Source organism: Budorcas taxicolor, chromosome 1 (genome assembly GCF_023091745.1).
Source record: "Budorcas taxicolor isolate Tak-1 chromosome 1, Takin1.1, whole genome shotgun sequence".
Lineage (NCBI taxonomy): Eukaryota > Metazoa > Chordata > Mammalia > Artiodactyla > Bovidae > Budorcas > Budorcas taxicolor.
In genome coordinates, this window is record NC_068910.1 from 123,187,336 (window position 1) to 123,446,283 (window position 258,948).

General features: G+C 39.8%; 4 protein-coding genes and 2 pseudogenes across 4 annotated transcripts; 5 read left to right on the top strand and 1 right to left on the bottom strand.

Moving 5' to 3' along the window:
* The first annotated feature begins 4,046 nt into the window (after positions 1-4,046).
* On the top strand, positions 4,047-94,979 carry GRAMD1C (GRAM domain containing 1C). Its single transcript, XM_052641117.1, is given in 16 exon segments — positions 4,047-4,143; positions 20,186-20,268; positions 57,744-57,862; positions 60,999-61,131; positions 65,159-65,318; positions 74,513-74,650; positions 80,317-80,435; positions 82,094-82,236; positions 83,096-83,199; positions 84,623-84,799; positions 86,286-86,343; positions 88,191-88,301; positions 88,703-88,808; positions 93,662-93,707; positions 94,913-94,942; positions 94,945-94,979. Coding segments are annotated over 14 exon segments (1,404 nt in total). The 5' UTR covers positions 4,047-4,143; positions 20,186-20,268; positions 57,744-57,818.
* On the top strand, positions 27,979-29,331 carry LOC128048678 (elongation factor 1-alpha 1-like; annotated as a pseudogene).
* On the top strand, positions 73,903-74,001 carry LOC128058183 (uncharacterized; annotated as a pseudogene).
* A 1,220-nt stretch (positions 94,980-96,199) lies between the features above and the next one.
* On the top strand, positions 96,200-107,402 carry ZDHHC23 (zinc finger DHHC-type palmitoyltransferase 23). Its single transcript, XM_052647373.1, has 5 exons — positions 96,200-96,264; positions 96,847-97,041; positions 102,601-103,311; positions 104,872-105,039; positions 107,135-107,402. Exons 2-5 carry the CDS (start codon positions 96,899-96,901, stop codon positions 107,400-107,402), a joined length of 1,290 nt encoding a protein of 429 aa, XP_052503333.1. The 5' UTR covers positions 96,200-96,264; positions 96,847-96,898.
* Positions 107,403-115,238: 7,836 nt separating this feature from the next.
* Positions 115,239-210,310, bottom strand: CCDC191 (coiled-coil domain containing 191). Its single transcript, XM_052647418.1, has 17 exons — positions 210,218-210,310; positions 208,082-208,120; positions 202,130-202,271; positions 197,568-197,711; positions 194,195-194,373; positions 192,492-192,715; positions 189,309-189,459; positions 173,420-173,610; positions 163,645-163,891; positions 155,221-155,666; positions 154,343-154,455; positions 152,261-152,343; positions 150,053-150,154; positions 133,419-133,562; positions 128,753-128,905; positions 128,094-128,239; positions 115,239-115,383 (listed from the first exon to the last, which is right to left on the bottom strand). The coding sequence occupies exons 1-17, from the start codon at positions 210,308-210,310 to the stop codon at positions 115,239-115,241; spliced, it is 2,742 nt and encodes a 913-aa protein (XP_052503378.1).
* Positions 210,311-210,630: 320 nt separating this feature from the next.
* QTRT2 (queuine tRNA-ribosyltransferase accessory subunit 2) lies at positions 210,631-237,680 on the top strand. The gene is made up of 9 exons (XM_052642411.1): positions 210,631-210,711; positions 217,627-217,848; positions 218,615-218,670; positions 221,536-221,612; positions 224,798-225,010; positions 229,140-229,339; positions 231,994-232,145; positions 234,263-234,380; positions 236,018-237,680. The coding sequence occupies exons 2-9, from the start codon at positions 217,649-217,651 to the stop codon at positions 236,247-236,249; spliced, it is 1,248 nt and encodes a 415-aa protein (XP_052498371.1). The 5' UTR covers positions 210,631-210,711; positions 217,627-217,648; the 3' UTR covers positions 236,250-237,680.
* Positions 237,681-258,948: the final 21,268 nt, after the last annotated feature.

Consider the following 258,948-nt stretch of genomic DNA (forward strand, 5'->3'; position numbering starts at 1 on the left):
GCAAAGTGACTCAGTTACACATTTTTTTATGCTCTTTTCCATTATGATTTATCACAGGATATTGAATACAGTTCCCTGTTGAACTTGTTTTAATGTTGTTTCTTGACATTATCAGGGATGGAGTAGCCCTTGGTTCACCAAATAGTTTTCAAGAATTTAACCAAAGTAGCAGGCCTTATACTATGTGTGGAGCAATGACCCATCTTCTTTTCATGAGTATTTGTATGTCCTGGAGGAGTGTGTCAAAAGAATGACCTTAGAGGAGAATGTAACATCAATCCTGTGCTCTGGGAGAGACTTGGATACAGTTACCTGTAAAGGCTGTATGGAATGGCAAGGCTTTTGAGATACCCTGTGTGTAGCCAGGTAAAGGTATATCATGCCCCCCTGGAGGTGAAGGCAAACTGCGACCAAAAGGTCATTGAACAGAACATGCTTATCAAGCTTACAGAATCAGAATACTTATCAGTTTCTGATTGGATGGTGTCAGTAATTTTAATAGTATTGAATAGAGGGACCTTCATGGGTAGGACCATAGCATCAGAGATACACTCATCAACTGTGAGGCACTATTCTTCATTCCATCTTTACCAGGCCACGCTGGGCTGCTAAGTGGAGAAACAATAAGGATAATTTTTCTTTCACTAATTGGGTCTTATATAATAAATCTCAATCTTTGAAGGCCTTGTTTTATTTTACATTGAGCTATGTTAACTGTTCTAACTAGAGGGTAATCCAGAGGGTCTCACCTTTATAAAAGCCATTTTGCAAGCTCCAAAGACTTGATTCAGATTTATGACTCATTGGATCAGAGCATGCTTTGCCACTGCATGATATATTTTAGGACAATGTGTTCTGTGATCAGGGAGAATTTAGGCAAGGTAGTTCTAGTAGTTAAGGTGAGACATACATATTTGTTGCCCATTTTATGCTGAGTATTTCCCTAAGATTATAGAGAGTAGCTTGTTTAGATTTAGTTCTTTAAATCTTCAGGAATAACTGTAGTTTGAGCCCAGTATTGACTAAAGCCATGAAGATTTGCCAGTTAGTGCATTTTAGCAGTGGCAGAAAGTGAAGAGGAACTAAAAAGCCTCTTGATGAAAGTGAAAGTGGAGAGTGAAAAAGTTGACTTAAAGCTCAGCATTCAGAAAACGAAGATCATGGCCTCCGGTCCCATCACTTCATGGGAGATAGATGGGGAAACAGTGGAAACAGTGTCAGACTTTATCTTTTGGGGCTCCAAAATCACTGCAGATGGTGACTGCAGCCATGAAATTAAAAGACGCTTACTCCTTGGAAGAAAAGTTATGACCAACCTAGATAGCATATTCAAAAGCAGAGACATTACTTTGCTGACTAAGGTCCGTCTAGTCAAGGCTATGGTTTTTCCTGTGGTCATGTATGGATGTGAGAGTTGGACCGTGAAGAAGGCTGAGCGCCGAAGAATTGATGCTTTTGAACCGTGGTGTTGGAGAAGACTCTTGAGAGTCCCTTGGACTGCATGGTGGTTCAACCAGTCCATCCTAAAGGAGATCAGTTCTGGGTGTTCATTGGAAGGACTGATGCTAAAGCTGAAACTCCAGTACTTTGGCCACCTCATGCGAAGAGTTGACTCATTGGAAAAGACTCTGATGCTGGGAGGGATTGGGGGCAGGAGGAGAAGGGGACGACAGAGGATGAGATGGCTGGATGGCATCACCGACTCGATGGACGTGAGTCTGAGTGAACTCCGGGAGTTGGTGCTGGACATGGAGGCCTGGCGTGCTGCGATTCATGGGGTCGCAAAGAGTCGGACACGACTGAGCAACTGAACTGAACTGAACTGAAGTTCATTCAAAACCTATGCTGTAAATCCCACTCATGGGCATATATCTGGAGAAAACTAATTCGGAAAGATACATGCACCCCAGTGTTCATAGTAGCACTATTTACAGTAGCCAAGACACAGAAACACCCTAAATGTCCAGATAAATGGATAAGGAGGAGGTGGTACATGTATACAGTGTACTACTCGGACATGGAAAAGAATGAAGTAATGCCATTTGCAGCAACACGGATGTACCTAAAGATCATCATATTAAATGAAATCAGCCAGAAAAAGACAAAAATCATACAATGTCACTTATATGTAGAATCTAAAAAAAAAAAAAAAAGAACTTATTACAAACAGAAATAGACTCACAGAAATAGAAAACAATCTTATGGTTACCAAAGGGGAGAGCAGGGTGGGGAGGTAGGAAGAGATAAATTAGAAGGTTGGGATTAACATACGCACGCTGCCATATATAAAACTGATAAACAAAAATGATCTGCAGTATAGCACAGAGAACTTTATTCAGTATTTTATAATAGCCAATAATGGAAAGGAATCTGAAAAAGAATATAGATATATAACTGAATCATTTTGCCTTATACCTGAAACTGACACAATAATTCAAATTAACTGTTTCAATAAAAAATAGTTGTATATATTTAAAAACTCTATGCTGTAGAATTTTATTGTATAAATTATTTTAATATGTTTTAGATTTCCAACTGAGTCAAATTGTGGACTTCTGTTTCTTATTTTGTTTACTTGTTTCTTCTTCCTGTATACAGCTGTGTTTCTCTCTTTCTCTCTCTTTTTTTGGTGGTTAGTGAATGTACTTTGGGTAGAGGGGGGTCCTCTCTATATTTATAAATTTCTGCCTCCAGAGAACCTCAAATCAGTATTACCAGGGTTTGGGGCTTCACCCATGGCAGTGTTTACTTCGTAGAACTTAGGAAACTCAAGCTTAAGTTTTTTATTTTTTAAGTCAGAGCTCAGTTTTTTTCTTTTTCAATAGGAGTATAATTGCTTTACAATGTTGTATTAGTTTTGCTAGTCTTTGCTGTACAACAGCGTGAATCAGCTATACGTACACATGTATCCCTTCTCTCTTCTGCCTCCCTCCCACCCATGTAAGTTGAGTTTGAATTACCCTTTGCTGTGCTATGTGGGTTCTGTGGGTGCTTTTCCCTATAACCCTGAGGATCAGCATTTTTGTTCAAAGAGGCATAGGTGGTGGCTGCAGTAGTGGCAGTCGTATTTAAGAGACCTAGTGAGCTTTGTGCTCTTATAACAGATGCCACTTCACCTCCCCTTTCTCTCCTTTTTTTAGCTCCATAGTGACTGCTTTCATGAGTGACCACCTCATGGGCCCATATCTTCCACTGGATATAATCTTTTCCCTAAGCACTGAGGTGGTGCTGGTGGTGGTCAAGAATCTGCCTGCCGATGCAGGAGATGCAGGAGACACCGGTTCCATCCCTGGGTTGGGAAGATACCCTGGAGTTGGAAATGGCAATCCTCTCCAGTATTCTTGCCTGGAAAATGCCATGGACAGAGGAGCCTGGCGGTCTACAGTCCATGGGGTTGCAAAAGAGTAGGACATGACTAGCGTGTGCTCATAAGCACTCTATACATTGAGGCTAGTGCCTGGTTGAGATACCAGATTCATTTATTTCATTCATTGTTTGTATAAATCAGAGTTCATTTACCAGTTTCCTTACCAATGGACAGTAAGGTTGTTTCCACTTTCTTTGTATTAGAAACATTGTTGACCTCGTGCACATTAAATTGCTGAATTGTAGTACATCTATACCCATTTTAAACCCAATTGCATTACAAATTATTCTCCAAAGAGGTTCAACCAATGGTTACTCTCATTACATTGTATTTATTATTATTATTTTTTTTACTGTCTAATTGTTACTGTAGCTGACTGAACTTCTGGAGGCTAAGTGTTTTACTCATTTTTGAATCTCCAGTACAAACTAAGTTACCTAATAAGTAGTAGTAGTTGGAAAATATATGATGTGTGTATGAATATATGAACTGCAGAAGCAAAAACATATTAATTACTGTTTTATTGTCCTTTTCACAATAATTTGTGTATTTTGAGCATTTATTGTTTTCTTTTTAAAATGAGCATTTCTCAGTATGTAATTTAAATTGTTTGATACTTGTTTCCAGGTAATAAACGAAAGGAATTCAATCTTTGCCGCTGAGTTAAGGAAGAATTAGAGGAAAATCCTACTCCAGTTGTGGATGAGAGGGATATAGTGTCAGCTAAAAAACAGAGGCCAAATATGTATAACTGGAATGGTGACTGGAGCTTTTGGGTAATTTATTTTCTTTCTTATATCTTCATTTTAACCTTAAATGCAAGATTTCTTTGTCTGTAGCAATTCTTATAGTATTTGTAATATTTTCTTATTAGCTTCTACACTTTAGATATGTAAATTTTAATCTAGAGCCCCAAAGACATTTCAGGTTATACTCTGCTTTGGCCACTAGAAGGCACTGTTGTCTGGTTTGATGGAGTTGGAACTGCCTGCTTCAGTTTCCCTGGGAGAAATCCACACCACAGAAATGGATTCCACTTACATTGGTGCTCTTTATATTGGCAAGAGACTAATATTACACAGAAACTATAGTTCTCAGTGTTACTGAGAAGCCAGCTATTTTACATAAATTTGATTGAAAGAATTGGTTCCTGAACCTAAAAGGAAGTTTAACAATGTTTGGCCTGTAGTGTATAATGATTTTAAGATAGGTTTTAAAACCAGAAGTTTCATATTGTGTTTGCATTGTGCTCACCTGGCTGCATATCCTGGATATGCTTCAGGTTTCCCTACTGTAAAATGAGATTCCTGCTTCTTGATTAGGAGCACAGTCTTTTGTAAGAACAACATTTCTGTTACCATGTGAATGCTTGTGGTTATTATTTTAAAGGACTCATGCTAAATCCTATAACAGTTATGAGCCACTTGATACAATCTGGTGTAATGCCACTGTATGTGAAATTTATATAAGATTCTAAGGCATGTATAGTTCCAGTCATAGTTCATTAGAAAGCTCATCTCTTGATCAGGCATACTTGGGAGCAGAATTTCTCATAATTTTAGAGTAGACTAAAAAAGACATTAATTTAGGTATAAGGATCAGTTTAAGCACCATCATTCTGTTCATAATTAGCAGCTCATGTATTGAATGCTGTTGAATCTTAACGTTAATAACACATTCTTCCTTCCTATTGGAAAAATTAAGATTTTTTGAACTATATCCCTAAGGAAAATATTTGGTTGCTAAGGAATATATGAATAAATGTACATCCTAAAAAAATGTCCTCTATGTTGATTACATTGTTTTGATCACATTTTGAGAAAGTTTGACTGTTGTAATATTTTTGCCTTTCTGCATTGTGTTTTATAGCTTATGTTATTGTTTGGAAAGCCTTTGTAACTCCAAGGGCTAAATAGTTACCATGACAGACTTAAAGCATCAGAAAGGGTAAAGCAAGAAAAGAAAAAAGCAAATGAATGAGAGGATTTAGAAATAGAATGAAAGAGAAAAATAGAGCTTTGTTCTAAAGTTTAGTACTCATTAGTATATGGACCCAGCAGACTTGGCAACACTTGATTAGAAATGCAGAGTCATGGGCCCAACCTTGCACTTACTGGAACAGAGTCGTCATTTTCACAAGATTTCCAGGTGATTAGTGTGTACATTCAAGTTTTAGAAGCACTGGTTTAGTGCTGAATGTCCACTTTGGCCCAATTTAAGACTCTATGATGATTGTGAACACTTTGAGGAATTTTTATATGAATTCATATGAAATAGATTTAGAGACAAATATAACATCTCAGAAATTTTACTGACCTTTCCAAAGGTCACTTTTCCGGAAACCAGAACCATCATAACTTGAGAAGCAAACAGAATTCCAGCTGAGCTATTTAAAATCCTAAAAGATGATGCTGTTAAAGTGTTGCACTCAGTATATCTGCAGATTTGGAAAACTCAGCAGTGGCCACAGAACTGGAAAAGATCAGTTTTGATTCCAATCCCAAAGAAGAGCAATGCCAAAGAATGTTTAAACTACCATACAGTTGTACTCAGTTCACATGTTAGCAAGGTTATACATAAAATCCTTCAAGCTAGGCTTCAGTGGTAATGTCTACTGAGAAATTCCAGATGTACAAGCTGGGTTTCAAAGAGGCAGAGGAACCAGAGATCAAATTGCCAACATTCATTGGATCATAGACAAAGCAAGGGAATTCCAGAAAAATATCTACTTCTGCTTCATTGACAATGCTAAAGCCTTTGACTGTGTGCATCACAATAAACTGTGGAAACTTTGATCACCTTACCTGTCTCCTGAGAAACCTGTATGCAGGTCAAGAAGCAACAGTTAGAATTGGACATGAAACAGTGGACTGGTTCAAAATTGCGAAAGGAGTAAGATAAGGCTGTATATTGTCACTTTGCTTATTTAACTTCTATGCTGAGTACATCATATGAAATGCCAGGCTGGAGGAAACACAAGCTGGAATCAAGATTGATGGGAGTTACATCAACAACCTCAGATGATACAACTCTAATGCCAAGAGAGGTAAGAGAAACTAAAGAGCCTGTTGATCAAAGTGAAAGAGTAGAGTGGAAAAGCTGGCTTAAAACTGAACTTTCTAACTATGACAGACTTAGTGTATTAAAAAGCAGAGACATCACTTTGCTGATGAAGATCCATATAGTCAAAATTAAGGTTTTTCCAGTCACATATGGATGTGAGGGTGGACCAAAAGAAGGCGCCAAAGAAGTGATGCTTCTGAACTGTGGTTCTGGAGAAGACTATTGAGAGAGTCCCCTGGACAGCACGGAGATCAAACCAGTCAATTCTAAAGGAAATGAACCCTGAATATTCATTGAAAGGACTGATATTGAAGCTGAAGCTCCAATACTTTGGCCACCTGATATAAAGAGCCAACTCATTGGAAAAGACCCTGATCCTGGGAAAGACTGAAGACAAAAGGAGAAGGGGATGGCAGAAGATGAGATGGCTAGATAGCATTACTGACTCAATGGACATGAATTTGAAGAAACTCCAGGAGATAGTAGAGGACGGAGGAGCCTAGTGTGCTACAGTCTGTGGTCACAAAGAGTCGGACACAACTTAGTGACTAAACAACAAATGACATCTCAGGAGTTTTAGTGACTTTTCCAAAGGTCACCTATCCAGAAACCAGATGTCAACAACTTAGAAGCAAATAAGAACCTGAATAGCTAAATGAGAGTTCACACTGATGGATCTTGTAAGAGGAGAGTCCCTAAGCCTTCATATGGGATTTCTTTATTATTGATTTTTTTTTTAATAAGCCTAAATAAGAAGATTCCCATTGGGTAGTTGAATAGATAATTTGAGACCTGAATTATTTGGTGGTGACATATGGACAGTAGCAAGAGATGACAGGAGCTGCTCAAGGAGTTTAGGAACCTGAACCTCTCAATGTGACAACCAAAGGTCTGTGCAGATCACTGACTCTAATATAGCACTGTAGATGTTAAAAATGAAGGTTAAGAGGTCTGGAAAATAAATAATACATTTTTTCCCCCTCTGCCATTTTAAATCCACATGCTTCTACCACTCACTTCAGGTTGCCATTTTCATGTTCTCCTGGCAATAAAGTAGGGGTTGAATTGAAATGTGAAACCACTGGGTGGTGCTTTGGGTGGGGTGGGGGTGGGGACTCTAAAGAGCTCCAGTCCTTTATATCTCAGTGCAGAAAGAATTCAGTGAGAGGCAAAGTGTCAGATAAGAAGTGATTTATTAGACTAGGAACACTTGTGAAGCTTAAAGGCAGGCGGGTGAGAGGGTGCCACCTCGAGGATGCCACCTCGAGGACTTACTGGGCTACAGTTTTATAATCAGAGGAAAAGTGGGGAGGGGGAAAAGACCGTCTTCGTCATTCTTGAATGGACATCATGCTTCCATCATCAGTTCCTCCTCCAGGTTGGGCAGGGGAGTTTTTTTGTCCCTACATGGTAAAGCTAGGTCAACAAATTATTGTTTGCTATTAATATGTGCGCAGAGAGCACGTCTTGACTTACTGAGCTCACTGAGCAGGATGTGGGTCTCGCGCCATCATTGTTTTATTGTTTGGGGCTTGGTGCATGTTCCCATTGCATTGTCTTGTTGCCAAACAAGCCTGCTTGGCTTTGTGGCTAAGCAGACCTGCTTTCCTGAGTAATCATTAACTTGAAGGGTCTCCCATATTTTTCCTACTTACAATCCCCTAGTGGGATTAATGTTTTAATCACCTACTTTGTCCCTTTACTCTGTCCCTATCAGAATGAGTGCAGTAAGATGGCGAGGTTCACTGAGGGATCCAGAATTAACACAAGGAAGACCAACAACGTAACAGGAAAATACTCATGAGGCACATGACCTGGTAGTTAGCAAAGAATTAGAAGAGTGTCTGAGCTTCCTCAAGTGGCTCAGTTGTAAAGAATCTGCCTGCAATACAAGAGACGCACGAGACACAGTTTCAACCCCTGGCTCAGGAAGATCCCCTGGAGAAGGGAATGGCAACCCACTCCAGAATCCTTGCCTGGAGAATCCTGTGGACAGAGGAACCTGGCAGGCTATAGTCCACGGGGTTGCAAAGAGTCGGAATGACTGAAGTGACTGAGCGCGAGCACAAAGCTCTTTCACCAGAACATCTAGATTTAGGCCTAGAATCTAGATTTGGGCCTTTTCACTTTGGGAAAGTTTCTAGCAAAGAAGACTGTTCACTCTGTAAAGTTTTGATATGTAGAGAGTTAAGCCCCAGGAATCTGAAACATTCGCTCATGTGGAATACCTCGTGGATTCTGGCCTGACTACCTGTGTTGATCTAACTGTACTGAATTTATGTTTAATTTTGCCTTATTGAAAAAAAACTGGGGGGGGGGGGGGGGGGCTGGTTTGGGGCAAGCTATGGCATGTGGTTTTCTTAGTTTCCCAACCAGGGATCAAACCTGTGCCCCCTGCAGTGGAAACATGGCGTGCCAACTGAAGTGAATTTAGAGAGTAACATGATACAATTGAACAGATTGGAGATCAGGAAGAAAACACCCAGGATAGAGTGTGTGCTCTGCCCCTGGTGATCTCACTGTGTAGTGCTCTTGACTATGTTGCTTAACCTGTTTGGCCTCAGGTGCTTCACTTGTAAAATTAGACATTAGGCCATAGCATTGCAGCTATGTCTTAAATCACAGAAGAGGGTTATGGCTAGCAAGCGCTCATAATTTACAGTCCTGAAAGAAAGTATGTTACATGGGGAACACCTTCCCTTAACATTGTCCCAGTGGTAAAAAGACTGAAAAGTTCTGGATAAGGAGACATACTCTTTGTCATATTGGAAAATTGTTTTGATGCTTCCCCACACCAAAAGAAAAAAAATTGTGAAAACAAGAGGTTACGCGAAAGTGAACCAAGGTTTATTGTCTCCCCTTCCCCACCCCCAGGTTGATTTCTTGTAGGCCCTATCTATCTGTCCTTATGCTACTTAACAATCTGGCTAATAAGTGTCTTTCTGATAGCAGGACTTTAAATTGAATCACCATGGCAATAGATACTGAAATCACCAGCTACCGATTTTTGATTTCCATCTTACAAACATAAGGAATCTTGTTGGTTTAATTTTTTTAATTTTAAAATGAAAGTATTTAATCCTAGTATGTGGGGGATGAGTTTTATCATTAATTTTTAAATGCTAATATAACAGTGAAAATTATGTGAAATGAAATTAAATTTAAAATGAAGTTAATAGCAAGTAAATATTTGTGCTTTGTCCTTTAACAGTTAGGAAAAGTACATAGCAAAGGGCTTCTCTGGTGGCTCAGTGGTAAAGAATATACCTGCCAGTGCAGCAGACATGGTTTCAATCCCTGGTCCAGGAAGGTCTCACAGGCCACGGAGCAACAGCTATGCCCTTGCGCCACATCAGCTGAGCCTGCGCTCTAGAGCCTGAGAGCCACAATTACTGAGCCCACGTGCCCCAGAACCCGTGCTCTGCGAGAAGAGAAGCCGCCAAAGCGAGAGACCTGCACGCTGCAACTAGAGAGTGGCCCTCACTCTCCATGGCTAGAGAAAAGCCCACAAAGAAGTGAAGACCCCGCATAGCCAAAAATAAGAAATAAAAAAAATTATTAAAAAAAAAATTCTTAGAAATATAGCCGAAGGAAAAAACCCCCAAATCAAAACCCTTATTTTCTTTCCTGACTAAAGTAATGATGTATTCCCCATGGATTAGGTCCCAGAGGAAAAGCATACAGAGCTCTGCAGCAGAAGCATTTATTTAGTAAAACCTCTTAGTGATGCAGAGCTCGCAGCTATTGGGAGTAGGAAAAGAGATTTTCTGTTATGTAGGTTTATAAGATGACATCCTTTACTGGATTTTTTTTAATACAAGTATTAATGCTTTGGGTTAAGTACTTACTATAATATTAAGCAGTCTTTTGTACCTTGGTATCTCATTGCTATTAAGTTGGCATTTAAAAATATTTGTCACTTGTATATGCATGCATGCTAAGCTGCTTCAGTTTTGTCCGACACTTCGAGGTCCCACTGACTATAGCCTGCCAGGCCCCTCTGTCTGTGGGATTCTCTAGGCAAGAATACTAGAGTGGGTTGCCATGCCCTCTTCCAGGGGCTCTTTCCGACCCAGGGATGAAACCTGTGTCTCTATGTCTCCTGCATCACAGGCAGATTCTTTACCACTGAGCTCCAGGGAAGCCCATGTACAAATAAATAGTATGCCTGCTGCTGCTGCTCTGCTAAGTCGCTTCAGTCGTGTCCGACTCTGTGCGACCCCATAGACGGCAGCCCACCAGGCTCCCCCGTCCCTGGGATTCTCTAGGCAAGAACATTTCCTAGTGGGTTGCCATTTCCTTCTCCAGTGCATGAAAGTGAAAAGTGAAAGTGAAGTCGCTCAGTCGTGTCCAGCTCTTTGCGACCCTTATGGACTGCAGCCTACCAGGTTCCTCTGCCCATGGGATTTTCCAGGCAAGAGTACTGGAGTGGGTTGCCATTGCCTTCTCCTATGTTTTAGTAAACATATTTGTATTTGATTTTCTTCTAGGTCATGGTCTATTTTTTCTGATTGTACAGGAAATCAGAAGTCTTTTTTGTGTGCTTTGTCCTTGACTTACGGTGTGATCATAGTATTGTTATTCACAGGTGAACTTTTCCACTTGTGGGGGATGACACTTGCCACAGTCCTGGTCTATAGGTACATCATGATGATTAATTAATGTTTCACTGTAAAAATTGTTTTGAAATGCCCAAGAGGATTAATTAGTATGTTTATAACATACTCTGGCAACTTTGGAGAAGAGGCTTCCTATAATGCGTTGTCCTTTACAACATATCTTGACTTTTTTTCAAGCTAAAAATGATATTTTGGATTTTCGCTTTGGAAATTGATGAAAAGATTAAACTCATTTTCCAATTTCTGTTGCATTAAAACATATTTTAGGAAATTAAAATTTTTAATTGAAGATATTGTTTGAAATATCTATGTCTCTGAACACTTTTAGACTTAATTATAAAGAATAGGAGCTAACATTTTTGACAGTATGGAGAGAGGACTATCTAACTTAAAAGCTCTTTTGCTACAAAGTACCTAGAAATTCTGGATGAAATGTTATAAACATATTTGTAATCAAATGCTTTTCTGGGCTTACAGGTAGCAAGAGAAATACCTAAGGGCTAAAGGAGAAGAGGGAACTGATTACCAGATTGGTGAGCACTTGAAGTATGCCGAGGCAGCCCTAAGGAGTTCATTAGTCTCAGTAGCCAAAGGTTTAATGGCCGCACTGGGATAGCGGATGGTGCCTTGAATTTGCAGAAATTAGAACTGAGAACTCTTTATAAAGCCATGTCTCCTGAAGAGTTTTACCCTCTGTGGAAGGGCAGGTTGAAGACAAGGAAGCTTATCTGTCTAAACTTGGGCTTGGGTTGGTGTGAGAAATTGGGACTGACTGTAGTTCATCTTTCATAAAGTTTTGGGACTTGGATTTAATACTTTATGAGTGAGCAGAGAGAGATTCAATAAATAGCATGTTAGTCCTTCAAAAACTTCATCTCAAACTACCAGACTGAGCTTCTATGACCGAAGTCATACTTTTCTCAGTCATTACATTATTTTAATTACATTATTTCTCTGCTCAAGATGTTACTTAGTAATAAGTAGTGAAGTAGTAAAATGGCCTAACGATAGTAAAAATAAGGGTATGGAGTGTTGACATCTGGAAAAAAGTGTGTGAAAGTGTCAGTCACTCAGTCATGTCCAGCTCTTTGCAACTCTAAGGGCTGTAGCCCACCAGACTCCTCTGTCCCTGGCATTCTCCAGGCAAGATTACTGAAGTGGATAGCCATTCCCTTCTCCAGGGGTTCTTCCCGACCCAGGGATTGAACCCAGGTCTTCTGCATTGCAGGCAGATTCTTTGCTGTCTGAGCCACCGGGAAGCCCATTGACATCTGAACCAGCATTATAAGTACTTTAAACATTTCCCCCTCTTATGTAGAATTAACACCTTCATTCTATCCCTACTAACTTTTCCTTTTTTTCCTCTTTTTTTTTTCCACTTGTAGTTTGAGACAAATACTATTTTTCCTTAAAAAAGTTTTTTTTTTTGGCTGCACTTCAGGGACCTTCATTCCCTGAATGAAGAGCTTGAACCCACACCCTCTGCACTGGAAGGTCAAGTCTTAGCCATTGGACCACCAGAAAAGTCCCAAGATAATTTTAGATTCACATGGTTCTAAGAAATAATGAGAGACTCTGTATGCTTTAAAAAGTTTTCCCTAATGGTAACATCCTGCAAAACTGTAGTACAGTGTCATAGCTTGCATATTGATAGTGATAAGGTCAAGTTATAGAGCATTTCTATCACTACAAACATCTTTTTTTTATAGGTTACAACCCTTTTATAGATACAACCATTTTCTTTCTTCCCCTTGCCCCTACTTAACCCTTGGCAACTGCTAATCTGTTTTCTATTTCTGTAATTGTGTCATTTCAAGAATATTATATAAAGGGGATAGTACAGTTATGTAACACTCTATGTTGGCTGTTTTCACTCATCATATTTCCCTGGAGATCCATTCATTTTGTTTTCTGTACCAATAGTTCATTCCTTTTTAATGCTAAGTAACATTCCATGGTATGGATGAATTTATACATTGAAGAACACCTGGGCTGTTTCCAGTTTTTAATTATGATAAATACAGCTGCTGTAAACATTGATGTACAGGTGTTTGTGTGAACATAAGTTTTCCTCTGGGATGTATGCCCAGGAGTGCAATTGCTGGGCCATCTGATAGTTGCATGTTTAGTTGTACAGAACTGCCAAGCTCTTATAGAGTGCTATACCATTGTACATTCCCACTAGCAAAGTGTGAGAGATACAGTTTCTCGGCATTCTTGCCTCCTCACTGAGGGTTTTTATCATGAAATGGGCCCTTCTGTGTGAATCTGAATTTTAGAATATAGCCATACCTTGTTTTATTGCATTTTACTTGTTTGCATCTCACAGATACTACATTTTTTACAAATTGAAGTTTTGTATATGAACCCTATGTTGAGCAAGACTATCAGTATCATTTTTCCAACAACATTTGCTCACTTTGCGTTTCTGTGTCACAGTTTGGAACTTTTTCAATATTATATTTGTTATGGTGATCTGTGATCAGTGATCTTTGATGTTACTATTTTAATTGTTTTGGGGTGAATTATATAAGACAGCTTCCTTGGTTGTGCGGCTTGTGGGAACTTAGTTCCTGGACCAGGGATTGAACCCACAACCTTGGCAGTGAAAGCTCGAAATTTTAACCACTGAACTGCCAGAGAATTCCCCAGCAGCAGGATTTGAGAGGATTGACAGTAGCCCCTTGCGCCAGGCTTTTTTTTTTTTTTTTTTTCCTTTGTCAGTTTTTTTAGAGGTTTTCTAGTTTCACTGATAATTTAAAAATAATCTCTTTTTTCATTGATACTCTAATTGTTTTTGTTTTTCTGTTTCATCGATTTCTGTTCTATATGTAATCTTTATTATATATATACTTTTTTGTTCATGTTGGGTTTATTTTGCTCTTCCTCTTCCAAGTTTTTGAGTTGGACAATGAGATTATTACTTTTCCTCTTTCCTAATGTGTGCATTTAGTGCTATAAATTTGTTTCTTAGCTTTCATTGTGACCCACAGATGTTGATATATTATATTTTCATTTTCATTCAGTTCAGTATACTTTTTTATATCCCTTGAGGCTTTCTCTTTTATCCATTGATTATTTAGATATGTATTTTTTAGTATCCAAATGTTTGGAGATTTTTGTGCTCTCTTCCTGTTATTGATCTGTAGGTTGATTTCATTGTGGTGAAACACAATCTGTATAATTTTACTTCTCTTAATTTGTTGAGAGATGGCTAAACATATATTCTATCTTGGTTTATGTTCTAATAAAGTGAAATGTGAACAAAATGATGTGTGTCGTTTCTAGAGGGGAGCCCTTAGATTTGGTACACTATTTGCCATCTTCCTGTCCTAGGATGGTGGAACCCTTATTAGCATATGTCCCTACGTTAGGACAGTGTGGAGCTAAGGCTTTTGCCAACCCACATTGTTCGTTTATATTTAAACAAGACATAAACCCTTATTCTTGTAAGCACTGAGACTTTGAGGTTTGCTTATTGATACAATACAATCTAGTCTTTTATGACTAATGTACCAAGTTAATTTACTCTTTATTTTTTCACTTTATCTTATTCCAATCTGTTGCCAAAATTGCCTTAAAAATCCGCTTCTGAGATTGTGGCGTGAGCCACAGATACTAATCACTGAGACTCTGCAGCCAGATCATTTTTAATTAGCTAGGTGCAAGCCATTAAGACTTTTGGACTGCAAAATGCTAGTTTATTGAATTTTACTGTGTTTGCATGTAGAAATATGCACCAAAACTATTTGAATTACTTAGAGTGAGAGGATTGTTATTTTTTTGAAAATAATGTTAGAGAAAGAGGAAACTGGGACCTTTAAGCACAGATACTTAGCATTCTGATCATAATTATACAGTTAATAATACTATATTATATACTTAAAAGTTGCTAAGAAACTAGATGTTAAATGTTCTCACCACAAAAAGAAATGATAATTATGGGATGTGATGGAGGTGTTAGCTAGTGCTACAGTGGTAATCATATTGCAGTAATTAAGTGTATTAATTAACACATTGTATACCTTAAATTCATTCAAGTGTATGAATAAATAAAACTGGATAAATTCAGACAGTTAGATGTCAATTATATCTCAAGATTTTTTTTAAATGGATAAAGACTAAATGTTTTCTTCCTAGAATATGAACATTGCCTTCAGTGTAAAATAAAATGAAATAATTTTGAATAAATTATAATATTTTCCAAATTATGCAATTTATCTTATTAAATTTTTTAACAATTTTTATTGCAGTATAGTTGCTTTACAATGTTGTATTCGTTTCTGCTGTATAGCAAAGAAAATCAGTTATACATATACATATATTGTCTCTTTTTTAGATTTCCTTCCCATTTAGGTCACCACAGAGCACTGAGTAGAGTTCCTTGGGTTATACAGTATGTTCTTATTAGTTATTTATTTTATACATAGTAATGTTGGTTTGTCAATCCCAACCTGTCTGTTTATTTCACCCTCTTACCCCCTTGGTAACTATAAGATTGTTTTCTACATCTGTGACTCCATCTCTGCTTTACAAATAAGTTCATCTGTACCATTTTTCTAGATTCTACATATAAGTGGTATTATACAATATTAGTCTTTCTCTTCCTAACTTATTTCACTCTGTATGTCAACTTAAACTTGAAATTTAATTTTTTATGTAATTTCAATTTTTGTAAATTTTAGGAATTTTTAAAAATTTGGAAATAGAAAATTATACAAAGAAGAAAAGTGAAATTCCTTGTTTTCTTACCAACCAGAGAAACTATTTTGAGATATTTCCTTCATTTTTTTCCCCTGTATGTGTGTGAACTTTTTTTCCTTTGGTATAATTAGCATCAGTATGTTTTGTTGTTCAATTGCCAAGTCGTGTCTGACTGTTTGCAACCCCATGGACTGCAGCATGCCAGGCTCCTCTATGCTCCGTTATTTCCTGGAGTTTGCTCAAATTCATGACCATTGAATCAGTGATGCTATTAATGTCTAACCATGTCATCATCTGCCATCCCCTTCTCCTTTGGCTTTCAGTCTTTCCCAGCATCAGGGCCTTTTTCAGTGAATCAGCTCTTCGTATCAGGTGGTCAAAGTATTGGAGTTTCAGCCTCAGCATCAGTCCTTCCAATGAAATTCAGAGTTGATTTTCTTTAAAATTGACTGGTTTGATCTCCTTGCAGTCCAAGGAACTCTCCAGTACCACAGTTCAAAAGCATCAGTTCTTCAGCACTCACTCTTCTTTATGGTCAGCTCTCACATCCATACGTGACTTGGAAAAACCATAGCTTTGACCGTATGGACTTTTGTCAGTAAAGTGATGTCTCTGTTTTTTAATATGCTGTCTGGGTTTTTCAGAGCTTTCCTTCCAAGGAGCAAGCATCTTTTAATTTCATGGCTGAATCACTGTCTGCAATGATTTTGGAGCCCAAGAAAATAAAATCTGTTATTGCTTCCACTTTTTCCCATTTGCCATGAAGTGATGGGACCTGATGTCATCATCTTAGATTTTTGAAAGTTTTAAGCTAGCTTTTTCACTGTCCTCTTTTACCCTCATCAGGAGGCTCTTTAGTTCCTCTTCCTCATGTATTGACTCTTTTATCATTATGAACATATCTTAATCTCTAGTAATATTTCTTGCCTTAAAGTCTATTTCGGCTGATAGTGGTATAGGAACTCCAGTTTTCTTGTGATCACTGTTTGCATGGTGTATATGTCCATTCTTTTACTTTCAGCCTGTGTTTTTGTATCTAGGTTGTGTGTCTCTTGTGGACAGAGTATAGTTGGGTCTATTTTTATCCAGTTTGACAGTCTCTGTGTTTAACTTATTTATATTTATTGTGTTTATAATATATATTTATATTTTAACTGAAAATTTACAAATTAATTGGAGATAACTTGGATTTATAAATAGCCATTTTGTTGTTTTCTCTGTATCTCATATATATTTTTGTTCCTCTGCTCCCCCTTTATGTGTCAAATAAATACTTTTTAGGATACCACTTCAGTTCCTCTTGATTTAAAAAATGTAGTTGAGTGTTTTTAAAGGATTGCATGAGTGATTACAGTGTACATCATAACCTCTCACTGTATACTCCAGATTACTAACTTAATTCTGCTAAAATAGTGAACCTTTGTTCCATCCTAGCTCCATTCTCTCTCCCCTGCTTTTATATATATGTATGTCTCATATGTGTTTTATATGTATGGTACATACATTTGTTCTATATGTATATCAATTTCACTTTAATGTGTCTGAGTCTGAATCTCTTGTCTGTATCTTATTTGCGATTCATTACTCTTCTTTGATTTGTACATTGTCCTCAAATTTTGAAAAATTTGACCAGTACTTACATATTTTTCTGCCTCCCTTTTCCTTCTGATACTCTCATTACATGTATTTTGATGCACTTAATGCTGCCACACAGGTCTCTGAGTCTCTTGTTTATTTTCTTCAAACTTTTTTGTTTCTGTTCTTCAAATTGGATAAATTTTATTCATCTGTCTTTAGTTCACTGATTCTTTCTCTGCCATTTTGAATCTTCTTTTGTACCCCTCTAGTGAATTTTTTATTTTGGTGATTATAGTTTTCAACTTCAAAATGTCAGGTCTTTTTTTTTTAATTAAAAAAAGTTATTCATTAAGATTCTCTGTTGAGATTCTCTACTTGTTGATATGAGTCACTGTTGTCATACTTTTCTTTAATTCTTTGAGCATTGTTCTGATTAGTTCATTGAAGATATTTTAAATAACTGCTTTGATATCTTTGCTAAATCTAGTATCTTGGAATCATGAAAGACTCTATTGCTTGCTTTTTCTCTTCTTATTATGAGTCACATTTTCCTGTTTCTTTTTATGTTTCATATTTTTTTTGAAAATTGGAACCTTAGATAACATATTGTAGCAGCTGTGGATTCTGATGGCATCTTTCCTATCCCTAAAACTTGTCATTCCTGATTTTTGTTTAGAATTTGCCTAGAGTAAATCTGTGAAATATGTTTGTTCTATAGTGTGTGGAAGCAATGATCTTTGCTCCAATTATTATCATTGTTGCTGTTTGTTTTTAAGGCTAGTTTCCTGTGTCACCCCTTGTATCAGCCAACAATTAGTCAGAAATTGTGCTTAAATACAGAAAGCCACTAAGGCTTTCCGCTTCCGCTGACAGATCTGTGTATAGATTGGGTAGTGCATTCAAAATTCAGGTCAGTTTTAAATTTGTCCCTGTTTTTATGTTCCCTTGAGACTTCTTGTATTTCCATCCAGGTGTCTTGCTGAAAGTATTACTTTTGTTTCAGGTTTGGAGGAGTTGTTAACAAAAGTCACTTGTTACACACAATAAACAATTTCAATATTTAATTGAGGATTAGTTGGCTTAATTTCAATATACAGTCATTAAAAGAAAAGAGAAATAGAAACAACAGTGAGAACTACAGCACATACATCACCAAAGTGGGCCAGCCCGTGTGCATGTGTGTGCCTAGTCGTGTCTGACTCTTTGCGACCCTATGGACTGAGCCTGCCTGGCTCCTCTGTCCCTGGGGCTTTCCAGGTAAGAATACTGGAGCCAGTAGCCATGCCCTTCTCCAGGGGATCTTCCCAAACCAGGAATCAAACCCAGATCTCCTGCACTGCAGGTGGATTCTTCAGGGAAGCCTGACCAACATGTAGACTCAAAAACAGCCCTAAGAAGTCCCGTTTAACAGCTATTTGGAGTCCCAGTCGTGAAAAGGTCCTGGGCAGTGCATCCACTCTGTGGATCAGACCTCAAATTGCAGTTTCTGGGGCTCCCACTTATAATCCCAGATTGCAGATTGATATCATCCGTTTGCATGCAAAAATTCACCTCTGGTTTTACTTTAACATTGTTACAATGCTGTTTGTTTTATATTGTGAGTCATAGGATTTCATCAGACCTCACTGCAGTTGGTCAGACCTCCAGGTACTCAAGAGTTCCAAGACCCACTCCCTTTCTTATCTAAAGTGCTGCCTGACTCTCTGTTCTTTCAGGCAAGCACAGAATTTGGTCAGTGTCCAGGCAGGTTAGAAGCAAAGTCAGGGGCCTGCTATCCTGCTTCTGAAGCCTGAACAAGACTTCCTCCATGGTAATTTCCCTGATACCAGGAGTGTGTGGATAGTTTGGGATTTCTCCAATCTCTCTTGCACACGCTTGTAGCCCTTGTTTATCTAGGATTACATGAAGAGTGTATTAAGTTCATCTGTGGCTGCCTCTCCTCTACAATCTCTCTGTTAAGTCCCCTACTAATCTGACAGTCTGCTTGTCCTTGTACTGATAGAGATTTCAACCTCACACTTGCTTGGATGGCTTCAGAAATTTTCCCTTCACTCCTGGGATGCTGCTGCTGCTAAGTCGCTTCAGTCGTGTCCGACTCTGTGCGACCACCAGGCTCCCCCGTCCCTGGGATCCTCCAGGGGAGAATACTGGAGTGGGCTGTCATTTCCTTCAATGCATGAAAGTGAAAAGTGAAACTGGAGTCACTCAGTCGTGTCCGACTCTTCGCAACCCCGTGGACTGCAGCCCTCCGGGCTCCTCCGTCCATGGGATTTTTCGGGCAAGAGTACTGGAGTGGAGTGCCATTGCCTCCTGGGATAGGTTTTTTGTTCTCCACTCTGAATCAACTCAGCCCTGCTCTGTCCGCCTCACTGCTAGTTTTCATGGCCTGTTCCACCTTTGCAGAACTGCTACACTGACCTAACTTGTGGGGAAGAATGAGTAATGGGAGCAGGCCCAGGAAAGAATGCCACAGACTTCTGATGTTCATACCCAGATTCAGTAATTTTCCTGATGAAATACTTCTCATTTTATTGTATGCCTGTGGTCAATTTCCAGTCAATTGAGATGATTATTTTTGACAGTTCCCCCCCCCCCCCCCCCAGCTATATGTTTGATTTTGCAGAATAGTTGCCAAAGTTCTCACTCCATCATCCTGGAAGCATCCTTGGCTTCCTTTTGGTGTTTTTTTTGAAATGTTGATTTTATGTGGTTTTTCATATAAAGACATACAGAATAATGCACAAAAAGGGTATGATTTTAAAGTCCATTTAAATTTTATTTTCTAAGATACTACAATTCAGCTCATTTAGTGATGATTATAATTAAACAGAAAAATAATTTTTTATTGTTGCAGATTTCAAGTTCCACCTATAAAGACAGGAATGAAGAGTAAAAGACAGTTCTCATATCTGCCTGATACAGAGAAGCTGATAGCAGGTAAAAAATAAACAAAGTCAAGAAGGTACAAAAACTCTTTTACTACCTCATCAAAATAGAGTTGATGAGTGATAATATTAATAGAATATTTAAGCCTTTATGCTCAGCAGAAACTTTTTCAAGATACACAGCCTCTTATCATCTGTCATCAGATGATAAAATAAAGTTGTATAGTTATGTGGGTCATTGACACTGTATCTGGATAGTACAATTATAGGTGGTTTTAGATTTCTACTTTGTAAATGTCTGTATATTCCAAGTTTTATACAATGAACAGGTTTATTATAGCAGTGAGGAAAAATACAAAAATTGTAAATTTTTTAAAAAGCACATATATATACTGACAAATATGGGCAAAATATTAACCAAAATTACATACCTATACAAATTAACCAGAGACCCATCCAAAGGACCATCCCTCTAGATGGGTCCATCCTAAAGGAAATCAGTCCTGAAAATTTATTGCAAGGACTGATGCTGAAGCTGAAACTCCAATACTTTGGCCACCTGATATGAAGAAATGACTCCTTGGAAAAGACCCTGATGCTGGGAAAGATTGAAGGCAGGAGGAGAAGGACGAGAGGATGAGACAGTTGGGTGGCATCACCAATTCTATGGACATGAGTTTGAACAAGCTTCGGGACTTGGTGATGGACATGGAGGCCTGGTGTGCTGCAGTTCATGGGGTCACAAAGAGTCAGCCTGGTGTGCTGCAGTTCATGGGGTCACAAAGAGTCAGCCATGACTGAGAGACTGAACTGAACTGAACTGATACAAATTAAAATATAGAATTGGGATCATTCTGTACAAATGACTTTAACTTCTTAGATTTAACCACATATTGGATCACTGTTTTCTGAAACAGAGAACCTTTAACCTTTAATTTTAAAAAATGACTCACTGACATTTCAAATCCACAGTTTCACACTTTTATAGGTTAGTTCAGTTAATATTTCTTAGTACTTAGTCTGTGCCAAAGACCATGATGTTTCTGAAGAACTTGGAGTCCAGTGGAAAAACATCATATATAAACAAATCACTATGATTCAGGTTATATGAACAGTTTTAGCAAGCTACAGAAATATTATCTGGAAATAAAGATTTAGTGTGCACCACAGTTTCCTAACTGATCTCTCTCCTAGTCTTACATGGCTTCATTCCATTCAGGGCTATAGGTATAGTGGTTTTTCTAAGATGCACATCTGATCAGTTTAAAACCCTTTATGAATGGTATTCCAGTGACCTTAGAATAAAGTTGACTGCCTTTCTATGTGGCCTTTTGTATATGTTAATTATCCTCTCATCTCTCTTTATCAAGTTCCCTTCAATCCCTAGTCTTTTTTGAAGTCAGTTTTCCTTATATATGTCATTTCCTTTTGTTTTGGGGCTTTTTTACTTCATTTTACCTAGAATTGTTTTCCCTCTTCTATACCTGGTTGTCTATTTTTTATATATTTTAAAATATATATAAATGTATTATGTCTATTTGCATATATATTTTGTTTATATTTCTCATTTAGGCATGCCTTTACTGTAAGTTTGACTGGGCTGGTACAGCTCTTATATTCATCTACTGCTTACCAGAGTTACAGTAGTAGTAGTAGTTAAAATGTGGAAATACTGAGCCCCCACCAAGTGACTCCTCATACCTTAGCTCTCCTGGCTTCTCTTGTAGGATTCCCAGGGCCTTTGCATAATCCAGCAATGAAAGGTTTTATATCTGATAGAGAAAGGTCCTGATCCAGCACTGTGGTTGGTGACCAGTGTTATTATTGTAACTATCACCTCTGGATAGATACCTCTAGTATGTACTCTTGTATTGTCCTTCACAATCCTCAGAGTCCCTTGGACTGCAAGGAGATCAAACCAGTCAATCCTAAAGGAAATCAGTCCTGAATATTCATTGGAAGAACTGATGCTGAAGCTGAAACTCCAATACTTTGGCCACCTGATGGGAAGAACTCACTCACTGGAAATGACCCTGATGCTGGGAAAGATCAAGGCAGGAGGGGAAGGGGACAACAGAGGATGAGATGGTTGGATGGCATCACTGACTCGATGGACATGAGTTTGAGCAAGCTCCAGGAGTTGGTGATGGACAGGGAAGCCTGGTGTGCTGCAGTCCATGGGATCACAAAGAGTCGGATACAACTGAGCGACTGAACTGAACTGTTTATATTATTGGGCTTCCCAGGTGGCACAAGTGGTAAAGAACCCACCTGCTAATGCAGGAGACATAAGAGGTTAAATCCCTGGGTCGGGAAGAAACCCTGGAGGAGGGCCCAGCAACCCACTCCAGTATTCTTGCCTGGAGAATTCTATGGATAGAGGAGCCTGGTGAGCTACAGCCCATGGGGTCACAAAGAGTTGGACATGACTGTGATTACACTTTCACTTTTATCTATATTATTTGCTTTTGTAACTCTAGTACAAAGGTCAGTATTTGACATATAATAATGGGTACTCAGTGATTGAATGGATGGTTGATGGACAGAGAAATGAGTGAGTAAATGAATTATCAGTGTCACTTAAAATCAGCAGAATAGATGAGCTCAACCACGGATAACATTGAGTTAAGGTAACACTAACAAAAGAATCATGGCATCGGTAGAAGAAAATCCAGTAAAACTCAAATTTAGAAGGAAAGGTCAAATAATGTGTGAAGATCCAGAAGAAAGTAGTATCACAGTATTTTGGGGTATAAAGAGTTGTTAAGAATCATAATAGTTTAACAGTGTGAAATACAGTTGAACTAAGTGAAAATAACAATTTGTGAAGTTGATCTAAAGTAACTATATAGAAGAAATGTACAGTGTTAAATGAACATTTTAAAAAATGAAAAGAAAGTAGAATCAATAACTAAGGTTATACCTAATAAATCTATAAAAGAAGAGGAAATTAAACCTAAAGCTACCAAAGGGAAAGAAATGATAAAGACTAGAGCATAAATTAAGGAAATTGAAAACAGAGGAAAAAGTAGAGAAAATCAATGAAGCCAAAGCTGGTTCTCTGAAAAAATTGATAAAATTGATATGCTGAGAATCTGGTTAACCAAGAGAAATGATAGGTGACATGTATTACCAATATCAGCAGTGGAGAGGGTTCATCACTGCTGATCCCCTGAATATTAAAAGGATAATAAAGAAATACTATGAACAACTCTATGCCCATAATGCTGTAATTTAGATAAAATAGACCAATTTCTTGAAAAACACAAACTACCAAACCTCACACAAGAAGAAACATATAGCTGGAATAGCTCTATACCTATTAAAGAAATTGAATTTGTAGTTAAGAACCTTCCATAAAAAGAAAACTCAATGTAGACTGTCAGTGGTGAATTCTATCAACCATTTATGTAAGAAATAGTATCATTCCTTCCAGAAAGTAAGAAGGATCACTTCCCAACTCATTTTATGAGATTAGTATTACCAAAATACCAAAACCAGACAGAAACATTCTAGGAAAAGACTAATATCTGTCATGAACATAGAAATAAAGAGTTGAAACAAAATATTAGCATATGAGATTCAGCAATTTATAAAACAGATTATGGATTATGACCAAGTGAGGTTCATTCCAGGAATGCATGGCTGGTTCAGCATGTTAAAAAAAAGAAAAATCAATCAATATATTTTATCATCTTAGACCAAATATGAAAAACCATATAATCATCTCGATAGATGCAGAAAAAGTATTTGACAGAATTCAACATTCTTTCATAATAAATCTCTCAGCAGGTTAGAAATAGAACTTATTCTACTTCCTTAGAAGAAACTATGAAAAACGTCCAACTAACATTGTACTTAATGATGAGAAACTGAATGCCTTCCACCTAAAATTAGAAACTAGGTAAAAAATGTCTTCTCTCACTATTCTTACTCAACATTTTCAGCTCAGTTCTGTTCAGTCACTCAGTCATGTCCGACTCTTTGCGACCCCATGAATCGCAGCACGCCAGGCCTCCCTGTCCATCACCAACTCCCAGAGTTCACTCAAACTCATGTCCATCGAGTAGGTGATGCCATCCAGCCATCTCATCCTCCGTCATCCCCTTTTCCTCCTGCCCCTAAACCCTCCCAGCATCAGGGTCTTTCCAATGAGTCAACTCTTCACATGAGGTGGCCAAAGTACTGGAGTTTCAGCTTTAGCATCAGTCCTTCCAATGAACACCCAGAACTGATCTCCTTTAGGATGGACTGGTTGAACCACCATGCAGTCCAAGGGACTCTCAAGAGTCTTCTCCAACACCACAGTTCAAAAGCATCAATTCTTTGATGCTCAGCCTTCTTCACAGTCCAACTCTCACATCCATACATGACCACAGGAAAAACCACGGCCTTGACTAGATGGACCTTAGTTGGCAAAGTAATGTCTCTACTTTTGAATATACTATCTAGGTTGGACATAACTTTCCTTCCAAGGAGTAAGCGTCTTTTAATTTCATGGCTGCATTCACCATCTGTAGTGATTTTGGAGCCCAAAAAAATAAAGTCTGCTGCTGTTTCCACTGTTTCCCCATCTATTTCCCATGAAGTGATGGGACCAGATGCCATGATCTTCGTTTTCTGAATGTTGAGCTTTAAGCCAACTTTTTCACTCTCCTCTTTTACTTTCATCAAGAGGCTTTTTAGTTCCTCTTCACTCTCTGCCATAAGGGTGGTGTACCCAAGTAAGATGGTAGGTGCTGTGAGAGGGTGTCAGAGGGCAGACACACTGAAACCATAATCACAGTAAACTAGCCAATCTGATCACATGGACCACAGCCTTGTCTAACTCAATGAAACTAAGCCATGCCATGTGGGGCCACCCAGGACAGGTGGGTCTTGGTGGAGAGGTCTGACAGAATGTGGTCCACTGGAGAAGGGAATGGCAAACCACTTCAGTATTCTTGCCTTGAGAACCCCATGAACAGTATGAAAAGGCAAAAGGATAGGATACTGAAAGAGGAACTCCCCAGGTTGGTAGGTGCCCAATATGCTACTGGAGATCAGTGGGGAAATAACTCCAGAAAGAATGAAGGGATGAGCCAAAGCAAAAATAATACCCGGTTGTGGATGTGACTGGTGATGGAAGCAAGGTCCGATGCTGTAAAGAGCAATATTGCATAGGAGCCTGAAATGTCAGGTCCATGAATCAAGGCAAGTTGGAAGTGGTCAAACAGGAGATGGCAAGAGTGAACATCGACATTCTAGGAATCAGTGAACTAAAATGGACTGGAATGGGTGAATTTAACTCAGATGACCATTATATCTACTGCTGTGGGCAGGAATCCCTTAGAAGAAATGGAGTAGCCATCATGGTCAACAAAAGAGTCTGAAATGTAGTACGTGGATGCAGTCTCAAAAATGATAGAATAATCTCTGTTTGTTTCCAAGGCAAACCATTCAATATCACGGTAATCCAAGTCTAGGTCCCAACCAATAATGCTGAAGAAGCTGAAGTTGAACAGTTCTATGAAGACCTACAAGACCTTTTAGAACTAACATCTGCAAAAGATGTCCTTTTCATTATAGGGGACTGGAATGCAAAAGTAGGAAGTCAAGAACACCTGGGGTAACAGGCAAATTTGGCCTGGGAATACAGAATGAAGCAGGCCAAAGGCTAATAAAGTTTTGCCAAGAGAACGCACTGGTCATAGCAAACACCCTCTTCCAACAACACAAGAGAAGATTCTACACATGGACATCACCAGATGGTCGACACCGAAATCATATTGACTATATTCTTTGCAGCCAAAGATGGAGAAGCTCTATACAGTCAGCAAAAACAAGACTGGGAGCTGACTGTGGCTCAGATCATGAACTCCGTATTGCCAAATTCAGACTTAAATTGAAGAACGTAGGGAAAACCACTGCACCATTTAGGTATGACTCAATATTTTGCTAGAAGTTTAAGTGCAAAAAGTGCAGTAGACTTGAAATAAAAGGCATATACATTAGGAGAATAGGAAATAGAATCTAACTGTATTGCCAATAGACATGATTATTCATTTAGAAAATCTCAGATAATCTACAAAAATTTCTAGATTTAATGAGTGAATTTAGTGGTGTCTTGGTGGTGAAGAATCTGCCTGCCAATGAGGGAAATGCAGATTTTATCCCTGGGTCGGGAAGATCCCCTGGAGAAGGAAACGGGAACCACTCCAGTGTTCTTGCCTGGGAAATCCCATGGACAGAGGAGCTTGGCAGGCTACAGTCCATAGGGTCAGAAAAGAGTTGGACATGACTTAGCGAATAAATAGCAACATTAACAGAATTGAAAATCATTTGAAGCTAAAAGAAACATTTATATACACTAGCAGAGAACAACTGGAATTAAAATTTTAAAAATAACATTTACATCAGAACTTCCCAATAATGAAGTTCAGTTCAGTTCAGTCACTCAGTCGTGTCCGACTCTTTGCGACCTCATGAATCGCAGCACGCCAGGCCTCCCTGTCCATCACCAACTTCCGGAGTTCACTCAGACTCACGTCCATTGAGTCTGTGATGCCATCCATCTGTCTCATCCTCTGCCGTCCCCTTCTCCTCCTGCCCCCAATCCCTCCCAGCATCAGAGTCTTTTCCAATGAGTCAACTCTTCACATGAGGTGGCCAAAGAACTGGAGTTTCAGCTTTAGCATCATTCCTTCCAAAGAAATCCCAGGGCTGATCTCCTTCAGAATGGATTGGTTGGATCTCCTTGCAGTCCATGGGACTCTCAAGAGTCTTCTCCAACACCACAGTTCAAAAGCATCAATTCTTCGTATGTAGGTATAAACCTAACAAACATGTAGGCTCTATATGCTAACAAATGTAACACAGTAACAAAAGAAGTATAAATAAATGTTTACAGATTGGAAGACTCAATATTGTTGAGGTCTCAGTTCTCTCAAATGAAAAAATCCCAGAATACTTTTCCATAGATGAGGAAATAGACAAACTGATTTTAAAATTTGTATGGAAAAAACAAAGGATTTAGAATAGCCAAAATAATTCTGAAAAAGAAGAACAAAGATGGAAGACATACATTACTCAATTTCAAGGCTTACTATGAATCTGTAGTAATCAAGACAGTCTGAGATTTGCCAAGGATAGGCATTTAGATAAATGGAACAGAAAATAGCTCAGATATAAATTCATAACAAATATCGTGAACTCATTTTTGACAAAGGTGCAAATGCAGAAATAATTTAATGGAGAAAGTTAATCTTCAACAAATGGCACTGGAACAATTAGATGTCCATATGCAGAAAAATGAATGAAACTTGAAGGAAAACTCACACTATTTACAGAAATTACCTGAAAATGGATCACAGAACTAAATATAAAACTGTAGAATTTGTAGAAGAAAACATCTGGGTTTTTCTCCTAGAGGAAATCTCTGTTTGAATTTGATGATGAATCTTTAGATGTAACACCAATAGCATGATTCATACAAGAAAGAATCAATAAGTTGTACTTTATCAAAATTAAAATCTTTTGCTATGCAAAAGATACGTTTTAGAGGGTGAAAATATAAGACACAAACAGGAAGAAAATAGTTGTAAATCTCATATCTGATTAAAGAAACAAACATAACACATCTATCCACAATAGAAACTATTCTTAAAAGTTAACAGTAAGAACACAAACAACCCTATTAAAAAATAGGCAGATTAGCTTTTTCACAGCGGGTTTGCCACCAGGACACAGGTGTCATGAAAACCACCATTAAACCTAAGCAAAAATGGGAGAGGAAAAGACCCACATCAACATTGTTGTCATTGGGCACATAGACTCAGGGAAGTCTACCATGACTGGCCATCTGACCTACAAATGTAGCGGGGTCGACAAGAACAATTGAAAAGTTCGAGAAGGAGGCTGCCGAGATGGAAAAGGGCTCCTTCAAGTATGGCTGGGTCTTGGACATACTGAAAGCTGAATGTGAGCGTGGTATCACCATTGATATCTCCCTGTGGAAATTTGAGACCAGCAAGTACTATGTTACCATCATTGATGCCCCAGGACACAGAGACTTCATCAAAAACAGGCATGTCCCAGGCTGACTGTGCTGTCCTGATTGTTGCTGCTGGTGTTGGTGAATTTGAAGCCGGTATCTCCAAGAATGGGCAGACCCGTGAGCATGCCCTTCTGGCTTACACCCTGGGTGTGAAATGACTAATTGTTGGAGTTAACAAAATGGATTCCACCCTACAGCCAGAAGAGATACGAGGAAATTGTTAAGGAAGTCAGCACCTACATTAAGAAAATTGGCTACAGCCCCGACACAGTAGCTTGTGCCAATTTCTGGCTGGAATGGTGACAACATGCTGGAGCCAAGTGTTAACATGCCGGAGCCAAGTGCTAACCCGCCATGGTTCAAGGGATGGAAAGTCACTCATAAGGACGGCAATGCCAGTGGAACCACCCTGCTTGAAGCTCTGGATTGCATCCTGCCACCAACTCGCCCAACTGACAAACCGTTGTGTTTGCCCCTCCAGGATGTCTATAAAATTGGTGGTATTGGTACTGTCCCTGTGGGTCGTGTGGAGACTGGTGTTCTCAAACCTGGCATGGTGGTCACCTTTGCTCCAGTCAATGTAACACCTGAAGTGAAGTCTGTAGAAATACACTGTGAAGCACTGAGTGAAGCCCTTCCTGGGGACAGTGTGGGCTTCAATGTCAAGAACGTGTCTGTCAAAGATGTCCGTCATGGCAATGTGGCTGGTGACAGCAAAAGTGCCTCACCCATGGAAGCAGCTGGCTTCACAGCTCAGGTGATTATTTGGAACCATCCAGGCCAAGTCAGTGCTCACGTTGCTTGCAAGTTTGCTGAGCTGAAGGAGAAGATTGATCGTCGTTCTGGGAACAAGCTGGGAGATGGCCCTAAATTCTTGAAATGTGGTGATGCTGCCATTGTTGATACGGTTCCTGGCTAGTCCGTGTGTGTCGAGAGCTTCTCTGATTATCCTCCGCAGGGCCGTTTTGCTGTGCGTGACATGAGACAGTCGCTGTGGGTGTCATCAGAGCAGTGGACAAGAAGGCAGCTGGAGCTGGCAAGGTCACCAAGTCTGCCCAGAAAGCTCAGAAGGCTAAATGAATGTTATCCCCAATACCTGCCATCCCAGTATTAATCAGTGTTGGAAGAACGGTCTCAGAACTGTTTATCTCAATTGGCCATTTCAGTTTAGTAGTAAAAGACTGGTTAATGACAACAATGCATTGTAAAACCTTCAGAAGGAAAGGAGAATGTTTTTGTGGTCCATATGTTTTGTGTGTGGCAGTTTAAGTTATTTGTTTGTAAAATCAGTACTTTTTAATGAAAATGACTTGACCAAAAATCTGTCACAGAATTTGAGACCCATTAAAAAAAGTTTAATGAGAAAAAAAAAAAGGGCAGATTCTTTACCAAAGGAAACATGTGGATGGCAAATAAGCATATGAAAAATTGCACACTATCATAGGAAAATACAGATTAAAAGCACAATTAAATAAATGACATATCTAATAGAATTGCTAAAATTAAGCACTAAAACAGTGGACAACACCAAATGATGATGAGGCTGCAAAGATACAAGACTCCACTGTGTTGGAAGATGTGGGCAAGTGTGGCTGACCTCTCTACCATAGAGAGCTCACCAGTCAGTTACCTGATATTGGTCCCTGTTCTAGCTGTCACTCTTTGTGATTCTCAGTGTGGAGTCTCTCTGGAGTGGCATAGCTTCAGCCTTCTCTTGTGTATTTTTTGAGCTGAGAATTTCTCCACACTGTGGCTTATCCATTAGTGTCCACTTTCTGTCTCTTAAAATTTAATCAAAACTTCTAGTCGACCAATGTACCCATTCTGTCTACCCCTCAGCATTGCAAAAGGAACAGACCTAGACACTCATGTCAACTTAGACCAGAAGTTCCATGGACTAGGTTTGTTCACACTTCTAAATATGACTGTTGCTTTGAATGTAGTCGCTTGGGAGGACGTATACTTTTTATAGTGACGCCATTGCTCAAAACATTTTTTAATGTCTCTGATTAAATGAGTGAACAAGGTAGATTTTTTACCCTAGAAAATGTTGCACTGGAGAAATATAATTATAAACAAAATATCCTACCCACCCAGAAAACCTCTCTGCAAAAGTAAAAGAGAAAGAAAACACTTGGTTTTATTACTGAATAAGCATTAAATTAGAGTGTGATGGACATCACAAGAAATCTGCAAAAGAGGTTGTGAAGGCAGAAAGAAATCTCCTCTTTTTTATGTAGGCAGGCAGATACAGCCATTACACATATTCTAAAGATAAGTAATAACTAGCCCTCGAGTTAGAGGACTTGACAGCACCATATGTCATATCAGTTTATCCTAAATTCATCTGGTAATTGGGTCAGCTCTTTTAGCTAATTGGCTTTATCCAAAGGAAAAATAAACTCACTTCTTAAAGACAGGAGTTAGTTTGCAGCTTGAATCAAGGCACCCATGGAAATTACCCACTCAAAGAAACTAGGAGATGGGGTCTTATCATCCCTGTTGTTTGAAAGAGGTGGCTCCCAGGTCCTGGAGGAAACATCAGGGTTATAAAACTGGCAAGAGGCTAATTTTGCTTTTAAAAAGATTCATATCTCACAGGTGCAGAGAAAGAATTTACAAGGTTTCTAAGGAAAACGCTCTAAAGAGAGGAGGGGATCTCTTTCCGTTTTTTTTTCAACCAGAGAAAATTAATTTTTTCTTTTTCAGTTTGCATCTGCCCTTACAGTTTGCTCAGGTAAAAAGCAAAGGAACAACAACAACAACAAAAAAAAAACAGCAATGTAAAGTATAAAAAAATGCAAATGGTTATCTTTTGTAGTTTATGTACAAAATTATGATAGAAAGCAATCCTAAAAATGAGTCTTACTCAAGCAATATCAACTTTCTTGGACTCCCAAAGATGATTGTGAGGTAGGAGATAGATGGGCTTCAGGTTGGAAATCTATAATCAGCCGCCCTTCTGCTTTCATTTCTTGAGATAAGAGATAGGTGGGCTTCAGTTGAGAAATTTACAACTAATAGAAACAGAGTAAATAACCAGTCTTTGTCTCTTAACTCAAGGGAATAATCATGGCAAGGACAAAGAAAGGACAAAACCCTGTCTGATTAGGAAGACACTACACAGGAGCAGAAAGGCTCCTTGGAGTAAAAAGTCAGAGGTTAATTCGAGGCCATGAGTCATGCTCATGCTCATTCACTTCGAGATCCATCTTGGCTAGGGTGGGCGTGTACACCCCAGGGAGGGTCCTGACGTGTACACCCCAGGGAGGGTCCTGAGACAATTTAACCAGCTGGGACAAAGCAAGGTGATTGGCCTGAGGGAAGACCTGGAAGACTGCCCCTTTATAAAGGATTTAAACTTAACCAAAAGGCGGGACTTTCTCTCTGAAGCCAGCCCACGCACCTTTCCACATGTACTTTTCAATAAACTTTACTCTTTTCCGCCTCCTTCCCTGAATTTTTTCAGTAAACTTTTTGCTTTACTCTTCTCCGCCTCCTTGCCTGAATTCATCTTGACTAGGCAGGCAAGACTAGGGACCTTAGCCCTAACTGCTGGCTCCTGTGGCCCAGTGGTTAGGACTCCTGGTCTTGGAAACTAGGAGCCTGCTTCCAGCTACCTTTCGCTGCTGCTTGCTGCAAGCTGCCACTTACTGCTACTCGTGTCTGAAATCAATTGCTGCTAGAAAAGAATACTTCGGGATGTGTGTTTCCTGCCATTATTGCGTAAAAAACACATTCTCTTAACTCATCATCTCCCTTACAGAGCTATGCCTAAATTCTTCTGTAAAATTAAATAGTGCATCTTGTTCGTTTGAAAATGAGTGTGCGACTTATTGTGCAAGCTTACTCTGGGAGTATATAGTGCTGATTCACTCCATCTGTATTCCTGTTAACACTTTTCGCATATTTCAACTGTATCCTTTGTTATATTTTAGTTATTAAAGTAAGTCTTTAGGCGTTGGAGCCATTCACTTGGCTGAAATTGATCATGTAAAAACTAGTAAGTTGATGTTAATACATGCATCAAAGTGAGCTGTGCTGCTTGGTTAATTTACTAAACTTTATTTAAGTTTTCCAGTAACCAATGATAAAGTTATAAAAGGGGCTTCCCTAATGGCTCCGTGATAAAGAATCCATCTGCAATGCAAGAGAGGCAGGAGATGCAGGTTTGATTCCTGTGTCAGGAAGGTTCTCTCAAGGAGGAAATGGCAGCCCACTGTAGTACTATTACCTGGAAAATCCCATGGACAGAGGAGCCTGGCAGGCTACAGTCCTTGGAATCACACAGAGTTGGACACAACTGAGCACACACACACAGAGAGTTATGAGTACATAAAACAATTTTTGACAAACATAATTCAATTGTAGATGAATCAGACTGTTAATATGACTCAAGTCAGGTAGAAGATTGCCTTCTGAAGTGCCGATTAGTATTGTGGTACAGGTTTGGTAGTCAGTAGGGAAACTGGGAGGAAAAAAGGTAAAATCCCTTTGCTTTTAAAAAATTTTTTGTCCATATCTTGCCTGGGACTTATTGCTAGGAAGCCATCTTGTAAAAAAACAGCTTTAGTGAGGTAGGAGTTTATTACAATAAAACATACCTGTTTTAGAGAGATTGTTTTTAAAAACCACTGGAAAAAACCTGTCAATCTATATCAAATAGTCTTCAGTTAAAATGTTAGCATATCTTTGAATAGAGTTAATGTAAAATAGAGCTGCTGCTGCTGCTGCTGCTGCTAAGTCACTTCAGTCGTGTCCGACTCTGTGCGACCCCATAGATGGCAGCCCACCAGGCTCCCCCGTCCCTGGGATTCTCCAGGCAAGAACACGGAGTGGGTTGCCATTTCCTTCTCCAATGCATGAAAGTGAAAAGTGAAAGGGAAATCGCTCAGTCGTGTCCGACTCTTCATGACCCCATAGACTGCAGCCTACCAGGCTCCTCCCTCCATGGGGTTTTCCAGGCGAGAGTACTGGAGTGGGGTGCCATTGCCTTCTCCGGTAAAATAGAGCAGCGGTTCTCAAATTGTGGTCCACGACTAGCAACATTGACATCAGCTGGGACCTTGCTAGATGTGCAGACTCTTCCCCAAGCCCAGATGTAGTTAATCGAAAACTCGGGGAGTGGCCTGGCAATCTATTGTGATCAATCTACCAGGTATGTCTGTTTTTTTAATTAAAAAATTTTTTTTGAACTTTTTGTTTTATATTGGAGAGAATCCAACTGCAGTTCAGGAGACATGGGCTCGATCCCTGAGTTGGGAAGATCCTCTGGAGGAGGACATGGCAACCCCTCTGGTATTCTTGCCTAAGAAATCCCATGGACAGAGGAGCCTGGCAGGCTGCAGTCCATGGAGTCGCAAAAGAGTTGGATACAACTTAGCGACTAAACAACAGCCAATTAACAATGTTGTGATAGTTTTAGGAGGACAGCAAAGGGACTCATCAGTACATATACATGTATCTGTTCTCCCCACAAACTCCCTTTCCACAGACTGTCACTTCATATTGAGCAGAGTTTCCTGTGCTATACAGTAGGACTTTGTTCTACCACATATTTCTGATCTGATATTTGAGAAGAACTGAATTAATAAAATGTTTCAGTGGTTTAGATAAGAGTTTCAGAATACCTCAAGACGACCTTTAGCCCCATCCCTGTTTGAGAGATGCATACTAGTCAATGAGTAACTTAATCTGCTTAATTATTTACTAGGATTTTTTCTTTTTTGGTTTGGTGGTGTCTCAGTTCTGTTTTGCTGAAGGAAGCACTGTGAAAGACTCGAGTTCCTTTGTTAAATTTTTAGTATTTGCTTAGAAATTTAACATAAGCAAATTTAAATATCTTAGGGTTCATAATCTCAATAACTTTTTCCTAGAATTACTAGTCACTTAATATCATTTAAAAAATATATCAATGAAGCTAAATCTCCTCATAGCAGCTCTTTATATCTTATTAATAATTTGGCAATGCTATTTACATTAGCCACAGAGCCATGTCTTGATCTTAGAGGTGTGGTGTTAACTTACTGGTAGGGAGTAAGGCATTTATCAGAGCCCTCTTGATTTTGCTGGATTTTAGTGCTGAGTTAGAAAGGACCAAATTTGAAGCTAACCTTAAAATGTATAAAATTTATAGAGTCATCCCTCCCTCACCCTCATCCAACATCTAATTAGTTACCAATTCCCTATCCATGTGTGTGTGCAAAGTCGCTTCAGTCGTATCTGACTCTTGGGTGACCCTATAGACTATAGCCTGCTAGGCTCCTCTGTCCGTGGGATCCTCCAGGGACGAATACAGGAATGGGTTATCATGCCCTCCTCCAGGAGATCTTCCTGACCTAGGGACTGAACCCGTGTTTCTTGTGTCTCCTGCACTGGCAAGTGGGTTCTTTACCTCTCGTGCCATCTGGGAAGCCCCAGTCAGTACTACCCCTTAAATATCTCTGAATCTAACTACTTCTTTCTCCAGTACTGCCATCTTTTGGTCTGAGCCACCATCTTTCCCCCTGGATTTCCTAATGATTTATCTAAATCCATTCTCACAGTGTGAATTATTTGGTGTTTAATAACATACATTTGATTATGTTCCTTCCACTTGGCTTTTCATAAAGTCCACAGTCTGCCATGGCCTGTGAGACCTTACATGATCCAGCTTCTCCAGCTTCTCTAGCAAGAGATCTATCTTTGTAAAGTTGCTTAAAGGTATTGTTTCTTTCTACCACAGGGCCTTTGCACATCCTGTTCCCTCATGGTCCAGCTGACCCTTAATTGATCTTTAGATTTCAGTTTAAAAGTCACTTTTTCTGGAGAACTTCTCTCTCTATATATATATTCTCTCTGCCCCATATCCCATATCTGTATGCTCCTTGTTGTACGCTCTCAGCTTTCTCCACACTTTGGTCATTAGGCTTATTTTTCTATTTGTTTATTGTATACCTTCTCCACTAGACAGCATTCCACAAGGGCAAGTTTTATGTCTGGTAACTCTAGTGACTAGCAAAAAATATCTGGTGTGTGGTGCTCAAAGTATAGGAAGAAGGGATGAATGAATGAGTGAACTAATGAGCAAAGTGATGGCTTTCCATGGTAAAGTAGTATGAGATTTGTGAAGCTGGCACAGGTTAGGGTTACTAAGCTGTTCCTTATTTCTTGTGTATGTACATAAAGCTTGTGCTCTTCAGAGGGACGTTTTGCTGCAGGGACAACTCTACCTTTCAGAAAACTGTCTGTGTTTCTATAGCAACATCTTCAAATGGGAAACTACAGTAACACATGTTTCCATTAGATTTGCTGATATAAATAATTGCATAGACAGAAATGTGTATACAGCGCTCCTAAAAACAGTATACTTTAGATTTCAAAGTAAGTTGATATATATTTATCTATACTTGTATACATCTACATTTATTTATGTGTCATATAAGTGTGTGATATATTTTTCTTAATACATTGAGCTCCATTTGTATATATTTAATATAGTTGGGAAAGAGATTTCAGGTTGAAAAAAGCTTGAACACACCTCTTTTTGGCTGCCAAAAGCATGTCTTATGTGACAGACTGAGTTTTATTTGTGTCTCTGTGTGTTTTAACATGGAACATAAACAATTGCATGTCTTTTTAACACTTAATCCTAATATTAGATAATAGGAGCTGATGGGGGAAATTACTGAAGGAAAGAATGTCTGTTCACCATGTTTTCCTCCGAGAATGCAAACATGTGCTTATTAACTCTTTCAGGTTTTTAATCTGAATATTCTGGACCAGGTTGATGTCATACTTGATATTTTGTGTTGTGTATGTTTCTGAGAAATTTGTTTTGCAGTTTTTCATTATTTTTTTGTATGTTTAGATTTCTATTGCTTTAAAGAACATAACCTTCATAACCAAGGAGAAAGCTGCTCGACTCATCCCAAATGCTATCCAGATTGTTACAGAGGGTGAAAAGGTGAAAAACTACCTTTGCCTTATTACATAATGTGGAGAAAATTTGCCTCATACTGATCATCAGAGTTGGGAATGTAAGCAGTTCTTGGAGTTAGGAATATCTGATAGAGATACACTATATTTAATACTAGATTTCTGTATACTTAAATACTGATTGTTGATTGACTTTAAATAACTGCTCAAATTTTTTGTAGTTTATTATTTACAGAAAACTTTCTCTCATATTTTTCGTTTCTTAATTATAAGAGGTAGGTGGGATAAACCTTAGCAAAACATCCTTATTATTTTTAAATACTCTAATAGTTATATGATTGTTGTTTAGTCAATAATACCTTCACAGTATCAACTAATAAAAATGAACAGTTCTGGTGAACAGAGATTTGGTAGCATATAAGTAAGGACATAATCATTAGAATCTTTTTTTAGAATGGCAATTTGCTTTAGCTGCCATCATTTTTATAATGCACCTACAATATCCATCAGTTCTTGGTATGAAGAATCTTTCTCTGCTCACCTGGAAAATTAATTAACAGCTCTGTATGTAACTTTAGAGGCAAAATGCTGAGAAAGAAAAAGAAGGAAGGAAGGAAAAAGGAAAACATGGTAGGGGAGGAAGGAGGAGAAGGAAGGAACAAAACAGGGAAGGAAATCAAAGAGAAAAGAGGCAATAGAGCAGGGGACAGGGGAGATAAATAGATTGAACCATTATAATGATACTTTTTAATCTTGTAAAGTTTCTTTCACATGCACTTTTTGTTTTAAACAGTCTCATCATTACAAAACACTTCCAGGTACAGTACAAAGAACTTTTCCCCTGTAAACTATTTGAGAATAAGTTGTCACTCTGAAGCCTTATCATCCTAGACATCACCCCAGATAGACTAGCATGTATTTCTATCAAAGACATTCATTCTCTTACCAAACCACTGCATGACCATCAAATTCAAGAATTTAGTATTGATCGTTGTCACTGCTGAGTTCTCAAACCTGTTTCAGTTTCCTCTATTATCCCAATAATATCCTTTATAGAAAATAGACCCAGTTCAGAAATGCATATTACATTTAGTTGTCAAGGTCTTTAATTTCCGTATTCTCAACTAATCTCTTAGTCGTTCCTTGACTTTTGTGCCCTTGACACTTCTAAAGATGATATTAATGGGTAAGTTATTTTGTAGGATATCCCTCAGTTGTGTTTGTCTGGTATTTTCTTATGATTAAGTTTAAGTTTTGCAATTTTGACAGAAATAGCGCAGAAGTTCAGAGAAGACGATGGCACCCCACTCCAGTACTCTTGCCTGGAAAATCCCATGGATGGAGGAGTCTGGTAGGCTACAGTCCATGGGGTTGTGAAGAGTCGGACACGACTGAACGACTTCACTTTCACTTTTCACTTTCATGCACTAAAGAAGGAAATGGCAACCCACTCCAGTGTTCTTGCCTGGAGAATCCCAGGGACGGGGGAGCCTGGTGGGCTGCTGTCTGTGGGATCACACAGAGTCGGACATGACTGACATGACTTAGCAGCAGCAGCAGCAGAAGCACAGAAGTTATTCTCTGTTCTTTACATTGCATCCTCGCAGAGGTGGGGCTTCTTAAGTGGCGCTTGTGGTAAAGAACCTGCCTGCCAGTGCAGAAGACAAAAGAGGCATGGGTTGGATCCTTGCGCCGGGAAGATCCCCTGGAGTGGGAAAAGGCAACCCACTCTAGTATTCTTGCCTGGCAAATTCAATGGACAGAGGAGCCTAGTGGGCTATAGTCCATGGGCCACAATTGAGCAACTGAACACACACACACACACACACACACACACACATATCTTGCTGTTAATATTCTTGATATTCACTTTGATCACTTAAATAAGATGGTGTAAATAAGACTTTACTGTAAAGTTAGTCTGTTTTCCTTTGTAATTATGTTTTGTAGTAAGCTACTTTGTAAATATACAATTCCTCATCAGATTCATTCATTTATTTACTCATATCAGTGTGACCTCATAATGTCTTATTTTAGTTAATAAGTTATAATCCACTGCTATCATTATTTATTTTATTTTTTTATTTTTATTTTTTTCATTATTTATTTTAATACTCAAATTGTCCCAAGTGTGATCAGTGGGAGCCCCTCAAACTGGCTCTAGTATCCTTGTGACTGTTTTCAGCATTATTTGAGCATTTCCGTGCTTTTTAGCACAAGATGTTACAGGCTTTCCCCATCTCAGTCCTGGAATCAAGCAGGGTGTGAGAGCCCAGTAGTCCTGGCTCCCAGGCTCTTGAGTGCAGACTCGGTAGTTGTGGCCCACGGGCTTAGTTGCTCTGTGGCATGTGGGATCTCCCCAGATCAGGGGTCAAACCTGTGTCTCCTGCGTTAACAGGCAGCTTCTTTACCACTCAGCCACCAGAGAAGCCCTAAAATAGACTTATTCTTAATTGTACGATTAATATATCTGATGAGGAAAAATTATAAATTTCTCTATGGCAGAACAATCAAACTAAGTTAGAACTGAAACACACATAACACACCCCAGCACGTCCCCATTTGGGATAGGCCTCTCCCGGTGTGCAGTATACATCTGTGTTACATATTAACCAGATCTCCTGGGGCAGGAGGCTATAATCAACCTTTGAGGAGAATACACCTATTCTTCAGACACCAGTGTCGTAATTTTAAGATTAATATTTCTTTTTCCATCCCATACAGGGGTTCTCAGTGAGCTAAAGACTTGCTCTGTACATACACACTTGACCAAACATTTCTGATGAACTATATAATTTAACCTGTTAATACGATGCATGATTCTTTGTCTAACTGCATCTCTAACTGCTGACTAGTGGAACAGTCCTCAGAAATTTCTGACTGTCTCTGGGTTATAATCTTCAGTTTGGCTTGAATAAATTTCTCTTTTTTTCTTGGCTTGATGGTTAATTGAATTTTTGTCCACATATGTATATGTTGCATTATTTGACAAAATTATCAAACAGTTCTGAAACTAACATCTTCCTTCCATGCTAATCTCATTGCCTTTTTACAGGCAAACACTATTATCAGTTTGGTATATATCTTTTCAGGGCTTTCCTGGTAGCCCAGTGGTAAAGAACCTGCTGCCTTGCCAATGCAGGAGACTCAGGTTCAGTCCCTGGGTTGGGACGATTCCCTGGAGAAGGAAATGGCAACCCACTCCAGTATTCTAGCCTGGGAAATCCCATGGCAGAGGAGCCTGGCGGGCTACAGTCCATGGGATAGCATATATCTTTTCATATCTTTCCTTTGTATTTACATGTATAAATCTATATATATAAGCATATATCTTTGCTTTATTTTTAAAGTAAATGCTATCCTACATTTGTTGTCCTTCAGTTCTGTTTTCTTAAAAAAAGACTTAACATTATCTCTTGGAGTCACAGGTTAGCACATATAGATCGGCCTATCTCTGTTTATTAATGTACTGTATAATATTTTGTAGAATGGATTTACTATGGTTTCCTAGACCATTAGTTCGTTTCCATTGTTTTATTACAAACAGTACTGTGGTGAACAGCCTGACCATGCGTTCTTAAGCTCACGTGTGGCTCTTTCTCACATAGGTAATGGAATTTCAGGGTCAACATTTAAATTTTCATAATGATAACAACAACTAGCATTTGCCAAATATATAATACTTGTTATACATACTGTGTATTTTTACATTTATTTTCTCTTTGGTTCTCACAGAAATTTGCTACCATAATTATTCTTATTGTGTACATGAGGAAGCTAAAGAAAAGTGACTCCAAGTCATAGAACTAAGTGGTAGTGCCAAGATATTAACCCAGGTAGTTTAATTACAGAGATCTTGGTCCTAACTACCTCGCTATATTGATTCAGTGATCTCTTTTCCATCATCATGGGGGGAAAAACTACACTATTAAATATTTATCTTACAGTGTGCTCTATTGTATTAAGGAAAGGTTAATTGTGGTACTATTAGTTGTTTTTGTTTCTAGCATACGTTCTGTGCCCCAGCAGCTTAGAGATATCATTATCCAGAACTCCTCCCAAATTAAGGTTCCTATTATTATTATTTTGGCCTCACTGCATGGCTTCTGGGATCTCACTTCCCTGACCAGGGACTGAACCCAGGCCATGGCTGTGAAAGCCTGGAATCCTAACTGCTAGGCCACCAGGGACCTCCCTAGGTTATTAATGAAGCAAGACTTATTAATAGATTTTAAAAATTAGATATCTACCAGGTCATAAAACAAGCTTTAATAAATCCAAAAGAATTTAAATAATACAAAATGTGGTCTCTAATCACAGTGGGATGAAATTAGAATTCAGTAATAGAAGGAAATTTGGGAAACTCACAAAAAAGTGGGTATTAAGCATAATATTTGTAGAAAGCCAATGAGTGAAAGAAGAAATCACAAGGAAAATTAGAAAATACTTTGAATAAATGAAAAGAGAAACACAACATACCAAAACTTATGAGATAAAGTTTGCTAAAACAGTGCCTAAGAGGGAGATTTATAACTATAAACACCTACATTGAAAAAGAAGAGTGATCTCAAATCAATAACTTTCCACCTTAAGAAATTAGAAAAAAGAGAGGAAACTAAACACAAAGCAAATAGAAGCAAGGAAACAGTAAAGGTTAGAATAAAAATGAATGAAATAAAGAATGGAAAAATAATGTTAATTAAAAGAACCATAAATTCTTTATTTGAAAAGATCACCAAATCCTAATAAAATACTTTAAAAACTAAAAAAAAAAAAAAAAAATCACCAAAATTGACAAACCTTTAGCTAGGTTACCCAAGAAAAAAGATTAAAATTATGTTTCAGAAGTGAAAGTGGTAACATTATTACTGACCTTACAAAAGGAAATGGTTTATACTATGAACAATTGTATACCAACAAATTAATTAACCTAAACGAAATGGACAGATAACTAGAAAGTCACAAACTATTGAAACTGACTCAGTCAGAAATAGAAAATCTGAATAAACCTATAACTAGGAAAGAGATTGAATTAGTAATCAAAAATCTACCAACAGAGAAAAACTCAGGCCCAGATGGCTTCACTGATCAATCTGTCAAATGTTACAGTAGAATTAACACCAGTCTGTCACAAAACATTCCAAAAAGGAGTTCCCAACTTGCTCTGTGGAGGCAGTATTATTACCGTGATACCAAAACCAGACAAAGAACATCACAGGAAAACTACAGACCAATATTTATGTTCATTGTGTCTATGAATGTAGAAACAAAAATCCTCAAGAAAATATTAGCAAGCCAAAATCAGCAACATATAAAAAGATTATATACCATGATTTATACAAGGTTGTTCAACACATGAAAATCAATGTAATACACTATTAGTAGAATAAAGGACAAAAAACATGATCATGTCAATCAGTACAGCAAAATTTTTTGACAAAATACAACATCCTTTCATGATTTAAAAAAAAACAACAAGCTAGGGCTAGCAAGGAATTTCATTAGTTGGATAAAGTTCATAGCCACATATTTACTGGTGAAAGACTAATGATTCCCCTTTAAGGTCAGGAATAAGACAAAGGATGCCCTTTCTTACCACTTCTATCCAACCTTGTATTGAAGGTTCTAGCCAGGAAAATTATACAAGGAAAAAAAAAGTAAAAGACATCTACTTTAAAAATGAAGAAATAAAACAATCTCCATTGATAGATGATATGTTTTTGTATATATATAATCCCAAGAAAACCAATAAAAATGTGCTAGAACCAATAAATAAATTCAGCAATTGTTGGAAGAAATTAAAGGCAACTTAAGTAAAAGAAAAGAATCTCATGCTCATGGATTAGATAACTTAATATTGCTAGGATGACAATACTCCACAAGTTAATTTGCAGATTTAATACAATGCCTATCAGAATCCCAACTGGCACTTTTATAGAAATTGACAAGTGGATCCTAAAATTCACATGGAAATGTAAGTTACCCAGAATAGCAAAAACAATCTTGAAAAAGAAGAACAAAGTTGGATGAGTTAGTCTGTTAGGTCTGCCATGACAAAATGCTATCAACTGAACAGCTTAAACAACAGAAATTTATTTTCTTAGAGTTTCGGAACCCAAAGGCCCCGTCTCCAAATACCATTACATTGGGAGTTGGGGCTTCAACATATGGACACAATTCAGACTAGAGCAACCTCATTTAACTTTAATTTTCTCCTTAAAATCTCTATATCCAAGTATAGCCATATTGGGGGTTAGAGTTTCAACATGTGAATTTGGGGGAATACAATTAGTTTCTTAATGCTAGAAGACTTATACTTCTTGATTTCAATGTTTACTACAAACCAGTAATCAAGGCAGTATACCTACTGGCAAAAGTCTAGACATGCAGATCAATGGCATAGAAATGAGAATCTAGAAATCTTAAAATTATCAATCATAAATTGATTTTTGACAAGGGTGCCAAAACACTTCGGGGAGGAAAAAATAGTGCTGGATTCACCAAATGGTTTGCTGTTGTAATAACTAGATATCAACATGTGAAAGAGTGAATTTTAACCCCTACATCATATCATATACAAAAATTAACTCAAAATGGATCATAGGCTTAAATGCAGGTCTAAAAGTATAAAGTTATCAGAAGAAACTCTAGGTGTAAATACTCATGACCTTTGGATTAGACAGTGGTTTCTTAGCTATGACATCGAAAGCTCAAGTGACAAGACTTTCCTGGTGGTCCAGTGGTGAAGGCTGCACGCTTCCAATGCAGAGGGCGTGGGTTTGATCCCTGGTCAGGGAGCTAAGATCCCACATGCTGCATGGCCAAAAAGCTCAAGTGACAATAGAAAAAAATGGATAAATTCAATTTCACCAAAATTAAAAGCTTTTGTGTTTGATGGGTCCCATCATGAAAGGGAAAAGACAACTAACTCATAGATTGGGAGAGAAAATGTGCAAGTTATATATCTGAGGAGGTATTTGTATCCAGAATACATGAAGAACTCTTACAACTCAACAGGAAAAAGACAAATAGCCAAGTGAAAAATGGGCAAAGATTTTGAGTAGTAATTTCTCCAAAGAATGACCAAGTACATGCAAAGATGCTTAGGGTCATTAGCTTTTAGAGAAACATACATCAAAACTACAATGAGATATACCACTTCACACCCACTGGGATGGCTAAAATAAAAAGACAGACATTAACAAATGTTGAACACGTGGTTAAACTGGAGCCCTCATGCATTGCTGGTGGCGTTGTAAAACTTTGAAATGTTTGAAAAACAGTTTGGCAGTTCCTCAAAACATTGAATATAGAGCTACCATATGACCCAGCAATTCCATTTCTGTGTTAGTGCAAGAAAATTGAAAGCATATGGTTCACACAAAAACTTGCAATCAAATATTCATAGCATTATTCATAGTGGCCAAAAAATGGAAATGTCAACAGATGAAAGTATGCATAAAAATATACAATATTTTGTATATACAATGAGTAGAATACATTCTATTCATACAATGGAATATTATTTAGCAATAAAAAGGAGTGAAGTGTGGATACATGGTACAACATGGTAAACCTTGAAACATTATGCTATGTGAACGAAGCCAGTCCTAAATGAACACATATTGTATGATTCTATTTTTTTTTATGTGCAAGATGCTCACCATAGCATTGTTTATATAACAAAGAGCCAATAACAGGGTAAAGACTGTGTTATTACACAATCATATGAACTAATTATTTGCAGTCTGAAATATATGCAAAGTGAAAGTGAAAGTGAAGTCACTCAGTCGTGTCCGACTGTTTGCGACCCCGTGGACTGTAGCCTACCAGGCTCCTCTGTCCATGAGATTCTCCAGGCAAGAATACTGGAGTGGGTTGCCATTTCCTTCTCCAGGGGATCTTCCCAACCCAGGGATCGAACCCGGGTCTCCTGCATTGGAGTCAGACGCTTTAACCTCTGAGCCAAAGTATTTCAGGATTTTACAGTACAGGGAAATAATAGCCATTATCTTTTAATAACTTTAAATGGAGTATATAACCTATAACAATATTGAATCACTATGTCGTACACCTGAAACTAATATGTTGGGTAGCCTGCAAAGTTCATTTGGGTTTTTCCACAAGCTGCTGCTGCTGTTGCTGCTGCTGCTAAGTCGCTTCAGTCATGTCTGACTCTGTGCGACCCCATAGATGGCAGCCCACCAGGCTCCTCTGTCCCTGGGATTCTCCAGGCAAGAACACTGGAGTGGGTTGCCATTTCCTTCTCCTGTATAATTCTATTTTAATTAAACGTCCAGAACAGGTGAATTCATAGAAGTTGAAAATAAATTTGTTGCTAGGGAGAGGAAGGAATGTGGAGTGACTGCTAATGAATTTAGATATCTTTTCAGGTTGATGAAAATATTCTAAAGTTAGTCGTGATAGCTGTACAACTCAGGATATGCTAAATACTACTGACATATATGCTTTTAGAAAAGTGAATGTAATGCTATGTGAATTATAGCTCAGTAGAACTATAATTTTTTATTTTTTTGACAGATATTTATTTCTCTATAGCCATTATTTTGCAATAACATTAAAAATATTTTATTTTATATTGGAGTATATTTGATTTACAATGTTGTGTTAGTTTTGGGTATACTGCAAAGTGGTTTAGTTATACATATACATATATCTCAGCTTCTCTGGTGACTCAGATGGTAAAGATTCTGCCTGCAGTGTGGGAGACCTGGTTTCGATCCCTGGGTTGGGAAGATCCCCTGGAAGAGGGCATGGCAACCTACTCCAGTATTCTGGCCTGGAGAATCCCCGTTGTCAAGGTGCCTGGCAGGCTACACAGTCCCTGGGGGTTGCAAAGAGTTGGACATGACTGAGTGACTAAGCACAGTGCAGCACATGGATATATTTGTTCTTTTTCAACTTCTTTTCCATAGAGGCTATTACAGAGTGTTGAGTAGAGCTCCTTGTGCTATATAGCATGTCTTTGTTGGTTATCTATTTTATATATAGCAATGTATATCTGTTAATCCCAAATTTCCAATTTATCCCCCCTGTGCCACCTTTCCCCTTTGTTAAACATGTTTGTTTTCTAAATCTGTGCCTCTGTTTCTGTTGGTGAGTTCATTTGTATCATTTCTGTAGATTCCACATATAAGTGATATCATGTGATATTTGTCTTTGACTTCACTTAGTGTGATAATCTCTAGGTCCATCCATGTTGCTGCAGATGGCATTATTTCATTCTTTTTTATGCCTGAGTAACATTCCATTATATGTATGCACCACATCTTCTTTATCCGTTCATCTGTTGATGGACACTTAGGTTGCTTCCATATCTTAGCTATTGTAAATAGTGCTGCAGTAAACATTAGGGTGCATGTATATTTTTGAATTATGGTTTTCTCTGGATATATGCCCAGGAGTGGAATTGCTGGATCATATGGTAGCTCTATTTTTAGTTTTTTTAAGGAACCTCCATACTGTGTGCTTTTAGAAAAGTGAATTTTATGATATGTAAATTATAGCTCAGTAAAGCTGTTATTTAAAAATATATATATGGCTTGAAGGAAGAGTAGAGATTTCCAGATTATAAGAAAGGCTCCTTCTTTGCAGCAGGAGTTTAAACACCACTGTCAGAAACCTTACCTCCTCTCCTCCCCACCACCCAGCTAAGCCCCTCACTAGAGTGCTCTTAGGATTGAATAGCTTTTGATTTTTCAGGCAGCTGCTGAGGTCTGGGTCTTTCAAACAGTGCTCTGCTTGAATGCTCTCTCTTTTCCTGAATGCTGGGGAACTCAAAGTGGGTAGGGGTGGCGGTAGGGGATCTTGTCAAGCCCAGATCCTCCCCCCTTCTTAAGGGAAAAGACAAGATGAGCAGGGCAGCCTCAAGGTCAACCTCCTCCCACCCCCTTAAGTCTGTATTGTCATATGGGTGTCCAGTCTCCCCGGAGCCTCATGCCCATGCTTCTACCTGGGAGATGCTTAGGGTGGTGGGCCCAAGGATGCTGGGTCCTGTGGCGCATGGCAACCACCTGGGGAGAGCACCAAGTGAATGCAGTAAGCCCTAAGCACTGGCAACTCCACTCTGCCCTTTCAGGTCCTGCTGCTGGAAGGCCCCACCTCACCTCCTGGGCTGCTCTTACTGGCAGGGGCTGAAAACTCCAGGATTGCCCTAGGGACATATTGTGATTAATCCTGCCCCACAAATACCAAGTGTTTTCCGAGTGCATTCCCTCATTCTAACAAGGAGCCTGAGACTGCTACTGCAGTTTGTGTTTGTTATACCCTGGATCTGAGCGTCCTCTCCAAATCACTTTTGCACTTATTACATGCAAGTGAGTTGGGATGCATCCTCACAAAAACAAATACCTCCAGGGAAATGATAAAGTTCAGGTTTACAGAAGAACTAGAAGAAACTGAGATCTGAAATTTAATGATCAAAGGGTAAAATAAAAAAGCTCTTTGAAGTGGGTGAAAGAGAGGGACTTGCAGAATACTTCTGAGGCCATCATAGCCAAGTAACGGTTTTCTATAGGCTGCAAGTAAAAGCAAACCCTTTTTGAAAACTTCCTGATGTCGCCTGTGTTTTTGATGTGTGCATGAGGAGTATCACCATCTTTACTGTAGTTATACCTTTCAAATCTTTGCATTGCTTGGTTATCTTTAACATTGAACATGCGACTCTGTTTCAAGTGGACAGTATACTCTCGTTTAAAATGATTTTTTTGGCAGCTATATACCACATGGCTTATGGGATCTTAGTTCCCCAACCAGGAATTGAACTCGTACCCTCAGCAGTGAAAGCACAGAGTCCTAACCACTAGACCACCAGGAAATATCCCTATACTCTCATTTTAATAAAGAGAATGCTTACTGTTTCTGATCTATACTATGACAAAAATCATTGTTTATACTGGTATGTTAAATACTATACACAACTTAATGAAAGTTGAAGGTGAGATCTCAGTTTTAAAGCTGTCCTAATTGGAATTTTTAACACTGTAGAATTCACTGAGAGAAGGAATTAGAAAACAGAATCAACAACATAGCTACTTTTCCTGTACTCTCTTAGTGATCTTTGAAGAACAGTCCTTTTTAACTTATTAATGTCTATAACAATAATAGTAACTCCCACTTAGGAAGTATTAGGTGCCAGGCATAGGGCTAGGTCAGATAAGGCAATGGTAGCCCACTCCAGTACTCTTGCCTGGAAAATCCCATGGATGGAGGAGCCTGGTAGGCTGCAGTCCATGGAGCTGCTAAGAGTCGGGCACGACTGAGCGACTTCACTTTCACTTTTCACTTTCATGCATTGGAGAAGGAAATGGTAACCCACTCCAGTGTTCTTGCCTGGAGAATCCCAGGGACAGAGGAGCTTAGTAGGCTGCCATCTATGGGGTCGTGCAGTGTCGGACACGACTGAAGCGACTTAGCAGCAGCAGCAGCATAGGGCTAGGTGCTTGATGTAGTCTTAGTGTTGTCCATAATTTTATGAGCCATAATTATCTTCTAGTTTTTTAAAGTGATAAGCCCCATTGGTTAGATTCGTTGATCTTTTGTAATCCTGTATTTAAAAAGAGAAGGTAAAAACCAAAATCCATTAATTATACAGCCTAACTATAAAATTATAGAGAAAACACAAGTAATTTGAATAGTAAATTTTGGGTATATTCAAACTATTTTTAGATAGTTTAAGTTCAGAATATTATCATCATATTTACTTGTAATTCAGGAATTTGAGAGTGAAATAAGTGGTATTTTTGCTTACTTTTGCCTAAGAAAGTCTTAAAGCATATAAATCTATATAAAAGATTACTCCGTTAGGATTGATTAAGACAACAGTATGATTTTAAATTTCTCTCTGTGTGTGTATGTCATGTATGTGTGTATTTAAATTTCTCCAGTAAGATAAATCTACAAGAGGGGAAAAAAGCCTGAGGAAGATATGGTGCCTTTGAGAAAGAAAGCTTTTAAAAGTACATTTTTTTCCCCATTCATACAGTTCCTCTGATGCTTTCCTTCAGAAAAGGCAGTTTATTTCAGATATTTGACTTAGTTTACTTACTGTAAGTCTCCAATTTTAGACATGTGTCTAAAGCGTCACCATGTCATTCATGCTGTAATTGATAGCATTTCAGCTTCGTTCACAACCTTTGAGTTTAGCACCTTCTAGAAGAACAGACATTGAGTGGTTGGGATTTGTGGGGCCAGAAGACAGTGACAGCTCCCTTCTGGGATACAAACAATTAGTGTTTTCTATATTTTTTAGAGAACCTTAGCCTTCCCCCAACTCTAGTCCTCCACTGTTTGGTTGAGGGTAAGCTGCTCCCCATTCCATGTTTTGTGTCAGAGCCAGACCACCAAATCTAAAATTTTATTTAGAGACATTATGATCTGGCCCCAGCCCACCACAACATCATTGCTATTTTTATGTTTCTAGTGATATTATCATATTGTTAGATTTAGGATTACTGATGCTATTAATATAGGCAGGATGTGTACAGAAATTTCTTTTTGCACTGTTTTTCCTCTGAGAGACATAACAGTGCTGTTTCTTGCCAGTGCATGGGGCTATTGGGAAGCTCACTCTCCATGGAAATTTAAGAATACATACTGAGATTGAGGTTACTAGTTATCAATAACCTCAGATATGCAGATGACACCACATTTACAGGAAACGAAAAAGAACTAAAGAGCCTCTTGATGAAAGTGAAAGAGGAGAGTGAAAAAGTTGGCTTAAAACTCAACATTCAGAAAACTAAGATCATGGTATCTGGTTCCATCACTTCATGGCAAATAGATGGGGAAACAATAGAAACAGTGACAGACTTTATTTTCTTGGGCTTCAAAATCACTGCAGATGGTGACTGCAGCCATGAAGTTAAAAGACACTTGCTCCTTGCAAGAAAAGTTATGCCCAACCTAGACAGCATATTGAAAAGCAGAGACATTACTTTGCCAACAAAGGTCCATCTATTCAAAGCTTTGATTTTTCTAGTAGTCATGGATAGGTGTGAGAGTTGGACTATAAGGAAAACTGAGCACTGAAGAATTGATGCTTTTGAACTGGTGGTGTTGGAGAAGACTCTTGAGAGTCCCTTGGACTGCAAGGAGATCAAACCAGTCCATCCTAAGGAAAGCAGTCCTGAATATTCATTGGAAGGACTGATGTTGAAGCTGGAACTCCAATACTTTGGCCACCTGATGCGAAGAACTGACTCATTGGAAAAGACCTTGATGATGGGAAAGATTGGAGGCAGGAGGAGAAGGGGATGACAGAGGATGAGTTGGTTGGCTGGCATCACTGACTCTGTGGACATGAGTTTGAGTAAGCTCTGGGAGTTAGTAATGGACAGGGAAGCCATGGGATCGCAAAGAGTCGGACACAACTGAGTGACTGAACTGAACTGAACTAAGACTGAGTGTTTAAATCCAGGGCCTAATAGAGCAGAAATCTGCACTCATTTTAAATTCTAAAACTTGAGACAGAATGGCTCTCAGGCTCATTCCCAAAGGCCAAAAGGAGGAGGAGGCATATGTCAGAATTAGAGATAAAGTGATGAGAATAGGTTTTCAATGTATGTTGACCCACCCTCTCCCAATTTTGATACAAGTCACTCTAACTTCTACTTGGGGAATCTGTAATTAAAGGATGACGCTTGGGGGGAAAGTGGTTTAAAACAGCTGATTGAGGGCTTCCCTGAAGGTTCAGTGGTAAAGAATCTGTCTGCCAGTGCAGGAGACATGGGTTTGATCCCTGATCTGGGAAGACCCCACATGCCACAGAACACCTAAGACTGTGCGCCACAACTGTTGAGCCTATTGGTCTAGAGACTGGGAGCCACAACTACTGAACCCCAGATCCCGCAACTACTGAAGCTCGCACACCCCAGAGCCTGGGCTCCACAGCAAGAGAAGCCACAGCAATTAGAAGCCTGTGGACTGCACCAGGAGTAGCCCCTGCTTGCAGCAACTAGAGAAAGCCTGAGCAGCAGCGAAGACCCAGCACAGCCAAAAATGGAAAAAAAATTATTAAAAAAAAGCACAAAAGCAGTTGATTACTTATGTTAGTATCTATAAAGGAAAAATACGTTGATCTGAAGGGGACTTGGCCAGACTTAGGTCTAGGACTTAGGACTTAGGCCAGAAAAGCAAAATCACAGAGGTAGACTTTGACCACTGGAGGAGTGAACAGAGATGAGACAGAGGTGACTTATCAGGCTTCACCAGCATCACAGGTAGTTTTTCCCTTAAAAATTGGCTACCCTTGTTCTGACGTCATGCTTATCATGCAGATTTCTGATTACTAATCTGACTTCCAAGGTATTCAGGCACCTAGATGGTAAGGATGAACGCCTTCTGAAGTCTAGAGAAAGACTGTTCTGAGCATTAGTGTATTTACTATGGAGCATGTGTGTGCAGCTTTTGAGTGTAGCTGGTTTGAGTCAGATGCTCTCAGTGCCTCTCTAGGAAGTCAACAGTGCTGAGGCCATTCTCCAAATAGTGGTTAACTGATCAAGTTAGTGTCATCTTTGAGAAGAGTGCCACCCAGCTTCCTCTTGCAGACTCTTCAGCCTTATCAAACCTCTTATTCTTCCTTATGCCCCTCTCCAATGATTCTTCCTTTTGAAATAACTTGGAAATCTAGAAGTTTTCCAGTAGTGTTAGAAATCTAATAAGAGCAGTATTCAAACCTACCGGGGAAAAAAATGCAAATTGCTAAGTATTTTAGTCACATAGTCTATATAGTAACCTGGCAGTGTAGAAGTATTTGTCTATTGTTCCTTCTTTTTTACCTTTCTGGTTGGCAGAACTCCTCCATCTATTTTCCCTTGGTCAGTGAAGTATACCTCCTCCTGACCAGCCACCCAAGCCAGAAACCCGGTGCATCTTTGTTTTCTCACCTCTTCTTTGTCAATGTGTCATGCCAGTCATCAAGACCCTCATCATTTCTAGCTTGAACCATTGCAGTAGTCTCCTAAAGGTCTCTTTAAACACTCTAATCTGTCCTTCAGGTTGTTATCAAAGAAGCTGTCATTTTAAAAGTATATCTTTAAAAAGAACATATCCGCAGTTATTGCTTTTCTATGTGTAAACTGGTAGGTTCCCTTCTATATTTAACATGGAATATGGGCTCTTCATACCTGGCTGCTTCCCCCTCCCCTAGAGACTCTGTCCTTCTTCCTCTCTGGGTTACCCTCTCCCTGCCCTCTCCAGTTATGGTCAGCTGGCTTGCCAGATTGCTTCATTCCTCTGCACACTTGAATTTGACATACATAAGCTTGTCTTTCTTGATATTTCAGCAGCATTTCACACCATGGTGTAGTCCCTCTATTTTGAAATACCTTTTTCCCTTGATTTCCATGTCATTCTTTCTGAACTTTCTTCTGCCTCTCTTGAATTTTTATCCTTTTTTTCTGGGTACTCCTCTTCCACTCAGCCTTTGTATGTTGGACTTTCCTCAGGTCCAGGCTTAGGTTCTGTTTTCCCTCTTGAATCTGCTGAGCTCTGCTCTGTATCCAGTCATTTACTATAAGGGATTTTTATACTTGGCAAAAGTATATAAAGATCACTTACAGTACAGGTAATGCATGTTTTTCTCATAGCTCTTTAGTTACCATGGTAGAGTGAAGATACTTATCTGTGGTTTGGGTCAATGAGAACTGCCATGATATGTCAAGAGCACCGGTTTTGGGGAGTGGAAGCCCACCCCATAATGAGCTCTCTTCAGTTTGACCAAATAGTATCTTCCAATGTCACTTTGGTCCCTTATTCTGCTGTTGTATAAAATGATTAGATTTTAGCCACCCTACCTCATCACCAAGGGGTTAATCCTTGCAGTTCATCAAATAGCCTTTGACTTGTCACACTCTTTACTAAACTAGCTGAAACAGCTAGGTAGAAATTAGGGCAAGATTTGGTCTTTCATTTAGATGAAAAATTTTCTTCTGGGTTATAAATTAGAACTGGTAGTTGAGACTCTGCATAGTGTTTACTGTAGTCGAGGTCCCTGTCAGGAAATTATTCTGAATAAAGTTAAAAATACTTCTAAAGGAAAGAATTATTGAGTAATCAAGATGTAAATGTCTGAGCGATGAAAAATGTGCTGACTGCTTCTTGGAATTACTCCACCCGAAAAGCTCGTTCCTGACATTCCGTTTACAATACTCAAGAAATGAAATCCTGGATAGTTGTAAAGGGTAAATGCAGGAGTCTCATGGGGATGTGACTTAGCACTGAAGAAGTGATGACATTGCCAGGATTGACTAGGAGGCATCAGCATGGAGAAGAAAATTTAACCCTTAATATATTGAATATTTAACTTTAACAAAAAGATTAAGATATTATTGCAATAGGCATTTTACATAATGGAGCATAAGCAAGATATTTTCATTTGCATTTTATTGTTTCTAATCGGTGTGTAGAACAGAAGAAATTGGGACCTGTCCCTTTAATAAAGCCTTGTTTACCTACCCTCTCCCAGTAGGAGTGGCTTGGGAACCTGTAGAGTGAGGTGTAACTTCCAGTTCTGCATTCTGACCGGCAGCCTGGAAAAGAGCGCTGGCGCTGCAAACCAGGAAGTGACAAATAATGTGCTTTAAGTTATAGTAGAGCTTGTCTTCTATAAGGAAAATCGATAACAAATCTAGAAGATTAGAGCAGTGATTTTACATAACTGTCATTAAATGTTTGGAACTCTACTGTAGAGAAACCTTGCAGTGTACTAAGAATACAAAGCTTTCAGGGCTAGAAATTGATCTGACTTTTGAGCCTTATCTGATTACTGCTTGATTCGTCTCAGCAGACTGAAAGGGGAGCCTTCCTCCCCATTGTTCCCAGGTAGGTGGTCAACCTTTGTTTAAGATTTAAATTTTCTTTAAGGTTACCTAACCCAGGTTTGCTGCTGATTATTGAAAGAATTATGAATATCAGTCTGGGTATATGTTTTAGTGTTTGAATATTCAACGTGACTGTAAATAATCATTTTTGTGACTTTGTGCCAACTTTGTAGAAAAAGTCATTTTTAACAGTTATTGAAAGAATTATGAATATCAGTCTGGGTATATGTTTTAGTGTTTGAATATTCAACGTGACTGTAAATAATCATTTTTGTGACTTTGTGCCAACTTTGTAGAAAAAGTCATTTTTAACAAATTAGCAAATCTATAAGTGGCAAATTAAATGAGTTCTATTTTGTTTTCTCTTAACCTCATATATTTGTATTGAATTAATAGATTAAAATATATTGAAGTTACTCTATTAACTTCCTGATAGTATATGATAATGTATTTAAAACATTTATATATGTAGTCAAATAAAATTGTATTTTTATTGTTACTATTTTACTCATAAGTTTCGTTTCTTTCACACTTAGGAAGCTGTCAGAGTGTATAGCTCATTGTTTATCTACTTGTTTTAGTTTGTTTTTTGAATATTTTGATACCTATTATTTCCTGAAGAGTTTTTATAAAAGCTTAATCTTCCATAAGTATATTGAAATATTGCTTGTTTCTCTTTATAAAGTTAACCATGCATTTATGATATTGAAAGTGTTTCAAAGATAACATCTTTGGAATATATCAGTTATAATTATCAGAGCTAATTATCAGTATTAGCTAACTGCTATTGTTAAAAAAAAAAGCTATTCACAAATGGTTCTTTTGGAGTGAGAGTCAGACAGGTTGGGGAACCTTTAGAATCAAGCACAGTTGTTTCTTAACTTTCTCTACCACTAGTGGTCCTTGTTATTTTTATTCTATGGACACTATGCTTCAAAAGACTTTTTATCCACCAATTAAGTAATGTATATTAAATGATAAAATGTTAGAACCTTATTGTTTACTGTTTATTAGACGTCCATTATTTCCAATGAGAGTTTCTTATCAGCCTGAGATAACAACTCTAGGTTAATAGAATTCAGCCCCAAACAAAGTGACCTGACATTTTACCCAGCTTGAATAACTTTATTGTTGGTAACTGTTTGGATATTTTTGACTTTTTGAAATAATATCTGAAGTTTCAACAGCTACTCTTATGAAATGCTAGTCATCTGGGAACTAGCAGTCTAAAGTGCAGAAATTTTGTTCTTAATGTCTCTGAGTTTCCATGAAATGATGAAGGTCATCTAGTGTAACATAACAAACAAAGATACCAAAGCTACTAGACAGAGCGGATAAACAGAGAGAGGGAAAAAAAGGAAATGTGGTATTTGTTGTCGGGAATAGCTGGGAAGAATTCAAGATATCTGTATATTTTGGCCTTGTGAAATCTCTGTATTTATCCCTACTACTTCCTCACTTAATATTTTTACTCCAAGTAGTTTGATACAGTGTTTGCTGACTTCAGAACAAATATTGTTTGTGTTTTTCATGTATTTATTCTATATTTTTATATAGACTTCCGCTTCCTAATTTTTTAATTTCTCCATTTCCTCTATTTGTTGTATTCTTTCAGCTCAGCTGAAGACCCTTCTATAATGTGAAGCCTTTTCTGATCATCCTAAACCACGCTGATGTTTCTTTCCTTTATACTTCTATATCATGTTGATTCCATCAGTTCTTTAGTACGTAATAATGTTATAGTTTGTCCTATTTAACTTTTGCATAAAAGTTTCCCATGTTTTTTCAACTATATTATAATAGGTTGTTAGAGAACAAGTAGGATATCATTCTATCCTTTTTAGTATCTAGTGTAGTAATATACATTTGTGTGCTTTAGTCACTAACTTGTGTCTGACTCTTTTGTGACCCCATGGACTGTAGCCCACCAGGCTCCTCTGTTCATGGAATTTTTCAGGCAAGATTACTGGAGTGGGTTGCCATTTCCTTCTCCAGAGGATCTTCCCCAACCCGGGGATCAAACCTGCATCTCCCACATTGCAGGCAGATCCTTTACCACTGAGCCACCTGGGTTGTCCTATACATTTGTTAGGTTCTAAATAAATATCTGTTGAATGAATGAGAGAAGTAAAGAATCTTGCCAGCAATTGCTTCATGTAATGCTGCCTCCCTCTACCTAGCTTAATTATGTAATTAACCATCTATAATGTTTCTAAAAATCAGACCATTGATTTTCATACTATTTTTGTTTTCCTTTGTAATACATGAGTTTTTTATATTAGATTATTTAACCCTGATGGACTTAACAGAAATGGAAGATATTAAGGAGAGGTGGCAAGAATACACAGAAGAACTGTACAAAAAAGGTCATAATGGCCCAGATAACCATGATGGTGTGGTCACTCACTAGAACCAGACATCCTAGAGTATGAAGTCAAGTGGGCCTTAGGAAGCATTACTAAGAACAAAGCTGGTGGAGGTGATGGAATTCCAGCTGAGCTATTTCAAATCCTAAAAGATGATGTTGTGAAAGTGCTGCACTCAATATGCCAGCGACTTAGGAAAACTCAGCAGTGGCCACAGGACTGGGAAAGATCAGTTTTCATTCCAATCCCAAAGAAAGGCAATGCCAAAGAATTTCAAATTACCACACAATTCTGCTCATTTCACATACTAACAAGGTAAGGCTCAAAATCCTGCAACCTAGGCTTCAACAATATATGAACCGAGAACTTCCAGATATCCAAGCTGGATTTAGAAAAGGCAGATGAACCAGAGATCAATTGCCAGCATCTGTTGGATCATAGAAAAAGCAAGGGATTTCCAGAAAAGCATCTGCTTCTTTGCGCTAAAGACCGACGTGTGGATCACAACAAACTGTGGAAAATTCTGAAAGAGATCACCTTACTCGCCTCCTGAGAAACCTGTATGCAGGTCAAGAAGCAACAGTTAGAACCAGATATGGAACAATGGACTGGTTCCAAATTGGGAAAGGAGTACGTCAAGGCTGTATACTGTCACCCTCCTTATTTAACTTATATGCAGAATACATCATGGAAAATGACGGACTGGATGAAGCACAGGCTTGAATTAAGGTTGCCGGGAGAAATATCAATAACCTCAGATACACAGATGACACCACTCTAATGGCAGAAAGCAAAGAACTGAAGAGCCTCATGATGAAGGTGAAAAACAAGAGTGAAAAGCTGACTTAAAACTCAACATTCAAAAAATGATATGCCATCCAGTCTCATCACTTCATGGCAAATAGATGGGGAGACAGTGACAGACATTATTTTCTTGGGCTCCAAAATCGCTTTGGATGGTGACTGCAGCCATGAAATTAAAGATATTTAGGGGAGCCTGGTGGGCTGCCGTCTGTGGGGTCGCACAGAGTTGGACACGACTGAAGCGACTTAGCAGCAGCAGCAGCAGCTCCTTGGAAGAAAACCTATGATGAACCTAGATAGTGTATTAAAGGAAAGGTCACTTTGCCGACAAAGGTCCATCTAATCAAAGCTATGGTTTTTCCAGTAGTCATGTATGGATATGAAAGTTGGACCATAAAAAAGGCTGAGCACTGAAGACTTGATGCTTTTGAACTGTAGTGTTGGAGAAGACTCTTGAGAGTCCCTTGGACTGCAAGGAGATCAAACCAATCAATCCTAAAGGAAATCAACCCTGAATATTCTTGGAAGGACTGATAGTACCTTGAAGCTGAAACTCCAATACTTTGGCCACCTGATGAGAAGAGGCAACTCATTGGAAAAGACTCTGATGCTGGGAAAGATTCAAGGCAAGGAGCAGAAGGGGATAACAGGATGAGATGTTTGGATGGCATCACCGACTCAATGGACATGAGTTTGAGCAAACTGTGGGAGATGGTAAAGGACAGGGAAGCCTGGCATGCTGAGGTACATGGGGTTGTAGAGAGTCAGACATGACTGAATGACTGAACAACAACCAGTGATACTTATAAAGAAAGAACAAGCTGAACTTTATGAAAAATAAACAAAAATAAAGACTTCCCTGGTGGTCCAGTGATTAGACTGCACCTTCTAGTGCAGCAGGTATGGGTTTGATACCTATTCAGAAAGCTAAGATCCTACATGCCTCACAGTCAAAAAACCAAAGCATTAAAACAGAAGCACTATTGTAACAAATTCAATAAATACTATAAAAATGGTCAACATTTTAAAAAAAACTTTAAATAAAAATAAACAGGAAATATTCTAAACTCCAGACTTTTGCATTTTAGGAAAATATAATTAAAAATTTACTGATATATGAGGTTTCACATATAGTTAAAATATTCAGATACATTATAAATTAAGGGGAGGGGATTCTGAATTGATTGGAATTCTGAATGGTGATCCACCACCCTGGTACACTGGTTGGACTGCAAAATTTAAATTACAGATTAGTAATTGCCAGACACTATGAACAAATTATTTTATAAAAAGAGGAATATCTTTAAGTATCTTGCCTCCCATTCACAGTAGTTATTATAGTACGCATTTAAAAATCATCTACCTATTTCCAGTATCAACTCTGTCAGATACATTCTGTTAACCTACTTTTTATGGATGCAGAAAACTGACATCTAGAAGGTCAAACAACTCCAAAGCCATAACTGCACAGCTGGTTATTTTGATGTCAGAATTCATGTTTTGAGTTACTGTGTTATAATTTGTTATGTTCCCAATGGTTAGGCTAATCTTTGTGTCATTCTAGAGCTTGACCAGACAGGAATTCTGGCAGCTGCTCCAGGAGAACTATGGCACTGAGCTAGGCTTAAATGCTGAAGAGATGGAGAACTTGTCCCTGTCAATTGAGGATACTGTGCAGCCAAGGTACCACAAAATGTTTTGAAATGTCAAGATTTATCAATCTTTAGTCAAAGCAGAAGTATTTTAAACTATTAATTCAGGCTTTCTGTTTCACCTTGGGTGAAATTTGCCTCTTGCTTCTCTGTAAAGGAATGAGTGAAAGATGTGGACAATGAATAGTTTGTTAACTGGTAAGGAAATACAGATCAGATGATATAATTCTAAGTTTTTAACTGTCACCTAGGATTTGCATAAAGCATGGGGTTAGTAAACCTTTTTATTAAGGATATGGAGAAGTACCTACTAAGTGCTTAGCTCATTTATTGTTTAGCTGCTCAGTTGTGTCTGACTCTTTGTGACCCCATGGACTACAGCATGCCAGGCTTCCCTGTCCTTCACTATCTCTCGGAGTCTGCTCAAACTCATATCCACAGAGTGATGTCATCCAACCATCTCATCCTCTGTCATCCCCTTCTCCTCCTGCCTTCAATCTTTCCCAGCATCAGGGTCTTTTCTAATGAGTTGGCTCTTTACATCAAGTGGCCAAAGCATTGGAGCCTCAGCTTCAGCATCAGCCCTTCCAATGAATATACCAGTGAATATCCAATGAATATTTCCTTTAGGATTGACTGATTTGATCTTCTTGCTGTCCAAGGGACTTTTAAGTCTTCTCCAGCACCACAGTTCAAAAGCATCAATTCTTTGGCACTCAGCCTTCTTTATGGTCATCCATGACTACTGGAAAAACCATAGCTTTGACTATATGGAATATGCCACCTAACATACATGTAACAATAAAGTAAATCAGCTGGAAGATATTTTGAGGGTACAAAGATAATATGACTTTTCCTCAAGGATACCCTAGCGTCATGTTGACTTGTAGTTGGCACTCAATAAATATTTGAATGCATTGATGAGAGAGCTTATAGCACTATGGAAAATGCAAATACTTATAATAGAGGATTAAAAATGATAAGGGCCAAAAAGAGCAATAGGTAATGTGGGAAAAATTCAGAGTAGAGAGAGACTATTTTTGACTGATGGGAATTCACTTGGAAGAGTGGACATTTTTATTAACCTGTCAAATAAAAGTGCATTTTGTCCAGTGATAGTTGAGATCGAAGCAATACAAATAACTCAGGATAATACATGAAAATTCTGCAGTAAGCATTATGCTAAGTCAAAGGAGCCAGTCACAAAAGATCATATATTGTATGATTCCACCTATACGAAGTAAAGTCCAGAATCAGTAAATCCATGCAGACAGAGAGTAGGTTAGCAGTTGCCAGGAACTGGGGGAGAGGAAGAATGGAAGTGACTGCTAATGGATATAGGATTTCCTTTGGGGTGATAAAAATGTTCTAAAATTAAAAAGTGGTGATGGCAGTAAACAACTGTATTATACACTTTAAACTGGGTGAATTTTATAGTATATGAGTTAAAACTTAATGAAAAATTTGGTAAATTATTTATTTAAAAATTCTATAGCAAATAAGTCTTAAGATGGAAAGCTTTTGAAGTCTCAATGTGTGCACATATCCAGATAGTCTTCTAGTTATACTGATCCTATTTATATTGTATCAGCTTAGCACTAATATTTTGTAGTCTTTGTTTTTTTTTTTAACATGGGTTACACATGTATATTAGTTTTCTGTAAAGCTAAAAATTTCCACTGGACTACTCTCCTTGTAAAGTTTACTAGCCTCTCTCAGGTACTGGAGTTGGGTAGAAAAGCACTTGACATAATGCAGAGAGCCTTGGATGGTGGTAAAGAAGATCTGGATTCTAGTCTTAACTTTACCACCTAGTAGCTGAGCAGACTCAGGCAAATCACTTAGCCTTTCTGATCCTCAGTGTATTATCTGTGAAAGGAGGCAGTTAAACTAGGTGATCTCCAAGGTCCCTGCCGACTTGAAAAGTTTCTAGTCTTTGAAGACAGAAAGAGTAAATATTTTGCATCTGCTGCTTTGTGCAGTGTACCACAGCGTAACATGCAGCTTTTCCTCAGGTGGCTGAGTGCTTTCTAGAAGAAGATGTGGCAGGATCCTCGTTTGCTCTGCTACTGTTTTCCCATTCTTCCAACCTCTGAGAGAAGTGTGTCTGCCTCACACCTTTCCAGACCTTTATTTCCTCTGCTCTTTCATCTTTTTTCTCTTCACTTTCAGTCTTTTCTTCACTCTCCTTCCTCTTTTTTTATTTTTCCACAATCCACCTCCATCCTTAAAATCCTCAGCTACAGACGCTCAGCTCGTGGTTTCGTCTTTAGGAGCCGTTTTTCCTGTTCCCTCAAGGTGCTACCATTCTATTGGCCGGGAGTAGATCTAAGTATTACTTGAGTGGAGTAGTGTAGTGTAGACTCTTCTGGCTTTTCTGTTTCTTTCTCAGGATAACTTGGCTTCAGATGTCAGGCTACTACTTTATTTTAGAAGAGCTTTACATCTAAATATAGTAATGATCAAATAGTAATACTAATTGCTCAATAAAGTTGAGCAATGGAAATGAGATCCTTCTGTGCTCCTTTTATATTTCATACACTTTCCTTTTTTTGTTTTTCCCCTCCCTGAAAGAAGAAAAGCAAGCCCCAAGGCATTTATTTTAGTCTGTGTCCCTATGATCATTTGAGAAGTTTCTCCTTTAACCTTAGGAATTTTTGTTCTCAGGAATGAGGAGAGCATGGACTGATGGATGGGCTCTGTGCTCAGACGTCAGGAGGTTCCCCTTCTCAGAGAGATGTGCTATCTCAGCTGGGACTGAATCTGAAGGGAGGGGATGAGATCTAAAACTGCCTCCTGGTGCCATCTGGCATCCAACTCAAACGTTTACCTTGACCCTTTTGAAGCATCTTCATTGTTCACAGCTAAAACTTAAACAAGCAGTGTTCAATGTATTAGTTGCTGTTATGGCCATTTGTATTTGGTTCATTTTTAAATGGTTTCTGAAGTTTGTAAAATCTTACATAAGCATATTTTATTTTCAGCAGTGAGATCAATTTGCATGTGAGTTATGAATATAACTTTGTTATAGGTGGAAGCTTATTTGTTGCTTTAAAAAAATTGTCTTCAAAATGCTTTATGATAGAAAAGGACCTGAATGAGGAGACTAAATCATTTATTTGTTCAGAAGTAACCTTGTTTACGTTTCTATGCTCTGTTTCTTACAGAAGTCCAGGAAGAAGCAGCCTGGATGACTGTGGGGAGAGAGATGAAAAATTATCCAAGTCAATCAGTTTTACCCGTGAATCAATTAGTCGGGTTTCAGAATCAGAGTCAATTGAAGGAAATTCACCAAAAGGGGTTGGTATATGATTCCCTTTTAAAATCTATCTGATATTACCATGTTTTCATCATAATGGAAGATCAAATAAAAATATAGTATACCAAATATTTAAACACTTAAGATGTGAGGCTGCTCTTTTATTTTAGGGCAAGAGTTTTAAGCCTTTAAGTAGCAGAGATTACATGGGAATAATATGTGTTTCTGTTCAGACCTGGATATGGTGCAGAGTTAACCAGGCAGTTTCCTGGACATCAGTCTGTAAGGAGGATGCGTGCATGCTAAGTCGTTTCAGTTTTGTCTGACTCTTTGCGACCCTGTGGACTGTTGCCTGCTGGGTTCCTCTGACCTTGGGATTCTCCAGGCAAGAGTACTGAAGTCGGTATTCTTCAGCCATGCTGTCCTCCAGGAGATCTTCCCGACCCAGGGATCAAACCCACATCTCCTGCAGCTCCTGCATTGCGGGAATTCTTTACTGCTGAGCCACGGGGGAAGCCCCTATCAATGTTTAAAAATAAATAAGGTGGAAAAATTCATAGCAGAATTGTTCTTAGAGTAGATAGTGTATGTAATGGAAGGATCAGTTTTGAAGGGGAGGTGAGAACCCTGAGCACCGTGCTCGAGTAACAGCAAACGCTTGTTAAACTACTAAATCAGGTGTACGTGCTAAGTTGCTTAGTCATGTCGCATTCTTTCCAACGCTATGGACTGTAGCCCACCAGGCTCCCCTGACCATGGGATTCTCCAGGCAAGAAATGGGTTGCCATTTCCTTTAGGGGATCTTCCCAGAGATCAAACCCATGTCTCTTTTTACATCTCCTGCATTGGCAGGTGGGTTCTTTACCACTAGCACCACCTGGGAAGCCCACTGAATCAGACACATCCAGTTAATTTTCATAGCTAGTTAGCCAGTTAGGGTTTCCCTGATAGCTCAGTTGGTAAAGAATCCGCCTGCAATGCAGGAGACCCTGGTTTGATTCCTGGGTCGGGAAGATCCCTTGGAGAAGGGATAGGCTACCCACTCCAGTATTCTTGGGCTTCCCTTGTGGCTCAGCTGGTAAAGAATCCGCCTGCAATGTGGGCGACCTGGGTTTGATCCCTGGGTCAGGAAGTTTCCCTGGAAAAGGGAAAAGCTGCCAGTCCAGTATTCTAGCCTGGAGAATTCCATGGACTGTATAGTCCATGGTGTTGCAAAGAGTCAGACACGACTGAGCAACTTGCACTTTAGCTAGTTAGTTTCTTCCTTTATTTTTTCAAGTATTATTATAAGCCTATCAATTTTTTAAAAAGTTTTGGTGAGTTTCTATCATCAAAGTCATCATTATTATTACTTTTTATATTCAGATTGTCCCCTCTACCAATGGGAGCCCCTTCAAGTTGGCTCCTCTTTCCTTTTGAAATAATCAATTATTTTTGACAGCTTCCTTTCTTTCTGATACAATAATGTGTCCCAAGCACATTTTTTATATTTTCAGTCCCAGACTTAGTATCAGCTACTTGTCTAATGAGCCATTGATTTTAGTGAAGGATGGCACTTAGAAACCACATTCTAAGTGATGAGAGTGTGCAGCTTTTGTTCTTCTGATTGGTGATGCAAATTTTGGGCCATTGCTGAATTTCTTATTTTAAATCAAAGCATTGGCTTCAAACTCTACCTCTGCCACTTTCTAACTATATGACCTTAAATAAATTAATTACTTAACCTCTCTATGCCTTTCTTTTTTCAACAATAAGATGAGGACACTAATACCCCATTTGAATTTTAACATAAGGACTAAATTAATTAATATATGTGGAAGTACATTGAGTAGTCTTTGACATGTATTAAGTATTCAATAACCATAATCTATTATAGTTGAATGGAGAAGGAAATGGCAACCCACTCCAGTATTCTTGCCTGGAGAATCCCATGGATGGTGAGCCTGGAGGGCTACAGCCCACAGGGTCACAAAGAGTCGGACACGACTGAGCAACTATGGCACACATTATAGTTGATGAATCTGTGTGTGGCCGTCAGTGGACCCCTTATGCCTTCTCTCATGGAGCTCCCAGCATCTGCTGTGAATAAATGTTTGGGAAACATTGAAATAGATTATGTAAAAGGCCCACAAGTTTTCAGCTTGTTTCAGGCGACCATCATGCATCTATCTCAGTGTGATTTTGTGTTGTGGACTTCACGTAAAACTCATTCATCAAGAGATACTTAGGAACTTACTACTTGTGTAAGCGAGGTGATTCTGAATGCCAATCCCCTTGTATGCTTTCACTGAGAAAATAAGCCACTGAGTTTGGGGGTTTAACAGGACAGGGGATCTCTTGCAGTCCCCTTATCCCTTTACACAAATCTGACTTTGAGGCTGGGTTTTCAGAACTATTAATATTAATATTCCTTGAGTCCTTCCTACAGCTTCTTTGACAATGGCTTCTGTACCTGTTCTTGAGTTAGTGAATCTATTGGCCCTTCTAGTTTTGTGCCAAAGGAAGTCATACTTTCTCTAAGAAAAAGAAGTGGATGTAGAGGAGTAATTTAATGTTTTAAGTTTGATTATATATTCACTAATGTTTAGGATAGATGTTTTCAGTTTATGGAATACAAGTAATCTAGAAGTTTGGTCCCTTTTTGCCTTTTACATTCAAGAGGAGAAGTACAGTGAGATTCTCAGATATCAAATATCATGTCACTTTGTTTCATTTTTACTTCCAATAAGGTTGGTAATAACAAAAAGTTAGAAATAGAATTTTCTAAGAATAAGTTGTTGTTAAGTTATAAAATAATAATCTCCAACAAAGTTGGTAGTAACAAAAAGTTAGAAATAGAATTTCCTAAGAATAAGTTTTTAATGTTACAAAATTAATAATCTCTTTAAAGATTCAGGAAACATAGAAAAGTATACAAAGAAATACAAATCATCTGGATGCTAACCATTCAAAAATAGCGATGTTGCTTTTCCTATAGGTATCTGTCCATGTTTGTTAAAATAGGAATTAAATCTTAATTTAAAAAAGAAATATGTGTGGAAACTTACTCTACTTAGCATCTATAGAGGTCCTAGGTCAGCTAATAAGCATGTTGCTTTGTAGTGTGGAACTCCTGAATAAATCAAGTCTTGATTTTGACAGTAATCTCTGATCGAAAAGTCAATCCTCTGACTTAGGATAGTGTAATACTTTAATAAATGGTGTCCTGGGTCCCAGTTGTTATTCTGCTTTCCTGGAGCTCCTCCTCCCTGGAGCTGCTTCTGTTGTTCAGGGCTGCCCTAAGGTCTCACGGGGCAGGAGGTAGAATGATTATATGCTTTTGCTGTCTTTCATCTGCTTATACGCAGACAAGGCAAGAAAGTACACTGCCATATGGTTTGTATTTTGTAAGCCTAATTACCATACTCTTCTACTTGACTACTACTACCATAGTAAAAGCATTCATACTTTAAGGTCTAATATTAAATTTATTACAGAAATTTCTTTATAATTTGATATATCTTTATTAAGCCATTTCCAGAAGGTATGGATAGCAGTATATATTGAATATATTTTAATGTACAACCCCTTAGTCCCTTAACAGTAAATCCAACTGTATTCTTATGGATTTGCTTTAATCTTTCTCCTTTAATCTACTCTCCCTCTCTGTACTCTGATGTGACTTTTATATCTCTGTTTTCTTTCCCTTTTCCCTTTAGTTACTGGTCTTGAGAGATGGGTGAGTTCTCTTCCTTGAGTTGATGGGTCAGGTATTGCCTGGGGAAACTAATTGGGTTTGACTCCTTTCCTTGCACACCCCAAAGAACTGACCACTCCATTATTTTTGTCCTTTTTCCCCTTTCCCTTCGACTTAAGTGATCCACATGTTAACTGTCCGTGAGTTCTTCCTTATGATGTTCTTCATAAATGTATGGTTCATTAGTGTATAAGAAGATGACTTTGGGATGATCTATATTATCTATCAATATTTTATGGACCAAATGTCATATAAACATAACAAGCAAAGCTCTCAAAGAGCAGCATTTCAAACTGTGTTTATTAGTAAAGAGCTCATTGTTTGCCTTTTAGGGGTTAAGGAAAGAGGAACCCCAAAAAGAGAAACAGATCAAAAGTCCTTCACTAACTTCAGAAAGGAGGTTAAGTAGACGGTCATCAAAATCACTGGACTTGAATAAAAATGAGTATCTTTCTCTGGACAAAAGCAGCACTTCAGATTCTGTTGATGAAGGTAAAGACTTTCTTATAAATTTTAAGTAAAATTTCAGTTATGTCTTTTAATTTTTACTTTTGTATTAAGTGTGTGCAGATTGAGAATTGTTTTTTGTACCAAATACAGTCTCACTCTATAAAGAATCAAAAAAGGATGGAGGTTAATAAGAAACAGGGGAAAGGGGCTGCTAAATCTAACCCATCACCACTTTTCAGAAGCCTGAAATTTGAAGATCTTCATCACATTTAGCCTATATTACCCCATGCATTGAGTTAGTGGAAATGGAGCAGTAGTAATGGAAAAGCAACTTTTTTTTCCTTTTTACCCATGACTTGTTTGCATCTGAAATGTGTACCTCTTAACCTCACGTACCTGTTTATCTCCTTCCCCTGCCTTCTCCCCTTCTGGCAACCAGCCGTTTGTTCTCTGTATCTGTGGCTCTGTTTCTGCTATGTTTGTTCATTGTTCTGTTTTTTAGATTCCATATATAAGTGGAATCATACAGTATATGTCTTTCTTTGTCTGGTTTATGTCACTAAGCATAATATCCTCTAGGTCTATCTGTGCCAGAAATGGCAAGATGTTGTCCTTTTTTATGGATGAGTAATATTCCATTTGGGGCTCCCCTTTACCACACATGGCTCAGTGGTAGAGAATCCATCTGCAATGCAGGAGATGTGGGTTCTATCCCTGGGTTGGGAAGATCCCCTGGAGAAGGAAATGGCAACCCACTCCAGCATTCTTGCCAGGAAAACCTCATGGGCAGAGGAACCTGGTGGGCTACATACAGTCCAGGGGGTACACAAAAGAGTCAGACACGACTTAGCAACTAAACAACAACAATATTCCATTGTATGTGTCTATACCGCATCGTCTTTATCCCTTCTATCTGTTGATACGCACTTAGGTTGCTTCCATGTCTTTGCTATTGTAATAATGCTGCAGTGAACGCAGTGGGGTACATATATCCTTTTGAATTAGTGTTTTCATTTTTATCAGATAAATACCTAGGAAAATGCCTAGGAGTGAAATTAGTGGGTTTTATGGTAGTTCTATTTTTTAATTATTTGAGGAACTTACCTAATATTTTCCATAGTGACTGCACCAGTTTACATTCCCACCAACAGTGTACTAAGGTTCGCTTTTCTCCACATTCTCACCTATACTTGTTATTTGCTGTCTTCTTGGTAATAGACATTCTGATGGTGTGAGATGGTACCTCATTGTGGTATTTCCCTGATGATTAATGATGCTGAGCATCTTTTCATGTGCCTGTTGGCCATCTGTATGTCTTCTTTGAAAAAATGTCTATTCAGGTCCTCTGCTCATTTCCTTTTTTAATCAGGTAATTTTCAGTTGTTGAGTTGTCCTTTGTATATTTTGGATATTAACCCTTTATCAGATATATAATTTGCAAATATCTTCTGACATTCAGTAGGCAGCCTTTACATTTTGATTATAATCTCCTTCACTGTGCAAAAGCTTTTTAGTTTGATTTGTTCATTTTTGCTTTTATTTATCTTGCTAGAAGAGACATAAAAAATACTGCTAAGAAAGATGTCAAAGAATGTACTTGCTTATGTTTTATTCTGGAAGTTTTATGGTTTCAGATCTTACATTTAAGTCTAATACAGTTTGAGTTTTAAAAAATCATAATGAAAATCTGTATGCTGTAATGCTATAAATTTTACTACTTTCTTTAACCACAAAAAGGGAGGGGAAGAGAGATTTCAAAAGTAGTTGTTGTTCAGTCGCTTAGTCGTCTCCAGCTCTTTGCAACCATGTGTACTGAAGCACGCCAGGCTTCCCTGTCCTTCACCATCTCCTAGAGCTTGCTCAAACTCATGTCCATTGAGTCAGTGATGTCATCCAACCATCTCATCCTCTGTCATCCCCTTCTCCTCGTGCCTTCAATCTTTCCCAGCATCAGGGTCTTTTCTAATGAGTTGGCTCTTTGCATCAGGTGGCCAAAGTACTGGAGCTTCAGTTTCAGTATCAGTCCTTCTAATGAATATTCAGGATTGATTTCCTTTAGGATGGACTGGTTTGATCTCCTTGCAGTCCAAGGGACTCTCAAGAATCTTCTCCAACACCGCAGTTCAAAAGCATCAATTCTTTGGCATACACCCTTCTTTATGGTTCAACTCTCACATCCATACATGACTACTGGAAAAACCATAGCTTCGACTAGATGGACCTTTGTTTGCAAAGTAATGTCTCTGCTTTTTAATATGCTGTCTAAGTTGCTCATAGCTTTTCTTCCAAGGAGTAAGTGTCTTTTAATTTCATGGCTGCAGTCACCATCTGCAGTGGTTTTGGAGCCCAAGAAAATAAAGTCTGTCACTGTTTCCATTGTTTCCCCATCTATTTGCCATGAAGTGATGGGACTGGATGCCTTGATCTTCATTTTTTGAATGTAGAAAATACAGTAAAAACAAAAATCAGTTGCTTAAGGGAAACTTTAGAGCAAATCATGTTCTCTTTACTTTCTTTAAGTTATAACCAATAACCTGGGGCTTGTCATGCTTATCAAGTCATAAAATTTCAAGGTCACTTCAAGGAGTTTTCTTTTCTTTTAGCTGTAAGATTACTGACATTGAAGTCAGTGAATTGAGGAGACAATAGGAAGGGTAGGGTACTGGCTGACTACTTTCAAATTTCAGGAAGCAGAGTAATGCCAGTGGAGTTTTGCTATACCTTCTTTTGTACCAGCATGTTATATTACTATTCCTACCAGAGTGTTGGTGATGGGGACATTATTGTGGTTTGGATCTGTCTGACATGACTGTATTTGCTAGTCCACTTACTGTTCAGCTTAGACCTGGTTTGGAAACCCCTGAAGGCTGTTTACTAAATCCATGAAAACCAAAGTTAAATCCATGTCAAATCTAAATCAAATCCAGTTCAAATCTAAAATCAAATCCAGATCCGAAACCAAACCAAATCCATGAAAACCGAATCCAAATCAGGTTCGACCTTGGCTTGGAAACACTGAAGTATCTTTGGTGAAAACTAAATCTACACTCTTAAAAACATAAGTAAAAATAAACAGGTTCTTAAAAATTAGAATGTATCAAGAAGACAGTTGTGTTCTTTTGCAAAGATCAATGAGAGGAAGTTTTTTGAAAGGATCAAGCACCAGGAATGACTAGACTCTCTTAGCGTCCTTACCATTTGTGCCTGGGAAATTCCATGGATGGAGGAGCCTGGCAGGCTACAGTCCATGGGGTTGCAAAAGAGTTGGACATGACCTAGCAACTAAACAACAACAGCATGTAGCTGTGTGAGTTAGTTATCCCTGCCTGGCCAAGCCTCTCCTGTAGGAAGATCTGCTCTGGCACCCAGTGGCCAGACACATAAGTGACACCAAAATGAGGAGTTTTGTTTGTTTGTTTTTGCATCCAGGATATATTTTGAAAACTTTTACACTGATACTAAAGACAGGCAAAGACACTACAAGAAAATTACAAATATCCTCTACAAATATTGACATAGAAATCCTGAACAAAATATGAACAAACCAAAGCAGTACACTAAAAGGGTTATACACTATGACCAAGTGGGATTTGTTCCTGGAATTTGAGAATGGGTCAACAGACAAGAATTAATCAATGTGATTTGTCACCTTAATAGAATGAAGGAAAAAAAAACAAAATCATGATTTTATTGCATCATCTCAATTGATGCAATAAAAGAACCAAATGAGGATTTTTTTTCTTTTTCTTTCTCATCTGCTCTTTTATAAGAATGATCCTTTAAAAAAAAATCCTCATTCAGTTCCCATACAATTCACATTAATGATAAGTTACCTAAAGAGTAACATTAAAACTCATATAAACTGTGTCTTTATCTACAAATAAAGAAAGAATAATAGTGGTGTAGTTTCTGTATTGCATAGAAACCCTGATCACCAGTTTTTAGAGAATGGGAGATAAAACAAATTGTGTCTCTTTAGTTACTCAATTAAACTCTAAATTATATGCCTGTCTTGCATACCTGCCTAATGTATGTTTTCACACATACTCAAAATACTACCAACATGGGTTGTGTGTGTGCTCAGTGGTCTCAGTTTTATTCATGAGAAGGTCCTTCTTATATTTATCGGTCTCAATTTTCCTACCATTTTCCATTGGCCACTTTGAAACTGTTATATTTGAAATAGTATTTTCTCTTTATTGGAAATAGTAACTTGCTGTAGATGGTGACTGCAGCCATGAAATTAAAAGACGCTTACTCCTTGGAAGAAAAGTTATGACCAACCTAGACAGCATATTCAAAAGCAGAGACATTACTTTACCAACTAAGGTCCATCTAGTCAAGGCTATGGTTTTTCCTGTGGTCATGTATGGATGTGAGAGTTGGACTGTGAAGAAGGCTGAGCACCGAAGAATTGATGCTTTTGAACTGTGGTGTTGGAGAAGACTCTTGAGAGTCCCTTGAACTGCAAGGAGATCCAACCAGTCCATTCTGAAGGAGATCAACCCTGGGATTTCTTTGGAAGGAATGATGCTAAAGCTGAAGCTCTAGTACTTTGGCCACCTCATGCGAAGAGTTAATTCATTGGAAAAGACTCTGATGCTGGGAGAGATTGGGGGCAGGAGGAGAAGGGGACAACAGAGGATGAGATGGCTGGATGGCATCACGGACTCGATGGACATGAGTCTGAGTGAACTCTGGGAGATGGTGATGGACAGGGAGGCCTGGCGTGCTGGGATTCATGGGGTCGCAAAGAGTCGGACACAACTGAGCAACTGAACTGAACTGAACTAAGTTGAGCAGTGTTCTTTTCTCCATTTAAAATACCACCTGCTAGCTTAATATGCTCCAGTTATATGATTGATGATGTTATTTAGATAGGAGGCTTTAGAGTACCATGAATTTAATAAATAAATAATCCCAGGTGGAAATAGTTTATTTTGTATCCTTACTTCCTTGAACAAATTTGCATACAAAAGGTATTATTGTTCATTTCTGGTAGTAATACCACAAGTTATGTTTTTATCAGTCATGATACAGAACATTTTATCTAACAGTAGAGTTTAAATGAAATATGAAGACATTGTATTGAAATACTTTTATGAATACAATTTATTTCCTTCTTAAATGTGACATTTAAGGAAGGAAACTTGCTTTTGAAAAATAATAATTACAGGAATCCTTAGAGAAATGGCTGCTTTTAGGGTTACGGTGCACACTTCAGTTGTGTCTGACTCTTTGTGACCCTATGGACTGTAGCCCGCCAAGCTCCTCTGTCCAGGGGATTCTCCAGGCAAGAATACTGGAGTAGGTTGCCATGCTCTCCTCCAGGAGATCTTCCTGACCCAGGGATCGAACCCAGGTTTCTTATGTCTCCTGCGTTGGCAGGTGGGTTCTTTACCACTAGAGCCACCTGGGAAGGGCTAGGGTGGGGAATATACAAAATGAGCCCAGATATAGTGCAAGAATATAAAGAAGCACTTGAAAAAGAAAAAAGAGGCATGTCAAAAGGTCATAGGCATCAACCTGAAAGAGCTTCTAATGGCCAAACAAAAAATAAGTGTGAGCAGCAAAATAAATAATGACAGTACTAGATTATAACCTGAAGTATAAACTGACTTTGTAAGTCCATCCTGATACCAACGGTTGAATAAATACATAAATGGGGGAGAAAGCAGGAGTCTTCCTTACAGAGCTACAAATAATAAAGTATATATGTAGATCTTTTCCCTTCCAGGAGGTGGAGCTGAATTCTCCTCCCCTTGAGATGGGCTGAACTTAGGGACTCATTTCTAATGAATAGCATATGGAAAGAGGAAAATAATACCTTTGAAGTGGAAAAGCCTGCCAGATACCACTTTGACCAATTGATCAAGATTAATCAAGGTTAATGCTGTTATGTATACCCCCTGAGTTTGAGGAGAAGGGTACTTCACCTCTGTGGTGTTCGTCCCCCAAATCCAAAGCCTGGTCTAATCGTGAAAAAAACCTCAGGTGAACCCAAATTGGGGGACATTCTACATAATACCTGAGCTGTACTTTCAAATGTATTAGGTCATTGAAAAACAAGAAAAAAGTGAGGGACTGTCATAGACTGAGACTAAGATGATTACAGCTAAGTACAAACATGGTAACTTGGGCTGGATTCTTGTTCAGAAAAAGACATTACTAGAAGAAATAGGAATAAAGTCTAGTTTAGTTAATTGTCGCTCTAAAATTATTAAAAAATAAAAAATTAAAAGATATCATTGCAAAAAAATGGCAGCCCACCCCAGTACTCTTGCCTGGAAAATTCCACGGACTGAGAAGCCTGGTAGACTACAGTCCATGGTTTCTCAAAGAGTCGGACACGACTGAGCGACTTTACTTACGATTTTTTTTGTATTTTCCACAGTCACCTAAAATGGTTATATAACACTTATGTGCCAAACTCGTAATGTACTTAGGTGAAATCAACATGATCCCTGCTCACATAGAACTTAAGAGTCTAGTGCAGGAAAGAGGCAATAAAAAGGCACTAAAGTCAGTAAAAATATAATTACAAGTCAGGATAAGTTCTGTGAAGGTGATGATCAGGATACATAGAATACCTATACTTGTTTGCTTTCTTGTGAATGTATGAATTATTTTTACAATAAACTTGAAAGTGAAAGTGAAAGTCACTCAGTTATGTCTGAGTCTCTGAGACCCCGTGGACTAGACTGTCCATGGAATTCTCCAGGCAAGAATACTGGAGTGGGTAGCCTTTCCCTTCTCCAGGGGATCTTCCCAACCCAGGGATCAAAGCAAGGTCTCCCTCATTGCAGGTGGATTCTTTACCAGCTGAGCCACCTGGGAAGTCCAAGAATGCTGAAGTGGGTAGCCTATCTGTTTTCCAGTGGATCTTCCCGATCCAGGAATCGAACCAGGGTCTCCTGCATTGCAGGCGGATTCTTTACCAGCTGAGCTATCAGGGACGTCATAATGAACATATATTACTTCTGTGTCAGAAAAAGCTATTTCTCAAGCCTAGTTTGGAAGTTACCTCATAGAACCTTAGTAAATTGCCTCGTTTCAGTGATTAATTTCTATGCCAGAGGAGCCATTACTTGAGATTGCAGTGCCTACTATGTGCATGCTTTTGTCTACACGTAGTATTGTTGCAGGAAGGAGGTAAATTGATATCTACCCACTATATCCCTAACTTCTCTGCACCTATAACAAAACAGGGAGACAGACCATTTCATGAGGAGTAGAAGGCAGAGCTGGAGGGATTTTTCCTTCCTGCTTCTTAGACCACTGCCTTTTGCTTTGACTGCTTCCAGTGGCTTAATGTGGACAGATGCTCAACACATAATTCTTAGAACTTGATTTGTGAGCTATGGGGAGCTTTTGTCACAGTTTTCATTCTGTAATGATGGGCATAATCCGTGAAACAATAAATGACCCCAGTCCTGAAATCATTAAAATTTCAACTGGATTGCTTTACTCCATTTCCTTTATTCTACCAGACTCCTGTTCCTAGATGTCCCCCAGCCCCGCCATTTCCTTTAGAGTCTTCGGAGTTAAATTCTTGCACTATAGCATAGGGTTAAGTGTGTGTGTTCTGCAGCTAGAGTGATTTCAGGTTTCAGTTCAGTCACTGACTAGCCATGGAGCTTTGGCAGTTCTCCGAGTGCTGCGGTTTCCTCATCTGTACAATGGAGATGAAGATGTGAATAGCTCTTGCCTCACAGGATTGCTGTGAGAATATGTGTGAATACCTCTAAGTTGCTTAGCACAATACCTGACGTGGTAACATCATGAATGCATGGGCTATTTCATGTAGTGTTTCCAGGGAATATGAGGAGAGGTGAGCTTCCTTATTTTCTACAAAAGAGTTTTCAACATTGCTGTCAGGTTCTTAGAAAAAATATAGTATTCCATTGGGCTTTATTTAGCTTTGAAGAATACTTTTCAGAAGGATTTCTTTTTTGATTAATTAAACTATTTTTTACACATATTTATTTTTTAAATTAATTTATTTTAATTGGAGGATAATGACTTTACAATATTGTGATGGTTTTTGCTGTACATCAACATGAGTTTGTTATAGGTATACATATGTCCCCTCCCTCTTGAATTGCCCTCCCACCACCCACCCCATCCCACCCCTCTAGGGTGTCTCAGAGCACCAGTTTGTGCTCCCTGAGTCATACAGCAAATTCCCACTGGCATCTCTTTTACATATGGTAGTGTATATATTCTTCTCTCCATTTGTCCCACCCTCTCCTTCCTCACTATTTCCGCAAGTCTGTTCTCTATGCGTGTGTCTCCATTGCTTTCCTGCAAATAGGGTATCAGTACCATCTTTCTAGATTCCATATATATGTGTTAATATATGATATTTATTTTTCTCTTTCAGAAGGATTTCTTTTAATGTGTAGTATTGAGAACAGATTGTAAATACAGTGATACTTGTCTTGGGGGAGTGAACTTTAAGTCAAGTTTGAAACATTATTCAGACTAGTAAGATAGTGAGTACAGCAGATATTAAAGCCATTAATGTCTTAATATTTACTTAATATGTATGCACATTCAGAAATAGGACCTGCTATGTGTCCCTTGTCACTCTTGAAAGATTCCTTTTTTTAAAATATTTTTTTGAGTGCTTGGTTTGGCAGCACATATACTGAAATTGGAATGATACAGAGGTTAGCATGGCCACTGCTCATGGATGACACAGAAATTCATGAACTGTTCTTTTGAATGATATACGATATTATGAGAGTTTAATATCATGCAAATTAAGTATTTCTATATCTTGGTTTTTGACAACTGAACAATTGATCATGTATAGTTTAATTACAATCTACTTGGCTCAGATGGTTAAGCGTCTGTCTACAATGTGGGAGACCCGGGTTCAATCCCTGGGTCGGGAAGATCCCCTGGAGAAGGAAATGGCAATCCACTCCAGTACTATTGCCTGGAAAATCCCATGGACTGAGGAGCCTGGTAGGCTACAGTCCTTGGGGTTACAAAGAGTCGGCACAACTGAGAGACTTCACTTTCACTTTCACTTTCACTTTTATGTATAGTTATACATAATATGTATGAATATAATACCAATTTAGAGTTTTAATAGTGTCATGTAATGTCCTGTGATCATTGTAATCACACTTAAAAGCCATTTTGTGCCCAAAACAAACAAAATGAAACCTTGAAATTACCTTTCTTTGATGTCTTCCCTTTTTGTTCTGTGTTTCTTGTTTCCCCAGAAAACATTCTTGAGAAAGACCTTCATGGAAGACTTTATATCAACCGTGTGTTTCATATCAGTGCTGAAAGAATGTTTGAATTGCTGTTCACCAGTTCACGCTTTATGCAGAGATTTTCTAATTCTAGAAATATAATAGGTTGGTCTTGTGTTCTTATCTAAGGATAAATGTGGGAGAATTTTATTATCCTTAGAGAGTTTATGTTGTCAAGTGGAAAAATTAGACAGTCTTCAGTTTCATTTTGGTCATGTAGAAACTAGTGTTTAGGTGTTTTGGGTAAAATCACATGTAAATAGTATAATTTTTAAATTAGTCAGATCTTACCTACTATTAAGTTCAGACCCTTTGAGAACTAAAACTCCGTTCAGTTGGGTTGAGCCCCATTTAAAAGGATTCCATTGTGGAATAGTTGGATTCTGAGCATGTATGCTAAGTTGCTTCAGTTGTGTCCAACTCTTTGAGACCCCATGGACTGTAGCCCGCCAGGCTCCTCTGTTCATGGGATTCTCTAGGCAAGAATTCTGGAGTGGGTTGCCATGCCCTCCTCCAGGGATCTTCCTGACCCAGGGATAAAACCTGCACCTCTGTGTCTCCTGTATTTGCAGATGGGTTCCTTACCACTAGTGCCACCTAGGAAGCCAACTGGATTCTAGTAGAGTATGAACTACGATAGTCACTTTGCAAAATGTCTACTAGATACATATAACCTTCAGAAATGGGTCCCAGTGTACTCTGAAAGATGTGTACTGCCATGCTCATAGCAGCATCATTTATAATGGCCCCCAAACTCAAAACAGCCCAAATATCCACCAGTAATAGAATGGATAAACAGATGTACGTCCACACAAAAGAATACCTACGGCGATGGAAAAAAACAACTGCTGCTAACAGTGCATATAAATCTTATGGGTATACTATAGTATTAAGCAAGAGAAGTCAGACATAAAATGGTACATACTGTGATTTCTTTAAAGTTCAAAACGAGGTAAAACTTATTGATAGACATGAAAGCAGCAGAATAGTTAACTGCTGTGGGTGGATAGAGACTGGAAGGGAGCTTCTGGGATCCTGGTAAAGTTCTCTATCTTGATTTGGGTAGTGTGGTGCACATGTGTGTTTTTCCTGCAAATTCGTGGAGACTTGAGGTTGCAATGCCTATGGTCTATCTTAATGAAAATACTCCAATTAGGAAGGTTGTTAGAAAAAATATTTTATTGATTATGTGTTAAAAGTTCTATTTTGGTAAACATCTCAAAGAAGCATATAGCCAACCTGAAATTGAATTTATCCTAAATATTTCAAGATATCTTAGAAACTTTGGGAGCATATGGTTTAACTTGCTATATAAAATTAGAAAACACCAGTGGCAGAGATCCATATAAGCTGAGTCATTTGACATAGTCAAAGAGAGTCAAGTTAAATATAATGTATAGTCTAACCATTTTATTAACCATTAGATGTTATTCCTTTATTTGAAACTTTTATGTAAACATAATTACATATTCATAGGCTATAACATTGATACAGACTAGATATAAAAAAGTAATTTTTTCTTATTATTCATAGTAGAGTAGCAAAGCAATTTCTGATTGATAGCTATTGTCTTGTGATTATATTAAATGTCATGTTTTTAAAAATCATTAATTTTTTTCCTGTTCTTCCAGTTTTAAAAATGTGTAATACCTGAGGGATATAAATCTTGCTTTTCACTCAGTAGCTCGTGTTTAACATTGTATCTGTTCTGAATCTATTTTGTATGTTCTTGCTATTCATGTCTGCCTGGAGAATTTGCCACTCCAGAAGAGCTGGATATTTTATATCTCTTAATTTTCTAAGATGATGCCTGTTGATATTGCACTGCCATTTTTATGGCTGGAAAGGCCCAGAGGGAACTAGCTATGTTATTCCACGTTGGTACAAAATGAAGGCTTTTTTTTTTAAATCACAGCTGCGTTTGGTGTTTGATATCATATCTAGCTTCAGTATGGATGACTGTGTTTGCCATCTGATGCTATAAATGGCTTTGGGAAGCAAAAGCGTCTGGCTTATCACAAGTATAAATAGTTATAGGCATGTTGCCATTAGACCTAGAATTAGTCAGAAGGTTTGTCCCCAAAGAGATAATCTGCTTATGATTGCACACTATTCTATTCTCTTCTGAATTTGTTATCTGTTAATCAAAGTTGCATTTCTTGAGAACAGGTTTCAAAGGCTTCTTTTTAAACTATTAAGAGTTTAATGGGAAAATATAGTATGGTCAGTTATTTGTGGATTTAACCTAATTTCAGCACTAAAATGGCTACTTCTGGATCTATTTTTTTATAATTAAAATTTATTTTAAATTATTAAGAATAATGATAATTATTCTTAATAATTTTTTAAAATTTTTTAAAATTTATTTTAAATTATTAAGAATAATGATAATTATTCTTAATAATTTTTAATAAAAATCACAATTTGAATTCTTTCAAATCTTTGTTTATGGTTATAGGACACTATTTTTATAATGTAAAGCTCAGTTTTAAGTCTTTTTATTCAACTTTCTAATTTTGAAAAAATGCAGATCTTTAGAAAAGTTGCATGAATAGTATAATGAAACCTACCCATCACCTGCATTCACCAGTCTTTTTTATTGTGGTATTATTTCTGCACATAACATAAAACTTACCATTTTAATAATTTTAAAATGTACAGTTCAGTGGCATTAAGTACATTCACATTGTTCTGTACCCATCACCATCTTTGGAACTTTTCATCTTCCCCAAACTGAAACTCTGTCCCTGGTGAACAGTAATGCTCCATTTCCCCTTTCCCCGTCCCTTGATGAACACCATTCTACTTTCTGCCTCCATGAATTTTACTATGCTTCTGTTGTTCAGTCACGCAGTTGTCTGACTCTTTGGGACCCCATGGAGTGCAGCACGCCAGGCTTCACTGTCCTTCACTGTCTCCCGGAGCTTGCTGAAACTCATGCCCATTGAGTCGGTAATGCCATCCAACCGCCTCATCCTCTATCATCCCCTTCTCTTGCCTTCAATCTTTACCAGCATCAGGGTCTTTTCTAATGGGTCAGCTCTTTGTACCAGGTGGCCAAAGTATTGGAGCTTCAGACTGAGCATCAGTCCCTCCAATGAATTTTCAGGATTGATTTCCTTTAGGATTGACTGATTTGATCTCCTTGCAGTCCAAGGGACTCTCAAGAGTCTTCTCCAACACCACAGTTACAGTATTTGTTTCTTTGTGACTGCTTATTTCACTTAGCATAATGTCTTCAGGGTTTATCCATATTTCAGTATGGATTTCATCTTATTCCTTTTAAAGAATAAATGCTAAACCATTTTATGTTTATGCCACATTTTGTATACCTACTCCTTTATCAGTGGAGTTTTGAGTTATTTCCACTTTTTAGTTATTGTGGATGCTGCTGCTGTGAACACTGATGTACAAGTATGTGTTTGAATCCCTGCTCTTAGTTCCTTTGGGTAATACCTAGAAGTAGAAATGGATCATAAGGTAATTCTGTATTTGATTTTTTGAAGAACTGCCATATTGTTTTCCACAGTGGCTGCGTCATTTTATAGTCCCACCAGCACTGCATAAAGGTTCCAATTTCTCCATATTTAGCCAACCTCTCATTTTCAGGTTTTTGTGATAATAGTTAACCTAGTGGATGTGAAGATTCACCAATTTTAAAATTTTATTACATCAGAGGATTCTTGAATTATTTATTTTGCAATTTTTGCTTTTGATTACTTCAACTTATTGTTATCAAAATGCCTCATATGTCTGTTTGTATACTGTTGCCATTTTTTCTCATAACTTCATCTGTTCTTTATATTATGATGAACTTTACTTAGGTATTGGGGACTTGACTCTTCCAAAATGTTGTAACATTCCGACACGTGATATTCAATAGGCTTGTTGGTAACACTGATGAAAATACAAGTGAAAGAGAGACTTTTATCTTTGTTGATAATTGCTTTGTTGAATAGTGTGCAGTTTTAACGGCAGAATTCAATGATATCTTTAAATTTAGTCACTGGTTAACAATGAACTATTTGTATAATTTTTCTGAAACAGGCTGACATATGACCAAAGTGATATTTTACAAAGTATTTTATAATTAATTTTATATCTATTGTACACCTAAATAAATCATTTTAAAACAAATTCTGTATTATAGATCCCATGATTTGAGATGTTGCCTGTTTAATTTACTTGCAAAATTTTTCTGCAAAAGATAAGCAACAGGCAGCTTCAGGATCCCTCATTAAATCCCTAGGCTTAGCTGACTGAAAGAAGTTAAATAAAATTGAATATATCATAAAGCCTTATTTCCTTTCCTTTGATGATGGGTAATAGGTTAGATAAAAGCTTCTGTTTTAGGATATTGATGTGCAGCAGCCAGATATACTAATTGCCTAAGTCCATTGTGCTAGGTAGGGCTTCCCAGGTGGCTCAGAGTCTGCTTGCAATGCAGGAGACCTGGGTTTGATCCCTGGGTTAGAAAGATCCCCTGGAGAAGGAAATGGCAACCCACTCCAGTACTCTTGCCTGAGGAATCCCATGGACAGAGGAGCCTGGCAAGCTACAGTCCATGGGGTCACAAGGAGTCAGATACGACTTAACAACTAAATAACAAGAACAGTTGTGCTAGGTGACTTAGTCAGATCTTCAAATAGAGTTCATGATGCTGTTACCTGTATTTTCCTAGTGTTAGCTTGTTAAATGAACTTTGTTATATGGTGCTATGTTCTAAAGATATTCAATTCAGTTCAGACACTCAGTCGTGTCTGACTCTTTGTGACCCCATGGACTGCAGCATGCCAGGCTTCCCTGTCCATCACCAACTCCCGAAGCTTACTCAAATTCATGTCCATAGGGTTGGTGATGCCATCCAACCATCTCATCCTCTGTCATCCCGTTCTCCTCCCACCTTCAATCTTTCCCAGAATCAGGGTCTTTTCCAATGAATCAGTTCTTCGCATCAGGTGGCCACAGTATTGGAATTTCAGCTTCAGCATCAGTCCTAATGAATATTCAGGACTGATCTCCTTTAGGATTGACTAGTTTGATCTTCTTACAGCCCAAGGGACTCTCACAGAGAGTCTTCTCAAGACTCTCAAGAGTCTTCTCCAATACCACAGTATTTCTGTTCAAAGTGTGTTTTTGCTCATTGTGTTGTTGCTAAGCAAAAGAAATAGAATTTTTACAAAATCTTGCCATAAAGATAGATTTTTCTAGAGCTTTCTTCATACAGAAAAGGTTATATAGTTTATTTATATTCCATTGCCCCCTCCTTGATTAAAGATCTCTGCAGAGAAGCCATTAACATTGTATGATTTCTCATTGATGTGATTTCTCCACAAGTTGAGATCAGATCATATTGCTACATTAAGGACAAATGTCTTTCAAGGTCTCATCCTTGGGAGTGCTGAAATGTTCTGTCTCTGATAAGTGGACACCCTTACTTCTCTTTGTAGGTACTGGGAACTTTAAAAAGAAGCCCACTGATGATACACTTTTAATTTTATCTTCTAGAGAAAAGAAAAAATGTTTTAATAGACAACAATTTAGAAGTAAATGGATCAGAGATGAGGTGTATGTCACATGCAAGAAGAGTGCCTGATATAACTTTACTCCTCTTTAATGTTAAATGAATAACACAGTTATAAGGAAGTTAGAACTGGTCACAGATAAAAATTTAAATAGCTCAAAAACTCTGTCTTTGATTCCATTACAAGCCATACCCTTCAAATTTCTAGAATTAACCCTTTTCACTAACTCTTTTTTGCTGTGATTAGATGTAGTATCTACCCCTTGGAATGTGGAACCTGGAGGGGACCAGCTGAGAACCATGACTTACACTATAGTCCTTAACAATCCACTAACTGGAAAGTGTACCACGGCCACTGAGAAGCAGGTATGCCTATGCGCCAGTATTCCAAAAGAACCATGTATGTGGAAAGAGAAAAGATGCCTGTCAGAGGTCCTAGTCACCAGTTTACAAGATGGTCTCAACAAGTATACAGCAAGACAAAGAAGGGAGGAGAAACTGTTTACAGGTTAAAAGAGTTTAAGAGACACATAAACAAATCAATCCAATCCTAATTCAGTCAAGCCAACTGTAAAAAGGCTTTTCTGAGATTTAAGGAATTGTTCATTTCTAAGTTCTGTAATGGTATGGTTGTTATATTTTAAAGCAAAGAGCATTTATCTTTTAAAGGGATATACTGAGGAATTTTAGGGAATCCCTTGGTGACTCAGTGGTAAAGAATTCACCTACAATGCAGAAGACATGGTTTCGATCCCTGTGTTGAGAAGATCCGCTGGAGAAGGAAATGGCAGTCCACTCCAGGATTCTTGCCTGGGAAATTAAAAGGACAGAGGAACCTGGCAGGCTACAGTCCATGGAGTCACAAGAGTCAGACACAACTGAAGGACTAAACCACCACCACCACTGAGCAATTGATAAAGAAATATACTGATGTATTTTTGGATGAAATTATATTGGTGGTTAGGATATCTTTTAAAAGTAGCTAGGCAGAAGATGAAGGTGGAGGGAGGGAATGTGGGGAGAGATACAGATGAAACAGGACTGGATGTAAGTTAATATTGAAGCTGGTTGATGAGCTGATGAGGGTTCATTATGTAATGTTCATTTCTACTCTTGTATATGTTTGAACTTTTTCATAATAAGTGTTTTTTTTTTTTAAATAACACTATTAGAATCTGATTTACAGGATGGTGTCAAGGGTTAGGGCCAAATAACTAGATGGCTGCTATGACATATGAGGAAGAGAGTGTTAGGTATTTTCTGTCTACTCTGACCAGCGTGGCACTGTCATATACTGCGGTTTATGTCTGGCCAGTTTTGTTGAAGTACTGTATATCTGTTCTACGGAGTTAAAAAATATCTATTAACATCTGAATTATTCTTGCTCTCTTAGTTTTTGTCCATCAGTGTTCAAAAGGACTTAAAATTTTCTCTTCCAAAGATTTCCAAACATTTAAGAGAAGTTTCTTTTTGGTATTTGAGAGTCTTTGATAACTTTAGAGGATAAATAGAAGAGGTAAAAGGTTAAAATGAGAAAGAGTTGGCCAGCAACCACTTCAAAGCCTATTTAGGGAAAGCAGTATTTTGTCTGGTTGTCCCCTTCCTTCATTTTTCTTTTTGGTGAAGAGTGGTTTTTATTAAATTTTAATGAATTTTAGAGTGGGGTCCTGGCTTTGTTCAATTAAATTTTGAACTGTTCCTCTACCAGGAGCATTTGAAATTCTTAATAAACTGCTAACACAGATGAGAGATCATGTAGTTCCTTTCTCCTATGCATGCCTAGAATGAAGGAAAAAAATTATACAATGAAATGACAGAGAGGCAGCAAATACTATTTCTGCACATTCCTTCTTCTCAATTTGTAGATTACATAGCAACGTGGAGGCCCTTCTGGCTTTGAATATAGGCTCCTCATGTTTTTTTGTAATTTGTGAGAAGGAATTCTGGTATACATATTCTAAGTTGGCAGGGAATTTGATGTATTAAACATGTACATGCAAAAAAATTTCATCTTATTTTGGCAGAGACTGTATAAAGAAAGTCGGGAAGCACAGTTTTATTTGGTAGATGCAGAAGTGCTGACACATGATGTCCCCTACCATGATTACTTCTATACTCTCAACAGATACTGTATCATCCGATCTTCAAAGCAGAAATGCCGACTGAGGTGAGCTACTGTAAAGGAATGTTTTAGTCAGGACAGGCTACAATGTATGCTGGCAATGTATCAATCCTGAAATCTTAGTTGCAGTTTTACACAACAAAACTTTATTTCTTGCTTTGCGTGTCCACTGGTGGTCAGCAAAAGGGTGGGAAGCCTTACTCAAGAAGCCAGGCTGATGGGGCTTTGACCTCTGGGGCTGCACAATCCAGAATATGTATCATTTCAGTTACTATCAGAAGAGAGAGAGCTATAGAGTTGTGCTCACAGTCCAGTGGCCAGAATGGTCCCAGGACCCTGTTTAATGGCAAGGAGGCTGGGAGATTTGAGGAGCACGTGGTGGGCAGTAAACAGCTCTGTTGCAGTGGGAGACCAGAAATGTTGGTGTGTTGAAGGTGGTGCTGGGCCCATCATACACTTGCCCTAGTCTCAGCTAGTATAGTGACTTTTAGCTAATGTATGACCACTAGCGATTTTTTATACAAGGCGTTTAGGACATTTAATTTATTTTGAGCCTTTATTGCTATTTAAATAAAGAAAACTCAGAGTTTGAGAAAGCAAAGAAATAAAATGCGAAGTTGATGAAATTATTAGCAGCTCCCAGTAATTTTTTTTAAAGAATTCATTTTCAGTGAACAATTTTTTTGTAGTCTTTTTTAAAACATAAATTTATTTATTTTAATTAGAGGTTAATTACTTTGCAATATTGTGTTGATTTTGCCATACATCAACATGATTTTTGTAGCCTTAGTGACTTTACATCCTTTTGGCTTTCCCCTGAATTCATTCCTACATTTAAATGCAACGTTCATAATATGGTTAAATCTTGTAAATTAAATATTCTTCTTCCTTCCTTATTCATTAGAGTTTCAACAGATTTGAAATATAAAAAACAACCATGGGCTATTATCAAATCTTTAATTGAGAAGAATTCCTGGAGTTCGCTGGCAGATTATTTCAAACAGCTTGGTTTGTAAATTTCTTGATTTATCTACTTTTGTAAGAACGGCGTTTATTAACAGAATGGATGGATTCTTCAATTGGATTCATAGTAGGAACTGGTAGATGGCATTAGAATGACTCTCACTGAAGGGTTCCAACTGTTACACTTAAAATTTAAAAACTTCTAATTTTCATTGATCTACCAAACACTTATATAATGCTTATGATATGCCAGATGTTGCCCTGTGTGTTTTATAAATATCAACTCATTGCACACCTATAATTTTTTTCTCCATTTTACTAAAGAAGAAATATCAAAACAGAGAGAGAGAGGTTAAGTGACTTTTTCAGGATGGCACACTTAGGAGCTGTCACACTCCCTCTCTCTGCAAGGAGCCAGGAAGCTGACTGCAGTGAGGGGCTGGGTGACCTGATCATAAGCATGCAGTGTGCTCATGAAGAAGGTCTGGAGAGTCCTCAGGCCCATACCCCCCTTACCGACGTAGCTCTCCTGGGTTTATGCAGGCCCACTTAGCCATGGGACCATGTACATGTATGGATTTGGTGGAGGGGAAGTGATGTAGTTGTTCTCTTTGGATATTCCTTAAAATGTACATGAAGAAAAAGCAGGCATATATATGTTATATATATATATATATATATATATATGTCATACACACACACACACACGCACATGAATGTAATTAATTTAGTTAAAGAAAAGGTGGTGGCAAATAAACTCAGGGTAATTTAAGGCTTCCCTAGCCAGTTTGCTGGTTATTTATTTTCCTTGCTTTCTCATTGGTTGTTTCATTATTAAACTCCAAATCAGGAGCAAGGAAAGAAAAACTCAAAGATAAGTTTGGCTGATAGATAATGAACTTCTAATGAAAAATCTCGTGAAGGGAAAGGTTAAAACAATTGAGAAAAACAAAGTTTTTAGATTGTTTGCAGACTTTCTTTACCAGTGCTTCCTTTTTTTGCAAACTTTCATTGTAAATTAGAACTATTGTATGCTGCTTCTTCCTTTGAGATTGATGATCAAGTACTATAATCTATCTTGGAAATCTTTCTAGGGACCCAATGTAAGTGCGTAGCCTGTTGTTTCCATAACTGAAATCTTTACATTAATATTTAATATGGCACATGGCAGATCTGTTCTGATGGTTCCCATCATTAATTAATACAGTTCATTCTTCTTGGAATAATGAAATCTCGTTATGGGATCATTGTACACTCCGTAACTTTTCATTAAGAAAAAGTAAAGTTTGAATCTAGGCCGTAAGAAACCTGAGTAATAGTTACCAAGGCTTAACTATTAAGTAACGCTATTATGTAAAAGTTACCGAGGCTTAAAAGAAAAGCAAGCTGAGCACAAAACAACCAACCCTTCTGTATATTATAGCTGAGAAGATTTCTCCACTATCTAAAGATTATTATTTTTTTTTAGAATCAGATTTGTTAATGGAAGAATCTGTGGTAAATCAGTCCATGGAAGACCCTGGAAAACTTACTGGCCTGCGAAGGAGAAGGCGAACATTCAACAGAACAGCGGAAACAGCTCCTAAGCTTTCTTCTCAGCGTCCTTCTGGAGACATGAGTTTAGAGGCCAAAGGGGATATTACAGGTAGCTGTTACCTGGTAAACAAAGATGAAAGCTCTTTTTTTCTTTATAGGTTTACTTATATGAAGCAGAATATGCCTCTTGTTTATAAGACAGGTCAGTTAGGAGGGCTCCTTTTCTCTTCTTTTCTGATAATATTTGTCAAACTCTGAATAATATATAAAGGAGCAGTTGCAAAATGGCAGGCATGTGGCCAATAGAAGTACTGTACTGGACCTACCTGGTATTTTAAAAACTGGACATTTTTATATAAAAACTCCGATCTGACAGCCCTGGACCCGCATGCCTTGAGAGCAGCCGTCAATTAGCTGGAGCCTAGCAGTGCCTGCCTCATATAACCAAGTGTGTACTTTTGCCAGGTCACCGGTCCCTATCACTCTCGCCCACTGAGGGATGTTTCATTCGTTAATTTTCTGCCAGGCATTTATAGACATTTGATTTCTACCCTGGAATCTACTACAGTGATTGTATGCTTTTAATCCTTATATACTGTCAGGGCCAGCTCAGTAAAACTGCAGAGATAAAGTTTGACTTTTATTATCTCTGCATTTAATTTTGAAGACATCTTGTCCCTACTAACTATAACACCCTCCCTCTCAGAGATAAGAAGCTGTCGTACACCCTCATCCTTCTACATTATCAGATCCTCTTCTAAGGTTTATATCTTCAGTTCAGTTCAGTTCAGTCACTCAGTCGTGTCTGAGTCTTTGTGACCCCATGGACTGCAGCATGCCAGGCTTCCCTGTCCATCACCAACTCACAGAGCTTACTCAAACTCATGTCCATAGAGTCAGTAATGCCATCCAACCATCTGATCCGCTGTCGTCCCCTTCTCCTCCCACCTTCAATCTTTCCCAGCATCAGGGTCTTTTCCAATGAGTCAGTTCTTTGCATCATGTGGCCAAAGTATTGGAGTTTCAGCTTCAGCATCAGTCCTTCCATTGAATAGTCAGGACTGATTTCCCTTAGGATGGACTAGTTGGATCTCCTTGCTGTCCGAGGGATTCTCAAGAGTCTTCTCCAACACCTTAGTGTGAATATATTTTTCTAACATTTAAATCTAATGGCTATTTAATTTTGGGATTTGGCAACAAAATTTGGGCAACAGAAAACAGGAGAGGATGATTTCAAAAAAATTTTTTTACGGAGCAAAGCCTTATACACATAGAACTAACTCAAATATTATTTGCAGAGATGAAACTTAGAGATCATTCATGATATATTGAATTGCTTACTTAATTTTAGAACAAATTAATTTGTAATATAGGTCAAATTTGCAGAACTGATATAAGGTTTCTTTTTGTAGATTTGTTTAATATTACTTAGAATATCAGAAGTCAAAGAAGGGTACAGGGAATTCACCTTAACTCACTGTGTCTTTACAAATAATTTTACAAATTTCTTCTCCAGTATTTTTCAAATGAAGTTAAACTTTTACCAGTTTTAATCACAACCCCAAGTCTCGGCCTTCTGTTTTTGTAATTTGCAGGAAAGAAAAAGGAAATTGAAAGCTGTAACACTGTCCTTATTGTGGTGATGAGTATTTTGTAAGTATTTGTGTTGAGAGCTTATTTTGCTGTGCCCTCACTTATCTTTTAATGGTTTCCAAAAAGATTTGAAAATATTTGTATATTATTGTATAGACATTACTACTATTTGACCGATTTTGGCCTACAGAAACAGTAATTTTATATGTTTCAGTCTGGTAGTTTTGAATGATTTTCAGAACTGTTAAATTCGAGGGAATACCAAATAAACATTCAGTAAATGTTTTTCTTTTTTAAGTTAATTTGATTTGTTTTCACCATCATAGGTTTTTAGGGAAATACCATAAACTTAAAATATTGATATATGCAGGCAGGTAAAATCCCCAAAATGCTATTTTGCTGTATTATATTAGACCAGTGGTCCTTATCCTTTACTATACATGAGAATCATTTGCTAAACTACTAATTTCAGGGCTTCCCTGGTGGCCCAAGGGTTAGGACCCTGTGCTTCCAATGCAGGGGACTTAGGTTCAATCCCTGGTCTGAGAGCTAAGATCTCGCAAGTCATGTGGCATGGCCAATAAATAAAATTTAAAACTAAAATTTTAAAAATATTAAGTTAAACATAAATTTCTCAGCTCCAGTACTACAGATTGAGTCAGTAGGTCTTCAGTAGGGATAAAGAATCAGTAGTATTCTGAAACACACTGCATAAGTTATTCTGACGCAAGTAATCTGAGGATTGTAGGATGAGAAATACTGGAATAAACAGTCTGCATCTCAGAGTATTTTTTTGGAATCTTCTCTGTCAGTCATATTTAGACTCCTGTTATCTCCACGGCTATACTTGGATCATTGGGTAGTCCATCAGATTTAATTGAATTAGTTCTGACTGGATGATACGCTCTGGGTGTATTTTTTGGAAAGAAATTCTTATATCAGCCTTTTTTTCTAATTGTAGACTTCAGAGCATAGAAAATTTGTTGTACCTTCAAGTTTTATAAAAGCTTTTCATATTCTGCTTCAATTGGTTTGCTGTGACAATTTTGAATAGTATATATTATCTGTGATCTTTTGTATCACTTTGCAGAAAATTTATAGTCAGATATTAAATGTTGATTTTTATTGCCATTTCATAGGTTTGATTTTTTTGCTACTACCTTAGTTTTCATCTTCAAGATGGGTAAAAGTGAATACTATATATTTTAAGGCAAGTCAATATTTTAGCAGGAAAAAATAAGAGATATGATGCCACCTATGTATTTGCATATATATGTAATGAGATACATTCATTCACTTGACATGCTGTTGTGAATACCAGCAAAGTAAGGGTACTTAACAAGTAACATTTTACATGTGATACCACTGATGTCTGTCTGGGATTTGAAACTTTGTCTAAGTTGGACCAGAAGGAATTTTTGCTGAATGTGCATTTGTTTTGGCTTCCGCTGGGAAAAAGAGGTACATAATGATCTATCTAAGAGCAAATCCATATTGATCTTCATTTCCTTTCTGAAGTACGGTACTATGCATGTGTAATTGCTTAAGACAAAAGCACCCCAAAATAGATCTTGAAAGCTAATGTGGTAGATTTCTAGGCTGGTGGTTGCACACCAACACTGGTTAGGATTCCTGGCAGAGAGGAGAGACGTCAGGGACAATCCCAACCTGCTTATTTGAGGACTTCATTGTCACTAGTTACCTCCCAGCTTTTCCCTTAACATCCACTTAGTACTTAAAGTTATTATTTCATACAATAAAATAGGAATAATTAATTTAAATAGTAACTAATTGGAAACTAGTCTGGGTAATAGGCATTTTTGAAGCTTTTGCATGTCTCTTCTGCATTAGCAATGCTTTCGGTCTGAATGAGAGTGGACTAACCAGGTCTGATTTTCTCTGTCTAGTTTGCTGTTGCTAGTTTTGCTGAATGTGATGCTGTTTCTGAAGTTGTCAAAGATAGAATATGCTGCTCAGTCCTTTTACCGTCTTCATCTCCAAGAAGAGAAATCTTTAAAGTAAGTCTTCCCTTCCACAACCTATTATTTCAATAATTCCTGTGCTGCAGAAAATTTAAGTCCAGTTTTAGAGAGTTTGGTCTGCCAACTTCCCTTTAGTCATATGCTGTTTTGTTTTACATGCAAATTTATGGGACTAATGATTTCTGGAAAAGGCTAGAAGCCGTTCCCTTGATCTGTCAAAAAATTTTAAATTATTTATTTGGCTGTGCCAGGTCTTAGTTGCAGCATGCAGGATCTTTTAGTTGCTGCATGCAAACTCTTAGTTGTGGCATGTGGGACCTAGTTCCCCAACCAGGGATCAGACCTGGGCCCCTTGCATTGGAAGTGTAGAGTCTTAGCCACTGGACTGCCAGTGAAGTCCCTATTTCCTGATCTTTAAGATGGTATTTTTCTTTCAGTTTAGCCTCTGATATGGTGTCAAGAGAGGAAGCTGTTCAAAAGAGCAAAGGCCAGGCCCATCGCTTAAAAGGAGTGCTCCGGGACTCCATCGTGATGCTGGAACAGGTTGGTACCTCTGTGTCCCATGGTACTTGGTACTCATCCCAGTGATTCAGCTGCTTTTCTGGCTGTTCTATTCACTATACCATTATTTGAATAAATACCCCTTCTAGAGGCATCTAACCTTGCCAGTTTCTGGATTATGCATTTTATGTATATAGTTACTTTTATCAATACTTTTTTAAAAAAATGGAAATATACTATACTTACCATTGCATACCCTCCTTTTTTCAATTAGTAATGTATTTGAAGGTGTCTCCACATCAGTATGTATACATCTACCGCTTTCTTTTTATTGATTCTTCTATATAAGATTTCATGCTTAACATTAGCTCTTTTTATAGAAATGGTAGATATTGTATATACTGCCCATTATTTTGTTTTTATCTATTAATCACGTATCATGGAGATATTTCTTCTTTTTTAATAGTAAATATATATATATTTAATCGGAATTAAAATGCTAAAATTTCTTTGGCTATAAGAATCTAAGATATGTTAGACAATTTTTGTACCCTACTTTACAACCTCTTGATCTTTTTCCTGCTTTGGCAGTCACTGTGGTAACCAGCTACATTTGGAAGTTGAGGACACCACCATAAAGCTGCATTCCCTTATCTCTTTTTTTAAAAAAAATTTATTTATTTATTATTATTATTATTTTTACTTAACAATATTGTATTGGTTTTGCCACACATCAACATGAATCCACCACGGGTGTACACGTGTTCCCAATCCCGAACCCCCCCTCACCTCCCCCGCCACATCATCCCTCCGGGTCATCCCAGTGCACCAGCCCCAAGCATCCTGCACCCTGCATCGAACCTAGACTAGCGATTCATTTCTTATATGATATTATACATGTTTCAATGCCATTCTCCCAAATCTTCTCACCCTCTCCCTCTCCCACAGAGTCCAAAAGACTGTTCTATACATTTGTGTCTCTTTTGCTGTCTCGCTTACAGGGTTATCATTACCATCTTTGTAATTTCCATATATATGCGTTAATATACTGTATTGGTGTTTTTCTTTCTGACTTACTTCACTCTGTATAATAGGCTCCAGTTTCATCCACCTCATTAGAACTGATTCAAATGTTTTCTTTTTAATGGCTGAGTAATAGTCCATTGTGTTTATGTACCACAGCTTTCTTATCCATTCATCTGCTGATGGACATCTAGGTTGCTTCCATTTCCTGGCTGTTATAAACAGTGCTGCTATGAACATTGGGGTACACGTGTCTCTTTCAATTCTGGTTTCCTTGGTGTGTATGCCCAGCAGTGGGATTGCTGTACGTGGAGATATTTCTATATCAGCATATAAAGCACTTCTTCTTTTAATAGCATGTAGAATTCAACTGTACATGTGTGGCATAATTATTTTACCAGTTCCCCGTTGAAGAATAAACACTTGGGTTATTTTGGTGTTTTCTATAAGCATTCTCTCTTGTCATCAATATGTGCTGTCTGGTTCTATGAATCAAAACTTAGGATTACCTTTGAAAAATAAAGACTAATACTCCCATCATAATATAAGATTTGTGTACTTTTGAAGTCTCACTGACTCTTTGGACATGAGTTTGAGCAAACTCAGGGAGATAGTAAGGGACAGGGAAGCCTGGCATGCTGCAGTTCATGGGATCGAAAATAGTCGGACATGACTTAGTGACTGAACAGCAACAAAATAAATATATTTTAGATAATAAGCAAACAAGAACTTTTCAGAATTGAAGAGTAGAGATTTCTATAGTGTCTGTAATCAGGCATTGGCCTTCTGGTGGATAGCTTGTCTAACCTTAGCTTTTCTTTCCAGCTTTCCAGCTTTTTTGCCTTTTTATTCTACTTTCCAGAAATTTCCTCATTTAATCCTCAAATTCTTCTACTGAGTTTTTCAGTTTTTGCTAACACTTATTTAATTTCAAATTTCTCTGAATTTTCTTTTTTTTTTTAAATGGAATTGTGTGGAATTGTCTGCCTGTGTGGATCCAAAGTTCTTAACGTGTGAGCTGGGCTGGTCTACCCTGAACTTCTCAGTAGATCTGGCTGGCCTGTTGGTTGAGAAATCCTGATGTCAGCATCTTTAGGTCTTTACTCTTGGACTGGACAGTTTCCACAAAGAAGACTCTTTCAATCTCCTCCCTGAAAGATTAAGGGCTGGCTGCCAGCATTTTAGGAGCTTACTGAGAGTAGAGGGATAGAGGAGTGCAGGGTGATGGGACAATCTGAGCGTACAGTGTACGTGTTTCTGTGTAATCCCTATTCTTGGTATATACTGCTGTCTTTACTGATGTCTTGGCATCCTCCTGGCCAGGCTGCCATAGGACTTCAGACTTCTGCCCAGGTAGTAGGAGAGGCCACATGTCCAAAAGTTCATCCAGTCATTCTTATTTTAGTTCCTCTTTATTCCCACTTCTAACTCCGGGAGTTGGTGATGGACAGGGAGGCCTGGCGTGCTGCGATTCATGGGGTCGCAAAGAGTCGGACACGATTGAGTGACTGAACTGAAAGGGGCCTGTCAATTCCTGAGGCTTTTAAGGATTCTTCAGGGTAGATTTGGTTGGTTCTCAACTTTTTCTGCTGTTGGCTTGGGATTCAGCGTTTTCAGGGCTGCTAAGTCATCCTTCTTCCTTCCAGTCTCCAAAGTCATGTTGCTCTTGTTGCCTATTCTATCCCCTCCGCACCCACCCTGGCTCGACCTTGTGGATTTATGCCTTAAAAAAATAAAAATAAAAAATCCCTTTACTGTGCTTTTGGTGGGGTTGCAGGAGGGAGAAAAATTGGATGCGTGTATTTAATCTACTTACTCCCTCTTCAGTGTGCACTGCCTTGATTTCTTCCACTGATACTGCCCAAGCTAAGCTCCCAGTGATCTCTGACTTTTAAAGTTAATGTACCTTTTTTTGGAGTTTTCATCTTACAGTGCCAATACTTGACAGAGCTGACCATTCCTTTCTTGAAATATATCTAATCTTCCCTTCTTTAGAACCAGGAAGAAACCTAGCTTTATTGCGAAATAGCTTACATACCATAGCATTCACTTTTTAAAGAATTTTTAGTATAATCACAAGGTAGTGCAACCATCACCTCTATCTAATTGTTCAGTTGCTAAGTCATGCCTGACTCTTCGCAACCCCATGGACTGTAGCACACCAGGATCCTCTGTCTTCCACTGTCTTCCAGAGTTTGCCCAGATTCATGTGTGTTGAGTTAGTAATGCCATCTAACTGTCTCATGGGCCTCCCTGTGTCTCAGTGGTAAAGAACCTGCCTGCCAATGCAGGAGACACTGGTTCGATCCCTGGGTTGGGAAGATCTCCTGGAGAAGGAAATGGCAACCCATTCCAGTATTCTTGCCTGGGGAATCCATGGACAGAGGAGCTTTAGGGGAGAGTGGAGAGGGCTACAGGCCGTGGGGTTGCAAAAGAGCTGGACATGACTTAGTGACCGAAGAACATCAGTAATAACAGACTTAAACACAATTGTATCAATAATTATACTAATGAAAAGGGACTACTGTCTAATTCCAGAGCATTTTTATCATCCCCCAAAGAAGCCCTGTAGTCACGAGCAGTCACTCCCATCCCTCACTCTCTCTGCTCCTGGTAATCACTAATCTACTTTCTGTTTTTATGGATTTGCCTATTCTGGACATTTCCTATAAATGGAATCATATAATATATGGTCTTTCATGCCTGGTTTCTTCCACTTAGCATAATGTAAAACTGCTATTTGCTGGTTAAAACCATCTCCTCTACCTGACCTCATTCTGGCCCAGTGCTGCAGGCTTCTGCCTTAGAGTCCGTTCCCTTCTCCTTTACTGCCCTTCAGGTTATCTCAGCTACTCCCCTAACTTAAAATACCACACACGCCAATGGCTCCCAAAGCATCTGTCTCATCTTGACCTCTTCTCCAAGTCCAGACTCATACAGCCACTTGCTGCCTTGGTGTCTTTACCTAGATGCTAACACGTGCCCCAAACTGATCGTGTCTAAAACAGAATCCAATTTTCATCCTGAGCCAAACTTAGTTCTCCTCTAGTTGAAATAATTTCAAAAATGATACTATCATCTTCCAGTTGTTCAAGTGAAAAACTTCGTATCATATGGTGTGTAAGTATATACTTATGGATGTGATTATTTGTTTTGGTTCTGAGTCCCTCACTAGTCTGTGAGTTCCATGAAGGCAGGAACAGTGCCTATTTGGTTCACCATTATACACCCAGGACTAAGCACAGTGCCCAGCATGTAACAGGTGAACAAAAAATATTTGTTGAAAGAATGAATTAAAAAATGACTACAAAAAAGAATAAGACATAATTCTTGCTCTCAAGTTGTCTAGAATTTTATTAGAGATATCAGATGTCCATGTGTATGATAAAGACTACTTAAAAAAGTACAAAATTAAGCGTCAAAGTAAGTAGTAATAATTTAGGAGTTTAGAGGCAGGATGATTAGGGGAAACAGTGGGGATGGCTCAGTTTTAGATAGGTGAAGATGAACATGAGCATAGTGGCAAGCAAAGGCCTGGAGTGGAACTTGAGTTGTTTAGGGGATGGTGGGGAGACCACTGCAGCTTCAGAAACCATTTCAGAAAACAAGCTCTTCACTTTGGATCTTCTGATGAATGAAATGGACTTATTGGTAGATAGAGTACACAGCAGTATGTTGTAGGAAGAAGTGCAGTACTGCAGCAAACTGGAAGAGCCCTTTCACACTGACAGATAACCTAAGGAATAAGGCATTTTATAATCACGTCTTTTATTTGGGCATCAGTATAGACAATTTTATTAAATGCAAACTTTTGGCATACAAATAATCAGAAAAAATTTAAACAATGTGATTTTGAAATTTTTTCTCTGCAGTTGAAGAGCTCACTCATTATGCTTCAGAGAACCTTTGATCTCCTAAGTAAGAACAAGACTGGCATGACTATCCAAAGCTAGTGATCTTAAGGACCAAAATTGTAGAGATATGTGGAACCAAAAGACACGATCTTGAAGAAAAACAGAAGATGAAGGATTTGAATGGTCATAGGAACATTTCAATATTTTCTCATTATTCACACTTCTAATATGAACATTCTTTTTAATAACATTTATTGAAGAATTAGCCTCTGACGGCCTTAAGAATCCATCCTTTCATTTCTTATACATAATTGTAAGCTGTGAATTTCTCCAGTGAAGCGTGAAATATTTTGTGGATTTGAAGTTCTGTGACACAAAAAGAGCTGAGTGGTATGGCCTCATTTTCACAGTGAGGTTTGAAGCTTGATGCTCTAAGTTGATCTGTTAGCACAGAATTAGTATGCATCCATTAGGCTGTTTTCACAGGTAAACATTAAAGGAGATGAAGACAACGGAAGAAACCACTAAATCATTATTATCTTTGAAGGATCAGTTTTCAGGCATATATTATAACATAGCTTTGTGTACTGTAAATATTACAGTGTCTTCATCTATTTAGCAAGGAAATTCAGTAGTTGAACCTTTTGAATCGGCATGTTGATGATTATCTGGAAGATTCTTCAGCCATGTCATGTATGAAGGAAATAGGTGTTTCTTCAGGTGGCTCTGTCAGAGGTGCAATTAGCTTGCCTCTTCATACATCAAATGGCAGAAGAGTCCACTTCAGAAAAGGAAACATGTAGGATACCAACCCTCAAAATGAAGAACTGTGCTCTGAGTTTTAAAAAGATTATGTTAAAACCTGGGCGTTTTAGTGTCAGAGCAAATGCATACTTGAACTAAGCTTGGCTTCAGCTTAGCAAACTTTTATGATGGATTTGAGCCATCTGGTTGAAAATAATTTGTGGATTACTTTTCAGTAGCCTCCTATGGCTTTATTTACTCATTCACGTGTGGCTATAGTCAGTCAGTTGTAAGCCAGACACAAACTTTAACTCTTTAATGAAGACTTTGGGGGGCAGTATCTCCCAAAACAAGTGCACTGACAAGCTGTAAATCAGACGCGAGCTTTGGCTCTTTCAAAAGTTGTTAGGCATATGTGTCTTAATACAAGTTATGTCTCTGGAACAAGAGAGGGACATTGCAGAATAATTTGTATATATTCTTACTGTTTGAATAACAGTTGCCTTTAAATGTTTTTTTGCCCAGAGTCATCCAAGTCACATGGGATTGCTAAAGTCATTTTGCGATGCCCACAGAGAAAGAAAAGTATTGACTGGATTAGAGGAGAACCAGGTTTCTCTGGGTGAATCCCAACTAACCTACCTACCTGGAGGTTTTTTGATAAGGATTTATGAGGTGTCTGACTGTGAGCAAGAATGACTGGATTGTCACTCTAAAACTTCTCTGTTAAGTTCACGAAAATGGTCAATGAGAAGCTGAATATTTTTGTGATGTTTCCTCAAAACTTGTACTTCATAAAATACCTCAAAAGAAAGTTACCAAAGTTGCTTTATAAATTATGACTAAATATGTATGCAGAATTCAATTAACTGTATTTGAGCCTATGTAAACTGAGGATCAATAAAATCCAACATGTCTAAGTTGTTTTTCTTCTTTTTCTGTAAAACCGTCCCCAAACTAGAAACCCTGTTTCAGTGAAAACATACATGGGCCGACACGCTTTAAAAAATTTTTGTGCAAAATTAAAACCCAAAGAGGACTCTCATCCTAGGGCAGTTTTTATTTCTAATATGCAGCCTGCTGGTCTAATGCAGACTGCTTGCCGGAAATCATGAAAATGAACAAGTTGGATAATTAACAGATCAAGGACAGGGATGGGCCTTTAAGAGAAGGTTAGCGAATTTGGGGGCGGTACGTCGGTAACAATTCGCGGTGGAGAGCTCCACCAACGCCTGTTGCTGTGTCTCAGTGAGACTGGCCGACCCACGGCTCTCCTGTACTTCGGGAACCCTCCGGGCTCCGGGGTTTCCCGTATTTCCGCCTCCGCGTCTTCCCCGACCCGAGGCTCCCGAGGCTGCCCCGCCCACGCACCGCCCGCAGGCACGGGCGGGGTCGGGGCGGCCGCCTCTGGGGCGGGGTGGGGCGGAGGTGCGGGGCCAGCCCGGGGCCCGACCGCCTGGACCGGCTCCGGGAGCCCGAGCTCGGCTCCTCCGCGCCCTGGGGCGCCCGGGCCGCGGGCCGGGGAGGGGCTTCGCTAGGGCAGGGGGGGGCCTCCGCACGTGCGGGCGGGCGGGGATCCCCGGCGCCGGGGGCGGGGCACCCGGAAGCTCACGGACCTGCGGCGCTGAACCCCGCCGGCCCGGGGGCGGCGGGGACGCCGCGGGGAGGCGGGAGCACCGCCCGGGCGGCGGCCGGCTGTGGTCACAGGTGGGCGGCAGCGGAGAGCGGAGCCGGGGTCCCCGAGACTCCAGTCATCGCGGCCGTAACCCCGCGGATCAGAGATCCCGGAGCCGCGTCCGCGCCCCGGGAGAAGCCAACCCTGCTCCTCTCCGCCTCGGCCTCTTTGGCTGTAGCCGCACCTCGGCTCCGGAGCGCAGGTAACTTCCCTCCCAAGGTCATTCTTCGGGCTGGGCGGCGTGGCGTTCTCGGTCCGCCCACGTTCTTGCGATTGACGGGGGCGGCAGAGGCGCGCCCAGCTTGCTGAGGAGAAGCGGGGCTGGACGGCGACCCCGAGCGTCGCCCGAGCTCCTCTCCCGAGCCGGGTCGTCGGCCCCAGCGGGTAGACGCTTTGTTTCCGCCCGCAGCCCTGAGGGTGTTTCCATCCGCACCCAGGCTTCGGGCGGGGACGGCTCGGTTCTCCCCAGCCCGCACCCGCAGGTGAGCGCAGCCACCCGCGCCGCGGCTGTCCCGGGCCGCGTAGTCGGCTGTCGTCATGGGAACCGCTGGTGCCCAGACGGCGCCGGTCCTGGATGGGGTACCTGGTGTTGAAGGCAGCTCGGAAGCAGCGAGAGCCCGAGAGCTCTGCGTCTGGCCAAGGACAACCAGAAAATCCGGATGAAAAGGGGACCACCTCCCCCTCGTTCTCATTTTTTAATTCTCAGGCGTTGGTGGTTAATCAGAGATAGACGTGGATGTGTTTACGAGATGTGAGTTGTATTCGTTCCACTTTTCTTTCTGAGGGCTTCGTGTGCCTCGTAGTGACAGGTGGAAATCACGACCCAGAAGGGCACTATGAAGCCAGTGAAGAAAACCAAAGCGGAGGAACCTGAATTGGAGCCCCTGTGCTGTTGCGAGTACATAGATCGAAATGGGGAAAAGAACCACGTGGCTGCTTGTTTGTGTGATTGCCAAGATCTGGACGAAGGGTGTGATAGGTAAGCACTGTGTTTCTTGATACTGACCCCACTGGCCCTTTTGATAACTACCATGTATACTTGGAGCTTAGCCATGCAGAACACTAGAATTTGCTCTTCATTCTGTTTCTACTTATCTCCTATTGAAAGTTGTCTTCTGTGTCAAGTGTGAAGGCTTGATAAAGATGAATTATTACTCAGCAGTGCACAACTGTCTGTTCAGCCCAGTTTATTAGGAATTATTATTTCTCATTTAAAGGGAGAAGATGATGAAGAGAACAGGCAGATAATGGAATAGTAGACAAGTTAAATTGTATAAAAAAATAAAATGCAGGCCAGTACAATCTGTAAGTTTAAAATGAACACATTAGTACCAGGAAGTTCCTTCATTCTCGGTGGTCTCAGCATTCAGAGACTGACACCTTGGGGCTGGCTTGCACTTGACCACAAAGGGCCTTGAGGGTTGAAAAATCAGTCTCATCCTTCCTTCTGGGAAGGTGATCCAGCCAGAGGCATGATCCTACCCTGGATGGGTTGTTTTCAGCATGAGCAGCAGCCCTGTCCTGATTGATGCTGTTACATTTGGCTTTTATTTTCACCATTATCCCAAGTGATGAAAATTAGCTATCCAAAGAGCCACTTTCTAACATCACTGAAAAAATTTTGTACCAAAGAGTAGTAACCTGGTCTTTATCCATTTTCTAAGTAATTATATTTTTAAAAATTGTTAGCATATGGAAAGCATAGTGTGGGAAGGATAAGGATGGTGGAGACTTGCTTTTCCCATTGGTAATTACTTCTGTTTTAAAAAAAAAGTCATTGAAATGGTAAATTGCTGACTTACATCTTGGTGCGTTAATCTTGCCATTAGAAGCATTCCTGGAGACTACTGTAGTCTAGTATTCCATAACCCCTTTGTAATTCTTTCTTGACAGTGTGTATAATGTCTTATTATTGTTTAGTGCTAAGTTGTGTCCAGCTCTTTTGCAACCCCTTGGACTGTAGTCCCCCAGGCTCCTCTGTCTATGGGAGGCAAGAATAGGCAATAGGCAATATGTCTATTTCCCAGGCAAGAATACTGGAGTAGGTTGTCATTTCCTTCTCCAGGGGATCTTTCTGATCTAGGGGTCAAACCCACGTCTCCTGCATTGCAGGTGGATTCTTTAGCACTGAGCCACCTAAAAGGCCCTATATAATCTCTTACAGGTGCCTTTAAGTATAGATTCTTCAGACTTAGGTAAAATCCATCCTGAGAAGATGGAGCACTTTGGACTAATGAGTGGAGAAATGATGCCTTTTCCATAACCTGCATCACTCAAAACCACTGCTTTTCCATTAGCCTTCTAACTCTTCCTGCCTCCCATCCCTTGAGACCTGAGCTGCCCCTGAGTTCTCTTCTCTCCATACTCTTCTCTGGAGATGAGCTCCCAGCATTTCCATAAACCTGCTGCTCTGTATGCCTCGGTTTTAGAAAAGGCAGAGGAACCAGAGATTAAATTGCCAACATCCACTGGATCATGGAAAAAGCAAGAGAATTCCAGAAAAACATCTATTTCTGCTTTATTGACTATGCCAAAGCCTTTGATTGTGTGGATCACAATAAACTGTGGAAAATTCTGAAAGAGATGGGAATACCAGACCACCTAACCTGCCTCTTGAGAAATCTGTATGCAGGTCAGGAAACAACAGTTAGATCTGGACATGGAACAACAGACTGGTTCCAACTAGGAAAAGGAGTACATCAAGGCTGTATATTGTCACCCTGCTTATTTAACTTCTATGCAGAGTACATCATGAGAAATGCTGGACTGGAAGAAACACAAGCTGGAATCAAGATTGCTGGGAGAAATATCAATAACCTCAGATATGCAGATGACACCACCCTTATGGCAGAAAGTGAAGAGGAGCTAAAAAGCCTCTTGATGAAAGTGAAAGAGGAGAGCGAAAAAGCTGGCTTAAAGCTCAACATTCAGAAAACGAAGATCATGGCATCTGGTCCCATCACTTCATGGGAAATAGATGGGGAAACAGTAGAAACAGTGTCAGACTTTATTTTTGGGGGCTCTAAAATCACTGCAGATGGTGACTACAGCCATGACATTAAAAGACGCTTACTCCTTGGAAGAAAAGTTATGACCAACCTAGATGGCATATTCAAAAGCAGAGACATTACTTTGCCGACTAAGGTCCGTCTAGACAAGACTATGGTTTTTCCTGTGGTCATGTGTGGATGTGAGAGTTGGATTGTGAAGAAGGCTGAGTGCCGAAGAACTGATGCGTTTGAACTGTGGTGTTGGAGAAGACTCTTGAGAGTCCCTTGAACTGCAAGGAGATCCAACCAGTCCATTCTGAAGGAGATCAACCCTGGGATTTCTTTGGAAGGAATGATGCTAAAGCTGAAGCTCCAGTACTTTGGCCACCTCATGCGAAGAGTTGACTCATTGGCAAAGACTTTGATGCTGGGAGGGATTGGGGGCAGGAGGAGAAGGGGATGACCAAGGATGAGATGGCTGGATGGCATCATGGACTCGATGGACGTGAGTCTGAGTGAACTCCGGGAGATGGTGATGGACAGGGAGGCCTGGCGTGCTGCGATTCATGGGGTCGCAAAGAGTCGGACACGACTGAGTGACTGAACTGAACTGAACTGTATGCCTCCCATATAATTAGTTCCCATTCATTTCCAGGTCTAGCCCTATTCTTTAAAATTCTAAATTTCTAAAATTGATGTTATCCTTCCTTCAACTGTTCCTTTCCATAATAGCCTAAGTATGCAAAAAAGTCAACAATACCACCTGTCCACCAGCCTCTGTCATTTGAGTCATACTAGTGTGATCTCTTTTCTCAGCTATTCGTAAGACAACCATTTTGCCTTTTTGCATTTCTTTTTCTTGACCACTGCCTCTTGTCACGAACCTCCACACGTAGTTCTTCAGGTACTCTGTCTATCAGATCTAATCCCTTGAATCTATTTGTCACTTCCACTGTATAATTGTAAGGGATTTGATTTAGGTCATACCTGGATGGTCTAGTGGTTTTCCCTACTTTCTTCAGTTTAAGTTGAATTTTGTATAAGGAGATCTCTTCAAGAAAGTTAGAGATACCAAGGGAACATTTCATGCAAAGTTGGGACAATGAAGGACAGAAATGGTATGGACCTGACAGAAGCAGAAGATATTAAGAAGAGGTGGCAAGAATACACAGAAGAATTATATAAAAAAGGTCTTCATGACCCAGATAATCACAATGGTATAATCACTCACCTAGAGCCAGACATCCTGGAATGTGAACCCAAGTGGGCCTTAGGAAGCATTACCAGGAACAAAGCTAGTGGAGGTGATGGAATTCCAGTTGAACCATTTCAAATCCTAAAAGATGATTCTGTGAAAGTGCTGCACTCAATATGCCAGCAAATTTGGAAAACTCAGCAGTGGCCACAGGACTGGAAAAGGTCAGTTTTCATTCCAATCCCAAAGAAAGGTAGTGCCGAAGAATGCTCAAACTACCGCACAATTGCACTCATCTCACACGCTAGCAAAGTAATGCTCAAAATTCTTCAAGGCACGTTTCAACAGTACATGAACCGTGAACTTCCAGATGTTCAAGCTGGTTTTAGAAAAGGCAGAGGAACCAGAGATCAAATTGCCAACATCCATTGGATCATAGAAAAAGCAAGAGAGTTCCAGAAAAACATCTACTTCTGCTGTATTGACTATGCCTTTGACTGTGCGGATCATTACAGACTGGAAAATTCTTAAAGAGATGGGAATATCAGACCACCTGACCTGCCTCCTGAGAAATCTGTATGCAGGTCGAGAAGCAACAGTTAGAACTGGACATGGAACAACAGACTGGTTCCAAATTGGGAAAGGAGTATGTCAAGCCTGTATGTTGTCACTGTGTTTATTTAATTCATATGCAGAGTACATCATGTGAAATGCTGGGCTGGATGAAGCACAAGCTGGAATCAAGATTACTGGGAGAAATATCAATAACTTCAGATATGCAGATGACACCACCCTTATGGCAGAAAGTGAAGAAGAACTAAAGAGCCTCTTGATGAAAGTGAAAGAGGAGAGTGAAAAAGTTGGCTTGAAGCTCAACATTCAGAAAACTAAGATCATGGCATCCAGTCATGATCAATTCATGATTACTTCATGGCAAATATATGGGGAAACAATGGAAGCAATGAGAGACTTTATTTTGGAGGGCTTCAAAATCACTGCAGATGGTGACTGCAGCCATGAAATTAAAAGACGCTTGCTCCTAGGAAGAAAACCTATGACCAACCTAGACAGGATATTCAAAAGCAGAGACATTACTTTGCCGACAAAGGTCTGTCTAGTCAAAGCATTTTTTCTCCAATAGTCATATATGGATGTGAGAGCTGGACTATAAAGAAAGCTGAGTGCCAAACAACTGATGCTTTTGAACTGTGGTGTTGGAGAAGACTCTTGAGAGTCCCTTGGACTGCAAGGAGATCCAACCAGTCCATCCTAAAGGAGATCAGTCCTGGGTGTTTATTTATTGGAAGGACTGATGCTGAAGCTGAAACTTCAATACTTTGGCCACCTGATGTGAAGAACTGGAAGAGACCCTGATGCTGGGAAAGATAGAGAGCAGGAGGAGAAGGATGATGGAGGATGAGATGGTTGGATGGCAGTCACCGACTTGATGGACATGAGTCTGAGCAAGCTCTGGGAGTTGGTGATGGACAGGGAAGCCTGGTGTACTGCAGCCCATGGGGTCGCCAAGAGTCGGACACGACTGAGGGACTGAACTGAACTGAGTGTGATCTCTACTCTTCCTGATGCCATCCCCTGCCCTCCTGAACTGGTTTACTCCCCAGGGCCAGGGTGGGTTTTGTGCTGCACTCAGGTCTCTCCAGGAGAAGGCAATGGCACTCCAGTCCAATACTCTTGCCTGGAAAATCCCATGGGCCGAGGGGCCTGGTAGGCTGCAGTCCATGGGGTCGCAAAGAGTCGGACACGACTGAATGACTTAGCAGCGGCAGCAGCGGGTCTCTCCACGGAACGCCTCCTTGCCTTCCTCCCCATCCAGATGAATACTAGCCAGCATCAAGTCCCAGCACAGATTCCCTTTTCCCACAAAGACCCCTGTGATGACTCCACCCAGAAATGTGTCTTCTCTTCTGAGCATACCTTACAGTGTTTAGCCTGTATAGTTCATTGGGCGATTTTATTATTTTGTCACTTATCTAATAATATTTCTTGAATCCCCGTGTTGTCTTCACAATTAGATTGTGAATGGGTTTTTTGAGATTTTTATGTCTCGACACCTACCCAAGTCTGAACAGTACTTAGGTGGAATATGTGTGTATTCCCGTGTATTTGTTCTATGTAGAAATAGTTCTGTTAAATATCTAAACATTTTCTCATTTGAATTAAAAAATTATACATGAATCTGTAAGGCTCTTGTTTAATAGTACAGAAGTCAAATCCTTGGCCTTTGGCACCTTTTACCATTTACATTGCTGTCTGGCCTGCAGTGTGGGGTGGTTTTTAATTCATGTACCATGTAACATGTACCATGGGCCCTCTCTGTGCTCTTTCTGAATAGATGGATCACGTGTAAGTCCGTGCAGCCTGAGACCTGTGAAAAGATCATGGACACAATCTCAGACCGCCTCCGGATTCCTTGGCTTAGGGGAGCCAAGAAAGTTAACATTAGCATCCTTCCCCCACTGTTCCTGCTGCCTGTCTTTCTCCGCGTGGCTTCCTGGCATTTTCTGCTTGGGGCGGTGGTTTTGACCTCCCTCCCCGTGCTGGCTCTGTGGTACTACTACCTCACTCACAGGAGGAAAGAGCAGACTCTGTTTTTCCTGAGCCTCGGACTGTTCTCTCTGGGCTACATGTACTACGTGTTCCTGCAGGAAGTGGTCCCCAAGGGGCGTGTGGGGCCCACTCGGCTGGCTCTTCTTTCCTGTGGGTTATTGCTCATACTCTTCGCCTTGTACAGAGCCAAGAAGAATCCAGGCTACCTCAGAAACCCAGCACCCAGTGACAGGGCTCTAAGTGGCAGCCAGGTCGAATGCCTGAACAGAAAAGGGCCTGGGAAGCCCAAGGGGTTCCCCGGCGCAGATCTGTCGGGCGGTCTCAACAACCGCACACCCAAGGACGAGACTAAGGACTCCCCGAGGACATCGGCCGGAAGCCCGGCCAAAGGGAAGGAGGACTGGTGCGCCAAGTGCCAGCTGGTGCGGCCAGCCCGGGCGTGGCACTGCCGGATCTGCGGCATCTGTGTGAGGAGGATGGATCACCACTGTGTCTGGTATGTTGGAAAGATCTGGAGTCTCGAGGAGCCTACATAAGCTCTCATGAGACTCGCCGGATGTGCTTTCCCTTTGTTTCCATCCTCATCTCTCCCCTTCCCAGCTTTACACCTTGTAGATATTTGTGGGTTGTATATGATGTTGCCACTTAGTCATCAGTTTTTCGAGCTTCACAAATTTAGTTCTTTTCAGTCATTTCCTGAAGGTTTTTTTTTTTTTTGGGGCTTTCTCTTCTTAGCTGCCCCTCATTTTCTCCTTTCTAAGAGAGAGGTATCTACAGTTCAATGACATTTAAAAAAAGAATGTATTAGAAGTAGTATAGGTGTGTCTCCCTCACAGAGCTTAGGAACATGTTCCTGTACCTCTAGGTGACTTATTCTCTGACTGTGTATTCTTCCTTCATTTAGATGTACCAGTGATTTCTAGTCTACATTCTTGACTTAAGGCTCTGCCAGATAATTCCCTATTTGATTATTTGTGCAGAAGTGGGCTTTTTGGGGTCACTTCTCTGCTGCCCAGTGACAAATGAGGACACCTGAGGCCCGTAAGATGTGAAGTGTGACTTTTAAAGAAAATGTTGCAGCTTCACCAACTAAATCTTAAAAGGGGAGTGATTCATTCAGATATGAATGTTCTAAGTAGCTTGTTCACAACTTTCTCACTCTTGAGGCAGTCACAGTCAGTGAATTACTCTTTTTATGCCTAGCATTCTGATCATGTTCCGCTCTCCCCCTTAGAAGGGGATGTGGAAAAGGGTGCTGACCACCCAGACAGCACAGAAGCGGACTTAAGTTCAAGGCCTGTGAACAGGGACAGCTGTTTTTCTGGGGCTTTAGGAGTAAACAGATATTTTCATTTTTAGGTTTTCCTCTTCTCTGTCTTCATCATTTATTCTCATGCATGCCTGCGTATGTGCGTGCGGGGTGGTGGTGGTCCATTTGCAAGCGCTGGTTTGCAGAGGGCCTGACAGCCTCGCTTATGAGATCTCTCCCCACTGGATTATCCTGATGTGCCCATCAACGTGCCCTGCAAAAGGCCATGACATGGAACTCTGTAGGTGACAAGTAGTCTGCATACTATTGAGCTGTTCTCCAGCCCCACACTGTGTTTCTAACCTCCTGGGGTCTTTTATTAATATGTGTATTTAATAGGGATTTTTTTCCCACACTGTGTAATACTTCTGATTTAGCATTTTCAAGTTTTTATAACTCTGATGCCATCTTATCCTTATGCAGTGATGACAGTGTTAACTCTTAACACTGGGTGACAGACCTCACTTACTAATATCTAGAAAGATTTCTTAGCTATGTTTTACTTTTCACGTACTCTTGTCCTGAAACTAATGAGATGATTTCACTTCGCAAAGATTAGAGAATGTAAGAGTATATCTCTCAGCAGACAAAACTTTAATTCCCTAAAAGTGGAAAACAAGAGAACATATATATTTTTTAATAACTGAAAGGCATACTATCCCTGTATTAAATGCTTTCTTGTTTATTGAGTTACATAGAGAACTTTTAAAGATATGTTTGCTTTCTTCCCCCTTGTGCTGTTTTGAGGATAAATAGCTGTGTCGGAGAATCAAACCATCAAGCATTTATACTTGCCCTTTTGGTCTTCCTGCTCACCTCGGTATATGGGATAACGCTGACCTTGGACACCATCTGTACAGACAGAAGTGTCTTCACAGCTCTCTTCTATTGCCCTGGAGTTTATGCAAATTACAGGTGAGATCCCCATACAGGGGGCCCTGGAAGAGGGAGTGGATTTGCAGTCAGCATAAGGGGCTGTGATCTGTGGCTGGGTGAGGGGTTCTCACCCAAAACGCGGGACAGGTTCTAGGGATGCTGGGTAACCCCAGAATTGCTAGTACACAGCTGTGCAGTGAATATGTGCATTTTTCTCGGGTGATGTCAGAAGGAGCGCTGACCTTAAAAAGTGAGGAACTAGTGCTCTCCAGGTAAGACCAGGCTTACTCAGGGACTTCAAGAGACCACTGGCATGCCAAAGGCAGCGACAGGGAAACTGCAATAACTCTCAGTCTCTGGGGATGAGTATCAGGGGACGTTTCACTTCACTGCTGCTTTCTGGTGCTCTGAAGCCCAGTCTTAATTTATTGCTTCTGACCCTTTTCTGAAATGCTTACAATCTCTGTAACCTTTCTTTTCTGTTTAACCTCCATTGATTTTTTTTTTTTCTGTTCTACTTTTTTTTTTTTTTTAAATCACCACTCATGATCACTGTAGTATCTAGGTCAAAATTTCCTTCAGCGTTTTTAGGTTGGGGCCCATTTATATAGTGTGAGGATTGCCATGTTTTAACAGAAGCTGGAATTTCTTTAGCTTTGGCCTGGCGCCCCCACACCCCTCCTCATGCAAAACTCTGCTTTAGGACATGTATCACGAGCCACTGAGAATAGTAGTTACTAAAGAATTTCACAGCCTATGAAGACTCTCAACATAAAGAAGAAAGGACACTCTCAACCCGAGGAGGGCCCATCTATTCTAATGCCCATGAATGTCTAGGTCTGTAATAGCAAGGAGCAGAGCTGTCCATGGACTGGTACAGGCAAGCGTCTGAGCAGACCAAGCAGGATGTCTTGAAAACAAAGAGTGAGAAGAAAGCAAAGGACCTTGCTGCTGCTGCTGCTAAGTCGCTTCAGTCGTGTCCGACTCTGTGCGACCCCACAGGTGGCAGCCCGCCAGGCTCCCCCATCCCTGGGATTCTCCAGGCAAGAACACTGGAGTGGGTTGCCATTTCCTTCTCCAGTGCATGAAAGTGAAAAGTGAAAGTGATGTCGCTCAGTCGTGTCCGACTCTTAGTGACCCCATGGACTGCAGCCCACCAGGCTCCTCCGTCCATGGCATTTTCCAGGCAAGAGTACTGGAGTGGGGTGCCATTGCCTTCTCCAAAAGGACCTTGAGGGTCCTTTTATGTTGGTAATGAGTTTTGAGTATGTTAGTAATGAGTACTGAGTATGTTATGCACGCGTTTTCTAGACCTTCTGTGGGCCTCATGAATGAAATGAGGAACATAGTCCAGCTACTCTGTTCTCAGTGCTGTGGACCAACGATTCATGTCTCCTCCCTGGGTCTTAGTTGTCCTCATCTTCGTAGTGCTTTAGTCATCCCCGAGGTCCCTTTCAGCTTAACAGTGAAGATTCTGAACCAGTTTCCAGCTAACTCATTTTAAAATGTTGACCGAAAACAATTAGCAGACATCAGATGAGCTAGAAGGGGCTTTCTTGCCCCATGGGGTTTTGTTTGGTTTGAGGCAGTGGGGTTTGAAACGTGGTTGTGCTCCTGATGCTCCTGCAGAGCTGACCAGGAAAGGGCTGCCTATGCGGGGAGCTTTCCTCTCACTTGTGCTCAGCAACCTAAGAGGACGGAGATGAATAACCTTAGCATTGCTCCTGGGTTCCCAGCCACAGTTCCTTGAGGGACATTTTCGGCAATCTCACAGTGCCTTTATTTTCTTCTGCACTGAAAACAATTTAGGAATTATTCATTCAGCAAACAGATTTTGAATGGTGTTGTGTCAGGTATTGTGTTGGTTGTATGGGGGCTGCAAAACAAACAAAATGGTCCTTGCTGTTCCCGTTTCACACCCTAGGAAAGGGGGCACCAGTAATGATAAAACAGGACATCTTAATAGTCATAAATGAAGCAGGTTATTGGCATTCCGAGGATGGGAAAGATGGGGTAATCAGGGAAGGTGCCAGAGTCCTTAGGAGTAAGTACTGTGTGTGTAAAATGTTACCACGGGGACGGCTTTCTCAACGTGAAGCGTCGGCTGCCCTGACCTGCCTTTTCCTGTTCCCAGCTCAGCTCTGTGCTTCACCTGCGTGTGGTACTCTGTGATCATCACGGGGAGCATGGCCTACATCTTCCTAATCCAGCTGATAAACATCAGCTACAACGTGACCGAGAGGGAGGTGCAGCAGGCCCTGCGACAGAAGACGGGGCGCCGGCTGCTCTGCGGGCTCATTGTGGACACAGGCCAGTACAATCGGGGCTTCCTGCGGAACTGGCACCAGTTCTCCACCCTGGGCATGCACCCCTTCCACCACCCTGCCGAGGACATTGTCTGAAGTGCCTTCTGTACGGTTCCGGGGTGGGGGGGTGGCTCCTCCCTCTGCTCCCTTGCGTCGGACACTTCGGTACACGCAGGATGCTCATGTTTATCCCTTGTTTCCTAAAGGCATTATAGGGCCATGCTCAGGTTTAGGCGCTGGACTGGGAAGAAATGAAGCGTCATTTCTGATTTCATAACTTAAAAGAGATTTTTATATCTAAGAGGTAAAAGTAGAGCCATTCCTTCCCAGTCACCTTACTAAATAAGTCACCATAAGTTGCGGATTGCTAATGCACAAATGGATAGAAGCAGTTCCCACCCATTACTATGGGAGAAAGAGCCTTGGATCAGGAGAGTTTCTAGTCCCTCTTTCAATTCTGTATAGCCATGCGACCCTCAGTCAAGTCCCTTCGCTGAGTCTCAGGTTCACCTGTCAAGTGGGTACTGATGCCTGCCCTGGCTACCTCACAGAGCGGTTGTTGAGGGGCAGGGGTCCCGTGAAGGATGAGGTTTGTAGAAAACATGGAAAAGCAACTAAAGCAGCAAGGAGGTATGAAGTATTATTAGGAGAATCCTAAGACTGGAAAAAATATTTGTAGGTCGGAATATTGAAGCTAGTATTATTGGAGTAATCCATTTTCAGCATTTCAGAGTGAAAAACAGATCCTCAAATAACATGTTGTACAGTTAGGGGAATTTCTCTTTCTGAAGTATTAGATGTTAACTACTCAAACAGATGAGCAGATGGATTTATGCTGTCATCTGATATTGAAAGGATAGTTGATGATTTTAAGCATAATTATTACTAGTATAATGTACCGTGGCCATGAGTTTAGGTGGTGAGTTCTTATATTTACCTTACTTCTTGTATATTTATTCTGCTTGGATTTACTCCCAGTAACTCCAGGAGGCATCAATGTTTTCTTCTTCCCATGTTTTGCCTGGTCAGGTGCTTGCACACTTGTGACAATAACTGGACAAGAACAGACACTCCTATGGGAAACAGTTCACTCTTTCTGGGTAGGGTGGCTGGTTATATCAAGGGCTTGATGTTTTTGTTCACATAAGTAATACGGATACTGTCAGTAACAGCACTAAGTTGCAAAAACCAGTCTTTTGGCGTTCACATTGTTCTGGCATGAGCTCTTAAGTGGCTGATTGATGTCTTCCCACTTAACTTGCACCTTCTTCTCATTCACCTTGCCCAAGATAGAAGTGTCTCCCTGGGAGAGAAGAAACAGGGTATATGTGGTTTCCACTAAGTAATAGACTACTGTTCTTCCCTAGTTCTTCCTAAATTGTTTCTTTAATCATATCTCAAAATGGAAAATGTATAAAGGATTAACCATTTGGCATGGGCCCATTCTGCCATAGAATTAAGACAAGGCAATTGATTTCACATGGGGAAAATACCCTCTTGAAATACTTGGTTTTGTACCTGTACTTCTTTGTAGAACCTCAAAGAATTCATGAGTCCTTAAATTTGCCTTGGCTTACAGCTTAACATAGGAAAAATATTGCCAGCTTTTTCAGTCTTTCTGTGTGTGCTGCTGTAGCAAGAGGTTTATAAAGGTCGAGAAGAAACATTGCTACTTGTGCATCTCTGCCCTCTGCAGCTGGCACCACCCCTAGTCCTGCCATTAATCAAGGCTCTCCTCAAGACACAGACCACATTTTTATACAAGCTTGTCATTGCTCTCCCCAGAGATGGACTGTTTAATGAATGATAGACTCCATATTACATTGATGATGAGCCAAAGAGCAAGTCTGGGGATGTTAGCAGTCTGTGGTTTGTATGGTAATGCCCTATCCCTGGCCCAGAATCAGGCATTCATTTGGAATTCATTGGCGCTGATATAACTAATTCCTTTATGTATGGGTTGGAGATAAGAGAGAGTAATAATGTCAAGGATAGCACGTGTGGCCAGATATCTCTGATTGTAGTCTCTTGAATGCCAGATTCATAGCTAACTCAGATTGTTTAGCAATTGATAATAATAAAATTTACAGAAATGTTAGGATAGTGCATAATCTTGGCCTCTGGCCAAATCTTTAGCAACAGTGAAAATACAATGTGCTGAAGATGTGTATCTGCTCAGACGCTCAGTTGTGTCCCTTCTGTGACCCCATGACTGTAGCCCCCTGGGCTCCTCTGTCCATGGGATTCTCCTGGCAAGAATACTGGAGTGGGATGCCATTTCCTCCACCAGGGGATATTCCCGACCCAGGGATCACACCTGCGTCTCTTACAGCTCCTGCGTCGGCAAGCAGATTCTTTACCACTGGCGCCACCTGGGAAGCCCCCAGCTGAAGATGAGTACTCAAAAGACCAACCTCGTTTGGGAGAATGAGGAATGATCACCATCTTTATAACAACACACCCCCAATAGGGTTACCTGGATGGGCAATTCACTGTTTCCCCTCACTCAGATAAGGACTTTCTTTGCATGTTATTCTGGCTGATTGGAATTAAGGTGCTTGTTTGAAGTTCTTTGAGAACTTCATGATTGGCACTTTACAGAAGCAAGCACAAACCTTTGCAAAGCTCACTGGTTTTGTGGAGGTAAAAGCCTATTGAAGTATTTGCACCCAAAGGAGCAGCAGCCAAGGGACTATCTATGAGCAGTTTCTGTGACTCTGGGACATCCTTCAGCTGTACTCCTGGACTTTCAAGCCTTTTTACCATCTGGAACCACATGAGGGATTTTGTTCTTTTAAAGGACAAGGCCTCTGTGAGTGAATGAGCCCCAGAGAAAGGTGGTGGTAACCATGGGGAATTGCCCAGCAAACCTGAAGCCCACAGTTTCTTGGCTGTAAGAGCAGGCTTGCCCCAATATAGTGCAGACAAAGTGGTTCTCCCCCTGTCACCCCACGTCCTCAGCCTCTGTTATTAAACATGCTGGATATGGAGTTTACTAAATGATCGACTGTGATCCGACCACTTACATTATGGTCATGCCACTGTGTCGTCTTCCTGGGGAAGAGAAAGGGGTCCACTTGGAAGATCAGAGGGAGAAACCATTAATGATCAGGACTGCATAAAGGGAGAGGATCCTTCAATACTTAAAAACGTTTCTTATGCTACCCAGAGTACTTTGTGGTTACTGCTGGTCACACCTGAAGCGAGCTGACCATCTGTTGACACTGCCTTTTTGGTAGGTTTCTCTGATGCTGCTTAAGTCAAGCCTTAAGTGTGTTTTGGGCATGCTGGGCTGCCCTTCTCATGTCAGCCACCCGTGTGTGTTTAGGATCCGGTAAATCTTTGCTTTCCAAGTAGTGCTGGTTTCCTTTGGTGAATGAAGTACTTGTCTTCCACTGTACCATCTGCCTAGCAGAAAGACTGCTACGGACTTTCTCTTATGCAATAGTCCTTGGTACTTGTAAAATTTTTAGCAAGAAAAAATTTTCTATACTAGAATCTTCCACTGCCAGAAGACACAATGCTGGTAAGGTTCTCTGTAAAGTGACCATCTGCTTAATAGGCTATTTCCTTTGGGTAGGATGTTAGCTTTTTTATTATAAAACTCAACTTATATAAGCAAAAATATGACATCTTGAAGCACAGTTTTAACCAGGATGTTTAAAAATTAATGTTTTGTGAGGTTTAAGGTCTCTTTAAATTAGGTAAGTAGGTTTATATGACAACTTCATTTTAGCCATATTTTGGTATCCTGTATTTTAAAAAGCATTTCCTCAAATAAGAAATGGATAATGGAGACTTTTGCTTGAGGCACCTGTTTGGAAAATGGTTTTCTCATCAGCAGCTTGACAGGTGTGCCATTTTGTATTAAACATCACAAAGGTGATGCAGGTGGTGAATGAGAACTAAGCTTCACTTAATGCTGAAGAAAATTCAGTATGTTCTTGTGGATGTTTGTTGTGACTAATACAAACTTTCTGCAAAATCAGCTACATTTAATCCTGTTTCTAATGGATAGTTATTCCCACTTCAGTTGGCACAAACCTTTTCACTGTAGTATCAGCAGCAGGTCAAAACCTGGTTGAACAGAGACCTTTAGGGGTTGTGACTATTTCCGTCGGGCCTGTGACTTGTCACAACTCTAACCTTCCTGATAGCATCTTTTACTTCTAGAAAAATAATACTTTTAAGAGCAAAGGTTTAAAACCACAGCTAGTCTATTCTAGTTATGGATGCAACTAAAATCCGCTGTTTCTTCAGATGGTGCCACTGACAAGATGCTGTGTTATAGAACTCACAAATTCATCCTGTTGTGATCTTATAGTCTGCGTGATTTTGACGGTTTGAGTTGTTAGGGCTTCTGAGCCTTTTCATTTGATTGCATTTCTGGGTCTGATGTTAGACTAGAGGAAGCCCAGGAAAATTTATTTAATATTATATTTCATATTTAATGTAACTAACTCAGCAACGTTAGAGGGGATTTCTGAAGCCAAATCTGGAGGCTGTGGGCTAAACGTTTTGCACTGTTTTTATACTTGTATTCATATCCTCTTATCACCTCAGACTCAGACACAAGGCCTTTTAAATGGAGATTTAAAAAATTACTGCCATTCATGTAAAATAATGTACCGTGACCAAGTTGTTTAAATGGAAAATAAAGTGCTTTCTTTAAGGAAAATAGTTGATGCTTCTTGGTTTGTCTCCTGAACTCTCTTGAGCTTTAAGAAAAGCCTGCATCAGAGCCGGGCTGCCTCTCTGGCAACCTGTCCTCCCCATGCTGTGGACGGAAACTACCCCCAGCCCTCAACTGTTCTTTTCCTTGGGGTTAGTTTTCCAGTTGTGTAGGCTGGGGATACTGCTTATTTGGGCATTTTACTAGCAACAATGTTTTATTTGTTTTTGGCTGGGCAGCATGTGCAAATTTAGTCCCCCAGGGATCAAACCTGCCTCCCCATCCCCCCTCCACTGGAGCTTGGAGTCTTAATCACTGGACCGCCAAGGAAGTCCAGCAATAACATTTTAAATCGTATCTTTTTTTAATTGGAGGCTAATTACTTTACTTTGGCCACCTTTTGGCCTTTGGCCACCTGATGCGGAGAGCTGACTCATTTGAAAAGACCCTGATGCTGGGAAAGATTGAGGGCTGGAGGAGAAGGGGACAACAAAGGATGAGATGGTTGGATGGCACCACTGACATAGACTCCGGGAGTTGGTGATGGACAGGGAGGCCTGGCGTGCTGTGGTTCACGGGGTCGCAAAGAGTCGGACACGACTGAGTGACTGAACTGAACTGAATTACTTTACAATATTGTAGTGGTTTTTGCCATACACTGACATGAATCAGCCATGGGGGTACATGTGTCCCCCATCCTGAACCGCCCTCCCACCTACCTCCCCATCCCATCCGGTAGGGTCGTCCCAGTGCACCAGCCCTGAGCGCCCTGTCTCATGCATGGAACGTGGACTGGCGATCTACTTCACATATGGTAATATACATGTTTCAATGCTATTCTCTCAAATCATCCCACTCTTGCCTTCTCCCACAGAATCCGAAAGTCTGTCCTTTATAGCTGTGTCTCTTTTGCTGTCTCACATACAGGGTCATTGTTACTATCTTTCTAAATTCCATATATATGCATTAGTATACTGTATTGGTGTTTTTCTTTCTGACTTACTTCACTCTGCATGATAGGCTGCAGTTTCATCCACCCTATTAGAATGATTCAAATGCATTCTTTTTAATGGCTGAGTAATACTCCATTGTGTATATGTACCACAGCTTTCTTATCCACCTGTCTGCCGATGGACATCTAGGTTGCTTCCGTGTCCTGGCTATTGTACACAGTGCTGTGATGAACATTGGGCTACACGTGTCTCTTTTAATTCTGGTTTCCTCAGTGTGTACGCCCAGCAGTGGGGTTGCTGAGCCGTATGGCAGTTCTATTTCCAGTTTTTTAAGGAATCTTCACAGTTTCCCACCAACAGTGTAAGAGGGTTCCCTTTTCTCCGCACCCTCTCCAGCATTTAAATTGTATCTTTAGGATACAGCAGGCAAGAAATTGTTAGGTCATTTACTAAGTTTCTTGCTAAGTAGGTCATTTTCTAAGTTATTTTCCTGTGTCTCTTCAGAAGGTTTCTGTAGGTAGGTAAAAAGTCCTTGCTGAAACAATCAGAATGTGGACTGCTGAAGACTCAATTTTTACTGATGCTGGAGGTGAAATCAAAGTAAAAATAAAGCTTAAGAGAGAAAACTTAAGCTTTCTGCAATTTATTTAGACCCCTGGCACATTTATTTGAGGGATCCACCCTTCCTTATCTACTGACTTGGCATTAAAACAAAATTGGTATTTTATTTCTGACTGCTAATATCAGCCAATGTGCTAAAGATAAGTGAAAACAGATTGTGATTTAGACAGGAAGAGGTTAACTATGAGTTGCTTTTAGTCCCATTCCTTTAGCGGCCATTAGTCTTAGAATTTTTAGATGATGATTACAATCATATTAAAGGAAAAGATAAGTGAGAATAGGGAGACTGGAAGAAATAAAGCTCAATATAGTGTTGTTTTTTTTTTTTGTATCTGAGTAAATCATAAGACATCTTCCATAGAAGAAGGATATGTCATTTTGTAGGTGGTGTAGCTAGATATCCCTTCTAGGAAGTAAGAGACAATAACATGATTTATTGAACAACACACAGAATTTTATTGCCAACTCAAATTTTAAGCTTACCAAATAGTTGTAGTTACCTCAGGGCTGCAAGAGACTGTCTCACTTTACTGTGTGCATTTATTGCCTGAATTTGTTGTTATATGCATGTACTTTGTAATGAAAACTTTTTTTTCTAGCAGGTAACTCTTTCAGACAGTTCACAGGAGTGTTGTGTCAGTCTTTACATTCTTTAGCACCTTAAAGATTAAAACATTCTTTGAATTCAAGATAAGTACCCTGATGCTGGGAAAGACTAAAGACAGAAGGAGAAGAGGGCGACAGAGGATGAGATGGTTGGATGGCATCACTGATTCAATGGACATGAACTTGGGCAAACTTTGGGAGATGGTGAGGGACAGGGAAGCCTGGGGTGTTGCAGTCCAGGGGGTTGCAAAGAGTTGGACACTACTTGGCAACTGAACAACAAGCTTGATACATAGATCAAGCTGAGCTGAGGATTAGAAGACAGATCGAATGTGTTATTTCAAGTTTGCAGCTGGAAGCATGAGCCTACATTTTAACAGACTGCTGGATGGCCTTTGATAGTCTTTGCTTTTGGACTTCTCTTCACATTATAAAAGTGCACTGAGGAGAAGTATCTTTGGTGCCCCGGTTTCTCTGAAATCAGGAGATGCTGCTATCCTTTGCAGTGGCTTCCCGGAGTGCCTTTTGATCCACAGTTTTCCATCAGGTGGGCAAAATGGACAGGGTCTGGCAGAATGCCTGTTGCTGTCGCTGAGGGACTAGACGACTGGCCCTCCTTTTCTAAGTACCCACTATTTTTAATTTCTATTGAGTTACAGTTACATTGGTCAACAATTCACAGTAAGCTATAAGGACACATTTCCCTGCACAGTCTTAGGGAAACAAACATCATAAAGTTTATGATACTAAAAATATATAGGGTACATCTGAACAGCAGAGCCCAAGACTGTTCCTTTGGATGGGCCTGCTGTGATAAATGCTTTAGTGGACTGATTAGCAATCCAAGATAAATCAAAGAAGGAAGTATACATTCACAAAATAATTCCTTTGATCCCAAAAGTATGGGACAGAACATAAGCCAGATGTTTGCACGTATACGTGGGTGGGTGGAGGTAACCCACACACAGACTGACGAAACTCCCATTGTAAGCACTGCACTGCGCCTGCGCGGGTTGTGGCCCCCTGTCCACCACAGGCTCCTTACCCAAGGGCTGAGCATCTGAGTGCTGTATGGCCGAGTCACAGCAGTGTGAACATCTGGAAATCTGGAAGAATTTCAGCTACCTTCCTACGGAGCTGCTCTCGCCTCTCTTCTTTTTGTCTTTCCTCTTTTGTATATTTCGCAAACCTCTTCCATGTCTGAAACGTGATCCAGAGAATCCTCCTTTCAGAATAAAAAGAGAAAAAATGATATACTGAGGAAAAGTTAACTTTCCATCAAACTGCGCTGAAAATTTTTAACAGTCACCTTTATTGTGAATAAAATGTTATAGGAAAGGTACGGAAGTCACAGTTGGGATTCAGACAGTATGAGCACGGTGAAGAAAATGAAGCAACAGAAGTGGGTGGAAGTGACTGGCAGGTTATTCTCTTCTGTCAGGTGGTCAGGGGAAGCCTCTGTGAGCAGATGACATCTGAGCCGAGCACCCGGTGGCCTCCTGAGTGCACTGGCCAGGGGACACACTCCTCAGGGGGTCTGGCCCCAGCCTGCACCTTATGGGTGAGGTGAGTCTACAGGAGCGAGGGCTTGAGCAGCCAAAGCGCTTATGGTGGAGATGCTGGGAACCTGCGTGCAACCTGTGCAGCACACGCCAGTTACGAGCATTGAGGTCCTGGTACTTGGACATACATGGTTTAAAAAGCCCACTGAGATTTAAAAAACCTCACCTCCAATGGTCCTGAATTTTAGTTGAGGAAAAAACACCCTTGGGTCAGGATCTGAAAACATGGTCCAGAGGTCTCTGCTCACGTGTTGAAGCGGGGGTGTCTGTTGTCATAGGGAGGCAGGCGATGGCCTGTTAGGACAGCATGACTACGGGATTCCTTAGTGCCCACTCCAGCTCTGCCCCAGGGATGGAAAGGTAGCCCAGTGTCTGCCCAAATAGGGTTTAACCTGGCAAACAGGTCACCTCAGTGCTGCAGGGGGGCTACAGTGGTGGAGATCCTGCAGGGTCCTTGCTGCCTGGTCTGGTGGTGAGGAGCATCAGGTTTTGAAAGAGATTATGTCTGAACTTTTAAACATTTGATATATGACTGTTTCATTTGTATTTTTAGTGACATTTATTGTAATATTACATACTGAATATAAAGTGGTATTTGTTAACTGAATGCTAATTGTTCATAATCTCCAAAACCTTTTTTTCCTGTTATTTTTCTTTATTTTAATAGATTCCTACAAGATACTGGGTGTGATTGCTGTGCTATACAGTAAATACTGTTGCCTATTTTATGTACAGTAGTTTGTGTCTGTTAATCTCATACTCCTAACTTGTCCCTTCTCCCTTCTTTTTCTCCTTGGGAAACCATAAGTTTGTTTTCTATGTATGTAGGTCTGTTTCTGTTTTGTGTATACTTTCATTTGTATTACTTGAGATGCCACATGAAAGCGGTATCATATAGTATTTGTTTTTCTCTGATTTAACTCACTTAGTATGACACTCTCTAGATCCATCCATGTTGCTGCAAGTGTCACTATGTCACTCTTTTTCAGTGACTAGTTAGTATCCATTGTGTGAATGAAATATTACTCGGCCATCTTCTTAAGCCAGTTATCTGTTGATGGGCACTTGATTTGCTTTTTTCTGTGTCTTGGCTATTGTAAATTGCTACTGTGAACTTTGGAGTGCATGTATCTTTTTGAATTAGAGTTTTCATTTTTCCTTGATATATACGCAGGTGTGGGGTTGTAGGATCATATAGTAGCTTTAGTTTTGAGAGGGTAACAGGTAGGAAGGCTAGGGGTCCCCAAGTAGAGGAAATAAACTGCACGTGGCAGACTTTTTTCTTTCTCTATTCAGAATTAAAAGGATTCTTTTCAATTCTGTGTTGTCATGGCAACACCTGGTTCTCCCTTAACTTTTCTCAAACCTTGAGTTAATCAATGTTTTTCTTATGGAAATATTTTTCTTAAGCTATGTTAATGAGCTATGTATTTGCCTTGGAATCTGCCTTTCTTCTAGTGGGTTAGGCCTAAAGACTCAAACCTTGAACCTATAATTCAACAAATCAGAATGTGTTACTCATGGAAATGTTCTCTTAAGGTATGTTAATAAAACTATTTGCTTGGAAACCTGCCTTTCTTTAAGATTCATGTCAATTGTTTTAAGGTGGGCGGGGGGGATGACTTACCTTGTGCCAATGCTATCTCAAAATGTGTGTTGTGGGAAAGGGGCTGATGCAGCTCTCTGTTTTGAGGGGATTCTTTATCTGATCAGCACCTTGCTAACAGATATATAACTCCTTGCTAAAAACTAACAAGAGGGGCACTCTTTCTGTCCCCTTCTGAAGTCTGTGTCAGAAGCTGCCTCTGTTCCTTTATACTTTAATAAAACTTTATTACACAAAATCTTAGAGTGATCAAGCCTTCTCTCTGACTCTGGATCGAACTCCTCTCCTCCAGAGGTCACGAATCCCCCTGTAGCTCATGGCTCGCAGCTGCAAACTTTCAGTTTCATAAGGAACCTCCATCCTTCCATAGTGGATGCACCAGTTTACGAGTCCCATCAACAGTGTACAAGGTTTCCTCCACAGCCTCTCCAGCATGTATTATTCATAGACTTTTTGATGACAGTCATTCTGACTAGTGTGAGGTGATACCATGTAGCTTTGATTTGCATTTCTGTAATAAATGAGTATCTTTTTTTGTGCCTGTTGGCCATCTGTATGTCTTCTTTGGAAAACTGTCTCCTTAAGTCTTCTGCCCACTTTTTGATTGGGTTGTTTGTTTTTCTATATTGAGTTGTATGAGCTGTTTATATTGGATGTTAACCCCTTGTTGGTCACATCATTTCAAACATTTTCTCCCATTTTGTAGGTTCTTTTTGTTTTGTTGACAATTTGCTTGTGCAAAAGCTTTTGATTAGTTCTGATTGATTAAATTTTGCTTTTATTTCTTTGGCCTTGGGAAACATTGCTATGATTTATGTCAAAGAATGTTTTTACTATGTTCACTTGTCTTAAAGTGCTTAAACCATTTCATTTATGTATATGGTGTGAGGGAATGTTCTAATTTCATTGATTCACATGTAGCTGTCTAGCTTTCCCAACACCACTTGTTGAAGAGACTTTCTTTTTCCCCTCCATTGTATATTCTTGCCTCTTTTATCACAGATTACTTGACCATAGGTGCATGGTTTTATTTCTGGTCTATTTTGTTCCATTGATTTGTAAATCTGTTTTGTTTGTTTTGATTACTGTAGCTTTGTAGTATTGTCTGAAGTCTAGAAGGGGTTGCCCCTCCAACTTTGTTCTGTTTTCTTAGAATTGCTTTAGCTATTCTGGGTGTTTTGTTGTTCCATATCAATTTTAGGATTATACTACTTCTGTGAAAAGTATCATGGGTATTTTGAGAGGGAATACATTAAATCTGTAGATTTCTTTGGGTAGTATGGCCATTTTAACAATATTCTTCCAATCGAAGAGCACAGGATAGCTTCCCATTTCCCGAGTCATCTTCGATTTCCTTTGTCAGTGTTTTATACATTTCTGCATATAGGTCTTTCACCTCCTTGTATGTTTGGTCTTAGGTGTATTATTTTTTAGATGAGATTTTAAACAGGACAGTTTCTTAACGCCCTGGTAGTTCACTGGTAAAGAAGTGCAACAGACTTCTGTTATATCACTGTTTTACCCTGTTACATTGCTGAATTCATTTATTCTAGTAGTTTTTGTTTAGAGACTTTGGGTTCTCTGCAGTGAAAATTTTCCCTCTTCCCTTCAAATCTGGATACTTTTACTTTTCTTGTCTGATTGCTGTGGCTAGGACTTCAAATTTGATACTGAAAAGTGGTGAGAGTGAGCATCCTTGTCTTGTTCCTGAATTTAGTGGGAAGGCTTTCATTTTTTCAGCACCGAGTATTATGTTGGCTGTGGATTTGTTGTAAATGACCTTTATTATGTTGAGATATGTTCCCTCTGTTCCCACTTTGGTGAAAGTTTTATCATGAATGCATGCTGAATTTTGTCAAATGCCTTTTCTGCATCTATTGAGATGATCATGTGGTTTTTGTCTTTTGTTAATGTGGTATATCACACTGATTTGCATATGCTAAACCATTCTTGTGATCCTGGAATGAATCCAATTTTGTAAATTCTGTCTGAGTATTGCTACCCCACTTTGTTGTTTCTATTTGCTCCCCTTATTTTCAGTCGGTGTGTCTTTTGCCCTAAAGTGAGTCTCTTTTTAGGCAGCATATTGCAGGTTTTTGTTTAAATCCAGTCTGCACTCTGTTTTTTGATTAGAGCATTTTGTCTATAAACGTTTAAAGTAATTATTGATCGGTATATAGTTATCGCCATTTTTAATCCTTGTTCTCCAGTGGTTTTTTCAGTTCTTGTTTTTCTTTTTTGTGGTTTAATGATTTTCTTTTATAATATGCTTTCCTTTCTTGTTTCTGTGAATCTATTGTGTTTTTTGATTGTGGTTATCATGGAGTTCAGTTATGTTGACCGACCCAGAAATATATCTTCTTGTTTTAAACTAATAGTCATTTAAATTTAAACACATTCTAAAAGATCTATATTTTTATACTCTCCTCACCCACGTTTAGTGATTTTTATGAATTACATCTTCATGCTTATCCTTTTATTGTTTATTGTAGTTATAATCTCTTTAAAATTTTTTTCATTGTTTTTTAATCTATGTACTGTCCATTCTGAAGGAGATGAGCCCTGGGATTTCTTTGGAGGGAATGATGCTGAAGCTGAAACTCCAGTACTTTGGCCACTGCATGTGAAGAGTTGACTCATTGGAAAAGACTCTGATGCTAGGAGGGATTGGGGGCAGGAGGAGAAGGGGACAACTGAGGATGAGATGGCTGGATGGCATCACTGACTCAATGGACGTGAGTCTGAGTGGACTCCGAGAGTTGGTGATGGACAGGGAGGCCTGGCATGCTGTGATTCATGGGATCGCAGAGTCGGACACGACTGAGTGACTGAACTGAACTGAACTGGCTTATTTCAGTTCAGTCGCATCCAACTCTGTGACCCCATGAACCACAGCACGCCAGGCCTCCCTGTCCATCACCAACTCCCAGAGTCCACCCAAACCCATGTCCATTGAGTCAGTGATGCCATCCAGCCATCTCATCCTCTGTCGTCCCCTTCTCCTCCTGCTCTCAATCTTTCCCAGCATGAGGGTCTTTTCCAGTGAGTCAGCTCTTCGCATCAGGTGACGAAAGTATTGGAGTTTCAGCTTCGACATCAGTCCTTCCAGTGAACACCCAGGACTGATCTCTTTAGGATGGACTGGTTGGATCTCCTTGCAGTCCAAGGGACTCTCAATAGTCTTCTCCAACACCACAGTTCAAAAGCATCAATTCTCCGGAGCTCAGCTTTCTTTATAGTCCAACTCTCACATCCATACATGACCACAGGAAAAACCATAGCCTTGACTAGATGGACCTTTGTTGGCAAAGTAATGTCTCTGCTTTTTAATATGCTGTCTAGGTTGGTCATAACTTTCCTTCCAAGGAGTAAGCATCTTTTAATTTCATGGCTGCAATCACCATCTGCGGTGATTTTGGAACCCAGAAAAATAAAGTCAGCCACTGTTTCCACTGTTTTCCCATCTATTTGCCATGAAGTGATGGGCCTGGATGTCATGATCTTAGTTTTCTGAATGTTGAGCTTTAAGCCAACTTTTTCACTCTCCTCTTTCATTTTCATCAAGAGGCTCTTTAGTTCCTCTTCACTTTCTGTCATAAGGGTGGTGTCGTCTGCATATCTGAGGTTATTGATATTTTTCCTGGCAATCTTGATTCCAGCTTGTGCTTCCTCCAGCCCAGTGTTTCTCATGATGTACTCTGCATATAAGTTAAATAAGCAGGGTGACAGTATACAGCCTTGATGTACAACTTTTCCTATTTGGAACCAGTCTGTTGTTCCATGTCCAGTTCTAACTGTTGCTTCCTGACCTGCATACAGGTTTCTCAAGAGGCAAGTCAGGTGGTCTGGTATGCCCATCTCTTTCAGAATTTTCCACAGTTTATTGTGATCCACACAGTCAAAGGCTTTGGCATAGTCAATAAAGCAGAAATAGATGTTTTTCTGGAACTCTCTTGCTTTTTCGATGATCTAGAAGATATTGGCAATTTGATCTCTGGTTCCTCTGCCTTTTCTAAAACCAGCTTGAACATCTGGAAGATCACAGTTCATCTATTGCTGAAGCTTGGCTTGGAGAATTTTGAGCATTACTTTACTAGTGTGTGAGATGAGTGCAATTGTGCAGTAGTTTGAGCATTCTTTGGCATTGCCGTTCTTTGGGATTGGAATGAAAACTGACCTTTTCCAGTCCTGTGGCCACTGCTGAGTTTTCCAAATTTGCTGGCATATTGAGTGCAACATTTTCACAGCGTCATGTTTCAGGATTTGAAATAGCTCAACTGGTGTTCCATCACCTCCACTAGCTTTGTTCGTGGTGATGCTTCCTAAGGCCCACTTGACTTCACATTCCAGGATGTCTGGCTCTAGGTGAGTGATCACATCATCATGACTATCTGGGTCATGAAGATCTTTTTTGTACAGTTCTTCTGTGTATTCTTGCCACCTCTTCTTAATATATTCTGCTTCTGTTAGGTCCCTACCTTTTCTGTCCTTTATTGTGCCCATCTTTGCATGAAATGTTCCCTTGGTATCTCTAATTTTCTTGAAGAGATCTCTAGTCTTTCCCATTCTGTTGTTTTCCTCTATTTCTTTGCACTGATCGCTGAGGAAGGCTTTATCTCTCCTTGCTATTCTTTGGAACTCTTCATTCAAATGGGTGTATCTTTCCTTTTTCCTTTGCTTTTCACAGCTATTTGTAAGGCCTCCTCAGACAGCCATTTTGCTTTTTTGCATTTCTTTTCCTTGGGGATGGTCCTGGCTTATTGAAGTGATCTTCAATCCTTAACTATATATTTGGTCTTCCTATTGGGAATTTCCCTTTTCTAAGTGAATTCTTTCCATGTAGAGAAGACCTTCCAACATTTCTTTTAGGTTAGGTTTGGTATTACTGAATTCTTTTAGTGTTTGCCTGTCTGAGAAATTCTTATCTCTTCTTCCGTTTTAAATGTTAATCTTGCTGGGTAGAGTATCCTAGTTTGCAGATTTTTCTCTTTCGAACTTTGAATACATCAGGCCACTTTCTTCTGGCCTGCAGGGAAATCAGCTGATAGCTTTATGGTTGTTTTTTTTTAATAACTATTTTTCTCTTGCTGCCTTAAGAATCCTAAGCTCTGCCATTTTAATTATGATATGTCTTGGTGTGGGTCTCTTTGGGTTTATTCTGTTTGGGACCTTTTGTGCTTCCTGTACCTGAATATCTTTTTCCTTCTTTAGATTTGGGAAGTTTTCAGCCATAATTTCTTCAAATACATTTTTGATCCCTTTCTCTTTTCACTTTCTGAAATGCCTGTTACATGTAGGTTGGCACATTTTATATTATCCCATAGATCTCATATGTTGTGTTCATCTTTTTTTCATTTGTCTGTTTGCTATTCTGATTTCCATTATTCTATCTTCCAGATAACCTATTCTGCTATCCATTGCTTCCAGATTGCTTTTTATCTTGGAAACTGAATTATCTTTGATTGGTTTAATTTTTTCTTTTTTTAGTTTTTAGTTCCTTGTTATAGTTCTGTGTTTATAATGATAATATTTCTTAATTTGGTTAGCATTTTTATTATTATCAATACCTTTCCGAACTCAAGGTCTGGTAGAGTGGTGAGCTCTGTTTTATTATTAGTTCTTTTAGGGGACTTCTCTTGCTCTTTTAACTGGGAGTAGTTCCTCTTCCTTTTCACTTAAATTTTCTGTCTCCATGTATTTAGTTATCCCTTGTGGTCTTGAAGGAGTATTTCTATGTGAGAGATCCCTGTGTAGACTGTGTGTCCCGTGTTTTTTGTGAGAGAGCAGGTTTTGATATGAACGCCAGCCATGTCTGTCCTCAGGCTGTGCCAGCCTTGTCACCTTGATGGAGGTGTGGTTTTGATCTAAATCCAGTGCAGGGGCAGGACTTACTTTCTGCTCTGTGGCAGTCACTACCCTGTCAGGCTACCAGTCGCTGGAGTAGAAGCCCTGAGGATCAGGTTCCATTCCCCTTGAGTGCATGCCCTGCCCCAGAGGAGGGGAGTGCTGGAGTAAGTGGGGCTCAAGCACCTACAGGGCACTGATGTAGCACCTAAATAGGTGACCTGGGCCTCACTCAGATGCAGGCCAAGGTCTCTTTCCCCACTGTGTTTGTCCCAGATCTAGTGCAAGCTGTAGTGTGCAGTGGGTGGGGCCAGGCATTTGCTAGGCTGGAGCTGAGGGTCAGGGCACTGTGGCTGCAGGAATTGAGGTATCTGGGCTGCTTCTGTGGCAGCCTTGTCTCAGGACCTCTCTGCCCCAGACCCAATGCTAAGGTGTGGTGTGGAGTGGGTGGGAGTTGGGGTGCTCTGGGAGAGGGACCCTGGTGTGCTCCTGTGGCATCGCTGGAGTGAGCTCTGACAGTGGTCACCACCACCCTACTTGGATCACATCCCCCTGGGCTGTCCCTAGGTGAGCCTCCTCCCTGGGCCTGGTTGACCCCCATGCAGTGCAGGGGTGTTCACCCCATTTGGATTAGTGAGTCTGGCAAGGCAGCAGCTACCAATGCAAGGCTCTCTCTGCCCTGGTTGTTGGCAAGCCAACTTACATGCACTCCTTGTGAATAGAGTTAGGCTTCTCCAGCCCTTCTATTTGTTCCAGTGATTCTCTCAGCAGCCAAAGGCGCTTGTCTCCTCTGCACAGAACCCCAGGACTGGCATGCCCAGACTATAGCTCAGCCTACTCATTCCCCAGGGCAAGGGTCTGCCCATAGAGACCTTCTCTTCCTTTCAGATCCACCCCCAGGGGCCCAGGTCCTGACCCAGTACCTTTTTCCTGTACTGCCCTGTTAAGTGGAGATCTTTCTTGCAACTTCTTCTGATGGTTTCTGTTAGTGTTCTGTGAGAACTGTTCCATTTGTAGACTTATTTTTCATGTGCTTGTGGGGAGAAGTGAGCTCTATGTCCTCCTACTCTGCCATCTTGATCCATCCTGAACTGAATTTTTACCAGGCAAAGAAAAGGCTTTCCTAGAAGAGGGCATGTCTTGAGTAAAGGCAGAGGCAAGAATAGCTAAGTTTATATTTTAATAAGTAGTGGCATGCTGCTGCTGCTGCTGCTGCTAAGTCGCTTCAGTCGTGTCCGACTCCGTGCGACCCCATAGACAGCAGCCAACCAGGCTCCCCCGTCCCTGGGATGCTCCAGGCAAGGACACTGGAGTGGGTTGCCATTTCCTTCTCCAATGCATGAAAGTGAAAAGTGAAAATGAAGTCACTCAGTCGTGCCTGACTCTTAGCGACCCCATGACTGCAGCCCACCAGGCTTCTCCGTCCATGGGATTTTTCAGGCAAGAGTACTGCAGTGGGTTGCCATTGCCTTCTCCAAAGTAGTGGCATAGATGGGACTTATTCTGGCTTCTTGACCTTCTCATGAAGCACCCCCTAGAATGCATTTCAGCCCCCATTAATTTTATGGCTGGTAGTTGATGTTTCTGATAATGCTGATTTTTTTTTTTTTTTGGTGGAGGTATTACTGTTCAGTTAAAAATGGCTTCAAGGAGTGGAGCTGCTTCATTTTATTTCTTCTTTCATCCATCTAGCATCCATTTCGACCATTGGTAGCTTCCTGTACTTGGCTCCATGACCCCCACTACCAGACCTTGACCCTATCTCCCACTCTCACCTGCTTTTCACACCTTTTTTCTGGCAACACTCCCATTTTCTGACTTCTGCATTTTAGCTACTACTGTTCTATCCTAACAACTCTGCCTCTTGGGGGAATTTTCTGCCTACATTTGTCTTCCTTCCTCTGAACTCCTAAAGCATATGGTCACATTCACTTATTTTGTGCTTATTTATAGTCTTACCTACCTACCCATCTATATCTGTCTACATCTATCTACCTTCCTACATCCATTCACCTGAGGTCCTTGACAAACATTCACAAACTCCTTGACAATTTGTGTGAAGTTGTATGTAATGTGCAGATGTGCATTTTCTAGAGAGCAGGTCTGTGACTTTCATTACTGCCTCACAGGGGCCTTTGATTGCAAAGTGGTTAAGAACTACAGTATCAAGGCAATACCAGAAAAATAAGAAGTACTAGTTCAGTTGAGACGAACTGGCCAAGTGCATAGCTAAGCTCTAAATGCAGAACTACACGAAAACTACCGATAATGAGAGACTCATGTGTGGAGACATCTCTTAGTCCTGCCATGTATAAAATATCAGATTTGTTAACATTATAAACCTATCCAATTACAAATTATATATACCTAGAAGTGATTCAGATATGCAGAATTAAACCTCATGGTCTTGTTAGGAATCATCTTTCTCAGTAGTACTGAGATTTTTCTTCCACAGCTTTTCTGTACAATATTCTTTCATTCAAATAAAGTTGAATTAAGAACTCGGTATCAATTTTTAAGTGTTAAAAGTTCCTTTTAAAAGATCTGTGACTAAATATTAGTGTCACTGCAGCAATAAAACATCCATTCATGTACCAAAAATCTATCATGCAACCATGTACTAGGCTTTGTTATGCTGAGGACACAGCTGCAAGCAAGATGTGATGGGGACTGACCGATGATAAACATGTAAACAGTAAATGACAATTTCAGGGTCTCCAGTGCTGTGAAGAAAATAGGGCAGGTTACTGGAGAGGAATGAATGCAGGCAGTTGGCGTGCTTTTGAGAGGAAACCTGATTGGTGAGGAGCTCTGGGTCATGTGAGAGCTGTGACGCAGATCGAGTGTTTGTCCAAGGAACGCTGAAGGAGGCTAGTGGGGCTGGACCGCGTGAACAAGGTGCGGAGCAGGAAGAGACGAAGTCACTGCAGTACTTTTACACCAAGTAGATGTTGGCTGAGATTCTTGTGGACTGCATGGATTCACACACTGATTTTGTTACTTTACACTCTGAATAGGACCACTATCTTACTATTGTATTTTAGTTTACAAATGAGATTGAATTAGAAAAGTGGGGAAGAAGACTAACTTAGCAAGAAGAGAATGATTTAGAGTCAGAAAACCTCAAACCTGATCTGGAGTTCAGGCTCCACCATCTGTTATTTGGGCAATTCACCGACCAAGTGTAACTTCAGTTTCTTTACCTGAAAATGCAACTCCTGACATACCACGACCCCCTCCGAAGCCTACACTCATCAGGTGAAATAGCGTGTATGAAAGCCCTCTCACTGCCCCCATGTTGCATCAGGCAGCTGCCTCAGTGAATCTCTCAGTCTGTTTTTGGCAGCTGAGAAACAGAAAACACAGATTTGGACAAAAAGGGTATTTAATAATAATGTATTAACAAAAACAAAAAAACACAGCTATTATTTTGGGTCAGCAGTGCATTAACTGCATTAACTGAGGACCTTTGTTACCTTGTTTAGTCCTCACAACAACCCCATAAAATGGTCTGCAGTTATCCTCATTTTATAAAAGAGGAATAGGGAGGTTCAAATGTGAGCATTTATTCAGAGGCAGGCCCTCTGAATACCTTCATTCATTGCCTATTTATTTTAGACAAAATTAGAATCAACTTGCTTATGTTTTCCCAGCCCACAGATTTTAGTACTTATAAATTAAACAAGGTTTTGCTAGAGGTGGGCACCCCACTGGCAACATGATAGAAACGCATTAAAAAAAAAAAAAAAGATACACACACACCACTTACATACAAATGAAAGCAAAGCAACCAAAAATGAATCAATACAGTGAGAAAAGGGACATACACCTTCACAGCAGTCTTCACACCTCAGAACCTGAAGGTGAAACTCAACATTAACTGTAAGAAATGACATTAAATAACCAATAAAGGACAAATCATTTGCTTACTTTCCAACGGAAGTACCTAGTGAAGTTTAGAATATTTTTATCCAAAATGCTTGACTTAGAAAACAAATAATGTACTTAGTGTTATTTGCTCAGTCATGCGACCCCATGGACTGTAACCCACTAGGCTCCTCTGTCCATGGGATTCTCCAGGCAAGAATACTGGGGTGGGTAGCCATTTCCTGCTCCAGAGGATCTTCCCAACCCAGGGGTCGAACCCAGGTCTCCTGCATTGCAGGCAGATTCTTTACCATCTTGAGTTACAGGGAAGTCCTAGTGTATTTATATGGAATAGTTTATTCCCCAAAGACACTGAATTAAATAAGTCATTACTGTATTATAAATATTAACAGGACATATGATTCTACTTATATAAATCTCCAAGTCTTGACTTCATACTTTGGAGGTAAAAATAAAAGGAGTGCAAGGACGTGTTTATCATAAAGGTCGGGAGGGTAGTTTACCTCTGTGAGGAGACAATGGGACCCGTGACTAGAGAGGAGCCCGCGGGGGCTCCTGGGGCCAACAGAGTCCTACTCCTCGACCTCAGGGGTGGTGACGGTGGCGGCAGCAGTGTCATCCCCTTTACAGTGTGCATTAAGCTGTGCTGGTATGAGTTAAGCACTTTTCTATATTTGCGTTGTATTTCACAATAAAGAATATTTGAAAAAAGAAAAGGTAAAACTATACGACAAAGAATACAGTGCCTCTGCTTCTGCGCCTTTGCGTGTATTTCACATTATTTTCTGACCCATCCTGTGAGATGGGAGGCAAGCATCATCTTCCTCCTCCTCTTCATTTTATTTATTTTTTTTCTTTCATTTTAAAGAGGGGGACCCTGGAGTTCCAGGGGGTTACTCCCGTCTTCACCCACAGAGTCAGGGGGCAAGCTGGGGCTGCCAACCCTGCCAGGCATCTCTGAGTGGTCAGCTCTTCTAGCCTCTGCCCCAGGCAATTGTGAAATTGTGAGTGAATTTTCAGAGATGAAAACCTCACCTGTCACTGTGTTCCACCGCAATCTGGTACTTGTTCTGAGAATCGACCCTGGCCTCCCTGACCATGTCACGCCAGGCCCTGAAAATCTTCTTCTGAAGAAAATGTACGCACAGTTTTCTTACTTCTTCGTCTAGATCAATCAGGTGCTGGGGATAAAGACGGGGGAAAAGTGAGGCATATAATATCATAGACAAAAAATTGGAGCAAATAGTACAAAAGAGAAAGAATCAAAACAAAGGACACTGGAGGCATGAGGAGGATATGGCAGCCAAGGCCATATCCTCTGTCATGGATTCAAAAGATAATAATGGAATCAGAGGGGTAGAAACCCTTCTAGGACCAAGGGGGCAGGTTCCTAGTAAAATCACTTGAGCAATTATGGGACAAGAAACAGATTAGTATAAAAACAAAAGCTGAGGTAGTGACACATTACAGTTTATATGGGTACTCTCTGTGTGAAAAGAAATGTGCTTAAGGTTTTATACTAACAAAGAACAGATCGGACATTTTCAAATTCAGTTCAAAGCAATGGATTGAATTTCCTCTTCTATATTGTTCTTGAAAAAAACATAATGACTTGACATCTGGAGTACACCTACTTTTCTTGCATAGGGTTGGGCAGAGACATGTATTTAAAACTCTCTTCTTTGTGGCCTTACCTGTAGCCAGCTCCGGATAACTCTCCTAAGCAATATTTCTGAATAAAATTGATCAGCCTGGGCCATCTTCTTAGCCAGGCTTTCCTGACACCACTGGAACCAGGTCAGCAGGCATTTCCTCTGTAGGGTCAAAGAGTGATGCTCTTTGGCCACCTGGACAATGTTTTAAATGAGAAAAGGAAATTATCTCTTATATCCTAAATCATTTAAGGAAATACACATCACCTTGGCAAGTGATGCTGTAAACCCCACATAGGCAGTTACTCTCTTAAGGACATTCATTTATGTCCTAAAAACTTTGACTGTATTATATGGGGATTTTAGATTCACAGAATGCATAGCCTTTCAATACTGACTCTGAAGACCACAATGACTGGCTGGTTATTAAGGAAATGGAATAAACAACCTCCAAAACCATTAGGTCACTTGTATTGAGTTTTGAAGTGGGTGGCTGGCAACAGTCTGTTTTGATCTCCAGGAGCTTGGGCAGCAACTGCATAACAAACCTCTCTTTATTATCTACTTAACCACTGTCTAATTGAGGAAGTGCCAATACTTTCAATTTGTTTTGCAGAATGAGCTGTCACTAGCATTGAAATTTAGACATTATCAGTAAACCACAGAATAATTTGATAGAAAAATAATGATGAATAATTTAATGTCTTACCAACTTAAAAGGCTCAGAGTATCATTCTATCAAAATAAACATACAACTCTGACTTTATAGATTTTAAAAAGTAACTGTTCCATTCTTTCAAGAGGTCAGAGGAAAAAGCCTTTCTCTCTTCAGTTCAGTTCAGTCACTCAGTTGTGTCCGACTCTTTGTGACCCCATGAATCGCAGCACGCCAGGCCTCCCTGTCCATCACCAACTCCCGGAGTTCACTCAGACTCACGTCTATCGAGTCCGTGATGCCATCCAGCCATCTCATCCTCTGTCGTCCCCTTTTCCTCCTGCCCCCAATCCCTCCCAGCATCAGAGTCTTTTCCAATGACTCAACTCTTCGCATCAGGTGGCCAAAGTACTGGAGTTTCAGCTTCAGCATCATTCCCTCCAAAGAAATCCCAGGGCTCATCTCCTTCAGAATGGACTGGTTGGATCTCCTTGCAGTCCAAGGGACTCTCAAGAGTCTTCTCCAACACCACAGTTCAAAAGCATCAATTCTTCGGTGCTCAGCTTTCTTCACAGTCCAACTCTCACATTCATACATGACCACTGGGAAAACCATAGCCTTGACTAGATGGACCTTTGTTGGCAAAGTAATGTTTCTCCTTTTCAATATGCTGTCTAGGTTGGTCATAACTTTCCTTCCAAGGAGTAAGCGTCTTTAATTTCATGGCTGAATCACCATCTGCAGTGATTCTGGAGCCAAAAAAAATAAAGTCTGACACTGTTTCCACTGTTTCCCCATCTATTTCCCATGAAGTGATGGGACGAGATGCCATGATCTTAGTTTTCTGAATGTTGAGCTTAAAGCCAACTTTTTCACTTTCCTCTTTCACTTTCATCAAGAGGCTCTTTAGTTCCTCTTCACTTTCTGCCAAGGGTGGTGTCATCTGCATATCTGAGGTTATTGATATTTCTCCCGGCAATCTTGATTCCAGCTTGTGCTTCTTCCAGCCCAGCGTTTCTCATGATGTTCTCTCTTAGTCCTCTCCAGAAAACTGGGCATGTTTTCTAAGCCTTGTCTCACCACTGAGCAATGTGAATGTGACTGACCTGAATGAGTCCCTTGGCAGTCACACGTACTGGCTAGTCACACACACTCCCAGGAGGTCTCTGTGGCACCTGGGAGCCAAAAGGCAAGAGGAGCCAGAAACACATTGCCTCCTACCCTCCCTTAGAGGAAAACACAAGAGAACCAGGGAGAAAAAGATAGTCAGAAGATGCCTTTAAAATTCTAAAAGTGGTTATTGGAACAAATGGAATACGGTACATGTGAGTTGTAGGGAAAATGCTAAATAACTCTTCTGAAAACAACACAAAATGCAGTATAAAGAAGCCAGTAACTGTTTAACTAGATCATCTTTCATTCTTAATTTTTTCTATCCTTTCCTGGAAGTCAACTCTGATGGACGAAGCAGCTACTGCTTCCTCTTACTATTCTCCAGCACTGTTACTTTTTTTTGTTTTTTTAAACTTTTAGCTGGTGGTTGGTATCTACATATCCCTCTGATTCCTACCCAGCACAGAAGACATGCCTGAACTGGGCAGGATTTTTGGAGGAAGGGGCTGCTGAGTTCCCTCCTAGCTTTGCGACCAATGTGCTGTGTGACCTTAAGCAAGTGAGTTTTCCTTTCTGAGGCTCAGTTTCTTTACAAATTGAAAGAGATGGGAGAGGATTACTAGTATTCTAACATTCTGTTATCCTGTGTGGTAGGCTGAACAGTGGCCTCAGGATGGCCACAGGCTAAATCACTGGAATCTGCAGATATGTTACCTTATAAGGTAAAAGGGATTTTGCAGATGTGATTAAGTGAAGGATCTTAAGATGGGGAGATGGTCCTGGATTATATGGCAGAGCTCTAAATGTAATCACAAGCGTTCTTGTAAGAGGGAGGCAGGAGGAACAGCATCAATATGAGATGTGACATCAAAGTAAGGGATCAAGAGAGAATCGAGGAAGGGGCGATGGGCAATGAAATGCAGGCAGCCAGTAGAAGCTGAAAAAAGCCAGGAGACAAGATTCTCTCCCGGAACCTCCAGGAGGAACCTGTCCCTACTGACACTTTGACTTCAGCCCAGGAAGTCTGATTTTGGACTTCTGACTTAAACAGAAATTTAAGACAATAAAATTTGTGTTTTAAGACACTGTTTGTGGTAATTTGTTACAACAGTATAGGTAACACACTTGTTGTTCAATACAGACTAGAGAGGTGGTTCTCAAAATGTGCTGCTAAGACTACTTGGATCAGAATCTCCTGGGCTACTTTTTTTTTCTTTTGAAAAATGTTTTTGGCCATGGCACGTGGGATCCTAGTTCCTTGACCAGGGATTGAACCCGTGTCCCTTACACTGGAAGGTGGAGTCTTAACCAGTGGGTCACCAGGGAAGGTCCTAGACTACTTTAAAAAAAATGCAGAGTCCCTGACACACCACCCCCACCGCCCCGGCCAACAACCCAGAGCTACTGAGAACACCTGGGGGTGGGAACAGGAACACGCATTTTTACAAGCTTTCCAGATGGTTTCATGAATAGGAAAGTTTGGAAATGCTGGATTCATCTCTGTGTTTTTCTGGTTTTAATTAAGTTTTTCTATATTTAAAGCCTATGCTGTCATTTTGAACTCAAACTCTGGTTTCTTTTACATTCTTATAAATAAATTTTTAAAAACTTAATTTGGGGGTCTTCCTTGGTGGTCCAGTGGCTGACTTCAGACTCCCGGTGCAGGAGGCGTGGGTTCCATCCCTGGTCAGGGAACTAGATTCCTCATGCCTCAACTAAAGATCCTGCAAGCCACAACAAAGACCCTGCATGTGGCAGCAAAGATCCCTTGCAGTACTGCAACTACAACCTGGTGCAGCCAAATAAATATTAAAAAAAATTTGGTTATTCATGCTAGATTATTTTCTTCGTAAATTTTATACCTTTGATTTTATTCAGTCAAAAACAGGGCCAAAAAAAAGAAGAGCTGATGAGAAGATAAGAGTGAGTTATTCCCTCTCTGCTTTTTGTGTATTAATAATTTAAAAACAAAGAAAGAAATAGACAAAAGCCAGATAAAACGAGGAGCACATGAACGGATAGCAAACTATTTGACATGACTAATCTTTGTGGTAGTATATTACAAGAAGCAAACTTCCATTCAAATTTCATTTCCACACTTGTTTACTCAATAGATTAAGGCTCGGCCCTCCCATTTCATTATCGGGAAAATAGTGTGGTTCAGCTGGTAAAGAATCTGTCTGCAATGTGGGAGACCTGGGTTCGATCCCTGAGTTGGGAAGATCCCCTGGAGAAAGGAAAGGCTACCTGCTCCAGTATTCTGGCCTGGAGAAGTCCATGGACTGTATAGTCCATGGGGTCGCAAAGAGCTGGACATGACTGAGTGACTTTTCACTTTGGGGCACAGATGGGGCAAAGCCTCCAATAGGAGCGCTCCTCATGCCCTTAGGCCTGACCACCATAAACTGGCCTCCTTAGCTGGTTTGGGATACTCAGTAGTTCCAGAACACTAAGAGGCATTAAGAGGCAGAGGACAAAAAATCGGAGACACAGAAAAACAGTATGGAGGGCATTTAGAAAAGATAAAAAGGAAAGAAAGTGTGAAAATAGAAGAGAACAAAGAGAATGAAAGGTGAACAGATTGGCTAGGGGAGGAAAAAGAGTAACCTGAGTCACATTCACAAAGGTATAATCTTCAAGGATTCTTACGATGTAGAACATTATTGTTCATCTTTAATCCTAGTTTTCACAACCAAAAATATTAGCCTTACTTTTCAGTATTCACTTGGCCAAATGTATAAACAAGAGTGGTCTAACTAGTATAGAAAAACAATACATACATGCTTCAAACTGTTATCTGAAACAAATAAATATCCACACTCAATTCATTTACCTTTCTGATTTTTAAATCCCCAAACAACCTCAAGGCCTAATTGGGTGTTTATTTGAAAGTCCACCTGTTGAGTTGGGGGGGAGGTGAGTAAGAGTGTGATACTCTACCTGGAGGTTTTGCTTGCTTCGCATTCTTAGCCTCTTCCAAGGCTCCAGACCTTTATTTCTTAGCAATACCCTTTCATAGTGTTCTTTGGCTATTGCTTCCAGCTGCTGGTTCCTCTTAATTCTCTTCTGCTTCTCTAGTTCTTTCTGGAAAAAAAAAAAGTAAAAATGCCAAGGAGGAACCAAAATGGTGAGATAGGAGGCTACTAAACTTCCTTCCTCCTTTGGATGCATTGAATGTATAGCTACATATGGAGCAGTTCCCTCTGAAAAAAATCCATAAACTAGCTGTGTGACTTTTCCACATCAAGCAAATGAGAAAATACCCACAGTGATACATCAAAAATACTGACAGGAAAGACTGAGACACAGTCTCACCATAAACTCCATCCCTGGCTCAGTGCCATATAATTGGGAGAGATGGCACTGAGCCATCCCAATCCATAGGGATTCCTCAGTGTCTCCACGAGGAATGAAGGGTTTGGACTACACTTCTAGCATCCTGATTTTAAAGATAACCATTCAAGCAAGGGATGGGCCCCCCCAAACACCTAGCTCTGAAAGCCAATAAGGCTTGTGTCCATGAGACACACAAGACTATAGCAAACAAAAAAACAGGTCTTAATGGATGTGAGGTACTCACTGTGGCTATGCTCCTACGATCAGTTCTGAGAAATCAGGCAAAAAAGTCCATCACCCAGGCTTTCCCTGAAAGGAATGTGACTGCATATTTTACAAGCTGCTGCTTGAGGGTTCAGATTCTAATTTAGCTTGCATCTAGGAGCTGGCTGAGATCCTTCCTAAAGGCTGAGAGAGCCTTTAGGTACTTCCTCTTCTTTCTCCCTCTGGCTCATTCCAAAGGTAAAACCAGATTGCTAGCATTTCTCTGAAGGGAGCTTATATACATGTTGGCTTATACACATGTTTTAGACGCTAACTTCAGTGACCGTCACCTGAGAGGGATGGGCCTCTGGGCTTTGATAGCCAATGGAACTTAGAATCACAAGTCCCATAGGAGTATGGCAAACAAGCAGGTTTTAAATAGGCACAGAAAGACTCCAGCCCCATTGCCTTGGCCACCCAGCCCCAGGGCTATACACCAGGACTCAGTGAAAGGGAGCAGGAAAAACACACATCTCCTAGTTTCTCCCTGGAAGGGGCTTAACTATATATATTATATACATATATATACTTAACTACACACAAACATATATATATATATACACACACACACACACACACACACTCAGCATAGGTGCTGCTTAAGGGTACAGCTTCTAATCAGTGTGCATCAAGGTACTGACTGAGATCCTTTCTTTGGGGACACTGATAAGTCTGGACACATACTCAAACAGGCGGAGTTACTAAAGACAAAGACAGTGGCTTTGACAATCAGAAAGGTTTGAGAGACAACCAGGAATCTGGGCCAGGCTGACTGATGAGTTCATCTTCTTGAGACCACTCTGTCAAGACTAGGAGAGGTGACTGTTTAATGTACAGAAACCAACACAGAGAGTCAAGAAAAATAAAGAAACAGAGAACTATGTTCCAAACAAAAGAGCAAGATAAACTTCCAGAAACCAATCTTAATGAAATGGAGATAAGTGATTTACCCAATAGTGAAGTCATTCAGTCATATGTGACTCTTTGCGACCCCATGGACTGTTGCCTACCAGGCTCCTCTGTCCATGGGATTTTCCAGGCAAGAATACTGGAGTGCGTTGCCATTTCCTTCTCTAGGAGATCTTCCCAACCCAGGGATTGAACCCAGGTCTCCTGCATTGTAGGCAGATGCTTTACCGTCTGAACCATCAGGGAAGTCCAATTTACCCAATAGTGTTTACAAAATAATGGTGATAAGGATGCTAACTGACATCAGGAGAGCAATGCACAAAGTGAGAATTTCAACAGAGAGAGAAAACATTAAAAAGTACCAAACATAAATCACACAGCTGAAGAATACAATAATCAAACTGAAAAATTCAACAAAGGGGTTCAACAGCACACTAAACTGAAGGAAAAGATTCAGCCAGCTTACAGACAGAACAGTGGAATTCATCCAATCAGAGAAACGAAAAAATAATGAGAAAAAGTGAAAATAGCTTAAGGGACTAATGGGATATCATCAAAGGGAGAATATATATATTATAGGAGTCCCAGAAAGAGAAAAGAGAACAAAGCTTATTCAGAGAAATACTGGCTGAAAAACTTCCCTAACCTTGAGAAAGAAACAGATATCCAGGTTCAAGAAGCCCAAAAGTATCAAATAAGATGAATCTAAAGACACACACACAAAGACAGTTTAAACTGTCAAAAATTAAAGACAAAGAATCTTAAAAACAATAGAAAAAAGTAACTTATATACAAAGCCATTCCTTATACACTGACAGTACAAAACTGTCAGTGGATTTTTCAACAGAAACCTCGCAGGCCAGAGAAGTGGGATGTTATATTCAAGTGCTGAAAGAAAAAACTGCCAATTAAGAATATTCTACCCAGGAACAGTGTTCTCTAATCAGTAATATGAAAATATATTAAAGTATAAACTTACTAATAAAGGTAAATATATTGTTAAATGCAGAATACTCAATATTGTAATGGTGAGTCACTTAAAACTCTAGTACAAGTTAAGACAAAAGTATTAAAAACAACTAAATAATTTGATATACAATATAAAAAGATGTAAAGTGTGACAGTAACACAAATATGGTGGCAGAAGTGTAAAAATACAGAGTTTTTGTATGCATTCAAAATTATCAGCTTAAAGACTGTGATGACTACAAAATGTTTTATATAAGCCTTATGGTAACCACAAAGCATAAACTTACAGTAAATATACAAAATATAAATCATAGCACAATACATATAATCAAAAGAACTCAAGAGAGGAAGAAAGGAAAAAAAGAAATTACAAAACAGCTAGAAAATAATTAAAATGGCAAAATAGCAAGCCAACACCTATTAATAATTGCTTTAAATGTACATAGATTAAAGTTGAACGGATAAAAACATAAGACCTGACTATATGCTTTCAATGAGAGGCTCACTCCAGCTTTAAGGACACAATAGACTGAAAGTGATGGGATGGAGAAGATATTCTATGCAGACAGGTAGTTTGGATTGTAAGGAGAGCAGGGGTAGCTGTATTTATATCAGACAATATAGACATTAGGCCTGTATAAAACTATAACAAGTGACATTATGTCATGATAAAGAAGTCAGTCAAGAGGATGTAACAAGTTATATGATATGCGCTCAACACTGGAGCACCTAAATATATATAAAGCAAATATTAACATTTTGAAGTGAGAAGTAGCAGAAATACAATAGTAGTAGTGGATTTTGATAAGCCACTTCCAACAATGGACAGGTCACCCAAACAGAAAATCAACACGGACATACTGGACTTAAATAACAAGTTAGATGGAATTAATAGATATACACAGAACATTTTATCCACTGGCAGCAGAATACATATTTTTCTCAAGTGTACATGGAACATTCTTCAGGATGGATCATATGTTAGGCCATAAAACAAGTCTTAATAAATTTTAAAAGACTGAAATCATATCAAGCATATTTTCCAACTTCAATGTTATAAAATTAAAAATCAATATGAGGAAAACTGGAAAATTCACAAATATGTGGAGATTAAACATGATTCTGAACAACCAAGAGTCACAAAGGAACTAGAAGAACAAGCTAAGCCCAAAGTTAGCAGAAGGAAGGAAATAAAGATTAAAACAGAAATAAATGAAATAGAGACTAGAAAGAAGATTAAAAAGATCATAGATGCTAAGAACTGTTTAAAAAAAACAAAAAACAAAAACCCAGACAAACCATTAGCTAGACTAAGGGAAAAAAAGACAAAGTCAGAAATGAAAGACATTACTACAGAAAACTGAGAAATAAAAACTACTATAAACAATTAAATGCCAACAAGTTAGATAACATAAGAAGAAATGGATAGATTCCTAGAAACATGTAACCTACTATGACTGAGTCATGAAGAATCAGAAAACTGAACAGACTAATTCTGGTAAAGAGACTGAATCAGTAATCAAAATCTTGGATTTGACACCAAAAGCAAAGGCTGCTGCTGCTAAATCTCTTCAGTTGTGTCCAACTCTGTGCTACCCCATAGACGGCAGCCCACCAGGCTCCCCCATCCCCAGATTCTCCAGGCAAGAACACTGGAGTGGGTTGCCATTTCCTTCTCCAATGCATGAAAGTGAAAAGTGAAAGTGAGGTCGCTCAGTCATTTCCGACCCTCAGTGACCCCATGAACTGCAGCCCACCAGGCTCCTCTGTCCATGGGATTTTCTAGGCAAGAGTACTGGAGTGGGGTGCCACTGCCTTCTCCCAAAAGCAAAGGCAACAAAAGCCAAAATAAATGAGCAGGACTACATCAAACTAAAAAGCTTCTGTACAGGAAGGGAAACCAACAACACAATGAAAACGAAACCTATGGAATGGGAGAAAATATTTGCAACCACCTACCCAGTAAAGGGTTAATATCCAAAATATACAAGGAACTCATATAACTCAAAAGCAAAAAAAAAAAAAAAGCAACAACAAAAAACTCATTTGAAAAAATGGATAAAGGATCTGAACAGACTATTTTCCAAAGAAGACACACACAAGTGGCCAACGGGTATGTGAAAAAGTGCTCAAAATCACTAATCATCAGGGGTATACAAAACGACAATAAGCTATCACCTCACACCTGTTAGGATGGCAATTAACAAAAAGACAAGGGATAACAAATGCTAATGAGGATGTGGAAAAAAGGGAACCGTTGTACACTGTGGAGGAATGTAAACTGGTACAGCCACTAAGGAGAACAGTATGGAGGTTCCTCAATAAATTACAAATGAACTACTATATTACCCAGCAATCTTACTTCTGAGTATATATCCAATGGGAAACAAAATCACTATCTCAAAGATACATGTGTCAGTTCAGTTCAGTCGATCAGTCGTGTCCGACTCTTTGCAACCCCAAGAACCACAGCACGCCAGGCCTCCCTGTCCATCACCAACTCCTGGAGTCTACCCAAACCCATGTCCATCAAGTTGATGATGCCATCCAACCATCTCATCCTGTCCCCCTTCTCCTCCTGCCCTCAATCTTTCCCAGCATCAGGGTCTTTTCAAATGAGTCAGCTCTCTGCATCAGGTGGCCAAAGTATTGGAGTTTGAGCTTCAACATCAGTCCTTCCAATAAACACCCAGGACTGATCTCCTTTAGGATGGACTGGTTGGATCTCCTTGCAGTCCAAGGGTCTCTCAAGAGTCTTCTCCAACACCACAGTTTAAAAGCATCAGTTCTTTGGTGCTCAGCTTTCTTTATAGTCCAACTCTCACATCCATACATGACCACTGGAAAAACCATAGCCTTGACTAGATGGACCTTTGTTGGCAAAGTAATGTTTCTCCTTTTTAATATGCTGTATAGGTTGGTCATAACTTTTCTTCCAAGGAGTAAGCATCTTTTAATTTCATGGCTGCAGTCACCATCTGCAGTGATTTTGGAGCCCAGAAAAATAAAGTCTGACACTGTTTCCACATCTATCTACCATGAAGTGATGGGACTGGATGCCATGATCTTAGTTTTCTGAATGTTGAGCTTCAAGCCAACTTTTTCACTCTCCTCTTTCATTTCCATCAAGAGGCTCTTTAGTTCCTCTTCACTTTCTGCCATAAGGGTGGTGTCATCTGCATAACCAAGGTTAATGATATTTCTCCCGGCAATCTTGATTCCAGCTTGTGCTTCATCCAGCCCAGCATTTCTCATAATGTACACTGCGTACAAGTTAAATAAGCAGGGTGACAATATACAGCCTTGATGTACTCCTTTTCCTATTTGGAACCAGTCTGTTGTTCCATGTCCAGTTATAACTGTTGCTTCCTGACCTGCATATAGGTTTCTCAAGAGCCAGGTCAGGTGGTCTGGTATACCCATCTCTTTCAGAATTTTCCACAGCTTATTGTGATCCACACAGTCAAAGGCTTTGGCATAGTCAACAAAGCAGAAATAGATGTTTTTCTGGAACTCTCGTTTTTTTGATGATCCAGCAGATGTTGGCAATTTGATCTCTGGTTCCTCTGCCTTTTCTAAAACCAGCTTGAACATCTGGAAGTTCACGATTCACGTATTGCTGAAGCTTGGCTTGGAGAATTTTAAGCATTACTTTACTAGTGTGTGAGATGACTGCAATTGTGTGGTAGTTTGAGCATTCTCTGGTATTGCCTTTCTTTGTGACTGGAATGAAAACTGACCTTTTCCAGTCCTGTGGCCACTGCTGAGTTTTCCAAATTTGCTGGCATATTGAGTGCAGCACCTTCACAGCATCATCTTTTAGGACTGGAACTAGCTCAACTGGAATTCCATCACCTCCTCTAGCTTTGTTTGTAGTGATGCTTCCTAAGGCCTTCTTGACTTCACATTCCAGGATGTCTGGCTCTAGGTGAGTGATCACACCATCGTGATTATCTGGGTCGTGAAGATCTTTTTTGTATAGTTCTTCTGTGTATTCTTGCCGCCTCTTCTTAATATCTTCTGCTTCTGTTAGGTCCATACCATTTCTGTCCTTTATTGAGCCCATCTTTGCATGAAATGTTCCCTTGGTATCTCTAATTTTCTTGAAGAGATCTCTAGTCTTTCCTACTGTATTGTTTTCCTCCATTTCTTTGCATTGATCATTGAGGACAGCTTTCTTATCTCTCCTTGCTATTCTTTGGAACTCTGCATTCAAATGGGTGTATCTTTCCTTTTCTCCTTTGCTTTTTGCTTCTCGTCTTTCGCAGCTATTTGTAAGGCCTACTCAGACAGCCATTCTTTTTTTTTGCATTTCTTTTTCTTGGGGATGGTCTTGATTCCTGTCTCCTGTACAATGTCACAAACCTCCATCCATAGTTCATCAGGCACTATCAGATCTAGTCCCTTAAATCTATTTCTCACTTCCACTGATATACGTGTACTCCTGTATTTATTGAAGCATTATTCACAATAGCCAAGGAATGGAAACAAAGTAGGTATCCATTGACATAGGAATGGATAAAAAAATTTACTATTGATGCTCACAATGGAATGTTACTCAGCCTTAAAAAAGAAGGAAATACTATCATTATTAACAATATGGATAAATCCTGAGGGCATTATGCTCAGTAAAATAAAAAAGACTGAGACAAACACTGAGTGGTATCACTTATATGTGGAATCTTAAAAAAAAGAAAATCAAGTTGAACTTACAGAAACAGAGAGAGAAATGCCAGTGCCTTTTGAGGTGGGAGAAATAGGCAAGGCCCAGAAAAAGGGTACAAATTTTCAGTTACAAGATGAATAAGGTCTGAGAACCTAACGTGTAACAAGGTAACTATAGTTGATAATATTCTCACAATTTTGAAATTTACTAAGAGAGAAGAATGTAAGTTTTCTTACACACACATGCACAATAAATATGTAAAGTAATGGACATATTAATTAACCCAGTGGGAATCCCATATTGTATGTACATTTTAAGTATCTTACAATTTTGTCATTTACACCTCAATAAAACTGAACAAAAAGTAAAGATGCAATGACCTGAAAACTCATGAATTTCAACAAATCACTAATTACTTTAATTTGAATATGTAACCACTAAATAGCATGCAATTCATGATAACAGAACTCGGGAGCATTAAAAAAAAAAGGAAGCCACTCTGCCAAGAAGGGGAGAAAAAGTTCCTCTTGAGTCCTACAGGAATCAGAGCTATGCATATCCTTTGAATTATTTAGGATTGTTCACAGAAATGATTCACATCTCACCAAGTTACTAGAAAGTAAAATATTCATTCAGTTAGGAGAGAAATCAGTATTTTTCCCTTATTATTATGGAAAACAGCAATACAGCCCCTTCATTTAGATCATAGGGTAGAAATTTATATATGAATAACTTCAAAGATATTCCATTAAAAATACAGTGGCTGCTGTTACGAAAGTCACAGGAGTAAAAGCAAAGACTTCACACTGTCTCCACAGTAGTTGTCAGTTTTGGCAGTAAAAATTTAAAAAAACTCATGAATTTTTAAGCTTCTTTTGTCTTCATTTCCTATAATTTCACTTCAAGAGAATGGTTGTAGTGAATTGGCTGATTCTGACAAACTACTTAATAGTCTTAAGTCTTCTCTGAGGGGAAAAAAAAGAGAGAATGCACTGGAACATTTCTATTATGGGAGGGATATTTGCTCTGATCTTCCAAGCCAAACTTCCTGTATCTGTACACATTCCTCACCGAAAAGGAAATGTCCATATTCTCTAAAGGATTAAACCGAAATTACCTTCGTAATCTTTATTACAGACATTTTATATATTGAATTGAATGGACAGAAACAAAAATTATTTGTAAGAATCTTCTTATGACTAACAAGGGCTTCCCTTATAGCTCAGTTGGTAAAGAATCTGTCTGCAATGCAGGAGACTTGGGTTTGATTCTTGGGTTGGGAAGATCCTTTGGAGAAGGAAATGGCAACCCACTCCAGTATTCTTGCCTGGAGAACCCCATGGACAGAGAAGCCTGGTGGGCTACAGTCCACGGGGTTGCAAGAGTCAAACATGACTTAGTGATGAAAGCACCACCAAGAGCAACAAGAGAGAGCCAAGAGTTAAGTGGGGAGGAAGACAACAGGTGGCCATTTTCACATTCGCTGAAATGTCCACGGCAGCAGTTGCAAATTGCAGACAGGCATCTAACACAGACAGTAAGCCTCCGGAGAAGCCCTTGGGCTTGGCCAATCCTACGCACATGCACAGCTAAGTTATCTTCAGTTATAATACAGCCCTGTGGCTGGTGTTGTAGGCTCCTAAGCAGAGCCATGTTCAGATGGTTTGTGGGTGGAAATGCCCTATTTAACTCGTTTTTTGACATTTTTATTGGAGTACTGTTGATTTACAATGTTGTGTTTCACGTGTACAGCAAAGTGAATCAATTATATATATACATATATTCACTCTTTTTAAGATTCTCTTCCCATACAGGCCATTACAGAGTATCGAGTAAAGTCCTCTGGGCTATACAGCAGGTCCTTATTAGTTATCTATTTTATATTATAGTAGTATGTATATGTCAATCCCAATCTCTTATCTCTTTCCCCAAATTCCTAATTTATTTATCACACTCACCTTTCCTCTTTGGTAACCATAAGTTTGTTGTCTATATCTGTAACTCTATTTCTACTTTGTAGATAAGTTCATTTGTACTCTTTTCTTATTCCACATATAAGCAATATCATATTTATCTTTCTGTGCCTAACTTACTTTACTCAACATGACAAACTCTAGGTCCATCTATGTTGCTATAAATGGCATTATTTTGTTCTCTTTTTTTACAACTGAGTTATATTCCACACCATATATGTACCACATCTTGTTTACCTAGTTCTCTGTTGATGGACATTTCAGTTGCTTCCATGTCCTGATTATTGTAAACAGTGCTACAGTGAACACTGGGCTGTATGTGTCTTTTCCAACTAGGGTTTTCAACTTTTCTGGATAAATGCCCAGGAGTGGGACTGCTGGATCATATAGTAGTTCTATTTTTAGTTTTTTTTTTTAAGGAACTTCCACACTGTTCTCCATAGTGACTGCACCAATTTACATTCCCACCAACATTGTAGGAGGGTTCCCTTTTCTCCACACTGTCTCCAGCATTTATTGTTTGTAGATTTTTAAAAAATTTACTTTTCCATGGAAAAGTAGAAAAATGTTTAATAAACCAGAGATCTTCTTGAGACAAAATTCTGTTTTCATGTATAGCAACTTAGATGTGTATTTCCTGCCTTGATTAAGGATTCCTCAATACAGTGGATTGTATTTTACTATTATTACTATATTTTCCATTTACTTGTATATAAAATGTCCATAATGCCTGCATCTAAGATTTACTGGGAGGACAACATGAAATCAAAGTGTCTGCCTTGAGATGACACTTATATTGGGGGTGATCTATGCACCTAAAGTTTTACAGAGCATACTTCACTCAGGCTAAAAAGGGACACAAAATCAGGGTGATTTTTCTGATTTAAATTACTCAACAAACAACATGAAACAAATGACTCATTTGAATATATATATATATATGGGAAAATCCCCTGGAGGAGGGCATGGCAACCCACTCTAATATTTTTGCCTGGAGAATCCTATGGACAGAGGAGCCTGGTGGTTTATAGTCCACAGGATTGTAAAGAGTCAGGCACAATTGCACGCATGCTCGCATACACACACACATAAATGAAAAGTGAGTGTTGGTTGCTCAGTCATTTCCAACTCTTTGTGAAGGCATGGACTGTACCCTACCAGGGTCCTCTGTCCATCGAATTCTCCAGGCATGAATATTGGAGTGGGTTGCCATTCCCTTCTCCAGAGGATCTTCCTGACCCAGGGATCAAACCTGGGTTTCCCACACAAGCAAGCAGATTCATTAGTGTCTATGTGCTACCAAGGAAGCACATATATGTGTGTGTGTGTATATGTGTGTATATATATTTCCACCACTACTGCTCTGAAAGAAAGACAAGGAATTACAGCAAGATTAAGAAGAATAACAGAGTGCCTGATGACCTTTTGACACCATTCTCACACCCTGCCTTCTATCCTTTATAAGTCACCCTTTCATTGCACTCTGGAACTTATTCCCACCTAGGCACTCCTGTAATTTATGGTCTTCGCTCTCTTGTATCATTTTTTCTCTCACTACTAGACCATTCCCATAAATATGCAAATATGTACTGGTACTGCCCATCTTTAAACAAAATAACACAAAAAAGACCAATCACCAACAGGAAAAAAAGTCCTTCCTTGACCCCATGTGACCCCTACTATATGCATGGTCTCTATTGCCTCACCACCTATTCTTTCCTCAACTTCCTGAAATGGGGCTTCCTTCCCAGCAGTCCACTAAAAGCATTCTTATCTATGTCATGAACAGTCTCCATGTTGCCAAATAAAAGTTTGTCTGTCCTCTTTTTAACTGTACCCAGCAGCATTTAGCTCAGTTAACCACCATCACTTCCTTCTAGAAATACTTTTTTTCTCTCAGCTTTTCAATAAGTAATTCTCTTGCTATTCTTTCTACTTCACTAGCTCATCCTCTGAGTAGTTATTCATATACTCTCAGACATGGTCTTGGATTTTTACATTTCTTCTCTCTCCACATAATATCCCAAGTTGATTTCATTCACATCCAGAGCATTAAAACACTGACATGTTTTTGATGGCCAGATTCCTTGCTATAATCTTGATATCCAAACTTACATATTCAACTGCCTATATGATGTTTTCATTTTGATGTCTAATAGGTGTCTCACATTTAACCTGCCCCTTGTGGACCTTGGGGCTCCGTGGTGGCTCAGACAGTAAAGAATCTGCCTGCAATGCAGGAGACCTGGGTTTGATCCCTAGGTCGGGAATATCCCCGGAGAAGGTAATGGCAACCCACTCTGGTATTCCTGCCTGGAAAATTCCAAGGACAGAGGAGCCTGGCAGGCTACAGTCCATAGGGTCACAAAGAGTCAGACACGACTGAGCGATTAACACTTTTGGACCTTCCAGAGGCCATCTTAGAACAAGACCCGGTTTCTCCCTCCGTCAGTCTCTCCCATCAGGTAGCTTCCATAAGCCTCTTATCCTTCTCCATCAGAGGACAGACAGACTGAAAACCACAATTACAGAAAACTAACCATCTGATCACATGGACCACAGCCTTGTCTAACTCAATGAAACTATGAGCCATGCTGTGTAGGGAGGACAGGTCATGGTGGAGAGTTCTGACAAAACATGGTCTACTGGAGAAGGGAATGGCAAACCACTTCAGTATTCTTGCTGTGAGAACCCCATGAACAGTATGAAAAGGCAAAAAGATAGGACACTGAAAGATGAACTCCCCAAGTTGGTAGGTGCCCAATATACTACTGGCGATCAGTGGAGAACTAACTTCAGAAAGAATGAAGAGACGGAGCCAAAGCAAAAACAACACCCAATTGTGGATGTGACTGATGATGGAAGTAAAGTCCGATGCTCTAAAGAGCAATATTGCATAAGAACCTGAAATGTTAGGTCCATGAATCAAGGCAAATTGGAAGTGGTCAAACAGGAGATGGCAAGAATGAATGTAGACATTTTAGGAATCTGCGAACTAAAATGGACCGGAATGGGTGAATTTAACTCAGATGACCACTGTATCTATTACTGTTGGCAAGAATCCCTTAGAAGAAATAGAGTAGCCATCATAGTCAACAAAAGAGTCTCAAAAGCAGTACTTGGATGCAATCTCAAAAACGACAGAATGATCTCTCATTTCCAAGGCAAACAATTCAATATCACAGTAATCCAAGTCTATGACCCAACCAGTAATGCTGAAGAAGCTGAAGTTGAACAGTTCTGTGAAGACCAACAAGACCTTCTAGAACTAACATCCAAAAAAGATGTCCTTTTCATTATAGAGGACTGGAATGCAAAAATAGGAAGTCAATAAATACCTGGAGTAACAGGCAAATCTGGCCTTGGAGTACAGAATGAAGCAGGGCAAAGGCTAACAGAGTTTTGCCAAGAGAATGCACTGTCATAGCAAACACCCTCTTTCAACAACACAAGAGAAGACTCTACACATGGACATCATCAGATGATCAATACTGAAATCAGATGGATTATATTCTTTGCAGCCAAAGATGGAGAAGCTCTACACAGTCAGCAAAAACAAGACCAGGAGCTGACTGTGGCTCAGATCATGAATTCCTTATTGCCAAATTCAGACTTAAATTAAAGAAAGCAGGGAAAACCACTACACCATTCAGATATGACCTAAATCAAATCCCTTACAATTATACAGTGACTAGGAAGTGACAAATAGATTCAAGGGATTAGATCTGTTAGACAGAGTGCCTGATGAACTATGGATGGAGGTTCGTGACATTGTACAGGAGACAGGAATCAAGACCATCCCCAAGAAAAAGAAATGCAAAAAGGCAAAATGGCTGTCTGGGGAGGCCTTACAAATAGCTGTGAAAAGAAGAGAAGCGAAAGGCAACAGAGAAAAGGAAAGATATACCATTTGAATGCAGAGTTCCAAAGACTAGCAAGGAGAGATAAGAAAGCCTCCTTCAGTGACCAATGCAAAGAAATAGAGGAAAACAATAGAATGGGAAAGACTAGAGATCTCAAGAAAATTATAAACACCAAAGAAACATTTCATGCAAAATGGGTATAATACAGGACAGAAATGGTATGGACCTAACAGAAACAGAAGATATTAAAGAAGATGTGACAGGAATACACAGAAGAACTATAAAAAAAGATCTTCATGACCCAGATAATCACAATGGTGTGATCACTCACTACAGCCAGACATCCTGGAATCCTGGAAAACTCAGCAGTGGCCACAGGACTGGAAAAGGTCAGTTTTCATTTCAATCCCAAAGAAAGGCAATGCCAAAGAATGCTCAAACTACTGCACAATTGCACTCATCTCACACGCTAGTAACGTAATGCTCAAAATTCTTCAAGCCAGGCTTCAACAGGATGTAAGCCATGAACTTCCAGATGTTCACACTGGATTTAGAAAAGGAGAAGAACCAGAGATCAAATTACCAACATCTGTTGGATCATCGAAAAAGCAAGAGAGTTCCAGAAAAACATCTACTTCTACTTTATAGACTATGCCAAAGCCTTTGACTGTGTGGATCACAACAAACTGTGGAAAATTCTCAAAGAGATGGGAATACCAGACCACCTTATCTGCCTCCTGAGAAATCTGTATGCAGGTCAAGAAGCAACAGAACAGAAGATAGACCATGGACATGGAACAACAGACTGGTTCCAAATTGGGAAACGAGTTCATCAAGGCTGTGTATTGTCGTCCTGCTTATTTAACTGATATGAAGAATACATCATGAGAAATTATGGGCTGGATGAAGCATAAGCTGGAATCAAGATTGCCAGGAGAAATATCTATAATCTCAGATATGCAGATAACACCACCCTTATGGCAGAAAGTGAAGAAGAACTAGAGAGCCTCTGGATGAAAAAGGAGAGTGAAAAAGTTGGCTTAAAACTCAACATTCAGAAAACTATGATCATGGCATCCGGTCCCATCACTTCATGGCAAATAGATGGGGAAACAATGGAAAAAGTGGCTGACTTTATTTTGGGGGGCTCCAAATTCACTGCAGATGGTGACTGCAGCCATGAAACTGCAAGACACTTGCTCCTTGGAAGAAAAGTTATGACCACCCTAGACAGTATATTAAAAAGCAGAGACATTATTTTGCCGACAAAGGTCCATCTAGTCAAAGCTCTGTTTTTTCCAGTAGTCATGTATGGATGTAAGAGTGGAACTATAAAGAAAGCTGAGCACCAAAGAATTGATGCTTTTAAACTGTGGTGTTGGAGAAGACTCTTGAGAGTCCCTTGGACTGCAAGGAACTCCACCAGGTAGTCACAGAGAAGATCAAGGGAGAGTTCAGATAAAGTCCCCATCATGGGTCTAGCTGGGGCAGAGGAACAGCAACCTCTGGGAAATCTGCCTAGACCCTTCTTCTGGCCTTCATCTGCACGCAGTACCACCTGAAGGCATTAGGGTGAGGCTGCTGCCACGGGGGGTGGGGAACTCTGCCCAGAGTAGCCTCCTTATCTCATTTAAGAGAAGGAGGAACCTTACAGAGGGAAGTGCTCTAAGATCAAAGACTGAGACAGTGGAGACTGAAAGAAGGAAACACAGGGGCAGGGAAAATCTCTGCCCCTACAGTAAGAGCCAAAATTCTGAATGGCCAATACTGTGCACTCCAAAGAGTGAGACTTAATCAGAACATTAGAGAAGGCTCCACTCATCCCCACCACACCAGCGTGCTAGCAAACCTAGTAATAACAGTGGAGTACAGCTGGAGGACTGCAAGAGACAGATTTTCCTCAGGGAGCCACACAAAGGGAAGACCTAAAGCCAAAAGAGGGGACAAAGAAATAGTCGCTAGAGAAAACTGAAGTCTATGATGCTCACAGCAACAACAAACTTCAAACGTAGCCCGACTCCTGGCTAGATTAACACAACTCTCCACACTAAAGGCCTGTTTACCTCAGTTTCCATTGCCCTGTACATGCCTGGCTTTCAACAACAACAAAAAATAAAGACATATTAAAAAATAAGAAATTAACACAGGCTGAAAAGATAAAGCCATCATCAGAACAAAACCCACGTATGAGAAAGATGTTGGAACTATCAGAGAGGGAATTTTAGGTAACTTATGACAAGCTCTAAGGGTAGGACTAGTATCCTTTTAAGAGGAGACACCAGAGAACTTACATCCTGTCACTGTCCTCTGCTGTGTACACGCACCAAGGAAAGGACATGCGACGATACACTGAGAAGGCGACCTTCTACCGCCAGGAAGAGAGCTCTCACTAGAAACCAACCATGCTAGCACCCTGCTCTTCAACATCCAGCCTCCTAGACTGGGAGAAAATCAATTTCCGTCATGTAAGCCACCTGCCCTGTGGTGTTTTGTCACGGCAGTCCGACCATCCCTAGGTTTACTGAATGCTGTCTTCACTATCATGATTTCCACACAGCATTGCTTCTGATCACGGAACTCACTTGGCAGCAAAAGAAATGCAGCGATGGACCCACACGCATGGAATTTACTGGCCTTACCACCATCCTGAGGCAGCTTGCTTGCCAGTATGGCAGAATGACCTTTGGAAGACCCAGCTGCAACACCGGTTAGGTGGCAGTACCTTGCAGGTCTAGGGTAAGGTTCTCCAGAAGGCTGTCTGTGCTCTGAATCAGCATCCAGTATATGGTACTGTTTCGCCAGGAAGCTAGGGGAGGAAGTGGGAGTGGCACCACTCACTAGCAACATTTCTGGTTTCCTTTTCTCACAAATTTATGTTCTGTTGGCCTAGAGGTCTTGGTTCCAAATGGGGGAATGCTTCCATAAGGAGATACACAATGATCACTACGGGGAATTGGTACTACTCCTCAATGGAGCTGAAGATGAATATGACTGGAATACAGGAGAACCCTTAGGGTATCTCTTAGTATTATCATGCCCTGTGATAAGGTGAAAGGAAAACTACAACCCAATCCATGCAGGACTACTAACAGGCCAAACCCACCCAGAATGAAGGTTCAGGTCACCCCATGACTAGCAGAGATGCTCACTGAAGACAAAGGGGTAGTGGCTAGTGAAACAAGGTAACTATAAATACCAACTACATCCACTTGACTGGTTACAGAAATGAATTGGAATTGTCAGGAGTATTCCCTTCTTATTTTGCTGTGAGTATGTTTGTATGTTTTCAGTTGCATGCAGGATAGGACTTTCTGGCCAACCCAATACTTTGAAGGAAATATACTCAGAATCCATAAAGGGGATCTCACCTAACCCTGGTTAGAGAGGAGGGTGGGGCAAGGCAGGAAAGGCTAACTGGGTTGAGTTAAGATCTGAGGAATGAGCAGGTAGTTATTAAGTAAGGTAGAGAAGAGGGTGGAGGTGACAGAAGAGTGTTCTAGATAGAAATTCTTGGGAGGGAAGGTGCATAGGACTATAGGGTCACACACAGCAGGCTTCACGGGACAAGTGGCTGACCAAACAGAAACTACTAACCATTTTCTTCAGTCTCTTCTCTTCTCTTTTTTTCTCAAGCTGAGCCTCCTTTTCTTCTGCCTCCCTCTTCTGACGCTCCTCCTCTTGGGCCTTTAACTGGGCCTAATCAAGGTTAGAATTTGTAAAAATCAGACCCTCAGTTTGCACAGAAGTAAGATTGTTTATGTTGAGGAAAGTCCACTATCTACCAAAGTGCTCACCCAGTCTCTGGAAGAAGCCTGCACTATGTATTAAAAGTAGAAAACCCAAGTAACAGGTGGTCAGTTGTGTAACTTAACTGTTTCTCCGAAGGGATTCTCTTCTACTTGGGAAGATGAGGCTGAGCATGAATGAGACCATTAACTTTCCATCATAAAATGATTACTCTTTAGTTCTTATTTCATTTATGAAATACTATGTCCAAACTATACACAGTATAAGAAAAAATTTTCTTCCATTTCACCAAAACCCACAAAACTGTTAGAACTATTTATTTTTTCTTACATACTCAGTTGCTTCAGTCGTGTCCGACTCTTTGAGACCCTATGGACTGTAGCCTGCCAGGCTCCTCTGTCTATGGAATTCTCCAGGCAATAATACTGGAGTGGATTGCCATTCCCTTCTCCAGGGGATCTTCCCAACCCAGAGGATCTTTCCAATCCAGGGATCTTCCCAATGCAGGGTCACCTGCATTGCAGGCGGATTCTTTACTGCTGAGCCATCAGGGAAGCCCCTATTTTTTCTTAGTAGGTACAAAATTTCCTTTTGGCAGTCCAGATCAAGACTTTGGAAGGTTAAAAATTTCCCACCTTTAAACTATAAGCAAGGTGAAAAGACACCCTTCAGAATGGGAGAAAATAATAGCAAATGAAGCAACTGACAAAGAATTAATCTCAAAAATATACAAGTTGCTCCTGCAGCTCAATTCTAGAAAAATAAACAACCCAATCAAAAAATGGGCCAAAGAACTAAACAGACATTTCTCCAAAGACATACAGATGGCTAACAAACACATGAAAAGATGCTCAACATCATTCATTATCAGAAAAATTCAAATCAAAACCACAATGAGGTACCATCTCACGCCAGTCAGAAAGGCTACTATCAAAATGTCTATAAACAGTAAGTGCTGGAGAGGGTGTGGAGAAAAAGGAACCCTCTTACACTGTTGGTGGGAATGCAAACTAGTACAGCCACTATGGAGAATAGTGTGGAGATTCCTTAAAAAACTGGAAATAGAACTGCCATACAACCCAGCAATCCCACTGCTGGGCATACACACTGAGGAAACCAGAACTGAAAGAGACACGTGTACCCCAATGTTCATCACAGCACTGTTTATAATAGCCAGGACATGGAAGGAACCTAGAGATGGATGCCCATCAGCAGATGAATGGATAAGAAAGCTGTGGTACATATACACAATGGACTATTACTCAGCCATTAAAAAGAATACATTTGAATCAGTTCTAATGAGGTGGATGAAACTGGAGCCTATTCTACAGACTGAAGTAATTCAGAAAGAAAAACACCAATACAGTAGACTAATGCATATATACGGAATTTAGAAAGACAGTAACGATGACCCTATATCTGAGACAGCAAAAGAGACACAGACATAAAGAACAGTCTTTTGGACTCTGTGGGAGAAGGCAAGGGTGGGATGATTTGAGAGGGTAGTGTTGAAATGTGTATATTATCATATGTGAAGTGGATCACCAGTCCAGGTTTGATGCATGAGACAGGGTGCTCCGGGCTGTTGCCCTAGGATGACCCTGGGGGATGGGATGGGGAGGGAGGAGGGAGGGGGGTTCTGGATGGGGAACACATGTGTGCCTGTGGCTGATTCATGTCGATGTATGGCAAAAACCACTACAATACTGTAAAGTAATTAGCTTCCAATTAAAAAAAAAAGAATTACCCACCTTTGTAAACTTCTCAGGTTGAACATTTACCTATTACACATCAGTCTTGGTTATGTGTAAATCTCCTAAGTTGCTAGCTCCATCAACATTTCAAAACATCACTGTTGTATACTAATGATGCTGATGCTCCTTCTCTTCATTTTCCTAAAACTATCATAGAGTTCAGGCCATGCGGCAAAAAGCCATATCCAAAGTTGGTGTTACGCTACTGCCTTAGTGGCCTTAAACAACCTAGGTTTCAGTCTTTAATAAAGACCCATACAAATCCTTTTTCTTGCCCCACTTTGCATTCTTGATTTATTACCAATTTCTCCTCTTCTTGTTTTTTCTTCTTCTCTGCCAAGATCCGCCTACGTTCAGCTCGCTGAACTGCTCTCTCTTCCATGGCTAGAAAACAGTAAGAGTTCCAATATAAAAAATATAAGGAACACTGGAAAAGAAATGTCTCCATTTTATGGTAAAATTGTTAGTTTTCTTTTGAGTTTCACAATGCCAAATATATATATATATTTGCATAGAATTTATATTAAAATACAATTACAGAAATTGTAATTATACAATTTGTATAGGTATACACACACACACACACACACACACACACATCCTATAGGTTAAGGACTGACAATCCCATCCTTGGCCATGCTGAACAATTTTCAAGATTATGTTTTTGTTCACATTTCTATTAGAATAATTGTTTACTGGTTTAAAGATAATGTGTCTTGAAAAAACTTTTAGTATGTGAAATCCAGAAACCAGAATTTTAATTTGGCAATTCTTTTAATGAATGTTGAAAACTTTAATTACATCCAACAAATACTTTGAGAACAGAATCAGTCCTCAAATACCATTGAGTTTGCTACTTTCTCCTCGGTTACTATGTATGTCTGTATATGTGACAACAACAACAGACAAACTGAGGTTTGCGGTCATGATGATCACATTTTAAACTAGTTTTAGGGCCGGGATATCCAGATGGGCAGGAAATGGAATTGTACTAGGCATCTGAAGAACTGGCATCTGAACGAATTCAAGTGTCAGACTCCTGTTCTTGACAGTCTATTAAATATCGATCCAAAAGAAGCAAATGTGCAAGATGGCCTGATAATATGACTCTGTCACCAGCTGGGGTTTCATAGGCAGAGGGGCATGGGTGGGAGGAGTATCAAGTTCTGCTCACCTAACTCAGCCAATGGTTACTTTAGGTTCCTTGTGCTGTCGTTACAGAGAAGAAAATTGAAGTCCAAGTTTCAAGAATTAATAAACAAAAAACCCAGCAGGTTATTTCTTACAGATATTAAGTGTCGGCTTTGCTGGAAAAAGAATAGTGGGGGTGCCACAGATGGCAGGAATGAGACTGTCTTTAAGGAGGCAGAAATAAGACTAGGGGATTAAAGTGAGAGCCCCAAGAGGCAGAGCCTGTGGTAATATGCAATTTTTTCATCTTTTCTAGAGCTAGTCATTAAAGATTACTTGAAAATAGCCAGGTGTTCCAAAACATGCTAACTCTTTGATCAAATAATAATTTCTTAAAAATAATCACACCAAACTGGGCACTTCCTGATCATCCTCACTGATGGACAAAGAGGTCATAAACTGCTGACTTGGCAGAGAGTCAATGCATAGATTGCTGATTTTTTTTCATTAACAGGAACGGACTTCAGGCACAGTGTACCTCTGGTGACATCACTTCCTGTTAGGGCAGCAATCCTACCACAGGTAAAAAGTCAGATTTACAAGCTACAATAAAATTGTCAAAGTGCCTACCACTTCACACAAACATATGTTCAGTGCATGACTAAGTACAGAGTAAAAACAACTAGCAGTTTCACTAGGTGAGTTCTAAGGAATGCTTCTCTTTTCATAGAATGGTTTGGTTTAAATAATGATTCCTATGCACATCAAAAATGTTATTAAAATGTCTGGTTTATAGATTTCATTCTAGAAGCCTCTCATCAAGGCACAATTCATTATAAAATGATGTAATAACTTGATGTAGAATACTGTAAACTGATCTGTATTTTAATGTTAAAAAGTACAATGACAGGGGACCTTTAGTGTTTATTCTTAGAAGCCACTCAGAATTTTTTTGTGAACTGTCCCATTTTAAAAACACAATCCAAATCTCAAATTACAAAAGAATGATTAAACCTTTCAGCAATGTTTTGTTTTTGTATTGGCCAGGAAGACCAGAAAGTTTGGCAGGAGGGGTAGGAAAAAAGTCGTGGTGTTCTCTGGTGTAATCTACTTGTCACGTATCTACCCATCTTAGACTTTGACCAGGTTCTGCTAAGTCTCAAAACCCAACAGTTTCCAGGATTCAGTCCCAACATATCCTACTCCAGGAGGAAAGATAACCATAACCCAGGTCCCACCGAGATAGCCCTGCCTTTCAGTATAGGATGGGGAGCCATCAACTGCCTTGGATTCCTTCTGGGTCCAGAAAGAGAGTTTCGGGAGTCACTTCTACTGCCTTCAGTCCCAGGGCAAGCAACAGGTGAACTGGGGAGAAAAAAGGGGAAAAGAATTCAGACCAGTCACCAGTTTCAGAACTCAAAGTCTTTTACAAACTTTAATTAATCCTTACTCCCTGAGATAACTATGTGTTATAATACCCATTCAATAAATTGGTATAATGAGGCATGGAAAGGTTGAGTGACTGGCCTGAGTCTATGACGTGAGTCAGGTGCTCTGACCCCCAACCTAGTACTTCAGATCAATACATACTGCCCACTTCTTATCCTACCATTTATCACACATACTGAGTATGTCACAAGCATGTCTAAAACCATCTTAAATAGCTTTTGAGAAATTTGGACTATTATTCTAGGTTCAAAGATGTTTATCTCAAACAACTACAGACTTCCCCAATAAGCCATCCCCAAGGGCTGCTCCGTTTAGACTTAATATTTTCTGACCTGGCTTCTCAGCCCTCAACATAATCAGGAATCCAGAAATCGAGATAAAGCAAGTAAGCATGTTCCTATTTTACTGGTAGAGTGACAAAGCTCCTCAGACAAAGGCAGCTACAGTACAATTGCTAACTGTATACAACTGGATCCTTATAGGCAGCCACTTGCCTTAAATACCTTTTGGTACCTTTCACAGACCAATCACAATGTATGAGTCCTCTCTGCTTTGCACGTGCACAATAAGCAATTATGGAGTCTGGATGTTGGGTAAAATTCAGGAGCCTTTTGACCACAAAGTAAAACAATAGCAACAACAACAAAGACTCCAGAGAGTGTTCCAATACAATGAACATACTTTGGAAGCACCTGGCAGGTTTGTTCCCATTCATCTTCTCCCGGGTTTGACAGCTGGCAGCTCTGTGGGTGCGTACGCCCTGCTGCCCACCGAACCTCTGCCAGCCGCTGGTTTTCCTTCAGCTCCAGAATTGTTTTCTGCTGCTCCTGAAGTTTCTTCTTCTGCTTTTCAATCAGCTGCTGCTGGAAGACATGGCGGTTGTGGAAATGACCCATGCAAACAGGTTCTGCTTTCTGGCTGCTGGTTCTGAACTTCTTTTTGTTACCAGGCTGCTGGGAGGGCTCATCACCTGGGCCCTTGTGTGGCTTACTGTCAGACGTATCCAGAGGGGCCTTTTGGAGGGGAACCTGGAGGATGCTCTTTGTTGGTCTTCCGAGGTGGCAGCTGGGCAGACAACCACTGCTCCCAGAGGGAGGCTTTTCCCACAAAGCAGGGACAGCAGGCACCTGAGAGAGAAGGAATATGCTGTAGCTCATTCATTTAAAGGACTGTGCTGATGCGCTCTATCTCTCCCAGGTCAGTGCTGCTCTGTTCAACGGCACAATTACCCTGACCGCAGCCACGGCTGCTCTGGGCTCCCGCCTGGCTATCTCAGAGGCTGCCAGTCTTACTGCCATGGCCAGGATATTTGTGATCAGGAAAACGTGCTCTTATAAATATCTAATTTGGATAGTTCGTTTAGAAATTGGGCATGATTACTCCAGATATACATCCCAGGAATTTAATCTGCATGAAAGAAAGGAAAGAAAGAAAGTCACTCAGTCATGTCTGACTCTGCGACCCCATGGACTGTAGCCTACCAGGCTCTTCCATCCATGGGATTTTCCAGGCAACAATACTGGAGTGGGTTGCCATTTCCTTCTCCCGGAGAGCTTCTTGACCCAGGGATTGAACCCAGGTCTCCCACATTGTAGGCAGACGCTTTACCATCTGAGCCACCAGGGAAGTTCTGCATGAACTGACCCTGAATTTTGCAGGAAATGGGCTTCCCTGGTGGCTCAGATGGTAAAGAATCTGCCTGCAATGCAGGAGATCCACGTTCGATTCCTGGGTTGGAAATATCTCCTGGAAAAGGGAATAGCTACCCACTCCAGTATTCTTGCCTGGAGAATTCCATGGACAGAGGAGCCTGGTGGGCTGCAGTCCATGGGATCACAAATAATCAGACCCGACTGAGCAACTAACACTTTCACTTTGCAGGAAATTGAAAATATTATGGCAAAGTATATATTCTTTCTCAAGAATGTTTGACAACTAAGGAAAAACTTTACAAATCAATAATAGCTCTTTAATAATAACAGCTCTTTAATGACAGTTCTGCCAATGTCTCTCTTGCCACTAATAAACTAATCACAGGGTATTTATCTATTTCAGGATTAAGGCCTGGATTAAACCATACTGTCTCCAGCTATTCCAAAGAATTTATTTGTGGGAAGTGTTTGCAAGCCCACTGGGCAAATATCTACATTATATATGACTAATAATATTTTGTATTAGCATATGGCTTAATAGTTTTTAAGGCTTTATCACATAAATCTCATTTAACAGATTTAGGTGTTGTACTCAATTACAAATTCTACATGGAAAGAAACAGACTTGTTAATCAGAAAAAGTTATGCTGGTTAAAATAATGTCACAGTTAAAATGTTTCTTCTAGAATAGTTTGATTCCATGGTCTAAAGTCTGATCAGTTTTTGACTCTGTCATCCATAGTGGTGTTAGGAGAAAAATACAATTAACTATCTTGTATCATAGAAGCTTCTAGCTCCATCAGGGTGCCATACTTGGGAACTCAAAGATAATTTTCATGATGATGGAAGTATTTTCCATAGACTAAGCGAAAGCAAAAGATATAATATATGGAAACTCTGAAATGTTAAAATACTTTAAAACATAGCCTTCTGTTTTAGAAATGTCAGTGGACATTTATTCATGAGAACACCTGCTTAAGCAGTTTAATGTCAAGCAAGGTATGTGTTTTAGGCTCTTTTAAACTTTGTGGTAATGATGCATTATTAACCCAGCAAGACTATAAAAGCCTTGAGTACAGCATCAAGATTTCTTTTGGATCATGGTAACTTTTTAAGGTGAAAATAAGAGAATGAAAGAAAAGCTTAATGGTACAGACTGTACTTAACAGAACAGGACTGAACAGTCTGGCTCAATTAGAGAAAATCACCTCTATTAGCTAACTAATAATTTCAAAAAATTTCAAGGTATAAGATATGTGTTCATGGTACATATCTTTCTCTGACAGTATAATTACTGAGCATCTAAGTATAGATTTTATATATTCATTTGTTCATGTTACACTGTATACTCTGGGCAAGATCAGAATATATCTAGTAATCTATAGAATCTATTACAGCCTTTTATTTTCATTTGTTCTACTTTTTACAACTTTATCTTTTCTTGATAAAATCTTTTATCTTGACTTCAGAGATCCGAAGACTTTTTTCTTCAGTCTAAATTATATACACATGTAGCAACTTTTCTGTTTTATGCAGGTAACAAAGGACTTTCTGCTGACTTCTTCCGTTTGAAGATAACTGGAACTTTGTGATGTAAAAGGCTTCACACAGCTATTTACATAGAAGATTCTCTTGGGTCTCAATGGAAACAAGATTATCTAACTAACATCAAGGCAGTTAAGTTGCCTAGGGGAAGGGACCAAAATGTTACATAAATCCAAAAAAGCACCCTCATGACCCTCCTCTGCAGAAAGAGACTAAGCTTAAATTAAAACCCGCCTACTTGCTGGCAGTAATCACAACAAAAAGCAAGGCTGGGGATCATGCAGTGCTCAATTTAACTTCACACATTTGACTTTAGTACTTAACAGCATTATGTAGAAAGGTGCAGGGGCCAGGCTGGAGGTGAGGGGGCAGAGGTTCTTTTCCAAAAGTCTTTTCAAACATGCCAAATGCAATTATGAAAGAAAAAACTTATAGGACTGACTTAATAAAAACTTAACTGTATACTGAGAGAATGAATTTATGGTTCATCAAGGAGGAAGGGTTGAAGGAGGGATATACTGAGAGTTTGAGATTACCATGTACACACTGCTATATTTAAATAGATAACCAACAAGGACCTACTGTATAGAACATGGAACTTGGCTCAATCTCTTGTAAAAACCTAAATGGGAAAAGAATTTGAAAAAGAACAGATACATGTTTATGTATAACTGAATCACTTTGCTGTACACCTGAAAATCACATAATATTGTTAACCAATGATACTCCAATATAAAATAAAAATTAAAAAAAAGAAAATGAGTTCAACAGGCTTCCCTACAGATTAATTATTGTATACTTAGAACACATAATTTAAAATAAATGTACAACCAGAAAAAAATTCAAATATGACAGACCAATTAAAAAACAAAATGAAACTTAACTGTATACAGTACCAAACACCACAAATAAATCAAGACAAATAAAATGAAAAAAATGCAAAATAAATGATAATAAAAGCATCAATAGTCTTAAAAACATAGAGTTCCTATAAATAACAAAAAAAATATAATCAAGGATAAAAATGGACAAAATGTATGATGAGACAAATCACTATTAACTTTTCTATACTCATTTTCATATATATATATAAATGGTCAATATAAAAAATGCTTAACCTCACTAGTAGTAAAAAATGCAAATGTTGAAGCAACAATAACATGAAAAATATTTTACCTGTCAACTTGGCAAAAATAGTAAGTATGGTATCAAACAGGAAAACAGGTACTTCTTTGAAACAACCTTCCTGGACGGGCCATTTGGTAAAAGTCTTTAAAATGTGCATTCTATTTTTAGGTAATTTATCTGAAGTAAAAGCTTATGGATGTGTGCAAAGACTTAGCTACTTGTTCACTAAGGCTTTGTTTATAAAAGTGGTAAACTAGAAATAAGTTAAATGCCTAGCAACAGAAAAGAGTCTAACTTGTGGTTCATGATAGAGTTTCATGCAGTCATTAAACAATGGCACAGAATGACAGTCCTTAACCAGGGCTTACTCATCAAGTTCACCCATGGAACTTCAAAAAAAACCATGGTGCCCCACACCCAGAAATTCTGATTTCGTAGGTCTGAGTCTGTGTTACACTCTCAGTTGGAAACTACTGTTGTAGAAGTAGATTTAGTGACACAGAAAACTCTCATTACATTGTGGAAAATAATTTTAGAAAAACAGACCACATTATTATAAGAAGAAAGTACATTCTCACCAAAATGGGTATAGAGGAACATATCTCAACATAATAAAAGTCATTTATGATAAACCACAGCCAATATAATGCTCAATTGTGTAAAGCTGAGAACCTCCCCACTAAATTCAGGAACAAGACAAGAACAAGACTCTCACCATTGCTATTCAACATAATATTGGAAAGCCACAGCAATCAACAAGAAAGAGAAATAAAAGGTATTCATATTGGAAGAGAAGAGGTAAAACTATCACTGTTTGCAGAAGCCATGATTCTCTATACAGAAAACCATAAAGACTTTGTATACAAACTATTAGAACTAATAAATGAATCCAGTAAGGGGACTTCCCTGGTGGTCCAGTGGTTAGAACTCCACACTTCCACTACACAGGGCACAGGTTCCATCCTTGCTCAAGGAATGCACACATCCCTACTGTGCAGTGCAGCCAAAAAAAAAAAAAAAAGGCAAAGGAATTCAGTAAAGTCGCAAGATATAGGATTAACATATTTAAATCTGCTGCATTTCTTTATACTAACAATGAAATATCAGAAAGAGAAAGCAAAAAAAAAATTCCATTTAAAACTGTATCATGTTGGCACAACACTGAAAATCAATTATACTTCAATAATAAATGAATAAATAAATAAAACTGCATAAAGAAGAAACCTAGAAATAAGCTTAACCAAGGAAGTGAAAGGCCTGAAAACTATAAAACACTGATAAAAGAAACTGAAGATGATTCAAAGAAACAGGAAGACATCACATGCTCTTGAATTGAAAGAATTAATGTTATTAAAATGGCCGTGCTACCCAAAGCAATCTACAGATTAAATGCAATCCCTAAAAATATTCATGACATTTTCTAGAGAACTATAACAAATAATCCTAAAATGTACATGGAATTATGAAAGAACCAGAATTGCCAAAGCAGTCCTGAGGAAAAAGGATCAAGTTGAAGGCATAGCCCTTCCAGACTTCAGACTACACTACAAAGCTACAGTAATCAAAACAGCATGGTACTGGCACAAAAACAGACATACAGGACAATGGTACAGAATATAGATCTCAGAAATAAACTCACACACCTATAGCAGATTAATCTCTAACCAAGGAGGCAAGAGTATACAAGGGAGAAAAAAGTCTCTTCAGCAAGTGGTATTGGGAAAGCTTGACAGTCTCACGTAAATCAGTGAAATTAGAATATTTCTTCACACCACGTATAAAAATAAACTCAAAATGGTTTAAAGGCCTAAATATAAGATATGACATCATAAAACTCCTAGATGAGAACATAGGCAAACTGGGCATAAATCATAGCTGTATTATCTTAGATCAGGCTCCCAAAACAAAAGAAATAAAAGCAAAAGTAATCCTACTCAAACTAAAAAGCTTTTGCACAGCAAAAGGAACCATCAACAAAACAAAAAGTCCACTAAATAGAAGAAAATATTTGCAAACAATGCAACTGACAAGGGGTTAATATCCAAAATATACAACAGAGCATACACCTCAATATCAAAAAAGCAAACAACCCAATAAAAAGTTGGCAAAAGACCTAAACAGACATTTTTCCAAAGACGACATACAGATGGTCAACAGGCACATGAAAGATGCTCAAAATCACTAATTATCAGAGAAATGCAAATCAAAGCCACAATGAGGTATCACCTCATACTAGTCACAGTGGCCATCATCAAAAAGTCCACGAATAATAAATGCTGAAGAGGGTGTGAAGAAAAGGGAATCCTCATATACTACTGGTGGGAAAGTAAATTGGTGCATCCACTGTGGAAAACAGTACAGAGTTTCCTTAAAAAATTAACACAGCAACACTATTTATAGCAACCAAGACCTGGAAACAACTCAAGTGCCTATCAACAGACAATTGGTTTAAGAAGATGTGATATATATAAACACAGCAGATGATTACTCAGCCATAAAAAAGAATGAAATACTGCTGTTTGCAGCAACAGGGACCTAGATAATATCATACTAACTGAAGTCAGACAGGGAAAGACAAATATTATGTGATATCATTTATGTATCAAGTCTAAAAAACAATACAAATGAATGTATACACAAAATGGAAACAGATTCATAGACACAGAAAACAAACTTACAGTTACCAAAGGGGAAAGGGGAATGGGAGAGATAAATTAGGAGAAGGGGATTAACGGATACAAACTACTATGTATAAAAGAGATATCAACAAGGGCACAAGGAACTATATTCAATTATCTTACAATAACCTATAATGGAAAATAATCTGAAAAATATGTATATATAACTGAATCACTTGTGTTATATACCTGACACTAATAAAATATCGTAAATCAACTAGGCTTTACTTTTCCTGTATTATGGCAAATTAGATATCCTCAATGACTTTTTTCCTTTTTTTTTAAAATTTAAATTTATTTATTTTAATTGGAGGCTAATTACTTTACAATATTGTAATCGTTTTGCCATACATCAACATGAATCCACCACGGGTGTATACGTGTTCCCCATCCTGAACCCCCCTCTCACCTCCCTCCCCATACCATCCCTCTGGGTCATCCCAGTGCACCAGCCCCGAGCATCCTGTATCCTGCATTGAACCTGGACTGACAATTCATTTCTTATATGATATACATGTTTCAATGCCATTCTCCCTACTCATCCCACCCTCTCCCTCTCCCACAGAGTCCAAAAGACTGTTCTATACATCTGTGTCTCTTTTGCTGTCTCGCATACAGGGTTATCGTTGCTGCTGCTGCTAAGTCGCTTCAGTTGTGTCCGACTCTGTGTGACCCCATAGACAGCAGCCAACCAGGCTCCCCCGTCCCTGGGATTCTCCAGGCAAGAACACTGGAGTGGGTTGCCATTTCCTTCTCCAACGCATGAAAGTGAAAAGTGAAAGTGAAGTCGCTCAGTCGTGTCCAACTCTTCACAACCCCATGGACTGCAGCCTACCAGGCTCCTCCGCCCATGGGATTTTCCAGGCAAGAGTACTGGAATCAATGGCTTGACTGAAGAAAATTTAAAAGCTAAATAGCATTAAAGAGAACAATTTGCATATGCTTAAATAGAGAAAAGACCCAGCTATATACTTCAACATGTTATTGGTGTGTGTGTGTAGTCTCAGTCATGTCCGATTCTTTATGATCCCATGGACTGTAGCCAGCCAGCCTCCTCTGTCCACGGAATTTTCCAGACAAGAATACTCGAGTGGGTTGCCAATAGGAGGTGGTTCCTCCTCCAGCGGATCTTCCCGACCCAGGGATCAAACCTGTGTCTCCTGCCTCTCGTACGCTGGCAGGCAGGTTCTTTACCACTAGCACCACCTGGCAAGTGGTTATCTCTAAATGATGGAATTATTGCCTATTTTTTCTTTTTCCTATTTTTTACTTTTTCTCTGTGAATCCGTTTCTGTTTTATATATACATTCATTTCTTTTTCCTTTTTGTCATTTTCTCCTGCCAATTGCTACAATTAATACATATAAATTCTTATTAGGAAAATTAAAACTAAACATTCTCCTCTTATAAATCACAAGCTCATTTACAAAGGAAATGTCTGATAATCAAATAAGAGGTTTAGGAATTCTAAACAATGCTTTATACATATGTTCTTGGATGGAATTTTTCTCTTAGTTGTTTTAAATTCCCTGTCTGTATTACATCTCTACCAAATTTCAACTATTCCAAAGTTTATACGTGATTATAAAAGAAGACTCATTTGAAGAAAGTCAACACTGACCGAAAGACAACCTTTGTTCACTGCAGCAGCTCTCATCTTTTAGACGGCCCAAGCCAGGAAATCTGACAACAGCATAGTCCAGGCTGCACTATGCTGTGTTTAGTCGCTCAGTCGTGTCCCACTCTTTGCAACCCCAAGGACTGTAATCCGTCAGGCTCCTCTGATGGGAATTCTCCAGGCAAAAATACTGGAGTGGGTTGCCATGCCCTCTTCCAGGGGATCTTACCAACCCAGGGATTGAACCTAGTCTCCCACACTGCAGGCAGAGTCTTTACCACTGAGCCACTAGGGAAGCCCAAGAATGCTGGAGTGAGTAGTCTATCCCTTCTCCAGGGGAGCCTCCTGACCCAGGAATTGAACTGGGGTCTCCTGCAATGCAGGTGGACTCTTTACCAACTGAATAGCCCAGGCTAAACAAGGACAAAGCTAAATCCCAAGTATGTAATAAGCAGGAAGACTAAGCAAAGGAGAAACATCTTACCTGTCCATTTCTAGGTGGATCCTCCATAGCCGTTGCCTCCTCAAGCAGACTGATGCTTGATGACACGTTTGCGCTGAGTTTCCCTAGTGATGCTGCCTCCAACAGCTCATTCATTTTCTTCCTGGTTTCCTCCTTTGTTACGGCCAGTTCTCTCTTTAGGATCTCTGCACGATGCCAACGCTGCCATTCTGTAAAATGGTGTTGGAGAACTTGTTTCCGGTTATACTCAGTGGCCAGCTGTTGTTTTCTAAGCAACAAAGCACTTCCATTAAAAAAGAAGCCATTTACTGCTTTTTAGTTGATAATATAAATGAAATACAAGTCCAAAGGAGTTCTAGAGATGCTACATCATAGCTCCAGTTTGTTCTTTTGTTTAAGCTCAAAGGAGTCATTTTATAAAATTCCCCAGTGCAAAGGCTGTGCTCAAAGAAGGCAACGGCACCTCAAGGCACTGCCTCAGAAGAAAGAGGGACTGTTCTGTCATACCACAAAGACTTACTAAATTTTTTTATTACCATAATGTAGTTTCTGAGAGGTTCTGGAGGGGAAGGAGCAGAAAGAACAGGTATTCAGGTAACTACTTTTACAAATATATGAATGCATGAGGGAGATATTCAACTATACTTGGAAATCTAAGGAAGACAGGTTTGAGAGAAGGAGAAAGGGACGAAACTTAACAAGTGAATTGTCAATAATTAGTTAAGTATAAGACATAAAAATCAACATGAACCTTGTGGAAGGACTTGGTCAGGGAAAGGATCTCTGAAGAGAAGGACTCATTTCCCAAAGCCATAAACTGCATGAATGAAGGACTCCCTTGTGCAGACGCCTGTTAGCACTAGAAGTATGTGAAGGGAATACACAAGGCACTTGCTCCCACGGAGCTCACTCACAACCTAGTAGGGGGTCTGGTGCACTCTCTTCCTAAGGAAGAGCTCCTTTTGATTCCTGAAAACTTCATGATGTTAGGGGACATGACTGAGTGGAGTTGGGAACTGCCAGCTACATTCCCCTCCCAAAGGGGCCCATAATTTGGAGACATTTTGGTGATAGCCAGGTGACAATTCAAGCATAGAGGTCTCTGAGGTCAGTCTATAAGTGGATGATTATCGTCTCTGAAGAAGGGAGCTGTAGAGCTTGGAACTTATGTCACAACCAGGGTCCATTTTGAGATTTAAAATCTAATACTGTTTAGATACCTACTTAATTTTACCTTGTAAAGGTGACTGGAATAAGTTCTCTACAGCACTATTTGCATATCCACTTCTGTTAAACATATATAACACTTAACCCTCCTCATGGACTTTTTGGGGTCATATCAAAAAAAATCATAACATTTTAAGCCAATGAGTCAGAAGAACATTTCTACAGTTCTTAAATGCTGAAAGTGACTTTTAAACCTTCTGTGACTGACACCTACACTAAGAAAAAGGTGTTACACCATGATTTCAATATAAGCTTATGTATGTATGTGTGTATGAAACAAAGTATATATAATTGAAACAAAAGTTTTGTCAAAGGATATTTACCCTTACTACCAGAGATGTACTCCAATGTTTCTTTTCTAATCTATTCTTTTTTTAAAAAAACATACCTTGTCTTGAGGCTGATTTTAGGAACTGTTAATGAGTTAAAACCCTTAGTTTGAAAGACTACACGAGAGTCACAGAATTTAACATATGTCAGAGGAGTTGGGTGAAATAACCAATTAGAGTAATGTTGATTGAAATAATAGCATTTAGGATAAATGCTAACAGCAATTCTGCCAACAGCATATTTCATTATATATAATTGTTTCTTTCTAATGCAATGATAGATAAAAAAATACTTGGTGATTGACTGATGGTTTCTATAGTAAAAATACAATATGGTAATAAATATTTATATATAATATTTTACTTTGATAGAAAAAAAGAAAGGATCTAAGACTGAATGACCTTGAAATAAAAATTTTAAAAGAAATAAGACTAATAAATTGGGTAGCAATGCAGGTAAGAGCAAAGCTCAAAAAATTTCAATGTCTAAATAATGAAACAAACAAGACACCCGATGGCATTTTACTCAAGTGAGTGGAAATCATAAATTGGGCATGAAGGAGAAGTGTGAAGTTTACCTGATATGTTAATCTCATGTTTTTATAGCATAAACAGCTAAAAGCTGCACTGGACTCTTGACTGTCAAAGAGAGGGGTTATCTGGATAGTATGAAAAGGCAAAGAGAAAAATACTTCTGGAAATATAACAAAAAACTAAAGAGTTAAAAAAAAAAGTGGGTTGAAAATGCATGCTTATTACTGTGTTTAGAGCTTTCCCTATTGTGATAATGCAGGGATTCGAGGATGTACTTGGGTTTGTGGGAATGGTAGGAACACAGAAGCCAGGGATCCAGAGACAAGGCTGGTTCTGCTCTTGCTCCCCTGTGGTTCCCTTCAGCAGAGTGACACTTTTGCAGACAAGCCCATTTTCATACCTTTAAAATGATGATACTAAAAGCATGAATATTTCTGAAACTGAAAAATCACTTCTTAAAAGCTCAGTCAGATGTGATTTACTTCAGCATGCTAACCCAAAGAAATGGTTCCACAGTTCCCAAATAAACATAAAATGAAGAGGCCCTTTATGGATTCTGTCCCAATATGTTTCCAAGGTAAAATCAGGGAATTTCTGACAAGAGTATATAAATTGATCATTATAATTACATAACAAATGCAGAGAAAGGCTGTCTCCAAAGAACTAAGTATATAAAATGTAATAGGTCCAAATAGGAATTTAAATATGAACCAGGCTGCTCAGAATCAACACCTCAAATGCTACGTAGCTGTTGATCTAAAACACAGTAGTCAGAAGAACACTAACTAGATAGAGGACCCTGGGCAAGCAACTGAAAGTGTCTCAGATTCCTCTTCAAAAGTAGTGTCACTCTAACAACAACAAGCCCTATACTGCCCATCACACAGGAGTCTGTTTTTAAAGATGTAATTAAATTTTATAAAGAACCTGAAAATATAGAACACATGCATGTGTAAGGTAACAGCACTATCTAAGGACAAGACTATTGGATATCTAAAAAATGAGTTTTTTAAAAGGAAGTGAGAAATGATAAATAAATAACAACATGCTAGTGATCCGATAAGAGTGCTGAAATCTGATGCAGAACACAAAAATAGCAATGATGCAAACAGCTGCATTTGGGATGAGCGGGTTCAGCAGGAACAGGAATGCATAAGCTAATGCATTCCGAAATGCACCAGGTAGCCCCCTCCAGGGAAAACATGCAAGATAACACAGCTCCACTTTAAAGAGATTTAAAGTGAGCCAGCCAGGCCAAGTCTGGCTGGTCCTCCTGCCTCTCTGGCAGACATACTAGGAGTTTTACCAGCTTTGGATGCCACGTAATTTCTAGCCTCTCAAATGGAAACCAAGATGAGCATGGGGGAAGGGCAATGGACCGTGATTAACAGAGATGCCTCATGAATGACTGCCCTACAGCACGCTGAAATCAGGAGGGTCAGAAACGGGGACTGGCAGTCTCCTGTCAGTTCTGCCTTCCCACACCTGGCTAGCCTGGCGGGTTCACCCCAGCCTGCCCCCACACAAGCTGAGTATGTACCAGCTTACCAGTTTTCCCCTAAACTGAAAAATGCTCTCTTCTACTTAGTCATGATCTATCTCTCTCAAAAGATGGGACCCAAGAGTTTCTATTTTTAAAAAGCTGCTTGGGGGACTGCAATGCATGATAGCCAAGTCTATGTCATTCCTAAGTTTTTTATCTTATTGCGCCTTCTGTTGCAATTATTTTTAGTATTTGGGTAAATTTTTAACTTCCCCACTTAGATTGAAAACTCCTAAAAGGCAAGAATGTTCAACACTCTTTTTAGTTCCTCTGCAGGTACTTAAGAAAGAGTCTAGTATACAGTAAGCATCAGTAAAGCTGACCAGGTGAACGAATACATGCTATCAGACAGAATAAATGAATGAGTGAATGAATAAATGTCACGGTTTGAAGGATGACAAAGGGCCTGCCACTGTACTCCCCAGTCCCCATCACTGACATTTTCGGCACTGTTTCCAGACAGTGCCTATTAAAGTGAAAGTTTCCTAGGAGGGATAACATCAAATTGAGGAGTACAGAGACAGAGTAGGAGGGGCTAGAGGGACACAGGGAAGAGAGATGAAAGCCTGGTCCAGGAAAGGCCCAAAGCACTTGTTCAAGAGAAGGCAGGGTTGAGGATACCGTGGAGATTAGTAAGGGAAGGACAGAGATGCTTCCCAGGAAAGAACTGAGGAATCGGGAGAGCAGGCTCAGGAAGAGTGGGGAGAGAATGTTGAAAACAAGCCCTGCTTCTTTCCAATGTGTCCAGACTGGCTGTAAATGGAAGGAATATGGTGGAGAGGAGGAATGGAAGATCTGAAGCCAATTTTCAAAAGTGAATATGCTAAAGAAGTTAAAAATACAGTTCAAGTCCAATACCACCATGGCCGAGGGTCTAACAGTGTTGTGTGCCACCATTTCGTTGTATTACCTGAGCGGCTAAATCCTTAGTTAAGAGTTTGGGAATATCTGTCAATGTTCCAATTTTATTACAATATTGTACTGACATTCTATATACATCAAAACTACTTTTAAAAGAAAAAAGACAAAAATTTAGAAAATAAACCTTTAGAAAAAGGTGTATCTTTCAGGAGAAATACATGAATGAGTGAGACTCTGAGCACAGGCTCAGTAAGAAAAGGTGACTAAATCAGGAATGAGAAGAGAGGGATTTGTTGTTGCTCCAGAGAGAAAGTGGGAAGAACAGAAAGGAAGGAAGGCAGAGAAAGAAGCCCCAAATGCTGGGCCCTGCAAGGGGGACAGGCCAGTAAGAGGAAAGCCCAAGTGGCAAACAAATGTGGATTCAAGAGCTGGAGCCTCAGGACACAGCTGAGATCTGAGAAACAGACACAACACATGATATTCATGACCAGGTGAATGGACTAAAGAATCAACGATGTTCTGTCAATCTGGTAAGAGTTTGATTTCTATAATGAGTAACCCATTTACAATAAATGTGCTCTACCCTTTGATCCCACTATTTAGGGGAAAAATGCTTGAAAATGTATGGAGTTAAATTAGAGAAGAGGAAGCAACCGAGTTCTTCATTCCTCCACTGGCTCACCTATTATTCATCAGTTACGTATTTAGCATTCACAGAGAAACTGGGAGAAACTCTGACAAGCATGGCAAAGGGGATCCTGGCTCTCCTGACACCCTTAGTCCCACTGACACTTCTTGGTTTCTGCTTGTAGTAGCTACCTTTGAGCTTTTTTCTCCACCTCTAATAACCCAACCTTCTTTGCACAAAATCACCCAAAAATTTCCTAACGCAATCTCTAGAATGAAGAACAACATGCAGAGCGCCAGGGATTTGTAGGAAAGCAACATGAAGGACAGTGTGGCTCCTTTTCTATATTTCTAGCTTGACTTGTTATTTGTTAATTACTGCCCTAGTTTCACACCTGCAACCATCTAGAGTCAACGGCGATATACCAGAAATACATGACTGTCTTAGGGAGCCGTCACCTAGATTTTCTTTAACTAGGAGCAGCACAGTATAGGAAAAAGCATCTGACTCAGCATCAAAAGGACCAGGCTCTAGTCTTGGATGGGCTACTTGAAGCTTTATGACCTTGACAGAGTTGTTCATCCTTTCTGTGCCTTACTTTTGCAATCTGTAAAATGAGAGGCTGGATCAGATACTCCTTGAGCTATCTTCCTACTCGAAGAGTTTCTTGCTGTAAAGGTTTATAGTAAAAAAAATTATTATAAGTTAAATATTTTCTAACTCTGACACTTAAAAAAAATGTAGTATCTGTGCTGAGCATTTAAAAATAGACATTTGAAAATAATTCAGATATGAGACAAGAAGTTCTAAGATCTTTAAAAAAAATTGGCACATAATGCTATTATGAAATCCCCATTTAGTGCTTTTATTTTAAATAGCTTAATTGGAATGGAATCTCAAGTTCTTCAGATTTTTCTTCTATAGGTTTCTTCTTCTGGCATGTAAATTTCACAGACCACTCTGAACTTTAACATCTTAGTTTCCACTCCTGTTACGCCCTCACTCATGTTTCCCCTTTGCAACACCTCTAATTTCCTTCCCTTTTTTATCCAACTAATCCACCCAATTCTTTGGTCCATCACTGGGTCCTCAAAATTTAGAAGTAAATTGTAAAATGCTCCTTCCCCACACTGAAGATATTCCCTTAGCATACTGTAGGAAAGGAAAATTGTCTAAGTCACCATCCTGCTTAAAAGTCTTCAGGCATTCACCTTTATTTACCAAAGAATGCCTAAACTCCTTGTCTTACCATTTAAGACCTTTCACAAGTTGATGAACTTGACAACCACAGGCTTGATTATTTCCAGCCACATTTCATGCCATCATCTCACTCCCTACTTCTCCTTAGGAACATCCCACTAACCGCATACAGAATCCAACTTAAGACCCATCTTCTTGATAAAGCCCTTCCTGATTGATTATATTCTCTGCAGCAAAAGATGGAGAAGCTCTATACAGTCAATAAAAACAAGATCAGGAGCTGATTGTGGCTCAGACCATGAACTCCTTATTACCAAATTCAGACTTAAATTGAAGAAAGCATGGAAAACCACTAGACCATTCAGGTATGACCTAAATGAAATCCCTTATGATTATACAGTGGAAGTGAGAAATAGATTTAAGGGCCTAGATCTGATAGATAGAGTGCCTGATGAACTATGGAATGAGGTTCGTGACACTGTACAGGAGATAGGGATCAAGACCATCCCCATGGAAAAGAAATGCAAAAAAGCAAAATGGCTGTCTGGGGAAGCCTTACAAATAGCTGTGAAAAGAAGAGAAGCAAAAAGCCAAGGAGACAAGGAAAGATATAAGCATCTGAATGCAGAGTTCCAAAGAATAGCCAGAAGAGATAAGAAAGCCTTCTTCAGCGATCAATGCAAAGAAATAGAGGAAAAGAACAGAATGGGAAAGACCAGAGATCTCTTCAAGAAAATTAGAGACACCAAGGGAACACTTCATGCAAAGATGGGCTCGATAAAGGACAGAAATGGTATGGACCTAACAGAAGCAGAAGATATTAAGAGGTGGCAAGAATACACAGAACTGTACAAAAAGTATCTTCATGACCTGGATAATCACGATGGTGTGATCACTCATCTAGAGCCAGACATCTTGGAATGTGAAGTCAAGTGGGCCTCAGAAAGCATCACTATGAACAAAGCTAGTGGAGGTGATGGAATTCCAGTAGAGCTATTTCAAATCCTGAAAGATGATGCTGTGAAAGTGCTGCACTCAATATGCCAATAAATTGGGAAAACTCAGCAGTGGCCATAGGACTGGAAAAGGTCAGTTTTCATTCCAATCCCAAAGAAAGGCAATGCCAAAGAATGCTCAAACTACTGCACTATTGCACTCATCTCACACACTAGCAAAGTAATGCTCAAAATTCTCCAAGCCAGGCTTCAGCAATACGTGAACCATGAACTTCCTGATGTTCAAGCTGGTTTTAGAAAAGGCACAGGAACCAGAGATCAAATTGCCCACATCTGCTGGATCATGGAAAAAGCAAGACAGTTCCAGAAAAACATCTATTTCTGCTTTATTGACTATGCCAAAGCCTTTGACTGTGTGGATCACAATAAACTGTGGAAAATTCTTAAAGAGATCTGAATACCAGACAACCTGACCTGCCTCTTGAGAAATCTGTATGCAGGCCAGGAAGCAACAGTTAGAACTGGACATGGAACAACAGACTGGTTCCAAATAGGAAAAGGAGTACATCAAGGCTGTATATTGTCACCCTGCTTATTGAACTTATGTGCAGAGTACATCATGAGAAACGCTGGACTGGAAGAAACACAAGCTGGAGTCAAGATTGCTGGGAGAAATATCAATAACCTCAGATATGCAGATGACACCACCCTTATGGCAGAAAGTGAAGAGGAACTAAAAAGCCTCTGGATGAAAGTGAAAGAGGAGAGTGAAAAAGTTGGCTTAAAGCTCAACATTCAGAAAATGAAGATCAGGCATCCGGTCCTATCACTTCATGGGAAATAGATGGAGAAACAGTGGAAACAGTGGCTGACTTTATTTTTCTGGGCTCCAAAATCACTGCAGATGGTGACTGCAGCCATGAAATTAAAAGATGCTTACTCCTTGGAAGAAAAGTTATGACCAACCTAGATAGCATATTCAAAAGCAGAGACATTACTTTGCCGACTAAGATCCGTCTAGTCAAGGCTATGGTTTTTCCTGTGGTCATGTATGGATGTGAGAGTTGGACTGTGAAGAAGGCTGAGCTCCGGAGAATTGATGCTTTTGAACTGTGGTGTTGGAGAAGACTCTTGAGAGTCCCTTGGACTGCAAGGAGATCCAACCAGTCCATTCTGAAGGAGATCAACCCTGGGATTTCTTTGGAAGGAATGATGCTAAAGCTGAAACGCCAGTACTTTGGCCACCTCATGCGAAGAGTTGACTCATTGGAAAAGACTTTGATGCTGGGAGGGATTGGGGGCAGGAGAAGAAGAGCATGACCGAGGATGAGATGACTGGATGGCATCACTGACTCGATGAACGAGTCTGAGTGAACTCCGGGAGATGGTGATGGACAGGGAGGCCTGGCGTGCTGCGATTCATGGGGTCGCAAAGAGTCGGACACGACTGAGCAACTGAACTGAACTGAACTGATATTCTGTAGGAGCCTCCTCAGTTACTTCCCTCTAGTAGGTTCTCAACAGCCAAAGGAGATACATTACAAAGTATATAATGCTAGTCCACACCTGTACTATTTCTAGATTTCATCTTCCCCACAAAACTGAGTTCTTAGAGGACAAGGGGTCATGCGTCAGGCTCCTATGTACCCACCCCAAGGCCTGATGCTGCCACGGGGGTGCACAACTCCAGCAGTGACACTCCCTTCTATCAACACATGACGATACTTTCACATACGATTCATCCAATTTTCCACCCAGAATGAACAACAGAATCGCTGGTTGAGAAGTGATTAAACCTAAGACCATGAACTGCTCCCTCCAGCTTTTCTCACCAATAAACAAATGGTTCCTTCCACATCTATGATTTTGGTTCAAGAAGGGAAAGTTGAGCTTGGAAATCAAAAGAAGAAAACATATTTAAAGTTGATAGAGCATAAGAAAGTTTTCTTTGAGGACAAATTCTGTGTCATTCACAAGTCTAAGAGGGAACTGATATAAAGGTGTCAAAAACCTCTAAATAAGGTGCGGGGAAGTGGGAGAAATCATTCTTGCAAGGTTTGCTCTCCCAAATGGATGTTCTTTCCCTATGTCTGTAATTAACATTCTATGTGAGGACAGTGGTTTCTATCAATGAAAATTACTAGCACATAAGCTAAAATCTGTCTCCTAAATTGTAAGATGGTTCAGGGTGCAATGCTACTATGTCAAAGGACAAGGGAAAAAGCATAATACTAACTTCCTTTAAAAAAAAGAAAAGCATGTGCATTTGTATATTTTAATCCAATTTTTTTTTGCTTATAATGTTCAGTTAAAATTTTCCAGTTTGGAATTTAACAGAGAAAAACAGTGATATATTTTAAATGTAAATGAGATGATCCCAGTGAACAGCATTTTTAGAGCTTATTTTTGGGTTCTTCAGGAGGAAAGATGTCCTACATAAACATAGAAACATAAACATATGTCCTACATATACATTTTCATGGCATATAATTCATGGTATTAATACATATAATAGTACCTGTTTTCTTCTCTAAGGTAATTTTCTATAGCTTGAGTCTCCCGCCCCAACTTCTGGGATCTTGTGTAGTCTCTCCAGGCCCGCAGGACCTTCAGTTGCAACTTCCAGTCGGACAGGGTCCCAGCTTTCCCCAGCTTAATCCTATGATCAAGAATCAGCTTGTGCCAGGCAGAGAAATACCGTTTTTGACACTGCAATGGAAACATTGGAAAATCAGTGCTAGGGTTTCTAATATCTACTGATGGGAACCCTCTCCTCAGATTTCCCCCTCATACTTTATCTAACAAATCTAGGAACTTGATGGAAGGGGAACAGACAATTGCTTTATGCCAATAATGACGAGAAACACTCAAGTCTTGCAGCTAAGGCACTATCAGCCTCATGACTTAAGCTATTACTAAAATATTTAACTCTTGTCTTAAGGCACTAGTCCTACGTAGAGCTGGAGGAGCTGTCACAACTAAGATCTAAGTTAAGAGGCCTATTTGGGAGACTTGAAAGGTCTGCTTACAATAGATCTCCTGTGCCAAACTGTCTTGGGGCTTACATGCCAACCAGGAACATCACTGATGTCATACACAAATGAACACAGGAGATTCCATAGCATGGAATGCAGTTTCTGGTGCCTCAGAACAAGACAGCTAAAAATGGCTTCAGCTGAGCTACCACTGACCATGACCACATGACCGCTCACCAAAAGCAAGCTCACCAGTGCTTTTGGTGAGCACTCCAAGAGAAACTAGATACCCAGGCTGCTTGCAGTCTTCCATTATATGTATCTGACAACAAATCAGATAAGGTCTACTGACCCTAAGGATGTCCCCAGAGGAGTACTTAGGGTCCCAGGCTAAGACCTACATCTTCTATTTTCACATTTTATGCTCCTACTTCATCAAATTACTTTCAGTTCTTGGCCTTATACCAACCACACTGTTTTTGCACTTCCCCATTTATGGTCATATTAATTTCTCTCTCCTTTTATGCCCTCTCTTTGCCTGATGACTTCAGAAGTCACCTCTATCGGGAAGCCCTCCTATTACCAATCACTCTCCCCACATGTAAGTACTCTTCCCCTGGGTTGCCAGAGCAACCTATGCTTTCTAGTCAAAGCAGTCCTCATACTATATTACAGTCACCTGATACCAGTCTTCACAAGGCTGTGAGCCTCTCGAGAAGGGCCTGGCAGATCTGAGAGTGCCCCACATGTGCGTGCTCAGTTGCTCAGTCACGTCTGACTATGAGATGCCATGGACTGTCGCCCACCAGACTCCTCTGTCCGTGGAATTCTCCAGGTAAGAATACTGGAGTGGGTAGCCATGCCCTTCTCCAGGGGATCTTCCCAACTCAAGGATCAAGCCCAGGTCTCCTGCACTGAAGGTGAATTCTTTACTGTCTGAGCCCCCAGGGAAGCCCTGTACCACATGTGGGGGGCACTGCATAGATAAGTAACTGCATAGAAAGTGACTCTGGGAGGTCCAAGAGATGCCTAGTGACCAGCATCAAGAACTTGGTGGCCATACCAGGGTTGGCCCTATTTATTGCTTCTTTCTCTTTAAAAATACTTACCCTTCACTATTTCAACATTTAGTAAGCACCCACAGTGTTTGAATTTCAGGATTCTGAACAAGTTTTTTTATGATATAATCTCTGCATTGTGAGGTTATAAGGAGAGAGGGTATATAACTTAGAGACCAATAGCATAGGCGAGCATAGGCTGGAATTCCTAGAATAGCTCATTTGGCCTGAAATAGTTCCCACAAAAGAAACCAATTATATTCTCATTTAGACAGACTAAAAAATCTTGTTTTTTATAATTTTCCATTAGGAGAAACCACAAAAAGTCTTTAAAAAGTCCTTGTTCCTTCTCCATTATATCAAACGAGGACAGATTTTTCTAGACTTTCACCTTAGACTCCATGGAAGGAAAAACAGGAAGGATGGAGAAAGTAAGAGAACAGGGAGGAAGAACAGAATGAATGAAGGGAAATTCTCTGAACATAAGATACATTTTTAGTCATAACAAGGAAAAGATGCACAGCTGCCTGTTGAGGGGGTATGTTTTTTGATTATTATTTATCTATCCCAGAAAATACAGCATGAAAAAAATAGTGTTAACTTGTGCACTGTAGTCTAAAGAAAATATCATATCTATTTGCAGATTCATTTAAGAGTTTCTTAAGAGACTTGATGAAATATTCTATATATAAGTAACTATCTCTAATTTTAACTCCTGGAATATTTCTAACAATGAAATAGTACAAACATAATCCACCTTGATGATAACAGCACTATTAAGAGTGTCCTCCTTGGATTTCCACATTCTTTCTCTCTGTAAAATTCAAAGCATTTCACATGTACTATCTTATTAACTCATAGACCATCATTACAAAATAGACTTCAGATATTATGGTTTACCTTACCAAGGCAAACTTCAAATTGAAAGGGGATAATGGCTAAATTCACAAAGTGAAGAGTTCATGGTACACCTAAGGCTAAAATGAAAACATTCAGGCATTCTGATGACCCTAATATACCAGGCAAAAATTCTCTTAAAGAGGATGAGCAAATTATTTGCTTTTTTTATACTGAAAGAGAAAGAATTTGATACATCACTTACCTCAGTAGAAAAGCACTGCTGGAAAATGTGAATTTAAGAGGGGGAAAATTTGAATTTGTAAATGCCATAGTCAATATGTTAATATTTCTTTAAAAATACTTAAGTTTAGACTTTGAGAGCAAAATGATCAGTTTTGAAGGTTTGTAATTCAGTTTCACTACAGAGAAGTTAATAGCAGCAAAGTGACATACTCATACAGTAACTGCTTTCTTGAAATCACCTTGCCCTTGGTTTTTATCCCTGTCTACTCCAAAGAGCAATCCAGCAATCCCATTTAAATTAAAAAAAAATAAAAGTATGAATCAATAGTCACTTAGTTATACTTGATTCACAGTAAACATTATTTAGACAAACAGGAGTCCCAAAAATGTGCCTGGAAGAAAATATTTGAGAGAGGAAAAAAGTCTGTCTGCTCTGGGACAAGATGCTAGCACTCTGTTCTTACTGAGGACAGACAAGCAGTGCCACAGCTGACAGTCGCCATCTACTTACCCTTCCTATTATGCTCCCCCAAGCAGAGTCCCCACAGTGCTCAGGCCTGCTTCTCCTCTACAGTTCTCCACTCTGGAACTATAGAAGGGCTCTATCCCTTTGCTCTTTGAAACAAGAACTATTACTTAAAATCAAAGCTGGTTGGAAAAGGATTCTGCTTAAGCCAGAGAACCATGTTTGAACGAGGCAGACAACTAGTCTTATCTCCCTCTGTTTCTTACCTAGCTCATTTATTTCTGCACCATGTTTTTATTTCTAATAGATTCTCAAATAATGTCATTTGCTCTTTTACTAACTTCTAACATCTCTTTTTTACAGTGGTGGTGATAATTAAGACTTGTTACAGGTAAATAAAATGCTGAAAATCACTGTGGGAAGAACTGCTCCTAAGTACACATCTACCTGGACTGCAGGCAGACTCTTTAGACTGAGCTCCCAGGGAAGCCCATGTTTACAATAAAATATGACAAAGTGAGTTCAAAATTGGGAACGGAGTACATCAAAATTGCCACCCTGCTTATTTAACTTATATGCAGAGGACCTCATGGGAAATGATGGGCTGGATGAATCACAAGCTGGAATCAAGATTGCTGCAAGAAATATCAACAACTTCAGATATGCAAGTAATACCACTCTAATGGCAGAAAGTGAAGAACAACTAAAGAATCTCCTGATGAGGGTGAAAGAGAGTGAAAAAGCTGGCTTAAAACAACATTCAAAAAACTAAGATCATGGTAAATGGTCCCATTACTTCATGGCAAACATATGGGGAAAAAGTGAAAACAATGGCAGATTTTATTTTCTCGGGCACAAAACTCACTGTGGCCAGAGACTGCAGCCATGAAATTAACAGATACTTGCTCCCTGGAAGAAAAGCAAATCTAGACAGTGTATTAAAAAGCAAAGAAATAACTATTTCACAAAGGTCCATCTAGTCAAAGCTATGGTTTTTCCGGTAGTCATGTATGGATGTGAGAGTTGGACTGTAAAGAAGGCTGAGTGCCGAAGAACTGATGCTTTTGAACTGTGGTGTTGGAGAAGACTCTTGAGAGTCCTGTGGTCAGCAAGGAGATCAAACCAGTCACTCCTACAGGTGGTCAACCCTGAATATTCATTGGAAGGGCTAGTGCTGAAGCTCCAATACTTTGGCCACCTGATGCCAAGAGCTGACTCACTGGAAAAGACCCTGATCTTAGAAAAGACTCAGGGCAGGAGGAGAAGTGGGCAATAGAGGATGAGATGGTTGGATGGCATCACTTACTCAATGGACATGAGTTTGAGCACACTCCGGGAGATAGTGAAGGACAGGGAAAGTGAAGGACAGATAGATAGTGAAGGACTGGCATGCTGCAGTCCATGGGGTTGCAAAGAGGTGGACATGACTGAGTGACTGAACAACAACTACAAAGTGAAATTTAGAATGTTTCAAGTGAAATGCTTTTCTTCTTTCAAAATCTTCTACAAAACATCATTCAGTCATTAAGGATTCCACTCAAGAGAAGAAATGACAGCTCACTCTGCTAAATTTATTACCTGCACTGGAGTTGCCCTCCTTTTGTTGGCAAGAAAAGCTCTTCCCTGAAGTGTAATCACACCGCTGTCACTGGGAATGATTGATGTTAGGTGGAACAGCAATTTGCTATCTAATCTTCATTGTAATTCTAACCCTTTCACTAGAGATGCTTGTTCTGATTAATGAAGTGGGTAACTCATCAGAATTCCTCTGCTATTTCCCTTTTGTCAGAAAGCTCAGTGATAATTGCATCAAAATTCTCAGTCATGGAAAAATAAACAATGAATTGTAAAGAGGACAAAAATGTCAACAAGTTTACAATTTATTTTTGCCGAATGGAACTAACTGTGGTGCAACTAGTGGTCTAGGGGAGCCAACCAAGGACCGAAGGTTAGAAATAAACAGCTCAGCTGACTCTTGGCTGCTGCCAGGCCCAAAGAAACAGACATCCTAACACTATACAAGAAAGCAATCCTCCGTATCTCTTTTCCTTTTGGAGGACCACTATCTTGAGGCAGAGGACCCCACAGACACTAAAAAGTGCCTGAAAGGTGGAGAGGAGGATCTTTCAATTTATTCATATGGTGTATCACAATGATTGATCTGCATATGCTGAAGAAACCTTGAATCCCTGGGATAAACCCCACTTGATCATTAAAAGGTATATGATCCTTTTAATGTGTTGTTGAATCTTGATGATACAGCACTGAAAAACTGTCCCCTATATCCCATCTTACTCCTGATTTGAGAAAATCATTGTGCCCCCCCGACCCCTGAACACATACACTCTTTTAACTACATAAATACATCAATGAAAAAAAGATCAGTTTTCAGCACTCAGTGCTAAGACCTGGATTTGCTGTTGGGTTTCATGGGAAAGCCTAAACTTTGACAACCAGTGCTATGTGAAATGCTCACACTGGCTACAGACAAAAGGTACTTTTGTTATGGACTGAAAGCTGTGATGTCATTTTACTTCTGTGTTTAATTTTTTCCCCTTCACTTTTAAACTTCAAAAGAAGAAAAAAACCCACTTTATGACAGAAATTTGACAAACATCCAAAAGCAGAAAACAAGAATAAACCCCCTCAGTCAGCTTCTTCTGGAATTTAAAAATAAATTCCAGACATCAGACATTGTATCATTTCACCCACAAATGCATCAATATGTATTACTAACACAAGGACATTTTGTAAATTCTTCTTAATTCTTCTAACAAGTTTAAATCAATAATATTGCTGCAATTATCTAATTCAGTTTCACTGCAGAAGTAGCAGAATTTCAGGAAGCACTTGCTTAGTCTCATCATATTACATTTTTAACCAATAAAACAGTTTGGGATCTTTTAACGAATGACATAGTACAGTCCATAAGCTGACTCTTCACTAGGCTAGGGCTCCTTTCCCAACAAAGCCTGGACCAATTTTCATAACCTCATGTCTTTAGAGAAGGCTGAGCTACCACCCCCCATCATCTTCTCTTTCATGCCCTTCTAAACCTTCTTCCCTCTTCTACCAGTCTCTACTCCCTGCCCATTCTCCCCACCCTAGCATCACTGAATCCCCCCACCCCCAACCCCTGGCAAGTACAACCAAAAGTACGGTTTACCTCAGAATATATTAGACAAATGCTGGATCCACCTCGTGTTGTCTGACAGAAGACAATGATGTGAAGTCATTTGTCCTCACCCATATGGCTCTTAAGATCCTCATAAATACTCACCTGAAATGTCTAGTGTTCAGGGGAAAAAGATATTCTACTCTGTATAATTTAGAGGATGGGCTTCATTTATGCCAAAGACTCTTAACTTTTTTAAAAGCAGAATCTAATCAGCACTTTTTAAAAGATTAAAAAAAAAAATCACATGCTTCTGAATTGGAACCTCTTGGATCAAAAGGGCATTTCGAAAAGCAAAACACCATTGCAATGTTTTGGTAAATTGGCTCTCTCTCCCTGTCCCTTCTGTGAGAGGTGAGAGTAAAGAAGAGTACAGTAACAACTAAACACATAGCCTCTTTACTAATACCAACAAAATTTTATTTAGAAATTTTCCACTGAGTGCCTATATAAAGTAACACATAATAATGCTTCAAAGATGTCCTAAAATGCACACCACATGCTATCCTTGGTAATAACAGAGAAAAGTTACATGAATTCCAATATTCTTCATGTGTGTGCCCAACAATTCTCTTACTTTGCAGTTTTATATGTAAAAAGGCTTTTCTTTCATTTCCTTCTCCAAACATAAGACAACATTATTGAGAGGAGAAAAGCAATTGCTATGTTTCAGCTCAGAAATGGTGGTGTTTCAGTGTTACGTAGGCAGTCCTGCAAAAATAAGATCTCTGGGAAGGAATCATGATGTATAAATGAGGTTCTTACCTACATTGTACAGGAGGCAGTGATCAAGACCATACCCAAGAAAAAGAAGTGCAAAAAGGCAAAAATGGTTGTCTGAGGAGGACTTACAAATAGCTGTGAAAAGAGAAGTGAAAGGCAAAAAAGAAAAGAAAAGTTATGCCCATTTTAATGGAGAATTCCAAAGAATAGCAAGGAGAGATAAGAAAGCCTTTCTCAGTGATCAATGCAAAGAAACAGAGGAAAACATTGCAATGGGAAAGACTAGAGATCTCTTCAAGAAATTTAAGTGATACCAAGGGGACATTTCATGCAAAGATGGGAACAATAAAGGACAGAAATGGTATGGACCTGACAGAAGCAGAAGATATTAAGAAGAGGTGGCAAGAATACACAGAAGAACTATACAAAAAAGATCTTCACGACCCAGATAATCACGATGGCGTGATTATCACGCCACCTAGAACCAGATCACCCACCTAGAGCCAGGCATCCTGGAATGCGAAGTCAAGTGGGCCTTAGGAAGCATCACTAGGAACAAAGCTAGTGGAGGTGATGGAATTCCAGTTGAGCAATTTCAAATCCTAAAAGATGATGCTGTGAAAGTGCTGCACTCAATATGCCAGCAAATTTGGAAAACTCAGCAGTGGCCACAGGACTGGAAAAGGTCAATTTTTATTCTAGTCCCAAAGAAAGGTCAAACTATCACACAATTGCACTCGTATCACACTAGTATGCTCAAAATTCTCCAAGCCAGGCTTCAACAGTACATGGACCGTGAACTTTCAGATGTTCAAGCTGGATTTAGAAAGGGCAGAGGAACCAGAGATCAAATTGCCAACATCCACTGGATCATAGAAAAAGCAAGAGAGTTCCAGAAAAACATCTACTTCTGTTGTATTGACTACACCTTTGACTGTGTCGATCACTACAGACTGTGGAAAATTCTGAAAGAGATGGGAATATCAGACCACCTGACCTGCCTCCTGAGAAATCTGTATGCAGGTCAAGAAGCAACAATTAGAACTGGACATAGAACAAAAGACTGGTTCTAAATCAGGAAAGGAGTACATCAGGCTGTATCTTGTCTCCCTAAGCAGGCAAAAAAGCATTTAACTTATGTGCAGAGTATATCATGAGAAATGCTGGACTGGACGAAGCACAAGCTGGAATCAAGATTGCCGGGAGAAATATCAATAACCTCAGATATGCAGATGACACCACCCTTATGGCAGAAAGCAAAGAATAATTAAAGAGCCTCTTGATGAAAGTGAAAGAGGAAAGTAAAAATGTTGCCTTAAAACTCAACATTCAGAAAACTAAGAACATCACATCTTGCCCCATCACTTCATGGCAAATAGATGGGGAAACAGTGACAGACTTTTATCTTTTTGGGCTCCAAAATCACTGCAGACGGTGACTGCAGCCATGAAATTAAAAGATGCTTGCTCCTTGGAAGGAAAGTTATGACCAACCTAGACAGCATATTAAAAAGCAGAGACATTACTTTGCCAACAAAGGTCCATCTAGTCAACACTATGGTTTTTCCAGTGGTCATGTATGGATGTGAGAGTTGGACTATAAAGAAAGCTGAACTCCAAAGAATTGATGTTTTTGAACTGTGGTGTTGGAGAAGACTCTTGAGAGTCCCTTGGACTGCAAGGAGATCCAACCAGTCCATCCTAAAGGAGATCAGTCCTGGGTGTTCATTGGAAGGACTGATGTTGAAGCTGAAACTGCAATACTCTGGCCACCTGATGTGAAGAGCTGACTAATTAGAAAAGACCCTGACGATGGGAAAGACTGAAGGCAGGAGGAGAAGGGGACGACAGAGGATGAGATGGCTGGATGGCATCACTGACTCGATGGACATGAGTTTGAGTGAACTCCGGGAGTTGGTGATGGACAGGGAGGCCTGGCGTGCTGCAGCCCATGGGGTCACAAAGAGCTGGACACGAGCGGCTGAACTGAACTGAACTGAACTCATGTCACAACCATAACATCGATGATGCCTCCTTTAGGTCTTTATTATCTTATCCTCTAACAGAGTTACTTAAATAAACAAACCAAAACCCTCGCCCCTAGTTTTAAGATTTAGTGAGTGTCACCCCATCCTTCTTTGTTTTCTTCAACTTTTACATGCAGGAAGGATCACAGATTTGCTTATCTGAAGAAAACATAAAATGCATTTCAGAACAGGGTGAGAATTAGGAAGGGCACTTGCTAAACAGTATAAGAATTTCATAGTTAATCCCTTGTTGTTTCTGCTAATTAGCAATGACACATGGATTGCTGAATCTTCCCAAGAGATTTCACTGTAAGATCAAAGAGAAAGTAGGGTAGGGTAGAAGTGCAAAGTTTCTATATAAAAATAAGTGTTTTGACAACATAAAAAGACCTGGTACTAAAATGGGTGGGAAAGAGGTATGAACAGTGCTACACCTGAGCTTGTGTATTGGTAAGACAGCCTGCTCTGTTTCTCTCAGAGTCTCCTATTAAATAATATGGCCCAAATGTGATGTTAAGAAATTGTCTGACAAACAGAAGCCAGAGTCAAAATACACAGAATATAGGAGTTAGAAGAGCCTGAACTAGAGCAACCCTGAGAAACAGATTCTTTGAAGTCTTCCTGCAAGTTATTCAGCTTGCTGTTGAGTTTGTGCTAGTGAACCGTTCGGAGGGTGCTGACAAGAGCTTCCTGCTATCTCTCTGCTCGCTGCAAGCCAGGTAGGCATTTTCCCCCTTTTTATATTGTGGTCATATTTAGGCTGCTGAGTATCCAAGTTTCATTAGCCAAGGGCAGCTTTAGGCTCCCTCAGAGCCAGGCTATGAACATGGATTGGGACCAACATAATGAGCCCAGAGGACCTGCTAACTCTGCCAGCGCTTACCAGGGGCCGTTCTGTTTCCAGTCAAGTCTATGTAAAAGCCTGAAGAGTCTGGTCAGTGGGTTTTCCCCCATGTCTCAGTTTTACCTACATCCACTGGAACAATCGAAATTAAGAGGTTCACTGACAATAAAGCACATGAATAACATAATCATATGAAAGGGGAAGGGGAAGAAAAGAACCAACCTAGGTAACTTTGGAAAACAATTTTGGCTGAATAAGGCTGAAAACAAAAATAGCTGAATACATATACACAGTAGCCAGTAAATTTGTTTCCACAGAAGTAGAGGTTACCAATTCTAAAACTACTTTTATAGTATACTAGGACTAAAATAGTTCAAATAATTTAAAATAAAACAATTTACAAATAAAACAGTTTAAAATAATTGATGCTTTTGAACTGTACTGGAGAAGACTCCTGAGAGTCCCTTGGATTGCACAGAAATCAAACCAGTCAATCCTAAAGGAAATCAACCCCAAATATTCATTGGAAGGACTGCTGCTAAAGCTAAGCTCCAATACTTTGACCATCTGACGTGAAGAGCCAACTCACTGGAAAAGACCCTGATGCTGAGAAAAATTGAGGGCAGGAGGGGAAGAGGGCGACGGACGATGAGATGGTTGGATGGCATCCCTGACTCAATGGACATGAGTTTGAATAAACTCTGAGAGTTAGTGAAGGACACGAAAATCTGACATGCTGCAGTCCATGGGTTTTAAAGAGGCAGACACGACTCAGTGACTGAACGACAACAACAAGGGCTAAATAAATATATTTTAGATAATAATTTCCAGGCATAAATAAGCAAGGGGGAAGGCTACACTGAAACCTATGATGCTGGATTAGGGTTGAAGTTATTACAATTATTTTAATATACAGACAGATAGATACGGAAAAAGTTACAAAAAATGAAGGGAAGAAGAGCATGTCCTGTGTGTTTTGTACCAGAACTGGGTGTTTCAGTATGAACTAGTGGATTTTAATGTGCATACACACAGACAGACACAGAAAAAAATATAAAGTGTGTGTATATGTAGGTTAGTATATGTACATCAATTTCCCAGATCTGTCTGCCAAGAGGGTCCAGAAAACATGCAGTAAGCACAGCTAGTAACCAGATCTCGGTTTCTAAATATTCTCCAACAAATGGAAGTAGGGTTCCAAGTAGAAGTGGTTGGTTCCAGAGTTAGGGCAGGGAAAGTATAACATGACCTTGGAATATCCTATGGTGCCAGAAAGAAAGGATTTTGAAAGGGCAAAGGAATCAACCAGAATGAGTTCCCATGGCCAAGATTAGAACAATTTGGAAAACAAAGTAAATAATAATATTAGAATATAATCCAAAGGATCAAGTAAATATCCTCAAGTCCATACTGATACAGACAGGTAACTGAAAAAATGAGTAAATAAATGCAGAAGAAGGGACAGTTTTCCCTTCTAGAAGAATCTAAATGAATGGAGAAAAGATGAGGGAAATACAAAATCATCCTTAGACAACTACCACATAAATTATTGTTACAGGGAAGTTACAATGAATGCTAAAATCAGTAAGTGAAAGTTTAAGGATAAACAGAATACTTGCATAGTTTCACAATATTTCCTCTAAGATATGAATTACAAAGGAAAACATGGTAACTTTATAGTGGAGAAACCCAGCAGACACAATCTTAAGTGACTGAGGTTAACATCAACAGTAATAAGACATATTAACATTATGTGGAGTTCCCTGGCAGTCCAGGAGTTAGGACTAGATGCTCTCACTGCTGAGGGCCTGGGTTCAATCCCACACTGAAGAACTAAGATCCCACAAGCCACATGGCACAGCCAAAAACAAAAACAAAGATTACGTACCCCAAGAGAGTTCCAGAAAAACATCTATTTCTGCTTTATTGACTATGCCAAAGCCTTTGACTGCATGTGACTGCATCACAATAAACTGTGGAAAATTCTGAAAGAGATGGGAATACAAGACCACCTGACCTGCCTCTTGAGAAACCTATATGCAGGTCAGGAAGCAACAGTTAGAACTAGACATGGAACAACAGACTGGTTCCAAATAGGAAAAGGAGTATGTCAAGCTGTATATTGCCACCCTGCTTATTTAACTTATATGCAGAGTACATCATGAGAAACGCTAGGCTGGAAGAGGCACAAGCTGGAATCAAGATTGCCAGGAGAAATATCAATAACCTCATATATGCAGACGACACCACCATTATGGCAGAAAGTGAAGAAGAACTAAAGAGCCTCTTGATGAAAGTGAAAGAGGAGAAAAAGTTGGCTTGAAGCTCAACATTCAGAAAATGAACATCATGGCATCCGGTCCCATCACTTCATGGTAAATAGATAGGGAAACAGTGGAAACTGGCTGACTTTATTTTGAGGGGCTCCAAAATCACTGCAGATGGTGACTGCAACCATGAAATTAAGAGACACTTACTCCTTGGAAGAAAAGTTATGACCAACCTAGACAGCATATTAAAAAGCAGAGACATTACTTTGCCAACAAATGTCCGTCTAGTCAAGGCTATGGTTTTTCCTATGGTCATGTATGGATGTGAGAGTTTGACTATAAAGAAAGCTGAACTCTGAAGAATTGATGCTTTTGAACTGTGGTGTTGGAGAAGACTCTTGAGAGTCCCTTGGACTGCAAGGAGATCCAACCAGTCCATCCTAAAGGAGATCAGTCCTGGGTGTTCATAGGAAAGACTGATGCTGAAGCTGAAACTGCAATACTTTGGCCACCTGATGTGAAGAGCTGACTTATTTGAAAAGACCCTGATGCTGGGAAAGATTGAGGGTAGGAGAAGAAGGGGATGATGGAGGATGAGATGGTTGGGTGGCATCACCGACTCAATGAACATAAGTTTGAGTGAACTCCAGGAGTTGGTGATGGACAGGGAGGCCTGGCGTGCTGCGGTTCATGGGGTTGCAAAGAGTCAGATACAACTGAGCGACTGAACTGAACTGAACTGAACTGATATTATACTGAGAGCGGATCAGGATCATTTCTTATTGCCTTATCACCAATAATGCATAATCTCAATCTAAGAAGAGCTTCGGAAAACCTCAAATTGAGAGGCATTCTACAAAATACCTGACCAGTACTCTTCAAAAATGTCAGTCATAAAAGAGAAGGGAAGTCTGGAGAATGACCACAAACAGGAGGAGACTAAGGAGATACAGCAAGCAACTTTAACATGAAATTACAAATGAAGTCCTAAAGCGGAAAAAGGACATTGGTGGGAAAATAGGTGACATTCTAATAAGTCTTGCTGATTGTACTTACTGGCATTTTACCAATGTTAATTTCCTAGTTTTGGTAATTGTACTATGGTTACATAAGATGTTAACATTGAGGAAAGCTGGGTGAAGGGTATTCAGGAACTCCATGTACTATTTTTTTTTGCAATTTTTCTGCATGTCTAAAATTATTTCAAAATGAAGACTCAAAAATTTGTGTTCAAATCAAGCAGAGTCTGTGGCAAAGTATAGATCATTTATTGTCTCATTTTTAAATATACCATCTGACCCTTTAAAAGTTGAGTAATTTGTTTCCGTAGGCCACTAATTTTGTAAAACTCTTTATATGTATCTAGAATTCATACCTAGCACTTCTTTAGGAAACATATACAGTTAACCCTCTGTATCTCCAAGCAATACAGCTGTGGATTCAACCAACTGTGGATAGAAAATATTGGGGAAAAAAAAATTCCAGAAAGTTTCAAAAAGCAAAACTTGATTTGCCATGCTGGAAACTATTTACATAGCAGTTACATTGTATTTACAACTATTTACATAGCATTTATACTGTATTAGGTGTTGACGTGGAACAAATAGACTGCCGAGTATTATTCCAGCAAACTCTGGGTTTATCTGGAATCAGTAGACATCTGTAAGTCGGGATCTGTACCCATGGTGAGCCATGCTCAAGTTCTTTCATAGCAAGGGAAGAAGAACTCTTACAGAGGGGAAGATTATGTTGGGAGGGCTGCAGTAAGCAGTCAAGGTGAAAGTGTTAGTCGTTCAGCCATGTCTGACTCGGTACGACCCCATGGACTGTAGCCCACCAGGCTCCTCTGTTCATGGGATTTCTCAAGCAAGAATACTGGAATGGGTGGCTGTTCTCTTCTCCAGGGGATCTTTATGACTCAGAGATCAAACCCCAGTAGTAAGCAGAGTTCATGGCTTTTCATTGGCTCAGTTCTTGCCAGGAAATAGTTTTATCTTCTTTGGGCTCTGCTATTGTCACAGGGCATGAAAGCTCCCTCTGCTGGTCTCCTGGACTCTACCTAATTCAGGTTTCTGTTTATTTTTTACACAGGTGTTCTAAGTAATCCAGAGATGATCTAAAGCACACAGAAGTATGTGAATAGGCTATATGCTAATACCACACTATTTTGTGTAAGGGATTAGAGCATCTACAGATTTTGGTATATACTTGGGATCCTGGACCAACTGCCCTGTGAATACCAATGGATGACTGTATCACTCCTTGCATAGTTGGACTTGGATGAAATTAAAAATAATCTTATGGAAAACACACACGTTATCCATCTCTCACTGGCTGGAACAAAGCATGGCCCTTTGCCCTGATGTCCTCTTAAAAGAGCCCCCTCTACACTTAGTTCCTTCCCAATTTGCTTTCAGAAATTTGAACTGTTACTGCAGGAGGACACATTAACTCCATTCATCTCATGGAGGACACAGCATCGAACAGGCTTGGCCAATCTTTCCCAAAATGTTAATCCCAACACTTAATATCTCCCCCTACTGCGCTTTTCTCTGCCTATTCCTAAAGCCAAAACTCTGGCCAAACTCTTTGTTGTTCTACATTTGAATAGTTATGACTTCTTGCCTGACAGTCTAAAAGGCTGCCATCAAACATGTCTAGCTCTTTATTTCTTAAAGAATTGCTTTGACTACTTTATTTTCCCCCTCATATCTTAGTTATCCATGTCATATCCAAATGCCTGTTATTGATTTCTGGGGCCATTTTAGTCTATCCTAGGACTTCCAGGTGGCTTAGTAGTAAAGAATCTGCCTGTTAAGCAGGAGACGCAGGTTCAATCCCTGGATAGAGAATATCCCCTGGAGAAGGAAATGGCAACCCAATCCAGTATTCTTGCCTGGGCAATCCATGGCCAGAGGAGCCTGGTGGGCTACAGCCAACAAGGTCGCTGAGAGTCGGACATGACTTAGCGACTAAACAACATTTATCAAGCTCCCGCAATCTCTTCCTGACATTCTTTTCACTTATTAAATCCATTCATTTGGACATTCATTCCATTAACTTTCACTGAATTTCAGCAATGCCCAAGGCCATGGGGTGGCTGTTGTTGGAGACATAAAACATGGGTATTTGTCTTTTCTCATCAGACCTCATTTAAAAATGTTCCAAGGAATTCCTTTTACCTGAAACATTGTAAGCCCCAAATTTATATTGCCTTTGATCCTACTTCACTGAAAAATATTTCTGTCTAAATAGCCTGGGGGAGGATGTGCAGTAGTCAATAAAAAATTGGCCAGTTAATTTTACAAAAAGTGGAACTAAAGAAAGTGATAGAAGAGCAAAATAAAACGCATGCCATTAAAAGTAGAAGCACCCATATATTACTGTTCAGGATTTGAGCTACAAAAAGGCAAGTAACCTTCTGAATAATTCTTCTGAATAAAAGTTAAGACTGTCAAAGTGGAAGCTACGCTTGCAAACTGCCAGAGATCTACATTAGTACTTACACACTGCACCAAAAAGGGTAATTTAGAAAGACACCCCAAATTCATGCATACCCCCAACATCTCAGGATTACACAGAGTATGTGAGAATAGCTCCTGAATAAGAGATCGAAATGCTCCCTTATGTACTGAGTCAGCTGGGTAGCACAGAGCAAATGGTGTGGGCATGTCTGGTATTTATAACAAGGCTCCGTTGGGCTCAGTGTTACACTGTCACATCTCTGATGGAGCCCTTTGTCATTTACACTGCAGAATGCCGAATAAAGAGATGTTACAATTCCTACCTGGTGATTTTCCTTGAAAGTTTGAATTAATAACTCTTTCAGCTTCTTCTTTCTTTCTTTTGCCATTTTTTCTTCATCCAGAAGAATATGAACACTTTGAAACATGCCTTTCTCTGGAATTTTTGGAGAATTTTCTTGCTTCTTCTTCTCTCTATTAATAACAATTAAAAACTACATGTATGAACAACAGACTTGATTAGAATCTATCACAGTGGAATGAACACTGAATTTTCCATCAGAAGGTAGAGAATTTTAGATCTGGGCCTAAAATTACAGAGTGAGTTTTCTGAGTTAGTTCATTCTTTTATAAAATACAGTTAAATGAAATAACATTGTTATAATGTATTCTGCAAAGTAGAAAACCTTTTAGAAATTTTAGTAAAGTGTATTCATTGAGTTTAACATTGAATAATACTGGTCAAAATTTGAGAGATAACAACCATTAGATATCCTCTGATATAGACATGAGTTCTCTCTCTTCTCACAAGAGGAGATAAAACAGGACCCTCAGGTAAGAAATAAGTGAGATTTTTATCATAAGGCTTTCACAAGGTTTCTAGGAAGAAAAATAATAAAAGAATCAGGTGTTACTGAATAAGGAGAGAATGGAATTATATTAATTTAAAAATAATTGAAAAGAGAAAAAATAGTACATAATAACAAAGAGGAAAAGGACTTCAGGGAAGTTAACAAGAATTAAAGATTTTAAAATTAAAAAAATAAATTAAAAAAAAAAAGAATCTCTTAGTAACTTTGTTGCTCAAATTTCTGGTTCTCTCTTGCTCACCCACCTATCCTTTCTTTCTCATTCAGGTAATCCCTTTAGCCTCACCAATCCAAGCCAGCTCTTAACCATTGCCTTCTTATTGGAGTGTATTAAAACTGTACAGGTATGTGTAAGTGTATAAGGTATACATTTTATCAGTGATGTAGTAGAGATATCATCTGCCAGGAATCAGGATTCATGGGCTCTGCCACAACCAGCTGTGAAAACTTTGGAGAGTCGCCTAGTCTCTCTGAATTTCACTTTACAGCTGTGGAAACTCAAATTGAGAGAGGGATGCCAGAATAATCTTAAGATATTTATTCATTAATTATCATATATCCCATGGGAGCACACAAAGTTATATCTTATTACTGAGAATACGACCCATCACTTGGTTAAGGTAGCTTTTCCAGTGTAAAGTTGCTATTTTTCCCTTCGTAATTAATAAACCTGTTAGAGAAGACACTTTTGAAACTATTCAATGGAGCAGATTTAGGCTACTTTACAAATAAATTTAAAAGCCCTACCAACAATAACATTTTACTGACTTTCCCAACTTACTAACGCCATAACAGTGTTATATTAGATAGTTACAGGCAGATCACAGTGGGCATTAAAAGAAATACAGTTCTCATATTAGTACCATGGATCTAATTTTTTAAAATAACATCAAAATATGTATCTGTTATGAAAGCAGTATCTGCTCACTGTGAAAAATTGGAGAAGTATAAAGGACACCCGTATTTCTACCCAGGCAACATTTCCGGAGTATAGTGGTCAGCATGTTTGCCTTACATGTTTCTACCCAGAAAAACACACTGATAACATGTCAGTGCTGTTTCATTGTACAACTAGTATTTATTAATTTCTCCAATATTTATTACTATAAATAATGTTATTTTCACTATCTTTGTGTATAAATATTTGGATTTCTGATTATTTATTTAGGGTAGTTTTCCTAGGACTGGAATTTCCAGGTCAAGTGATAATAACATTTTTCATGGCTCTTATAGTTTATTGCCAAATTGCTTTCTGGAACGTTTAAATCAGTTTGTCCACCTAGAAGGACGGCATGTTCCCTGTCTCACTGTATCCATGGATAAGCTTTTAACTTTTAAGAGAAATGTCTGGTGAGTGAACGTCTGTGGAGTGCCCACTGTGAGCAGAGCTTCTGGCTACCATCAAATGCTGTTTTCACACTTTATTTTAGGTCAGCCTAGATTTGTCAGGGCTTGAGAGCCATCTGAAGAGCAAGGCTGACCTTAGCAAGAACTCACTAAAACACTGGTGATTGCTTTCTAAAAGGAAGGGCATCCGGAGGAGGCCTGAGTCTGGCACTTGAAAGAATGAAATGCACGTCCACTGCTGAGCTGTCTTAAATTGGGTGGGATGAGAGCAATCAGGAACACAGAGGGGAAAGCTGCATAGGTGGATGGGGGTGGAAGGGATTATCTAATAGGTCTTCCTGGCCTCTCAGTTTGAGTATTCAGGCACTTCGGGCACGTTGTCCTTAGGCTTCTGCAGCTTATGCATCAGTGCTGTTTCTCAGAATAAATACGTTAGTAATTTCACTTACGAAGCTCATTCTCTGCCTGAAGGCCCACAACAGTACTACATCCTGTGAGGACTATTTTGATTTCCCTCTTTTGTCAGATTTTTTTTATCAGTGGCAATAAGGCCATGGTGACTCTCTGTATGCTTATCTGAAGATGGGACACTGAGGCAATTCACAACAGAATGAGGCAAAATTAGTAACTGTGCCTAAGGAAACATTTTCAACCTTAAAAACATTCAGGTACACAAACAGATGCAAACTAACCAACAAGATACCTATTAGAAGTGTAAAAATATTGAAAGTGATGACCTTCCCCAATGCTGAGTGCAGCCCACTGCCAGCAATCATGTAAATAAGTACAACCCATTGGGAAATGAATTAGGCAATGTTTCAAGAGTCATAAAAGTCTACTCCATTTAACTCAGTAATTACACACCTAAGAACATAATTCAAAAGAATGAAAACACTCTGTGCTTAAGGATGCTCACCGAACTACGTACTGGTGAAAAATCTGAAATTAGCTGAAATGCTTACCAGTATGAAGAGTGGAGGTCATTACATAAATTATGGTATAGGAACTCAATGGAGTAAAATACAGACCTTAGGAGTCCAGGCAATGTGGTAATTACAAGCAGAAAGACAAATGTATTTTATGGTTGCAATTAAGTACCTAAAGGAACCAAGACCAGGAGGAAATATGGAAAAATGAAAATAGCTAACTTGTTAAGATGATGGAATAGTGGATGATTTCTCTTTTGTGTCTTGTTATTGAATTGTTGGTACATTTTAAAGAACTTTAGAGTACTTCCAAAATGACTGCTTAAACAAAAAAACTTCACGCTGCTTATCATGGCTGGCTTACATTTTCCATGCTTCTTCCACTGTGCGTCGCCTCTCAATTATCTCCCTCCGCAGCTTTACCATCTCCCTTTGAATCTCCTCCTCCTCTCTCTTGGCCTCTAGAGCCTTCCTTTTCTTCTCTTCTTGCACCAGATACTGAGCCTCTAAGAAGGCCAATTTTTTCAGGGTCTTTTCAGTTCTCTGGAGCTCCAGTTCTTTCTCACGTCTTAAGCGATTTTCTTTTACCTTCAAGAGAATACATCAAGGTTGAGATGCAGCCTTTCAAGTAGAAAGGGATATGCAAAACCTAAGAACACATTTTGAAGTTCAGAATACAACTACTTTGAAACATGCTGGCCCAGAACCCCACTGTTTATCAGAAAAAGAGGGAAAGTTCATTTGTTTACTGGGTCATGGCCAATACAAAGTTTTAAATGAAGTCAGGAAAGACAACCCCAGACAATTGGGAATTATCTGCACCATGAAAAAGTCGAAATCAAATGGGTTGCATGCCAAGTTCTGGATTCTTGTTTAGTAACGATTTCCTATCCGTAAGATCTTCCAAGGTGTACATTACTGGTATTTACTTAGGCTCTGTCTGTAGGCTAATTATAATTTAATAAAGGATAAGGGTACTTTTGACAGGTTACTTTGTAAAGGCTAGAACAGTGATTTACTGACTTCAGAAACATCATGACCTTTTATTCAATTCTACCTTTATTTAAATTTGTCAGTGATTCTGGATCATATTTGGAAATCAAAATCATGAACTTCACAGACATTTCTGAATAAGCACAATCATTTTTTTTTCAAATTCATTAATTCTTTAGAGGCTTAACTAGCTGTGAATTAATGAATTAAAGAGGGATCCTTTCCTTCCTGTTTCACTTAACTTTACCCTTATCTTATTCTCCAGTTGTAATAAGACTTCTAGCTAATGGCTCTTAGTGAGCCATTTCCCCATCTTTCATCATAAATCCAAACCAGGTTCATATTTCTACCCCAGTTTCTCTAACATCCTTAGTGCTGCTTTAGCATAACTTATGGTTTAAAGTAATCAGAAATTCAGTATTACAAAAAGGCAGCATACACACATACAGACATTAATTCTAGTCTGGTCTTGGTTCTGGACCTGTGGAAAAGACTTGGTCATTCTGACTTCCTGAAGCTCCTCTACAAAGTGTTGAGATGAATCTTTTTCCTATAACCTACTATTCCCTTTGGAGAAAAGAAAGTTCCCATATGCCTTTCTAATTCAAAACAGATGAACTAGATTTAATTCAGCTCTGTCCTCCCTTTCAAATTATAATCACAAAATGAGTAAATTTTTCCACTGTCTAGAAAAGAATTATCATTATAACATTCACCAGACTATTCGTGATATTAATATCTTGACACTGCAATTCAAAAACCAAATTTGAGCAAAACCCAATCTACATATTTATAATAGGAAGTACCACATCCAAACTAATAAAGCCTAGCTCACCACTCTCTTGGTCAAAATCAATTATTCCTCTTTTTGGTTTTCTTAAATTGTTTCCTATCCTCAGTTTATGAGCATTATTTTTCTTCTGAAGTTCTTATATTTTATTTTTATTCTTTCTAACCAAACCACAGATGGCACCCTTTTTCACAATAAAGCCTAAGTCTTTATTTAAGCTTATTAAATGTGTTACACCAAGATTGCTTCCTGTTATCCATTTTAATTTTGCTTTTCCCTCCCACCTGCTTATGTCTCATCTCCATGGTAAGACGAGGATCCTTCTGCCGCTTCTTGTCTTGGTTTTCATTCATTCCAAGATCTTCCAATATCCCAGAATCCACCACGTCTTTATCGAGCAGATGGTCTATGAATTTTTGAACAGTGGTACTTTCATCTTCTTCCTCCAAATAACCACATAAATCTGGGGGAAACAGAACAACAACAGAAAAGGGAAAATCAAAAGAATTTTTTAAAATTTCATTTTAGTATAATTTCCATATTTATATAAATAATCCTGGTACAATAAAAATACAAAGCTGTGAGTTCAATAAATAGTAACTGATAATGCCAACTGGATGAGTACAACCCTCAGCAACTACCTTCAACTAAGAGGAAAAAGCCTCTACTCATGAGGAACTGCCTTCACCCAAGTCACTTCCTCACTGCCAAATTTAAAAGATACTACTTTTACATTTGTATTGCAAGGATTTAAACATCCTTGACGACTCCAGTGCTCTTTGTAAAAAAGGCTTTACTGTGGTATAACCAACATACAATAAACTTATAAATATTTAAAGTCTACAGTAAGTTTTGACATATATAGATACCAGTAAATTCATTACAATCAAGATAATGAATTTGTCTGTCAGCTGCAAAAGGGTCCTCATGCTGATCTGCAATCTCTTCCTCTAAGTTCTTCCCATGCTCTTTGCCGTATCCCAGAGATAATCTCAGCCCTGCTTTCTGCCAAAAGATTAGTTTATGTTTTCCAGAATTTGGTATCAATTAAATTATACACTATGTATTCTTTTTGGTCATGCTTTTTTAAACAGTATAATTATTCTGAGGTTCATTCACGTTGTTGTATTAATAGTGTATCCCTTTTTACTGCTGAGTAGTATTCCACTGTATGGACATACCACAATTAATTCATTTTTCTCATTTGGAATAGACATTTGGATTGTTTTCAGATTTTGGCTATTACAAATAAAGTTGTTATTAACATTTGTGTACAAGTCTTTGTACGAATATATGGTTTCTTTTCTCTTGGGAAAATGTCTAGGAGTGGAATGGTTGGATCATACGGTAAGTACATGCTTAACTTTTTAAGAAATTGTCAAAACCATTTTCCAAAGTGGTTATACAATTTCTCATTCTCACCAGCAGTATAGGAGTGCTCCAGTTTCTCCACATCTCTACCAAGACTCGGTATGATCAGTTTTTTAATTAAGCCATTTTAATAGTATGATAGTGGTTACTGACTGTAATTTTAATTTGCTTTTTCCTAATGCCCAGTGATTCTGAATATTTTTCTTGCTGATGGTCTATTCAATTCTATGCATTATCGAAAATGGGGTACTAAAGTCACCAAGTTTTTTCTGAATGATCTATTTCCTCCTTTAATTTTGTCAGTTTGTGCTTCACTTACTTTGGGTATATATATGTTCATCCTTGTTATGTTTTCTTGATGGATTGACCTTTTTATCACCATAGAATGCCCTTCCTTGTCCTGAGTAACAATTTTTTATCCTGAGCTTATCTTTTCTGAGATTAGTAAGCTACTGTCACCCCTTTATGGTTATTGTTTGCATAGTACATCTTCTTCCATCCGTTTACTTTCAACCTGTTTATGTCTTTGACTCTACGTTGTGTCTCTTGAAATAGCATATAGTAAGGTCATAATTGTAAGTTCCTTCTGTCAGTCTACATCTTTTGATTGGAATGTTTAATCCATTTATATGTAATGCAATTTTTGATAAGGTAGGATTTATGTTAGTCATTTTGGTATTTGTTTTCTGTATGTGTCATGTGTATAAATGCCTTTTGTCATGTTGAAGAATTTACCTTTTATTACTAGATTGCTGAGTTTTAATCAGGAATTGATTTTGTCAAGTATTTTTTCTTTACCTATTGAAATAATCATATGTTAGTTAATAATTTTGATAAACATTCTTTTTTAATGGCTAGGTAATATTTTTGTTCAGTGCTTTGATCCCCCAAAAGAGTAATACTACAAGTATAAAATGAATGAGGCCTGGTACAATACTAGAAGGTAATAACAAATCTGAGTAGAGATATAATTAGATCTATTAGCACCACACAAAAGAAAGTAGCAATTTCATTATGTTTCAGACACACTTCAGAATAAATACTAAGTACTGAAATGCTTCACTCTAATCACAACATCACTAAACTAGAAAAATATCTAAAGGTGACAATTGGTATATCTGAAACAACGTGATATAAAGAACTTCTCAAAGTACTGGTGCTATTCAGTCTAGGAACACTGATCTATATGAAGGTTCAGATATGATTACAACTCCCACAAAGAGAGAAGACTAGTCTTGAGAGAGAGAGAAAATGATATCAGTATTTTCTGTTGCACTAAAGGGTAAAAGATAAGGACAAAATCCTAATTTTTCCTAAAAAAGAAAGAATTTATGAAGATTAGAGCCTCACAACAGCTGAATGGGCTCTTCCCAGAGTGCAGGCCCTCTATCCTGGAAGTGTTTGGGCAGAGATTATATTATCCCATATATGGGACACTTTGGAAGAACCTCTGTCTGAGGGGGTGAAGAGAGTAAATCAGATTAGGTGATCTTGAGGAGTCCCTTAACTTTAAGAGCTCATGACTTGGTGACTGTAGAGTCCTAAACAAGGGAAATGCTGCAAGATGAGTTCACCAGGGCTGCCTGAGTCACGCAGGGGGAGCTGCCACCACCATCACTATGCCTACCCTTATGCGTAGAGAAAAGACCTCACACTCTTGGAGCACAACAGAGGAATTCTCACACGTTAGCTCAGGGAAGCCTTAAAGATGCTTAAAACATTTTGTAAATACAAAATGGTATGTCAATGTTTAAATATGGTAAAACATTGAAACAGCCATCAGAGTAAACAGTCATCCAATGGAAAGAGGCATTCTTAATCAGCATTAATTGCTGTTATAATCACTGTGGTTTAGTCACTAAGTTGTGTCTGACTCTTGCAATGCCATGGACTGTAGCCCGCCAGGCTCCTCTGTCCATGAGATTCTCCAGGCAAGAATACTGGAGTGGGCTTCCATTTCCTTCTCTAGGGGATCTTCCCAACCCAGGAACTGAACCCGGGTCTCCTGTATTGCAGGCAGATTCTTTACCAACTGAGCTACAAGGGAAGCCCAATCATAAGAAGAATTACAAATAATATAATATTTTAATTTTTAAAAAACACCATGAATTTACTGACCTATAGATAAGTAATTTAAAGTGAATCAAGAAAACTTAAAGTCAATTACAAAACTAAGAAAAACACAGAAAAGTCAAATAACATATTATTTATTATTCAGAACAATTAAAAAGATTTCTTGGAACCATCATTGATGTTAAAGCTTAGAACAATCAGATAAGTTCTTACCATCAAACTTGTCATATTTCAAATGTCCACTGGCTTCTGGCACAGGAAGGATACTGGACACAGTGTCTTCAGCATCATTGTCCCCATCACTTGCTAGTTCTTGCTTAAGTTTGGTGTCTAACCAGTCATTGACCAATTCCTGAGCTATCAATAAGACAAAAACATCTTTTTAATATTTCAGTTACTTCGGAGACTTTCTTCATTTGCTATCTTCATTCATTCAATAAATGTTTCTTGAGCACTATCATGTGTCAAGTACTGCTCTAGACACTGGGAGTATAGCCGTGAACAAAACAGGAAAAATGAAACCTATCACCTTGAACCTTACATTCTAACTGGGGAAGAGAGACAAAGAACAAGTAAGTCAGAAAGACAGAGCAGGAGAAGGAGAAATGGTGTACAAGAAATGGAAGGCGGGTGTTGATAGTTTTAAATTAATTGGGCAGTCAAAGGAGGCCTCACTGGGAAGACATTTGAGCAAAGAAGGGAAGGAGGTGAGAGCCATATGGCTATATAAAGGAACATGATTCCATGCAGAGAAAAAAAACAGTGCAAAGTCCCTAAGGCTGGAGAGTGTTTAGCGTACTGGAGAAACAGCATGAAGGTGGGATGGCTGGAGGAATAAGTGAAGTGAGGGTTGTTGGAGATTAGGTGGAAGAAGTATTTCAGGGATCAGGGTTGGAGCAGTGGTTCTAGATGCGGGGTGAACTTGCCTCCCCGTGGATATCTGGCAGTGACTGGAGCCATTTTTGCTTTAACAACTTATATGCAGAGTACATCATGAGAAACGCTGGGCTGGATGAAGCACAAGCTGGAATCAAGATGGCTGGGAGAAATATCAATAACCTCAGATATGCAGATGACACCACCCTTGTGGCAGAAAGTGAAGAAGAACTAAAGAGCCTCTTGATGAAAGTGAAGGAAGAGAGTGAAAAAGTTGGCTTAAAACTCAAAAGTCAGAAAACTAAGATCACGGCATCTGGTCCCATCACTTCATGGCAAATAGACGGGAAACAGTGGAAACAGTGACAGACTTTATTTTCTTGGGCTCCAAAATCACTGCAGATGGTGACAGCAGCCATGAAATAAAAAGATGCTTGCTCCTTGGAACAAAAGTTATGACCAATCTAGACAGCATATTAAAGAGCAGAGACATTACTTTGCCAACAAAGGTCTGTCTAGTCAAGGCTATGGTTTTTCCAGTAGTCATGTATGATGTGAGAGTTGGACTATAAAGAAAGCTGAGTGCCAAAGAATTGATGCCTTTGAACTATGGTGTTGGAGAAGACTCTTGAGAGTCCCTTGGACTGCAAGGAGATTCAACCAGTCCATCCTAAAGGAAATCAGTCCTGAATATCTGCTGGACGGGCTGATGCTGAAGCTGAAACTCCAATACTTTGGCCACCTGATGGGAAGAACTGACTCATTGGAAAAGACCCTGATAATGAGAAAGATTGAAGGCAGGAGCAGAAGGGGACGACAGAGGATGAGATGGTTGGATGGCATCACCAACTCAATGAGCATGAATTTGAGTAAACTCCAGGAGCTGGTGATGGACAGGGAGGCCTGGTAAGCTGCAGTCCATGGGGTCATGAAGAGTCGGACACGACTGAGCGACTGAACTGAACTGAACTGACAACCGGGAGAGGCCAGGAATGCCAATGAACACCCTACAGTGCACAGTATAGCCCCCAACACAAAAATTATCTGGCCCAAAATATCAACAGTGCTGAGGCTGAAAACCCTTGTTTTCTATGTCTTGACATCATCCGATGTACTTGGGCTTTCACTGTGTATGTCATGGGAAGCCACAGAAGGTTTTGAAACAAAGAGGTAATATATTTTAAGAGCATCACTCTGACTACTAGGTTACAACAGACTGTAGGGGGAGAAGCACAGAAGCAGGAGACACCAGTTGGGATACAAATATCCAGGAGAGAGGTGATGGTGCCTAGACCTAAAGTGGTAGTATTAAACATGCTCAGATTCTAGAAAATAGTGTTTTGAGGTGAAGCTGACATGATTTGCTGATGGACTGGATATGGGATGTGAGAGAAAGAAACCTACACATTTTTTGGCCTAAGCAACTACAGGATGGAGATTTCATTTACCAAGACAGGGAACAAAAAGGGAGCAGCAGATCTGGATGGCAGATGAGGAATTCAGCTTTAGATGAGTTAGGTTTGAGATGCTTACGAGATATTCAAATAAGGATTCAAGGAGGTGTTGGTTATATCATCTGGGTTGCAAGGGACAGAACCAAGCTGAAGAAATAAACGTAGGTGTTGTCAGCATACAGATACTATGTAGAGACAGAAGAGGATGAGATCGCCAAAGGAGGAAGGTGGATAGAGAACTGGTGCAAGGACTAAGCCCCGAGGAACTCTGGCTTCTAGAGGTTGAAGAGCTAAGGCAGAACCAGGCAAGCCATCTAGGAAGGAGAGACCCACATTGAGGGAGCAGAAAAATTGGGAGTGTGATATTCTGGAAGCCAACTTCCATTTGCATTTCTTTCTTAGTGACATCCAGAAAATCTTCTTAAATGTAGGGGCATGAGAGAAAATTTAGCATTGACTTCATTATCATCATTACCATACAACTCTTGCAGAGACGGTATGGGGATTTTCAAAGAAGAAAAATGTCTATTTTAGCATTCTTCATCATGGTTATTATTATTATTGCACACCTCTAAGGGAATGGAGTGCTTCCAAAAATTAAATGATGCTAAAAGACATTTAACATAGATAGGAAGGCATGAAATCTAAAGCAGAAAAAAATGAATCAAAGTGGTAGAAACTAAGTGTATAAAGTATACTAGCAACAGACACTACTGCCTTTCAGAGGAAAGTAGAGAAATGGAGCAGATATTTGAGTAACCCCATTTATAATAGTTCAGAATATTTATATATATAATAATTTATGTGTAAAATTATTTGCATCTACTAAATGCCATTCATCAGTAAGGAGAGATTTACAACGAAGTGCTCCAAAAAGACAATGAAAGAGAAGGAGGCCCTTGGAGGGTTCAACTGCAGGAACACTTCACGTTGGATCAGAGGCTCGAAGCCCATCCTAAAGTCGAGTTTCTCAAAGTGTGTTCCCCAGATCACTAGTTCTTATTGAATATTAACAGACGGTTGATGAGGGGGGCAAAAAAAGGATATAAACCTTTGAAAACAATGTTTTATTCATCCACTAATAGTCTCTAAAGTTTCTCAGAATATTAATATGTATTTCAAGATAAAAAAGTCCAGGTCTAAGAAGCTGGGAAATGGGGTAAGTAAACTTTCTTTTTTTTAAATGCAGGACTTCTTGAAAGTCTTGAGTGAGTAAAGTATATTGTGTATTTCTATTGGTGGGGTGGGAGAATGGGTAGGGTAAGACATAGCTTTGCCAATTTCTGAATAAATCTCCTTTTGCCATCTCCAGTACCACCAACTACCCAGCACCAAGTGCCATTAGAGCACACGCAGACCACAATAATGGTCTCTCACTAGTCTCCTTTTTCCCGCCCTGTAATTCAGTCTTCATATATTAGGAAAAGGTCCTACTGTACCTCTGCTTAAACCCCCTCAAAGATGTTAAAATAATAATTAATAAAAAATAAAACTCTTCAATGATATCTGCTCATACTCAGAATAAACTCTAAATTCTTTCCCCAGGCCTAGAAGGCCCTTCTGCAAGCTTTCTCCACTGGGAAGCTCCAGCAACACTGGTCTTCCTTCAGTCCCTCAAGCACACCAAGCCTGTACTTTAACTCTTAATGTGACCTTTCCCAATGCCTGGGATGCTCTTCTGCCATCACAGCTCGCGTGGCTCTTTCTTGTTATTTAGGTCCAAACTCGGATGACTTATCACTATCTGACCTCTTGTTTTTCATTTTCTTTATTCTCACTCTAGAATGCATACTCCATGAAAGCAAGAACTTCATCCCTTGTTCTTGCTCTTCCAAAGCCTAAAACAGTTCCTGGCACAGAGTAACAATTTAATATATATGTTGAATAAATGAAGAAATAATCTGAAAAACTGGAGACATAAATAGTTCAAATGAAAACTGGCTTCCAGGATATGGCACTCTGACTTTCCTCCTACCTCAAGGGCCTCTCCTTTCCAGGCTTCTTTGCTGGTCCCTCTTGATCTCTTCATCCCAAACAGTGGAATTCCCTAGGGCATCAGTAACTACAATACTGATTCCAGAAGAGTAGATGCTTTCTCCTTTCCTAAGGGACAAAGCTGATTCATAAACTTGTGATCAAATTATCTGGATGATACCAGATCAAGTTAACAAGCTGCCCTTGGTACCACAGGAGCAGTATCTTACACGTACTAGATAACTGTGTTATGTCAAAACTGCCTCTGGGCATGGTTCTATTTCAAGAGACAGAACAGGCCTTAAATATAATCTTACCTGAAATACTGGAAGTAATTCCAGAGTAAATTAGCTTTAGGAAAGTAGAAGAACACAAAAATTAAGAGCAAGAGAAAGAAACACTTTCGTTCTGTACTCTGAAATTCATTATGAGTTATGCTTTAGTAAGTTGTACTCCAGTGTATTCTCTTACCTTCTGCATAGACTTCTTCATGATCTTCTATTTGCTCAGGTGTTTCCAAATCTACAAGTTGGCCCCAAAGCCTTCTGGAGACATTTGAATTTCCAGCAGAAAATACTTGCGAAACTGCAAATTCTGAAGCTTTCTCCACTCTCTTTAAAAGAAGAAAAAAAAATCCACCAAGATGACAACTTTCTTCAGGGTTAGATTTCTCTCCTATTCAACATTCTGATTTTCTACCAACTACCAAGACACTTTCTTTTTTCCATTTTAAAAGATACTTTGAAGTTTAAGTATCCACCCCAAATAATTTCACTCATTAAGCATGAAATTAATTGCAGCATTTTACCAAGTTTTAACAGGTGCTCATAATGTTTATATTCGAACAAAAGGGTGTTTAAGCTTTAGATGACTTTTGTTTATAGAGCATTAGTCATGGGATCCTGACACCTGGATATTTAAAAAACATACAATAGCTTATTATTCATAGTTTCCATGCCACTAGTACTTGCATATTAATGTGAACCAGAAGCAGGTAACTATACTTCAGATTCCTACCCCCGAAGGAAACTTCCCATTACATATCAGGCAAACTAATAAAATTGGGATAAAGGGTCACTGAACTGTAGTAATTCAGAATGTTAACTCAACAGTGAAAATCTAGTAAAAACATGGCCAAATTCACAGGAATGGGGAAGGGGTTGGCAGAGGTGGGCAAACTCTTGACATTGTGGTTTACCTGCATGCTCAAAACTTGTCATGGGCTTGATCTTCTAAATTTTTAAGGATTTCATATGCTAAGTCTGAATTAGAAGCAGAGGAATAAAGTTGAAACATCAAGGTAACTCAAAAAAGAGGTCAAAATAGAACATATGGGATAAAATATGAAATCAGAATAAAAATGGTCTAACCAGAGAGAGAGTTAAGAAAGTATCCTTGACCTTCATGAGGTCACTCTGGAGAGATATTCTCTTTCAGAGCCTCCAACATGCCCAAGTCAATGCTGTTGTTATATATCTTTACTTAAGGGTCACGATATGCTTGGTACCTAGTCCTTTCTTTTAAGGTCCTTAAATTCTAAGGCAGAGAGATGAATTTCACATATACTGTATGTGTTTGCATGTGTATACATACATAGACACATATATTTGTAAATAATGTACAAATAAATAGATCAACTCTAATTTTTAAAAACCAATATCCACAAACTAAATATAAAGAACAAAAACAGAGTTGTAGATGTAGTTCTTCAGGCTGTGGGTGAAAGAAATAACTTTCCATGACACATCATCTCACCTGAGTTGGAATCTGTGCAGATTCTTAGAAGAGAGAGAGCTTGCAGACAGGAGAAGGAAGACAGATCTTGGTACTAAAGAAGGGCAGAGTCTGGTACTGACAAGTCAGGGAGTAAAGAGAAATGTGTGCTTTGCTCTAACAAAGAAAATGTTTGGGCTATCACTTAAAATGAAGATTTGGGGGAAAAAATGCTAGATTATAGTAAGGATTAGAAATAATCTCTGTAATTCCTTGTTTTAAAACATTATATCCTTACCTTTTTTTTTTTTTCAATTTAAATACATAAGAGACTGGAGAGGTCTCATGTATCTATTTAGCAACTTATTCTTTAAACAAGTTGATTAAAGGCTAACTCTGTTCCCAGGACTGTGGACATTAAGGGGGAAACAAAACTAAAAGCTTCTGTTCCCAAAGAGTTCACTTTAGTTTTGGTTACAAGTGCCATGTGTGCAATAAGCAACTTAAGAACAGTCTTAAAGCAATACAAGGTGATTAAAACAACTGAACATCTTCAAAAGTTTCTTACTCATTGACTATGCTATGAGGATGTAATTTGTAAAGGAACTGTCTCAGTGAGTCCTGTGATCATATAAATGTTTAACATGTGTTCCTTATGTCCCACGGCACACACTGATTACATTACCCACTACAGACCCTGTGTAGCCTGTTGCCATTGATGCAGAAATGGCAGCTCTATAATGCACTCCTTCATTTCCTCAAGGCTGGCAGGTCCATACACGAGTTTCTTGACAAATTCCCATGTGCAAACTGCATGTCCATACATAATAGCTTTCTGAGTAATGTAGTTTTTGAAAGTGCCCAATTCTTTCTTAATCACTGTTGCTATTGTTGTTGTAGTTCAGTTGCTAAGTCATGTCCGACTCGTTGCAACCCCAGGGACTGCAGCATGCCAGGCTTCCCTGTCCTTCACCATCTCCTGGAGCTTGCTCAAACTCATGTCCACTTAATTACTCTGCATACAAGTAAATGCTTGACATGGTATCTGTGTGTATGAATGCCAACGTAACTCCAAAGAAAGGAGTATAGAAGATAGGATTATGAGGGTAAGGGGAGTGAGGGGTAGTTGTTCACTGAGAGAGGTGTCTCAAGCTGAGATTTAAGGGAAAGATGTGGACTGGCCTCCTAGAGAGAGGGTATTCCAAGCTGGGGATCATCATTAAAAAAAGCAAAAGGAAGACTTACCTGATAGAGGGAAAGGAGACTGGCATGATAGGAGTTATGCAGTATAAGAGTAAAAGGGCTGTTACAGGGAGATTGATATTCCAGAGATTGATAGAGGCCCCTCTAGAATTTACTGCCTCTTCCCTGCTGACTCAGATGGTAAAGAATATGCCTGCAATGCAGGAGACCTGGTTTCTATCCCAGGATTGGGAAGATCCCCTGGAGAAGCAAATGGCAATCCACTCCAGTATTCTTGCCTGATAAATCCCATGGACAGGGGAGCCTGGTGGGCTATAGTCCATAGGGTCGCAAAAAGTCAGACATGACTGAGCAACTAACACTTACTTATATGACAGCATGCAGAATTACTGAAGGTTCCAAGAGTAGAGAACTGACACAGTGGAAATGTTTAGAAAGCTCAAAGTAGCCAAATACACTGGAGTAAGAAGATGAGTCATTCTATCAAATCAGGATGAAGATGAATTGTAAGTTGAGATGGATGATTGCATTTGAGTGACCAGCACCAAGATTCGTATTTCTACCAAGCATCTGCCTGATTCTAAGTGACTTTAATGTCCCTGAGAATGATTTACCAACATTTCAGCCTCAAAGTTTGCTTGATCTCTTGTATGCCAACAGCTTTCTCCTCAATTGCATTTTAGCAACTCAGTGACATGGTCATCCTCAACCATGTCACAAAATTTTCCATTGTTCAAATCAAATGCTGATAACCCCCTCTCCCCCCATCAACCTCTTATTTATCTCCTTTTTTGACTCCTCCTAATCCAGCGGTGTTGCACCTAACCAAGCCCTCTAGTCACCATATATCCCCTCCTTCTCCCAACCTATGAATCCTTTACAGGGTCCCCTCTCTTTCCTACTCTGTGTAGATATTCAACTATTATCTTACATAAACCTCAAATGTCTTGTTCCTTGCCTCTCCAGTGAAAACTTTCAAGCCTGAATCAATCTGATTTACCAATTCTTAGTATCACAAAAAATAATGGTTCCCTGCTTTGGCCAAGTTCCAGTTCTACTGAGTGATCTTCGTTTTCTGTCCCAAGGGAAGTCCTTTCACCATCTTCACCACATTCCACGTCCTTCCCATATATGTCCCCCTCTTCCATTTTGAACGAGTGGCCCACTCAAGTGGATTTCGAAGTCCTTGTCTAGAGTTGTAACTGTTTAAGGTATACTCAGAGTTTGGATAATATTAGGGAACAGACAAGAAGACAGAGAAGTGAACAGAAATGTATTAAGAGAAACCAGAGGAAACTCACAAAAAGATAATGGAGGAGAGAATTTCTAGCATAAAAAAGTTATCAGACAACCTTAAAAAGTTAAAAGGACAAAGAAGAGACCACTGTATTTAGTCAGGAAGTCATTTATGACAACTTTCTGTGAGTGATTAAGAACTAGAAACTGAAGGAAAATAATTGCGGACAAAAGAGGACAATAAGAACACAAAAGCAAGGAGTCTAGGCTGTATTAGACTATACTGCTACTGCTGCTGCTAAGTCACTTCAGTCGTGTCTGACTCTGTGCGACCCCATAGACAGCAGCCCACCAGGCTCCCCCGTCCCTGGGATTCTCCAGGCAAGAACACTGGAGTGGGTTGCCATTTCCTTCTCCAATGCATTAAAGTGAAAAGTGAAAGGGAAGTCGTTCAGTCGTGTCCGACTCTTAGCGACCCCATGGACTGCAGCCTACCAGGCTTCTCCGTCCATGGGATTTTCCAGGCAAGAGTACTGGAGTGGGGTGCCACTGCCTTCTCCAATTAGACTATATTAGTCCAGTCCAAAGACACTGGAAAAGAAATGACTGCGGGATGAAATGAAGACTGATTTTTTTCAAGACAGGGATGATTTGAGGGTATAATGGAGAAAGAGCTACTGCAGAAGTTTTAGAGGAATGATAAAATCTAACCAAGTGAAGCTAGCTGGTAATTGCAAGAAAAAGGAAAACAGTACAAACAGAGCAGAACTTTATCTATTTTACTTAAATCTTCCCCTCTGGAGGAGACAGTAACTAAACACACAATCAAGCCCAAGAAGGGTTTGGTACTGCAACTTTCAACAATGACACACAAGCTGAGCTTGACGTAGTCTGGGGCGTGGGCTTCCCCGAGGTTAGCCTCCACCATGGTGGACCCATCTTATTGTCTCCTAAGTCAGGCCTTCTGCAGGAGCCAGGAAGCTTCCCTGGCCCCATCTGTATGAGCACCCCACCCCAGGGACTTCAACCACATCCTTAATTCTCCCAACAATTTCACGTAAGTTGTTTTGCCCCCACTGACCTACAAACTGGGCTTCCCAGGTGATGCAGTGGTAAAGAATCTGCCTGCAATGCAGGAGATACAGGAGACTCGGGTTTGATCGCTGGGTCAGGAAGATCCCCTAGAGTAGGAAATGGCAAGCCATTTCAGTATTCTTGCCTGGAAAATTCCACGGAAACAGGAGCCTGGCAGCCTACAGTCCATGGGGTTGCGAAGAGCTGGCCACGACTGAAGTGACTGAGCACGCACACAGCACAGACTATAAACTCTGGAAAGGCAGAAACTGTACCTGCCCCGTGCACTGTTATACCTCCAGCGCCCAACACAGTGGGCTAGTACTTAGTAGGAACTTAATAAATACTGGCTAAATATTTATAATTATTAAAAACTTAATAAATATAGTTGACCATGAAAAAATGGTTAGCAATGATTATATCGGGCCTAGGTTCCATCTAGCCTGAAGCTCATAATGGCTGTCAATTTAGATAAGTAACAGCTCTTCAAAATACTAACAGGCAGAAGGATATTTTCCCAGGAAAATACTGCATGATTTTGAAACATGTGGTGAACAAATGAGTATGGCAAGTTGCCAAAATGACACTTGGAGGCACCTGAAGCGGTTTTACAGTACTTTCAACTTAAATGGTACTTGGTACCGAAACATACATCTCAGGCCTAGAAGAGACCTCAGAGGTTATCTAACCCAATTGGCTCCCCCACCCCCGACTAAATGCACAAATATATTTCTCAATAGTCCTAACACTGAGTGAGCATTTAGAATCCACTTGAATACCTCCAGTGAGAGAAAATCCATCTCTTTACAAGAATGCCCGCTCCATTTTTGATCATTAGAAGATTCCAACTTGTGATGCATGCACAGTTTTACCTAATGAATTGGTCTCACAGGTCAATGTAGCTACAGCAGTACGTTCTTTCCAATTATCTGGGGAAGTCCACAGTGTCCTCTCCTAAAGCTTCTCTTCCCCTGTCCTTTAAACCTCTTCATATGATCCTCACGGCATTTGAAAGGGATGTTATCTTGTCATTCATGCTTTTATGAGAAGCAACAAAATCATGAAAATGTAGCGTATAAAACTAAGACTATATAGTCCCATGGGAATGAAAACAGCAAAACGTATGCAAAATGGAGACCTATTAGTATTCCTATTCCACATGATTATGTGTGACTCTTAATTATGAAATATCCTTACCTTAATCCAGTGTTCCACGTTGTCAGGGTCAAACACAGGCTGTAGATAATATATACAGAATATTAGTGCACAGCAATATATCTATCATTTTGCCATTTTAGTCTGTCTTTCTAATTAAAGCATGTGGGAAAATGTTCTTTAGTCTGTCCCCAAAGCATTTCATTAGGAAGTTCAGCAACTAAAAAACACAGAATGCCAGCAGGAGAAAAAACATGAAGCCTTTTCTGGAACACCTTCTGACTATTTCCACCTCTTACTGAGGTCCAGCTCCAGATTCTGATTTAATTGGTCTCGGGTAGGGTCCACGTGTACTTTTTTAAAGCTCCCCAGGGTTAAGAGCCAAGATAGAGGAATGTTGCATATAATATTCCTTATAAAAACCCAAATAAGCACTGATTAGTCAGATTATTCAAGTGCTGTGAAAGTAAATCTGCTTGGAGAAAGGTGTGTGCCTTTCCTTAGGTCTCTATTTTCAGGAGTAACCTGTATTTACCTAAAGCAGGGATACTGTTTGGTCCAATAAGAACCGGGGGGTGGAGTGAGGGATAACCAATTATCTACTGTTTTACAGAGCAGAAAATGAAGCAGAAATCACATAAATTTCTGCCCAGGTCAGTCAGATATTAATCTGAAATTAGAAAGCAGATCTGCAGAACAACTTCTTTCTTCACTCTTTGTAACTCTTAGAAGTTTGCAGAATTCCCTCCAATGGTCACTTAACAAAGAGAGGTATTTGCTTTGCTAATAATTCAGGTGGGTTTTTAAATAAATAAGGGAATGTCCAAATTAGCATACTGACACACAGAGGAGGGAAAGGTATAATACTATCTTCACTTACATAACACTTCCCCTTCAAAGCAGCTTACAAATGACTAATTAATGCAGCTGTACTGCTGAATAATTTTGTTGCTGCAACAAAGAAACAGCTGATCCTATTCAAATACAACTGAGCCCCAAGTAGCTTAATTGTGTTTTTACCTTTCTATCCTGTAGGCAGTAGCAATGAGTAATAGCAGCAAAAATCTTTCCTTTTGGGGTCCCAAAATTGTCCCATTTTTACCTTTCATCATCAAGTTTATAGTAATCACCTATTTTGGATCCAATCTTTTAAAGAACCCACACAATAGAAGCAGGCGCTGTTTCCAAATCTCTCTAATGCTCCAGTCTGCACCCTCCAGCATCTGGGGCAAGATATTCACTAACTAGAGTATATCCAGTGCATTATTTAGCTGGTATATTTAGAATAACCTGCAAGCACAATTGCCTATTGGCCTCAGAAAGGCCACATGTCTACACAATAGTTTTTAAGGAGGTGTAAATTAAGGGTGAAAACAGCTGTGAAGCTGCTCTGGAGCTGAAAGCTAAGATTTCCATTTGGTACTCCCATTTATTTACATGTAAAACATTTATTTCTGTGACGTTAAAATCAGTCTGTGAAAAGCACACGCCGTGTCATTGGGACTTTGCACTTGTCATTTACAAGTTTCAAGTTTACAGTGGAGTTCTCGGTTTTCCATCTCTTTGGATGCTAAGGCATCGAAAAAGGTGACTAATATAAATAACATCTATTTTTTGATTGCTGCTTGAATTTAGAGATTTTCAAGTGAATTAAGTATTGATAAATTCAATTTCCACTTGCATTCCTGAGTTCATTTTACAGACTTTATGTAAAACTAGAAGGAGAGGGATATGAGGTAGAGGATTTAAGGTGAAAATCTTACCCCTCCAATGAAGAACAGGTTCCTATGACTTGCAAAACATTAAAAAAAAAAGAAAAAGAAATGAAACCTTGCGGGGACTTCCCTAAAACAGGCGTAGAGGGGTGAAGGAATAGCTCTGGAATTCTCTTCACAGGGATGGGTACTATTAAGATTCTCCGGTTTTTAAGAAAAGCGTTAGATGGAAACGGTTCTTTCACGACGCTGCCCATCAAAGCCGTAAGGCAACCAACTCCCCAAATCCCTAGGCCCGCTTCATTAGGGCAATGCAGACACGGGGTCGGTCCTGACTAGTACCGGCCAGGTGAGGATGCCCCTGAGGGAAGAGGAAGGAAGCGCAGGAGGCGCTGCAGCTGTCCTCAGGACTGGTCCCCGCCTCCCCGCCTCTCTCCACGAGCTCCCGATAGCAATGGATCACCTTGGTGGGACTCGGCTTCCTTGTAAACTGTTTCCAGCGATTCAGCCCCGTCCTCTTCCTGGAGGAGGACCTGTCTTGGGGCGCCAGCAACATTTTCCAGGTTCAGGCACGGACTAAGGCCAAAGCTGAAACAACCGCTCCTTTGCCTAGGCTGCTTCCGAGTCTCCGTGGGAGTTGTAGTTCCTCTGCCCACAAGGCAGGTAGGTGTGGGGCGCAGCCGAACCACCACTCCCAGGAGGCTTTGCCCAGGCGGAACGATCCTGTTCAGTTACCCATGGCAACAGTAGCGGTTCCTCCGCCTCCCAATCACCAGTGTTCGCTTTGCAATTACTTTTGCCTTTTCCTGGCGCCCCGTGATGACGCAATGTTCCCTGATTGGCTCTAGCATTGGAGGCGGTGGTTCAGGGGGCAGAGAATTTTGCAAGCTGTACACGTGGTAGCGAAAGGCAAGAACCTAGGGAGTTTCAAGTTTCCTAATGTTGGGAGGTTTGCAGGTAAGTACCTCCGTTCCCTACTTCTAGTGGGTGGGGACTGCTGTGAGAGAGTCGCATCGCGTCGCGTCTAGATCCTTCCCGGTTGTGTTGCAGTAACTGTCATTGTCCTCCCGCCATGTCTCTTTCATTTTCGGGTTCTCCTGGTGGGTCCTGGCTTCTGTAAATCCAGATCCTTCCAAATCGTGTGGCCTCATCTCATCTCAGAGAGAAAAGTGTCTCCTTTCAACAGGAGTCTGTTTAAGGGTCAAGTTCCCATGCGGAGGTTTTTCTAGATTGTCCAGGGTGCCTGGGAGGGTTGGACCGATCTCGAACACCTGAGCTAAGCACTCCGCGAAGTCTGGGGTCCCTGGAGATGGCTCATGGAGTGAAGCTAAAGCCGTCGTTATTGACTGAGCCTAGGTGTTCCCGGGAACTGTCCATGCTGGGATATGTAGGTTCATAAGGCAGAGTAGAGATTTAGATCGGCAGCTTTGGACCTAGTCATTTTGTAGTCGTATGACCTTAGGAAACATGTTTAATAACTCTCGGACCCTCGGTTTACTCAAATAGGAGCAAAAGTACCTAAATCATTAGAGTGTGGTACCCAGTAAAAATCAGTGTATGCAGAGACCTCTACTTGGAAAAGTAAACTAGACTTGAGATTTGTGAAAGATCAGGGAAGCTTTGCCCTCAGACTACTGCACCAATCATAGGACCTGCTCTGTAACTTGAGTTTTCATTGGAAGGGTGATGGTTGATTAAATTGTGTTACATCCAAGCTATGCAATAGCATAAAGTAGTTAGCTTCAATGGGTAAATTAAGCTCAGTGAATGTCACCAATAACACTATAGCAAAATGGAAAATATGACTGAAAATTATATCTTAACATTACAGTTAGTATGTAAGCATTGCATATGTTTATGGACAAGATGAGACTTCAGACTACCAACCTATTAAAGTACAGGCTCAAAAGGCAGAATTCTATGATTTAAGTGGCTCTGCCATTTCCTAAATGGTGACTTTTTTAGCCTCATTTCATCTGTAAAATGCTCCTGATAATAGCATCTGTCTTAGATTGACATGACAGTACATGTTAGTGGAGTTAGCATGTGAGGAACAGTACTTGACACATAGTAAAAACCTAGTAAATATTGCTACTGTTGTTATATCTTTCAGTAGGTTATGCTAATTTTAACTTTTATTATGATTACTGACATATTTGGACTTATTTCTGCCATTTTATTCTGTATTTTCTATTTTTGATATACTTTTTGGTCTCTTTTCCTCTTTCTTGCCTTTAAATATTAACCAGGGTTTTTTTGTTGTTTTTTTTTAAATCCTTCTCTGTCCCTCCCCAGTGGGTTTGGGAATTATCCATTGTCACTAAGTTTTAATGGTTACTTAAAAAATTTTAAACGCACATACTTAAAGTTTAACATTTTTCGTGATCTCTCTCCTCCTCCCAAATAGTGAGTTTTCGAATACTACCTCTGAATAGTCTCATCTTCTGTTACTAGTTCCCAGAGTTTTCAAGTCCATCATTTCTGTATGTCTTTCTTAGTTAGCTCAGTGCACCATATTGCTTAGAAGTCCTTCACACTTTTTAATATGCACATACAGACAGTGTAGAGTGTGTATTTGTGTGTGTATTTATAAATATATATACATAATTTTTCTTTTGCAGAAAATATGTTCACCGCTTGCTCTTTTCCCTCAACATACTGAAGTCATCTTCCCATGGCAGTCTGTAGAGAATCCATTAAGAAACATTTTTTTTAATCCCTTCTTTCATAAAGGAGTAGAGGGAGGGGAGAGAGATGTGACAGTGGAGGTGTTAAGACAGGTACAGTGCTGCCACAGGTGCAGGGAATCTTGGTTAGCCCATGTAAAGGCACGACTACTTGTCCTTAAAGTGATTAAGAGTTTTCCCACTAACCATTATTTCCAAATGGCTCTTCTAATGGTTAAGACTTAACCAGGAAGTGAAAGTGTGGATGTTTGTGTACCAAGAAAAGCAGAACCCCAGAAATCTTAGAAGAGACTTATAGCAAGTGAAAAGAAAAAGGGCCAAATAAAAACCATTTAATATTTTGGAGACTGTTGGTTTGTTTCTTGAGAACTTTGCTTGCAGTAGTAGATTATATCACTCCAAAAACATATTTTAAAACTATGTGTATGTGTGTATATATTATATTTACATTACTCCATAATAAAAGCCTTTTGTGTTTGAGCTGTTAGAAAAGAGGTGCAATTATAAAAATACTAACCGCAAATTGATCAGTAATTAGGAAAGGAAAGCTGGGTTCAAAGCTGGACAAAGTTGCGTGTTATTTTCTAAATATTGGTTTCTGGGTAAAATACATTCTCTGATGCTTTCCTCAGATTTCTTAATATTTGCATTAATCCTCACAATACAGAGAATCACCACTAGCAGTTTATCTATTGGAATACTTTTCCATAAACCCAATTGTCTAGTTTACCTCGCTTACTTTTTTCTTTGATGCCGTGTCCATTCACTGTTTAGGGTAGGACTCTTAAGAAACCCCAAAGAGCAGAATGTGAGTACATTCCATCAGAGTCCCATACTGTGGAGAAAACCAAGTGGGTATTTCTCTCTAGCTGACATAGTGGGTTCAGGACACTAAGCTGAGGACTTTGAATTTCATCATTAAAGGTTTGGAGATTAAACTTTACATCATGTCACAGGAAAACCCATCTCTGCCTCTAAGAGCACGGTGGCTGATGTCCGCTAGAACTAACACAGACCTGTAATAACTGACTTTGGGTTAAGAATGAAGGAAGCTGTTTCTTTGATTGAGGAAAGAGTGGCAAAAGGAGTTATGTATATACAAACATTGTTACTCTCACTTCAAAGATGTCATCAAAAGCACAGGCCTCCTGGCAGAGACCTGGGTTCTATACTCTGATTAATCTCACTCTCTCATTAGCCTCAGAGTTGTGGTTGTGGAACAGCAGAGTTCAAGTTCAAGTTCAGCATCTCTGGTAGTAATGATCAGACTTAACTATTCTCAGCATTTCTAAAGTCTAACAGCAATTATGCATTACCTGGGGTGTTAAATAGAGGTTTATTAAAGAGTTGTGGATTGTTTTTATCTGAAATTGAGTTAACTTAACGTGGAAAAGCACATTGTCTTATGCTGGTCAGCAGCTTTGTTTGTCAGTCTTATTTATTAATAAACTAGAAAAATGAAAGGGTTTGATGAGGAAGAGTAATAATAAAAATTGGTAGCCTTCTAGAGTCTTAAACTTCATTTTTCAAACATGCTAGTTTTATCCAATAAAGGCTATTTCTACTTTTATATGGTCAACTCATGTGTATACGTTGAAACTCTTGACAAAGCTTAAACACAGATGAGACAGAATTTTTGGAGTAAGTGGAAAGTGAAAGTGAAGTTGCTCAGTCATGTCCGACTCTTTGCGACCCGTGGACTGTAGCCCACCAAGCTCCTCCATCCATGGGATTCTCCAGGCAAGAATCCTGGAGTGGGGTGCCATTTCCTTCTCCGGGGGATCTTCCTGACCCAGGGATCGAACCCAGGTCTCTCACATTGCAGGCAGACGCTTTAACCTCTACGCCACCAGGGAAGCCCAGTAAGTAAGTGGAGGAACCAGCAAATTCTTTTCTATAGGCCTTTCTGAAAATACGTGGGACAGTGCGGTTTCTTACATTCTCAGATGTGTGTGAGTAGTAAGTGCTAAGTTCTTGCAGTATTAGTCCAATAAATTTTCATTAGTTCTTATTTTTGTCTCAAAAACCTATTGTTCCAAGTTAGTTGATTCTAATAAATAATAGGGTTGATTAATTAATCTTAAAGTGAATTTCTCACCTTCATGCTTCCCCCTGCTTCAATTCTCTAGAACTCGGATTGCAAAGTACATTCTTTAACTTTGGTGTAAATGGCTTCAGAGCTGTTAGTTTAAAAACTATTTTTATCACTTGAAATCAGAAGATGATGTGTATTATTTGATAAATCAGTAAGAAATATGATTTTGTTAACTAATGACTCTTCTCTTGTATTTTCTGTGTTACATTCTTATTAGCCTGTAAATATATATTTACTTTTTTGGTATAAACTTCCTTTTATTTTAACAGTTTTAATATGTAATACCAGTTTTATAAAAAGTAGCTTTTATATTAAGTGAAATGAAGTGAAGTTGCTCAGTCGTGTCTGACTTTTTGCAACCCCGTGGACTGTAGTCCACCAGGCTCCTCCGTCCATGGGATTCTCCAGGCAAGAATTCTGGAGTGGGTTGCCATTTTCTTCTCCAGGGAATCTTCCCGACCCAGGGATTGAACCCAGGTCTCCAGCATTGCAGGCAGATGCTTTAACCTCTGAGCCACCAGGGAAGCCCACCCTTTGTTAAAGCATAACTGTTTTCCCTTGAAAGTGGTTTAGTCATGTACAACATTTTGCGACCCCATGGACTGTAGCCCACCACGCTCCTCTGTCCATGGAATTCTCCAGGCAAGGATACTGGAGTGGGCTGCCATTTTCTCCTCCAAGGGATCTTCCCAACCTAGAGATTGAATCTGCATCTCCTACACTGCTGGCAGATTCTTTACCATCTGAGCCACAAGGGAAGCCCCTTGACGTTAACTCTGTATATGTGTGGGTTCCAATGAGACTTATTTTTTAGATTTTTTTTTTTTTTAATGTGGACCATTTCTAAAGTCTTCATTGAATTTGATACAGTATTCTTGTTTTTTGGTTTTGGGTTTTTTGGCCTCGAGGCATGTGGGATCGTAGCTTCCTAACCAGGGGTTGAACACAAATCATCTGCTTTGGAAGGCGAAATCTTAACCACTGGACTACCAGGGAAATCCCCAGAATTATTTTTATGTCTGTATTTGTGATAACTTGAAATAATTAAGGTTGAGTCATAGAAAATTGACCAGCCTTTCCTGAAATACTCATACTATTAAAAAAATTTTTTTTTATTGGAGGGTAATTATTTTACAATATTGTGTTCAGTTCAGTCGCTCAGTCGTGTCTGACTCTTTGTGACCCCGTGAATTGCAGCACACCAGGCCTCCCTGTCCATCACCAACTCCCGGAGTTCACTCAAACTCACGTCCATCGAGTCCGTGATGCCATCCAGCCATCTCATTCTCTGTTGTCCCCTTTTCCTCCCGCCCCCAATCCCTCCCAGCATCAGAGTTTTTTCCAATGAGTCAGCTCTTCGCATGAGGTGGCCAAAGTACTGGAGTTTCAGCTTTAGCATCATTCCTTCCAAAGAATACCCAGGGCTGATCTCCTTTAGAATGGACTGGTTGGATCTCCTTGCAGTCCAAGGGACTCTCAATAGTCTTCTCCAACACCACAGTTCAAAAGCATCAATTCTCCGGCACTCAGCTTTCTTCACAGTCCAACTCTCACATCCATACATGACCACAGGAAAAACCATGGCCTTGACTAGACGGACCTTAGTCGGCAAAGTAATGTCTCTGCTTAGTTTCTGCCAAACATAATTCATGTTTAACATGAAATCACTTATTGAACCATATAGAAAGTAGTTATTCTTGTTTCTACATTTCACAAAGATTATTTTATTTCAACATAAGAATTTATGATTCCGCAAAAAGGAATATTTGCATTTCTGAATATCTTTTAATTCATGATAGATAATGCTTATTTATTTGGTAAAACATCTTTTAAACAATGGTTGACTTTCAGTGTGGTTTAATATAGTGCTTAAGAGGATAGGATCTAAGATTGGAGCCACTCAGAGAGCCATGTTAATTTATCTGTTAATAAAACTGGGCCTTGCCTAACTTGCAAAAATTTGAGAGGATATAGTGCTTGCTGTAGAGACACTGGTATTTCAGAATGCTGGATATCCAGTGACATTTTGCAAATGATCTGCCATGCCTGGTTACCAAGTTTTACAGGGCATTTAAAGAATTGGAGCCTGGGATTTGCTTTACTGAATAATAATTAAGACAATCCAAAAAAGTAATTGACAGTGTTTTCTGATTTTTTTTTCCCCCTGTGTATCTGTGGAAATTAGAAAGTGTATCTTTTTTTCTTAATCAAATATTTTTCCTTTCCAATTGTGAAAGTAACTTTGCTTGTAAATTGCATCGATGCATCACAGTTTCTCACCTCTGTTTTTATAAGAACAAGGTTGGAAAATAATCCCACTTCTCAGAGAGAGTCTCTGTTTATTTGTTCATATATATTCTTCCATGAGTGCATGCTCAGTTGTGCCTGACTCTCTGTGATCCCGTGGACTATAGCCTGCCAGGCCTCTCTGTCCGTGGGATTTTTCAGGCAAGAATACTTGAGTGGGTTGCCATTTCCTTCTCCACGGGATCTTCCTGACCCAGGGATCAAACTCGAGTCTCCTGAACCTCCTGCATCGGCAGGCAGATTCTTTACCACTGAGCCACCTGTGAAGCCTATACATTCTTCCACATATTTTAATAGATAGCGGAATGCTGCTTTGGAACCTGTTTTCTTCATTTAATTACATGTTAGGAAGATTTACTATGTTGCCTAGTATCCTCTCAAATCAGAGAAAGGAAAAATAGATCAAAATAGTATTTCTTAAGCAGTATGACCTTTCTATATACACATTTTCAAAGCTGAGAGTAGGCCTTGGCTTCAGAGTGCTCTTCCCATGATTAGTCTTTACTTCTGTCCTTTTATTTGTTTGGTTTTCATCAGCTGAGACAAAACTTCCCTGATTGAATTTAAACATGGTTGATGTCATCATATTGCTCTGTGACTCTGGCAAAGGTACCTTATTCTCTCTGTCATTTCCCATCCCCCTATTCCTGATATCTAAAAAAATTCTAGACTGGGAAGTATATGAAACATGTTATTTATTTTTCTGTAAGTTGCTTTCTTTCAAAAATGTTTAGCCTTTAGCCGTCATGGAACTTCTGAATGTAATTGTTCTTTTCTTATCAGGACTTAGAGGAATCCCTTTAAGATGAAGCTAAATCTTACCAAGGTGGTTAATGGCTGTCGCCTTGGAAAAATAAAAAACCTTGGCAAAACAGGGGACCGCAGCATGGACATCCCAGGCTGCCTTCTGTACACCAAGGCTGGCTCCGCCCCCCACCTGACCCATCACACACTGCATAAAATCCACGGGGTTCCTGCCATGGCTCAGCTTACACTATCTTCACTGTAAGTACGTGACCTGATCATTCACATGTCAACTTTAGCAGCCGCTTTGTTACCTTACTAAGTTGCAGTAAAGAGAAAGACTTTTTTTTGCTTCTGTAGACAAAATGTGTAGGCTTTTTATAGTGAAATCAGAAGAGAGATATCAAATATTATACATCATCTGACCATAACATGGAAGGCACAGGCCAGACCTACATGTTAGAGCTGCTTCGCTTTTCCATACTGCCCTCATTGCCGCTGCTCCCAGGGGTGATGGTGCCCATAATGCCCCGTAAGGGCTAAACTTGGGACCGCAGGGATGTCTTCACGCTCCAGCCTCAGTTTCCTTTGTCTCTGCACGTCGTGTACTTGCCAGTTCTACTCTAGGGTAACAGAACTAATTGGGTGAGGTCATTTTGTGTCATGTACATGCTGACCTTATCCCTAATTGAAAAATCTGCTATTTGATCAAATTACTTTGCAAGATTGTATTAGTAACAGTCATTTTAAAGGAACAAGGGGAAGAAGAAAATCTAGATATTCTGAAGTCCTTGATCTTTGCCAGTTTCTCTTTCTCTCAGAGCCACTTGCAAATTAAAGACCTTCGCCCTGTCTAATGAACCCAACCTAATGAGTGGGGACTGCTGAATATGTGTACTTGGTGCTTTGAGACTACGCTTACTGTCACGTGGCTCATTTGGCTGAGGAGAAGAGGGCTTCAGTTGTTGCATAGAGTATCTGTAGAATGATTCATTATTATGTTACATATTTTTCTATTTTCTTATAGGGCAGAACATCATGAAGTCTTGGCAGAATATAAGGAAGGAGTTGGAAAGTTTATAGGTAAAAGTTAATCAACTTATTTGCGTGTGCCTTCTGGTATATTAATTTGGAGGTTGAAGATGCTCTTTGTTTTTTGACTCTATATATACAGTTACTCATTCATGAATATAATAAGCGTTTATTGAGCATCTAAGAATAGGCATTGGGGATTCAAAGATGCTGCTGCTGCTAAGTCGCTTCAGTTGTGTCTGACTATGTGCGACCCTATAGACGGCAACCCACCAGGCTCCCCCATCCCTGGGATTCTGCAGGCAAGAACACTGGAGTGGGTTGCCATTTCCTTCTCCAATGCATGAAAGTGAAAAGTGAAAGTGAAGTCACTCAGTCGTGTCCAGCTCTTAGCGACCCCATGGACTGCAGCCTACCAGGCTCCCCTGTCCATGGGATTTTCCAGGCAAGAGTACTGGAGTGGGTTGCCATTGCCTTCTCCTCAAAGATGAGTAGGAAACAATTAACTGCCCTAATGTGGTGTTGGAGAAGACTCTTGAGAGTCCCTTGGACTGCAAGGAGATCCAACCAGTCCATTCTAAGGGGGGTCAGCCCTGGGTGTTCTTTGGAAGGAATGATGCTAAAGCTGAAACTCCAGTACTTTGGCCACCTCATGCAAAGAGTTGACTGATTGGAAAAGACTCTGATGCTGGGAGGGATTGGGGGCAGGAGGAGAAAGGGACGACAGAGGATGAGAGGCTGGATGGCATCACTGACTCGATGGACGTGAGTCTGAGTGAACTCCAGGAGTTGGTGATGGACAGGGAGGCCTGGCGTGCTGCAATTCATGGAGTCGCAAAGAGTCGGACACGACTGAGCGACTGAACTGAACTGAACTGAACTGAATGAAACTCAGAGCCTAGTTGGCATAAAGATAAACCGGTGGTTCTAATAGAGTGTGGTGACTGCATTTGCAGGATCGGGAGTAGGTACATGTATGATGAAAGCCTAGAGGGAGGAACATATAACCTGCTGTAGAGTCCATGTGAACGGAGGTCAGAATAGAGACCTTGTGGGTCAGGGAGGAGTAGGAGTAAGCAAGGTTAGGAGGTGGGTGTAGTGGTGGTGGTTGACAGGTGTGGGCTGACACTCCAGGAGAGCGGAGACCTAGAGGTGAGGGACTGCGTGGAACACACCTAAGACCCAAAGCAGGCTTGTCATGTTTGAGCCTAAAACTCGGCAGAGGATGAAGAGTTTCTGATATGTTAATATTGTCTCTGTTCCAGAAATAGGATTTTAAATGCCAGCATATGTGTCCATTTATTTATAGGAAAAGCGTAGCAGTGACAGCCAGAGAACCAACTCATCTCCAGACAGTTTTCTTCTGAAGCTTTTCCTCAGTGCCCGGGACTCACTTAAGTGACTGAAAATCCATTCCCATTGGTTATTCACTTGCTACTTCTGAGGGAAACCACACAATGACTTGGTTGTCACAAGGGCCTGTATCTCCGTAGAGGAATTTATATAATACCATTTCCCTTGATCTGAGACCAATTTTAATAACTGGCTTTAAAGTATCCAAGCATATAATTAAGTGAAAATAGCTAATATAAGCTTTCTAGAGATAATTGTAATAATTGCAATTGTAGAAAATAAGGTGGAGAACTGCAGAGATTTTTGTTGTTGGCTTTATATTTTTGGTCTTCAGCAAAAGCCTGTTTTTTTCCTATGAAAATGTGGCATATGAAATTTAAGTACAACAGTTCAGTTCAGTTCAGTTCAGTCGCTCAGTCGTGTCCGACTCTTTGCGACCCCATGAATTGCAGCATGCCAGGCCACCCTGTCCATCACCAACTCCCGGAGTTCACTCAGACTCACGTCCATCGAGTCCGTGATGCCATCCAGCCATCTCATCCTCTGTCGTCCCCTTCTCCTCCTGCCCCCAATCCCTCCCAGCATCAGAGTCTTTTCCAATGAGTCAGCTCTTCGCATGAGGTGGCCAAAGTACTGGAGTTTCAGCTTTAGCGTCATTCCTTCCAAAGAAATCCCAGGACTGATCTGCTTCAGAATGGACTGGTTGGATCTCCTTGCAGTCCAAGGGACTCTCAAGAGTCTTCTCCAACACCACAGTTCAAAAGCATCAATTCTTCAGTGCTCAGCCTTCTTCACAGTCCAACTCTCACATCCATACATGACCACAGGAAAAACCATGGCCTTTTCTAGACAGACCTTAGTCGGCAAAGTAATGTCTCTGCTTTTGAATATGCTATCTAGGTTGGTCATAACTTTTCTTCCAAGGAGTAAGCGTCTTTTAATTTCATGGCTGCAGTCACCATCTGCAGTCATATGAGTTAATTAATATTTCTTTTTAACGAATGTCTTTTTGATTAAAGAAACCTAAGAAACTGTCATCTTGAGTCAATGAAACTTACTGAAAAGGAGATCCATTTGCAGTGTCCTATAGTTTTTCTATAATTCTGTCCTTAGGGACCCATGATATGGGCTCCATTTATTATTAATAAGGTTACCCATTGACTGTATAATTTCATCTTTCCAGTAGCAAGTTCCCGTTGGATGGTACCTTATTGAGAATGAACTTAATGTTATTTTCTTCAAAGCAAATCATGTAGGGTCAACATTTCATGAATCACTTTTCATTGTATCATGCTTCTGGTTATACATTTCCTTTGTAGTAACTCAGTTTCATTAGACATGAACGTTTAATTCTTCTTTTGGATTTGTAGGTTTCAAAAATAATCTTCATTCATGTTGACAGGCCTCCTGTAATTCGAAAGTCGGGTGTGGGCAGTTTACTCTGTTTTAGTTACTTTATCTGTCCTGCTAGATATGAAGCCACATTATGAAGCTGCTGTCAGTCACAGCACTGTGTAATTGCTGATGGAAGTGCCTTTAAGGGTTCTTTTTTTGTTTATACAGGCATGCCAGAATCACTCCTATACTGTTCCCTGCATGATCCAGTCAGCCCTTGCCCAGCTGGTTATGTAACAAATAAGGTATGTTCTCAGAAGGTCCTTCAAGGCTGAAGCTTTGTCTCAGGAAGTCAGCCCATTGGATCTCTCAGATGCAAGTATTCCACTGCCTGGGATGCTGATCCATTCCAGAACCCTTTATGCCTTCTCTTTGTTTGTATGACTATAGTGGGATGGTGTGGTTTATAGGGCAGCCCACCGATGAGTTAAGGTAAGGAATGTATCCTCAGCTTTTTCACTGTTGCCAAAAATTTGGGAGGAGAGAAAGGTCAAGTACACGCCCAAAAAAGAAATTGCTATAATGGTAGAAAAAAAATACTCTTGGTACCATGCTTTATATGCAGTTTTAACAACCTCAGGAAAAGTAGGGAAAGTTGCTAATGAGTGTTATCACATGTGTAACTGTATATAGTAGGACTTCAGTATAATACTGCTGTTTAGAACAGAATTTGAAAAATCTGGATCCATAGCCAGAGATTTTAGCTAATCAAAACCGTATCCAAAGGACTTCATTAAAGGTTTTAATTGGAGATACGGCCCCATTGCTTTGTCCCAGAGGACAATGTTCTGGAAAGACTTCAGTGTATACTGCTACTTCACAAACAGTTACTTTTTCTTCACCCACTTTATTGATATCAACAATGTCTATTAATCTTACCTAAGATACCTTTTTTAAAATTTGTCTTCTGTTTTACACTTCTTTCTATTTTGCAATTTAAATTCAAAAGAAAATTTTGACCTCGCTTATTCCATTTATAAGGGAGAACGGATTCATTCAAACAGTGTTATGCAGGATGAAAAAGATTGTATGTGGTCCTCCAATTATGTACATCTATTCTAAGAAGAGAGATGCTGTAGGGGAAGCAGTAACCAAAGGAACATACAGAGATTCTTGTATACTACGAGATTTATGTCTTTGCATATAATTCTGTATCTAACTATGTCTAATGAGTAAACATGTATTAAACATTCATCATGTGTGAGGCCCAGACTGTGTATGGACCTAACAAAAGCAGAAGATATTAAGAAGAGGTGGCAAGATCTTCACGACCCAGATAATCATGATGGTGTGATCACTTACCTAGAGCCAGACATCCTGAAACGTGAAGTCAAGTGGGCCTTAGGAAGCATCACTACAAACAAAACTAGTGGAGGTAATGGAATTCCAGTTGAGCTATTTCAAATCCTAAAGATGGTGCTGTGAAAGTGCTGCACTCAATATGCCAGCAAATCTGGAAAACTCAGCAGTGGCCACGGGACTGGTAAAGGTCAGTTTTCATTCCAATCCAAAGAAAGGCAATGCCAAAGAATGCTCAAACTACTGCACTATTGCACTCATCTCACACACTAGTAACGTAATGCTCAAAATTCTCCAAGCCAGGCTTCAACAGTATGTGAACTGTGAACTTCCAGATGTTCAAGTTGGTTTTAGAAAAGGCAGAGGAACCAGAGATCAAATTGCCAACATCAGTTGGATCATTGAAAAAGAATGAGAGTTTCAGAAAAAACATCTATTTCTGCTTTATTGACTATGCCAAAGCTTTTGACTATGTGGATCACAGTAAACTGGAAAATTCTGAAAGAGATGGGTATACCTCACCACCTGACCTGCCTCCTGAGAAACCTGTATGCAGGTCAGGAAGCAACAGTTAGAACTAGACATGGAACAACAGACTGGTTCCAAATAGGAAAAGGAGTACATCAAGGCTGTATATTGTCACCCTGCTTATTTAACTTATATGCAGAGTACATCATGAAAAACGCTGGGCTGGAAGAAGCACAAGCTGGAATCAAGATTGCTGGGAGAAGTATCAATAACCTCAGATATGCAGAATACACCACCCTTATGGCAGAAAGTGAAGAAGAACTAAAGAGCCTCTTGATGAAAGTGAAGGAGAGTGAAAAAGTTGGCTTAAAGCTCAACATTCAGAAAACTAAGATCATGGCATACAGTCCCATCACTTCATGGCAAATAGATAGGGAAACAGTGGCTGACTTTATTTTGGGGGGCTCCCAAATCACTGCAGATGGTGACTGCAGCCATGGAATTAACACACACTTACTCCTTGGAAGAAAAGTTATGACCAACCTAGACAGCATATTAAAAAGCAGAGACATTACTTTGCCAACAGAGGTCCATCTAGTCAAGCCTATGGTTTTTCCAGTAATCTTTTATGGATGTGAGAGTTTGACTATAAAGAAACCTGAGTGCCGAAGAATTGATGCTTTTGAACTGTGGTGTTGAAGACTCTTTTGAGAGTCCCTTGAACTACAAGGAGATCCAACCAGTCCATCCTAAAGGATATCAGTTCTAAATATTCATTGATGTTGAAGCTGAAACTCCAATATTTTGGCCACCCGATGTGAAGAACCGACTCACTTGAAAAGACCCTGGTGCTGGGAAAGATTAAGGCAGGAGGAGAGAGGGATGACAGAGGATGAGATGGTTGAATGGCATCAGCGACTCAGGGGGCATGAGTTTGAGAAAACACTGGGAGTTGGTGATGGACAGGGAGGCCTGGCGTGCTACAGTCCATGGAGTCACAAAGAGTTGGACACGACTGAGCTACTGAACTGAACTGAATTGAAACATTTATAATGTGTGAGGCCCAGACTGTGTTTGGGGCACAACCATAATAATAGATACTTGGTTCAGACAAATACAGAATGGTGTGATAAAGGCTGTCTTCTCTATGAAAGAAATAAATACAAACTGCTGATAGAGTTTTTAAGAGTGAGCAATTGATTATGCCTAGTAAAGTTTGGGGAACACAGTAGAGAAAATGGCATCTAAACTCTTATGTCTTGAATAGTATTTTACCAGGCAAAGAAGTAGGGGAAGGCCATCTCAATCAAAAGGAACAATGTGTTGAAAGACAAAAAAATCAGTCTGTGGTATAGTCAGAAACAGCATGGGGTGGAAGAGAGAGAAAGACTGGGATTCTGGAAAAGTAGTCACAGAATTCTTGGGCGATAACTGAGGAGTGGGCTTGAATGGACATTGAAGGACACTATGAGCTCTCAGGTCCTTAGAAAATGTGGAATATGGTATGGGAAACCTCTTTACCCACCACGTCTAGAAGATTGAATTGCCACCACCTCTCCAGCTATAAAGAAGAACTGAATTTAGAATTGCTTTAATCATTTTATTATTTTCTTTTTATTTGCACGTTACTCTTGCTAATTCCTCTCACCTCGTTCCATGGCAGTCAGTGTCTGTGTGGGGTGTTGGAGGACGAGTAGAAATGACTGCCTCCAAGTTCATGGCCATTCAGCAGGCCCTTCAGCCAGACTGGTTCCAGTGCATTTCAGATGGAGAGGCAACTTGCAATGAGGCAACTTCCATAAAAAGAGCCAGAAAGTCTGTTGACCGAACGCTTCTCTTCCTGGATAATTGTCTGAAGCTACAGGAAGAGTCAGAGGTAAAGCCGTACCTTTCTCCTGGGAACTCTAGCTAATTTACATTCCGTGATACCGCCCTTTCTGCCCCTCCTCCTGTTTCTTGCTCCTCACTTTTTGGTCTCTTTTACTCTCCTGGCTTTTTTTCTTCTCTGAATGCTTTATTGCTCTTTAGGATGTCTTAGGCTCTCTTTTAATGCCACACTATATGTTCTCTCTGGAAAACTCCCCTTAGTTTTAAGTGCTGAAAATTCTAAAATTGTGTGTATGATCAAGATCACTCTCCTAGCTTCAGAGTTGCACAGCCACAGGCCTTTGCTGTGTTCTGTCACTAGACTATTCCTCTGATGCACCTCAGACTCAGAGGCAACAAACTCAGTATCTCCTCTGCTCATACCTGCTCTTCCTCTGGCTCTCCTTCAGCACTCTTTTCCCTGTGTGACAGTCCCTAGCTCCTCTGCCCAGAGATTTGAGTCTTTCAAGACACTTCTTAGTATCCAGTTACTATTCAGTTGTTCACTCCACCCTGACTCCAGTTCCCTCCATATGTCTGCAGCGTGCCCCTTCTGGCTCTGTATCCTGAAGGCATAGTAACCTCATCATGTCGTGAGCTGGGGAAGATGAAGCGGTAGTAGTGAATAAGGGGTCTTGATAGCAGAGTTAATGAAGCTGGAAAGGAAGGCATTCATTAGGAGAGAGCAGAGGAGGTGGGAGAATGGGAGGCAGCGATCAGAGGAGAGACTTAGTGTCTGGTCATTTGTGTAGAGTAATCCTGAGCCACTAGCAGGCCCCACTGTGGCAAAGCACATGGAATTTGAGAAAGAACATTATTTTGAGTTTACTAATAAAAAATGTACGTCGGCTAATCAACTTAATATACATGAAATAATTAGAGGAAGCTTACTTGTCATTCGGATAGAACTCTCAGTATCTGAGTAAGGGTTCAGCGTGGGGACATTGCTGCAGCTCTGAATTGTTAGCTCTGCTAACAGTTATTTGCTAGCAATTGTTTTTGCCCGGTAATTATCCTTGTAGGATGAGTAATGTTTGGATGAGTAGAAAGGAGAACAGGGAGTGTGACAGAGTGTGATTATTAGGAAGGCCAGATGAGCCTCAAATCCCTCTTGTGTGTTGTCGGCCACACTGTTTCACCTTGTTCTTGTGGGTTGGGCAAATGCTCGGGTCCCTCTCTGTCCCCCTTATGCTCTTGTCTTGACATAATTATTGATAGTGCCCCCTTTTAAGTGTGCTCCATTTTAGACAATACGGTCATACTTTTTTTAAATTTACTTATTTATTTGGCTGCATCGGGTCTTAGATGTGGCACGCAGGATCTTTGGTTGTGGTGCGCAGGCTTTCTAATTGTGGTGTGCAGGCTTAGTTGCCTGGCAGCAAATGGGGTCTTATTCTTAACCTCTGGACTACCAGGCAAGTCCCTGGTGGTTACACTTCTTATACCCGTGAAAATGAGTTCCTAGATGGGGCTGTGCCAGTCACGTAAAGAAACAGGCCTGTGTAACTGTCTGCTTTGTATGTCTGCAAGCATCTTTTCCTCTCCCTGTGATTTCTTCCACTTATCCATTGAATCCTCTTATTCTGAATGCCCTTAAGTATCGAAGCTCCTCAAGATTCTGTCGTCAGCTTTCCTTCTTTCTGCATGTGTTCCTGAGGCCGGGGATGGTAAATAGGTTTCATCCCAAGGTGCTCAGAGCTGTGCACAGTGCGGCAGGGTGAGGAGAGTCTCTTGGCTATGTCTAGCATGGCAGCAGGTGAGGGGAGTGGCAGGCCTGTGCCAAGCACCTGCTGCTGTCTAGCCTGGGCAGTCACACCAGTATATACATTGCCCTAATTTTTATTCCATATCTTCAGTGACTGATACCTCAAACTCAGAATGCACAAAACAGAATAATCATCTTCCCTCACCTTCCACTGGTGTCCTAGGATTCCCTGTCTTGGCTCTTCTCATCATCTCCCTGGACACCTGAAATAGGACCCGGGAGTTGTCCTGTTTTGGTCTTTGTCCTCTTCCCCAGGAAACTAATCAATCAGGTTGTGTTGAGTTGTTGATTGTTCTTCCTGACGAGGTTGCAGATCCTCTCTCTCCACTTCACTCCATCGCTACTGCCTCAGTCCAGATCCTCTTCGTCTTCCCCAATGATTCAAGTCATCTCTACTCCATCCTTTAACCACACTCACCCTCGGTTCACTCTCCGCACAGCAGCTGAAGTCTTCTTTCTGGAGGAATAGTCTGATTATGTTCCTCCTGCTTAAACCAAGAAGCAGGAGGAACATAGCCTTTTAGCCTCTTTATAGCCTTCCAGGCTCCCTTCCCACCCACTTCTATCGAAGAGCCACTGTTGATTGGTAGTTTTCCTTGTAAACCTTATTTTTTATAGTTACATACACATAATTGTTACATATCTGCATGCCTCTGGTTTTTATTACATGAATATGATCATCTTTTCAGGAATTTGCTTGTTTTTGGCCTTGAAATTATTTTATATATATTATATTATGTATATATTACTATGCATTCTGCTTTCTTTTTAAAACAGCTGTGTAGAAAGCCATACTATGAACATATTATACTTTACTTAGCCTCTACTCTATGATGGATGTTTAGCCTGATTCCAGTTTTTCATTATTCTAAACATCTTTGCTTCATATGTACCAAAAATAAACTTTGGTGCATATGAATAAATATATTTGTAGGTGATATTCTTAGAAGTGGAATTTTAGAATGTATAAGGATAAAAGTATTGGCATTTTGGTAAATGTTGTATGCTTGCCCTAGCAAGAGGCTGAACCAGTTTTTATTCTCTGTAGTTCTCAGGGTGTGTAAGTACCATTTCTCTAACCCTTTTACCTCCACTATGTTGCTTTTTATCTTTTGACCTTTCTATCAGTGTGATGGGCAAAAATGGTATGTAATTATTTCCAGGTTTAATTTCCTTGTGAGGTTTAGTAAGCTCTCTGGATGTGTTTTTCTGAAGTTCATATTCACATATTTGCCTAGATGTCTGTAGGGTTGTCCTTTGCTTAGAGGATTTATTGGAGCTTTGTCCATGGTGTAGACATTTATCTATCCCTCCAAAGAGTACGTTCCCCTTTACCTTTGTTGATAGTATATTTCACTGGGGACTTTTTTTTAACGTTTCTGTGCTCAATTATGTCTGCCTTTTCCTTTTCCTTTTCCTTCCGAAGCTTTATCTTGCTTTGGAAGGCCTACCTTATCCTAAGAGTATAAAAATACTAAATCTGTTTTTCTAATACTTGTATAACTATATCTTTTATGCTTAGATCTTTAGGGCCAGCTGGAATTTATGTTTGAGAATGGTGTACAGTACTGATTTTTGTTTTATCTTTTTCCAAATGGGCAATCAGTTGTCCCAGCCAAACCCAGTGTCTCAGTTCCTAATATTATTTATAACTAAGAGATTTTTTTTTTTCCCCCAAACTTTAAACTTTTTATTTTGTTTCGGGGTATAGTTAATTAACAATGTTGTGATAGTTTCAGATGAACAGCAAAGGGACTCAGCCATACATATATATGTGTCCGTTCTCTCCCAAACCCCACTCCCACCGAAGCTGGCACATCACATTGAGCAGTTCTATGGGCTATACGGTAGGACCTCGTTGGTTATCCAGTTTAAATATAGCAGTGTATACACGACCTTCCCAAAGTCCCTAACTGTCCCTTGCCCTGGCAACTGTAAGTTTGGCTTCTAAGTCTGTGAGTCCTAAGAGATTTAGAGGTGGGCTGCCGTCTATGGGGTCGCACAGAGTTGGACACGACTGAAGCGACTTAGCAGCAGCAGCAGCAGAGTAGACCAGGAGAACCATTTCTACAAATGAAAGCTGTTGCTTTTGTTCTTTTCCTCTTGTATCTGCCTGGTGTGTGTTTAAGCTAAAGCATGACTGCCTATGTTGATTGTCTCAGTTTCTCTTCAGTCTTTTCTTACCTCGTTGAGTGGCTTTCATATTGTGTTCTTTGGAGCCCTTAACGTTCTCAGCAAGGAGAGTGTGCCATCCCCCTGCACGCTTCAACTGAGATCTCGTCTCTCCAGGGGGCTTCTGGTAACTAATGCTCATTTAAACAGAGGTCTCCACTACTGGAAACAGTTAAAAATGTTCAATCCTTTCTCACCTTAGGTCCTCCAGAAAAGTTCGATCATTGGAGTGATCGAAGGTGGAGACGTGACAGAGGAGAGGCTGAGGTCGGCTCGAGAAACAGCCAAGCGGCCGGTTGGCGGCTTCCTTCTGGATGGCTTTCAGGGGAGTCCAGCGACCCTGGAGACTAGACTGCACTTGCTGTCATCAGTCACTGCGGAGCTGCCTGAGGACAAACCGAGGCTAGTGTTCAGGAGGATGCAGGCCAAGCCTGGGGGGCTGCAGAATGTGCAGTGTAGTATGCAGTCTCTACATGGGCGTGTCTTTTGATGTTTTGATTATGTTCTTTCCAGGCTGAGTCTGCTTGGGGGAGTTTCCATCAAGGCCATCTGGCCTTTGATTTTAGAATGTAGGCCAGAGGACAGTGCCATGTGAGTTAGTTTATTTGATTCTTATAAGTGAGGGCAAGTATTATATTATTCCCCCTCATTCTTGTGCCAAATATAAATAATATTCTTTATTCATTATAACCTGGCTGCTGCTATTGCTAAATCACTTCAGTCGTGTCCGACTCTGTGCGACCCCATAGACAGCAGCCCACCAGGCTCCGCTGTCCCTGGGATTCTCTAGGCAAGAACACTGGAGTGGGTTGCCATTTCCTTCTCCAATGCATGAAAGTGAAAAGTGAAAGGGAAGTCGCTCAGTCGTGTCTAACTCTTAGCAACCCCATGGACTGCAGCCCACCAGGCTCCTCCGTCCATGGGATTTTCCAGGCAAGAGTGCTAGAGTGGGGTGCCATTGCCTTCTCCATCAGTTATAACCTGGGGACAGGTAGAAAGTCACTTGGAACTCTGGCCTTAATCACAGAAAGCTGAGGACAGATCTGGGATCCTCAGTGGAATGAAGACAGGTTCTAGCATTAAGGACCTTTAAGAGGTTCTTAGATTTGAGGCAGGTAGTGAGGAGGAGTATTTTTTGAAATCAAGGGAACTGGCAGCCTAAGTGGGGCTGGCTGTTTCCATCCACCACAGGATTCACTCTGTGCTGGAGAGAAGAGTGATCTGCAAGATTTTAAGGCAAAAAAACAGTCTGTAAGTTTCTGCGTACAGCTGATGTCCTACCAGACTATCCACATTTTTTTCTTTTTTTTTTTTGTTAAAGACTGTAGTCTTTTATCCCAGTTGGTATGAATATTCATGCTTTTTTTCCTGCAGATACATTAAGAAGTTTGATTATGGGGTAACGCTTATACCCCTCGGGCTGATGAGTAATATTGTGTGTGCTGTGCTTAGTCACTCAGTTGTGTCGACTCTTTGCAGTGCTATAGACTGGAGCCCGCCACGCTCCTCTGTCTATGGGATTCTTCAGGCAAGAATACTGGAATGGGTTGCCATGCCCTCCTCCAGGGGATCTTCCCAACCCAGGGATTGAACCCAGGTCTCCCACATTGCAGGCAGATTCTTTACCTGTAATGGTCTGAGCCACCTGGGACACCTTGAGTGATATACATATGTATGTAATTTTACTACTTTTTAAAAAAAGTCCAGGTATAGCTTGCAGTTAAGTATATGGATTTTAGGCATGCCTTGATGAATTTTTATTCCTGTATATGCTTGTAAACACCAGCCAGAACGAGATATTTCCAGCACCCCAGCCAGCATTCTCCCCACCCTCGCCCCAGTTTTATCCTAGCCCTCTGTGTTCATTGCTTTCCCTCCTGTGCTTATTTCATTCGGGTGCAGATGACAATTCAGCACTAGTATTTCTAGTCATTTTCTGGACTTCTTCTGAATTAAATGCTCACAGATGTCTGTTACTGGATTTGAAAGCTGGGATTGTTTTTCTTTCTCTAAGTGTGTAGAAATGCCAGCTTCAGTTGGAGAGGAGTTCTAAAAACATGACATTACTTGAAGGAAACTGTAGTCAGAAAAACCAGCATATATTTAAGGGTTCTGGTTGTTTAATATTACATAAGCCTTTTTTTGGACTTCTTTTAGAAATCAGGGAGTCTATAAGCTTTTCTCTGCCAGTTTATAAAAGGGACTATGAGTAGAAAAACAAACATAAAAAATAGCAGCCAGCCAGCCCTGATCTATTGCATCTCACCATCTTGTTTTAGTGGCAAAACCTAGTTGAATATTATTAACACTCTCAGAATGCATTACCTATTGCCTCTAGAAATACCATCTCATTCCACCATGCAGACATTTTGTTAATGGAGAAAATATAAAGAAGCATAAAGAAAGCTAACTAGATTCTTGGATCCTGTGGGCAGAGTTGACATTCCGAGAGTAAGAATTGCTTTATAAATGGAGCTATGAAGAATACAGTAGGTAAAAATGTCTTTCTTGAGCCAACAATGAAAAAGAATTATAAGCAAAGTATAGTTAAAACATGGAAGAGTATTTGAAGGGGAAATAAAGCACACAGCTTTGCACTGAAAACAAAATCATATGCAGTGGATAGAAAGGCTACAGAGTTCAGTCCAAGACTCTGGAGATTGTTTCAGAAGGGATGAGGGGGAAAGAAAACTAACCCTTATTAGCTTCTCTTTGGAGTCAGAAACTACACTCTGCTTTTTCAAGTACATCATTCATCCTCACAGCCAGTCTATGAGACGTGTGTTCTTGCTTTTGTTTTTAAAATGGGAAAACTAAAACTCAGAGAGGTTAAGAAACCTTCCCAAAGTAACACAGCAAGTAAATAAATGGCAGAGCTGGGATTCCAGTCCAGGTTTCTGCTGCCAGAGCTCTGTAGTCTTTCTGCCACACCTCTTTATCTGCTGCCTGCCATGCTAACCAAGACTTTCATCATTATTACTGTTAATGCCCTCTGGAAAGACTCTGATTTCATTCCTGGCGTTGTCCTCATGTCACTGTATGTATTACTTTCACAGGCTCATCTGTGGTGTTAGCCGGCCAGATGAGGTGCTCGAGTGTATTGAAAGAGGAGTGGACTTATTTGAGAGTTTTTTCCCTTATCAAGTGACAGAGCGGGGATGCGCCCTGACTTTCAGCTTTGATTACCAGCCGAATCCTGAAGAGACATGTAGGTCTTTTGAAGTTAATCTCTGTGTCACCCTTAAATTCTTTCTATTTCCTATCAGCTTTTGGCTTGAGTCACAAACCAGAAATACGTGCATACTGTAAAGGCAGCCTTTTATAAAACTACGTCTTTGTTTCTTATCTGTACACCCGGGCATGTTGGCACACAGAACCAGGCACTTAATACTACATACATAGCTCATCAATATTCGGAAGTGATTTTTGTAGGGAGCAGAACCAAGAAAAACAAAACCTCTTCTATTAACAGCCAGAAAAAAAGAACATTCAGAGTGAATGAATAGTGATGAAAATCTGAGAAAAGAAAACCTTTGAACTGCTTGGTAAAAGTTAATTCGTTTTTTCACAAAGGAGTTCTTGTCTGTTTTTTGCAAACCTCATGCTAAAATACAGGGAGTCTCACCCCCTCTGATCTTAGTGTTACTTTGCTTTTTTTTTCATACTGAGATGTGAAAGCTGTTTTCCTCTGCTAATGTTGCTTTGAAGCACTGCCATTTGCTTTTATTGTTTAGTTATTCAGAAGTCAAGAAAATCAGTTTCAGATCCTAATGTTTAGCTGGCAATGGAAAAGGAACCGGGAGACAGACTTTGGGTTGGGGTCCCTTGAAGTGTCTCTGCAGTGTTTCAGGAGAGTGTTGTGGGCCCATTTGCCCTCTGGCCTTCAGAGTGTGCTTCCCTTTCCCGCCTGCTGCTCCCCTTAAATTTGAGTAGGGTCAGAGACTCTTTTAAAGGCCCCTTTTATTCCCTGCAAGTGATGAAAATGTCATTCAGGATTTGTTACACTTCTGTAACACAACTTAAACATTAATCTAAATGGAATTACTTCTGGAAACAAAATCAATCAAGTTGATCAAATTCTTAAGCAGAGGAGGGCCAGTTTACTATGTTTTAGACAGACTAGAACGTGTACCATAGGTGTACTATATAGGTGTACATGTACTAGATAGGTGTACTATAAACACCTTATAAATGTTCATGGCTTCATTTACAAGTGAAATTATTTCTGCCAGCACATAGGTGATTGTTAGTCATTCTGTACTGTGAATATGCAAAGCTCTACAGAGAACCTGGTGTTGAATTCTCTGGAACAAACAAGTTCCTTTTGGGCCAGAGAAAGCCAGATTTCTTCATGATTGGAAAAACTGAGTTTAAACATTTTTATTAAAGTATTATTATGAATCATATTTGTGTATGTGCATAGTAAATTGGAGCTTTTTGCCAATTACAGAGTGAAAATTCCACAAGAATTAGTTGCCTGATGTAGGCAGTAATTTCCCCAGTGACAAGGACTTTTCAAAAGCCAGGGTTTTATTATGGTTTTCCACATCAGCATGCCAATAATGGCAGCAAAATTAGAATAGCCATGGGCTCAATGCTCAGGTTACATCGCTTTTTCCTTTCACCTGGGTGAATTTACCTTCCTGGGACCATCTGCCCATTTTCCTTAGGCCTAACATTGTCATTACTCCTTCCCAGAAATACTTCTCTACTTGCACTCTGGCTGGCTCTTTGCATAGTAACTAGTGTTTCTCTTGCAATTCCAGCAATGTTCTTACTTAAAGCAAAGAGTTCAAGGGAACAACTCAAATTCCCATTTAATTCTGGATTAACTGAGTTCCCTGGAGGGCCAGAGTCTCCATACAGAATACATAAATTAAAACCATATTCTACTTTTAATCGGTAATAGAGGCAGTTACAAAGCCCAATGAATTTGCACGTACATTATGATAAGACATGACTCCAACACACAGGCACACACACTTATTCTTTCCCTCCCCCTCTGTCTTACATGCACACAAACATACACACACCCAGCTGGTTTTTTAAAAATCATTCCTTAAGAGTAAGATTATAAGATATATACTTGTAGTCATGTTTTGCTAGACATAGTTGAATCTCCAGGTTTTGATACTATAGATTACAGGTCAGTGATCACCTTGTTACAGGTTCCTTTTTTTAATGTGGGTGCATTTCCTTAAGATAAGTTCTAAGGAGTGGAATTACAGGGTCAAAGGACCTGAAATAGTAACTAAAACAAAAATTCTCCCAGTGACCCCTCTTTATCTGACCTTCATTCAAGACTTCTTATTGGTTTGCCCTCAGTATTACAACAAAATGGAACACAGGAAGAAATAAAATATGTGGATCAAACAAAGAAAAGTAAAACAACCAGTTGCAACCAAGAAATGACATCATATGAAATTAACCTAAAGGAAAAAAAGTAAGGATTGTTTTTTTAAATTTGATTTCTGTCTTTTTAATTTCAGTCTGTTTTTAAAGTTTTATGTAACTGTTCCCTTCTCAATTTATGAGTTCATAAAATATTTATAGTTGGACATTGTTTGGGCCTTCTCAAATTCAGTGCTAGCAGAACTCTTTTTTTTTCCCCCCTGTGGAAGAATTTGTGTACTTTGTCTTGTCAGAAAACTGAGGCTTGGTAACTAGAAGAGCTGTCAGGAGGATTAGACCAAATCCACTGTTTGGTGTTTCTTATAATTACTTTAAATAATGACAGTGTAAAATAAGAATTTCAAGATAAAATACAACAAGATTTTTAAATTTTAAGGAATTTAAGCCATCTTGGTTATATACAAATTATAAATCTGAAATAAAGTATTTGCCTCTATAAAGACTAAACTATCTTGTAACTTTGTATTTGGCCAAAAGTGGAAATAATCAGTGAACAAGTGAGTAGTTTTTCTGGAACTTGGTATGCTTGTTTTAATGCTGGGGTATTTTTGGTCTTATGTAAAGGGACATTTTAGGGACTCAGACTTATTTATTACTATCTAGTAACAGTACAAACTTGAAAATTTATGAAAGAATATGAAATTCCTAGTTCTTCTTTATGTAGCGACTTCTTGATTGTAGGTCTAAAATGCTGATGCTTACCATATTTGATTTACTGAAAAATAGCCAAGGAGATTCATTTCTGTTTTTAAAAAGCTAGGGTGATATAAATGGTTACTACTAAAATTCCCTTTACATTGTAGAAGTCATTGGAAACTGCTATATTTATCAGCAATAGACTTGAAGCTTTGGAGATTTGGCATTCAGATTGTGGTTCTGCTCATGACTGTGTGACTTTGGTCAAGTCACTTACCTTCTTTTTAATAGCTGATAAAAGATAGTACATATAGTGCTTAGCATGCACCTGTCTGTGTCCTTTACCATATTAACTCATCTAATTCTTGTAACAGCTCTATAAGGTAAGCGCTAATAAGGCATTGTTATTACCTGATTACATTTCGGATGAGAAAACAGACCCAGGGGGAGGTTAAGTGACTTTCCAGAGTTGAGTTGTGAACCAGGAAACAAGCCCAGTCATTGTAGCCCCAGAGCCTTCCCTTTTAGCCCCCTTGGCCAGTCTTCATTGGTAAAGTGACAGGAAAAGTGTCTTTCTCCATGGGTGGTTGCAGAGATTAAATGAGACAGAACATATAGAAGTTTTTTGTAAACTGCAAAAAGCTCTGCAAGTAAAAGGTCATACCATCTCTTCTAATATTATAGTTCTGATGGCAAGTAGGAGAAGAGTGTCATTTGTCAGAACCGCGTCTCCTCACGTTTCTGTGTGCCTTTCAGTGTGACTAACTGTGCTCAGCAGGAGGCAGCGAGCATGTGACTCTGCTGCTGCTCCTTGGTAAGCCTTGGTCTAGGAGGCTGTATCCATCAGAGCCGGACTTCTGAATCTCCTGGCCCGCTGTGCTCCCCATTACCTTTTGGCTACATTGCCCTCTTCAGCAGGTGCCTGGCACTACGTTTGCTAGTCGTGTTACTAACTGTTGGTTATGTGCCAGCAGAGTAGGTGGTCTGGGTTGTCAGTTTCTTGTGGAATATCACTGTAACTTCCTTCCTCAGGTACCAGGAAGACTTCAGTCCTCTCGTGAGAGGGTGTTCCTGTTACTGCTGTAAGAACCACACTCGTGCATACGTCCACCATCTGTTGGTGACCAACGAGCTGTTGGCTGGCGTCCTGCTTATGATGCACAACTTTGAACACTACTTTGGATTTTTCCACTCCATCCGGGAAGCGCTGAAAAGTGACAGACTGGCTCAGCTGAAAGAGCTCATCCGCCGGCAAGCCTCCTGAGACGTGGCAGTCTGACTCTTCACGTCAAGCCTGCACCACGGTTGTGATGTGGGAAGAAGAGGGCCAGAAGTGATCATAACTTTAAACTTTAATCACTTGGTTTTGAGATTGAAGTCTGCTTAAAGTAGGAACATCTGTACTGAGCTCTGCCCACATGAGGCTAAAGAGACTTCTTATGACTGAAATGACCTAGATTGATCAGAAGAAATTAAAACATGACCTTTCATATTTCTACAAATAGAGATTTGTTTAGTCAAAGATAAAAAGCTTTAGATAAAAGAGGACAGCCTTGAAGTGGGGATGATGAGAATCTGAGGGTTCACTGAGTTGGATTGGAACTTGAGATGATTGGTCATAAGTCGCATGACCTCTGTGGACATGTGCCTGCTGATTAAGAGAAATCTAGCTGATTCAAGAGTTTTCTTCATTTTAATCCTAATATTCTCAGGGGCCTCTTTTGGATTATTCTGCCTCCCAAGCTGTCCTGGCAGTGCAGTCAACCAGAAATGACTCTTGTGGCTTCACCAGACTCACATCTCCATGGAATGTGGAGCTCTCACATTGCTCCAATGACCAGTTGGCACAGGGCACACTCTTAGTTTGACCATATGGTCTTTCTGAGACTTGCCTCCCTAAAGTCCCCGTAGTTGCCTGTGTGGAGCTGAAAGTTTGCATTGCAGCTTTCATCTGGTCATACAGATCCATGGTGGTCTGCCTTTCAGGCTCATTCATAGTCAAGCCACATAATGACTGAAGTTCCATCACTTGGGGAGATTCAGTCACTGTGTGTTCACTTGGATGGAGCCCTGGCCTGGCTGTTCGGGAATTGGGTTTCAGTTACTTAGCTGTAACATTTGGGCACATGTCACTTAACCTCCCCATTCCTGTTTCCTTCTGAATAATGGGGACAGGCATGGTGAAGAGTACTAGATGAACATCTAAGATTCCATCCAGCTCTTAATATTTGGGGAACAAGAAGTTTTAGATTAGAACCATCGCTTCACATGTATCACTATTGCCCTGATTTAAAATACAGTGGTATCAGGAGTCAGGCAACAGTAGAGATATTTGAGAGCCTAAAAAGAGTTTTGGCCCATGGATTTTAAAGAGGTTGATAAATTGGCATCAGCATGTCCTGAGGCTAGGAAGGCCTTCCCTGATCATATCTCATTCTATGAATTTTTTCTGCTCTTGTCAAGGAATGACATTCATGTTGATGGTATGACAGGTGATTTTTATTTAGAAGTGCTTTTCTATATTTGTCAAGTTTTCTGTAAAAAATACACATATGTGTGTGTTTCACACATAGTTTTTATAAAACAACAGAACCAAAAAGATGCCTTTGTTTTGTTTGTAGGGGTATAAAATATTTATTTTATATTCTTATGCTGTATTTCTCTCTTAGTTCATTTTAGTGGGCATTACTTAACATTGTTTTTAATTATTATGTGGTTACTGTATATTTATATGTTGGGTGCCTATCTATATGGTCTTCTTTTATTAGTGGTTTAAGAATGTACATGAATTCCAAAGTTCCTGAATTTTAGAATTCACAGATACTCCTGTAACCTCTCCTCCAATGAATGGCAAGGGTACTTTTACAAAAGACAGAATTTCTATTCTCAAGAATCTTCTTGTTTTGAAATATATTGGATTGGACTATTCATATGTTTATATTCCTGTTCAATGTCAAGCCCATTGTTGGAGGAGTATTAATAAATATTCTAGAATCCATATAAAATTTACGAGCTTTATTTGTGTTCAAAACGCTGAAAATTCTGCCCAACTTTGTCCATTTCTTTGGATCTTTTTCTTATTAGCACATTTGAAAGAATATTTCTTTCCTTTAAACTGATTAAAGTCAATAACCAATAAATATTTTTAATTAAAAAAATATACTAATCTGGTTTCCTATAAATAGTAATGCATCTATTAAACAAAACATTAATTTCCATGGTAGCAGAAATGTTCTCCATTAGAAAAGAATTTTTCTACGTTGATTCCATGTGTAGTCATTGTTTTCAAGTGTACTCACACTAAATGCAGAATCCAGGAAAGAGATTCAGGGATGCACCTGTCTCTTTACATAATCAGAGGCCTTAAGGCTATGCTAGCACATAATAAAAATAATAGTAATAGCCACAATCTATGCCTGGAGAATCCCATGGACGGAGGAGCCTGGTGGGCTGCAGTCCATGGGGTCGCTGGGGGTCGGACATGATTGGGTGACTTCACTTTCACTTTTCACGTTCACGCATTGGAGAAGGAGGTGGCAGCCCACTCCAATATTCTTGCCTGGAGAATCCCAGGGACGGGGGAGCCTGGTGGGCTGCCGTCTGTGGGGTCGCACAGAGTTGGACACGACTGAAGCAACTTAGCAGCAGCAGCAGCAGCAGCATGGAGTATTTTACTGTGCCAGGCACCTTAGTAAATGCTTTCCACACATATCTCATTGACTCTTACAGCATGGCTGTGTGGTGCTGATATTATTCCTAGCTTGAGTTTCAGAAAGATTGAGTTGTCTCCTTGAGCCATACCAGGAATTTCTGGAAGGTTGAGTGGTTTCCCAAAAGCCTGCCGCTAGTCAGCTCCCAGGTTAGACTTGGCTCCATCTGACTAAAACTCAAGTTTACCATAGTACTAGCCTCTTCCTGGTGGCTTGTTACTGAGTTGAAGGGGCTACAAGAAGCACAGAATGAAGAGAGAAGCCTTCTGGCCCTGAGGTGCAGGGGGCTTCTGGAGCTCAGTCCTGGCTCCCACTGCTCTGCTGGGGAATAGCTGGGACTGGCCTGTGTGGCCCACAGTACCATGTTGACACCTATCGGTCTATAGGTACTTGATGTGAGTTGCCATTCTATGTCCCCTAATTTGCCCAAGCCCATTTTGGGGACCATAATCACAACTTGAATGGTATAGAGCGGATTTGGAAATGATAGCTTACAGTGAACAATGTCAGATTTGTGATCTCCGAAATTTTAGCTTTGGGACCAGAGACCAAGCTTGACCACTCAGGGCTCTTGTGTGGCAGAAGAAGTGAAAAGGGACATAGAAGCTTCTGACATAGACATCAGAAGGGGGCGGAGGGTGCCCCACTCGCTAGTCTAAGCAAGGGAATTATATACTTTTAAAATTAGTTACTACAATAAATCAAAAGAATGTCTCAAGATTGTAAAAATTTTACAGATCCACTCCACAATTTACATTCTAGGAAACAGGATTAGAATTTAATAATAGAAAGATCCTGTCAGACCCATTCCCATAATATACATTCTAAGATATCAGGATTAGTCAGAAGGTTTTCAGGAAGGAGAAACTGTCCTAAAGCAGGATACATTGTTGTTATGTAATCCCTAGTACAGAGTTTAAACTGAGTTGTTTGTTGTATACCAGACCACCTGACCTGCCTCTTGAGAAAGGTGTGTGCAGTTCAGGAAGCAACAGTTAGAACTGGACATGGAACAACAGACTGGTTCCAAGTAGGAAAAGGAGTACATCAAGGCTGTATATTGTCACCCTGCTTATTTAACTTCTGTGCAGAGTACATCATGAGAAATGCTGGACTGGATGAAGCACAAGCTGGAATCAAGATTGCTGGGAGAAATATCAATAACCTCAGATATGCAGATGATACCACCGTTATGGCAGAAAGTAAAGAACTAAAGAGCCTCTTGATGAAAGTGAAAGAGGAGAGTGAAAAAGTTGGCTTAAAGCTCAACATTCAGAAAACAAAGATCATGGTATTCGATCCCATCACTTCATGGCAAATAGATGGAGAAAGAGTGGCTGACTTTATTTTGGGGGGCTCCAAAATCACTGCAGATGGTGACTGCAGCCATGAAATTAAAAGACGCTTGCTCCTTGGAAGAAAGGCTCTGACCAACCTAGACAGCATATTAAAAAGCAGAGACATTACTTTGCCAACAAAGGTCCATCTAGTCAAGGCTATAGTTTTTCTAGTGGTCATGTATGGATGTGAGAGTTGAACTGTGAGGAAAGCTGAGTACCAAAGAATTGATACTTTGAACTGTGGTGCTGGAGAAGACTCTTGAGAGTCCCTTGGACTGCAAGGAGATCCAACCAGTCCATCCTAAAGGAAATCAGTCCTGAATATTCATTGGAAAGATTGATATTGAAGCTGAAACTCCAATACTTTGGCCACCTGATGCAAAGAGCTCACTCATTTGAAAAGACCCTGATGTTGGGAAAGATTGAAGGCAGAAAGAGAAGGGGACGACAGAGGATGAAATGGTTGGATGGCATCACCAACTCAATGGATATGTGTGAGTAAACTCTGGGAGTTGGTGTTGGACAGGGAAGCCTGGCTTACTGCAGTCCATGGGGTCGCAAAGAGTTGGACACGACTGAGCAACTGAACTGGACTTGTATAATCATCACTTTCGGGCTTAAAGAAAAAACTGTTTTATGTGACTAAGGAATGTAGAGAGGAGAAAAAAAAAAGTTTGTCCTTTCCTTCTCCTTGAGAATTCCAGACCCCTATCTCCTCCTCGAGAACCTCAGACCCCTCTCTCCTCAGGGACCCTTGGATTTCTTATCAACCTGCCTAGGAATTGACTCTTTCAGAAAGGGTCAGTCGTTCAGTTGTGTTCAACTCTTTGCAACCCCATGAACTGTAGCCCACCAGGCTCCTCTGTCCATGGAATTCCCGAGGCAACAATAGTGGAGTGGGCAGGATGGCTATCCCCTTCTCCAGGGGATCTTCCTAACCCAGGGATCAAACGTGAGTCCCCCACATTTCAAGCAGATTCTTTACCATCTGAGCCACCAGGGAGAGAGTTTGGGTCTGTGATCAGTTAAAGTGGACTCTTGAGAAATCAGTAGAGTCTGAGGTTTCCTATATGCTTTTGGCGGGGGGTTGGGGGGGGCGGTGGATATTTTATTATTCTCTGGGAATAAAGGGGAGAAATTTTTTAACACATTTTTCAAACTAAATATTTGTGTAATTAAAGAATTTTAATAAAATTTCAAACAAAGGCCATCAAAAGGTCAAGATTAGAGTGTGTAAGCAACCATCGTCTCCAGGATGTTTTTTTTCTGTTGAAGCAGCTTGGAGCTCACTGAGAAACCACAGAGTTAAATGATTATCCTGTGCCTTCCTGATTAGGAACAGGCTGCTCTCTGCAGTTTGATTAGTCTCGCTCATAGCGACAGGATTACAGCTTATTAAAACTGACAGTGCTGTGTAGGGCAGGGAGCCAGGAAGGTCAAACTTACATGCTGAGCCAGCCACCAGCAAGGCTCTGCCTTTACCTGAAGGTTTGGTGTAATTGGCATTCACTGTAATAGGCTTTTTCTCATTTCTTTTATTTTTTTTTCACCCTTTAGGTCTCTTACTCATTTTACACCTTTTGTCTCCCTTCTTCCTCATGGGAATCCCTAACTTATGACCATATAACCAAATTAATAGATGGGCAAATCAGAAAAGAAAGTCCAGTGTAATAGTGTGAAGTGAGGTAACTATATACATCCTCATTACCCACAGCAGTCCTGATTTAGGTCTATGGTCCAGGCATCATTACTAATAGCACCCCTTTTACTTTCAGAAGTGCCCAAGTTTGGCCAAGTTATATGGTCACCCTAACGTGAGTGGTGGGGATGGTCAAACGGGAGCAGATGCCCCATCCAAACAGGATGGCTGCTACCCACCTCTCGCTAATTGCTGTGGATCCAGTGTCGCCACATCTTCCAGTCTTTTAGAGTAGCCAACAAATCTGGATTTTCAGATAAATGCTTTTTTTTTTTTTTTTGCATTTTCATCATAATTTATTATTATTTATTTTATTACTAGAGTATAATTGCTTTACAACATTGTGCTAGTTTCTGCTGTAAAACAAAATGAATCAGCTGTAAGTATACATATACCCCCTCCCTGAGCCTCCCCCTCCAGCCCACCCCTCTAGGTCATCACAGAACACTGAAACTCACAACTTGTAAATGCTGGATCAATTTTTTAAAAAATATTCTGCTAGTCAGGCAAAACCTAAGTGTGCCTAGTTTGCAAACCTTGGTTTAGAATCTGGAGGGAAGACTGGCATCTTTAACATTTAAAAGTTTTTCAGTGATGCATCAACATATACAGAAAAAGCACCTAGAGTTTCTAGTCCTGCAGCTGATTACAGATTTCCACATTAAGAGAGCCCCATTCCCTGGTGGCTCGGAAAGTAAACAATCTGCCTGCAATGCAGAAGACTGGGGCTCAATCCCTGGGTCAGGAAGATCCCCTGGAGAAGGGAATGGCAACCCACTCCAGTATTCTTGACTAGAGAATTCCACGGACAGAGACGCCTGGCAGGCTACAGTCCTCAGAGGTGGACACAACTGAGTGACTACACTTTCAGTTTCATGTTAGGAACGGAATTGTTAGTTATGCTTAAAAAAAAATTACTGGTTCACATATTAATCAAGGTGCATTTTAGGTTCAAATTTTGCTGCTGCTGCTAAGTCACTTCAGTCGTGTCCGACTCTGTGCAAACCCCATAGATGGCAGCCCACCAGGCTCCCCCATCCCTGGGATTCTCTAGGCAAGAACACTGGAGTAGGTTGCCATTTCCTTCTCCAATGCATGAAAGTGAAAAGTCAAAGTTAAGTCGCTCAGTCGTGTCCAACTCTTAGCAACCCCATGGACTACAGTCTACCAGGCTCCTCCGTCCATGGGATTTTCCAGGCAAGAGTACTGGGTATTTGGTATTTGGAAATACCAAGGAAATATCTGTTTGTTTTTAGTGATGCATGAATGGAAGCAATGCTAGTTGGCAGTATTTGATTGTGAGAATTCAATAAGGTAATTTTATTTTTTCAACAGAAGAGATCCCCCATGTTGTCCCAGCTCCCTTGGCATGATCTCCAGATAACTCCTAAAACCATTCCAAACCTGCCCAAAGGGAAGGTGTGATTGCCTGTTCAACTTTTTGATTTATTGTTGAGAACTATGAGGCCTGGAGAAGAAAGACTTTCAATCACTGTGTCTTTCTTTCTTCTTAAGGTGTTTAAAGAGAAGCCTCTCTTTCCAGTTACACTTTGACTCTCCTGCATCCTACCCTATTTTCTGCTGGGCTGTGCCCTTCCAGGGTCAGCAGTGGTTTCCCAGTACCCCTTTCCAAGGATCCTTTCTGGCTCACAAAACCAGATGCTCCAAGGACATAAGGGTTCCTATCGCACCTTCCAGCACTTAACAGCACTAGTCTCGGCCGACACAGTGAGAGCTCAATTACTGTTTGTCTAGGGAAGGCGTATTCTCCGAGCAGTTGAGGCATTATCTACAGATTTTTGCCAGCTGAGCCGACACAGCAGTACGCGGTGGGACCTAGGCTGAATGTCTTGTCAGTAGTGATTTTATCTCACTTTACATTAGGCAAGCTCCCAGTGACCTGACACATTTTTATTTTCTTCTTTGACTCAGTTCTGCCTTCTGCCATTAGCATCTTCTAGTGCTGGCCTCAAAGCAATTTCCCCTACTCTGACAAGAGGAACTCAGAGTGAACTTTTCTTTTGTTCTCATTCCTCACAATCCACTTTGAGTCCACGCTGAAGTTGCCAAGGAGTTCAAACGGCCCGTGCTCCTGCCAGTATGATTCAGAGGGATTAGTGCATCTTCTTTTGCACGCTCTCCCTAACGCTTGCCTCTTTCCCTGAACTGCTGTCCCCTGCTGTCTGCTCCTTTGTTTGAGGAACGCATTTCCTCTTATTATCACCTTGTTCCCTGACTCTTTCGGATGGCTTCGGAACAAAATCAAGATGTGGCTATTAATGGTCTTCTCCTTCTTAACAGCTCAGAGTCACTTCCTTTTATTTAGTCCACTTTCCCTTCCCTCCCAAACAACATAATCATCTTGGTTTCAAATCAAAGTTTCATAACCATTTAATAACTACTGCTTTACAGTTGCTATTAGTAAGGGATGTGAGACAGGAGGTAAGAAATTAGAAACCGAAAGGTGAGGGGGGCCTGAGGGAACCTCCAGTAACTGAGAAACAGGGCAAGCATCTTCAGGACACTTCTTTCATGAAGAAATTAGGCAAGATTAGCCCTCAAGACTGAACATTACAAACCCAGTGGTCTGGTGACGCTTTACTTTAATTTTTATGGGTTGAATGAGAAAATGGTCTCCCCTCAGAGGATCTGATTTCCTTCCAAACAGTTAAAATAGTATTTAAAACCATCCCAGAATGATTTATGTTGGTCACAAGTCCTTTCATAGAATTCAGTGACATAATAGATAATAAGAGTTTTTCAGATCACACCTCCAATTTTCCATTCCCAACTCTTACTTTTATTTTTGTTTAACAAACTTATTTAACGTTTTCATCACAATTGCATTTATCATTTCCCATGATGCCAGCTGAAGAAAACACAAGCTATGAAAATATATTCAGTCCCCCACATAGTGATTACACATCAAAAGAGAAGAGAATGACAGAGTACATTCATTTTTTTTTTTTTTTTACCATGTATCTGATTTTGGTTAGACCCCAATTCCATGTTTGAGTAGAAAAGTCACTTCCAGTCATAGTAAAAAAGTCAGTTCAGCTTCACTTTTCTACTTGAATGTTCAGCTATTACCAGAAATCTGACACATCAGAAGCCAGATTTATTATCTTTCTTCCTTCAGTCAAACTAAAGTCAAAGTCAAACTTCAACTTCCTTGCCTCTGTCAGTGGCACTAGTCTTCTAGTCAATCCAGCTGGGAAACTTACTCCTTGGATGAATGATATAATTCATAAAAGGAATGGGGATAAGATATTTTATCCCCATAAATGTTAATCTTTTCTGAAACAGCCTTACAGACACAGTCAGAAATAACGTTTTACCAGCTATTTGGGCAGTCCCTTCCACAGTCAAACTGACATATAAAATTAACCATCACAAGTCCCCAGTACATGATGTAGGAGCTGCTTAAGAGTACTAAGGCTGTATGGAGGCAGAACAAGAGCTCTCTTTTCCCTTTTTGGTTCTAGAAATCTGCAGCTGCAATTTTAATGAGGAGAAGGCTGAGGAGTCACCCAGAGATGGTAATTTTGTTTTGGTCAAAGTCTCACACATTTACATATAAATGAAAAACAAAAGGACATTTAAATTGTAGAAAGGGATGGGGAGGGGAAATTAGCTTAATTTTTCTCCTTGTCAAAAACAGGATTCTTTGGTGACACAGAAAATATAATCATATATCAGCCCCTTCGTTTTATAAACAGAGGTGGAACCAAGGCCCAGATAGAATGTGACTAACACAAGGTCTAACAGGAGGTGAGAGGAAGGGCTGGCACAAGAGTCTAGGTTTCCTTTCCCAGCCTTTCTCCTGGTCCCTAGTTCTTGTTCTGCCTCCATACAGCCTCGGTACTCTTAATCAGCTACTGGGGACTTGTGATGGTTAATTTTATATGTCAATTTGACTGTGGAAGGGATGCCCAAATAGCTGGTAAAACATTATTGCTGAGTATGTCTGTAAGCCTGTTTCAGGAAAGATTAACATTTGAATTTGTAGACTGAGTAAAGAAGATCTCGCTCATCAATGTGGTGGGCACCATCCAATTTCTCAAAAGTCTGAGTAGAACAAAAAAGTGTAAGAAGGACATATAAGTCTCTTACTTGAGCTGGGACATCTGTCTTCTCCTGTTCTCCTGGATATCGATGCTCCTGATTCTTGGCCCTTTGGACTCAGATTGGAACTTACCCCACTTGCTTCCATGGTTCTCAGGGGTTTGGACTGGAATTACACTCACAGCTTCTCTGGGCCACCAGCTTGCAGACGGCAGATCAGATTGTGGGACTTCTTGGTCTACATAATCATGTGAGCCAGTTCCTATAATAAATCTCTCCTATTTGTCTGTATCTATCTGTCTATCATCTCCTATTGGTTCTGTTTCTCTGGAGAACTCTGACAGGCATGATTTTACCATTCTGGCCGTGGCTGTGAGCCTCCCCAGCCTCTGGAATAATAGTGATTCTTGAACGCAGAGATTATTCAGTTTATAGACACACTTTTTAAAGTCTGCATTGACCTTACTATAACCGGGCATCATACGAGTTGGCAAAGATGTCTCAAGCCGAGTTTAGAAAGATCATATAGACCAAGTCATTCCAATGTAATCTGCCATTTAGAATCCTTTCTCTGTTCTATGCCCCTCCCATAACTGTAAAGGGCTCCAGGGTTTTTTTGAGCTGCCGGTTTGTGTCCGGAGAAAGGGAAAGAGTGAACAGTGGTGTTCATCATCCAGGGCCTCATCAAGTGATCATACCTTTTTTCTCACAGTTTCTTGATTATCTATGGAATTTGGTCCAGCTAATCAGTACATAAAAACAAATCTCACTGAGGGACTTCCCCATAATTTGTCACTGGGGATATTGTTCAGTCATAAATATATCCTCACCAACATGATTCATTCCAATATCTAGCATTCAGTCAGTTAGTCAAGAAAAGCTTATTGATTTCCAACTAAGTGTCAGTCATTCGCTACACTTGGAATTCAATGAGAAACACCCCACAGAAAGCACCTACCTTCTTGGAATTTGCAGACCAGGAGTAAACTCAGAATTACATACATTCTATATAATTAGAAACCTTCACTTTGCTCAATAACCTAAGTCATATCCTAACCACAAAAGAAGACTATGGAACTCCCCTAAGAAATGAGAGAATGTAAAAAATCTCTAGATGACAATTCCTATGATAAAGAAAATGCAAACATTAAAGAGTTACCCCACTCCAGTACTCTTGCCTGGAAACTCCCATGGACGGAGGAGCCTGGTGGCTGCAGTCCATGGGGTCACTAGGAGTCGACTGAGCGACTTTGCTTCCACTTTTCACTTTCCTGCCTTGGAGAAGGAAATGGCAACCCACTTCAGTGTTCTTGCCTGAAGAATCCTAGGGACAGCGGAGCCTGGTGGGCTGCCGTCTATGGGGTTGCACGGAGTCGGACACAACTGAAGTGACTTAGCAGTAGCAGCAACAAATGTACAGTCCCTCTAAACAAGTATAATTGTTTCCATTTATATTTGAGAAGACAGGGCTGGAACAATCAAATAACTGCTTACAATATGTACTTTGATTCCAGGAACATCTGGTGCCATAGCCTATGCTATAATTCCAGTCTTACCCTCTTCTCATTCACAGACACTTGAGGTCCAGGGTAGGGCTCTGAAATAGGTATAAAGTCTATCTTCTCTTAACAACAAGTTTCTATAGAGAAGTGTCGCTGATTTTTTTGAACGGAATTTTGAAAGAAGTGATCTAATCTTGAAGATAATCATAGGAGTAGAGACTTTTTTTAATCATCCAGCAATTATTCAAAACCTTTATGGAGCAACATTTAGATATAGAGTTTGGGAAAGGAGCACAGACTAGAAAACACACTCAGTTGAGTGTCCTTAATAACAGCAATATACGTGTGCTTTACATTTTAGAAAATACCAAAGGTCATTCTAATCTATGTCTCATGAGAAGGTCAAGTTGAGTAATTCTGGTTATGATTGTTTTTTAAAGGGTGTGGGTATATGAGTCAGTAACTGCAAAGTAATCTACTGGTTTTCTTGTGTGACTTTTGAAGTCAGTAACAAGATCCTAGCTAGAAAGCCATGTTTGGAGTGTTCATCTAGAAAATAAAAAGTTAAGGGAATTGCCACTTCATGCTGCTAACCCGTTTGGATGCCCAGCGATGTTTGTCAATGGATGATCTATTCATTCAACATGTACTGCCTGCTTATATGTCCCACATTTGCCGCATGGTGGGGATTAAAACATGAAAATGTCAGAGGTTTTGCTTTTGAAATCATAGCTTAGTGGAGAGAATAAACACATTTATAACTGTGCAAAATAGCACAGCAACCACACTGCTGTGGGATATACAAAGTGACATGGTAGAGAAGTTTTTCTCATCATATTTTTTGAACATAAAAAAGAACATGCAGTTGGATGAATGTGAATCTACTTATGGGGACAACAGGGAAAATAGTTACCTTGGTAATTTAAAAAAGGATGTATAGAGTTTTACCAAGGGAAGACAATTTCAGGCCACTAACAAAGTGGTCCAGGAATTCCTCCCAGACTTGCCTGCGATCCTTCCATGATACATGTTGCCCCTGATTACCCTCTGTTATCTATCCCTCACTCACTCAACAACAGTTTGCTGACTGACTAGGCAGGCTATGCAGGGGATACGAAAGAAAGGGCTGCTGTCTCCTCTGATAAAATGGAACCCGGAATCCTCAAGGTTTAGTGCTGGAAGGAGGATGGTATTCCACGAGGAGGTGGTTAACTGACTCTAGCAGCTCCATGTTCTCCCTCTGATATTTGACTTCTCTTTGGATGTTTCATATTTGAGTTAGCCCTGTCTCCATCAACTGAACATCTCCTGGAGGAATACTGGCTCAAGCTGGATTTGAAACATTACTTTTCTTTCCTGATAGCAGTTGAAATTTCTTCATTTTTTTCACATAGTTGATCTAAATCTTCAGATCCACTATATATATATATATATATATATATATATATATATATATATATATATATTTTTTTTTTTTTTTAATTTTAGCATTTGGGGTAATGTAGGGAAGCAGAGGGAACATGGGGAAACATTGCCCAAGATTGGATATCTGCTTCAAAGCCAGGGGAGAAATTCTGGTCACTGTTATAACCTCTCCTGGAGTCAAAAGTGAATGACATAATAAATTAATCCTAACTTACGGTGTTCAATAAACAAGACACTGCTTTTCTTCGACAGAAACTCTGAACAACAAGCTGGTACCATGTTCTTAGTGTCAACCATCAGCTCAGGGCCAATCTTGCTTTTTCTACATTCTTATCTACTCCTCTCAGTGCTGTCTGGATTATTTTGAAGCAAATTACAGACAATTTATGACACTAATATTATTTGTAAACATTTCAATGTATATCTTTAAAAAAATAAGGGCTCTCTAAACATTAATAATAAATAAATAATTCCAAAAACCAACCAAGAAACTCTAAAATACACATGTGAAATAGCCAACCACTTCAGATTTTCCTTCATTAGACACTATGCCATTTTATCCTATTATTGATTAAAGATTAAGCTAGTGATTTTTACTGAAAAATCTTTGAAAGTGGCTCAACAAAATTTTTACTGTAGTCAATAAACAAATAAATAAGTAAACACAGTACTTTTATTCCACTTAAAATGAATAACACCTGACTATAACCAAATATCTAGACAGTATTCAAATTTACTCAATCATCTCATAATTTTTTTTGAGTTGGTTTATTTGAATCAGCATCTGTGTAGCAATTAAGTGTTTGAAATGTGGCTAGTCTGAATTGTGATATGCTTAAAGTGTAAAATATGGAAGAGATTTCAAAAATTTAGCACATAAAAAAGATGCAAATAATTATTTTTACATTGTTAACCTCTTAATGGTAAATAATACTTTAATTCATTGGGATAAATAAAATATATTATTAAAATTAGTTTTACTTATTAACTTTTAATTTTTAATATGGCTAGTAGAACATTTTTAATTACATGTGTGATTTACATTATACTTCTGTTGAATAGTGCTGATCTAGAGGCGAGATCAGGTTCAGATTTGATTTTTCTGGCAAGACTATTTTGAGGATGTTGGTGTGTTCTTCCACGACGAGGCACATAATGGTTCATTCACTTCTTGTGCCGTTAAGATTGAATAGCAGTCCTGATACTGCAGACTTATCCGTCAGCTTTTCTTCTAATGGTCATGACAGTCACTAATGATCACTTCCCAGATCCACTATTTCATTAGGGGCTGTTGTGGACTGAATTTTGTGCCTCTCACCCCAATTCATGTTGTTGGTATACAGAAACTTGGTATATATTCTCCCAAAATAAAAACACAAATTCAAAAGATACATGTACCCCAATATTCATTGCAGCACTATTTATAATATTGACACATACACACTACTATATATAAAATAGATTACTAATAAAGACCTACTGACTAGCATAGGGAACTCTACTCAACATTCTGTAATGGCCTATATGGGAAAAAAAATCTAAAAAAGAGTGGATATATGTATATGTATAATTGATTCACTTTCCTGTACACCTGAAACTAACACAACATTGTAAATCAATTACACTCCAATAAAAGCTTTGAAAAAATTAGATACTCATTAGGATATAATATATAATATAATTTGATAATATCTACTAAAGTAGAAGATGTGCAAATCTTTCTACTTATAATTTCTCTTTTAGGTTTATATCCTAGAAAAAATTCAGCACATATGCTCAAGGATATATGTATAAAAATATTCATTATAGCTTTTAAAAACAATAAAGGTTTGAGAACAGATTAAATGACTATCAATAGGAAAATGGTATGTTTATACAGAGTTAAAATGAATGATGAACTAAACCTACATGTATCAACTTATATGAAGAAAGATTTTCAGAGAATAGTACTTATACTATTAGTACTATAATTGTACTTACACTTTGAAAACATAAAATAAAATGAAATATGGATATATGTGTACATAGCAAGGCATAAAACATGGTGAAAATGATAAATATTTAATGCCAATATTGATTCCTTCTGGGTATGTAAGGAGGAAAATGCAATAAGGATGATTAAGTGTATTTGTAATGTATTCTTTCTTTTAAAAAATCTGAAATGAATATGGCAAAATGTTAACATCTCATATAGCTATTATGTGCAATTGTTATTCAGTAGCTTAGTCGTGTCTGACTCTTTGTGACCCCATGGATTGCAGCACGCCAAGCTTCCCTGTCCTTTACCATCTCCTGGAGTGTCCTCAAACTCATGTCCATTGAGTCAGTGATGCCATTCAACAATCTCGTTCTCTGTCGTCCCCTTCTCCTGCCTTCAATCTTTCCCAACTCAGGGTCTTTTCTAATGAGTTAGCTCTTCCCATCAAGTAGCCAAAGTATTGGCTTCAGTGTCAGCATCAGTCCTTCCAATGAATATTCAGGACTGATTTCCTTTAGGATGTACTGGTTTGATCTCCTTGCAGTCCAAGGGACTCTCAAGAGTCTTCTCCAACACCACAGTTCAAAAGCATCAGTTCTTTGGTGCTCAGCCTTCTTTATGGTTCAACTCTCACATCCATACATGACTACTGGAAAAATCATAGCTTTGACTAGATGGACCTTTGTTGGCAAAGTAATGTCTCTACCTTTTAATATGCTGTCTAAATTTGAGGACAAGTGTCTTCTGAGGAGCAAGCATCTTTTACTTTCATGGCTGCAACCATCATCTGCAGTAATTTTGGAGCCGAAGAAAATAGTCTGTCACTGTTTCCATTGTTTCTTCATCTATTTGCTGTGAAGTGGTGGGACCGGATGCCATGACCTTAGTTTTCTGCATGTTGAGTTTTAAGCCAACTTTTTCACTCTTCTCTTTCACTTTCATCAAGAGGCTCTTTCTTTAGTTCCTCTTCACTTTCTGCCATAAGGGTGGTGTCTTCTGCATATCTGAGGTTATTGATATTTTCCTGGCAATCTTGATTCCAGCTTGTGCTTCATCCAGCCTGGCATTTCATATGACATATTCTGCATATAAGTTAAACAAGCAGGGTGACAATATACAGCCTTGACGTACTCCTTTCCCAATTTGGAACCAGTTCATTGTTCCATGTCTGGTTCTAACTGTTAGTTCTTGACCTGCATACAGATTTCTCAGGAGGCAGATAAAGTGGGCTGGTATTCCCATCTCTTGAAGAATTTTCCACAGTTTATTGTGATCCACATAGTCAAAGGCTTTAGCATAGTGAATGAATGAGAAGTAGATATTGTTCTGGAATTCTCTTGCTTTTTCAATGATCCAACAGATGTTGGCAATTTGATCTCTGGTTCCTCTGCCTTTTCTAAATCCAGCTTGAATATCTGGAAGTTCTCAGTTCATGTACTATTGAAGTCTAGTTTGGAGAATTTTGAGTATTACTTTGCTACTGTGTGAAATGAGTGCAGTTGGGTGGTAGTGTGAACATTCTTTGGCATTGCCCTTCTTTGGTGCAATATTATTCTCTAAAGTTTTTTGAGTGTTTGATACATCTTATAATATTTTCAAAAATGAAATACATCATCCAAGAAGACAGCATTAAAAAATTTTTATTTTACATATTTATTTTTTTGGCAGCCTCCACACAACATTGTAGGATTCTTAATTCCCTGATCAAGGATAGAACCCATACCACCTGCATTGGAAGCACAGATTCTTAACCACTGACCACCCGGTAAGTCCTAGAAGACAACATTTTAAATCTCATGGACCACTCCCAGGGTTGCTGAGTTTAATGTTTCTCCCAAATGATGTTCCAAATCCCCTGTCTGAGCTCCCTTGTCTCTTCTTTAGAAAGTTAGTATGAGGTCATGTTTGCATAATCACCAGGGCAACACAAGAACCAGCAATTTGTTCTCTATGTTTTTTCCCCCCTGACAGGAATTAAAACCCATGTTCTATTTCTACCCCCGTGATGCTGCTCAGGATTGATGTAACTAAATGGACAAAACTTTGAGGTTTCTTCTATAGTTCTTCAGAGTGAAACCTGATAAAAGTTTGAAGGTGGTGGTGGTGGGCAAGCAGGAATGCAGGTGGATTGGCATTAGCAGGCAAATTTTGTTTTCTTCATTGAAAGGAATTACTCCTCTTGGCTTTCTTAGCTTTTTTCTAACTTTTTACTGAATTCCCCATTTCTTACTAACATATCTCATAGCTTCTCTCTTTTCTAAAATTTATTTTCACTTGATAAAGCTATTTTCCTACTTCCTTTCCATTTCTACTCCACATAGCACAACTTCCCTTAGCTTCCAGAATCTTTGCTCCTTCACTTTACCTCCCTTTGCAAATCCTGAGAAAGCCTTGCCCTTATCTCCACTCCCCTCCCTCTGTCTCAGTCTTCTGGACAGTTTTGTCCTTATAATATTTCTAGAAGTGAAATAAATCATCTCAGAGGCAGTAACATTGTTATCTCATGAAGCCTTCAACCTTTAATCTTCACATGTGTAGGGACAGGATGATTCTTTTTTTTTTTTTTCTTTGAGACATCAGTAGTTTAATGGATCAGAACTTACATACCTGAAGCAAGGTCCTGGAGTCCACTGTCTGCAGTGGACAATGGGCAGGACATGGCAGCAGGAGGGAAGCAGGAATTACCAGTTGACATCAGGTGGGCTCATTATTTAGCAGATCAGTAGAGGGGCATGTCCCTTTGGTAAGAACGATCACTAGCTGGGGCCTGGGGCAGGTATGTGGGATGGAAGGTCAGTCATGTGTGTAAGATACAGGTGAGGCAGGCATTGGTTGGGCAGGGGATGTACACAGCGCAAGAGAACAGCCATCTTGAGGGGCCTGACCATGCACTCCACCTCTCCATACCCTGGACAATCCTTGCAGTCTTTGGTCTGTCCCTCTTACATGATATACCTGGGGTCAGTTATGTAGAGGGGCCCTGGAACTGGATCCCACAAATACGATACAGATGGGCCACCTCTGGTTTTCACAAATCCAGAGCCACCCCTGTGGGAAGGAGCAGGGACAAGGCAATTCTTGATTAAAAAAACTCAGTTCTTAGACTTGTGGTTGCCAGGTGGGACTGGGGGTCGGGGAGGGATGGATTGGGAGTTTGGGCTTAGCAGATGCACACTATTATACATAGGATGGATAAACAACAAGGCCCTACTATATAATGCAGGGAAGTGAAAGTGAAAGTCGCTCAGTCGCATCTGACTCTGCAACCCCACGGACTGTACAGTCCATGGAATTCTCAAGGCCAGCATACTGGTGTGGGTAGCCTTTCCCTTCTCCAGGGGATCTTCCCAACCCAGGGAATGAACCCGGGTCTCCTGCATTGCAGGCGGATTCTTTACCAACTGAGCTATGAAGGAAGCCCATAATGCAGGGAACTATATTCAATATCCTATAATAAACAATAATGGAAAAGAATATGAAAAAGAATGCATTATATGTATAACTGAATCATTTTGCAGTAGAGCAGAAATTAACACAACATTGTAAATCAAGCATACTTTAATAAAATAAATTTTTTAAAAAATCTCAGTTCTCAGAGTACCTTGCTCAAAACCCTCCCTAAAGATCATTCATTTCTACCCAGTTCCAAACTCAACACTCCCATCCCTGATATTTTCAGGCAACAAATCTATATTAAGCACAAGCAGTAGATATTCTTGTATAGCTAGATCATGCTTTCCAGTTTATATTTTCTTACACATGATTTTTTTCCCAACAACACTGTAAAGTAGACAGGACAGAGATCATTGCCCTCATTTTACCCCTGAGGAGGCTGAGGCAGAGACTGACTCCTCAGAGTTTGTCCATTGAAGAAGGTGGACTTCAACTGAAGTTGATAGATACAGAACAGTCGGGAAATGGAAATCCCCAGCTGTCAGGGGTTACAGACCGACAACCAATTCTCCATACAAGTGCTTTCTTCACTTGACTCTGCTTGCTTGCGAGCTCTTTTAGAGGCAGGTGCTAGCTGGGTCGGCCTGGTACAACAAAGGCTCACTCCAATACTTGAACGGAAAGTATTTCAGTTTGACAAAAGCAGCGTCAGGGAGAGAAGCCCGAGGGCCTTGCACAGATCCTGGAAGGAGGAAGGAAAACAACCCAGAGGGGAATAGGACAGGAGGGAAGTGGGAGGGGGAAGGAGAGGAAGCAACGGAGAAGAAAAGAGGTGTGAAATCATTTGCCCTGAATTTGTCTTTATGAAAATTTGATATATGAAAATTCCTACTTGAAAATGAGATAAATAAAGAGGTAATTATTTGCATTACAAATTAATTCTTCACTTCAAAAGAGTATTTACCACAGGTGTGATTCTGTGATGTGAGCCTTTACAAAAGGAATATGACTTGGGGGAGGTGGGAGATTTAAATAATAAAATTCTGATTATAATATAATAGGAAATAATCCAGGGATAAAGGGGAGACATCTGAAGAACGAGGTGGTTGTGCAGGGAGCTCTCTGCAGAGCTCAGGCTTTTAAAAGGACATGAACAAAAGACAGGGAAAGGGGATTATAGATGAGCTTGAACACAAAAGATTGTCATGAACCTTCAGAAACAGAATAAAGGAAGCTGAAGTTGGAAATAAACCTCCCCTTACAAAAAGTACTAACAGCTGCTCTAAGAACCCTAAAAGCTTTGTCAGAGTGAGGGGAAGCCCAAACGTGGAGCAGCTTGCTCTTTCAGTAAGTAAGGTGGTGTAACGTTAACCCAAGTTACGTAGTTTTTACTTTTTTCTACTGTTTGCTTTGCTTCTGTTTTCACCAATGTGCAAAAAGATGGGGAAAATTATAATTCTCTTAATGTGGAAGGAAGATATTGTATTATCCCACTTTGAAAAGGAATGAAGATTCCGAGTTTGGGCATCAAGGACAGGAGAAGACTCGAGAGCCCTGAGCCAAATTTGGGAGAAAGGTTGTGAGAAGATACAGGAGAAAGACCAAGTAAGGAAATGGTGATCTGCCTCTTCTCTCTTCCCCACTCAGCTCAGATCTTGGGTGAAAGTGAAAGTGAAGTAGCTCAGTCGTGTCCGACTCTTTGCGACCCCGTGGACTGTAGCCTACCAGGCTCTTCCCTCCATGGGATTTGCCAGGCAAGAGTACTGGAGTGGGTTGCCATTTCCTTCTCCAGGGGATCTTCCCAACCCAGGGATCGAACCAGGGTTTCTCTCATTGCCGGCAGACGCTTTAACCTCTGAGTTTGTTAATTGCTTAGGGCAAGTGGATTTCTTATGGAAATAGAGGATGGAACTCAGCTTGGTTCCCTAGGGGTGCTGGGGAAAATAAAAGTCGACTTTCAAATGCAGGAGCCAGAGAAAGGCCACACCAGGATATACCATATTCAATTTTGAAAGGAAGATACAGGGAGGATTGAAGTCCCACATAAGTGAGAAATTAAGAAAACCTGGGCCCTCTCTAAGTGGATTTAAGTTTCTAGAGCTGGAGGAATTAAATGCCAGAAAACTGAAATAAGGTACAGTGCGGAGGGGTTCCCAGAGCCTCTATCAACAATCCACTGGGGGTGGAGAGGTGTCTGAAGGCTGAAGGTTCTGCACACAGAGGAACAGATTCGGTTCTACCAACTGCAGATCAGGGAGCCCTGAAATCCATTCCATTGCAAATGATTGGCTTAAGACTAAACCCATCATGATATTCCACTCCCCTTGCCAGGATGGATTTTAGAATGCTACAGACTTAATCCAGGGAAGAGGGGAATTCTTTTTAAGAATAAAGCCTCAGGTAGTATGCCTGTGAAGTGAAGTGCTTTGAGGTAAGAATATATATATATATATCTCATGGGCACTAGTGAATGACTTGTCCAGGTGATGTTTTACAACCTACAAAACAGAATGTCTTAGTTAGTTGATGTCAGTCACCTCCTATCAATGCTGGCACAAAAAGCACATCAATGCACTAGTAGGTAAGAAATGGAGTCACCATCCTTGCAAGGCTAACTGACCTTTATCACCAAGAGAAGATAGTTCTGTGCTTTATGTGATGGAGACAGATGCTGAAGCTGAAGCTCCAATATTTTGGCCACCTGAAAAAGACCCTGATGCTGGCAAAAATTGAGAGGAGGAGAAGGAGGTGACAGAGGATAAGATGGTTGGATGGCATCACTGACTCAGTGGACACAAGTCTGAGCAAATGCCAGGAAATAGTGAAGGACAGGGAAGCCTGGCATGCTGCAGGCCATGGGGTCACAAAGAGTCATATATGACTTAGCGACTCAACAACATTATGGAGACCAAAAAAAATACACAGTTGCCCAGTTGTGTGAACAAGCACAACAATCATTCTATGAAATGCTAGCAAGGATGGAGGTTAAAACATGGCCCAAAACATGGGCTCCAGCTATCCAAGTCTGACCTAATTATTGCTACTTTTAAAGATCCAGCCTACCAGCAAAAAATCCCAGCATTGAACTCGCAATATGGATCCAACGCTTGAAGAGACCCATCAGCTCCTTAATAGCAAATTTATTACCATAGGTCCTTCCAAACTGTGATTCCTCCTGATAGAAATTGACTGAACTAACACATATCCCAGTGTGGATTTACCTTTCCTACTCATAGAATCTCAGCTGAACAGTGCCTATGAAGCATTTGATCCACTGGAAGAGAATCCTGCCAAATATTGTATCAGACCAAAGAAATTGCTTATCTGGATGAAGGGATGCCTGTATACACATGAACGTGTGATCCACTCTTTCTATCACATATTACACTTCCCAAAAGCTAGTTTAATGCATGTGCAACAGCTTTTTGGATCCGCAGTAGAGGCATCAGCTTGGAGATGATACCTTCTGATGATGGGGCACCAGATTTCAGATAGAGTATATACTCTAAATCAAAGATCAGTATAATACTGGGAAACAAGAAATAGAAGTACAAGCACCCCTGCTTAACATTACTGTTTCTGAACCACTTGAGGAATTTTGCACTTCTTGTCCCTGCTATTCTGGACTCTGAACGTTTACAGGTCTTTTTCAAAAAAATTATTTTATTGAGGTATACCTTACATAGTGTATAATTCACATACTTCAGGTGTATAATTCAATGATTGTTAGTAAGTTTACCAAGTTGTACAACTATCACCATAAATCAGTTTTAAAACATTTGTACGCTTCCATTAAGATTTTCATGTGCATTACATTCCCCTGCCCCAGGCAACTACTAATTTGCTCTCTTTCTCTGTAAACTTGCCTCTTTGGACATTTCATATAAATGGAATCGTAAAACATATAGTCTCTTGTGGATTGCTTTTTTCCCTTAGTATAAGTTCCTGACATTTTTCATGTCATAGCATGTACCACTAGTTGATTACTTTCCAATGTTGAATAATATTTTGTTGTACAGATATACCACATTTTGTCTATACATTCAGTGATTGATGGACATTTGGGTTATTTTTAACTTTTGACTATTGTGAATAGTGCTGGAAAGAATATTATGTGCAAGTCTTTGTGCAGATATTTGTTTTGGTTTCTCTTGAGTAGATGCCCAGGAGCAGAATCACTGAATGATAATATGGTAAATTTATATTTAACTTTTTAAATAAAAAAGTTATTAGTACTTTTGGGGTGCACCTAGGAAGCTTCCCAGGTGGCTCAGTGGTAGAGAATCCTCCTGCCAACGCAGGAGACGCTGAAGACGTGGGTTTGATCCCTGGGTCGGGAAGATCCCCTGGAGGAGGAGATGGCAACCCACTCCAATACTCTTGCCTGGAGAATTCCAAGGACAGACCATGGGGTCACAAAGAGTCAGACACAGCTGAGCAACTTTCACTTTCAAGCTGTTTTCCAAAGTGTTGTACAGACATACCACATTTTACATTCCAGTGGGCAATGTAGGAGGTTCCCTATTTCTCTACCTCCTCTCCAAATTTTGTTATTGTTTGCCTTTTAAAAATTTTTTAATCATTGTCTAATGATAATGATGAGCATCTTTTTCATGTATCTATAAGCAATTTTTCTTTTTTAGTAAAATATCCATTAAAATATTTTTGCCATTTTTGGACTGAGTTATTTTTCTTATTACTGAGTTGTAATAGTTCTTTATATATTCTAGATACAAATTCTTTTTTTTTTTTTAATTGGTTTTGCCATACATTGACATGAATCCACCATGGGTGTACATGCGTTCCCAAACATTCTTTATTAGATATTTGTTTTGCAAATATTTTGCAAGC

What these genes read in the sequence shown, in the direction of transcription:
- ZDHHC23 (XM_052647373.1), top strand. Translation starts at nt 96,899, where the DNA reads ATGAAGCCAGTGAAGAAAACCAAAGCGGAGGAACCTGAATTGGAGCCC. An exon ending in CTGGACGAAGGGTGTGATAG is followed by an intron (nt 97,042 to 102,600) that starts GTAAGCACTGTG and finishes CTTTCTGAATAG; the next exon opens with ATGGATCACGTGTAAGTCCG. An exon ending in GGAGTTTATGCAAATTACAG is followed by an intron (nt 105,040 to 107,134) that starts GTGAGATCCCCA and finishes TCCTGTTCCCAG; the next exon opens with CTCAGCTCTGTGCTTCACCT.
- CCDC191 (XM_052647418.1), bottom strand. Translation starts at nt 210,310, where the DNA reads ATGTTGCTGGCGCCCCAAGACAGGTCCTCCTCCAGGAAGAGGACGGGG. An exon ending in GGAAGCCGAGTCCCACCAAG is followed by an intron (nt 208,121 to 210,217) that starts GTGATCCATTGC and finishes TATTATCTACAG; the next exon opens with CCTGTGTTTGACCCTGACAA. An exon ending in GTGGAAGAAGCATGGAAAAT is followed by an intron (nt 189,460 to 192,491) that starts GTAAGCCAGCCA and finishes TGTTATTAATAG; the next exon opens with AGAGAAGAAGAAGCAAGAAA.
- QTRT2 (XM_052642411.1), top strand. Translation starts at nt 217,649, where the DNA reads ATGAAGCTAAATCTTACCAAGGTGGTTAATGGCTGTCGCCTTGGAAAA. An exon ending in AGGAGTTGGAAAGTTTATAG is followed by an intron (nt 218,671 to 221,535) that starts GTAAAAGTTAAT and finishes TTGTTTATACAG; the next exon opens with GCATGCCAGAATCACTCCTA. An exon ending in ATTAACCTAAAGGAAAAAAA is followed by an intron (nt 234,381 to 236,017) that starts GTAAGGATTGTT and finishes TTCCTTCCTCAG; the next exon opens with GTACCAGGAAGACTTCAGTC.